Source organism: Oncorhynchus masou, chromosome 24, assembly GCF_036934945.1.
Source record: "Oncorhynchus masou masou isolate Uvic2021 chromosome 24, UVic_Omas_1.1, whole genome shotgun sequence".
NCBI lineage: Eukaryota > Metazoa > Chordata > Actinopteri > Salmoniformes > Salmonidae > Oncorhynchus > Oncorhynchus masou.
Genome location: NC_088235.1, coordinates 75,797,002 through 76,085,359, shown reverse-complemented (window position 1 = coordinate 76,085,359; position 288,358 = coordinate 75,797,002). Strand labels below are relative to the sequence as shown.

Sequence of the window (288,358 nt, the reverse complement as noted above, 5' to 3'; positions counted from 1 at the left end):
CTAATAATAAATCAAGATCAACACGTAAGTTGACTCTGACCTTCATTTACAACAATTTGGTGTGTAACTATATTTACAAAAGGACTGCAGAGCCTGCCGTGAGCTGGAGAACTTGCTAGAGATAAAGCCCTTCCTCTCTGTGGTTCATGCCAAAGCTTGTGGAGTGTGAGGTATTGTACAAGTCCTTTCAATCCCACTAGTTAGTAGTGAATTATTGTGTCATATGTACATTGTAATCAGTGTCATAAGTACATTGTTTCTTCGTAAGAAGATCACGTTCATTCACACCCAATACATATATCAAATGGGGAGGGGCCAACCAGGAGAGTGCAGCCTGTACACTTGGGGAGGAAGTTGAACAGGCAAACGCCTTCATCTTGAAGATATACTGTATTTGGTGCAAATAGCTGTCGCAATACATGAAACTGGTTTGCCTGGGTGTAGCTTTGTGTATGTGGCTGTCAGTGAGGATACATTTTAAAGTTGAAAAAAACCTTTCCTAGCACTTGTGTCAGCTACGTAGTCTAGATTTCATGACCAATTAATGACTGGTTTGTGTTCTGCTTTAAATGAAAACTGCACTGGTCTCTGTAAATGTGACTTCTTCAACAGAGCACTGGACCAGCGCAGTTGGCGTTTCACACATATGAGTGCTACCCTGAGCAAATGATTCCATGAGGTAACCTTGAAAGATAGTTTAAGCAAACAGTTGTGAATTTGCAACAAAATGTTTAACCTTTATTTAACCAGGAAATGCCCATTGAGACCCAGAGACTCTTTTTCAAGGGAGAACTGGCCAAGAAGGCAACAACAATCAATACATTACAGAATTAAAACATACAACAATACAACACTATCCAGCCTAAAAAAAGGCATTTTACACTCCTCTGTAACAGTCTCCCATCAATATTTTAAATTCATTCAGTGGCACTAACATATCAAGATGAAGCATGGATTGTAGACTATTCCATGTCACTGGTGCACAAGACGAGAAGGAAGTCTTGCCTCATACTGTAAATGTCCTGGCGACTACTGCTTTCTAATTAGTGACATTAATGTTTTGTTAGCTTTGCAATGAGTTTAATGGTCATTTTTAAGATACTGTCTGCTAACAAGATTACACATCATGCCACATCTTAATTTGTTTGTCCTCATAGACCAAGCAAAAACATCTGAATGAAAAGGAGAGTCTTGAAGTTCTGAAGAACCTAATGTCTGTGAATGATGGCCGGTACAGCAGTGAGTCACTGATGTCCAGGAGTGGGTAAGTAGTTGTGTTTTTTTACAACTCCATACAAATGTTAAAATGGTGTTGCTCTCCAGATGTATGACAATTTACTTTCATCGCTCGTCATTACTGACAGACCTTATATGGGATCAAATGGAACGTTCATGATGATTAAGCCTAGTTCTGTAGAACCTCTGTAGATTTGCCAAATGTGAGGACTTCACCTCTAATTCTGTAGCGTAATTCTTCGTCCTCCTCTGACGAGGAGTATGAAATGTCGGACCAATGTGCAGCGTGGTGTGTGTTCATGATGATTTATTATACTGAACACTGAAAATACAAAATAACAACGTGAAAATAAACGAAAACCGAAACAGTCCTGTAAGGTGCGTAAAACACTAAAACAGAAAATAATCACCCACAAAACACAGGTGTGAAAAGGCTACCTAAGTATGATTCTCAATCAGAGACAACGAACGACACCTGCCTCTGATTGAGAACCATACCAGGCCAAACACAAACACAACATAGAAAAAAGAACAGACTACCCACCCCAACTCACACCCTGACCATACTAAAACAAAGACATAACAAAGAAACTAAGGTCAGAACGTGACAAATGCTGTCAATTTGGTCCTTTCCTTATCAGAACCAATGGAAGACAGTGAGATGAAATTATTGAAACACCAAATGGAGGAACTGTCTGAGAGCGTAAAACAGTAAACACATAGCCTGTAGAGACCAACTGGTATGTTGCATTTAAAAATGATGAAATCAGACACTGTAAAAAAAAAAAAAACAACAGAACCATTTCTTTCAACACATCCGCATATATGCGTTTTCCTTCCTGTTCAGGTGTGGTTCAAATGACCTTCCGTGACATCTTGTTAATCATCACATTGACCACAGCAGCTGTTTAACTCCAGATCTTCCAATCTTATACAGGGGTATACTTATGCCAGTTTTGCATTGCGCTTCAGTGTAACCGGGCGGTCTTGGAGCTTAACCGCCTTCATGGGGATCCATTTGTCACCCCCACAAGCAGGCATATGGTACAACCCACTTACACACTTCTCTGTGCTGCTCAATACATTGTGGGCTCTACAATTACAGTACTGCCAATGGAAAGGGCCCTTTTCTCTTCAACCTACCCCATGTTCAACCTACACCAGACACAGGTTGAAAACGACAGTGGCAACTTTCACAACTTTTTCTTGCCAACAGTCAACAATTGCCACCTTAGAAGTGTATCTGATTCATCAGAAAGACCATTGTCTGGTTGTGATATTGTTCCCAATATCCCTCTGTATTTTTCAGTTGATGGAGGACACGTTTCATTACATCTGTTGCAATGATCACGTCATCAGTTTGTCCTGGCACAACTAAGACTGGCACCAGCTTTCATACAGTTCATTAATTCGATATGGAGCTCATATTCACATTTGAGATCAACCTGTTGTCCTCCACATCCAATGAGGTACCACAAGAGTGGACATTTTTTGGCTTTCAGTTCAGACGTCTTTGAAGCAATGTATGATCGGCAGATTCACTTAGCGTACGGGCATTTGAACCACTATCAATGAGTCCTTTTAGTTCTACTGAGCCCTGCACGGTCACTGGTGCATAGAACAAACAATCCTTACTGGTCTCTGAGTACGTTGATATATCACATTTGTGTCGCCTTGATGTTTCTCTTTGTATGAAGACAGTTCTGTTTCAGGACTCCGTTTTTATCTTCACCTTCCCCCTCAAGGTGCAGAACTATTTGTTTAAAGCTGGACCTTGATTTTGTGGCCGCTGATCGACTGGCGCCTCTCTTCAAACTTCCTGCTTTTGTGGGCAGTCTACAGTTTGATAGCCAAGATTGTGACATTTGCACAGGCGGTCATTAATACAGTGGAGTGAGCCACATCTTTACATATAGCATATGGGAAGGGAGACAGGAGTGCAGTTCTGCGAGACCCTGTTGTGGCAGGGGGAGGAGAGTTTTGGTTTTTGAGAAACTGTTCTAGCAGTGTTGCGAGTTTTGTCATTGTCACCTGATCATTGCCACTCTGAACTCCTTGAACCACTGAGATAGGAACGGGGCACTGAGCGCTCTTCTGGTTTCCTGTAATGTCAATATGTTTTGTTTCCACCTGCCACTTTGATGGCAGTCTATCAATTCCTGGACTTCATCCACTGTCCATTTCTTCCTAGGCTTGCATCCGAATGCTGTGTACAGTTAATGTTTGGGGCGACCGCAAAACCCACGTCATCCATCTGTCTGCCCTGGCTTTGTAGACATTCATTAGCTAGATCTGCTACTCGGTTAATGCACACCCAGTAGTCTAAGCTACTATTATCCTTTCTATGATTTCATTACCTTGCTTTGGCATTTTGAAACCTTTCTTTACCAAGTAGGTCTTCATAATTACCTGCCACTCCTACACAGTACATGTATCTGTGCTATCACGTCTGAAAGTGGGAGGCATACACACTGGGACAGTGTTGGCAGCTACCTTGGATGGACTAACATTTGCTGATAGACTTGAAACAATACTGTCTCCAGTCTTTTGACACGTCTGTTTGACTAAATCAAGCATGACGCTCGGCTGAGTGTGGTATTCATCATCATTGGAGTGATTATCATCTCCATCACTCTGACCTGTTGTTTTGATCAATAGCATTCTCTTGCTCCTTTACTGCAGTTACAACAGCAGTCCTGATCAAGCTCTGCTCTACCATTCTAATTATCTGAGCACCTCTCTGAATGTCTCTCTCGGACTGAAGAGCCGGCAGACCAACTTTCCAAATAGGGGAAATGCACACGATACACACTAGTTGTTATTTCAAGGAAAATACAAAAAAGGTAAGTCTGAAGGCATGTTGAAAAACAAATTGAATTGAGAGAGGAACTGTTGGCATTCACAATGGATGTATTGCCACACCTTTTAGAATGACAGTAAATACTTGTATGTATTCTACAACACATAATGAAAGGAAACCTTATTAATCATTACACAGAAAGTAAACAGTCTTTCTTTACATCCATTTTGAATGCCAACAGTTCCTCTCTCAATTAAAATGTTTTTCCAATACTCCCCCTCGATAACCACCAAGCCTCGATGTGAAATAGATCCCGTACTCTGATCCCATATCTCCACATAGTTTTGTCAGATAACACTGTGAAACTAATAATTATTTTTTAATTGGACCTTTATTTAACCAGGCAGGCCAGTTGAGAACAAGTTCTCATTTAAAACTGCGACCTGGCCAAGATAAAGCAAAGCAGTGCAACAACAAAACAACACAGAGTTACACATAGGATACAAAAAAGTACAGGCAATAACACAATAGAAAAATCTATATACAGTGTGTGCAAATGGAGTAAGGAGGTAAGGCAATTACAATTTAGCAAATGAACACTGAAGTGATAGATGATGATGTGCAAGTAGTAATACTGGTTCTGCAAAAGAGCAAAAAAGTAAATAAAAACAATATGGGGTAGGTAGTTGGATGGGCTATTTACAGATGGGCTATGTACAGCTGCAGCGATCGGTAAGCTGCTCAGAATGCTGATGCTTAAAGTTAGTCTCCAACTTCAGCGATTTTTGCAATTCATTCCAGTCATTGGCAGCAGAGAACTGGAAGGAAATGTGGCCAAAGAAAGTGTTGGCTTTGGGGATGACCAGTGAGATATACCTGTTGGCGCGCGTGCTATGGGTGGGTGTTGTTATGGTGACCGGTGAACTGAGATAAGGCAGAGTTTTACCTAGCAAAGACTTCTAGATGACCTGGAGCCAGTGGGTCTGGTGATGAATATGTAGAGAGGCCAAGCCGACGAGAGCATACGGGTCGCAGTGGTGGGTAGTATATGGGTGTGGTGGTCGTTGTAACAAGGAGACCAAGGCGCAGTGTGAGATGAATACATTCTTCTTTCATTAAAACAAAGAACACTTAAACAAACTAACAAAATAACAAAACGAACGTGAAGCTATAAACACGAGTGCTGATATGCAACTACACATAGACAATAACCCACAAAATACCCAAGGAATATGGCTACCTAAATATGGTCCCCAATCAGAGACAACGATGAACAGCTGTCTCTGAATGAGAACCAATCTAGGCAACCAAAGACATAAAAACACCTAGACTAGAAACAACCCCATAAACATAAAAAAAACAGAGACAGGACAAAACACATAGTGGGGCAAAAAAGTATTTAGTCAGCCACCAATTGTGCAAGTTCTCCCACTTAAAAAGATGAGGCCTGTAATTTTCATCATAGGTACACTTCAACTATGACAGACAAAATGAGAAAAAAATCCAGAAAATCACATTGTAGGATTTTTAATAAATTTATTTGCAAATTATGGTGGAAAATAAGTATTTGGTCAATAACAAAAGTTTCTCAATACTTTGTTATATACCCTTTGTTGGCAATGACAGAGGTCAAACGTTTTCTGTAAGTCTTCACAAGGTTTTCACACACTGTTGCTGGTATTTTGGCCCATTCCTCCATGCAGATCTCCTCTAGGGTAGTGATGTTTTGGGGCTGTTGCTGGGCAACACAGACTTTCAACTCCCTCCAAAGATTTTCTATGGGGTTGAGATCTGGAGACTGGCTAGGCCACGCCAGGACCTTGAAATGTTTCTTACGAAGCCACTCCTTCGTTGCCCGGGCGGTGTGTTTGGGATCATTGTCATGCTGTAAGACCCAGCCACATTTCATCTTCAATGCCCTTGCTGATGGTAGGCTTTGTTACTTTGGTCCCAGCTCTCTGCAGGCAGGTCATTCATCATTTTAGGTCCCCCAGATGATTATGTGGTCTTGTATGTCTTCCATTTTCTCCCACAGTTGATTTTTTGCTTACCATTTTGTCTTTCCAGCCTGGTGCAGGTCATTTTATTTCTGGTGTCCTTTGAAGCCATGTAGTTTGGAGTGTGACTGTTTGAGGTTGTAGGTGATGACAAACAGGTGCCATTTGTAAGTGGAGAACAGAGGAGCCTCATAAAGGATAAGAGCCAGAAATCTTGCTTGTTTGTAGGTGACCAAATACTTATTTTCCACCATAATTTGCAAATAAATTCTCCTAAATGTAAATTTTGTCTGTAAATGTAAATGAAAATTACAGGCCTCTCTCATATTTGTAATTGGGAGAACTTGTACAATTGGTGGCTGACTAAATACTTTTTTGCCCCACTGTATATCACCCCTATCACACCCTGACCTAACCAAAATAATAAAGAAAACAAAGAATACATATATGGGAGGGTCTGGGTGGGCATCTAACCTTGGTGGCGGCTTAGGTTCTGGACGCCGCCCCCCTTCTTTACTTACACTGAGGGCTGGGGACCCTCGATGGGGACCCCGGGCTGGGGACCGTCGCTGGAGACCCCGGGCTGGGGACCGTCACTGGAGACCCCGGACTGTGGCCCGTCGTGGGAGGTTCTGGACTGTGGCCCGTCGTGGGAGGTTCCGGTTTGTGGCTCGTCGTGGGAGGTTCCGGTCTGTGGCCCGTCGTGGGAGGTTCCGGTTTGTGGCCCGTCATTGGAGGTTCCAGTCTGTGGCCTGTCGTTGGAGGTTCCAGTCTGTGGCTTGTCGTTGGAGGTTCCGGTCTATGAACTGTCGCCGGACGCTCCGGTCTGTGAACTGTCGCTGGACGCTCTGGTCTGTGAACTGTCGCCGGACGCTCTGGACTAGGTACTGTCGCCAGAGGCTCTGGACTGGGTACGGTCGTCGGACGCGCATAGGAGGCTTGGTGCGTGGTGCTGGAACTGTTGGTACCGGACTGGGGACATGCACCTCAGGGCGAGTGCGGGGAAGAGGAACAGGGTGTACTAGACTCTGGAGGCGCACGGGAAGCCTGGTGCATGGTGTTGGCACTGGTGGTACTGGGCTGGAATATGGCTACCTATATGGTCCCCAATCAGAGACAACGATAAACAGCTGCCTCTGATTGAGAACCAATCTAGGCAACCATAGACATAAAAACACCTAGACTAGAAACAACCCCATGAACACACAAAAACCCTAGACAGGACAAAACACATACACTGGGGAGAACAAGTATTTGATACACTGCCGATTTTGCAGGTTTTCCTACTTACAAAGCATGTAGAGGTCTGTAATTTTTATCATAGGTACACTTCAACTGTGAGAGACGGAATCTAAAACAAAAATCCAGAAAATCACATTGTATGATTTTTAAGTAATTAATTAGCATTTTATTGCATGACATAAGTATTTGATACACCAGAAAAGAAGAACATAATATTTGGTACGGAAACCTTTGTTTGCAATTACAGAGATCATATGTTTCCTGTAGTTCTTGACCAGGTTTGCACACACTGCAGCAGGGATTTTGGCCCACTCCTGCATACAGACCTTCTCCAGAGCCTTCAGGTTTTGGGGCTGTCGCTGGGCAATACGGACTTTCAGCTCCCTCCAAAGACTTTCTATTGGGTTCAGGTCTGGAGACTGGCTAGGCCACTCCAGGACCTTGAGATGCTTCTTACGGAGCCACTCCTTAGTTGCCCTGGCTGTGTGTTTCGGGTCGTTGTCATGCTGGAAGACCCAGCCACGATCCATCTTCAATGCTCTTACTGAGGGAAGGAGGTTGTTGGCCAAGATCTTGCGATACATGGCCCCATCCATCCTCCCCTCAATACGGTGCAGTTGTCCTGTCCCCTTTGCAGAAAAGCATCCCCAAAGAATGATGTTTCCACTTCCATGCTTCACGGTTGGGATGGTATTCATGAGGTTGTACTCATCCTTCTTCTTCCTCCAAACACGGCGAGTGGAGTTTAGACCAAAAAGCTCTATTTTTGTCTCATCAGACCATATGACCTTCTCCCATTCCTCCTCTGGATCATCCAGATGGTCATTGGCAAACTTCAGATGGGCCTGGACATGCGCTGGCTTGAGCAAGAAGACCTTGCATGCTCTGCAGGATTTTGATCCATGACGGCGTAGTGTGTTACTAATGGTTTTCTTTGAGACTGTGGTCCCAGCTCTCTTCAGGTCATTGACCAGGTCCTGCCGTGTAGTTCTGGGCTGATCCTTCACCTTCCTCATGATCATTGATGCCCCACGAGGTGAGATCTTGCATGGAGCCCCAGACCGAGGGTGATCGACCGGCATCTTGAACTTCTTCTATTTTCTAATAATTGCGCCAACAGTTGCTGCCTTCTCACCAAGCTGCTTGTCTATTGTCCTGTAGCCCATCCCAGCCTTGTGCAGGTCTACAATTTTAACCCTGATATCCTTACACAGCTCTCTAGTATTGGCCATTGTGGAGAGGTTAGAGTCTGTTTGATTGAGTGTGTGGACAGGTGTATTTTATACAGGTAACGAGTTCAAACAGGTGCAGTTAATACAGGTAATGAGTGGAGAACAGGAGGGATTCTTAAAGAAAAACTAACAGGTCCGTGAGAGCCGGAATTCTTACTGGTTGGTAAGAATCAAATACTTATGTCATGCAATAAAATGCAAATTACTTAAAAATCATTCAAATGTGATTTTCTGGATTTTTGTTTTAGATTCCGTCTCTCACAGTTGAAGTGTACGTATGATACAAACTACAGACCTCTACATGCTTTGTAAGTAGGAAAACCTGCAAAATCGGCAGTGTATAAAATACTTGTTCTCCCCACTGTATATCACCCTCGTCACACCCTGACCTAACCAAAATAATAAAGAAAACAAAGAATACTAAGGTCAGGGCTTGACAATGGGGCTTTGGTGACAAAACGGATGGCACTGTGATAGACTGCATCCAGTTTGCTGAGTAGAGTGTTGGAGGTTATTTTGTAAAGGACATCGCCGAAGTCAAGGATCGGTAGGATAGTCAGTTTTACTAGGGTATGTTTGGCAGCGTGAGTGAAGGAGGCTTTTTTGCGAAATAGGAAGCCGATTCTAGATTTAATTTTGGATTGGAGATGCTTAATATGAGTCTGGAAGAAGAGTTTACAGTCTAGCCAGACACGTAGGTATTTGTAGTTGTCCAAATATTCTAAGCCAGAACCATCCAGAGTAGTGATGCTAGTAGGGCGGGTGGGTGAGGGCAGCAATTGGTTGAAGAGCATGCATTTAGTTTTACTAGCGTTTAAGAGCAATTGGAGGCCACAGAAGGAGTGTTGTATGGCATTGAAGCTCGTTTGGAGGGTTGTTAACTCAGTGTCCAAAGAAGGGCCAGATGTATACAGAATGGTGTCGTCTGCGTAGAGGTGGATCAAGGAATCACCCGCAGCAAGAGTGACATCATTGATGTATGCAGAGAAAAGAGTCGGCCCAAGAATTGTACCCTGTGGTACCTCCATAGAGACAGCTGTAGCTAGAAATCTAGAGGAAACTCGGACTGAATTACTTAAAAATCCCCCATCTTATACTCTCCAAATGGACATTAGCTGTGGGGGCCAAAATGGCCATGCATGAATTTTTGTTCGCTACATGTTGGGGGTACTATTCACTAGGACAAATTGTTCTGACCCACAATTCTCGAGCATTAAACGGCACAGGGGATGTTCAGTGTGCTGCTTGGCTATATTGACGAAAAATAGATTGATGGGCTTTTGCACAGATGGTGCTCCATTTATCACGGGATGGCGGGCAGGCCTCTGCATTCTAGTTATGAATTTGTCTCCCTCTGACATATGGCCGCATTGTAGGATACACCCACTGAGCGATAATGGATACACAGAGAATAACTTGCAGCAAAAGAGCTGAAAAAGAACTGAATACCCCCCAAAAAATCGACAGATGAGTGAATTTGACTGTGATCAATTGACATGCCAGTTCGTGAAATCGGACAGCTGATCGAGCTGCCATGTGACCGAATGCTGCAGAGAATGCATTCGTAGGTCACTATGGAAGAGTTTTGGTTCCAGACTCAAAGGGAATAATGTGCTGTCTCCCTCGGAGCATTACAACACATGGTGCACTGATTCAGTGCTCTCTGCATTAAAAACAAATCAATCCAGGTTGGATGTAACACAAGAGATGAGGTGCGCATTGTCGACCACGCCCCCTGACATTGAGAAGCATTGAGAAGAGATAATTTCTCTTATGTCAGACTAATTTCCAATTGACTGTCATAGCCCCACATTAAAAGTATATGATGGGGAGTTGAGAATAAAATCAGAAATACTTTTAGAATGTTTTGCAATTGACTGCCATATCCACAATGAAAAAAGTAAACATGGGGCTGTTAATTACAATTTTTTTTCACTTAGTTGGGGTCACGAGAAAATTCAGATAACAAAAAGGGGTCGTGACCCAAAAAAATTTGGAAACCCCTGATCGAGAGTATTTTGAGATTTCGTTATCAAAAAATGCAGCGAAAAGTAGAGTGAATTTAAGATTCACATAAAATCAACAGTTTAATTTTTGGATTAAGTCTTGTGTTTTCTTTTTGGACCTTTTATATAAACAACCTCTTAAGGATTTAAAAAATTAATGAATTTTTTTTTTTTTTACCCCCTTTTCGTGGTATCCAATTGTTTGTAGTTACTATCTTGTCTCACCGTACGGGCTCGGGAGAGACAAAAGTCGAAAGCCATGCGTCCTCCGAAACACAACCCAACCAAGCCGCACTGCTTCTTAACACAACGCGCATCCAACCCGGAAGCCAGCCGCACCAATGTGTCAGATGAAACGCCGTGCACCTGGCAACCTGGTTAGCGTGCACTGCGCTCGGCCCGCCACAGGAGTCGCTAGTGCGCGATGAGACAAGGATATCCCTACCGGCCAAACCCTCCCTAACCCAGACGACGCTCGGCCAATTGTGCGTCGCCCCATGGTCCTCCCAGTCGAGGCCGGCTGCTCAACCTCTTAAGGATTTTAGCCTAAAATGACATACCCAAATCTAACTGCCTGTAGCTCAGGACCTGAAGCAAGGATGTGCATATTCTTGATACCATTTGAAAGGAAACATTTTGAAGTTTGTGGAAATGTTAAATTAATGTAGGAAAATATAACACATTAGATCTGGTAAAAGATAATACAAATAAAAAAATGTGCGTTTTTTGTTTTGTTTTTTACCATCATCTTTGAAATGCAAGAGAAAGGCCATGATGTATTATTCCAGTCCAGGTGCAATTTAGAGTTTGGCCAATAGATGGCAGCAGTGTGTGCGCAAAGTTTTAGATTGTTTTTCTGTTCAAAATGTGTATCAAGACTGCCCAATTGGTATATTAATACATTATCAAGTTCATAACTGCACTCTCCTCAAACATTAGCATGGTATTGTTCACTGTAATAGCTACTGTAAATTGGACAGTGAAGTTAGACTAACAAGAATTTAAGCTTTCTGCCTATATCAGATATGTCTATGTCCTGGGAAATGTTGTTACTTACAACCTCATGCTAATCACATTAGCCTACATTAGCTCAACCCTCCTGAAGGGGACCCACCAATCCTGTAGAGCTTAACTAGGAAAGTCAAAAATGTGTCAGGTGAACTGTTGTGTTCAAATGCTATCATGGTCATGCATATGCTTTTCATATTTCTTCTGTAAGAAGCATTTCAATTGAGCCATTTCAATCTATCCATATAGGACAATACACGAGTGTAACGGATTAAGCAATTTGGAAGTGAGATAAGATAAGCTTATATCGGGAGATGGAGGTGACTGCCAGGGAGGCACACCTTATGGCCATCTTAGAGGTGTCACGACTTCCACCGAAGGTGGCTCCTCTCCCTGTTCGGGCGGCACTCGGCGGTCGTCGTCGCCGGCCTACTAGCTGCCACCGATCCCTTTTCTTTTTAGTTTGGTTTTGTCTGTCTTGTTGTTCACCTGTGTATAGTTTAGGTTATTAGTGGGGTATTTAATCTCACCCTACCCTCTTGGTTTTGTGCGGGATTGTTCGTGTAGCTGTCATTTGTTTGGGTTGTGTTTTGGTTTGTTCTGTTGAGCAGGTGTTTTTTCGGGACTACGTTCCTGTTGTTTTGTGGCTACTGTTGTGGTCCTGTTCCTGTTCTTTGGACTTAAATCACCCTTTCTTGCAATTCGCTCTCTCCAGCGCCTGACTCCACACCCACCTCTCCTAGGGAGAACGTGACAAGAGGCCATGATTAAGAATGTATTTTGTATGTATTTTATTTATAGTTATTAATTTTCTACTGTTTTTGGTGAAGTCCTTTTTTTAAATCCAAAGTGGATTTGTGTTCTCATTTAAAAAGTTGTTATATTTTTGTAATAAACTGAGAAAAATCGGTTTGGTCATCCAACTCGGAATTACAAGTCAGAAACTTTGGCAGTTGTCAATGCACCAAAAGTAGTATGTTTCGGGCCTTGGCACACTGCATACGTTTAGCTAAACAGTTAAGTGCTAAATAGTACATAGTACAATTAGTACACAGTATGCCCTTGAAGTAAGTAGTAAGAAAGCCAGATTTCGGACACGGCCAGTGCCTAGTATAGGGACTAGGGTTTGTGTCTGAGCAGGGCCACAGTCAGATCCCATATCTCTCACTCACTGCATTGTTGTTTTATCTCGTGACAACTTTCAACATCCTGAACCAGTTAACTTTCATCTTCCTCAGTCAATGGCAGAGATTTTTTTTATTCAGACTTGAATTATGGAAATGGTACAGTGGTATAATAAACCTCTTCAAATTCAATTTTAACTGGGAACAAATCAAATCAAATTTATTTATATAGCCCTTCGTACATCAGCTGATATCTCAAAGTGCTGTACAGAAACCCAGCCTAAAACCCCAAACAGCAAGCAATGCAGGTGTAGAAGCACGGTGGCTAGGAAAAACTCCCCAGAAAGGCCAAAACCTAGGAAGAAACCCAGAGTGGAACCAGGCTATGTGGGGTGGCCAGTCCTCTTCTAGCTGTGCCGGGTGGAGATTATAACAGAACATGGCCAAGATGTGCAAATGTTCATAAATGACCAGCATGGTCGAATAATAATAAGGGAGAACAGTTGAAACTGGAGCAGCAGCACGGTCAGGTGGACTGAACACTGTAGTTGAGTTTCAGTTTGTGGCAAGAGAGGGGCAGAATGCAGCCATAGACAGTTAAGAGTCATTGGTGCCACTGACAATCATTCAGTAACTGAATCATTCAGTAATCACTACCACCTTAAACCACTCTACTGGACCTGGTTTTGCGTCATCAGCAACCTACTTAATGGGTAGGTAACATATGGATTTGCATTAGTATAGGTGAACACATCAAATGTCCTGATACAAAGTTACACCTCACTTTTATTACATTCTTTATTTATTAAAACCAGGGGTTACAACCAAAAATATTTTCCAACCGTTTTGTTACGACCAGAACCACTATTTTCGTTTGTGTCGTTACGATCAGAAAAATAAAGTTCGAACCCCAAAAAACGACGGGTTAATATCATTCCTTTCTGTTCCCTTTTTAACCTGTGAAATCAAACTTGTTATAAATTTAGCTCATTAAATTACTTCACCAATCAGTGAGGATAGAGCAGGCATGCTAGTAGTTTACATGCGTGTTGGACAGATAAGTGCAGCCTATGGCGTAAGATGTGACTGCACTTTTACGGCTGGGGAGAGAGCTAGAGAGGTTTGAGGAGGAGACCTTGTGCCCTGGGCATCTTATGAGAGACATCTTCTAAATAATGCTTGCCTAGACACATACAAGCAAATATTTTAAGCTTGCAGTCAGACTGGAATATGTTTCTGAGTGACAGAGTGAGGGATTTGTATAGGCACTTTGTTGCATTTTGTTGTGGGACTAGAAACAATGCCTGGAACGTAAAATAACATTATTAACCGGTTTCCTTGCTTTTGAAATAATTTTCTTTCCAGGTTCCATTTATGTTCCTTGAAAAATGTCAAAAGAAATCACTTTAAATGTATAACTTCAAATGAAACCAAATCGTTTGCACTCTTAACTACTGGTTTCAATGACATTTTCTGTCAATTTACAAGCAAATACTTTAAGAATGTATTATTACACATCAGCATGCAAGGTTTCTAGACAACTAGCCCACCCACTAGCCCTACTAAACTGCTAAGTTTAGCCCTACCAACAGATGCATATCTATATTTGCAATTAGCTCATTCATCCCCCTCCTCTCCCCTGTAACTATTCCCCAGGTCGTTGCTGTAAATGAGAACGTGTTCTCAGTCAACTTACCTGGTAAAATAATGGATACATTTAAAATACAAAAATATACCCAGTCATGTGAAATCCATAGATTAGGGCCTAATGAATTTATTTCAATTGACTGATTTCCTTATATGAACTGTAACTCAGTCAAATCCTCTAAAATGTTGCATGTTGCATTTATATTTTTCATTGATCTACAAGTCATTTTGAATGCTGAACAACCCTAGGGAATATCAGTAGTTTGATGGACATTTTCTTGTCGGTTGACTGCACAAAGAATTCAACCACACTTTCACTTATAAGCAATTTGGCAGTACGCCCAGAACATTGCTCTGGGAACTAGGAGTGATACAATATCTCAGTTTCAAGATAATAAGCCTTGTGTGGTATAAATCAGTCACTTACAGGAACCAACCATGTTTCTATGACTTGTTTGTGTAGCTGTATAAAAGGACTGAAAGGGAACCTCCCTTTTTGAGTATCATCAGGCTTGTATTGAGTTTGAACCTCTACGCGCGTTAATAAAAAATTGCTTCATTTACTTTAACTTTGAGTCGTCCACGACAGTAGCAGCCCTAGGGAATATCAATATCACTAATCAAACTGCACACTGTGCCCAGCTTTGTAGGCGGTTTGTTCCTGATCTTGCACATCTGCATGGCACCTTAAGCATAAGACACATTGACATTGTAATTTATTGTGTTCAGTTCATTTATAAGGATTTACCACAATAAAGTGCAATTATCTCCAATAAGCAGTGAAATAAGATATACTTGCAATCATGTAGTTAGCATTTATTGAGAACATTCTTCCTTCAAATAGTATCAAGTGATGCATAATGCTTCAACTGTTTGCACTAACAGCACAGATAACATTGTGACAACTTGCCCCATACTGTGTGACAACATACCTTGCTACTGGGCCAGCTGTCATAACTGCCCAGTGTATTCTATCAGTAATAAATTAATTTTGCAAAAAGGAAAAGTGTCATTTTTTATCTATTAATTGAATCTATTCATCAATATGTAAAATAGGTCTTAATAGATATATCAATGCTGAAAAATCTACATGTAAGTGAAAGTGTGACATAAGAGAAGTTCAGAATAGGGGGAACAAAGAATGTGTGCATAATGGCAACTATTAACGAGTTTATCCATGGTGCTTTATTTACTCCCTTTTCTCCCCAATTGATAGTTACAGTCTTGTCCCATCGCTGCAACTCCAGTACGGACATCGGAGAGGCGAAGGTCGAGAGCCATGCGTCCTCCGAAGCACGACCCTACCAAGCCGGAACTGCTTCTTGATACACTGCCTACTTCACCCGGAAGCCAGCCGCACCAATGTCCTCCGTTCAGCGTGTATGCGCCCGGCCCGCCACAAGGAGACGCTAGAGCGTTATGGAATAAGGACATCCCGGCCAAACCCTCCCCTAACGACGCTGGGCCAATTGTGCGCCGCCTCATGGGTCTCCCAGTTACGGCCGAATGCGACACAGCCTGGGATCGAACCCGGGTCTGTAGTGACACTTCTAGCACTGCGATGCAGTGCCTTAGACCGCTACCCCACTCAGGAAGCCATGGTGCTTTATTAAGAGTAGCATTTTCCCCTCATGGCAACGATCCTTCTAACGACTATAGGCTAGTAGCCTACTTGAGCGTCCAATGAAACGAATTATCTTGGGATCCTGGAGACCGGGGGCTATGCGTGTGTACAGTATGTGTCCCATGTCCAGCTGCTCTCCAAATTCGCTGCAACACCGATATTTTGAAGGCCATTATAAACCTATAGCGGACCACTAGATAAGAGTACCCTAACCTGTAGGCTGATAGTACATTACAGTGGGCAAGTGAAAGTATAGGCCTATCCAACAACGGCTGCGGGCGGAATGAAACAGGCATTTTATGCAAACGTGTCTATGTTAGGAGAGGCAAAGCAAGGACCCCTCCTGCATGTGCAAAGCAGCTCGTCTTAAAAAGCCCTGTGTGAATATATTCATGGATGGATTCTCCCTTTTCTTTGTTAAAATAATAATTGATCTAAATATAGGCCTATAAGATCAATGATCATAGGAAATAATAAAGAAATAACCACTGATCTGACATGGTTGGTAGCTTAGTGTAAAATCTCTTTTCACTATCGGTCATATCTTCAAGGATGGGAGGAATGAAGGAAGCATAAGTTATCCCAAAACTATTTTACCCAACTACACCGCTAACTTAAACTACCACTTGCTCACCTTAAGAGGCTACTAGTAGTGGCTGGAGCTGTTAAGTCATAATAATGGACCGTAGAATTGCTGTATCAGATTGGGCTTAAACTAACCCACCCACTATAGCCATTAGAATGGTATTGTTTTGGGGATACCGTGTGTGTGTGCGTGCGCACGAGCGTGTGCAGCTTTATCAAAATATTGCCACTTTATTCACAAAATGTAATTTAGTCTTTATTCTCAACAATCCATTCAGACTTTACTCTCAGTGTTTCAAGAGAAGGTACTATGCGTACATTAAAACAATTCTAATTACCACCATCACCGTTTTATTATTTTTTCTCTTCACTTGGACCTAACACTCTTCCGTAGTTTTAAGGTTCCACGGATTTAAAAATATATTTATAGAATTTAAAATCAGCAAAATAGATTTCAGACATAATGTGCTTTTTATTGTGGCAATGACATGTTTTGCCTGACACCACAAATAACAAAAAGCCTAATAATAAACTATTTGAAAGGACAGCAATAATTTACAATAATCAAACAAAAAGGCATAACATTGTCAAGGAAGACATAGCAACTGATCTAAACCAGGCAGATCAGTGTGAATGACTCGATTACAGCATTGGGTGAGTGCTGTACTTCAACGTCAGAGCCACCTTAGACCCTTAGGCCACGTTACAGTAAAACACATCTCAACTACAGTTGATTCCAGAACACCAGATAAGAGTAGAGAGTGCATGTAACTAGGAGCAGAACGTAAAACCCATGTCTCTTGAAATATACTCATATTATGTGATGAATCAATGACAAGACATTCTACACTCCACAAATTGTTAGCCTGGTTCATAGTTTTGCATAATACTGTAACAAATGGAGAGTGATTAATCATGTGTGTGACTCAATTATGTACAGTGCATTCAGAAAGTATTCAGACCCCTTGACTTTTTCCACATTTTGTTAAGTTACAGCCTTATTCTAAAATAGATTTTTTTTAAAGCGCAATCTACACACAACATCCCAGGTTTAAAAAAGTTTTTGCAAATGTATTACAAAGTAAAAAAACTGAAGTACCTTATTTACATAAATATTCAGACCCTTTGCTATGAGACTCGAGCTCAAGTGCATCCTGTTTCCATTGAACATCCTTGAGATATTACTGAGTAAACAGTCTGAATACTTATATAAATGTGATTTCAGATTTTTTTATATATACACATTTGCAAAAATATCTAAAAACCTGTCTTTGCTTTGTCATTGTGGTATTGTGTGTAGATTGATGTAAAAAAAAAAAAAATTTAATCAATTTTAGAATAAGGCTGTAACGTAACAAAATGTGGAGAAAGTCAAGGGGTCTGAATACTTTCTGAATGCACTGCATATAAACATATACACTGAGTGTACAAAACATTGGGAGCACCTGCTCTTTCCATGCCATAGACTGATCCCTTATTGACGTCACTTGTTAAATCTACTTCAATCCGTGTAGATGAATGAGAGGAGACAGGTTAAAGAATAATTTTCAAGTCTTGAGACATGGATTGTGTAGGTGTGCCATTCAGAGGATGAAATGGCGAGACAAAATACTTAAGTCCCTTTGAACGGGGTTTGGTAGTAGGTGCAAGGCGCGCCAATATGAGTGTCAAGAAGTGCAACGCTGCTGGGTTTTTCACACAACAGTTTCCGGTGTGTATCAAGAATTGTCCATCACCCAAATGATATCCAGCCAACTTGCAACAACTGTGGGAAGCATTGGTGTCAACATGGGCCAGCATCACCGTGAAATGCTTTTGACACCTTGTAGAGTCCATGCCCTGACTAAATATGGGGATTAGTTGGAACATATAGACTAGCCAACCGATTGCAAAAAAACATTCAGATCTTGTCACAATTCAAGTGTATGCATGAGAGGTACAGTATCTCACATAGGCTGGACATCTGTAGCTAATCGCTGATATGCTCCAGGACCCCCAAGGCTGGGGTCAATTCCAATTAAACTCCAGTCAAGTTAGAAAATGCAATGACTTGGAAATATTCTCACAGAAAATCTTGTTCAAGTTGCTCAAGTAATTTTCAAGTCAATTGTTTAAGTACATTTTTAGCCTTCACTGAAACCAAGGTGAACTTGATCCAGGCTTTAAATGAGCCACAACTCAAATGAAATCAACATTGAGGTTGAATGAGCCCCTGGGAGGACCACTGGTCATCAAGGGGAAGTGCTGTAAGACACCTCCTCTCTTCTTCTCACTCCCTTTGGCCAGATAACCTGATGAGACTCCAGGGACTGCTGGCACTGGAAGGGGTGGGAGCACAGCTGGACACCGGTGACTCTTACACGTGACTTAAGACACTCAGTAATGGTCCAAGTCCAGCTTAACCAAAGTGTCCTGAGGAGAAGATGGCAGTTTAATAAGCATAGCGATCACATTCACCAAATCAAAGTTTATTTGTCACGTGCGCCGAATACAACCTTACAGTGAAATTTGTGCCACTTAAGCATTTTAACAGAGGGCAGTCTGTCAGATGAGGGCAGTCTGTCAGGTGAGGCACGGTATAAGACACCAGGGTCCTTGGAGTCAATTATTGTGAATAGTCCGATTCATATAATAGTTTGATTTAAACGTTTACATGCTTTGCAAGAACAACGATTTCCCTCATAATCCTGTTAACATGGACATGTCTGAAATCAGGCTACCTGATGGGACTTTGATAAATGCAGAAAATGGCCAATCAAAATAAACATTCCGCCACACAGACCATGATATTTTTGTGGAGCATATTTGATTCTTAGTTTGGACATATAACGTTTGTATGTGAAAAGATGCATACTTTCAGTTTTTCTGAACTCACTCGCGCAAAAGGAGGAAGGTCACGCTGCTCGTGCTTGCACATGTGCAGATCAAATACACCACTATAACTCTGATTAAGGCTTTTACATGTCCTAATAATTAGAAAGATTGCTCAGAAAACCAGGTGTTTTAATCGCCGTATGCTTACACCGATTAAGATGAAAGTGTTTACATGACTAATGCCATAACCGGCATAATCAGTTAATATCAAATTATTCGTTTCCATGTAAACACACTTAATTACATTAAAGGAATTAATCCTTTACTTATTAAAGGAAATCAAACTTTATAAAGGAATTAATTTATCTTTCATTCTTATTGAGATCTATTATCCGTTTTACCTAGGAATCCCACAGACTCGTCTTGTTCATTGGCAGGGCTTACCTTGACAGGACAAACCTCCATGCCTCTGGCTGGTGCTTGGATGAGGGGGTCCTGGGACTCCTTCAGGGAGAAGTCTTGGAGGTTGAGTGTCCTGGAGGGCCTGCACTCCTCCCTCCACCACCACAACACCACCCCCGCCAATAGCACACTCAGGACAACTGGGTAGAAAATATAGACTGGTTAGTTTTGCATTTTATTTTAAAAAGGTACACATACTTTATAGCTTCTAAGCATGTGTATAAGTAAGGTAATAAGTCATATCTATGTCTTATTAGCCATTTATTAGGCATAATTAAGTGTATTCTTATTCAAAGTTGTGTTAAAAGGCCAGTCCTTTATAACCTAATTGTTAGTCATAATAAAAAACACAGTATTTAAAGGCCCAGTGCAGTCAAAAACGTGATTTTCCTGTGTTTTACATCTCCACATGGAGTTTGGAATAATACTGTCAAATTGTGAATTTATGAGAATGCCCTTTTAGTGTAAGAGCTGTTTGAAAAGATGGCCTGAAATTTTTGCCTGTTTTGGTGGGATGGGCTAGTTGTGAGCATCCTCGTGGGTGTCTCGGTCGCGGCCGGCTGCGATCGAACCCAGGTCTGTAGTGACGCCTCAAGCACTGCCATGCATTGCTTTAGACCGCTGCACCCTTCAGGAGGCCCCTTTTTGACCATTTTAACTTAAATCAATCACAGTAAGGTACTTCATTGTTACCCAGAAATAATTTGATATTGAGATAAAAATGGCTGCACTGGAACTTTAAGAGCAAGTTAAACAAAAAACAGACTCTTAGTATGCTGTCTCTATGTGGAACTAACTAAGGCATAGTGCTTTAAGATGTGTTCCCTATACTAAAATGTTACCTTATTCTTACTTGCAGAAATATTGTCCAGAAAGGACCACATCGGACAGAAAGGGGCACACCTTATAGAACTAATAAGACATAAAAGGCCTTAATGGCTAGGTATAGACACGTATAAACTACAAATTAGTGGCTATTATGTGTACCTTAAAATAAAGTGTTACCGTTTGTTTTTGCATATAAACCATAAGCTGCTATTTCTATAAACCATAAGTATACCCATATTTACATAAAATGCTCATCATTTGAATCTTTCTTTACACCTGAGCAATATCATCTCTCCAGTACAGTTCCATAGATGGCATGATATAAACAGACCGTAAGGGATCTAAATGTAATGGATTCATTGCTAAATATACTACAAAACCTACCTATGAGCGAAAGGATTCCAGCAGAGGTTGTATCAGACAGCGCTGGGCCTGGAAGAGTGTGAGAAACGACTGTATCTAAAAAAAAAAGTAAAATAACAATTCCGCAATCAAGTAATCACAAAGAATAACAAATGGAAAATGTTTCACCAACTGCAATTTTCAAAAGGTTATGGGACATCAGTTTTCAAGGATGAGAATAGCTTTTGTATTGTTAATGTTTTTGCTAACCTTGCGTACGAGAGTCAATCGTAATACAGGAAGTTGTACACACAACAACTGGCCGCACCAGTTGTGCTAAAAAGCTACTTTGCATTTTCCCCCCCTTATTTTCTACTCTTTCGGACAGCTTAGTCTCCCATTCAGAGGACCCACACTTTTGTTAGTGTCTTATTGGTCAAGGTTACGCCAAATACCTACCACCACATCTCGTTCAGCCTATCAGTGGCCTTGATTCCCGGGACGTTAGTTGTAGTTATTCTATGACCCCAGCATGCTGTGTGGCCAAAAAGGTGCTTTCCCCATCCTGATGAGCACTTCCACAGTTTTCCCCTCCTGCTGAACTTTTTCTACTGTGGACTGAATCCCTCTGTATGTCTGATGTTTAATTTTGTGTGCATCTAAACGACCACATAGTTAATGTCAGTTATCTGAACCATCAGTGGTCAGATGTGGGTGTGTGGGATGTGTGCATCTTCTTCCATTAAACTACCCTTAACCTGGACATGCGCCTCCTCCTTGTTCTGACCGGACATTCTGTAGTGGTTGCTACCGGCCTTAAGCCAGCACCTAAGGTTTCTTATTATATTCGTGGTCCTTTGATTCTCTACAACCCTACCCCTATTTTTTAATAGGGATTTAACACCAGTAAACTGGGAGCTTAAGATCTCCTGATGAATCTCCTTCCTAATTCCTCCCAAAAAATACAGTATCTAGGGAACAATAATATACCATTTCAACTATCTGACTTCACTTTCACATTAGACCAGTGATTACAACAATACCAGCCCACCTATTTATGCTACTAAACACAAAGTCAAGTTCCCATTAGAAAACGTCACTTTCATGACGTTTAACTTGCATTGTTGACTATCTTTTAACCTCGTCCCCTGGCTATTGCACACAGCGCATATACGCCTGGGATATCAAACATTCAAAGTTGGCCTTAAGTGGACTGACCATAGAATTCTATGGGAGTGACCAACTGAGTAAAGTATCTGTCATTACATTTTTGTGAATCACACGACTGTGAGGCTCTGTGCTTGTGGTGTTCGAGCGCAAGGGTTCTCACACTTTTTAGGGCCGAGGACCCTTTTTGTGATAGCAAATTCATCAGGGAACCCCCATAATCAGAACACAACTTCAGTGAGATAACAACAAAAAAATAGCATATAAAGGAGTTTTACTATGACTTCGGCAGTGCATGGCCGGACAAACCAAGTCTTGGGCCCTGGGAAATAACATTTTAAAGGCCCATCTATTGCCATCAAAGAAAATATTTTGCAGTATGCAACCTAATTTCCTGAAATTCGTTTCGTCATGGGGCAGGGAAATGTTGTTTGTTGTTGCAGCTTTAAAGCCAATATCCTGCAATTATACACATTTTGCCATGAGACAGAGAGAAATCTTTGCACTTTTAAAGCTTAAATTACAGTGCATTTGAAAGAATATACAGTGCATTTGAAAAGTATTCAGACCCCTTGATTTTTTCAATTTTGTTACGTTACAGCCTTATTCTAAAACGGATTAAATAAAACATTTTTCTCAATCTACACACAATACCCCACAATGACAAAGCGAAAACAGGTTTTTAGGAAAACAGATACAGATAATTACACCTTATTTACATAAGTATTCAAACCATTTGCTATAAGACACGAACTTGAGTTCAGGTGCATCCTGTTTCAATTGATATTCCTTGAGATGTTTCTACAACTTGATTGGAGTCTACCTGTGCTAAATTCAATTGATTGGACATTATTTAGAAAAGGCACACACACACCTGTCTATATAAGGTCCCAGAGTTGAGAAAAAAGAAGAAAAAACATGAGGTCGAAGGAATTTTCCCTAGAGCTCTGACACAGGATTGTGTTGAGGCACAGATCTGGGGAAGGATACCAAAACATTTCTGCAGCAAGAACATTCCCCAAGAACAAAGTGGCCTCAATCGTTCTTAAATGGAAGAAGTTTGGAACCACCAAGATTCTTCCAAGAGCTGGCCGCCCAGCAAAACTGAGCAATCAAGGGAGAAGATGAACCTTCCAGAAGGACAACCATCTCAGCAGCACTCCATTAAATTAGGCCTTCATGGTAGAGTGGCCAGATGGAAGCCCTAAAGACTCTCAAGACCATGAGAAACAAGATTCTCTGGTCTGATGAAACCAAGATTGTCACGTCTGGAGGAAACCTGACACCATCCCTATGGTGAAGCATGGTGGTGGCAGCATCATGCTGTGAGGATGTTTTTCACTGGGAGATTAGTCAGGATCGAAGGAAAAACTAACAGAGCAAAGTACAGAGAGATGCTTGATGAAAACCAGCTCCAGAGCACTAAAGACCTCAGACTGGGGTGAAGGCTCACCTTCCAACAGGACAACAACCCTAAGCACACAGCCAAGAGAAAGCAGGTGTGTGGCTTCGGGACAAGTCTTTAAATGTCTGAGCATCCAGCTCGAGTCCGGATTTGAACCCGATCAAACATCTCTGGAAAGACCTGAATATAGCTGAGCAGCGACGCTCCCCATCCAACCTGACAGAGCTTGAGAGGATCTGCAGAGAAGAATGGGAGAAACCCCAAATACAGGTGTGCAAAGCTTGTAGCGTTGTACCCAAGAAGAGTCGAGGATGTAATCGCTGCCAAAGGTGCTTCAACAAAGTACTGAGTAAAGGGTCTGAATTACTTATGTAAATGAGATATTGTGTTTAGAATTTTTTATACATTTGCAAACATTTCTAAAAACCTGTTTTTTCTTTGTCTTTATGGAGTATTGTGTGTAGATTTATGAGGGAAAACCCCCCATTTAATCAATTTTAGAATAAGGCTGTAACGTAACAAAATGTGTAAACATTCAAGGGGTCTGAATACCTTCCGAATGCACTGTACATATCAGTGGAGTCTGCTGCGGGGAAGACGGCTCATAATAATGGCTGGAACGGAGAAAATTGAATGGTGTTTGATACCATTCCACTCATTCCGCTTCATTACCACGAAGTGCCTCCAACCTCGTGTGATATATATATTTTTGAGGAATACAAGAAGTATTCGAGTCAAAAAAATGTATAATTAGTGAAGTACTGTGGATACCAATATCCCTGTGAGCCTCCTAGGCCCATTTTTCCCAGGGTTAACAACATAAATTGTAGATGGATAATATGACATTGTGTTGTATTACACACTTTAAAAGTTATTCCACAGATCCCTTGGCCAAAATGTTTGACTCACAGGGAATTGATCAACAACGGCACTATCCATGGTGCTGAATCTCATGGTGCTATAGCCCATATTTGCTTATCGGTTTGTTTAGCGCAGCATCGGATACAGTATGTACCCTCTGGCAAAATCACCACAATAACTGGGTTATCATAAAGTAAAACTCAGCCACAACCTTCCCAAATTCAACTGATAGCCAGGTGCAATGGAAGAGCAAAGGGCCCTCCCGCTGGCTGACATCAGTCAATAGTAGGCTAAATACAATTTAATTTCCAGGCTGTAATTCAACTGATAATATTTTCCCTGTGGGACTCCCAATCACGGCCGGTTGTGATACAGCCTGGAATCAAACCAGGATGTCTGTAGTGATGCCTCCACCACTAAGATGCAGTGCCTTAGACCGCTGCGCCACTCGGGAGCCCTTAAAACTAGGCTACATCAATGAAACAGCGTGGTGACTTTGCAAGAAAAAAAACACTTAGATTCCTGTATATATTTCTCAACTTACAGTGGTATAATTATGTCTGATTTTTTTCACTGGTATTATATGCTTTTAAATAGCATCTCCAGTTTGAAAGGGAATCTCGGGAAGCCTGGGAAGGGCTTGCAATTTTCCCAGCAAGAAATATTTTTAAGTTTTCCAGAAAATATGAATCCCTACTGTGTAATAACCTAAACTCATTCCACATTCACATACTCACCATCATCATCATCACCGCTACTCCCTTTTGGAGGAATGCAGGTGAAGCTGGGAGAGCTTGTTCCAGAGAAAAGGTCTGGCACACACTCATATAGACAAACTCCGCCGTTATTTCCACACACAGCAGGGCCTGGGAACATCAGTCAGATAACATTAGACTAATTGACACAAACAAACTAAGGTTGAATCCAAAACTTTGTCTCTTGAGCACAGTTATCAACGTTTACTCGATGGGCTGACAGAGCCATACCTTTTGGTTGAAGAACCGGGTGAATGAGAACCAAGCCGCCTGGGGAAGCGATATTGGGCAGGATGACTCTGAAGTGGCTGCCATTGTGCTTGTCAGCACTACATATGGAGTGGGTGTCCTGTTCACTCCAGTATACATGTCCCTGAGAGACGTGAGAGAGTAGTGAACAAATGGCGACATCCAGAATACCACACTTTAGAGTGTATGAAACAATGGAATAATTAATGAGAGCTGGAATCCAAACCAGAAACCATCTGCCCTGGAAGCCATTTTATAATAATGGGGAGTATGTAAGGTGTACCATTTCCCCCCACTTCAGTCTTCTGTGAAGACATGGTGAACTTGTTCCAGAGAATAGAATCAACAATGCAATATTAGTTCAATGACACAAACTAGGATTTAAATACCAACCATTGTATATTTAAAAAATGTTTTTGCATATAGCTTATTTAACCTTTATTTAACTAAGTCAGTCACCAATTTTTATTTACAATGACGGCCTATCCCGTCCAAACTCGGACGACGCTGGGCCAATTGTGCGGTACCCTATGGGAAAAATAAATCAGCACCTTATACCACTGTGAAGCTTGGTGAGCCTGTTCTAGACAATAGGTCTGGCAATCACAATTATTAAATTACACTAGGATTACACTAGGATTTGCATCCCAAACATTGTACTTTGGGCACCGAGCCGATATTGGGCAGAATGACTAAAGAGGCTGCCACTGTGCTTCTCAACAATATACACATGTCCTGTTAGCTGTAGTAAACACATAGAGAGAAGAGAGAAGTGAGGGAACAGGGCGCAGCAGAGGGTATGCTTCTATACATAGAGAGAAGAGAGAAGTGAGGGAACAGGGCGCAGCAGAGTGTATGCTTCTATCAAACTTTTGTGTTTTAACTTCACATGGCTGGATTCTAAACCAGAAACATGCTCTGTTGCAGTATGCCCTTGAGGTGTAAGCCACATTTGTACTATTTCCCCCCACTTCAGTCTTTCCAGATCTGTGATCATGAGTTTTCAAAGACTAAAGGAAAGGAAACAGGGAAAGGTCTACAGAATAAGACCTTAGTGTCATTTGGATGTCCATACCTCAAACACTGCCAATCCGAAGGGCCTGTCCAGGTATCCATTGGACTCCACCACGGTCTTGCGATGCTGCCCGTCGAACCCAACCCTCGAGATGGTGCGCATCCCTGAGTCAACCCAGTACAGGAGTCGTCGAGGCATGTCTGTTGGAAAAACACACGCTATTCAAAACTCTGACTTTTTAGTGATACTATCTTATCAATTACATCAGTGTTTTGTAAATCAAAAACAGTTCAATTACTTTCTTTCAATTACTTGTTTCGATATCTCACAGCGGGATTCACCAGAATCTCTAGAAGCTCAAAGAACCAATCATTTTAAGGACACAAGGTCTCCACAGCAAGACGTAATTCCTGTTTCTTGCTTAAGGGTTCACAGGTTTGCCACTTAGGTTACGCGGCCGAGAGCAGGATTTAGAGCTCTCCTCCTCTGTGTTTCGGGTAATATACTGAAAGGAAAGTTTTTCACACTTTTTCTACCCTTTGTCTTCTGTTATGGCTAGTGTCACACGGCTAGCTACTGAGACTTGGCTAGCTTTCACTGGCTAGCATTGTGCTACCTAGCTAAGCTCCTAGCCCACGAGCAATGCTCCCTCAAAACATTTTCAGGACTGAGAACATTTCTGGTCTTCAGAGTGCAAACTTGAATGTTGTGAAAATTCTGTGAAAAACTGAGGCTGTACCTGCTTTGAGTTACAGTTTTAAGCTTTCACTACTGTGGCTATTTGATCCTAATGTAGACCTACCAGAGTGGCTTACCATCAAAAACAATGGAGAAAATGCATTCCATAACATTTTAACATGGAAATAGCTGTTCTATCATTCAGTCTACAGTAGCAGCCAGTGTGTGGTGTTAAATGTAGGCCTACATTCCATGAGACTTTTGAAAAGAAAACATGCAGGGCTTGACATTGAAAATGTTGTTGTGTTGTTTGATGCAAGAAACCACTACCCTCTGTCTATTGGCTACTTAGCTTATTCAAGCCGGTCTATGAGTGCTGGGTTCAGTAGTATCCCTTAACCTACTGAGAATGAGAGACCTCCAACGTTGGGTGTCTGCCCAAAGACTTTGCATACGACCTCACCTCAATCGAAAGATAAGGATGGTCTCAACATGTCTCTCGGCTCTGCGTCACTGGAAGAACACCTTGATCTTCGTTTATGGCACTCCCCTAAGGGTGGTGTGAACGAGGAAGGTGGTGACTGACCCTCCTGAATTGCCCAGACGGACAATACGACTGTGATAGCATACATCAAGCCCAAGGGTGGCCCTTGCTCTCTGCACTTACACAGCGTTATTATGTGAAGAACACACCTACTCTCACTACACACGGCTCATCCCTACATCTTGGTAGCCCCTCGATGGCCATGGAAGCCCTGGTTTGTGGAGATCACACCCCTGCTTTACGGCGAGCTTTGGCATTTGCTGTTACGCAGAGATCTTCTGACCCAAACTAACCAAGAGATTTTCCACCCTCACCCTGACACCAGGGCCATGCTCGTGAGAGGTTAAATCTGGATCCAACAGGCCTGCCTCTCAGAGTCAGAGACTATCCAGAGTGCCAGGGCCCCTTCTACATGCTCACTGTATGGAAACAAGTGGTGTGGAAAAAAACCCAGATATTTCCTTACCAATGCTCTGTATTCAAGGTTTTATGGTTTTTGCTGGACCTTTTTGGACAGAGGAAAGGATTTCTCCACTGTTAAGGTCTATCTAGCCGCTATCTAGCTCCGTCATATAGGCTTCGACAATAACACAGTGGGGAAAAACTCCTTGTGTCGTTTCATGAAGGGAGCGTGTCGCTTACGTCAAGTTTCCAAGCCTTGAGCCCCGTCTTGGGATCTGTCTATTGTGCTTGAGGCTATTTCACAGCAGCCTTTCGAGTCGCTGGAAAGCGTGGAGATGAAGGATCTCTCCTTAAAGAAGCTTTACTGGTCGCCTGAGCTCCACGCACTGTCAATTCACCTTTCGAGCCTACAGTTTGCCCCAGGTTTTTCCAAGGTTTCCTTGGTCCCTCCGCCTTCATGCCTCAGGTCAGCGACAATTACAATTGTCTCGTCTTGAAGCTTGTGGCTTTCCACCCAGCGCCCTTCACGTCTATGGAGGAAGAGCATATCCACCGTCTATGTCCAGTACACGCGTTGCACATCTACTTGAATAGAACGAGACCTTTGTGCAAGTACGACCAACTCTGTGTCATTGGCACCTCCCTACAAGGGGAGGTGTTGAAGAATTTTTATCAATAATGACTAAATAATGCATACATTTGGCATAGAATTATTACTAACAGAAGTTATATGCTGTCTGATAAAGAATGTTTCTACATAGGCAAAGAGGAAGTGTTAATAGCTTATTTTCCATCTTCTTTTTAAATAGGGAGCCAATTTTTTTTCAGCACTTAGTTCCATGTCTGATCAAACTCGTTTTCTCATGGCTCTCTTGTCCCTCTGTAGCAGACATATAGTGAGAAATATGTTTGGACAATGGAATCGCAATAAAATAACAGTATAGAATCGCAATCCATATAGAATTGTGAGAATCGCAATACACATCATATCGGCACTTAAGTATCATAATAATATCGTATCGTGAGGTCCCTGGAAATTCACAGCCCTAGTGAAAAGGGGACTAAATTGAGCTTAACGAAGCTACTGATATGTAGACTCTCACCGAGTCACCTAATGCGTAACTGAGTGCCTATGGAACAGTCTTAAATTAACATGGACTGTCAATGGCAACAAGTTGTTTTCTTACGAGTTCACATGTCAAACGACATGTTCGTTCACACGTATGTTGACGTTCAGATGCGTTTTTTAATGCGTGAACTTTGACATATATGTAAATGCGGGAATAAATAACAACATATTTCTGCCCCTGCCTTGTGTTTTTTCACGTCCCAGTTATCAGGGGTTGATCATAGACAAATTAAAATCAAATGGAAGTTTAGTCACGTACACATATTTGCAGATATTATCACAGGTGAAGTAAAATGCTGGTGTTTCTAGCTCCAACAGTGCAGTAATAATACCTACCTAGCAATACAAAACACACATAATCTAGAAAGTTTAAAGAAATTAAGAACATTCGGAATGAGGATGTCCAGATCAGAATGTCAGAATCCGGAATATACAGTGCCAGTGATCCTCACTGAACTTCTGGAGAGAGTTTGCTGCACTGAAAGTAAAGGGGCTGAATAATTTTGCACGCCCAATTTTTCAGTTTTTGATTTGTTAAAGTTTGAAATATCCAATAAATGTCGTTCCACTTCATGATTGTGCCCCACTTGTTGTTGATTCTTCACAAAAAAATACAGTTTTATATCTTTATGTTTGAAGCCTGAAATGTGGCAAAAGGTCGCAAAGTTCAAGGGGGCCGAATACTTTCGCAAGGCACTGTATATCCTACCAGTCAAAAGTTTGGACACATCTACTCATTCAATGGTTTTTATTTATTTGTACTATTTTGGAATCATGTAGTAACCAAAAAAGTGTCAAACAAATCAAAATATATTTTAGATTCTTCAAAGTTGCCACCCTTTGCCTTGATGACAGCTTTGCACACTCTTGGCATATTCTCTCAACCAGCTTCATGAGGAATGAGGAAATCAAGCTTTGATTATTTGAATCAGCTGTGTAGTGCTAGTGCAGCAACCAAAACGTGCACCCCTTGGTGTCCCCAGGACTGAGCTTGGAAAACCCTGGGCTTGATGATCATGCATTGTTAGATAGGCCTATAGTGGATTGATGCATGTGGCATATAATTACTATTGGAGTGCATAATTGCCATGGTGTTCACATCAAATGCAACAGCGCCAAAAAAACTAAACAAAATGTGGAATATAGGCAGTGTTAGACTTGGACTGGAATAGGTGCCGGTACTGTTTATATTTAGGTGCAGGAGCTCCAAAAAAAAACATTTCAGCTAATATTCTATAAGAGGTGCAGGAACTCAAGCAGCATAACATTTGAGGTGTCGGTACTCAGCTCTGGTAAGCTCCTGCCCAAGTCAAGCACTGAATATAGGCTACAGTTGCCAGCAGTACCATGTAAGAGGAAGACACGCTTCTTTTGAACCTAAAGTAAAGAAAATCTAAATTGTATGAGTAGACCCTTCCGTAATTGAGAGGCTGACCGTATTATAATAGCCTGCAGATGAACGTTATACTGTAGCTCAATGCTATTTTTTAAGACACAGGCGTCACGCAGATGTTTGTCAGGCGGTGGTATCACGACATGTCAGTCAGACACCTGCGGTGTGTGTGTATGTATATCTGGGTGGGTGTGCGTGAGTGCATGTGTGTTAAGGTGTGGTGAATCAGAGCAGGTGGTCAGTCCAGTTCAAGTGTTCAACAGTCTGATGGATTGTAGATAGAAACAGTCTCTGAACATGTTGGTATCAGACCACATGCTCCGATACGTCTAACCGACGGTAAGGGAGAGAACAACTCGTGGCTGGGGTGTGTGGGGCCCTTGAAGATGCTGCGGCCTTCCTCAGGCACCGCTTCGGGTAATGTCCTGGATGAGTGGGAGCACAGTCCCAGTGATACGCAAATATAATGCTGGATTTGCATTTGTAGTCTGTGATAGTCTATAGTCCTTTGCCACCTGTGTCGCGAGTCAGTTGTCGAACATCAATTACATTTTGAGTCTGTATTGTCTTTTTCCGTCCCTAATGGATTTACGGCGCTTATACTTTCGTAACCCAGGTTCTCTGATATTATGAGTGAGATATCCCCTGCTTGCAAGAGAGCAAGGAATAAGAGGCATGCTTGAGAATGACCAGAGGGCAGGGGAGTGGCTCCTTATGAGGGGAGAAGCTCACCTCATTCACCACTGGACTTGTCTGTCTCCGACAGATGTGTGTTTGGTTCTTCAAACTTTGATAGATTCTGATGAATCCCACTGTGAAATATCTCACTCATAATTACAGATAAGCTGGGTTATGAAAATAACCTCGAGTCATTGTAAATCCTAAATTAAAACTACATTTGGCCAACTGGTAAGCCAAAGATGGCGTAGCAGTGAAGACGTGTTTTTTCCTCTCGTGTACTTTTGTATTTTTCGTATTTTTTTGTAATATATATTTCAATTTTATTTTCAATCTCTTTTCGATTTTTAATTTGATTATACCTTCCGGTAACCTGCCTCACCCAATGTGATGCGGAATCGCTATTATTTTTAATTTTAGAACACATTCAAGAACCTCCAGAAGCTAACCAGCTAATTAGCTACAAGCTATTTAGTCATTGTTAGCCACTGCTAGCGGCTTTTACCTTCTGCACAGATAGCAGCCCTGTTTTTAGCCTGGAAAATACTCGCCAGTCTACCAGTATCGGACTGTCTCTACACAACAACGCCGGATTCCTGCCGTAATATCCTGGACCACTACTTCTGATCTTCACAGCTAGCTCGCAGCTAGCTCGCAGCTAGCTACAGCTAGGTGGCTTGCAGTTAGCTCACAGCTAGCTCACAGCTGCATGTCCCCAGGCACCCTCATTTGTTGACTTCTGTGATCTAAAAAGCCTTGGTTTCATGCATGTCAACATCAGAAGCCTCCTCCCTAAGTTTGTTTTACTCACTGCTTTAGCACACTCTGCCAACCCTGATGTCCTTGCTGTGTCTGAATCCTGGCTTAGGAAGGCCACCAAAAATTCTGAGATTTCCATACCCAACTATAATATTTTCCGTCACGATAGAACTGCCAAAGAGGGAGGAGTTGCAGTCTACTGCAGAGATAGCCTGTAAAGTAATGTCATACTTTCCAGGTCCATACCCAAACAGTTTGAACTTCTAATTTTAAAAATGTATCTTTCCAGAAATAAGTCTCTCACTGTTGCCGCCTGCCACCGACCCCCCTTAGCTCCCAGCTATGCCCTGGACACCATCTGTGAATTGATTGCCCTCCCCATCTTGCTTCAGAGTTTGTTCTGTTAGTTAACCTAAACTGGGATATGCTTAACACCCCGGTAGTCCAACAATCTAAGCTAGATGCCCTCAATTTCACCCAAATCATCAAGGAACCCACTAGGTACAACCCTAAATCTGTAAACATGGGCACCCTCATAGACGTTATCCTGACCAACTGGCTCTCCAAATACACCTCCGCTGTCTTCAATCAGGATCTAAGCGATCACTGCCTCATTGCATGTATCAGCTCCGGGTCCGCGGTCAAACGACCAACCCTCATCACTGTCAAACGCTCCCTACAACACTTCTGCGAGCAGGCCTTTCTAATCGACCTGGCCCGGGTATCCTGGAAGGATATTGACCTCATCCCGTCAGTTGAGGATCCCTGGTCATTCTTTAAAAGTAACTTCCTCACCATCTTAGATAAGCATGCTCCTTCAAAAAATGCAGAACTCAGAACAGATATAGCCCTTGGTTCACTCCAGACCTGACTGCCCTCGACCAGCACAAAAACATCCTGTGGCGGACTGCAATAGCATTGAATAGTCCCCGCGATATGAAACTGTTCAGGGAAGTCAGGAACCAATACACGCAGTCAGTCAAGCAGAAATGTGCATCCTGTAACTCCAAAAAGTTCTGGAATACTGTAAAGTCCATGGAGAACAAGAGCACCTCCTCCCAGCTGCCCACTGTACTGAGGCTAGGTAACACAGTCACCACCGATAAATCCATGATAATCGAAAACTTCAACAAGCATTTCTCAACGGCTGGCCATGCCTTCCTCCTGGCTACTCCAACATCGGCCAACAGCTCCGCCCCGCCCCCGCAGCTACTCGCCCAAGCCTCCCCAGCTTCTCCTTTACCCAAATCCGATAGCAGATGTTCTGAAAGAGCTGCAAAACCTGGACCCATACAAATCAGCTGGGCTTGACAGTCTGGACCCTCTATTTCTGAAACTATCCGTCGCCATTGTTGCAACCCCTATTACCAGCCTGTTCAACCCCTCTTTCATATCGTCTGAGATCCCCAAGGATTGGAAAGCTTCCGCGGTCATCACCCCTCTTCAAAGGGGGAGACACCCTGGACTCAAACTGTTACAGATCTATATCCATCCTGCCCTGCCTATCTAAGGTGTTCGAAAAGCCAAGTCAACAAACAGATCACTGACCATCTTGAATCCCACCGTACCTTCTCCGCTGTGCAATCTGGTTTCCGAGCTGGTCACGGGTGCACCTCAGCCACGCTCAAGGTACTAAACGATATCATAACCGCCATCGATAAAAGACAGTACTGTGCAGCAGTCTTCATCGACCTGGCCAAGGCTTTCGACTGTCAATCACCATATTCTTATCGGCAGACTCAGTAGCCACGGTTTTTCTAATGACTGCCTTGCCTGGTTCACCAACTACTTTGCAGACTACTTTGCAGTTCAGTGTGTCAAATCGGAGGGCATGTTGTCCGGTCCTCTGGCAGTCTCTATGGGGGTGCCACAGGGTTCAATTCTCAGGCCGACTCTTTTCTCTGTATATATCAATGATGCTGCTCTTGCTGCGGGCGATTCCCTGATCCACCTCTACGCAGACGACACCATTCTGTATACTTCCGGCCCGTCCTTGGACACTGTGCTATCTAACCTCCAAACGAGCTTCAATGCCATACAACACTCCTTCCGTGGCCTCCAACTGCTCTTAAACGCTAGTAAAACCAAATGCATGCTTTTCAACCATTCGCTGCCTGCACCCGCATGCCCGACTAGCATCACCACCCTGGATGGTTCCGACCTAGAATATGTGGACATCTATAAGTACCTAGGTGTCTGGCTAGACTAAACTCTCCTTACAGACTCATATCAAACATCTCCAATCTAAAATCAAATCTAGAGTCGGCTTTCTAATTCGCAACAAAGCCTCCTTCACTCACGGCGCCAAACTTACCCTAGTTAAAACTGACTATCCTACCGATCCTCGACTTCGGCGATGTCATCTACAAAATAGCTTCCAATACTCCGTTGTGTTACTAAAACACCTTATACCACCCACCACTGCGACCTGTATGCTCTAGTCAGCTGGCCCTCGCTACATACTCGGCGCCAGACCCACTGGTTCCAGGTCATCTACAAGTCCATGCTAGGTAAAGCTCCGCCTTATCTCAGTTCACGATGGCAACGCCCAACCGTAGCATGTGCTCCAGCAGGTGTATCTCACTGATCATCCCTAAAGCAAACACCTCGTTTGGCAGCCTTTCCTTCCAGTTCTCTGCTGTCTGTGACTGGAACGAATTGCAAAAATCACTGAAGTTGGAGACTTATCTCCCTCACCAACTTCAAACATCTGCTATCTAAGCAGCTAACCGATCGCTGCAGCTGTACATAGTCCATCTGTAAATAGCCCACCCAATCTACCTACCTCATCCACATACTGTTTTTATTTTATTTACTTTTATGCTCTTTTGCACACCAGTATCTCTACCTGCACATGACCATCTGATCATTTATCCCTCCAGTGTTAATCTGCTAAATTGTAATTATTCGCCTACCTCATGCCTTTTGCACACAATGTATATAGACAATTTTTTTCCCTTTTTTTCTACTGTGTTATTGACTTGTTTATTGTTTACTCCATGTGTAACTCTGTTGTCTGTTCACACTGCTATGCTTTATCTTGGCCAGGTCGCAGTTGTAAATGAGAACCTGTTCTCAACTAGCCTACCTGGTTAAATAAAGGTGAAATAAAAAAATAAAAAACACTTACACTCCAAGAAATATAAAACCAGTTTGGTGTAATACACATGTATAGAAGAACAGTCAAACATACCCAGAGAGATGGCAACTGGGTTCCATATGGCTGAGGTGATTAGTGGCAGCCTGCCTTCTCCATTCAGGCCAGCACGCTCGATCCTGGGGGAGCTGCCACCTTCTGCCCAAAACAAGAACCTGGGGAAACAGGAGCTCTCCATGACTACATTGGATCCGGCTTTGACATCCACATCTCTCCTGGGGGCATTCAAGACAGACTTTGAACCATCTAAATTAGTGTTGATCTAAACCCTATGACACTCTGTGCAAGCTGGAGACTGAGCGCAAATTACAAAGGCCTACTAATTTACATTTTGGGTACAGTGAACTGATAAGATTTCATTTTCTATTATAATTTTTTTAATAGGAGACCATGTTTGAGATCGAAAACCCTTATTGAAATTGAGAATACATCTTAAAAAAACATTTCTTCATAGTAAAAACAAATATATATATCTAATATTTAGAATTTGATTATGTAGTCGAGTTTAAATCTTTTTTATTAAAGCACAATGACCTGGGTGCATACAGTAGGTCTCCACGACTAATATTGAGAACTTCCAATCCAGCCTACCCCAACAAGGGTTCCACAGCCACTCCAGTGGGCATGGCCAGCCCTCCTATCAGGAGGCGTTGTGCAGAGACGTCCAGACGGGCCACATCGATGGAGTGAGTATCAGCGTTGGTCCAGTAGAGAAGCTCATGGATCCAGTCCACAGCCAGACCCAGGACAGCACCATGGCCTTTCAACAGCAGGACAGGCTCCAGGGAATTCCCATCCATGGAGATCCTAAAAGGCACGCAGGACAGATCAAATGTATGGGAACTAACATCTAGTACCATTTCACAGAGCAAAAGAACTGTGGTCAACATTCATATTGATATTAACAAGGGCCAGATTCAGAAAGTGTTTAACTCTCTGAGATGTGTACCTGTAGATGGAGCCTTGTCCTGGCCTTGCCCAGTAGACAGTGCGGTTTGCAGTCAGGGCAGCCATTGGCCCTGGTCCCAGTAAGTGAGCAGTCATCTCCCTGTACTCCATACCGGCAGTGTTGACCCGGCGCACCCCCTCAGAACTGCTCAACACCAGCTGAGCCACGTCTCCTGCGAGTACACTCAAATCAGTCCCAGACACTCAGGACTAACAAAAATACATCAACAAGCACAATGACAGAAAGGGCAATAGTGATGAAAGTAAACAGATATGCACATCAAACGAAAATATTTAGCCTGCCCTTTCCAATATCACTTTTGTTTATTAGCTTAATCAATTTGAATTTCCAATGTCACACCTTCATTAATGCAGGGCCTAAGGTTAGGATACTCTACATGCAACAGACTGAAGACTGAACGCACACTGGCATCATTAGCAAAGAGAAAGAGGGGTGTAATCATTAGCCAAACCGAATGTTTTGCAACAATATTTATATTGGACAAATTCAGATAGGTCCCTCCCTGTTTCATTTGCTTCTGTTTAAAAAGGTACCGAACAGTGACCCAAGTATGAAAAATGACATTGTGTGAATTTAACACTATTTTATGTAGAATGAGAGCAGTGACAGCAAAGCAAAAACTAAACAATGAGGTCGAAGGAATTGTCCATAGAGCTTCGAGACAGGATTGTGTCGAGGCACAGATCTGGGGGAAGGGTACAAAAAATATTATACAGCATTGAAGGTCCCCAAGAACACAATGGCCTCCATCATTCTTAAATGGAAAAAGTTTGGAACCACCAAGACTCTTCCTAGACTTGGCCGCCCGGCCAAAGTGAGCAATCGGGTGAGAAGGGCCTTGGTCAGGGAGGTGACCAAGAACCAGATGGACACTGACAGAGCTCCAGAGTTCCTCTGTGGAGATGGGAGAACCTTCCAGAAGGACAACCATCTCTGCAACACTCCACCAATCAGGCCTTTATGGTAGAGTGGCCAGATGGAAGCCACTCCTCAGTAAAATGCACATGACAGCCCGTTTAGAGTTTACCAAAGGGCAATATTCAACCCTAGTGTTTATAATATTTGTAATTTACCCCTGGAGGGAGCGGTATTATAATTTCACTTTCCAACTCCTTTCCACTATCATCAAGCTGTAATGGTAGACATTTGAGAAAATTAAATATCTACTCTGTCTACACAGCTTCCAAGGCAATCACTCCGCAGGAATGCGGTGACACAAAATCAGCTTTCCCAAGGCAAAGGAGGGATATGTTGTGAAGCACGTGAAGACAGACATCAACATATTATTCATTTCAAATCAATTGAGCATTTTAGGCACACAAAAAGTCTGAATACAAACATTTAAAACATTTCACAAAAAGTGCACAACTAAATATTGCATATTTCAAAAACACTAGAAAACACATTGTAGAAAGAGTAGATCACTACATCAACAAACCCAAACCCATTTAACAAACATGACCCTTTCAAAAGAATTACAGTCTACATAGACAGGCTACTGGATCTCCTCTTCAACGAGGTCACCCTTGACCCAACACCGTATGTGCGGAAGCTGTTTGAGCTGTCCATCCCAGGACCCCTGTCTGCCCAGTGTGAGAGGCCTGGCAAAGAGGAGGCCATAGCTGAAGCCAAGTGGGTGACTGAAGCCTGTTGGACTAGTAACCTTCCGGTTACTAGTCCAACGGTCTAACCACTACGCTACCCTGCCGCCCGTTTAAATGTTCACACCAGTAAACAGGTTGAAAATGGCAGATATGAGCACTGATAAACACCTACATTAGAACTCAGTGGTTGTACAGTAACATGATGCACTGTACATGACATCAGAGCTCATCCATCCAACTTGACACAACTGTGGGACGCATTGGAGTCAAAATGAACCAGTATCCCTGTGGAACGCTTGACACCTTGTAGAGTCCATGCACCGATGAATTGAGACTGTTCTGAGGGCAAAAAGGGGGGGGGGGGTGTCGTGGCAGAATCAGAAACCTTTAGGTAACATTTATAAATAAGATGTTTTATTACTTTTCAGATGTAAACGTATCTTTTAAACCATGTGAAGGGATGATCGAGGGGAACCAATTATCTCTTGGCTCCACAATGTCTGTGTGCCAGTCACTCCCTACTTTTCCCATTGGGGAGAGGTTAGGCTTGTCTTCTTATGGGAATGTGTCTAACTATTTTCATGTCCCCTCTGAGGTTGCCCTTATCTTGATTTAGTATATGGCCTAGGAGACTTATGTTTGGTTTGCTCTCTCAAGATTTGGTAATACAGGAAATATCAATGACGGGGGGGGGGGGGGGTGCAACTCAATATTAGGAAGGTGTTGCTAATGTTTGATATTTTCAGTGTACAGTTCTAACGTTTATGATCACTGATTGATGTAGTTACAAGATGATATGGCATCATAGCCTGGGTTGTTCTGAACAGACTTGCATGGTCTGGTGTTAGAAAACAACAATACATTTGGTTTTTAATACTGGCTGATGTAATTAACCCCCAGGGGTATGCGCAATGCCACCGGGGGTACGCCATATAAAATGTGATTCACATTTTTTTTTTATATAAAACATTTTTTACAGTTTTTTTTCCTTCACATTTTCAAACAGGCCATTTATATTTTCCAACGAGGCCTCATTTCCCTGCCAAAAATAAAATAATCTAGTGTTCAGCGAAATAACAACAAAAATGTCAAATACAGGTAGCCTAGTCAAATAATTAACATCCAATCACATTAACCGTTGCTCTCTCGTGGGAAGATGGTGCCGAAGAACATTGCTGATGTTTTACATTCTCCCAACCAGTTGTGCTATTTGGTTATTTTTTTTTACATTTTATGTAACTTTTTTTTTTTATTGCGTACATAATGTTGCTGCTACCGTCTCTTATGACCAAAACTCATTTCTGGACATCAGAAAAGCGATTACTCACCACGGACTGGAAGAACATTTTTCCTTTAACGAGTCCGACGAGAAGGATATGCTGCTTTCACTGGAACAGGCCCAGATCCACGCTTTTTGCATGAAAAAAAGACGCCGGAAAAGGGGCCTCAGATCGGGCATCCTTCTGAGAATCCAGAGGCGAGAGAGTAAACTCCCACTGCCTTCCATCTTCTTGCTAACGTGCAATCATTGGAAAATAAAATTGATGACCTACCAATAAGAATATCCTTGCAACAGGACATTAAAAACTGTAACATCTTATGTTTCACCGAGACGTGGCTGAACGACAATACAGACAATATAGAGCTAGCGGGACTTTCCATGCACCGAGCAGATCAGAGACTCTACCTCTGGTAAGCTGAGGGGTGGGGGTGTGTCTTTTTGTCAATAACAGCTGGTGCGCGATGTCTAATTTTAAAGAAGTCTCGAGGTATTGCTCGCCTGAGGTAGTGTACCTTATGATAAGCTGTAGACCACACTATCTACCAAGAGAGTTCTCATTTCTATTATTCGTAGCCGTCTATTTACCACCACAAAACAAAGCTGGCACTAAGACCGTTCTTAACCAACTCTACAAGGCCAGATGAAAAGAAGAAAATGCTCACCAAGAAGTGGCGCTCCTAGTGGCCGGGGACATTAATGCAGGCAAACTTAAATCAGTTTTACAAAATGTTTACCAGCATGTCACATGTGCAACCAGGATAAAATATCCTAGACCACCTTTACTCCACACAGAGGTGCATACAAAGCTCTCCCCCACCCTCCATTTGGCAAATCTGAACATAATTCAATCCTCCCGATTCTTGCTTACAAGCAAAAACCAAAGCAGGAAGTACCAGTGACTCGCCCAATACGGAAGTGGTCAGATGACGCAGATGCTACACTACAGGACTGTTTTGATAGCACAGACTGGAATATGTTCCCGGGATTCATTCAACGGCATCGAGGAATACACCACCTTAGTCATCGGCTTCATCAATAAGTGCATCGATGACGTTGTCCCCACAGTGACGTGGCTGAACGACAATACAGACAATATAGAGCTAGAGCATATCCCAACCAGAAGCAATGGATAACAGGCAACATCCGCATCGAGCTAAAGGCTTGAGCTGCCGCTTTCAAGGATTGAGAGACTAATCCGGACGCTTATAAGAAATCCCGCTATCCCGGAAACATCAAACAAGCAAAGTGTCAATACAGGATTAAGATTGAATCCTACCACACCGGCTCTGACGCTCAACGGATGTGGCAGGGCTTGAAAACTAGCGAGCTGCCCAGTGATGCGAGCCTACCAGACGAGCTAAATGCCTTTTATGCTTGCTTCGAGGCAAGCAACATTGAAGCATGCACGAGAGCAACAGCTGTTCTGGATGACTGTGTGATAACGCTCTCGGTAGCCGATGTGAACACAACCTTTAAACAGGCCAACATTCACAAAACCACTGGGCCAGACGGATTACCAGGACGTGTACTCAAAGCATGCATGGACCAACTGTCAAGTGTCTTCACTGACATTTTCAAACTCTCCCTGACCGAGTCTGTAATACCTACATGTTTCAAGCAGACCACCATAGTCCCTGTGCCCAGGGAAGTGAAGGTAACCTGCCGAAATTATTACCGCCCCGTGGCACTCACGTTGGTAGCCAAGAAGTGCTTTGAAAGGCTGGTCATGGCTCACATCAACAGCATCCTCCAGGACACCCTAGACCCACTCCAATTCGCATAACGCCCCAACAGATCCAATCTCAATTCGCACTCCATACTGCCCTTTCCCACCTGGACAAAAGGAACACCTATGTGAGAATGCTGTTCATTGTCTACAGCTCAGCATTCAACACCATAGTGCCCACAAAGCTCATCACTAAGCGAAGGACTTTGTGACTAAACACTTCCCTCTGCAACAGGATTCTGGACTTCCTGACGGGCTGCCCCCAGGTGGTAAGAGTAGGCAACAACATGTCTGTCACGCTGATCCTTAACACTGGAACCCCTCAGAGGTGTGTACTTAGTCCCTTCCTGTATTCCCTGTTCACCCACGACTGCGTGGCCAAACACAACTCCAACACCATCATTAAGTTTGCTGACAACACAACAGTGGTAGGCCGACAACGATGAAACAGCCCATAGGGAGGAGGTCAGAGAACTGGCAGTGTGGTGTCAGGACAACAACCTCTCCCACAATGTGAGCAAGACAAAGGAGCCGATCGTGAACGACGGGAAAAGGCAGGCCGAACAAGCCCCCATTAACATTGACTGGGCTGTAGTGGAGCAGGTCGAGAGTTTCAAGTTCCTTGGTGTCCACATCACCAACAAACTATCATGGTCCAAACATACCAAGACAGCCGTGAAGAGGGCACGACAAAACCTTTTCCCCCTCAGGAGACTGAAAAGATTTGGAATGGGCCCCCAGATCCTCAAAAGGTTCTACAGCTGCACAATCGAAAGCATCCTGACCAGTTGCATCACCACCTGGTAAGGCAACTGCTCGGCATCTGACTGTAATGCGCTACAGAGGGAAGTGCGAACAGCCCAGTACATCACTGGGGCCAAGCTTCCTGCCATCCAGGACCTATATAATAGGCAGTGTTAGAAGAAAGCCCATAACATTTTCAGAGACTCCAGTCACCCAGGTTATAGACCGTTTTCTCTGCTACTGCACGGAAAGTGGTGCCGGAGCGCCAAGTCTAGGACAAAAAGGCTTCGACAGCTTCTACCCCCAAGCTATAAGACTGCTAAACAATTAATAAAATCGCCAGCCACTGGATAATTTACATTGACCCCCCCTCCCTTTTGTACACTGCTGCTACTCGCTGTTTGTTTGTTGCCTATGGATAGTCACTTCACCCCCACCTACATGTACAGATTACCTCAACTAGCCTGTACCCCCGCACACTGACTCAGTACCGGTGCCCCCTGTATATAGCCTCATTATTGTTATTCTTATTGTGTTACTTTTTATTACTACTTTTTATTTTAGTCTACTTGGTAAATATGTTCTTATTCTTGAACTGCACTGTTGGTTAAGGGCTTGTATGTAAGCATTTCAAGGTAAAGTCTACACTTGTTGTATTCGGCGCATGTGACGAATAAAGTTTGATTAGATTAGAATTCCACTAACGGTCCGTATGTGGCCAAACGTAGCTGCTGCTCATGTTGGTATCTGTACTGATGGTGCAAAAGCCATGACAGGGAGAGAGTGGAGTAGTAACGCGCGTGCAAGCAGCTCTTGCTGCCAAGGGAATGCCTGATAGCTTGAAAGACGTTTTGGACACTACAGTGAAAATGTTTAACTTTGTTAAAGCAAGGCCCCTGAACTCTCGTGTGTTTCTGCACTCTGCAATGATATGGGCAGCGACCATGTAATGCTTTTAAAACATACAGAAGTGTGCTGGTTATCAAGGGGCAAAGTATTGAGACTTCTTAAATTGAGAGACGAGCTTAAAGTTCTTTACTGACCATAATTTTCCCTTGACTGACCACTTGCATGATGACGAGTTTCTCACACGACTGGCCTATCTGGGTGATGTTTTCCTCGCCTGAATGATCTGAATCTAGGATTACAGGGACTCTCTGCAACTATATTCAATTTACAGTACAACATTTAGGCTAGGATTAAGAAGTTGGAGCTCTTCTCTGTCTGCATTAGGACAACTCAAAGGTATCTCCATCATTGTATGATTTTTTGTGTGCAAATGAACTTGTGATATAGTGAAGCACCTGAGTGAGTTGGGTGCGCAATTACACAGGTACTTTCCCGAAACAAATGACACAAACAACTGGATTCATTATCCCTTTCCTGCCCTGCCTCCAGTCCACTTACCGATATCTGAACAAGAGAGCCTCATTGGAATTGCAACAAGAGGTTCAGTGAAAATTTTATTTAATCAGAAGCCACTGACAAATTTCTGGATTGGGCTGCGCTCAGAGTATCCTGCCTTGGCAAACCGTGCAGTTAAGAGACTATTGCCCTTTGAAACCACGTACCGATGTGCAAGTGGAATCTCTGCCCTCACTAGCATGAAAACTAAATACAGGCACAGACTGTGTGGAAAATTATTTAAGACAGACTCTCTCCAATACAACCCGACGTTGCAGAGTTATGTGCATCCTTTCAAGCACAACCTTCTCATTAACCTCTGGTGAGTTATTCACAATTTTCGATGACCAAATAATGTTTTATATGTAAAATAACTAAATAAAGAGGACAATTATAGATTATTATTATTTGTGCCCTGGTCCTATAAGAGCTCTTTGTTACTTTCCACGAGCCGGGTTGTGACAAAAACTCACACTCATTCTTATGTTTAATACATGTAGCGTATAGTGTGTGTGTGGCAGGCTTACAATGATGGCAAAAAAACAACATTTGAGAGTGCGCTGGCCCTGGTGCTAGAGGGGGTACGCAGCTGGAGGTTGAATGTTTGAAGGGGTACGGGACTATAAAAGTTTGGGAACCACTGCACTAGAGCAATGAAAAGCTCCATCATTAATTACTCTGATGATCACAACAACAAAAAAGCTGTTTGCTCAAGCCCTCTGTCCCGAACACATTCAGCAGGTCAGGTATGTGTTGAGATACTTGTAAGTCATTGACATTCATATAAAATCCTGTATAGAAACTGTCAAGTAGTGCAAATTCCACACATCGGGCAGTAGGGATGGCAACATTGCCATCTGTCTAAAGTAAATTTGACAACATCATAATGATGATGACAAAGTTGCTTCCTACAAATGATCTGCCTACTTTACCAACATCATCAGATTACCAAGACAATATAGTGTAATTTACACAAAGCAATCAGCAGCCCCCGTTATGACTGGGCACGACTTTCGGGAGTCACTATGGCTGAGATGTCTTTAGAACGTTCATAACAGTGGCGTGATGCGGCCGAGTGACGGAGGTGCAACCTTCCCATCTTCCCACATTTAGATTCGATTACTGGCTGTAAATATGTAATTATTCTCCCTATTCACTAGATTAGAGCAACAGAAAGCTCTATCATTAATTAATTACTCTGATGATCACAAAAATAAAATGCTGTTCGCTCAAAAAAAACCTTGTTCAAGTCTCTATCCCGCACACATTTAGAAGGTCAGGTTTGTGTTGAGATACTTGTAGTAAATCATTGACATTCTCAGAAAATCCTGTCAGGTAAAGCCAGCTGTCAAGTGGTGCAAATTCCCCCACCTTGGGCGGGCTTACATTGTGACAGGAAAATATTCTAACATTTAATGTACCTAAATCCTGGTGGAAAAAAAGCATACCATTGTGTGTGTATGTGTGGGTGTACTCTGTTATTCATATTCTTACAATACATTTTACAACAAAAACAGTGCCATTTTGTCAAAAATGTTATCTGCCCTACGCATTTGACGTTTCAACTATCTCAGAACTTAAAGTAGTCACGTCAATCATATCAGTGTGAACAAAATTCCAAACGTTGTGAGCAAACATATGCTATCAGTAACTTGCTGTATTTTGCCCTCACCTTTAGCCTTACACTCCCCTGTCCTTGGGCTCATCAGGTAGCCCTCATGGCAGTCGCAGGAGAAAGTCCCGTTGACATGTACACATAGCTGATTGCAGACGTCAGAGTCGAGACACATGTCAATTTCTGAGAAAAAAAGGGGGCATTTCTTCATTATTTCAAGAGGATATTTCTGACTGGAAAACATTCACTTTTCACTCTCATTGTGTTTCATTCGTGTTCTGTCACATACTCTGAATTGGAATCTACCAGAAATGTAATTTGAGTCATCAAATCAACCAATTATCACAGATTCATTGTAGTGTGCTGGTGTGACCAAAGACTTGGGCTATTAGTTTTCCTGACCACATGACCTGGGACCGACTGTTGGTCTCGCATGACACGGTCCATAAAAATCTTGGCCCTATCAATGTCTCTCAAAAGAGGCCACTCACCCTCACACTGGGAGTCATGCACCAGCCTCATACCAGCAGGGCAGTCACAGAGGAAGCCCATCGGCTGGTCCACACACAGGTGAGAACAGCCACCATTGTTCACCAGACACTCATCCTGATCTACACAGAGAGAGATACAGGGTCAGTGACAGGGAAGAGTGAATACAGGACCAAGACAGTTCAATGGAACATTGCATAATCATTCTGTAGCATAGTCGGAAACAAGTTGGAGAACATTTGCCCATTGTCATTTCTTACGTAATGTGCCTGCATCATTCAAATAAGTCAAACAATACTATGTGTCTTTAAAATGTCAATATTTTAGCCAAACATGGTGTACCATGCCAAACAAAACAGAAGGCATAGACACAAAAATATCATTGTGATAAGGGACATTACCTATCCAAACAATGTGACACTATATAGGCTATCAGGGAATCAATTACAGGATACGAGACAAAGCTAGTTTTAGTGCACAGATCCAAAATATATTATATAAAATTCCAGAATGTTTTGCCAGTTTCTTGGAGCAACATTAAGCCTACTCCTGGACTAAAAAGCATGTTCAGTAGAAAATTGAGTGCTAGACTTAGTCTGTGTCCGGAACATAGGCTCTTAGTTATAGAATATCAATAGCATTACATTCTTACGGCCAATACATTTTTCAATATAGTTGAATTCTGTTTGGATTCCGTGATTCTGTCCGCATCAGAGTTTATAGGGCCCTAAAGTAGGCTACAACTTGAGAGGTTAAGCTATTTTGCCCTCTGCTCGTCTATAAAGATGAGAACAGCCGTGCATGGTTGTGTTCAAATTAGACAAGTCCAAGTGGTCTGCGTTTCAGTCCATACTCTTCCATTGTCTGCCTAAAGATCTAGATGTAATGTGAAAAAGTGACAAACGTTCTCTCTCACCACAGTCATCCTCATCCCTCGCGTCAGCACAGTCAGGCGAGTGGTCACATCTCCAGGAGTGAGGCATACACTGGCCGTCCCCACAACTGAACTCAGAGATTGAGCAGGTGTGAGGGGCAGGGTGCTGGCCGGAGGGACAAGCGCCAGTGCCCTCGTCCTGCCCGTCAGGGCAATCGGGCCGACCGTCGCACAGCTTGGCCCTGGCAACGCAGCTCCCTGTCCTCTCACAGAGGAAGAGGTCGGCTGTACAGTTCTGACAGGAGGCTTCGTCACTGCCGTCGCCACAGTCGTCAGTGCCATCACAACGGAAGCGGAGGGATACACATCGGCTACTGCTGCAGGCAAACTCATCCTTTTTACAGTGGCGCAAACCTGGGAAAGACGAGAGCCCATAGAGAGGAATTAGTGGTCCTGTACTTTCAATAAAGGGGTAGCATTCCTAAGCTTTTAAATGCAAAGTTTGCACCTATTATTATTATTATTATTATTATTATTATTATTATTATTATTATTATTATTATTATTATAGTAAACTAGGATAGAATGAACCTTAAAAATGTCCTAAAGGGGGAAATTGTCTAAGAAAAAAAAGACTGTACATTACACACTCAATAACATAATGCATACATTGTACGTTACCTGAGTCATACAAATTCTACACGTCTCGTACAACCACATACATATTGCACACCGCCCTTACACATTCAGTCATTGGTGTACTAACACAGCTCAGCTTTACTTATTGCTGTTTAGGTCTTTTTACTCTGTAAACCTGGATTTGCTGGTTACTGTTATGCTTTAATCCCTCTGGAATTTAAAGGGGCAATCTGCAGTTGCTTCATCCATTGTTGGACTACTGAATTAAAAGAAATGTACCCATTGGTTATTGAAGAATATAACTTAAATGCCTCCTGAGCTTTGTTCAACTGTCGTACCCCAAAATATAAGCTAGATTCAATCCAATGTTTGTAAACAAACCCTATATAGCCTCAAAACATGGTTAAAATGATATATTTTAAATCCTGGATGGTCAGTCCTTGCATCCATAGAATTTGAAAGTGGTTACATTTCTCCAGCCCTATCCCTCAACTTTTAACAGAAACGGGTGGGGAGTTAAATTTGTTATTGCTTCAACTGCTGATTGCCGCTTTAAGCAAAGTTTGCATTTGTGCAAAGGCTTAGTGAATGTGGCCCATTGTGTTTAGGATTATGAAAGAGGCTGTGAGGAAATCGGATGGATAAAGAAATGTGCACTTCACACACTGACGTTCAGAGCAATTTGTTCCATGTGTTACTTGAGCCCAACCCACATGGCAGGTATCATCTTTCCCATAGCTCTTACCACAGGTGTCTTCTAACTCGTCAGAGCCGTCACGGCAGTCCGGAGTGTTGTCACAGAGAACACTCTGGGCAACGCAGCCTCCATCTTTACACAGAAACCCTTGGCAGGTCTGCTCCCCTGAAACACAGCCAAAATGAAATTCTCTTTTCACAAATGACAAAATTGTTATATGCAACTAATCCCTTATATCAATACATTTTACATACATGAGATCTGGGTCATATTCATAGTGCACTGTAGCAAGAACAGCATTTCTTATTGGACATGTTCAAGCAGTCGCTCCCCGTTTGATACTTTTCTTCTATTTGGTGTCTAGTGAACACAACCCAGAGTACACTATGATAACACAGATGTACATACTACAGTATGGTCAAACAGATCCAATTTCACAACTGATATGGCCAAGTATGAAAATCAGCAAACTCAAAGACTTTGGACTCTGACATCCCTGCTACTGGATACTCTCAAGTTAGTACAGGTACATCCCTCTGTACTGGGGAATTCAGCCTCTCTAGGATCCACTGGACTTTGACCGGGGAATACCCCCTCCACTGTCACTCACTACAGCGGAGTTCATCACTGCCATCCTCACAGTCTCTGTCACACACCCAGAGGCCGGGAATGCACTTCCCGTTTCTGCACTTGAACTGGGACTGTTCACAGGTCGGCAGGGTGTTCCCTATAATGCCTACAAATGGAGAGATGCATTTGGAATTTTCTTATAAACTACCCAAGCCCATTCATAGAAGATAACTACCTTTAGCGATTATTGATTAAGGTATCTTCTTTCTGGTGACTTTGGTTAAGAGTCCCAACACTTGCTCTAAATGTTAACATGCATCGCTTGCGATACGGTTTTGGAAACATAAGGGACGGATCTTTGATATCAGCAATCAATCCTTTTCAAAAAAACAAAATGTTAAACTACTACACACCTTTATAGGGTTAGGATTAGTGTTCTCACACGGATATTTTACAGTGCTCGTTTACGGAAAACAGAAGCGACCACCTGTGCTAATTAGCATGCTCCAAACCCCTGTATTTAAGCGTAGCTGGAGAGGAAGTGTAGTTCGCAGACTGGATGCACACACTGCATAATGGATCTGTGCAAATCTGCTACATTAAGTATAGATTTTTTATTTTAAATATTATTCCTCGCTGACATGAAAGATATGGGCCATGTTTTGAAAACAGTTTTGCATGCGATGATTATTGACGTTTCTAAACGTTAAAACACTCTTAAACTTCTTCAGGATTGGTGGGTCCACTGCGGGACGGTTGAGCTAATGTAGGCTAATGTGATTAGCATGAGGTTGTAAGTAACAAGAACATTTCCTAGGACATAGACATATGATATTGGCAGAAAGCTTAACAAGAATTTAATCTAACCGCACTGTCCAATTTACAGTAGCTATTACAGTGAAAGGACACCATGCTTTTGTATGAAGAGTGCACAGTTTTGAACATGAAAAGTTATTAATAAACAAATTAGGCACATTTGGGCAGTCTTGATACAACATTTTGAACAGAAATACAATGGTTCATTGGATCAGACTAAAACATTGCACATACACTGCTGTAATCTAGTGGCCAATATCTAAATTGCATGTTGGCTGGAATAATGCATTATGGACTTTCTCTTGCATTTCAAAGATGGTACAAAAAAAACAGTTGGTTTTGTCTTTCTATTATCTTTTACCAGATCTAATGTGTTATATTCTCCTACATTGCTTTCACATTTCCACAAACGTCGGAGTGTTTCCTTTCAAATGGTACAAAGAAAATGCATATCCTTGCTTCAGGGCCTGAGCTACAGGCAGTTCGATTTGGGTGTGTCATTTTAGACAAAAATGTACATTTAAAAAAAGGGTCCGATTCTTTAAGAGTTTCTTAATTGTAGTTCACACGGAGCCAGCCTTGGGCGAAGCTAACTGCTGAAAACCCTGCATAGAGAAGGTTTTTCGAGAGCTTTGGCTATACCCACTCTTACAGCAAGAGAGATGTGAAAAGTGTCTACAGAAACTTTGAATTAATTACTTCGATTTGGGATAGTCCCAAAGGTGCAGTAGCAACTCAAACATTTTAAAGCAAGTATTTTCATAACATGCGCTATCAAGTGCAGATATGTAAGAAATGTGGGCTACACGTCATAAAACAGCTGCGAATCAGGCGATGGAAATATTGTGCATCTCTTTACACAAGCCGAGGAAACGTTACACGCGCCCCCAACGCAAAATGACAAATACCAACAAAATACGTACAAATATGTAACTAGCAATTTTATCTTACCCCAAATATGATGTAAGGTTAGCAACTGAGTAAGAAGAAGTATTCTACTAAGATATCCCATGCTCTGTCCTTCGTTGTCTGCAGGCAGAGGCGCATGCGAATGACGTAATGTTGCAGGAGATAATAAGACGAGCAGCGTTAAAAACGGTTGTGTTGCGATGTGTTCGAAATCTGAACTGAACACGTCTGTGAAGCTGAAACCCTTTCTTGGTGTTGAGTCGCATGCAGTAACGTAAATAGCTTGCCACTGCCATGCATTGCCGAACGTAGCCAGCCAATATATAATGGTCAGTGAAGGGGCAAGGACCTGCTTCAGGGGGAATAACGCAGTTTATGAAACTGTCCTTGACATAAATCTGTGAATTTCCTCCCCAAATTATTTGTTATGTTTTCCAACGTTATGTTCTCAGTTTCATTTTCCCTGGTTTTAAAATAGTTGTTAATAGAGAAACAACGAAATTTGAGGTTCTGAGTCCATGTCAATGATTAAATCATATCAGAGGAAAAACATGTTTAGGTCTGGAAGAAAACAAACATATTTTGACTTGAGTGTTATTCCCCTTTAATTGCGCATTTGCCACTTTAAATGCGGATCTCGTGAGTCGGGATAGTGCAGGTTATGTGCAGATCACTCAATCTGTTGGAATACGGCGTTACGAGCGTTTATTTCAGAGAGCGCTCCGTAAACCACGCCCCAGTGAGCAGAGGTGGGCATGTTGCACTGGGTGGGACACGTTTTATTATGAAGAAAAGCCTCTCAATTTACCTTGGATCCACCGTGGTTCTTTGTAGGCTAGTTATGCTAATATATTTCAGGCTTTGTATTGCAATTAATTTCGTCTTTGACCTAATAAGTAAAAAAAATAAAAAATAATAATAATAATAATAGTCAGTAGGTTAACAACGAGTCCCATGCAGTTCGCAATAGAACATACCAGAAGGGTGAATAATTTACTAGGCTACCTAAATTATTGGGATCATGGTTGCAACCCGTGTTTGGAATACATTGAGTTCGTTGACAAAACAGACCTGTCGTTCCTGTTTTGAGCCCCACCTGTTAAGCAACAACAAAAATATATGTATATACAGTACCAGTCAAAAGTTTGGACACACCTACTCATTCAAGGGTTTTTCTTTATTTTTACCATTTTCTACATTGTATAATAATAGTGAAGACATCAAAACTATGAAATAACACTTGGAATCATGTCGTAACCCAAAAAGTGTTTATAAAATATATTTTGATTTGTTTTTCTTCAAAGCAGCCACCCTTTGCTTTGATGACAGCTTTGCACACTCTTGGCATTCTCTCAACCAACTTCACCTGGAATGCTTTTCCAACACTCTTGAAGGAGTTCCCACATATGTTTCTGCATCACATGGTGCTCTTCACCTGATTTGTTAGGATTTTCGGTAACATTTAATTTAAAAAGGGGTCCTTATTACAGTGTAATTAACTAACAAGTAGTGAGATGTAATAACTCAGTTACAGTGTAATAACATGTAACTGGTGGTAATTGCAGTCTTATTAGAGGTGTAACAAATGGGCAAGTTTCCACTAAATGTACCTCCCTGACTGGGGTTTACCATATGGGTGTCATCTGAGAGAGTAGCAGCAGCGTAAACAGAGAGTAGCAGCAGCGTAAAATAGGGGTCTGGGTAGCCCTTTGATTAGCTGTTCAGGAGTCTTATGGCTTGGGGGTAGAAGCTGTTAAGAAGCCTTTTGCAGTTCGACTTGGCGCTCCGGTACCACTTGCCGTGCGGTAGCAGAGAGGACAGTCTATGACTAGGGTGGCTGTATTCTTTGACAGTTTTTAGGGTCTTCCTCTGACACCGCCTGGTACAGAGCTCCTGGATGGCAGGAAGCTTGGCCCCAGTGATGTACTGGGCCATACACACTACCCTCTGTAGTGCCTTGCGGTCGGAGGCCGAGCAGTTGCCATACCAGGCAGTGATTCAACCAGTCAGGATGCTCTCGATGGTGCAGCTGTAGGAACCTTTTGAGGATCTGAGAACCCATGCCAAATCTTTTCAGTCTCCTGAGGGGGAATATGTTTTGTTGTGCCCTCTTCACGACTGTCTTAGTGTGTTTGGACCAATCCAAAATTAAATGTAGAATAGGCTTCCTATTTCACAACAAAGCATCATTCACTCACGCTGCCAAACATACCCTCTTAAAACTGACTATCCTACCAATCCTTGACTTCGGCGATGTTATTTACAAAATACCCTCCAACACTCTACTCAAAAAATTGGATGCAGTCTATCACAGTGCCATCCGTTTCGTCACCAAAGCCCCATATATTACCCACCACTGCGATCTGTATGCTCTCGTTGACTGGCCCTCGCTTCATATTTGTCGCCAAACCCACTGGCTCCAGGTCATCTATAAGTCTTTGCTAGGTAAAGACCCACCTTATCTCAGCTCACTGGTCACCATAGCAGCACCCACCCGTAGCACGATGAGAATGGAGGCATGCTCGGTCCTACTTTCCCTGTAGCCCACAATCATCTAGCAGAATTCATGATTCCAAAAAAAGAAAAACAATTGTATGTAAATCGTACTTTCTCTATCCTATGCTGACGCCTTTGACCTACAACACTTTGTTTCTTTCAAGGCAATCTTTTATGGATTTTGCACATCATCTTATTTCGAGCGTATTGTGTAGATGGGGAGATCTTGACATGATGCCTTAATTCCTTGGATAAATAAATAATTGCACCAAAGCATCCCATCCAAAAGTGAGAATCTTCCTCAACAGTGAAACCCTTGCAAGATTACATGATGGAAGAGTTTGTTTTATGACCATTTTAAGTGCATTTATCAACCATTATTCAACCAAGCTTAATAGGCTTACAATTTCACAAGCGCGAATGACTCTCACAATTTTGACTATAACTGCTTATTAATGTGTATAAACATGTTTCATTGATGGTTAAAGTAATTGATCCATTGTCAAATACATTGTTAAATGTTTGAACAATTTAAAGTATTTTTTTATGTGAACTGTTTGTGCCATTGGGCCTGGGCATCAGACTCCAGATATTTATTGCAGATGTGTCAATGAGGTGGTCGGTTTTCAATTGGCTAACACCTATTACGTGGTTTGTGCAGGCTGAAATATCATGTGTTGTGATGCTGACACTAACTTGTAACAAGCATGGTAACACGCATTCGTTATTACACCCCTGGTTCAGCGGGGTTGGGTTAAATGTGGAAGAGACATTTCAGTTGAATACATTCAGTTGGACAACTGACATTTAAATGAATGGTGTTTCTTTGAAAAGTTGGGCATGGCTGACATTAAAAATGCATTTAAGGGGAAATGATCCACAGACACTGATGATCTGGCTGCCATGGTTAACACAAACACAGGACATTGGATGCTACCTGAATTGACTCAGAAAGTAACAAATAGGCCTACAGTATCACAGCAAGGTCAAACAGGTGTGTGTGTGTGTGTGTTAGATTATCCAGTGTCCACAGCAACACTGTTGATCATTCTCTACCCCAGTGCATGTGGTGTTCTATTGTTATTGTAATCCATTTTGAATATTCGATAACGGTTGTTGACGTCAACAGCTGTATTCAATGGAGAGAGACGCTATGCTACTAGCCTAATGGCATGAATATGCAGACATTTCGGGACAACTCCGATACAAAAACTGTTTTCTCAAAGTTGCCGGAATGTCATATGTCCTAATTATATCAGTACACTCGTAACAGCTTAAGCATTTCTATTAAATCAAATAAACCTCAAATACCAAATAAGTAATTTATTATTTTGTTGACCAAATTCGACACTCTCATTGACCTCCATACAAAAACGCCATGTTTGGTGCGCAAAATAACAACAAAAAAACGTCACCTTCTGGGAGGAGACAGATATTCCCGCCGCGTTGGGCATATTTTCTCTGTCTAAAGGGTCCGCATACTTCCCAGCCTAAGCAGTTTGACCGAGTTTGTGCATACATTGTATATTACGACATTTTATTTTTTTCGTTTAAGACTTCGGTGAGGGTTTTTTCTGCCGCCCTGCAATGGAACACTAGAAGCTTAATAGCTATCAGGCAGGAATTTAAGAAGTTTGTATATGACATGGATGTAGTGCCAGATGTAGTGTGTGTCTAAGAGTCATGGCTGGAGCTGATTCCAGGTTTCAGTTCGGTACGGTGTGATAAAATGGAGGGCTCGGGGTGGGGATTGTGCTATGTTCGTTAAAGATGGAATGGGGTACAGAGTATTGGAGATACAGGAATTGGAATGTGTGGGAACAGGGGTAACATGGTTTTCGTTCATTTCTATAACCCCTGCAAATCTTGATAGAACGTGTAGGTAATATTGTGTGGTGGTTTTAATTCCCATAATGAAATCTGGGGAGGTACTGGGCCCTGACAATCAAATATGTGATGAGTGTTGTGTATTTTGACATTGAGAAAGCTTACTATACCAAATGGAGGGAAGGTTTGTTGATCAAGTTGAGTGCATTGCGGGATGTCGGTATATCTGGATCATGTACATCTTGTTAGATCAGAATTATCAAAGCAGTTTGAAGTGGACGATGCTACTCCTCAGGGAAGTGTGGTTAGTCCGTATTGTTCACCCTGATGATATACATTATTTAAGGAGGTGGGACAGGGAGTGGGTGTGGCCTTGTATGACGATGATGAGGCTGTATGGAAGAGAGGTGGGAATGTGAAATATGCGATGAGGAAGATGCAAGAAGCTGTGGGAGTTGTGGAAGATTGGTCTCTAACATGGGGGTTTAGGATGTCTGGGGCCAAGTCCTGCTTCATGGTGTTTTCTAGGAGGAAGGTTAAAGATGTTAGGCTTCCAATACTGCCAGGATATAGGTAGTGAGTTTAAATATTTAGTGAGTTCATGACTTTAAATATTATTTTTATTTATTTTAGTCATTCAAGAACAAAAAAAAGGTATGTGGTTTGATGAGAGGCTTATGTGGAAGAGACATGTTGAGTATATTGAAATGAAGTGTAGGGAGGTGCTGACCCTCATGCGGGCAGTGGCAGGATATGATTGGGGGTCATGACTGGCCTCACACTCCAGTACAGTAGGTAGAAGTGTATGCACCTTAAAAGTTGGATGCAATCCGCCAACCCAATCCGAAAAGAGAGATGTCTCGTTTTTATGCAAATTTTTTAATTGAGATATACTGCACCAAACACCTTAGTTAAATGTAAAATTGCATGACTAAAATCTCCTTGGCAAAAACGTCAAAATTAATGACAGATTTTAGTTTTTATAATTAACAAAAATATAAAACACAACATGTAAACTGTTGGTCCCATGTTTCATGAGATTAAATAAAAGTTCCCAGAAATTTTCCATACGCACAAAAAGCTTATTTCTGTCAAATGGTGTGCACAAATGTGTTTACATCCCTGTTAGTGAGCATTTCTACTTTGCCAAGGTAATCCATCCACCAGACAGGTGTGGCATATCAAGAAACCTCATTTTAGATAATTTGGCAGTACATTCAACCAACCTCACAACCGCAGACCAAGTGTCACCACGCCAGCCCAGGACCTTCACATGCAGCTTCTTCACCTATGGGATCATCTGTGACCAGCCTCCCAGACAGCTGATGAAACTGAGGAGTATTTGTCTGTAATAAAGGCCTTTTGTGGGGAAATCCTCATTCTGATTGGCTGGGCCTGGCTCTCCAGTGGGTGGGTCTATGCCTTCTCAGGCCCACCCATGGCTGCGCCCCTTTGTAGTCATGTGAAATCCATAGATTAGGGCCCAATGAATTTATTTAAATTGACTGATTTAAAAAAAATTGCTGAAACTGTTGCATGTTGCTTTTATATTTTTGTTCAATGTATGTTCTGGCTCGCTGACTGCGGCTGAATCTAGTTGATCCCTGTCATAGGCAGTACTCAAATGAGTTGGACTTGCAGAGTTACTGTCATGTTGCTGAGCGGTGTCCCGATTCTCCTCCCTTCTCCTGACGTGTGCACGTGCATACTTCCATGATGGAGGAGTTTGCAAGTGCACACCATGAGAGAAGGGTGGAGAATTGGGATGCAGTCCTCAAGTGCTCTCTCAACCAGCTCTACGCCTATTCCTGTCGCTGAGAGTTACAGCGATATTACAATGAGGGGATTCGATTAAGCTGGCTCGGGTGGGTGGCGATTACAGTGGGTGAAAAGTGATTGTTTTGATAATTGGGCTGCCTCCCAGGTGTGAGCCGGGCGCCCCGTTCAAAGCCCATGGCGAACTCGGCTCAAAAAGTGACGTCCGTCAGATCAAAAACAGTAGTGATGAAAATACAATTATATTGTTAGGTGTGTGAATTACACCATATTGCGGTCCTGCTTCGCATTTGAAATGTAACGAGTACTTTTGGGTGTCAGGGAAAATGTATTGGAGTAAAACGTACATATTTTGTTTAGGAATGTAGTTGAATAAAAGTGGTCCAAAAAAAGAAACATCCTCTCACTGTCAACTGCGTTTATTTTCAGCAAACTTAACATGTGTAAATATTTGTATGAACATAAGATTCAACAACTGAGACAAACTGAGCAAGTTCCACAGACGTGACTAACAGAAATGGAATAATGTGTCCCTGAACAAAGGAGGGGGGGGGGGGTCAAAGTCAAAATCAAAAGTAACAGTCAGTGTCTGTTGTGGCCACCAGCTGCATTAAGTACTGCAGTGCATCTCCTCCTCATGGACTGCACCAGATTTGCCAGTTCTTGCTGTGAGATGTTACCCCACTCTTCCACCAAGGCACCTGCAAGTTCCTGGACATTTCTGGGGGGGGGGGGGGGAATGGCCCTAGCCCTCACCCTCCGATCCAACAGGTCACAGATGTGCTCAATGGGATTGAGATCTGGGCTCTTTGCTGGCCATGGCAGAACACTGACATTCCTGTCCTGCAGGAAATCACGCACAGAACGAGCAGTATGGCTGGTGGTATTGTCATGCTGGAGGGTCATGTCAGGATGAGCCTGCAGGAAGGGTTCCACATGAGGGAGGAGGTTTTCCCTGTAACGCAAAGCGTTAAGATTGCCTGCAATGACAACAAGCTCAGTCCGATGATTCTGTGACACACCTCCCCAGACCATGACAGAACCTCCACCTCCAAATCGATCCCGCTCCAGAGTACAGGCCTCTGTGTAACGTTCATTCCTTCGACGATAAACGCAAATCCGACCATCACCCCATGTGAGACAAAACTGTGACTCGTGTAACTCGGGCGGTTGTTGTTCGCATCCTGTACTTGTCCCGCAGGTGTGATGTTCGGATATACCGATCCTGTGCAGGTGCTGTTACACATGGTCTGCCACTGCAAGGACGATCAGCTGTCTGTCCTGTCTCCCTATAGCGCTGTCTTAGGCGTCTCACTGTACGGACATTGCAATTTATTGCCCTGGCCACATCTGCAGTTCTCATGTCTCCTTGTAAGCATGCCTAAGGCACATTCACACAGATGAGCAGGGACCCTGGGCATCTTTCTTTTGGTGTTTTTCCAGAGTCAGTAGAAAGTCCTCTTTAGTGTCCTAAGTTTTCATAAATGTCATCTTAATTGCCTACCGTCTGTATACTTATTGTCTTAACGACCTTCCCACAGGTTCATTAATTGTTTATGGGTCATTGAACAAGCATGGGAAATAGTGTTAAAACCCTTTAAAATGAAGAGCTGCGAAGTTATTTGGATTTTTACCAATTATCTTTGAAAGACCGGGTCCTGAAAAAAGGGATGTTTCTTTTTTTGTACAGATACCCCAGAAAACTACTTTAGTACTTAAGTATTTTCACTTAGTTACTTTTACATTTCAGCAGATGCTCTTATCTAGAGTGACTTAAAGGAGCAGTTTGGGCACAGGAGGATTTTTCACATCCCACAATCCCTGAGCAAACTAACGCCCTTTCGGTTACTGGCCAAACACTTAACTACCACTGCATATATGACAACCAGTTTTTGTAAATACTGTCCCACTAACTCAAAGACTAATGGCTAAACTGGTCTTTATCTCTCACAGTCACTGTATCAAAAAATATATACAGTGCCCGCCGCAATTATTGTGACAGAAGCATATACTCCAAAGGTTTGGATTTGAAATCAAACAATGATTGATGTTAAAGTGCAGTACTTTCATTCATATCAGGTGAACCATTTAGAAATTACAGCACTTTGTACAAAAAGGGGGGGACACTATGTACACATCATTTTATTGTAAATAAGAATATAATGTTTTCTAAACACTTTACTTTAATGTGGATGCAATGAAGAGTACCGGTATTACTGTCTGAGCGTAGCTAGCAAGATGAGGCAACCTCTTCTGCCATCGAAAACACGAGGAGCAATGAGGAAACTAAATATGAAAATTAAGCATTGCATTCTACTTCTGCCTTGCTTGCCGTTTGGGGTTTTGGGCTGCGTTTCTATAGAAGCACTTTGTGATGGGCCTCCAAGTGGCGTAGTGGTCGAAGGCACTGCATCGCAGTGCTAGCTGTGCGACTAGAGATTCTGGGTTTGAGTCCAGGCTCTGTCACAGCTGGCCGCGACCAGGAGGCCCATGGGGCGACGCACAATTGGCCCAGCGTCATCTGGGTTAGGGGAGGGTTTGGCCGGCAGGGATGTCCTTGTCTCATCATGCGCTAGCGACTCTTGTGGCGGGCCGTCACAGTGACACAGTCTCCAGGTGCACATTGTTTCCTCCGACACATTGGTGCGGCTGGCTTCCAGGTTAAGTGGGCATTGTGTCAAGAAGCAGTGGGGCTTGGTTGATGAACTACTTTGGGGATATTAATCAGGTACCCAAAACTATGATTGACTGGCAAACAAAATATGCAAATTCTATGAATAATTGGTAATAAAACATTTCTTCAAACATTACATTATTTATTTATTAACACCGACACACTATTTTACAGGTTTTGAACAATAGGGAGAGCAACATTGTGCTCTAATGTCAGGTCTAAAGTAAGTCAGGAGAAAAATAATTTGTTGATGTTGTTCAGAGGTATGGCTGGTCTGTAGACAGTGTGAGCTCCCTGGGAACATTACCAGGTGTGACAGGACGCTTTGCTGGCACCTCTAGAGCTTGGCTGAAAGAAAATGAAAGCATAAGTTAATGAATATGTTGGTACATTATTTAGAAGATGGTAAAATAAATATATTGCAGCCCTCACAAAACAAATACACGCCAAACCAGTTTAAAACATTTTAAAGCGCTGCGCGACATACTTCTAAAATAACATTACGGGACTGCGATTACGGGACCAATTCTTGCGGTAGAGGGTGGAAGTCGGGCAGAAAGGTAGAGGGTGTGGGCGGGTGCGGTATGAAAAGCTGCGGGTGCGAATGGCCGGATGAATAAAAATCAGTCCCATGCAGACCTCTACTGGGCATACACTACACCAAAAATGTAAAATCTTCTCAAATCTAAAGCGATAATCCACTCAAAACCAGAAATTCTTATGATTTACATAGTTATATAATGCAAATATGTGAGAATAATATGTTGTGTTTGTGTGCATTTCGTTATAATAATAATAATGTAGTAAGCAACATGTGAAAATTATGGAAATATTTGAGCTCAAGTCGACGACAAAACCCACAATGCAAAGCTCTCTCTATAGACAGACAAGCTGGTTAGCAAGGTAGCTATCTAGAACACCTGGCTGCCTGCAGACACTTGGAGCTTCAACCTTACAAAATATATTTCACGGACAATAATAATGTTCCTTGAGTTACGAAAAGTAACTGCTTTCTCATGTCTTCATTGAGCAGAGCAGCCCAAGCAGAGCTAGGTGTAAAATAACTCAAAACAAACTGCACTATCAATTTAGGAGTTACACCAAGTTGAAGTTGGCAGAGATCGCATTTCTAGCTCAATAGTTTGAGTCAGTGTGGTTGCTATGGCAACTGGCCTGCGAGTCTGCTAGCATGGAGACGAGAGGCGTTTGAAGGATCTGACTACTTTTAGAACATTTGGACAAAAATATTTACTTTGTCACGAAAATATAGACGGATGTATGCCCATACCATCTATTGGCTGATTTGATGATTTGGAGTGCAAGTCATTGGTTTAAAAGCGCTATGAAATGTGATGGGGTATAACACACTATAGCTATGATGCGTTCCTACACGATTACCTGATTTCAGACGGACCACTTTAAAAAAAGATCACCATGACTTAACTTCTATTTTACCCACAGATGGAACATAGAAATAATCAAGTTGGTGAAAGACTATTCCTGGGGGTGGATTATGCCTTTAACAACTTGGACTAGCTCACATTTCCAGATTTCCTTGTCCCAAATCTTTCATTCCGTCCATCCTCAACCCCAGGTTGATGATTCCCTAGTTGATCCTGCCCTGCGTTTCTCTTGTTGTCGTAGGAAAAAAATGCTGACAATCAAACAGCGAGCTGCTTAATTAGTGTGTACATTATTTATGTGCAAAAACATCAAAAAAGAGACAGAGGGGCAGAATATGGGCCCGCAAATGGTTGGGCAGATGTGGACAATATGAACTTTCTATTCAACAAAGGGAATTGGAGGTAATATAAAACTTTTAATATTGAAAAGGCAACTGCGTTCTCTCCGCCAATGTGTCTACCATCACCTCGGTCCACATGGTGCTTGTTGTTGCTGCTTTTCTCTTTGCCAATATTGTTTTTGGTCTCACATGCTGAGTGCTCAATGACTATTGGCAGTAGTCCTTGCCCAAGAGTCCCGATGTATTGATCCTGGCCCAAGTTCATAGGATTTCACCCCAAAAATGTGTCTATGACAGCAAAAACTTGTCGAATTCCTGGCAAAATCGTATTGTGTATGCCCGGCATTACTAATCATTTTAGCATTAAAAAATGTTGAAAAGTTTTGTTTTTTTTGACAACTAGAATGGCCAACTCTTGAAGTTTCAAGAAGTTGGTCTGATGGGTTTACTCTCATCTGCCTCCCCACTTGCTTGTGGGAACAATAGAGGAAAGGCCCCATGTCCCATCTTGACCACCTATTGAGATGTGCCTTTTGTTAAGTAAATCAAATGAAAAGGAGACTGGAGTGTGTCTAAGAACATGAACTGGCAGAGGTGTCAAAGTATTGTGCCATTGTTTTCAGGAAGATGTACCTATGGCAATAGGAGGGACAGGAGGCAGACTAAAGGCAAGGGCAGTCACCTGAGGACAAACAGTAAAGCAGTCATATACACTCTCAACCTCCACCCGACGAGCCAGAGGAGGATGGAATCCCAAAACTTAACGTACTGCCATAGCCTTTGTCCCACTCAGCCTTTAAGCCACAGACTCTGTCAGACTTTATGTCCCACTCACCCAGGAGCGAGGGCCTTTTGACTGGACATCACGACGGTGGCTGGTACGGACTCTCTACGCCCATCTCTGCCATTATAGTAATTGAAGGCAAACTTGTGACTGGGACCAACTGGAAGTTTGGGGGGTGGTTGGGTCCTGCACAAAAGATTGAAACTAAGATTGTGTGGCATTTACAAAGTGTAGGCCTATTCCTTTACAAACAGTACAGTGCAAACATCATCCGTACTTGTCATGCAAAACCTGCAGAAAACTTCCTGCCAAAATATATTCTTAGTTAGCAAACATTCAAGACATGCATGACTTGCCACTTACCTCTTCGCAATCTCACCATAGCGCAACTGGAGCTTTGCTTGCAGATCATGCTGTGTACATTTGATCAGGTAAATTAAAAGTAACAACTTGCTTTTCAAAGAGTCTTATATTGCCAACATGCAATGTTCGTTAGCCAACTAAAGTAGCTAACAAGCTAGATAACGTCCTTAGCAAGTTAGACAGGCTTTAATAAACTCTTCAAACGTGTAACGTTGGGGACCTAGAAATAAGTTAGCTAACGTTACATTAATAACTACTTGCACCAAATACACAATGTGATATATGGCTTACCCCGGATAAAATATTTCTGAGCCTTTGGATAATTCTTGTAGCAGTCGCCATTGTTGTTGTCAAGGGCAAAATACTTCTTATTTTACTTTTCACGACAGGCAGTCCAATGTTGTTAGATTACTGACACCTACCGTTCTGGAGTGATACATCAAGTACCGGTTTGTGAAATCGGGACACACTCTTTTCATGCCACTGAGATACAGATATCACCGGACGTGATTTTCGTAGCAGGCTAGGGGAGCATTTCCGCTAACAATAAGCCTTTTCTTAACCTTAACCTCAGTCTCCTAACCTGCTAAGAAAAAGTAACTTCCGGTCGTAGCTGTGTGGCATGAAAAGTGTTTCTCATGTGAAATCAGAATGTGCTACCATAGAGCTGTACTGCTAACAAGTTACATACATATTGTATTTATGTGTGCTACCTGTTACCTATTAAACAATATGTCATCTTATTACATTAATTTGCATTAAAAGTTGGCTTGATAATGTCTGACAGGATGGTTATTGCTTGAAATACTATTCAAACAAAAGCTCACCTTTATAGCTTGATCATGTTTGACATTAGAATATATGCTACGCATCATAATATGAACCTTTAAAAAAAACTACGATTTAAGTCATCTGGACCTCTTCTGCTATATCTGCTTAGTGCAGTGTCACATGTTATGTAAATATATGTTTATTTTTTACATGAAAATCAATACATGAATATACAAGGCATAGACAGTTAGTGCAGACTTGAATGACATTGGCATGAAGATTGAGAAGGTAGTTAAAGAGGGAGGGGAACTAAAACTCAACACAGTAAATGAGTGCAAATAAATGTGAGGTCTGCTTTACTGTATCATAGAAAACTAAATGCTGCAGACCTTGAATTAGAAATGTTGCAAATGCAGATTAGTATCGTATATAATAATGACATTTATGGAAAAATAACAATCTTATATTAACAATACAAATGAATAACGTATGCCATGATATAAATACATATATTTATGTAGACAGCTGCAATATTCCAGTGGAGCTTTTTCAACGCTTATGTCCAGTAATGTTTGTTTTTCTATCTTGGTGGTAAATCACTCCGCAGCAGGCCATGTCTTTTGAGGACTAGTGGGGCTTCGAGACTTGTTTGTCCCCTGAAAGAAATATACCAATGTTTTCAGAGTGATAGTAGTAAAACAGGGCAAAAACTTCAATATACAGTAAAAATACATAGCTGTAAAGAATATGCTCTAGGGGTCACTACTGCTACACATGCCACGACAAGATCTTTCAACTAGGCCAACATACCACACCCAAACATTGGAGTGTAGCCGAGGCGCTAATATTACACACTTGAAATTGCGCATGATACGGATATGTTGTGAACGTGACCTATACTGGATTCAAGGCCAAACTGTCTGTTTGTCAAATAAAAACCAGGCAGGTCTCTCGGCCTCAAGACCAGCGTCTGGGGAACTCACAGCTGCCTGGGCTTTGGTGTAGTTCATGTGGGCGTAGAGTAGCACAGCTGTGTCATTGTGAGAGGCCTCCAGGGCGATGGAAAGCGCATTACTGCCGTCCTAGAGAGGGAGGAAGACAAAAGGGACAGCAGGCTTTGCGATAAACCCTTTGAGGTGGGACACAGATAAGATTCCTGCCAATTCACAGCCTCATCACACAGTTTAGAAAGAATAAGAAGCTATAAGCCATTCATGCAATATAGAACTGTGTCTTTACTGTATGCAGTCAAGGTGAGGCGTGGGCTATCTTACACTGCAAGGGCCGGTGTGGGTACAGGCTTTTCTTCCAGGCAGCCAAGCAACACACCAACTAATCGTAGTTTATCAAAATTTTGATTGGATTAAATCGGGTAGATTAATCAGTTGTGTTCCGGGTTGGCTAAAATAAAACCCTGCACCCACAGTGGCCCTTAAGGTATCCCACCCCTGGTCTAGGTCTTCAAAGCAGCAAAGGGTTAACCCACATCCCTGTCTGCCTCACAATCCTGAAGAATTAGCTGTATCCAATTGTCACAAGGTTGAAAAAAACATGTTCCTAAATACTTTCCCAGCCCCTCTCAGTCTAGCTGTATCTTACTGAAACTCAATCCATGTGCTGCATGCCTAACTCATTTTGCCCCAGATGTGCTCTCTTAGATATATCAGTCTGGACTGGAGGTTCAAACTAGTCTGAGAAAAATCCACTGTAAAGTCATACTGTAGAAAAACACTGGTGTACAGATTATAAAAATATTGTCTTATTGCCAATTTAAAAATTAGCATTAATTTAAAGAAGAAACAAGCAAGGATTTATAAAATAAATGTAATATGTTTTTGTATTCACTTCTTGGCTGCGTTGCAATAATCTAGTGGCTTCCTCCCTTGCTCTCCTCTCCTTCATCTGCAGCACTGATGTTAAGACAGGACATATAAAACAATATGGCAAAAGCCTATCCGAGTACATGCTTTGACCTGCCTAGTTTTTTCAATTCAGCGTGAAAAATGGAAAAGAGGAAGAAGATGAAGAAAGTGGACAGAAAGAAGAAGCCAGGTAAGCGTGTAAAGACACACTGAGTGTACAGGGTAAACAGACAGCCAAGGAACTCACATTGTCCACGATGGAGATGTCACAGCCCGGCTGATCCAGGAGCAGCGAGACAATCTCGGCGCGGCCGTGCTCGCTGGCGCACATGAGCGCCGTGGAGCCCTCGTCATCCTTCACGTTCACTTCAGCCCCGCAGTCCAGTAGCGCCCGCACCATCTCCTGCCGTCCATGGCTAACGGCTAACATCAGCGCTGTCTGGCCAGCCTAAACACAACATAGCACAGTTAGCATGGTGTTAGCAAGCACACACAAGCAACACTGACTGAGGGGGATAGACTGGATTTTAAGCGATTTGAGAAGGACTTGCCTGGCTGGCCTTGGCGTTGACGTTGCCCTGACTGAAGAGCTTCCTGACCACCACCATGTCATCCTCCTCTTTCACAGATGAGAGGGCCGCCAGCATGATAGCAGTGTAGCCTGCCTTGTTCTGCTTATCCACACAACACATGCCTGCACAGAGCACACCCACCCCATAGTGAAACCCCGGGGCATGGAAACTTCCTGACGATAAATACATGGCATAACTAATGTGATTTTATGCCTGTAGTTAAACCATGAATACCAAACTTCTGATGATTAATTATGATCATCAGGATCTCTTCACTAAGGTCATAAGCCCCGACCCTAACTTCCCCGAGATAAGTGAACACTCCTCACTCCAACTTACCTGTGTCCAGTAGTAGCCCCACCACTGTGAAATTGGAGTGGGAGACGCTGTAGTGCAAGGCCGTGTTACCATTGCCATCGGTCATGTTGATGACGTGGGCCAGCAGGGCAGAGGAGACCTCAGTGAAGGCCATCAGGTAGTCTGAGACACGAGGCGGCTGGGCCATCTTTGCACTAGAGATGCGGAACCATTCCAGCTGCACAGTATGGATGCTGGAGAGCTACAGTACAAGACAAAGGGGTATGGAGGGAGGATGTGGGATAGGATCACTGATGAAATACAGCTACATAAAAGGTTATCATACTAATATGATTATAAACACTTGGAACAGAAGTCTTGGTGATGTATTAAATGTTTATAATCGTATTTAGTGTGGCATGAATTGGACTAAGGAGACTATGTCCGTGCAACCACTTCTTCAAGTCATGGAACTTCAAAACACACTTGAGAGATAATGTGTGGATTGGAAAAAAAAACAACTAACAGGGTATTTGTTTCCAAAAAAAATCAAGTATGAGCTAATTTTGAAAAGGAAATTCAAGATTTCTAGGATATAATAAAACAGAGGAATTAAAGAGGCATGCTGAAACATACCACTTCTTTACTCTTCAGTGTTTTGACATCATCATTCAGGTGGTTCTTCAGAATGAGAGAAGCCTCATGCATTTTTGCACTCAGCTCAAATCTAGGACAAAGGGATTACTGCAATTACACATGGACGTTATCTATGGTAGTGACCGACTGGGATCGAACACTTGTGCAACGTAAGATGAGACTCCTATATAACGTATTCAACCATTTTTTTGTGCAAACATCCTGGCTATAATTCGTAAGTCGCTCTGGATAAGAGCGTCTGCCAAATGACTTAAATGTAATGATGTAATGTAATTCCATGTCAATAATATACACATGCATAACTTCACAGATGATAACGTTGCGAAATAACTTTGGCTGCGGTAATTGAATTCAGGGCACCTAAAGGCTACAAACCAAAATAGAAGATTCATATTTTACTACCAACAGACTTCTTTCAAGGGAAGCAAAATTTCAACAAATTCTGAAAATTCTGTTGACTATCCCTTTAAAATTGTTATCTGCCAACAATGACAGTTCTATGAGCTGTAGTTGTAATCAAGCATACTTCTCTTTCACTGCATCTGGACTGTCCTCAGTGGCTCCAGTCCCTGCTTCTAAGGCCATATCATCACTATCGGTGTCATCCATATTAATGTTCCTCTCTTCATCGGAGGTCTCCTCCAGAGCTGCCTCTCCATCTTCGCCATCACTAGTGTCCGAGCAATCATCCACTTCACTGTCACCTGAGGAACTCCCCTCTTCCTCCTCCTCCTCACTAGATGTCGACTCATACCTGAACAGAAGTACATGTCTAGTTAGTTACCTTTAACATTGGTCATCCTTCTCTTCTAATATGTCCTGTGTATTATCAGTGTGATGGTAATATGTGCAGATTTTTGCTCATTCATTGATGACAAAGAACCACTTACCCCCCATTGAGAATGCCAACAAACTGCAAGCTCTTCTTGCCGCTGCTACGTGATTCACCGGAACTAATCCCATCCTTCTTCTTCATGATGGACTTCAGCATACCTGTGGCCACAATACTCGGTGAGTGACCCAACTAATCTGCTACTTCATTGAATTCTACAGTGCCTTTGGAAAGTATTCAGGCCCCTTGACTTTATCCACATTTTAGTAGGTTACAGCCTTGTTCTAAAAACATCTATTAAATTATAATTTTTCCTCATCAATCTACACGTAATACCCCATAATGACAAAGCAAAAACAGTTTTTTTGCTCATTTATTACACATTTCAAACAGAAATTACACATTTACATAAGTATTCAGACCCTTTAGTCAGTACCCTTGGCAGCATTTACAGCCTCGAGTCTTCTTGGGTATAACGCTACAAGCTTGGCACATTTATTTGGGGAGTTTCTCTCATTCTTCTCTGCAGATCCTCTCAAGCTCTGTCAGGTTGGTTTGGGAGCTTTGCTGCACAGCTATTTTCAGGTCTCTCCGGAAATGTTAGATCGGGTTCAAGTCCGGGCTCTGCCTGGGCCACTCAAGGATATTCAGAGACTTGTCCCGAAGTCACTGCTGCGTCGTCTTGGCTGTATGCTCAGGATTGTTGTCCTGTTGGAAGGTGAACCGTCACCCCAGTCTGAGGTCCTGAGTGCTCTGGAGCAAGTTTTCATCAAGGGTCTCTCTGTACTTCTGTTCATCTTTCCCTCGATCCTGACTAGTCTCCCAGTCCCTGCCGCAGAAAAACATCCCCACAGCATGATGCTACCACTCCCATGCTTCACCGTAGGGATGGTGCCAGGTTTCCTCCAGACATGACGCTTGGCATTCAGGCCAGAGTTCAATCTTGGTTTCATCAGACCAGAGAATCTGCTTTCTCATGGTCTGAGAGTCTTTAGGTGCCTTTTGGTAAACTCCGTCTTGCCACTCTAGCATAAAGGCCTGATTGGTGGAGTGCTGCAGAGATGGTTGTCCTTCTGGAAAGTTCTCCCATCTCCTCAGAAGAACTCTAGAGCTCTGTCAGAGTGACCATCTGGTTCTTGACCACCTCACTGACCAAGGCCCTTCTCCCCCAATTGATCACTTTGGCCAGGTGACCAGCTCTAGGAAGAGTCTTGGTGGTTCCAAACTTCTTCCATTTAAGAATGATGGAGGCCACAGTGTTCTTGGGGACCTTCAATGCTGCATAAATGTGTTGGTCCCCTTCCCCAGATCTCTGCCTCGATACAACCTTGTCTCAGAGCTCTACGGACAATTCCTTCGACCTCATGGTTTGGTTTTTGCTCTGACATGCACTGTCAACTGTGAGACCTTATATAGACAGGTGTGTGCCTTTCCAAATCATGTCCAATCAAATTGCATTTGCCATAGGTGGAATACAGTCAAGTTGTAAAAACATCAAGGATGATCAATGGAAAAGGATACACCGAAGCTCAATTTCGTGTCTTATATGGTCTTAATACTTATGTAACATTTCAAAAAACCTTTTTTCACTTTGTCATTATGGGGTATTGTGTGTAGCTTGCTGAGAATTTTTATTAATTTAATATATTTTAGAATAAGGCTGTAACGTAACAAAATGTGGAAAAAAAGGGTCTAAAAACATTCCAAAGGCCCTGTATATTACATTTATACCTGCTTTATTAGTGTAGAGGAATCATTTATCTTCTATATGAAGAACTATTGTATAAGAATAAATACACTTGGCACTCACTTTCCACCATTGTTGGAGTTGTGTGTGTCCTGGGCGCCGTTTCCTCCTCTTTCCCTCCCTCTAAACTGACCGTCTCCTCAGGGGTGACCTTGTACTCTGCAATGGTCATCTGTCTCTTCTTCAGCGCAGTGACTGGAGCTTTCTGCTCTATAGTCTCATCCTCGTACAGATTCTCCCATTGACTCCCAGTGCTGACCAATGCTACTGGGGTTGGTTCTTCTTCTGCAGGGCTCTCCACAGAGTCAGTCTGAGTGCTCTGGTCGTAATGTATGGCTCTCAAATCCTCACCTACACAAGCGTCAACCACCTCAGGACAACAGGAGACTGCGACATGCTGTGAAGCTGGCGTGGATGTTGTAGAGGCTTCGGTCCCCACTTGGGCATGGGCTGAGTCTGGTTTGGCAAGGACCGCCTTCTCGGACGTTGCTTTGGATTTCCTCTCATCCTCCTGGGCTTTGAGCACCGCCAGGTCCTCGTCAGCCTGGCCGACTCGCCCCTCCAGAGCCAAGATGGACTCCTGCTGGAACTTGATGGTGTCCTGTAGGGTGTCAATCTCCCTCTGGACTTCACTGCTCAGCCCCAGCTGGGATTCCATCACCCAAACCGAGGCCTCCTCTGTCTCCACCCCAGCCTGCACCCACTCCTCACGGAAGGCCGGTGCCTCCGTGGCCACACCTTTCTCGCAGACGTCCACCTGAGGCGTGCCCTCTGAGGCATCCTTGGTACCTTGGCTGTAGTAGAAGACCCCAGCGTCCAGCAACATGTCATCCCCGACGGCCACAGACCTCTTCTCCACAACCTTCTCAGAACGTGCTCCATCTTTCCCAGTCTTGCCTTCAAACTTCTCAGTCAGCTTTCTGAGGTCCCCTATTTTGCTTGGACTCTTGGGACTTCTGGGACTCTTGGGGGAAAAAGGAGGACGTTCCTGACTCTGTGTGCCTGTGTCCACCGTTGTGGTGGTAGTACCGCTCACTACTATTGCAGCCTGTTGTTGGGCCACCCTCCCCCCACTCCCTGTCTCTGTATGGCTCAGTTCAGCTGCTGGGATAAATCTGCTGTTTCCTGAAGAGAATCAGGTCTGAGAACAGCCCCCGGCCCCGGGGAGACCTATTGTCTCGCAGCAGGAACTCAGGGCCGCTCTGCTCCTGCCAGGAAGCCCATCGCTAAGGCCAAAAAGCTGCTTCCTGTGAGGCCAGAGGAAAAAGTCAGGTAAAAAAAACAAGTAAAAAGAGGAGCTGAACAAACACACAACGTCATCTACCTCGTTGCGACACAATAACAAAAGACCAACACACAGGAACGCCAAACACATATCCACTACAGGTCCTGTCCTTTTCCTGGAGTACAAGCATCCTATCACATGACACATCATGCAAAACTTGGACAACATGCAATTAGAGCCAGGGATATGTAACATGTGTAAACAGCATGAAGGCAATGGCACGGGACGTTTAAGGAAATAACCCCCAAATACCTGGAAATATACAGATGTTTCCCTAGGCACTTTGGGCTGCACGCTTACCCATAAATCTGTCTCGTAAGTGGTGCATTGATGTCAATGAGGGGATTTCGAGATGCACATAAACACAATGCAATCCCAAGTTATGCTTCAGCTCTAACAGTAGATATTAATCTATCAATCTTGAATATGCATCTAGACTAGAACCCTAACTATCAACTCTGGTCTCAAACATCACATGCATCCCATAACACCCCTTGATTCTCATCCAAACACAGTCACATTCAAGCCCCACAATGAGGCATTATGCCATGTCAGTGGTGATGCTGTTTTCTGAAGTCTCCTTGTTCAACATCCCAGTCCCCTTCCCCCTCACTCCCTACTGGGTTCAAAATGTCACAAAGTGAATTCAATCAGGCATTGGGGAAGTCTGTGGCTTTGGTTGGTGTTTGGGAGGCCAAATACAAAACCCAGTCTGACATGAACTATTTTACTTTTTCAAACTGTATATTTTCAAAACTGTTATATTGTCAACAAGAAAACTGAGAAAATGGACTTGGAATGGTCCAATAAATTATGCAACTGTCTCACACAGAAACAGTTCTTATGAATCTATTTTTTCCCAATTATACAACTTTTCCATTGGTCACCATAGCAGTATGTTTCAGGTCTGATGCCTATAGCAGTCAGTCACATTGAATACAAGTAAATGGCTTTAGTGAGAACAGTATTTCTCCTTGTTTTATTTCTTAGGTGGAGTGCAAAGGCCCCGGAAGCCTTTCACTGTGATAAACGTAAATGAATGAAGCTAAGGACTTCAGCGACAACAGCATAATGACATGCATTAACTGTCTCCAAAAGTGGCCTTGGCTAAATTGTATCTTCCTGTGAGAAGCAGCTGATTATACTTTGAGGGGGAATAAACACCATCTCAAGGCACTGGATTCAATTAGTAAATAGCCTCTCTCCCTCAGACCTTGTTAGAGAATTGGGTATTTTTAGCACATTTTTCATTCAGCATTTCTCAGTAGAAAGTGTAGTAGGAACTCAATCTTATATCCAAGATGGATTCAATTGAATAGAGTTCCTGTGTAACGAAAGCCCATTAAGCAGTATGTTCCTACTCGTATCAATCAAATCTTCTCTCCAGGACAAGTCCTTTTTAAGATGCAATCTCCAAGTTGGCCAAATGCAACTGAAGAAAGTGTACAAATGTTAGCCTGCATGTTTCTTCGCAAACTTTAAATTTAACTTAGTCAAATTCTTTCTGTAGAGGTGGAAATGAAAAAACCCACTCCAATCAGAAAGAATGGCTGGATATTGAAAGTGGCAATTTCCATTTTCTAAGTAGGGGTATATGCTACTTATGGTTGAAGGCCTCTACTGTCAGATTACACACTTAACGCTAATTGCTGACTTGAGAAATGCTAGAACTTTTTAAGAGAAATTAACCATTTACAGTTGAAGTCAGAAGTTTACATACACTTAGGTTGGAGCCATTAAAACAAGTTTTCAACCACTCCACAATTTCTTGTTAAAAAAAACTATAGTTTTGGCAAATCAGTTAGGACATCTACTTTGTGCATAACAAGTAATTTTTCCAACAATTGTTTAGAGACATTATTTCACTGTATCACAATTCCAGTGGGTCAGATGTTTACATACACTAAGTTGACTGTGCCTTTAAACAGCTTGGAAAATTCCAGAAAATAATGCTATGGCTTTAGAAGCTTTTGATTGACTCAAATTATGTCAATTAGCCTATTGGAGGTGTACCTGTGGATGTTTTTCAAGGCCTACCTTCGAACTCAGTGCCTCTTTGCTTGAACACACAGGAAAATCCAGAGAAATCAGCCAAGACCTCAGAAAAATAATTGTAGATGTCTACAAGTCTGGTTCATCCTTGGGAGAAATTTCCAAATGCCTGAAGGATACCACGTTCATCAGTACAAACAATAGTAAGCAAGTATAAACACCATGGGACCACGCAGCCGTCATCCCGTCCAGGAAGGAAACACCTTCCTTCTCCTGGAGATGAACGTACTTTGGTGCGAAAAGGGCAAATCAATCCTTGAACAACAGCAAAGAACCTTCTGAAGATGCTGGAGGAAACAGGTACAAAAGTATCTATATCCACAGTAAATCAAGTCCTATAATCGACATAACCTGAAAGGCCGATCAGCCAGGAAGAAGACGCTGCTACAAAACCGCCATAAAAAAAAGGCAGACTACGGTTTGCAACTGCACATGGGGACAAAGATTGCACTTTTTGGAGAAATGTCCTCTGGTCTGATGAAACAAAAATAGAACTGTTTGGCCATAATGACCATCATTATATTTGGAGGAAAAAGGGCGAGGCTTGCAAGCTGAAGAACACCATCCCAACCGTGAAGCATGGGGGTGGCAGAATCATGTTGTGGGGGGTGCTTTGCTGCAGGAGAGACTGGTGCCCTTCACAAAATAGATGGCATCATGAAGAGGGACAATTATGTGGATATATTGAAGCAACATCTCAAGACATCAGTCAGGAAGTTAAAGCTTGGTCTCAAATGGGTCTTTCAAATGGAAATTCCAAATGGACAATGACCCCAAGCATACTTCCAAAGTTGTGGGAAATGGCTTAAGGACAACAAAGTCAAGGTATTGGAGTGGCCATCACAAAGCCCTGACCTCACTCCCATAGTAAATGTGTTGGCAGAACTGAAAAAGCATGTGAGAGCAAGGAGGCCTACAAACTTGACTCAGTTACACCAGCTCTGTAAGGAGGAATGGGCCAAAATTATCCTAACTTATTGTGGGGAGTTTGTGGAAAGCTACCCGAAAAATTTGACCCAAGTTAAACAATTTAAAGGCAATGCTACCAAATACACTGAATTAGTATGTAAACTTCTGACCCACTGGAAATATGATGAAATAAATAAAAGCTGAAATAAATCATTCTCTCTATTATGCTGACATTTCACATTCTTAAAATAAACTGGTGATCCTAACTTACCTAAGACAGGGAATTTTTACTAGGATTAAATGTCAGGAATTGTGAAAAACTGAGTTTAAAGTATTTGGCTAAGGTGTATGTAAACTTCCGACTTCAACTGTAGATCACCATGCTTTAGAGTCACGGTTGGTGACAGTGGTTACAACCAAGAACTGTGTTAAGATACTTTGGCTGTGAACTAGACTGTTTTCTGACAGGAAAGAGCATGGGGCAGAAAGTAATTGCCAAGGTCAACCAGGAAGTGACATTTCTGTTCAGAAAAGCCACATTTCTAGATAAAGGGACCTTGAAAACACTTGCAGCAGCGTTAGTGCAGACTCACTGACCATGCATGCGCTACCTCGTACAGTAGCTCCCCTAACTTCATCAAGAACAAGCTACAGACAGCTCAGAATAAAATGTCAAGGGTCATTCTGAATCTTAGCCCTGTTGGCCTTTCAACTCTGTGAAAGGCAGTGGCTATCAGTTGATAAAAAGAGTCATTCAGCTGAAGCTGGGATTGGGCCAGAAAAACATGTATGGTACAGTCCCCTCAGTATCTAAAGGGCTCTCTCATTCCTACGCCACAAGATTTTGTGCTATGTCGGTACTGGCCAGAACACATTTTCAGATATGGCAGTGATAGAGTGGAGCAAACTCCCAGCTGAGATAAAAATGATTTCTGCCAGTCTTAAGTTCAAACACTTCTGCAAGGCTTGGTTAATGTTGAGATAGCCTCCTGGCCAAGTGTAAAGCTACTCTGCGCTAGTGGAGTAATTTGTTAGATATGTATATTTAGCTTTTTGTTTGTATACATCTAAATATGTGGACATTGTATGTATGACACAGAGTGCCCATGTCACTTGTTTTGCACTGCAGCCACTTGCCTACCAATAGAGGGCATTAATGGCCTTTGACCTTTTGTCTATATAATCTTGTGCAATTTTGAAACACATATTGGTTGCGGTTTCTTTATGTATTTTAAAATTGTCAATTCAAATCAAGGGATTTGGGGAAAACCTTTCCATCTACCAGCAGACGGTTATCATTATCAGTATCGTTAACGGCTACACAACGTGTAGACGAGACATACACCCCTGCACATTGACTCGGTACTGGTACCCCCTGTATATAGCCTTGTTGCTGTTATTTTAATGTTGCTCTTTAATTATTATAATATTTTTTCTTCAGTTTAGTTAAGAAAGTATTTACTAACACCTATCTTAAAACTGCATTGTTGGTTAAGGGCTTGTAAGTAATCTTTTCACTAAGGTCTACACCTTCGGCGCATGTGACAAATAACATTTGATTTGAGGCATTCCTGTGCCGTTTTAGAAAGTTGCAGGAAAATATGAATCACTGATGTATTTTGTTCATGATTAACGTGGGCAAATGTAATTCATTTTCTAATAGGTTCAATACATTTTTGAATAATGTCCGAGAGAGATTTACATGGCTATCAAAACATCACGCCAGGGTAAACCTACACGAAACATAGACCTTATTTTAAGTGTTTCTAAAATCCCCTATGGGAAGAATGTATGGTGAAAAAACCCATGGAACCCTTTCCATGTTTGACCACTAGGTTTTATGACACGTCCACTGAGGGGTTCTATATCAAACTCCACTCTATGCGGCACATGATCTGCAGGTTGAACATGGTGAGATTGTCGACTCCTAAATTGATTTAGGCAATTTTACAGCAAACTAGCTACTTCATATCCTGATATTGACTTTGGTATTACTGTGTGTAGCTATGTTTGCTAGCTAGCCAGCCAACCCATAGAGAAAGCATTGCATTGTGTTTTTTTTGCAGACTTGAGCTGCAACAGATTTCCAAAACGATTTTTCACATGTAGTTACCAACCTTTTTATAATGACGAAATTCAACATTTGTTCACAAAAAATATAGTTCCCACATATTCATGTTATTTAACACTGTAAATGATAAGAATTAGTGGTTTGGGGGGATTTTTGTTTTAAGGTTGGTGAAAAAGTGACTATGATTTTGTGAGCTGTACTTAGTTAATTGAAAATGTGCTTATAGTTTTGACTTTTTGATGATCCGTTTTGAGTTTTGTAATAGGGGTTGTGAAAATGTATCACATACACACATGTGAAAATTCCACCAAAGCGTTATTTTTAAAGAAAGCCTGATAGGGCAACCTGTAGTCGTTGGTAGACCTAACAGAGTAAATAAAAATCTGGGAGACTCAAATTAGTATGATAGTATAATATTTTTACCTGATATTTTTTATGATATTTTTACCTTTATTTAACCAGGTAGGCCAGTTGAGAACAAATTCTCATTTACAACTGCAACCTGGCCAAGATAAAGCAAAGCAGTGCAACACATTCAACACAGAGTTATACATAGGTTAAACAAAAGTACAGTCAACACAATAGGAAAATCTGTATACAGTGTGTACAAATGAAGTAAGGAGGTAAGGAAATAAATAGGCCAATAGTGGCAAAGTAATTACAATTTAGCAATTTACACTGGAGTGATATGTGCAGATGAGGATGTGCAAGTAGAAATACTGGTGTGCAAAAGAGCAGAAAAACAAAAACATATGGGGATGAGGTAGGTAGTTGGTTGGATGGGCTAATTACAGATGGGCTGGGTACAGCGAACGGTAAGCTGCTGACAGTTGACGCTTAAAGTTAGTGAGGGAGATATAGGTCTCCAACTTCAGTGATTTTTGCAATTCATTCCAGTCATTGGCTGAAGAGAACTAGAAGGAAAGGCAGCCAAAGCAGGTGTTGGCTTTGGGGATGACCAGTGAAATATACCTTCTGGAACGCGTGCCCCGGGTGGGTGTTGCTATGGTGACTAATGAGCTGAGATAAGGCAGAGCTATAACTACAAAGAAGTATAGATGACCTGGAGCCAGTGGGTTTGGCGACGAATATGTAGCGAGGATCAGCCAACGAGAGCATACAAGTCGCAGTGGTGGGTAGCATATGGGGTTTTGGTAACAAAAACAGATGGCACTGTGATAGACTGCATCCAGTTTGCTGAGTAGAGTGTTGGAGGCTAATTTGTAAATGACATTGCCGAAGTCAAGGATCGGTAGGATAGTCAGTTTTACAAGGGCAATTTTGGCAGCATGAGTGAAGGAGGCTTTGTTGTGAAATAGAAAGCAGATTCTAGATTGAATGTTGGATTGGAGATGCTTAATGTGAGTCTGGAAGGAGAGTTTACAGTCTAACCAGACACCTAGGTATTTATAGTTGTCCACATAGTCTAAGTCAGAACCGTCCAGAGTAGGGATGCTAGTTGGGCAGCGATCGGTTGAAGAGCATGCATTTCGTTTTACTAGCATTTAAGAGCCGTTAGAGGCCACGGAAGGAGTGTTGTATGGCGCTGAAGCTCGTTTGGAGATTTGTTAACACAATGTCCAAAGAGGAGCCAGATATATACAGAATGGTGTCGTCTGCGTAGAGGTGGATCAAAGAATCACCCACAGCAAGAGCAACACCATTAATATATACAGAGAAAAGAGTCAGCCCGAGAATTGAACCCTGTGGCACCACCATAGAGACTGCCAGAGGTCTGGACAACAGGCCCTCCGATTGGTATGTATTAATGTAACTGTTAGCTAACATGCTAAGTAGTTGAAAAGTTGCTAATTAACTAAAATGCTGAAGTTGTTCATGAGATTCAAAAACACAAGCTTTGGGTTGCTAGACATTGTCTTATGTAACCATACCAAAAGTGTAACATATACTAATTTGAGTGGCCCAGATTTTAATTTACTATGTTGAGTCTAGTCTATGAGACCAGCCTGCATAGTGATAGTTCTCAACATGTGAACTCAAGATGAACTCATATGGACGTTGCAAAACAATGATTCTGTGGCTGTCAAGTGAGATAGAATGGACTGGGGAATCCGACTGGCAATAAGCCAGCTTAAAGCATAGAATCACATGACAGACAACTTGGGGATGGTTAGCAATCGAGTGGATGAATTACAGTCTGGACCAGCCATGTCTAGAGCACAACTCAATCCACCATATGAGAATCAATTGTTATCACAACAAGCCAATTCCTCAAAACTGTAGTCATATAAACCATGTTAATCCCTGGTGCTAACATGCGTAGATGTTGTCCCTATCCCGATTGTGCCCACTTTAGGGGGTGTAGATGATGTGTAGATGATCAAAAGACACATCGTTTTCTGATTGTGAGCAGATCTTCCTGACCGCCTACGGAGGTTGTCAGGCACGTATTGTGTCTGGATCAGCGGAGTCTCGTCCTCAGAGGAAGGGGAGGACCATCCTCCTCAGTGAATTTCATTTTTTTTAAATGGTAAAACATTTTAAAAGTTATCCTTTTTAGATAAAACTGTACTAAATATAATCACGTCACCAAATAATTGACTACTTTGCAAAGCAGGTCGACAGTAGCCTCAACAGCACTCTGTAGGGTAGCACCATGGTGTAGCCGGAGGAGAGCTAGCGTCCGTCCTCCTCTGGGGACATTGACTTCAATACAAAACCTAGGAGGCTCATGGTTCTCTCAATCTTCCATAGACTTACGCAGCAATTATGACAACTTCCGGGGGACTTCCTCCAACCTATCAAAGCTCTTGCAGCATGAACTGACATGTTGTCCACCCAATCAAAGGATCAAAGAATTAATCTAGTACTGAAAGCCTAAACTACAGCTAGCTAGCATTGCAGTGCATAAAATGTGGTGAGTAGTTGACTCAAAGAGAGAGAAAGACAATAGTTGAACAGTTTTGAACAAATTAATCTCTTCCAAAATGAAGGAGAAGAAAGAGAGAAATATATGTAGAGAGAGAATGTCATTTTCTTTTCAGTTTCACTGACTTGGCAAATGCAGCTAGCTAGTTTAGCCTACTTAAACACCCTGCTCAAACAGAGGGATGCTATGTTAGCTAGCTGGCTATGACAAGCCAACACAACACTGGAACTCTTCCAAGTCAAGGTAAACTTTTGGTTTTACAAATGTATTGCCACCGGGCGCACCAGTGTAACTGCCTACTTACTGTACACTGTAACATTACTGTATGATTGTAGCGGGTTCACTAACGTGTTAGTTCTGTTAGCTATGCTGACTATGACGTTGTCAGCATATTATCTAAAGTAACGATGTAGGCTGTGTGTAGTTTTTTTTTAAACTGGTCACATACAGCTGATGTGTTGTGCATTGAAGTCCACAAGCGAAGGGATGAGGTGAGAGGAGGAGAGTGCACAAAAGGAATACAACATGGCTGTGTATTTACGCGTGATGGGGGGGATTAATTACGCCCGGCTCTGTTACAAAACGTTTATTAAAATGTAAGCAAAAGGAACAAAACGAAGATAAACATACTTGAATTTGTCCAATAGAAACTCTCCTTTACAACTGTTGGACTAATGATTACATACTAATCAGCTAGATGCAGGCAAGAGTGTGCAAGGAGGTATTGAATGTCACGGTCTGTCCATGTGTCACCTCAAATGTGTCTCTCCACCTGCACCTACATTGTAAACTTTCATTCATAGGCTAGGTTGCAGCAACCTCATGATGGGTATAGGGAAAATTGAGTATCATGTAGTAGCTTAAACCTATCGCTGTTACATTGAACTGGGTGAATGGAATATGAATGACAGTCATCCAATAAGCTGTAATAGAAATAAGGCCACGCTCATGAAAATATATTGTCAGTGCCATCTTAAATGGCACTGACCGACACTGGTCTGGATATCTCACAAGTGTAGACGGAGTTGGGCGGTCAAACCATTTAAATCATCAGTATCCTGCCCTCTAAAGTCATTGACAGGTGGCACCATTGACCATAATAGTCTTCAAATAAATCAATTCATATATTATTTTGAAACAAAATCTGTCAAATAAGTTTGCATACAGAGGGACCACAACATCTGGTCACAATGCCAACACAGTTAAAGATACATTTTAATGCCAAGTTTAGTCATGAAACTCTTGATCCGATTGGATCATCTTAATCGGATGGTGGCAACCACATGTTAGCACCAAGTATAAATAGGGCTTTAGTCATCCCCATACCATAATATGATTATGTGTGTTATTGAGACAGAACACTACTTCCTTGTCCTCCATAGAGTGAAGAAAAGCTGCTGACAGTACCACAGACTTCTTAATGGGGTGATATGAACAGGGTTAAGGAGTATTCCACTGACAATGGGGTATTTTCATACGATGTCATTGTTTGATGATGACTATGTTTCGCTAACACTCCAAATATTTTTTTCTTGTGAAAATAAGGATTTTGTTATCCTGAGTGGATTAGAATCTCAAGTGTTTTTCTTGTCTAAATCCAATGTCACTAATCAACAGATATCCACATAGCACCTTCATAAATCCATGCTATGCATTCAGTAGCCTATAAATCTTAAAATGAATATCTAATTGAACAGTTATCTTGCATGGGGTGTGTCAATTCTTCTCATCTAAGGATTAAACTAACTCTGAAAACGATGTATAATTAACTTTAAATTTAATTCAAAATAGCTGTTGTTGGACTAGCCCAGTTTTGTTCAAATGGGGCTATTGGCAGACATTATGATAGGCTACAGTCTTTATGCGCAAATATTATATAAATTATGTCTGTCCATGTGCGGTCTCTGAACAGTGAACAAAATAAATGCACAACGTTATGACGTACACAAATACAACAGTATGTAGTTGATGTTTTAACTGACAGATATGGAACGCCGTTTGGGGTTTTGCGTGTCATATGGTTCGGCTACAGCTTTTTCAAAATACAGTTGGTTACAGAAACACTTGTCGCAGGGATATGATGAGCTTCGTATGGGTTGGGAACACCGAAAAGTATATTTTCTGCGGAATAGTTTCAAAACACTAAATCAAAGTTGAACACAATATGTTACTATGTAATAGACGAGATTGAAATCAATCAAGGCATGGTTCAATACGGTTGATACAGCGGCAACTTTACCTGTAGGCTACCATTTGCTTTACGCAAATGTTGATCCCCTTGATAGACTATTATTCGAGTAATAAGTAGTGCATGTAAGTAATATGTATCAAGGAAATGAGTTTCTTACCTTTCAGACGTTCTATGGCTTTCTTTCAACGTTCAATCTAACTTCTGATGGCATTCCCGGGATAAGTTAATAAACTTAGGAAGACAGGAAAACATGCCACCCTTACGTTTTCTCACTCTTCAAAAGGGCTGAATCAATGATAGACAGGGGAATCATCCAATCGGTGCAAGGGGATGTGTGACCAATGTGTGACCAATAAAAGTAGTAAGAGACAGAACGGGTTGGAAGTGACTAGTGGCAGACTTCCTACTTATCATACTGTCTCATGTCCACAGTCATAATATAAAGCCCTTTTGATTATGTTTCTTAACACAAGATAGAAAGACACTTGCATATCTGCATATATTAGAAACACATCTAAAAATACTTATTTAGAGTCAGAATTGAGAAGAAAAAAAAATCACGTTGTTGGCCTAGTCTATTGTCAGATGTAAATGTAGAAACATGTTATTATTTAGAAAATAAGAACATAAACTATTATTGTTTTGACAACAGATCTTCTTTATACGTTTTTCATAAACATTTTTGAAAGTTTCACTACCACTTGAATTAATAAATGTAACGTTAGTCTATGAAGTGTAAAATATACTTTATTTATTTGTTCATCATTTCCCTTCAAGCTATTTGATGCATAGTGGAATGTTTAGGTATTAAGTTAGCTTGTGATAACAGTATGTAAAAAAAGTATGAATAATATACTCTTATCTGGTCAAATACCAATTTAGTGTATATCAGAACAAATTGGACAGCCTGCATAGGAAAGGATATTGCCTTGATTTTCAATGAAAAGGATGTCCTGATGTCTTATATGTTCTGTTCAATAGCTATATGGTATTTAGAACAATCATGCCTCCATAATAAAGAATAAATCACTGAACAGTAAGGTTTTGTTGCTATGAATTACTTTTGCATGATGTTTTTATTCCATGTGATTCAATAGCGTTAACCTCAAAGCGTTCATAGGATATCTGATCTATTACAAGTCATTTCATGGTGACTGAAATAGGACATTGAATCCGAATCGGGAAACTCTACTGCCCTGCAAAAAAGCTTTACTATGAATGTATCTTGGTGTGTAAGCACAGACCAAAAACATCAATACAGACCGGCATTAACATCAGTACAGAAATACAAAATAACACTGTAGAAACCACCATTCACACAATACATTCATACTAAACTATGTTTTCCAAGTTTGGACAGCACAGTGCAGCACAGTACACTACAGTAGAGCACAACAGAGTACAGTACATTACAGTACAGTAAATACAAGTAGAGTATAGTACAGTGCAGTACAATACAGTAGAGAACAGAGTATAGTAAAGAAAAGTAGAGTGTACTGTATTGTACCCTACTTTACTCTAATGTACTCTACTCTACTGAATTAAACTCTGCTGTACTATACCTTACTGTACTGTGATGTACTCTACTGAATAAAACTACTATATCCAATCATACGTGTTGTATTTTTAAGTATTGTACTGTACTGAACTCTTCTGTGTCCTACTGTGTTGTACTGTTCTAAACTGTGCTATACTGTACTGTGATATTCAAACTTGTGAAACATAGCCTAGAGATATATGATTTGTACAGATTTGGATCTGGTCTGCACCTATCAAATTTGTACTTGTTTAGAGGTGGAGGTCATCAGAATAATGCCCATCATGCTTTGCAATTGTTTATTTTTACATTTCAATTTTGGTCATTCAGCAGACACTCTTATCCAGAGTGACATACAGTCAGTGCATTCAACTAAGGTAGATAAACAACTAAATGCAATGACTTCAGAAAATATTCACATCCATATTTACATATTGTGCTGTGTTACAGCCTGAATTTAAAATTGATTACATCATATTTTGGGGGGGACACAGGCCTACAATACCCTATAATGTCAAAGTGGAAAATGTTTAAGTGTTTACAAATTATTGAAAATGAAAAACGGCATCTATTGGTAGATGGGTAAACATTTTAAAAGCAGACATTGAATATCCCTTTGAACATGTTGAAGTTATTAATTACACTTTGGATGGTGTATCAATATACCCAGTCACTACAAAGATACATGTGTCCTTCATAACTCAGATGCTGGAGAGGAAGGAAACCTAATTGACAGAGTGAAAAGAATGAAGCCTGTACAGAATAAAAATATTCCAAAACATGCATCTTGTTGGCAACATGTGGCAAATCCATGGGGCAAATCCAATACAACACATTACTGAGTACCACTCCACATACTATTAAGCATCGTGTGGCTGCATTATGTTATGAGTATGCTTGTAATCATTAAGGACTGGCTAGTTTTTCAGGATAAAAAAAGAAATGGAATAAGCACATGCAGAATCCTAGAGGAAAATCTGGTTCAGTCTGCATTCCACCAGACACTGGGAGATGAAATCACCTTTCAGCAGGACAATAACCTAAAACACAAGGCCAGATCTACACAGGAGTTGCTTATCAAGGAGACAGTAAATGCACCTGAGTGGCTGACTTAAATCTGCTTGAAAATCTATGGCAAGACCTGAAAATGGCTGTCTAGCAATGATCAACAACCAATTTGACAGAGCTTGAAGAATGTTGAAAATAATAATGTTGGAAAATCCACATTTGGAAAGCTCTTAGAGACTGACAGCTGTAATCCTGCCAAAGATGATTCTAACATGTATTGACTCAGGGGGTTGAATACTTATCTCAAGATATATTAGTGTTTATTTAAAAAAATACAATTCTTCCACTTTCACATTACAGAGTATTGTGTGTAGATCATTGACACAAAATGACAATTAAATCCATGTAATCCCGCTTTGTAACACAACAAAATGTGGAAGAAGTCAAGGGGTGTAAATACTTTCTGAAGGAACTGTCTGAATTACAGTCATAGCAAGAAACTAACAATTCTTACTTACTTAACTAACATTTTATTTGAGTTGAAGTGGTCTGTTGGTTTATACTGTATGTTGGACGACTTTGAACATCATCGCTGCCAGTTTTAAAGCTTTTGAAAAAGCTAACATAAGTGGATGTGATAGATGGGAGCAATAATACATATTATGTTGCAATCTTCAGCTGGCTCCTCTTTCCTATTAAGAGGCATGAGAAGGCATTATTGTAATATGATGCTAACTTAATTGAGAGTGTACAGTGCATTCGAAAAGTTTTCAGACCCCTTGACTTTTCATTTTCTTTGTTACGTTACAGCTTCATTCTAAAATTTATGAAATTGTTTATCTACACACAATATCCCATACTGACAAAGCAAATAAGTTCTTTAGAAATGTTTGCTAATGTATTACATATAAAAAATGAAAATATCTCGTTTACTTAAGTATTCAGACCCTTTACTCAGTATTTTGTTGAAACACCTTTGGCAGTGATTACAGCCTCAAGTCTTCTTGGGTATGATGCTAGAAGTTTGGCTCACCCATATTTGGGGAGTTTCTCCTAATCTTCTCTGCAGATCCTCTCAAGCTCTGTCAAGTTGGATGGAGAGCGTATCTGCACAGGTCTCTCCAGAGATGTTTGATCGAGTTCAAGTCCCGGCTCTGGCTGGGCAACTCAAGGACATTCAGAGACTTGTCCCAAAGCCACTCCTGCATTGTCTTGGCTGTGTGCTTAGAGTCATTGTCCTGTTGGAAGGCGAACCTTCGCCCCAGTCTGAGGTCCTGAGCGCTCTGGAGCAAGTTTTCATCAAGGATTTCTCTGTACTTTGCTCTGTTCATCTTTCCCTCAATCCTGACTCGTCTCCCAGTCCCTGCCGCTGAAAAACATCCCCACAGCATGATGCTGCCACCATCATGCTTCACCGAAGGGATGATGCCAGGTTTTCTCCAGATGTGACGCTTGGCATTCAGGCCAAAGAGTTCAATCTTGGTTTCATCAGACCAGAGAATCTTGTGTCTCATGATCTGAGAGTCCTTTAGGTGCCTTTTGGCAAACTCCAAGGAGGCTGTCATGTGTCTTTTAGTGTGGCTTCCGTCTGGCCACTCTACCATTAAGGCCTGATTGGTGGAGTGCTGCAGAGATGGTTGTCCTTCTGGAAGGTTCTCCCATCTCCACAGAGGAACTCTGGAGCTCTGTCAGAGTGACCATCGGGTTTTTGATCAGCTCCCTGCCCAAGGCCCTTCTCCCCCAATTGATCACTTTGGCCAGGTGCCCAGCTCTAGGAAGAGTCTTGGTGGTTCCAAACTTCTTCATTTAAGAATGATGGAGGTCACTGTGTTCTTGAGAACCTTCTATGCTGCAGAAATGTTTTGGTACCCTTCCCCAGATCTGTGCCTCGACACAATCCTGTCTGGGAGCTCTACTGACAATTCCTTCAACCGCATGGCTTGGTTTTTGCTCTGACATGCACTGTCAACTGTGAGACCTTATATAGACAGGTGGGTGCCTTTTCAAATCATGTCCAATGAATTGAATTTACCGCAGGTGGACTCCAATCAAGTTGTAGAAACATCTCAAGGATGATCAATGGAAACAGGATGCACCTGAGCACAATTTCAAGTCTCAAAGCAAAGGGTCTGAATACTTATGTAAATAAGGTATTTCTGTTTTGTTTTTTTTATACATTTGCAAACATTTCTAAGAACCTGCTTTCACTTTGTCATTATGGGTTATTGTGTGTAGATTGATGAGGAAAGGTTTTATTTAATCCATTTTAGAATAATGCTGTATCATATTTTCAACGTCCGTAAAATATGTATTTTTGACATCCGTATAACACGTCTTTACAACGTTCGAAAAATATATCTTCTAACCTTTCATTCAGCAGCTGAATGCACGTGATGTCAACGTCTGGAAAATACGTCTAAAAGACGTTTCTTCAACATAATTTTGCTTACTGTGGTGTGTGTATGTGAGTGTTTTATTTTTGTTTACAGCAGCAGCCAGCGGGACATGGGAAACAACAACTTTTTTATGAGCATCCTTCTTGAGCTTGTAGCTGTTCCATTCTGCTGAATAGCAGTTTCACAAACAAGAACGACAGATGTTATGTTTTCCAGACAGCTGTTAGTCTTTTAAAAACTAATTGAAAACGGGGAATTTTCGGATAAAATTGCAGTCTGCCAGTATTTGTTCAAAGAAATGTACGCTAAACTATAATCTATAAAGAATGAACCAAGTCTAAGTTTTGTACAGTGGGAGGAGGGTAAACTTCAATTCCTTCACTCATCATGTCAACACAATATCCCCTATTGACCTAGCTGCAACCATATTGCCAAACAGTGGAGGGCCCTATTTCATTACAGTTGCTGCATTTCTCAGTTAGATTTGACAACGGCACTACTGACTGACCAGTAAAACCTCTTACAAGGGTAGAGTTAAGATAAATCTGGTCACTGAAGAAAATGTTCAATTTTACAAGCACATGAAGGAGGGAACTCTCCTTGTCTAACCACACATATAGCTGACCATAACTGTCACATAGCTGAGCAAAGTTTTGTAATGGCTTCCGTGGTCTGTCATGCACATTGATTGAAACCAGCTTTGCTTTGATGAATCAGCAGAATGTGTCTTTTAAGTAAGAGAGACATTCACTGATCGACAAATAATAGTTATTTTAGGATGCAAAGTGATTTGTCGATCTTAAACATGACCGCTATTATCTATCAGGGTTTGTACAGTGGAAATAATCTGAAGGGGCCAAAATATGCTTGGCCGCTTGGAGTTTGCCAAAAGGCACGCAAGGCCGAGGCCAGGGCTAAAAGTGGGAGAAAGGGGATACTAGGGTGAGCACACAGAACTCTTTCTCTGTGATTTATTGGGGATAAATAGAGCGAGTGACACTTAAGGGAGATAGGTTAAATGCCCATCCTCACTGTTGCTATTAAGTATGTTGAACATTATTGTTGAGTCATTATGTTGAGCCATATAGATTTTCCTCTAGCTGTGTATGCTTACCAGTGCACTGAATCTTTCAAAGTGTCCTAATAGTTGTTGTTTTTTTTCAGTTGAAAGACAGCATTGTTTTCTGCATGTGAGAAGTGACTGAGTGACCTGTAAAGTTAATCAGCGATGGTTCATTAGCCGTACTAAAACGGACAGGAAGTGGGGCTGGGTCAAACAAATTTTGATTCATATTGATATAACAAATTAAGCTGATCAAAATCCCCCGGGGATGTCCTGTTGTGTCAACATCCTGAGGAGGAAGAGGAGGGAGAGATGTTTTTATTGTTCCAATTCTAGGTTAGTGTGTCCCTTCCTTGTTATGGGTCCAGTGGGTAACTGTTACCCATTGGACTGTTACCGCACTTCCTTGGCCCAACACCGACAGTCTATACACCCAGTACCATCAAAAATAAAATGGCAACATGACATTGACACAATGTAGCATCAACAACCACTGGCAGAGCATGAGGAGCCGTCAGAGAATGGCTACTACACCATCTACAGTTTCCCTCATATCATTTTAAAATGTCCCTTCCATGTTTATTCACAGTTCGTTATTGTATGTCTGTCAGTTGAGTAATCAAATTCATGTAGGTTAGGTGTCAAAGGCCACTCTGACTAGTGTCCCAAGGTTTTTTATTTCCAGGGTTCCTTCTGTCAAGCAATTTCATTTAGTTGCGCTTGAAAGTTACATTATGAGCGATAGATATTAGAAGTCCATAGCTGTATATTCGTACATATGCACAGTATATCTATGTTCTGAGTGAAATACAAAATGTTTCCAGTGCAAAAATTCTTACACAATAGTTATCTCCCAGATCTTAGTCCCATCAACCTCTGTGATGGAGTGGAGGATGCCAGAAAACGAGGCCTGCAGGAACATCCCTTTCACTAAGGATCAATGTCATATTTCACTGTTTTAGTGGTACTTTTTCAGTCAAACTGACTGATGTGTTATAGCACTTACACCCTTTGAAAGGGTCCAACTGTTGTGCAATTTTTTATATTTAGTCTGTGGTAAAAATGTGAGTTACTGAATGTCATATCGTCATCTATACATTCAATAGTAATATATGCTTTGAATGTATAACGCAAACTAAATATCTTAAATAAAATATCAGTGTGAGTTGTATTTGAAATTGTTGATTGTTTTGGTGAAATTGGGCCTTAGAAAGTCCTTAGAAAATCGATTGTGACTTATTTTGTCTGGATGCTGCAGGTTCATATAGTTGTACTCTGTGGTTGCATTGAGAAGGGCATAATACAGTATCATAAACAAACATACAGCTCCCCCTAGTGAAATAACTGATAATACACAACTACACTCACCGAACAGTTTATTAGGTACACCCATCTAGTACCGGGTCGGACTCTCCTTAGCATCCAGAACAGCCTGAATTATTCGGGGCGTGGATTCAACAAATTGGGTGCTGACATGATGGCATCACACAGTTTCTGCAGATTGGACAGCAGTACACCACAGCCACCAGCCTGTACCATTGACACAAGGTAGGATGGGTCAATCATGGTTTCACCAAATCCTAAGTCTGCCATCAGCTTGACGCAACAAGAACCGAGATTCATCGGACCAGGCAATGCTTTTCCACTCAATTCTCCAGTGTTGGTGATCGCATTCCCAATGGAGTCGTTTTTCCTTGTTTTTTGCTGATAGGAGTGGACCCCGTTGTGTCGTCTGCTGCAATAGCTCATCCGTGACAAGGAACGACGAGTCGTGCGTTCCACTGTTGTACTGAGCCGTTATTTGTGTGTTTGTGGCTCGCCTGTTATCTTGCACAATTTTTCTTCAACCTCTCATTCTCCTTCAACCTCTCATCAACGAGCTGTTTTCGCCCCAGGACTGCCGCCGACTGGATAATTTCTGTTTGTCGCACCATTCTCTGTAAACCCTAGACACAGTCGTGCGCGAAAGCCCAGGAGGGAGGCCGTTTCTGAGATGGCGTGCCTGGTACTGACCATCATACCACGCTCAAAGTCGCTTAGGTCACTGTTTTTCCCATTCTAATGTTCAATCGAACGGTAACTGAATGCCTCGATGTCCGTCTGCCTACTTTAAATAGCAAGCCACGGCCACGTGACTCACTGTCTGTAGGAGCTATCCATTTTTTGTGAACGGGGTACCGACGGGGTGCAAGTGAAAGGTTTCAAAGCTAAAGAAGCATGAGTTGCTACATTGACACTATTCATAAATAAACAGTTGTAGGTAGTAGTTGTAGGTTTCACGCCACACAAAACCGTGTAATCCACCATGAGGCAAGACAGCATAGTCTAAAGTATTAACAAACGAAAAAACAAACCAGAAAAACAAGAAGAACAAAAATGGGGATAAGTGCATACGTGTATGTGTTAGCAATGCTTGTGTGTCATCACCAGGTGCAGTCTTAAGCCACTGACGGGAGAAGAAACAAAGACACATTTAGTATTGAGAATTCCTGAGGAGGAGTTTTGGTAGTGAGAGTTCCTGGGGTGGAGATTTGGTAGTGAGAGTTCATGGGGTGGAGATTTGGTAGTGAGAGTTCATGGGGTGGAGTTTTGCTAACAGGGTGTGGCACAAACATCCCAAATAAAACACACAAAAAAATGTTTTTTCTTTTTCTTTTTTTCACCTTTATTTAACCAGGTAGGCTAGTTGAGAACAAGTTCTCATTTGCAACTGCGACCTGGCCAAGATAAAGCACAGCAGTGTGAACAGACAACACAGAGTTACACATGGAGTAAACAATTAACAAGTCAATAACACAGTAGAAAAAAAAGAGAGTATATATACATTGTGTGCAAAAGGCATGAGGAGGTAGGCGAATAATTACAATTTTGCAGATTAACACTGGAGTGATAAATGATTAGATAGTCATGTACAGGTAGAGATATTGGTGTGCAAGAGAGCAGAAAAGTAAATAAATAAAAACAGTATGGGGATGAGGTAGGTAAAATTGGGTAGGCTATTTACCGATAGCCTACCCATGTTACCTAGCCTCAGTGCAGTGGGCAGCTGGGAGGAGGTGCTCTTGTTCTCCATGGACTTCACAGTGTCCCAGAACTTTTTGGAGTTGGAGCTACAGGATGCAAATTTCTGCCTGAAGAAGCTGGCCTTAGCTTTCCTGACTGACTGTGTGTATTGGTTCCTGACTTCCCTGAACAGTTGCATATCGCGGGGACTATTCGATGCTATTGCAGTCCGCCACAGGATGTTTGTGTGCTGGTCGAGGGCAGTCAGGTCTGGAGTGAACCAAGGGCTATATCTGTTCTTAGTTCTGCATTTTTTGAACGGAGCATGCTTATCTAAAATGGTGAGGAAGTTACTTTTAAATAATGACCAGGCATCCTCAACTGACGGGATGAGGTCAATGTCCTTCCAGGATACCCGGGCCAGGTCGATTAGAAAGGCTTGCTCACAGAAGTGTTTTAGGGAGCCTTTGACAGTGATGAGGGGTGGTCGTTTGACTGCGGATCCGTAGCAGATACAGGCAATGAGGCAGTGATCGCTGAGATCCTGGTTGGAGACAGCGGAGGTGTATTTGGAGGGCCAGTTGGTCAGGATGACGTCTATGAGGGTGCCCTTGTTTACAGATTTAGGGTTTACCTGGTGGGTTCCTTGATGATTTGTGTGAGATTGAGGGCATCTAGCTTAGATTGTAGGACTGCCGGGGTGTTAAGCATATCCCAGTTTAGGTCACCTAACAGAACAAACTCTGAAGTTAGATGGGGGGGCGATCAATTCACAAATGGTGTCCAGGGCACAGCTGGGCGCTGAGGGGGGTCGGTAGCAGGCGGCAACAGTGAGAGACTTATTTCTGGAGAGAGTCATTTTTAAAATGAGTAATTCGAACTGTTTGGGTATGGACCTGGAAAGTATTACATTACTTTGCAGGCTATCTCTGCAGTAGACTGCAACTCCTCCCCCTTTGGCAGTTCTATCTTGACGGAAAATGTTATAGACTCCTAGATGCTGAAAGCCTGTTTCTCAAAATGCTCCGCTTGTTCTTTTTTTTCACTCTTCTCCTTCTTTACAGTTATTGTCCAGTTAAAAACTGATAGGTGACACATTTCTGCTCTCGGCCTGGGGGGGCACAAAGTGTGTGTATGTGGTAGGAGAAGGGTGACATTGGGCAATGAGGGGAGGAGAGGTGGGCTCTTTCCGTTCAACTGCAGCCCTCATCAGAGGTACTGCTGGAGGAAGTGCAGCAGCATAATCTCATAGTGCTCTCCAGACTTTGGGCAGCGGATGCTGTGTCTCTCGTCGGGGTAGATCTGAAGAGATAGAGACAAAGGATCAGATATGGAGGAAAGAGAAAGCCCCGGCAAGGATGCATCGACCTTCCTCATTTCAAAGATGATGTTTATATGCTATGAAAAGATTCCTTTGAAAAATAAATGAGTCATACTTGTTTCTTCTTCATAGTGTGTTTGTTTTCGCCAACATTTCAGCTAAAGCCTGGGAAACGGTTCCACCGCACATACTCAATTCTCTTATCAATCGCTCTTCATTTTCTACCCTGAAGGCAAGCCTCACACGCAAATAAACACTATAATGTGTGTTGTGTCCCATCGTACATGGGCTTGTACATGTGAACAACTAAACCCAATAACCTCCTACCTGTAGCAGATAAGGCTTCCCAGCTGATCTGTTGAGAACCCAGGAAGTTGGTGTGGGAAAAGTGCACAATAAGTAACCGGTTAGGCCTGGGTAGGAAAACAAAATATTAAAGAAAAAGTATTTCCACTCGAATCGAAAATTAGCCTGATCCTTGATCTGTTAATGCAGTATAGCCAACTCCTATGGTTATTGTCATAAGAGTGGGCTCTACAGCACAAACAAATCTAGGACTAAGCTAATTGAAATGCATTCAAAGCAAGTCTATCCCATCAGAACTATACCAACACAAGGGATGAACAGTGCTGCAGGACAGTGCTGCACAGCTGCACTTTAGAGAGTGCTTACTGCTGCTTTTACTTACTGCCTGTTAAGCACCCTGAGATCGACAGTCAATTGTCATGAAACGTGATGACTCACTCGCTGGGCAGATTGTCTATGGGCATGGTCGACTGAGCCGGTCTCGCAGCCCTGCAGGTTGTTCTCAGGCAGGTCTATGTAGCGCTCTGTGTAACCCGCGTCATAAGCCATCCACACAGTCACAGGGGCGCCCTCTATGGCCACCTGGAGGACAGCTCAAGTCAAGCAGGCTTAATTCACTTGAGATTGTGAGTCTACAACGTTAACTGGTTAAGAGTGAGGAGTAATCATAGCTACAACCAGTCAAGACCTTGTAGTGTTAAATTCAGTTTTAGAGTCAATATTTTGGGCTTGTTGATTTTACCAGGGCTGGGCCACTTTACTACCCTTTCATGGTACGAGGTTATAGAACTGCACAGCCTGCCATCACAATATTCTTATTTTTTACACAGAATGCATGTGATGTGAAATTGTGACCTAGTCCAAAGAATAGTCCCCTAAAGTTCTTCAGTGGAGACTTTGAACTTTCACCTCACCTTGAAGATGTTGGTTCTGTAGACAAGGCCCATGAGGGAGAGGAAGCCGCCGTCGGACCAGCCGTGGATAGCCACGCGACTTAGGTCAACAAACTTGTACTTGTCGGCCAAGTACTGCAGCCCCTCCACCTGGCCCTGAGACCCACAGAAAGTGGGAAAGGAATGTTAAGACTCGCATGGACTGGGTCTTGTTCAGAGGGCACGAAATATGAGAAAACTTTGTTGAAATACAGTGAAATGGGAACGTAATATCTGGGCTTGTCCAATAAGAACGTCCTTTTTGATGTGGCCACATTGTGCCTTCCTGAACACAACCCTGCTAATACAGATGGATAAACTGGCAATAGACAAATCACATATTTTGTCAATACCTACAACAATGATGTCAGTAGAGATGTAAAACTGTGCTACCGTTTTGTTTTTCAGAGCCTCGAACTTGAGCCCTCTTCCATCGATGACAACGACGGAGTAGCCTAGTGACGCTAGCGTGTTCAGCCTCAAGTACTTCACTCCTTTGTGCGAGTTATTTACTAACTGCACCTGGAGCACAAACAAAAACACCCGCTCAACATTAAAAACATACATAAGAAAACCTTTAACATGATCTTTATTTTTATACATTTTGGGCTTGCCGAGTGGCGCAGCGGTCTAAGGCAATGCATCTCAGTGCTAGAGGCGACACGACTATAGACCCTGTCTTGATTTACTTTGATTTGTCTTGCCGTCCATGTTACCCAATTGGTCATTTTGTAAATACATATTATTTCCTTGAACCATTACATGCACCCATCTCATTGTTATTTAATTATTAGAGATACACAAACGTTTGTTGCGCCCACCATGTGTCATGTACGCAATGGTCATGTGAGGTGAAATGTCTTTATTTTGGGATGTGAACACTCGGTGTGTTTGACCCGACGAAGATCCGTTTCGGATGGAAACGTTGTCAATAAAGCGGTGAACTGGGAGCTTTAACGTTGTGCCGACCTTCTTGTTCTATACTCGATTCCAGGTTGTGCAGGCTGTATCACAACCGGCAGTGATTGGGAGTCCCATAGGGCGACGCACAATTGTCCCAGCGTCGTCCGAGTTAGGGTTTGGCCGGGGTAGGCCGTCATTGTAAATAACAATTTGTTCTTAACTGGCTTGCCTAGTTAAATAAAGGTTCAATAATAAAATAAGATATATAAAATCCCAACTCTTACAAACAGACTACATTACCGGATACAGAACAATAAGATTTTAATTGAACAAACCTGGGGAACAAACCCTCAACACACAAATGGGATGGTGTGGTGCTCTCTACCAGATACCAAGTTGTGTGGTTTACGCAACATGCCGTATAGCGGGAACCTTGACTTCCCTGAGAAATTAAAAGTCTCTGGTAGAATGTAATCTCCTTGGCACCCTGAGAAGAAAACAACATCAATATGATGTCAAATGCATATCACTGTTCATGGTGCTGCTCTTGGGGCAGTTACTAGAGCAGAAGGGGCAGATAGTATTTATGTTGTTGTTCTTAGGAAGTCAGTATAGTAAGGGCATATACTATTGATCTTGTTTGCCCTTAGGGCACTATAGCGACAGCAGATACTGTTGATGTTATATATGTTGCTGCCCTTGGAGTGGCTCATTCAAAAAACGATGAAGAAGCAACATTGAATTTGCAGCGGCATTCTGATGTCTCAATTTGTGAGGTAAGTGTGTGCTTATTCATGTTAACATCTTGTGCATTGATACATTCATGTTTTTGTGGTGAGGGTGAAAAGCCGGTAGAAATGTGAACGTAACCACCTCCTTAAATCGGGCACTTAAAGTAATCTGCAGGGAACAACGAGTAGATTAAATGAGTTGACCTACCCATTATCAAAAAAAAGATTTTGGAAGGTGCATCCTTATTCACATCTTTACCATTAAACCAGAAATAGAATCCAGAAAGAAAATATAACAACAGTGTGTTCTCCTGCCTGTTGGCTGATTGTAGTCTCTGGCCCACTGGTCACAGCCCTGTTGTAACAGTGTGGTGACCTTGTACAAATGGCAGAAGCCAGTTTTGGACTCATTCGCCCTGAGGAAGGTGATCTCCTCATAGCTTGTTTGAACAAAAAGATAAAAGATGTCATAGACCTGAAACAAAGAAAGAACCGACATAATATGAGCCCTTAAAGAAAGAGCCTTCGTTGGTTTCAAAGTTCAAGACAACAAAAGCGTTTCATTTCAGCACGTATAACTGGAAGAGAGGTAGGTAACTTAACATTCATATGACAACAAACTAACCAACAAAAAACTACAAGTAACAGCCATTTCCGATACAGGCAAGTAACTCCAACTTTGTGCTAATCAGGGCACTGGAAGCAGTCAGGATGATTTATTTTACATACTGAGTTCCATGCTCAGATCTCAAGTCAGAATCTAGGCCTTGGAGCCAAAGCCGGAGTTACTTTAACTCACATTGATCCAGATGTCAGTGATCTCCTCACAGATGATGAAGGGGTGGACCCCCTCAAGCACAGCCTCCACACTCTCCTCCCTCTGGGCCTGGTCCTGAGTTACAGGGATGAACAGACCCGGGGGCAGCTGGAGCCTCTGCTGACTCCTGTACAGCAGCACTGCCCATGCACTGGACAGAGGAGCAATGAGATATGTTACAAGTCCGTATCAAATAATTAGCTGGCTAACGTTTCTAAATATCCTCAAACAATTCCATATTTCCTAGTTCGTAGAGAAAGATTGTCTTGAAATTGAAAGAGCTACTTTTAATAAATGTTTTAAAATCAAAGTAAGTCGACTTAGCTTATTGATCATGCTCCGTGACATAGGCTACCCTTCTGGAGAGAAGAAATGGGTGCGGTTCAACAGATAACCGACCCACACATGATGGAATAAAACATGTAGAGGAGAGGAGCTTGATTGGCTGTTGGTTTCTGGTTGCGGTGTCATTTGCCTTGGCACAGACCTCAAGACAACTGTCGCCCACCAGGAGTGGGTAACTTGCCATTTCAGCCCTGCGGGTAGCACAATTGTGTGAGGACTAGTCCAGATTGCTGGTGAGTGTGGGATGGAATGGAACTCCAGGTGGTGCTGGCCTAAGTCACATGATCAGGCTATCATTGTAAATATGCATTCCTTAATAACTCACATGTTTAAATAAAGCTACAATAAATAAACAAAAATCTAGCAGATGAAACCACAAGGCTTGGCGCCTTTTTAATCTTTACAAGCACTTTACTCAGTGGTTTATATGTAGGAATAATTACACCTTTACATTACAGATACAATCCGTTCCATGGCATAGATAGGTTTGGTTAGTTGTGTCTGTTCGAACTATTTGCCGTCTTGTCCAGCCGGCGCGGGCAATGTACTCGACCCCGGGGAACAAGGTGGTGAACCGCAGGACCAGCTCCTTGTTCTGGGTGCTCACAATCTGGTGAAAAACAAGGACTCATGAAAATACACAGGCAGATAGGCATTGAGGGACATACAGAATACATAGACCAAAAATATATAAACAGAAAGCGACATACAGAATACACAGGTAGACATACAGAATATGAATAGACAAACATACGAACACAGTTCAAAACCATGACAACTTAAGAAGATGCGTTTACTCTGCCAAGATGGTTGGTTTGGATTTCTGCCATTTTGAGGGTAATTTGAGGATTCTTACTCCCTAAGAAGGAAAATTGAGAGCAGGACGACACAAGGTACAACTCTGCCTAGCCACAATATCCTGCCTAGCCACAATATGGGGGGGGTTCCCCGGAGGAGATCTTGGGGTCCATGCGAGTGCCTGAGCATTGGGCCTTAATCTCTACAGGTTTCATGGAGGACACCTGCTAAACACCACACAGACTTTCAGGGTTTAAGATTTACAATGCTACAGTTAGGTTTGTTAGCAGAGTGCCTACTAGTATTTTCTAGCACAAACACTTGTTGGTGAGCACTTAGTACACTTCTTCACTTTGTACAGTTCTTTCATTTAACAATGCACAAAGTGCTCTGTACACTTCTTAATTTTCACAATGTACAAGTTCCGAACACCTAAAATGGAGACATTGGATTGCTTTGATAAAGTCCTGATAAATCAAGTACATAATCTCAAGGCATATCAAAGAGTGAATTTTAAAGTGAAACAAAAGCAAAAACCCTACCATGACAGACGTTTTAAAAAACATTGAAGACCAAAAATAAAATCTATAGCCTAGACCAGGTATTCCCAAACTGGGGGTACGCACGATGCCATCGGGGGTACGCCAAATAAAAACGTAATTCACATTTAAACAAAAAAATATATATCTCTTTTTTTTTTAAATGTCTTCACATTTTCAAACAGTCCATTTATATTTTCCAATGGGGCTATACATTTGGGTGAGTTTTTTTCTCTCGCCTGAGTAGCTGTCACGCCCTGACCTTAGAGATCCTTTTTATGTCTCTATTTTGGTTTGGTCAGGGCGTGAGTTGAGGTGGGTATTCTATGTTTTGTGCTTCTATGATTTTCTATTTCTATGTTTTGGCCGGGTATGGTTCTCAATCAGGGACAGCTGTCTATCGTTGTCTCTGATTGGGAACCATACTTAGGCACCCTTTTTCCCACCTGTGTTTGTGGGAAGTTAACGTTGTTTGATGGCACATAGCCTGAAGCGTCACGGTTTTGTTTATAGTTTTGTCGGCGTCATTTTGAGTTAATAGAGAGAAAATGTACGCTCAACACGCTGCACCTTGGTCCAGTTCCTTCAACAGCCATGACAGTAGCACTGCCAAAAATAAAATTAAACCATCTAGTTTTCAGCGAAATATTAACACAATATCAAATACAGGTAGCCTAGTCAAGTAATTAACATCCAATCACATTAACCATTATTTTGTTGCGGGAATTCCACTAACAGTCCATATGTAGCCAAACGTAGTTTCTGCTCATTCCGTTTACTCGAAAATTGATAAATGGTTAAGAAAAAGTAAGGCCCGCGTCCATAGAGACACATACCAGCTTTACGGGTAGTACTGCTACTACCAGCAGTACTACACTTGCACCTGTCGACGACACAAGTTGCTCTGCTTCCACGAGCACATCCAATGCTAGCATCAGTAATTCTACATTTGTTATTAGCCCAGCTAACATGGACACTGACAGTTGTGAATATGATGCAGCCGAAGAGCTATTGCCCCCTTACCCAGGAAAGCACCGAACAACAGACAGGGACATTGGGCCATCGACGAGGCACAGATAAGAACTACATTGATTTAAGGTTCACTTATATTGGGAGTAGTGCCTGTCCTCGGCCACAGTGTGTTATATGTGCAAAAGAACTATCTCACAACTCAATGAAACTTTCACTCTTGCGCAGACATTTGGAAACAAAACATGCCAATTTGAAAAGTAAGCCACAGGAGTTTTTTGAGCGAGAATTAATATGACTTTCGAGTAGTAAGACATGTATAAAAGCAAAAGATACCATTAATTAAGAAGGGGCTAGAAGCGTCTTATATGGTGAGATACCGAGTGGCTAAGACAGGCAAGCCCCATACTATTCTGGAGGACTTCATTCTTCCTGCTGCCGCAGATGTGGCTGGAACAATGCTGTGGGAAAAGGGCAAAAAAACTATACAGACAATGTCTTCATCAAACAACACTGTTTCACGACTCATCAATGACATGTCAGGAGATGTTTTAAAACAATTACTGCTTTGCATACAAGCCAGTGAATTCTATGCATTACAGCTGGATGAGTCAACAGATGTGGCGGGCCTGGCACAGCTCCTGGTATATGTCCGTTACGTTTATGGGGGGTCAATTAAGGAAGACATCCTCTTCTGCAAACCACTGGAAACCAGGACAACAGGAGAGGATATTTTTAAAGCACTGGACAGCTTTGTGACATCAAATTGACTTTGGTGGTCAATATGTCTGTACTGAAGGTGCAAAAGCCGTGACAGCGAGACATAGTGGAGTGGTAACACGTGTGCAAGCAGTTCCTCCCGATGCCACTTGGGTACACTGCAACATCCACCGAGAGGCTCTTGCTGCCAAGGGAATGCCTGACAGCTTGAAAGACGTTTTGGACACTACAGTGAAAATGGTTAATTTTGTTAAAGCAAGACCCCTCAACTCTCGTGTATTTTCTGCACTATGCAACAATGCGGGCAGCGACTATGTAACACTTTACAACATACAGAAGTGCGCTGGTTTACAAGGGGAAAAGTATTGACACGTTTTTTTTAAAATTGAGAAACGAGCTTAAAGTTTTCTTTACTGACCATCATTTTCACTTGTCTGACCGCTTGCATGATGACGAGTTTCTCACACGACTGGCCTATCTGGGTGATGTTTTTTTCTCACCTGAATGATCTGAATCTAGGATTACAGGGACAAAATTGAGGCCATGATTAAGAAGTTGGAGCTCTTCTCTCTCTGCATTAGCACAACACACAGGTCTTTCCATCATTGTTAGATTTTTTGTGTGTAAATGAACTCAAGCTTACGAACAATGTCAAAAGTGATATAGCGAAGCACCTGAGTGAGTTGGGTGCACAATTACGCAGGTACTTTCCAGAAACAGGTGACACAAACAATTGGATTCGTTATCCCTTTCATGCCCTACCTCCAGTCCACTTATCGATATCTGAACAAGAGATCCTCATCGAAATTGCAATAAGCGGTTCTGTGAAAATTGAATTGAATCAGAATCCTCTGCCAGATTTCTGGAATGGGCTGAGCTCAGATTATCCTGCCTTGGCGAATCGCACTGTTAAGACACTGATGCCATTTGCAACCACGTACCTATGTGAGAGTGGATTCTCTGCCCTCACTAGTATGAAAACGAAATACAGACACATACTGTGTTTGGGAAATGATTTAAGACTCAGACTCTCTCCAATACAACCCAACATTGCAGAGTCATGTGCATCCTTTCAAGCACACCCTTCTCATTAACCTGTGGTAAGTTATTCACAATTTTCGACGAACAAGTAAAGATATATATGTAAGATGGCTAAATAAAGAGCAAAATTATTGATTATTATTATAGTATTATTTGTGTCCTGGTCCTATAAGAGCTCTTTGTCACTTCCCACGAGCCGGGTTGTGACAACTCACACTCATTCTTATGTTTAATAAATGTATCGTATAGTGTGTGTGTGGCAGGCTTACAAAGAAGGCAAAAAAACAAAGTTTGAGAGTGCGCTGACCCTGGTGCTAGAGGGGTTACGCAGCTGGAGGTTGAATGTTTGAAGGGGTACGGGACTATAAAAAGTTTGGGAACCACTGGCCTAGACTATGATACCAGAACATTTCCTGCATGAAAGACGAGGATAGTACAAGGACAAGCCAGAGAAATGGTACATAATCTACCATAATAAACTTCCCTGATATACAAGACTTGCTACACCAAAGAAATCACAACATTGTTCTCTGACCTGCTTCATTGAGACTAGAGCATGCTACATGCCTCTAATGTCTCAACACAAATATATCCCCAGAATGAGGAATGTTTGGCTATTTTTCCCTCATTGTTTCATGCTAAATGAAGTAATTCACATAGCCTACACACATTAGCATTATTTGTCTCTCAAATATTCTAGTCCAATATAACTCTGTATGGTAACACTGAAAAGGGAAGCAGGTTAATGGGTTAACAGCTTAGTAATGCAGCTCTGCATAAACCCCTCATGGTGGTGTTTTATTGGTGACCGTGGTGTGAACTAAACTGTTTTCTTGAAAATGTGAATATTTTGACAAAAAAACATGCATGATTGGCCATAAAGAGTGGAAGACCCCAACTCACAACAACCCAGGAGAGCTACAATACCGTAAGCTAACAATGTGGTTATGAAGGTAGATGGCTAGTTGTGGGTTTGCTCTTGAAAACCCCTTCTTCTCTATAGGGTTTTTGCCGGTTAGCAATCGTGGTTTGCTGCGTGTGAACTACAATTCCGACACTGTGTTTTTCCGTTTAGAAACGTCAATAATTATTGCTTGCGAAACGTTTTTCATAACATATTGTAACGCTCAATGAGTGAATAGGTGTGGAGTCATGCGCAGAGAGCAAAGGATGCGGGAAAAAACACGCTTTAATGTCCAAAATAATCACAGGAACAAAATAGTATACCAAACCTGGTATAACTACAAAACAAAAATGTACCCTAACGTGAAATATAAGGACTGCGAGAAAACCCAATGAAAACACTAACCACTCTAACACATACAGAATGAACAAGCCCGCACAAACAGAAGCGGGCTAAACGAACTTAAATAACCCCACCCTAACAACCAAACAAGGAACAGGTGAAACCAATTAGACAAAACCAAATGAACACAGAACAAAGGATCGGTGGCAGCTCGTAGACCGGCGACGGCGACCGCCGAGCGCCACCTGAACCAGAAGGGGAGCCACCGTCGGTAATATTCGTGACACATATGATGATATGACCCTTATCTTTTCATATAAGCGAGAAAGAATCTTTCAAATAAAAAACACACATTTACTGTAGCAGTTTTGCACAGATCCATACACTGTGTGAGCCTCCACTACACTTCCTCCCCAGTTACGATTATACACAGGTGTTCGGAGCCTGCTAGAAACCTAACAGTCTTCCGTCAACAATAAATGTAATGGAGATATGGCAGTGTGGGAACACCAACCCTAACCTTATAAAGGCGTGTAGTAATTTAACCTTTTGTTTTTTGAAAATTATTTCTTGCTGATATGAAAGTACCACAAGCGATACGTTTTGTCATGTTCTGAACGAGTGTCTGACTTTTATCAAAAGTCCCCCGGGAAGAATATAGCTTCGTCAATAGGTGCTAAAGGTAGTTAGCGTCTATGAATGGGGTAGTTGTGGTAGGTGTGCTTTTAGGCTAGAGTTACCCAAACTGCTCAGCCGTTTAGGCCCATTTGATCTACTGCAGTAGTCCACCTGAATCGAATGATCAACTAATCAAGCCCTTTTTTTGTTTAATCAGGTTTGCTAGAATTGAATAGATCAAATTGACTGGGGGTCCTCAAGGAGAAGTTGGGGAAACAGTAATATAGGCATGTCACTAGAATTTTCAATCCCAATGATAATAACTGACAATCAATTGCTCTGACCAATCCTCGAGATCTGTATGACCATGGGTTTAAGAATAATTAGTCAAAGACTCAGCTTATGCAAAAAGATAATAGACTTTATTCATGAGAACGTTCTGAAGTCCATTATACAAAGACATCTATTTTATAGCTACGCACATACTTCCACACAAACAGTAGATATCCTACACACATACATACACACAAACAGTAGATATCCTACTTACATACATACATACATACAGTAGGTGAGTTTTATCCTTCTCCATAGTTCTCACCACTGTGTATCACTACCCAGCCGACAGTTCCATTCCCCCGAGATTAGGGGAACCTTGAGAAGTACTCCCTCCCCTACCCTCTCCAGGACGCTGCAGGGCCCCACCCAGTGGCTGCCCAACTTGGGGCATCTGTCTTTCTTTCTCAGGGGGCTGTAGACCCAGACCAGCTCCCCAGCCACAAAGTGCCTTCCCCGGGTGTGCACGTCATAGTTCCTTTTCTGCCTCACACCTACATTCACCAGTTGCTCTCTGGCGAAGTTGTGGGCTGTTTCCAGGCGGTCCTGGAGTCTCTGGGCATATTCCGGTCCCGGGGGAACGGGAGGGCTATCTCCGCAGGGGTGCGGATCTCTCTCCACAGCATGAGGAGGGCAGGCATGCAGGAGGTAGAGTCTTGGACAGAGGAGCGGCATGCCATGAGCACCATAGGCGGGTGCTTGTCCCAGTCACGCTGGTGTTTGGCAGAGACGATGGCCAGCTGCTGTCCAAGCATTTTGTTGAAGCGCTCCACAAGGCCATCAAATTGAGAATGGAGAGAAGCAGTGCGGGTCTTGTGCATACCCAGCCTCTCACAACATGGTGGTGAACACACGTGACTCACTTGACTGAATTTTCTGCCTTGGTCGCTGTGGATGGACTCCACAGCTCCAAACCTGCTGAACATCCCCGCTGTCAGGGCGTAGACGATGGTCTCTGCCTCCTGGTCAGGCAGAGCATAGGCCTCTGCCATTTTGTGAAATAGTCCATGGCCGGGAGCACCCAGCGGTTTCAACTGTCTGTGGTGGGGAACGGCCCAACTACATCCACTTCCACCCTCTCCATGGGAGCCCCAACCGGGAACTGTTGGAGCTGAGCATGAGAGCGGCCTGGAGGGCCCTTTCCCACTGGGCAGTTGTCACAGCGGTAGCAAAAGTACTCCACATCCCTCTTGTACTGCCCCCAGTAAAAGCCCAGATGGAGGTGGCGGAGTGTTTTTGTGATCCCATAGTGTCCACCCCCCATCCTCCCATGAGTGCTCTGGAGCACAGCCTCCCGCAGTGCTTTTGGGACCACTACCTGCCACCTCTCCTCTCCCGTAGCTGACTCCTTCCATACCCTCTGGAGCACGTCATCAGCCAGCTGCAGTTGTATACTTGTGTGCTGCTATAGCCCCTTGCTTTAGCTACTGTCATGGATTTTGCTAAATATTTTCACTGATAGAAGACACAGGTGCTAAGTCAAGGTACGTGGTATGGGGTATGAGTATCTCATTCAGCCGCCTGTCCCCCTTCTTAGGCCGAAACTCAGCTTGCCCCCCCTTCTTAGGAACCATGACGACTGGCGCCGCCCAGGGGCTGTCTGATGGCTCGATTAAGTCTGCCTGCTGCATCTCCAACACAGCCTTGTCTGCCGCCTCCTGGCGTGCCAGCGGGATACGGCCAGCGGGATATGGCGGGGACCCATCTTGAAGCATCAACTGTCTCGATCTCATGCTGCACCAGATGAGTCTGACCCACCTCTTCCTCACTAAGCGCAAAGCTGTCTCTGAATTCAAACAGCAACTGCCACAACCTTTCCTGCTGCTCGGTGTCAAGACCAGCCCAGTTCCTCCCCCATATCTCCCTCACTGCAGACAGTGTCCTCTCCTCTCCCATCTGGGTTAGCTGGGCTCTGGGCTGTGGCCGGTGCTCACGGAGGGATGTGTCATGGAGGTAGCTGGGGGAATATAACGCACAGCCGTAGGTGACAGAGGGGCTGGGGGAAAGTCTGTCTCCCTGCAACCCCACCGAAGCCCCAGCTGAAGCCCCAACCCATACGAGCTCCCTCTCCAAAGCCATCTCCAAGGCTATCTGCATCTCTGCGCCACTCCACCAACCACCAGGATGGTGCATCAGAACATTCCAGGCATTCCCGTGATTGGCAGATAGCAGGTTGATTGGCATGTCAGACCCCACTAGAACTGGGTACTGGTAAGTACAACACAACCAACTAACAGCATAACACATAACACACAGCTGCTGTCTGTCCGGGTCACTACAGTATTAAGTGCTGGGGGTCGCAGAACACAACTATAATTTTATTTCACAAATAGCCCAGATAATTCGGGGTGCTCTCTCTATAAAAATCCCTGTCCACCAGAGTATGTGAGCGGAGCGGAGCGTGCCCAAATTGACTGGATTGTGGAGCGAGATTCGATAAACTGGAGCGTCGGCCTTCTCAACCGCTCCAATTTCGCTTGATTAGCACTCACTTCACTAACTCAGGGCATGCCTGGCCCAGCATGGATTTGTAGTCTACTTGTGTGCTGCTATAGCCCCTTACTTTAGCTACTGTCATGGATTTCGCTAAATATTTTCATAAAGAAACTGATAGAACACACAGGTGCTAAATCAAGGTGACTTACAAAGATGAGGCCCAAGAGAGGGACTGCAGTGATGTAATGTCCACAACTAAAGAATCATTGTGGAATCTGAAAAGTCATGTATCCCAAAAGCATGATGCTGTACTTACATGCTTACATGCTAAAAGAAAGGAACGAGGTGGGTAGATAACTAAGTGTGCCATTGTAGCAAAGTATTTATAAACCAAAACTCTTATCTCTTAAATGTTTCGTTCATTTTTGTTATAATATCTATACAATAGGCCATAATTGATTTTGACCCAATAGGCCTGGGCTTTCTGTTTTGATTGAGTTATTTAGCCTAAAAACCTACCTATAAAAAATATATAAAATAAAAACTTTGCATCTCTGCCCAACCTGGCAAGTGGCCAAAAGGGTGTTTAGCATCTCCAGTGGCTCTGCAAGTGCAGAGAGGATATTCGCCGCTGGTCTGCTCTCCAGGCATCTTCACATGAACCTGAATCCACAGATTGGCCAAACTCATGTTCCTAAAAATGAATCCAGAAGGCGCTAATAAGTAATGTTTCGTTTAATTTGTATTTAATTCTAAGTAAGTCACAGCCTCACAGATCACTGCACCTGTACATAGTCCATCTGTAAACAGCCCATCTATCTACCTACCTCCCTCATTCCCATACTGTATTTCTTTATTTATCTTGCTCCTTTGCACCCCAGTATCTCTACTTGCACATTCATCTCCTGCACATCTACCATTCGTTTTTAATTGCTATATTGTAATTACTTCGCCACCATGGCCTATTTATTGCCTTAAACTCCCTTATCTTACCTCATTTGCACTCACTGTATATAGACTTTTTGTTTTATTTTGTTCTACTGTATTATTGACTGTATGTTTTGTTTATTCCATGTGTAACTCTGTGTTGTCTGTTCACACTGCTATGCTTTATCTTGGCCAGGTCGCAGTTGCAAATGAGAACTTGTTCTCAACTAGCCGACCTGTTAAAATAAAGGTGAAATAAATAAAAAATCAAATAAAAACATGCAAAATTTATAGACCATCATGATTTAATACAACCTTTTAAATGTAATGGCAAAATGAAGATTCCCGCCTGTGCCCCTGCACATTGACTCTGCACCGGTACATTTCGCTGTTGTATTCGGCCAATGTGACACATAAAACTGGATTTGATTTGAAATAGACGTACCCAAAGGTAACTGCTATTTATGTGTAATTACATGATTCTGACATGCAAAAACTTGGTATATTTGGAAAGACGACATCTGGGAGATTATGAGGAAATTATCAGAAGATAGGAGTTACATAGTTCAGAATACACAAGATCAAGCACACACAAAATAACCGTTCTTTTGTTTTTGTATTGTGAAAGTAATATTATATTGACAAGCTATAAGAGTGAATTATTGATGACTAGAGCTGGAAATACATCAGATGGCTTCTGCAACATGTGAACAATATCATTAAAAAAATGTAATTCATAGACCTAACAACTACAAACGAGCAAAGTGGCATATTTCTGTAAATTAGATCATTCCAGTGCTATTACATATTTGCAATCCCTAAATGCTATTTGTTTAATATAAAAACACAATTTCTACCATATCAATCTCACTCAAACATTGTGGTGGTGTTATGGGGTATCCAGGGTACATTCAAGCGTCCTTTCAACCTCAACAAAGTGTCCAAATGTAGTAATTCAAACATTGTGGTTGTGTCTGGGCCATACAGGGACCATCCAAGTGTTTTTTCAACCTCTCCAAAGTGCCTGAACATTTAGCCTAGGCATATCCAATGTATTGGTCCCACATACAAATTAACTGTTTACAAAAACAATATAAAAGCAACAGATATACAGTACCAGTCAAAAGTTTGGACACACCTACTCATTCCAGGGTTTAATTTTTTTCTGTCTTTTATTACATTGTAGAATAACAGTGAAGACACCAAAACTATGAAATAGCACATATGGAATCATGTAGTAACCAAAAACCAAAAAAGTGTTTAACAAATCCAAATATATTTTAGATTTGAGATTCTTCAAAGTAGCCACCCTTTGCTTGATGACATCTTTGCACACTCTTGGCATTCTCTCAACCAGATTCGCCTGGAATGCTTTCCCTACAGTCTTGAAGGAGTTCCCACATATTCTGAGCACTTGTTGGCTGCTTTTCCTTCACTCTGCGGTCCAACTCATCCTCAACCATCTCAATTGGGTTGAGGTCGGGTGATTGTGGTGGCCAGGTCATCTGATGCAGCACTCCATCAATCTCCTTCTTGGTCAAATAGCCCTTACACAGCCTGGAGGTGTGTTGAGTCATTGTCCTGTTGAACAACAAATGCTAGTCCCACTAAACACAAAACAAATGGGATGACATATCGCTGCAGAATGCTGTGGTAGCCATGCTGGTTAAGAGTGCCTTGAATTCGAAATAAATCACAGACAGTGTCACCAGCAAAGCACCCCCACACCATCACACCTCCTCCTCAATGCTTCACCGTGGGAACCACTGACGCTTCTCTTAGCTGTTCTTGCTATAATATGGACTTGGTATTTTACCAAATAGGGCTATCTTCTGTATACCACCCCTACCTTGTCACAACACAACTGATTGGCTCAAACGCATTAAGAAGGAAAGAAATTCCATTTGTTTTATTTGATAGATTTGATGTCTTCACTATTATTCTACAGTCTAGAAAATAGTAAAAAATAAAGAAAAACCCTGGAATGAGTAGGTGTATCCAAACTTTTGACTGGTACTGTATATATATTTTTTAAATGATTGTGGTAACTAGTGAGAACCTGAACCAAGAGGCCAGGGCTCCGGTCGACAGCACGGTTTCGACTGCTCCTAAAGTTTTGCTTCGGCAAAGCAATTTTACTGACTCCCAGCCCAGAAAGACAATTTCCATAGACGGCCATATAGAGAAGTCAGATTTGAACATTTCTAATAAGACACTTAAGTCATCTCTTGTGTGCACCAAACATCCATCGAATTATTTAAATAATTGTATAGCTGCGGGTCGATTTTTATCTCAATAATTCACAGCTGAAGACATTAACATTTTTACCTTCATCCAATGGCTGACATGTTTTTGGATGACATGGAGATGTCATCGCTGCTCGTGATGCTCCCTGTGAGTGCTAGCACAGTTAGAACAATAAGCCAGATGTTTCAGCGGATGTATAAATCTGAAGCATCTGGTTGGCATTTCCACTCACCACCAAATATGGTGATAAGAGAAAGCCCAGTGGCCAGCAGTGGGAGAAGATGGAACGAGATGGATTTTGGCGAACAGATCAAACAGCCAGCTTCAGTCAGCTGATTCTAGCCATCCCTTCTGGTTAGTTCTAGTCGGGCAGCTTAGTCTCCCATTCAGAGGACGCAAATCCGACCATCACCCCCGGTGAGACAAAACCGCGACTCGTCAGTGAAGAGCACTTTTGCCAGTCCTGTCTGGTCCAGCAACGGTGGATTTGTGCCCATAGGCGACGTTGTTGCCGATGATGTCTGGTGAGGACCTGTCTTACAACAGGCCTACAAGCCTAGAAGCCTAGAAGCCCTCAGTCCAGCCTCTCTCCAGCCTATTGCGGTATGTCTGAGCACTGATGGAGGGATTGTGCGTTCCTGGTGTAACTCGGGCAGTTGTTGTTGCCATCCTGTACCTGTCCCGCAGGTCTGATGTTCGGATGTACCGATCCTGTGCAGGTGTTGTTACACGTGGTCTGCCACTGCGAGGATGATCAGCTGTCCATCCTGTCTCCCTGTAGCGCTGTCTTAGGCGTCTCACAGTACGGACATCGCAATTTATTGCCCTGGACACATCTGCAGTCCTCAAGCCTCCTTGCAGCATGTCTAAGGCACGTTCACACAGATGAGCAAGGACCCTGGGCATCTTTCTTTTGGTGTTTTTCAGAGTCAGTAGAAAGGCCTCCTTAGTGCCCTAAGTTTTCATAACTGTGACCTTAATTGCCTAATGTCTGTAAACTGTTAGTGCCTTAACGACCGTTCCACAGGTGCATGTTCATTATTTGTTTATGTGTCATTGAACAAGCATGGGAAACCGTGTTTAAACCCTTTACAATAAAGATCTGTGAAGTTGTTTGGATTTTTACGAATGATCTTTGAAAGACAGGGTCCTGAGTTTAGATAGTCTTGACCATTTGGGACCCCTTGGCTATTTCGCTCAGGAAAGGTTATAAGCCCAGACTTAATCAACATTTTGTTTTGTCTCATTTATTGATATGGATATAGACTCTGCATGGTGGGGTTGTGCAATGCAAATGACTATAACAAGCCTACATACAGAGTGGAATTCACTAATACAACAGTCAAATGCCTAATATAAGACCAAGAGTCCGTGCTGTCAAATACTGGAAAAAGTGTGATTCAATAGGTTATATGATCACCACTCGGGGCTCTCGAGTCTAAGGCACTGCATCTCACCACAGACCCTGGTTCAATTCCAGGCTGTATCACAACCAGCCGTGATTAGGAGTCCCAGCATCATCCAGGTTAGGGTTTGGCTGGTGTAGGCCCTCATTGTAAATTAGAATTTGTTCTTAAATGGATCAGACCTGTTTATTTCAATTTTTGCCTAAAATTACATACTCAAACTGCCCGTAGCGCAGGACCTGAAGCAAGGATATGCATATTCTTGATACCATTTGAAAGGAAACACTTTGAAGTTTATGGAAATGTGAAATTAATGTCAGAGAATATAACACATTAGATCTGGTAAAGGATAATACAAACCAAAAATTTTTTTTTTCCCCAACAACTTTGAAATGCAAGAGAAAGGACATTAAATGACATAGGAGTTTAGGCGCAATTTGGATTTTGCCCACCAGATGGCAGTAGTGTACATGCAAAGTTTCAGACTGATCCAATGAAACATTGCTGTAACGCACAAAATGTTGTATCAAGTCTGCCCAAACAGACACAGCTGGGGTTCAAACTGTAGAACCCAGTTCCTAAATTTTAATATAAAAATAGATTTTATTAAACAAAATGAGGCTACATTTTATCTCTGGGACCCTCAGGATGACAAATCAGAGCAAGATTACCGAATGTAAGTACATTATTTACCTTCAGAGGTGAACGTATCAAACCAGTTGCGTGATAAAAGTTTATTGTTGTTGTGCACTCTCCTCAAACAATAGCATTGTATTTTTTCACTGTAATAGCAACTGTAAATTGGACACTTCAGTTAGATTAACAAGAATTTAAGCTTTCTGCCCATATAAGACATGTCTATGTCCTGGAAAATTGGCTGTTACTTACAACGTCATTCTAGTCACATTAGCGCACATTAGCAACAACCGTCCCGGTATAAGGACACTGATCCTGAAGAGTAGTGGTTCCCAAACTTTTTATAGTCCCGTACCCCTTCAAATTCAACCTCCAGCTGTAACACCTCTAGCACCAGGGTCAGCGCACTCTCAAATGTTGTTTTTTGCCATCATTGTAAGCCTGTCTGTACGATACATTTATTAAACATAAGAATGAGTGTGAGTTTTTATCACAACCCGGCTCATGGGAAGTGACAAAGAGCTCTTATAGGGCCAGGCACAAATAATAATATAATAATAATCAATCATTTTGATCTTTATGTAGCCATCTTACATATAAAACTTTAACTGTTCATTGAAATGATGAATAACTCACCACAGGTTAATGAGAAGGGTGTGCTTGAAAAGATGCACATAACTTTGCAATTTTGGGTTGTATTGGAGAGAGTCTGAGTCTTAAATAATTTTCCACACACAGTCTGAGCCTGTATTTAGTTTTCATGCTAGTGAGGGCTGAGAATCCACTCTCACATAGGTATGTGGTTGCAAAGTGTACAACTGCTTCCAACTCTCACTCTCAAACACATAGATCCCCTGAATGCAGCTCACGCTCCAGATCCCAATCACCTGAATTCTGATCATCTGTTCACACACCTGTATGTCATTATCACACACTATTTAGTTCAGTTCTTTGCACCCCATCATTGTGAGGTATTGTTTGTTTTGTGACACGTCTATTCGGAGAGCTGGTTCTCTTCCACGTAATTTAATCATTCTGTGTATGATAGTTTCGGCCTGCATCACTAACTACGCCTTTTGCCTATTCCCTGCCTGTACTTTAGCCTATTGGATTTCCTGTTATCAACCTATTATCTGATCTCCCAGATGACGTTACTAGCCTTTTCCCTGTCTGTCCCGTTGCCTTTTTGGACCCCCTGTGTATGACCTTTTGCCTGCCCCTGGACTCAGCTACCTGCCCCCTCCTGTGGTCCTTTACAAATAAACACCTGCTGCACCCTGCGCTTGAAACCAGCTCTCTGTCTCCCATCGTGTTCATTACACAAAGGGCATCAATGTATTAGCAACGCAATTCGCCAAGGCAGGATACTCTGAGCGCAGACCAATCCAGAAATCTGGCAGTGGCTTCTGATTAAATTAAATTTTCACAGAACCGCTTGTTGCAATTTTGACGAGGCTCAGATATCGGTAAGTGGACTGGAGGCAGGGCATGAAAGGGATAACGAATCCAGTTGTTTGTGTCATTTGTTTCAGGAAAGTACCTGCATAATTGCGCACCGAACTCACTCAGGTGCTTCGCTATATCACATTTGACATTGTCCGTAAGCTTGAGTTCATTTGCGCAAAAAAAAAATCATAAAATGATGGAAAGACCAGTGCGTTGTCCTTGTTAATGAAGACAGAGAAGAGCTCCAACTTCTTAATCCCTGGTAGAAGAGTGGGGTAACATGGGGTAACAATTCACAGCAAGAGTCCCTGTAATCCTAGATTCAGATCATTCAGGCGAGGAAAAACATCACCCAGATAGGCCAGTCGTGTGAGAAAATCGTCATCGTGCAAGTGGTCAGCTCGTCTCTCAATTAAAAAAAAAATGTATCAATACTTTGCCCATTGATAGCCAGCACACTTCTGTATGTTGTAAAAGCTTACATGGTCGCTGCCCATATCATTGCATAATGCCGAAATACAAGAGAGTTCAGGGGCCTTGCTTTAACAAAGTTAACCGTTTTCACTGTAGTGTCCAAAACGTTTTCAAGCTGTCAGGCATTCCCTTGGCAGCAAAAGCCGCTCGCTGGATGCTGCAGTGTACCCAAGTGGCGTCGGGAGCAACTGCTTGCACGCGTGTTACCACTCCACTATGTCTCCCTGTCATGGCTTTTGCGCCTTCAGTACAGACATCTTGACCACCAAAGTCCATTTGATGTCACAAAGCTGTCCAGTGCTTTAAAAATATCCTCTCCTGTTGTTCAGGAGCTGTGCCAGGCCCGCCAGGTCTGTTGACTCATCCAGCTGTAACGCATAGAATTCACTGGCTTGCATGTGAAGCAGTAATCGTTTTAAAACATCTGATGCGTCATGAAACAGTTCTGTTTGATGAAGTCATTGTCTGTATAGGTTTTTGCCCTTTTCCCCAGCATTGTCCCAACCATATCTGCAGCAGCAGGAAGAATGAAGTCTGTCTTAGCCACTCGGTATCTCACCATATAAGATGCTTCTAGCCCCTTCTTATTAATGGGGTCTGTTGCTTTTATACATGTCTGACTGACTGATCGAAAGTCATCTTAATTCTTGCTCAAACTCCTGTGGCATATTTTTCAAATTGGCATGTTTTGTTTCTAAATGTCTGTGCAAGAGTGAAGGTTTCATCGAATTGTGAGATAGTACTTTTGCACATATAACACACTGTGGCTGAGGAAAGGCACTACTCCCAATACAAGTGAACCCCAAATCAATGTTGTTCTCATCATATTTGCCCCTCTTTGATGGCCCAACATCCCTGTCTGTTGTACGGTGCTTTCCCGGGTAATGGGGCAGTAGCTCTTCAGCTGCATCATATTCACAACTGTCTGTGTCCATGCTAGCTGGGCTAACAAGCAAAACAACTTGTGTCGTCGACAGGTGCAGGTGTAGTACTGCTGGTAGTAGCAGTACTACCAGTAGAGCTGGTATGTCTCAAATGTTTTTTTTTTATGTGAATCACATTTTTATTTGGCGTACCCCTGATGGCATTGCGCGTAGCCTCTGCGGCAGGTACCCCCAGGGGTAACTGACTTGCCTAGTGAAGTAAAATTAAATCATTCTCACACAAGTAATTTGCTGTTGGCTCAAGCCTATACTACGTTATCTACTGGTATAACATCGTTATTGAATGCAGTTCTATAACAAGCTCTAGACTTTTATTTTGGAAATGAAACCAAAAGCTTCAAAGCCACTCTTAATGTCTGGGCGTTGCTTGATTGACTAGCCAACTTTGACTAGCTAAGTTTGGTACATATCCTTTGCAGATGCCACATTACTGACAACAGTTTGTAAGCATAAAAAATGTATATAACCAAGCAAAGGGAGACTGAATGTGATTGAATGTGTAAATGTTCATTTATAGTCATAACATAGGGTTTGTACATTTACATTTCATGTTTCACACACGCAATTTACGTATGGATTTTTCTTACGATCCTAACGAGACATACATTCAACCTTTTGGCAGGTATAGGAAGAGGTTAAGCGAGAAGGCTCACTCTTGCCAAAATCTGTTCTGAATAAGCCCAATGCTTTTCTTTGGGCATAATATGCAGACCTAAGCTTGTCGCCTGCAGTCCCGCCTTTGGGACAACGACTCACATTGTTAGGGTGGAGACATGAGTATCTTGTCAATACACAGATCTCTAGTTTCCACCACTTGGCGGGTGCAGTGTGCACTGTTCAGATGCTGGCTTCCCGTAAAATAAATTCATATAATTACTCCTGTTTAAACAAAATCATTCAAATACTTTACCAGAGAGCTTGACTTAGCCACAGAAGATCATTAGCTTATTTGAGAAGCCAGCCATTTGGGCAGCGCACGTGGCAATAGGCCTAGCTGATTAATAAGTTGAGGCTGTCAGTGAGAAGCATCTCAAATGTGTGAAGATGTGTCTTGAGTATAAATTAAAATGACGAGACAAGAAGAATGGGCGGGGGTGTGTGGCAAACATGAGCGTCTCTCTCCAGAATGCATGCATTCAGCTCTCCAGAATGTGCTCCACTGTCTCCCACAAATTCTTGCACATTCATTGTTTCATTGTGTGAATTGTTTGCCCTTGTTAATTTTGATCAATTCCCAATTACATACAGTATGCAACCAGAAGGTCTTGTAAATCTACTGTTAATCCCCCTATTTTGGTTACATCCATTTCTGTTAATGCATGTATTACAGTCATTTACCGTTCTCATTCTCAAAGTGGAAACGTTGTTTGCAGAGTTTACAACCTGCTACACTTGTGAGAAACACGTTTTGGTATATTTCATAACCAGCCATTTAGGAGTTTTCTAAATGTTTTCATTGTCTTTTGTTTGGAGTGCTCTAGGTGAGTAATGAGCATGTTTGTGTCACGCCCTGGTCTATATTTATTATGTTTATCTTCATTTATTGGGTCAGGCCAGGGTGTGACATGGGTTTATTTGTGGTGTGTTTCATCTTGGGGTTGTGTGGGGTGTATAGCATAGTCTATGGCTGCCTGAGGCGGTTCTCAATCAGAGTCAGGTGATTATCGTTGTCTCTGATTGGGAACCATATTTAGGTAGCCATATTCCTTGTGTGTTTCGTGGGTGATTGTCCTTAGTATCCTTGTTCCTGTCTCTGTTTTAGTTTACACAAGTATAGGCTGTTTCGGTTTTCGTTACGTTCATTACGTTTTTGTAGTATTTTGTATTGATTCGTGTTTACGTTTTTTGATTAAACATGGATCGCAATCTACACGCTGCATTTTGGTCCGACTCTCCTTCACCGCATGAAAACCGTTACAGTTTGGGGTTTCTCTGTCGTGATAAGGCTGAGGGAGTGTGCATGCCTGAGCACGCCAACCTGCTAAGTTGGTACAATGTTGCACTTCACTAGCTATAGTTCAAATCAAGACATATAGAAAAGGAGGCAGACAGAGTACAGAGATCAGTAGCAATTTTAGCATGTATATCTTGGTGGGGCAAACCACTACACAACACTAAACAATACATTAATTGCACTTTAAAGGTGGCAAACGGTGTCACAAACGGTTACATAAAGCTATCCCAAAAGCAGAGCTTTCTTTTCAGCACCATGGAGTGATTCCTTACCACCGCCACACCTGGCTATCAGCGGAGCCTTGTCTGGCAGCGAAACAATTAATTCAGACTAATTTACTGCCTTTTAAAAAACATTGCTGATATGACTGACTTGCTTAAACAAATGTGGTTTCTACTGACAATTGAAATGTACAAACTATGGCATAAGGGAACGATGAGCGGATAAGAAGCAATCCGTAATTTTGATTAAGACAAGAGCGAGCTACAATGGACGTAGTCAATGTAACTATTTGTTCAGCACTTTTGAAATGTATTGACAGAATTCATAACATGGGAAATCCTTACAGTATTCTTCCTGTACACCAATTCAGAACTGCTAGGGTATTTAAAGGGGGCATACAAGCAGACAATGAAAGCTCTTACAATAATCGAGGATGACATTTCTCTAAAACAGGCTTTGTGCACCACCAAGTCAGAACAGTAGGCTAAGTTATAAGGGGGAAAGGGACCAAATTAGTAGGGTGAGGCACATGGACTACTACCAGCTTACTACACAACATACACTTAGTATTACTTTGTTAGCTACAGTATACATATCTCCCTGGCATAATACATCATTTATGCAACAGCATACAATACATTTTTGGAATCACCTTGTGCTGACTTGAACAGGAAGGTGGTGCGGCAGTCCTTCTTGGGGGCAAATTTTGTCACCAAACTTTGTCATCTAAGTCTGGCATTCTCTGGATTTATTGTGCTTTCAAGACAACTGGGACGTCAGAATAAAAAAAGGTAGAATCATGAAGTCAGTGATCTTCAGGTTGGAGCTCTAGAAAGAGGACCAAGTTCCCGACTTGGAATTCCGAGTTGGATGACCGTTCAAAATGTATTTTCCCAGTTGGAGCTCATTGTTTTCAAAGTTCCAAGTTGTCTTGAACTCACTGAACTCTGAGAAGTCAAGCTGGATTGACAAAATGGCCAATGTATTCAACCTTTTCTGGCCCATGGTTTTGCATGTGAACGTTTATCCTAAGCTTGGAAAATAGACCCTTAAAACCAGACTTGAACCACACACCCTCTCTACCGAATAGCCGGCTACTGATTGCTTTGAAATGTTTGCAGTTAGCCACTGACTCCTTCCAAACCACTCATTGTTGAATTTGCAAATTCCAACTTGTGTAATGTTTATGTCCAATGGCAGATGAACACTGATACGTTTTATCTGTAATTTCACTTCTTATGACAAGGACTGAAAAGGATTTGCCAGTAGATTGTCGACTTGATTGATGATGATGACTGCTTGTCTAGCTTGCTAAGATTTTGAAAGCATGATGGTGAAATTATCAGTCCAATCAAAGCTATGGTAGATAACGTAATTTGACCTGTGGCCATTGACCTTGAGCCTTCTTGAATGGGCACTTCTAATGTAACTCTGTGGCAGCACCCAAGGGGCTTGAACTTTCTTAATCTCCCTGTAGATTTGGCAATGATGTAGTGTCCCCATGAGTGAGAGAACACTGAGACAATCACGGCGCAACTAGAGAACATTACCAGCCCATATGCTCTGTATTTTCATCTGGCTGCCCCACCACCACAGAAAGCACCGAGCTCGGCTGAAACACCTGTATTTTGTAGCTGCTTTTCTCAAGAAAGCAAAAAGAGACCATGTTTGTACGCGCTTTATTAAACTCAATTCTGTTATTTTTAAATTGGCAAACTGATATTTGGCACATATTGATGCCAAAATAACATGCAAAACAGAATAAAAGAAATGCAGCATCCTACAATATATTGGCCATTAACAGCAGTAGGCCTCTAACTTCCATTATCAACTAAATAAAATACATAGGACTAAAGCCGACAAAATAAAAATAGGATAATTTGTTTTTGTTTTTTGGGGGATAAACAGCCCCACCTGCCCTGACTGACAGGGGTCCCCGCTGAGAGAGATTAACGGATTGAAAGAACCTGATTGTTCATCAGGATATATTCTACTGTTTTTATTTGTGGGCTTTAGGCCTAAGTATTTTATTTAGTTGATGATGGAAGTTAGAGCCTATTGGCCAATGCAGCAGTATCTCAGTTTCTAGTGCTCATTTCTTTAGCTGCCAATGGATCACCTTGTATCAATGTGTCCATATGGGAAAGGCTGGTGCTCTTGCATAAATTGAATTTAAACTTTTAGATTGCTATCATTTTAATTCAGATTTTTATCATGAACCATGCGACAATCATTTTGAGGAAAGAAACCCTTCTTATAGAAATGAAACTGTTTCACGAAAATGCGTACATAAAAAATAAAGAGGGCACGACATAGCCTGCTCCCCCTCAAGAAACTAAAAAGATTTGTCATGGGTCCTCAGATCCTCAACAGGTTCTACAGCTGCACTATCAAGAGCGTAGTGCGTATGGCCCAGTACATCACTGGGGCCAAGCTTCCTGCCATCCAGGACCTCTATATCAGGCGATGTCAAAAGAAGGTCCAAAAAATTGTCGGACTCCAGCCACCCTAGTCATAGACTGTTCTCTCTGCTACCGCACGGCAAGCGGTACCGGAGCGCCAAGTCGAGGTCCAAAAGGCTTCTAAACAGCTTCTACCCCCAAGCCATAAGACTCCTGAACAGCTAATCAAAGGGCTACCCAGACCCATCTTTTACACTACTGCTACTCTCTGTTTATAATCTATGCATAGTCACTTTAACTCTACCTACATGTACATATTACCTCAATTATCTCGACGAACCGGTGCCCCCGCACATTGACTCTGTACTGGTACCCCCTGTATATAGCCTCGCTTGTTATTTTACTGCTGCTGTTTAATTACTTGTTACTTTTATTTTCTATTTTAAATGTTTTACTTATCTATTTTTACTTAACAGGTATTTGTCTTTCTTTCTTAACTTCTTAACGCATTGTTGGATAAGGGCTTGTAAGTAAGCATTTCACTGTAAGGTCTTCTTCACCTGTTGTATTCGGCACATGTGACAAATAAAATTTGATTTGATTTGAATGTTCCTGAGTGGCGGAGTTACAGTTTTGACTTAAATCTGCTTGAGAATCTATGGCAAGACCTTAAAATGCGATGATCAACAACCAATTTGACAGAGCTTGAAGAATTTGTATAGGAATAATATTGCACAATTGGCCAAATATTGCACAATCCTGGTGTGGAAAACCTTTAGAGATTTACTCAGAAAGACTCACAGCTGTAATCGCTGCCTGAAGTGATTCTAATATGTATTTACTCAAGGGGTTGAATACTTATCTAATCAAGATGTATTAGTGTTTTAATTTTCAGATATTTATTTCTTACAAATGGCATTTTGACATTACCATATTATTATAAGTAGACTGTTTGGACCTGCAAGAAGTTGTGCCACAGATTGGGTCTTTTCAGAAGGAGGATCCAAACACACGGACTTGGATTAGATATTTCAAAGGTATTTCATCCCGGGGCAAAACGAACAAATTGCCATCAATCTTAATGATCTAATACACTCGATCAAACAGGCTTCACTGCACACGATTATACATCTTATAAAGTAATACACTCATTCAAACAGGGGTCACTGCACACGCACACACAGGTAACTTCAGACTATATACACCATTCTCACGGTCATGGTGCGTATTGAGCACAAACAATAAAACTATTATTGACTGCAAAGAGATCTGAGATTGAGTCCCTATCAGTCTGCCCTCCATATTCGTTACAACAGATGTCAGTTCAATGTCTAGCATGGATTTACATTTGGTTGAGTTGTCAACTAACATGAATTCAACGTGAAAACAACCAAACATGCCACCCTGTCATTGGATTTAGGTTAAAAGTAGGGTGAAAAAAATGAAATGTCCTTACTTGTGTTGAAACAACGATAATTCAACCAGTTTTTGCCAAGTGGGAACGTTCTTCGTAGCCTAGTAGTCGAACACTTTCCATAATCTACATTCAGTAGTTTAGAGAGTCTAACAGCTAGGCCTATGGCGAAAGGGAAGTTCAGAATGGAGGGAACCAAAATTATGTGCGTAATGGCAACTATTAACGACCTTATCCATTATGTTTAACTAATATTAGTATTTCCTCGAACGGCAACTCTCCTTACGACTACGGGGCAGTCTAGAAGGCTATGTGAGCACACCCAATGAACGAATGATCTTGATATCCTGGAGACCGGGGGCTATGCGTATGTGTCCATGTCCAGCTGCTCTCCAAATTCGCTGCAACACCGATATTTTGAAGGCCATTATAAACCTATATCGGACCACTAGATAGAGTACCCTAACCTGTAGGCTAATAGTACATTACAGTGGGCAAATTAAAGTAAAGTATAGGCTTATCCAACGGCTGCGGGTGGAATGAAACAGGGATTTTTACACAAACACGTCTACGAGAGGTAACTCAATGACCACTCCTGCATGTGCAAAGCAGTTTATTCAGGCGCCGTTTCAATAGATTAAAGGATGGATTCTCCATTTCTTGAAATAATATTTAATAATATATCTAAATATAGGCCTGGATCAATAAGGATCGATAATAATAGCCTATATATAAATAAATAATCACTGATCTGACAATACTTATTTGGTATGGTAGCCTCGCCTAAAATCTCCTGTCATCTATCGGGGATGTCTTCAAGGATGGGAGTAATGGATGCGTAAATGATCAAAAACAGGGGCATCGTCTCCGTTATAGGTTATGCATGCGCCTCAGCCTCACTTAGGCTACCTAATTTAGGCTACCATTAATTCACCTTATAGAGGCTAGTGGCTAGACCTGTTAGGTTATAATAATTAACCGACACAATAACGTTTAATGTAACTGGCCCCTCTAACAGTACAACTGCCCTGTCCCTGTCCCCCCTCTCCCAGTTGAAATGGTCTAGAACCGCCACTGGTTGATGATAACATTGTGGCGGGTTCGAAGGGCACCATGACAGGGGCTACCTGTCATACACACAGCCTTTTCCAGGTCCTAATACTTATATTATGGTTGTCGCTAAGAGTAACGATTTCCTTTTTACTAAAAACCAATTCTAAAGTAGTTTCACCAGGTCCTCCAACTCGTGCATTTTAAATTGCACAGCAGAGAGCCAGGGAGGCATGCAACCAAACCCTTGAATCTTGAATTTTAACTGCGACTTTGTTCTCGAAATCTTGACGTTTAATTTCAACGTTATTCTCGATATAATGGTACTTGAGAGAAAATTCACGTAAAAGTTCTGTGCATGGAGGCAAAATAAGTTTAATGATGGCTCTTCTGTGGTTTTACCATGTGAGACCAAGTGGGTTTGAAAATGTAATCTGCACAATGCATTTGTTAGCTTGCCGAGCTAAAGCCTATATAGACATTATATTGGGGAGATAAAAACCATAAATCAGGGGTATTACACTTTTAATATACTAGGTCCAGAGCCAGCTGTTTTTCAATTGTACCGGATTAATTGCACCTACCTGGTGTCCCAGTTCTAAATCAGTACCCGATTAGAGGCGAACAGAGAGAAGAAAAAAAAGAGCCGTGGAACTGGCTACGAGGTCCAGAGTTGAGTTTGAGGGGCCTGTGTGTACGTAAATATCTATATATAGATTTTTTTTTTTTTTTAGAGGGCCCAACCCATTTGGGTTTGACATGTTCAGGTTTTTGTTGATATTGAGGGAATCTGGTCCATGATTGTCATTCTACTTAACCCTCGAAAATGACCATGGGTGTTATTTTCCCCATAGACTGTCGCCACCCCAGAAACAACACAGCCCCTACCATTTGATGGTTCATGTAATGCCCCCCAAAAAATTGTGTAAAGGGATCCGAAACAGAATATACACCAAGCATATCAAACATTAGGAACACATTCCTAATATTGACAGCAACAAGAAGCAGGATATCTTTAAAACATTTATTTGAAATAAATTCCTTTCTTTTTGCATAAGTGCAAAATGCACTCAAAAACAGCCACCTGAGGGAAGTCTACATCTTTAAATAAAAAAACAAGCAAAGTGTACATTTTTCGTACAAAATTCTCTTTAAAAAAATTGCAGTTTGTGTATAATATATATTTATATTTTCCAAACTTTAAAATAAAGACTCAGAAAATAAACACAATCCACCAAATTAAAAACATTTTCCCTAAAATTTAAAGCTGAGAACTTTAGACCCTGTTTTCAGTTCTGTATCTGGCATAAATATACATACGTCTCTCTCTCATATATATATATATATATTCTCTGTGCTAGTGGTTGACCAGACAATCAAAACCTATTGCAAAGTAGTAAAGTCCTACTTTAAAACATGTGGGGAGAAACAAAGTTCCTTTCATTTCAACATTTGAAAGAAAGGTTATGCAAAAATCAACTTTTACATCATGTGACATTGTAACAGAAGTAAATTGGAATCCCTGGTTTTACGAGAGTTCACTTTTCCCCCCAAATTGTGTCAATTTGTGTTCCAAAAAACAAATACAGAAATCCAGTTTTGCTTATGACCAGAACACATTTCCCTGACTTTAGAACTGAGCGCTGTGGCGGTCGGAGACGCTCAGCGTCGGTATGGATGAAAGCCTGTTACATTGTGATTCTGTCCTCGAGCAAAAGCGGCTGCTGTAGGCTGGGGGCCCGCCACCGGTTGTGCTGTTGGTGCCCCGTATGAAGCGGTCTGCTGGCTGGGATCTGCGAAAGTTTGGCCAAACACACTCAGGTCCTGACCATAACCTGTGAGGGTGGGTGAAGAACAGGGAAGAGGGGTTCATTATCACAATCATAAATGGTGCTCATAAACAAACAGATTCCAACCAGCTAGGTGAAAGTCCCTTATTTTACCCAAAATAAATACAGCATTGATCATGGTTTCAGGGCTTTTAATGTTCATGTTAAATATGGTCTTCCTTCCTTCATGAGCCTCCATGAACCAAAATTCAGAGTTTGGTTAGCCAGTTAAGAATGAGTGCTTCCAGTTTAAATCAATTGGTCTATTATTTTTAGGATTCAAAAGATGTAATTTGAACTGTTATGAGAGGAATCAACAATAGGAAAACAGTATAAATGCTTAACAGGTTTTTTTTATTTAAATAGACACTGGATGCTCCATCTCCCTGCAATCACTGTAGCACGAGAAGCAGAGAACTGCATAGACGTTCAGTCCAGATCAGGCTGAACAGTTCCAACTCATGTCGGACAGTACAGAGTAACGAAAAAAGAAAATGAAATGAAACAGAAAATGGTAGAACACAAGCAAACTTTCCCACAAGGTGCTCAAAGCGCTACAAGGCTGGAAGAAACATGTGGATGAGCAGACCTAACAGAAATCAAAAAGATATCGGACATTCATTCACCAGCCACAAGTGTTTGTTTCTTCATACAAACTTTCCTCTGATTATCATCTTTTATCTGTCAAAGGAGAGGACAGCAAATGGGGAAAAACAACAAGTTAATTGACCGCTAACACTTTCAACAGAGAGCAAAATAAAAACGTAAATTATAGTATGGCATGAACACATTTTGCCAATTAAATATATATATATATACATAATTTTTTTACCAGAAAAGTAAGGCAGAGTAAGAGAGAACAAACAAATCTGAGGACACAGGTGTTGTTGGTATAATAAACTACAGCTACGATAGGAAATGAGACATTAACATTTAAAAGGCATGGAACCCTGTTGATTTATTATTCATACTGTGAGATATGGTCACGCAATAAGATCTCAATCTCAAATCATTGAATACCGTAGCTGTATTTTAGTTTACTCTAGAAGTATGTACTTTGTATGCACAAACATACAAAAGCACATACAGGGGGAAAGGGACGCAAAGGAACGTAGCAGCTATAAGACTTTATACTGAACTGTACTTCTGGTGGTTGGAAAAGACAATGCTCACACCTACCTGCACTACTTCCTCCCTGCACATCCTGACCATTACTGTGAGAAGGACGCGTTGGTCCGTAGGAAGAGGGCTCCTGAGGGTAGATACTCAGGCCTATCAGGGAGACGAGGAGACTAGGTTGACGTAACCAAGATAGTCCACTTCAACATTGTCCCCTTCTTAGACCTGCCACTATGGCTTGGCTTAACACTTAATTATTACACTCCCACTGACTGCCTGCTCTTAAGACTCCTACCATCACTGCACACATCCATCTGGAATTACAAACACATAGGGTGAATGGGGGGCACTACTTGCTAATGCCCTTTGCCGCCTATGGTTACCTTACTAAACAATTCTAAAGTAGGCAGCTAATGCTAACGGTAAAGAGCAGAATGGGTAGGCAAAGCACAAGCATGAAACACTGAACAAGATGGGAATCTCAACTGACAGTCACAGGGATATATTAAACTGATGCAGTGCATTTGGAAAGTATCCCCCCCCCCCCTAACCCATAATGACAAAGCAAAATCAGGTTTAGAAATGTTTGCAAATTAATTAAAAATAAACTGAAATATCATATTTACATAAGTATTCAGACCCTTTACTCGGTACTTTGTTGAAGCACCTTTGGTAGCGATTGCAGTCTTGAGTCGTCTTGGGTATGACGCCAAAAGTTTAGTTGGCACACCTGCATTTGGGGAGTTTCTTCCATTTCTCCAAACAGAGGTCTCTCCAGAGATGTTAGATCGGGTTCAAGTCCGGGCTCTGGCTGGGCCAATCAAGGACAATGAGACTTGGCCCGAAGCCACTCCGGTGTTGTCTTGGCTGTGTGCCTAGGGTTGTTGTCCTGTTGGAAGGTGAACCTTCGCCCCAGTCTGAGGTCTTGAGTGGTCTGGAGCAGGTTTTCATCAAGGATCTCTGTACTTTGCTCTGTTCAGCTTTCCCTCGATCCTGAGCCTCCCAGTCCCTGCCGCTGAAAAATATCCTCACAGCATGATGCTGCCACCATGCTTCGCCATAGGGATGTTGCCAGGTTTCCTCCAGACATGACGCTTGACATTCAGGCCAAATAGTTCAATCAGACCAGAGAATCTTGTTTCTCATTGTCTGAGAGTCCTTTAGATGTCTTTTGGCAAACTCCAAGCTGTCTGTTATGCGCCTTTTACTGAGGAGTGGCTTCTGTCTGGCCACTACCATAAAGGCCTGATTGGTCGAGTGCTGCAGAGATGGTTGTCCTTCTGGAAGCTTCTCCCATCTCCAGAGGAACTCTGGAGCTCTTTGAGTGACCATCGGGATCTTGGTCACCTCCCTGACCAAGGCCCTTCTCTCCCGATTGTGCAATTTGGCCGGGCGGCCAGCTCTAGGAAGAGACATGGTGGTTCCAAACTTATTCCATTTAAGAATGATGGAGGCCACTGTGTTCTTGGGGACCTTCAATGCTGCAGAAATGTTTTGGTATAATTCCCCAGATCTGTGTTGACACACAATCCTGTCTCAATTTCCAGTCTCATAGCAAAGGGTCTGAATACTTATGTAAATAAGGTATTTGTTCTTTATTTTTAATAAATTTGCTCAAATTTCCAAAACCTGTTTTGGGTTTGTCATTATGGGGTATTGTGTGTAGATGGAATAGGAACAACATTTAATCTATTTTAGAATAAGGCTGTAATGAAAAAAATGTGGACAAAGTCAATGGGTTTGTATACTTTCCAAATGCACTGTACTATTTTGAAGAGCTATACACTTATAAGAGCTATTAACAAAACAAGATATCTAGGTCTGTCTCTCCCCACAGATTTTTGTTCACTCTGACAAATGCCAGTGGGGACGAGGAGGGGGAGACAGAATTAACTAACTAAGCAACATACATTAACCTTTCAAAAAGCAAGGATTTACCAAGGTATTTTGTTACTAAGGAGGAAGAGACCTTATGCAAGAGCCCCTCAGTTGATGACAATGCTGGATTTGTACCCAACATGGTACAATAGATATAATTGGAGGAATTGAAAAAAAATCCTGATACAGTGCCTTCAGTCGTGTCATATAAGCTTTCATATTTGTTTGTGGGGAAAGATTGGTCTGAAACCTATTACTCTCAGGAGAAAAATAATCTACAGGATCCATCGACACCATGGAGCTCATGCCAGGAGAGAAAAGCCAGCCAAGTCAATAACAAAAATGGAACAGTTGGTCAAACTGCCTGTAACCTTTGCCAGTAAAATACAATATCTTCCTTAGTCTATCTGCAGTTTGAAAAACATGATTTCTAGGTAGGATGATCTAATTCAAACCTATCATTGGTTACCCATCCACATCATTACACAGCCCTAACTGGAATATTCTAAAAAAGGTGACACTGAAGAGTCCAGGGTATGGTGGGACTTCTATAGTATCTTCGTGGCCAAGCCGTGGGGGGGGGGTAATATATATATATATATATGTGCAAGCGTGCATATGATGTCGTTAAAGCTACATGGTACCAAAGGGGCGAGCTCCTGCTTGTTTTAGGGTTGTAGTAATGAGCTTAGGCTAGGGAGGAGGGGTTGTTTGACCCAATAAAGCATCCAACAAAATGGATCTATCCAGTATAAGCCATAATAACAGCAATGCTGAGGGTGGGGCTAGGGAATGCATGGAGGCTCTACTTACCATACTGGCTGTAAGGGAAGTCTGGCTGTCCCGTGGGTGCTTTGCTGATGTCCTGAGTAGGTGCTGTAGCTGGAACAAACCCTAGCGGCCCTGTTACCGGAGTCGTGGGCGGGGGCGGCACTACTTGTGGGGCATACTGCTCACCTTGAGGCGTGCCAAAACTGTACCCTAAGCCAGTGCCAGATGGAAGAGTAGTTATGCTGTACATTCTGAGCTATGAAAGATCACCTGTTAAATATATTTCCATTTTATTATAATCAAAATAATCATACAACCTTTGTCAGCCTAGGCAGTAGGGTTGGACGATATTAGAATGTAATCATATACTGGTGGTATTCAAAAATTATATATTGTGAAGACGATATTAACGTTCTTGTGAAGATAAAAATGGAGAACTAAGCGTGTTACTGGTGGTATTACATTATTGTTAGCGCTGCAGACAAGCTATTCAATTCTTCGAGACAAAGCTGGTGTTGAAATTATTTTCCTCCATTTTACCTGACTTAAACGATGCCCGCATTTGAAACTCGTGCTGACATTTAAGTCTTTTGTGGAGGAATTTGTACATATGTGCAAACACTCATCATAAAGCAATGAGCAATTTTATTTTTATTTTTACAAAAACACATTTTTGAGGACATAATATTGTTAATTGCAATATTTGCAATATGAAAACAAAATCATTTACATAAATAGAAAAAATGCTTTTCTTATGACAACAATACATTGAGGATACTGACCGAACTGAGGTGGTGTGCTGTATCCCTGTTGAGCGTAGGCCTGAGGTGCACCAAACCCCCCCGGCGGGGTCGTTGTGACGAGGAATGCGTTGAACGGTGAGGGGGGCTGGACGGGAGCTCCACGGCCCACAGATAAAGGGGGCCCGTACCCACCTGAGTCAGAGAAAACACAACAGTTACTGAATACGGGATGACAGGTGTCTATTGGTACATTTTTAGTCTTGGATATATCCTGGTTGAAACCCACCGTCAGTAGCGACTGCATATTAGATAACATTTTCACTGCTAGGGTGGTATGATACAAGACTTAAGCAAGGGTGAAGTGTGTTAAGAATAATGATCATTTCCCTCTAGAGACAGATAATGGACTTAAGAGTGCCATCAGGTATCCCAGCTGTCACTGTGATAACACTGGTGCTTAACTGACATTACCAAATTTGTCAATATGGAAAAAGGCAATTGTTTATGACACAATACTTTCTTGATAAGTTAACCATCACAAGACAATAGATAACTATTTTTAAAAAGCTAGTTAGTGCGAGATATCCAAAATAGTCAAGTAATTCAAGGACAAAACGTACCCATGGGCTGGCCTGTAGACACCCAAACTCCTTCAAAAGGGAAAATAGTTTAGTATATTGCTGGCACAAAAACAATTCCTCAATATGCAATTTGTAACTATAGTACGTTGATCATTCCTCAAAGTAAAGTTAAGGTGGACCTAGAAATACAATGTTAATATTTTAAAAAGCAATCAGGAATTTTAACAGTTTGCTATATTTCTCCTAGGTATAGTAGAATGTCATGTTCCTGGTCTGACAGAACGAGCCACGTTCTCTACTCTGGCTGGTCTCCCACTCACCCGGAGGCCCATAACTCTGCTGCCAGCCCTGGGCAGGCTGTGGCGACCAACCATTGGCTGCACTCAGGATGCCTCTGGGTCCCCATTGGTTAGGTTCAAGCTGGCCAGGAGCTTTGCTGTCCCGAGGTTCAGCCCTTTTCACTTCCACCTGGACAAAGGACAGGGAGGGCACAATTTGCAAGACCAGTAGTTTATCACCAAAATACCTTCCTTACCAGATCTCACCCATTACTAATATTTCTCTTCAACATATCAGCTCGAGAGTGTTTCAGTTTTACATCTTATCTGGGCCATTACACTTGTGCCTAATGCTGATCAATACTTTAAGGGGAGTTGCGTAACAATATGTTTCTCAGGTACTTCAGTCACAATAAGATATTGCTTAATTGTTGGTTAAATCATTTTGAATAAAGCATAAAATAGCAATTGATTTAAAATGGTGCAAAAATGTCATACATTTTACAAAATCGGTCTGAGAAACATATTCATATTTCCTGTTTTTGTGCCCTTTAACTTTGATAAAAACATTTATCGGAAGGTAAAGACTTACCTTTTCCCAGCTAACGTTTAAAGAATCTCAATTATATTTAACTTGTAGTAGAACTTCAGAGGGAGATGGATGTACAAAGAAATGTATCATATATATCAGAAGAGGTAAAACATGCAGACAATAGAAATGGACAGTCATAAGTCAATTTAAAAATGAATCTTCATACAGTGTCAGATAATGGAGAAAATGGCAATGGTGCTCAATTTGCTCATCTCATACAGAATAGAAGCACTTGGTATTGGACTGGACTAATGTTCAATGAGGTTGAAAAGCCAAATAATTTTGTATCACACCAGATGCTTTGTGAGGCTACCAGCCCTTATCTGCCCTATAAAATAGTAGCTTCACTTCTTGTAGCCAGCCAGAGATACCAGCAGTTTACCAGAGCGACAAATGGGTTTAAAAACTACATGGTGGGGAAGGGGGGGACTAGACAGAAATAGACTAGGCTCTATGGAGGTTGAGTTATTGGGGTCACCTTGCAAAATGAAAAAAAAAAAAAAAAAATTCCCCCTGCTTTAAGGCGGTGCCACTTTTTTTGCCTTGCCTCTTTCTTCTCTGTCGACCTAATTACAAGCACGTTTCCACGAGTGGCCCTCCGTCTATAGCACAACTACCTGGGTCTTCTCCCACGGGCATCGTGGCTGGGAGTGATGGATACCATTGACTTCAATACACTACCCAACAGCGGAACTGGGATTTTGTCCCAGTTTGATGTGCTCCACTTACTAATTTTGTAACTTATATCCCCTGCCTCCCTCAAGTCTAAGCCAAAGGTAATGTCAACTCAAGATCAAGCCAAGCCCCGATTCCTTCTGGAAATCAGGACAGTCAAGGAGTCGGAAAGAGGACAGCATAAAGTAGGTAGGGTCCCATACGTCAATTATGAACAGACATGGGTTGAGTTAAACTATGTAAAATAGATCCATATGTCATTGTCCACTTAAATATTCTCTTTCAATCAAAGATAAATGTTGTGTCCTCATATGGGGGGGGGGGTGTAATCACACTATTGAATGCAAATTTTCCAAATAAATTTTTGTCAAGATAATGAATGCTATAGGAAAGGACATCTCAGAAGTAGTTATGCTAATTGTTTATGATAAAACTACAAATCATTCATGACTTGAATATAAAAACTAAAATAAAAACTACTGGTATCACAGAACTGTGGCTTCAGGCACCCAATTATCTAAGAACTTGCCACTGGAAGGAAGTAGTGGATGATAGGGGCTTAAAAGACGGTGTGAATAGATAGCCCTAGAAAAAGGCCCACCCATTTTGGTTCTCAGATGTGGTCGACACAGTATGGAGATTCTTAAACTGGGGTCACTTAATTTAGGTTCTTTAGGAAATATATCAAATAACTCAAAAAGTAAGTGACCTGCCAACAAAATAATCAAAAAAGAAAAAAAAAGAACTGAACAAGACCAATCCTTTAGGTGATTTCTCTGTGGTAAAATAAAGCATTTTAAGCTAAACTTATCTCCCATTATATGCTCCAAAACTGGCCACTCCCTTGAATCTCCAAAGCCAGGGCAAGTATTGTTTGAAGTAAGATATCGAATACCTTTTACAACCTAAAGGAGAGGTCAAAATAAACAAAGACTTGGGCGAATACAGAAGTTGTCACTAATATTTCAGGAGGGGTGACCAAGTATTCTTTATAACAAGTACAAGGTCAACCAGGCCATTGAAATGTTACGTGATCCAGAAAACAATTGTGACCTGATCTTTTAGGAAAATCTTCAGCCATGTCATTAAAATATGTTTATAAGTTTATAAGAGCTTTAGGCCTTCAAATCTCATTGGTGGCCCCTGAAAATAAGAGCTGTAACTCAAAGTTAACAGCAGCGAACAATGCATCCCGTCGCCCAAGCCTCAGTTTGATCTTGAGGGTAAAATAAAACTACAACTACACACTTTTTTGCCCATGATGTCGTGAAAATGCATGTTGACAGCCTGGTCCACTGATTGTTCGGCCTCGAAAGTAATAAATCCAAAACCTAGCCAACGACCAAGAGTGAATCAAGGTAGCAGGGTGTTGTGACAACACAAGATGAAGAACAGTATTGTGCTCAGCAAGACAAGGATCCATCAAGACTGAGCTGGAGGCTCATGGGGTTCAGATGATGTCACTGACTTGCAGCGATACACAAGCTGAAGTTTGAGGCCTGAGGCACTTGTATCATCCAAGATAAACTTTGCACCAATCCTTTCCATGAACAACTAAGGTTTTTACTTCTAACACAGCAAAGTCTCCTTGTTCTGTATTCATGTATTATATAGGGGGTTTGAAAATGTAATGTAATATATCAAATTGTAATATATTTATATCCAGTGCAGTCAGTTGAACTACTGAGGAATATAAAAACTATATAGATTTCATGACACTTAAGTGGTTTCAGAGCATTCATGTATGCATTGGGTGCCAATTGGCCCAGCGGTATTGATGTTAGTTCATTTCATCCAAACCCCAACTTGATCTGCTCCTTGGTATATTGCTGTGCAGCACAATCTGGCAGCATCCATTGTTAATGCATAACAAAAAAAAAAAAATGGAGAAACAGAAACTGTACAATGTCTAAAGCTTTTTCAAGTTTTCCCAAATGTGGTTTTATGTTTAGAGTCAGCCAGGATAAGCCTAAATGGAAAATTACAATATTGCTTACAACAGCAACACAAAGATATAGGCCATTTTGTCTTACGAAATGTGTAAGTAATAACTAATGATGCTGTCAAGAGTTTGCATGGGGGATAAACAAAGTTTCCGTCAAACATGGTGAAAAACCCAATGGTGTAAGTATTCAACTCTTACTGTACAAAATCAAAACACTGAAATGAAGGCTTTGATAAGGTGATTGACTGTGAAGCCTCATGGCTTTCCATTGAACTGCATAGAGCCTGGGTTATTCTAACAAATCAAATCTAAACTTTAATTGGTGGCGTACACAGTTTTGCAGATGTTATTGCAGATGCAGCGAAATGCTTGTTTCTAGCACCAGCAATATCAAGCAAAAACACCATTCATCCCAATGACTACAGTCCCTGCATGATATTAAAAGTTACTCTAGCTGAACCTATGAATATACAGCACTGTAATTGAATCCTTCATTTAATTGTACATTTAGAAGCCCAACATTGGCAAATGTCCTGGTTCTGATAAAGTATTGTGATTTATTTTGTGGTGATAAAAAGTTTCCACAGTACTTGAGTTATGCAGCAGCAGCAATAGCCCACTACAGTGAACCAGTTTCATTTTGATAAACTCATACCAATGGCAGAATTGGGTTGTGAGAAAATCTCCACTCTGGGACCTAACCTGATTCCAATTAAATGTCCTTTGAGACAACCGAGAATTTGAAACCGCTAATATTATTTCAAGCTGTCCCAAGCCGCCCGATCTACAACTATAAATATCATCCATCGATGACCTATCCTTTGTCTAGATTCAAAACTTAGTTTAAGCATTTGCAAGCAAACATTCCTAGACAATCTACCCAAAACAAAGGTGTCAAAAACCCAATCTCGTGCTAAGAGCAACAACAAAAAAACTCAAGTTCATAACCATGATGAATCTAAACTTTGTATACACCCCAAATTGACAGCCTGCACATTCCATTTTTGGTTCAAACATCTGGCCTGTACCTCTGTGATACCACTCAGTACACAATAACCTAAAGGAGAAAAGACAAATCTTAAGAGACACCGTTAATCACATTCAAACCATTCACAAGAAGGACAGAAAAATTAAAATAGGAAGGGCTTATACTTACAAAAATACTTAACTTTCTACATACGGGAAAACACTTAATATATATATTTTATTTTTTAAATCCGAAGTCTAAATTTAACAAAAGAAAACTTAGCTTAATACTGAATGTTTAAAAGTGTTTTAGTAACAGAAAAGTCTGGATATTATGCTTGATTATGTTAATGTCATTGCTGTGCAACATCGTGTAAATTCGGATGACAAACTATTCTGCTTGTCTCCCCAAAGAGATCAAGGGGTACTGAAGTAGAAGAGAGGTAATAAATGACAGGAGTCATTGACTGCTGCATCATTACTATGTGGGACAAGTGCAGAAGAAACAGCTCTGAGCAAACTACCCAACCTAATGTAACCTACATCTAGGCTAAACAGTTCTGAGCTAACTGACCAGACTAATCAACATCCACCCATGCTTATCTTGTCATTCTAGGGGTGTGTTTACAGCCCAATTCTCATTCAAATGTTTTACTAATTGGTCTTTTGACCAATCAGATCTGAAAATGAGCTGATGTGAAAAGATCCGATGTGATTGGTCAAAAGACTAATTAGTGGAAAGAATATCAAAACCGGGCTTCCAGTGTAAACGCAGCCGAACTATCAACTAATTTACCAGATGAAACTCCTTAATCTGTTCTTCTTAAAAACAATTTCAAATGTCAACCGACTGAAAAAAAAGTGAACTGCATCGGCATAATTTAGGGCCATAGGAATTCCTTTCACCAGCTTCTTCAGGTTTTCCCTCTCAAAATCGCACTAATAGAAAAAACTAAACTGGATGTTGTAAGTCCACAACAATGCTTAAACCACATCAGGAGACCACTTTTGAGTTCTGGAAAAATTTGAGAAATGTCTTTAATTCCAGTGGGTACCTAGTAAGAGTCCGTTTAGTGATTTAGTTTAGTTTTTGTAGTACACGTGATGGTAGAGTTTGCAAAACAAATATCCACTGGATTGATGCAAATAATAATGACATAGCATTCTGCCAGGTAAGCATAGGCTACCATGTAGTTAACATTTAATTGAGAAGGTTTTTGGGAAAGCCTTTCCATCTATCACAAGATTTTTCATTAGCATCATCGCTAACCGCAATGCAAAATGGTAGCTGCGCGCACCGCACACACAGATGGGGAATTCTCGTTGACTCTTCAGAAAGTTGCAGGAAATACGAATCACTGATGCATTCTGTTCATGTCTTATGATAAACTTGGGTGAATTAATACATTTTCAATACATTTTAGTTGATTCGCTACCAAACAAAGTTATATTGTTGAACTCCAATGTGTCTGGATTGAGTCCACGTTTTCCGTATTGCAGATTTTATAGGTCCTTAATTTAAAAAATAAATAATATTCTGGCACTATGCTGGTGAAGTTCTGCCATTTCAGCATTTAACTCAAAGTACTCAAAAAAAACAAATGTTAACACTTTTGTCAAATGGTCAAAGTTTTAAATTAGTCAATCCATTTCATTGCAGCCTGAATAATACCACAGAAGAATATCAAGATACTGTCCTCAAATATAGTCGTCATGATGAAGCCAATTTATTTTAAACTACATGTAATACTATAGTGTGTTAGCATGTCCCTTAATAAAACATCTAAATGTATCAAAAGCTGATCCGGTCACACAAAGTCAAGATGTTTGAAATTCCTGCAAACTTTCTAAACTTCCTCACCACATAAATAAGGACTGCACGGGGAAAGCTTTACGTATTTAAGGGTGGCATCCATTACAACGCCTGTGAATGAATGACGAACAGGATGTTCCACCAGAAGACACAGGTGGGTCTAGCTATAATTGAGCATATGGGGGGGGGGGGGTGGATTGAATGCAGCTTACTCTCTTTGGGTCAGAATAGTTTGTCATGAGATTTAGAGATGGGAGGTACGGAAGGAAAAAAAAGGGATCAGCTTTTACCTCGGGGCCTCTGTTTTTCCGCGTCATAGATCAGTACCACCTCTGTGACCTTGGATTCAACAAAGGAGAACATGGGCTGAATTAGGATACATGGGGAAAAAAATGCTAGTATTGCCATTGCATGCATCTCTCAGTTGGAAAACTAACACATTCTATCAATATCCTCTCCTCATATTCATGGCATTTTAACAGAAAATACTACTTTTCCTGTAGTCTTCCTTTAAGCAGTTCCTATATTGGATCCTGTGCAACACATTTAAAACGGTTTTAGGTATTTTTTTAAATATAAAAGCTATACAATACCGTATAGACCATTTTAACAGGACTCACCACTCCAAATCTATTGAAATAGTCCCGGAGTTCAGGTTCACCACAGTTATGGGGGATTCCGCCAACAAATATCTTCTTTGATTTATTGCTGTCAGCTTTGCTGCCCTTCTGAAACAAAGAATGGGATCTCAAAGCCAGATCAAGAATCTGTACAGGTGCATCAAATGCAGGACCGAAAGACTGAAAAACTGCTTCTATCTCCAGGCCATCAGACTGTTGAACAGCCATCACACCATCCCCTGTATTAAGAGAGTAGTACTCATGTAGTAAGTGAAAGACAAAGATAGACTCGCTCACACCCACACTCACAGCCAACGCTGCCGGGTCATGTATATGAAGACAAACACTGGACTGTTTATTTCACACCAAGTATTCATAGTGTATTATTCACATAGCTCATTCTAAAATATCTACTACTGTACGTTCGATTTTTGTTAAACTGTTTATATACTCAAATCTTGACACGGCTCACTAATATCTTCTGCTTTACATATCATCCTCAGTATATATTTTAGGTGGCATATGGATTACTGAGTGTTATTTGGGTTGTTATCTGGATTAGTTCTAACATTTGTTTTTTAGTTTTTCATTATTATTTGTGTACTTGTTAAGAATTTTTTCCTGCATTTTAGGCGCTAGTAACAAACATTATACTGCACCCACTACAACACCTGCTTAACTGTGTACGCAGCCAATAAACTTGCATTTGAATCACACTGAAGACAATTCACCATCTAGTCAGACAGCGGAGAAGAAATTAGGTTCTCTCATTCTGCCCTGGGGTATAATTCTTCACGTCACATCAATGCAAACACCAGTCCCAAAAGATCAGGGCACACTAGTGCCTTCATTTCAGAGTTACTGAGACAAGCCATGCCAGGATCTCTGCATAATTTTTTTTTTTTTTACTAAGTCACTTAAGTCTAACAATTACATTTTAGGCTCATTAGTAGAAGTCATGTTCACAGCAATATGACTTAGTGTGACAGATGAGATTTCTAGAGTCAGATAGGTCCCCAGTTTATAAAAGGACCAAAAGGATACAATTTAATCCATTCTACCAAGACTTGGTGCCCTATTTCTGTAGAGGACACATGTAGCCCCAACTAATTAAAATACGCCCCTTACCCAGCCATCCTTCGTTCGCACTTTTTCAGGTTGCATTCCTCTGGGAGTACATGGCTTGGGATCAATCTGAAGGCAAGGAATGAAATTGTACATCTCACCCTTCAGTGAAAAATCACCTTCAAATGTTCCCTCAAATTAATCTGGTGAATTAGCACACTCAATACAGCCACATACAAATTAAATAAATTACGTGTTATATAATTCAAATTATGATAAATCGAAGTTTAACTTCAAGAGAATGACCTTCACTATGGCAAAATTGACCTGTTCATATTGCTGCATAAAGCAACTTGTAGCAAACAAAGCATGTCATGTCCAGCCCACTGCAGTTACATGTTAGTTCAACTAATAGGCATCTGAAGAGGCAACACTTGTTTGGCAAACAGCCTGCTTTCATGTCCATGAATGTCCTTCAGAGCCAGCCTTACATTTACTGAAGATACCAATGCCAGTTATGAATTCCCTACTACTTGCTCTTGCACAGAGTATCATCTACATGTAATACTTCAGATAAAATGTCCACATTCCCATGCAGTGCTTAATTATTCTAATACTTTAAAAAAGGCATAATTGATAAGACACATGTTTTACTTTCCTTATTCAAGCTGCAAAGTACATACTCACATTTCTGCCATCAAGATTATGGGGTTTGGTCTCCAGTACAGTCCGGACACAGTTGGGGTCTTTGAATTTGACAAAACCAAAGCCCCGTGACTGATTTGTGGTTTTGTCCTTCATGATGACACAATCAACTACTTCCCCATACTGCGAGAAATAGTTTCTCAAAGTTTCTGATAGAAAAGAGGACATTGACATGAGTGGGACGATCCGTTACAGGATCCTTTAGGGATACATACATAGCCTAGTGTCCTGACATTATGGGTAACGCGTTTCAAAGTTAACTGAATGCAAAGTATTTAGTATTTCATTAAGATCCCCATTAGCTGTTGCCAAGGCAGCAGCTTCTCTCCCTGGGGTCCAAAGAGACAAAACATTACATCAAACAAAACATTGTGCATTCAAAAGCATGACACATGTATCTTTGGATGCAGGGCATGGAGGTTTCAACAAATAATTGTCACAACAATCACATCGATTTCTTATAATTGCTTTTCTTGTCATTGAAAGCCCCAAGGAAGTACCAAGGAAAGATGCACAAAAATACATAGTACTGTGGCTATTGCTCATAACTTCAGAAAACACTGTCAGAGTGAAGAGTGTGTTGTAAAGACACACTGCCCAATCAAGCATGATACAGAGAAGGGCTCTGGACCAAAGCTACAGACAAACTCACTTAAGACTAGATATGAGCAACTATGAGAAAATCCTGCATGTGTACTTTAATTACAATACACACTAACATGCCACCCTTTGGTACTCCTTCAAGCACAACAGTATGTGCACTGCAATACGCCTAATATTGACTGGTTGGTAAGTAGACAGCTGACTCACCCTGTGTTGTACTCCAGTCCAAGCCACCCACAAACAGTTTCCTATAAAACGAGAGAAAAAAAAAGTATTCCTTGAATTTAAGCAAAATCTGAGATGGTCCATCATTCCTGGGACACAGGAACACATTCTCAAATGGTTCTGATACGTTAACATGTGAAAACTGACTGCCACATAATTGTAATGTAACCTCAGAGTTATTTTAATGCGGGTATATTTCTTTAAGCTGCTGATGATGCATATCAACAAACCTTGCTTTCTACTCAAATACTGGAATAAGGGTGACATGTTTAGCACCGACAACACCTCTGGTCTTGTTTTGAAACCTTATGCCACGTATACAAGCTAACATAAACCAGGCAAGCGAAGATATTAACTTAAGCTAGCTAAATTAGCTAACTAAAACATGAATTATGCATTAAACTTGAAAGAGCGTTAGCTAACGTTACATATGACTTTAGTTAATCTTATAAACCAACGTTAGCTATATGCCGCAAGTAAAAAAATAAAAAACATAGGTAAAATACCATTGATTCAACTATAATTTGATATGGATAATGTTGACGGATCAAACCAATAATATTACAATGCTCTCAATCTTATGCCCTGAAGTCAGTTCTCTACCAAGTTCAAGAGTAACAGCGCAATAGCAGCTAACTAGCTTCTGGTATATTTTTTAAGCATGTAGTGTTAACTAACGTTATATTCTGTAAACTTCAATCAAACTTGAAATTGGCTACTCACAAAACGAAGACATCACCAGGAGTCGACACTTGGCTAACGTTACCGTGCCGTATTGGTACTTCACCACTTTGCTAGCTAGTTAACGTTAGCTGCTAACGCTAGAGAGCCAACTTGTTTCGGTTTATATTTATTGTGTTGTTAGTTAACTAACTAGCTGAATAGTTGAGTATTTCAATTAATTATTCAATGACACCTTGTAAACATTACTTTTGACTATCGATCTAGTTACCTAAACCATGTTTCCAAATTATTCTTAACTAGCTAGGCTAAAGTCAACTAACGTTCGCAAACTAGCTAGTTAACGTTAGTTACCAGTAGTTATACATATCATATAAAAACGCCAACTAGCTAGCTAACGTTAGCTAGCTGAGTATAAGTGGTGATGCAGGTAATATCTATCACAGTAATTCATTGATTGAAGTTAAAATGCAAAGGAGTATATACTTATATAACTAATTCTCATTAATTAGGTGGCGATCACATCTTACCCAACTTCATCTCCGGCTAAATTGCTGTTCATTTCTAAGGCTAGTGCAGGGAACGGGTGTGCTGTCACTAGTTTATTGCTTCAGTACTGCTCCTCTCGAGGAAGGTCACTCCGCTTTTGGTTCAAACTGAATCTGCGCAATGACGACGTTTGCCACACGGGGTCACCTGCCAGGGAGTGAAAAAAATGTAATAATATACAGACAGTTGTGGGATATGTAGTTGAAATTCAAGATGTCGTCTCTTCATTTACAAATTAGATCAGAAAATAAAATAATACTGCCACACGGCATTGCTTGTGGATGTACTATATAGTGCTGAGTGATTATTGCTTTGAGGTTGGTTCGGCTTCGGTTCGATTATTACAAAAGAAAATGTATACATTTAAAATAAAATAAAATTAACGGTAGTGACTGAACATTAATACTTATCACTTACCACAATTTATTCTCATTACTTTACTTTAATAAAATATTCGTTTTTATAAAGATTACTTTATTATTTAATTCCAAGTCATCATCTCATCTCTATAGAGCTGCTGCCTATGCTGTTTGACGAAATCAATATTTTAGTAGTTGTTCAAAGTAAATAGGGCATATTTTATGACTGATTTACAACTATCAATCACTTAGATCATATATTTTCAGGTAGAGATACCTCGTGAAACGTCTTGCTTTCTATCCAAGTCGACCGCGCGTTCTCGCTTCTCTCAGGGTGCGTTCATAAATTGCCTCCAATATGTAATTTCAGAGCGTTGTCAGAGTCTGTTATAAATTCAGAGTGTTTTGCTCTTGGAGCATTCAGAGCGCACACTGAACGCTCTGGCTGAGGAGTAGGGTCGATCCTAGCGTTCTGATCTCACAACGGCAGTCAAGCACCTAAACTAACTGGCTAAATAAAGTTGGCGAGCTACTTTCAGGCACAATTGAGGGTACACCTCACTCTCGCCAATTTACTAGCCCTAGCAGAGTTGGTTAGGCTGTTCTAGAGCGTCAATGACCGTAACTGTGCTGCTGGCAACAATTGAACTGCATCAGTTATTCTGCGCTCTGGCACACTAAAACGAGAGTGCCCTGAAATCATAGTATAGCCAGAGTGAACGCACCCTCAGTCTCCACGTCTGCTCCAAATGTTCACATTATAGTTCAGCGCACCACAGACAAGACAAGTAGGCAGACACGTATTGGATTATGGCCATTGTAGTCACGTAATGGATTATGGCCATTGTAGTCACGAACCAAGTTTTCTACAATAATATTGGCCTGTTGGAAACTACAACTCCGTAATGCATCGCTTGATCTGATTTATAGCTACAGAAACTGTGCATTGACCTCACAGAAAAAAAACGAAATATAATTCAAATAAGTTAACAAACGTCCGTCAATTAAAAACAGAAGGCATTTCAGTTAATCGCTCAGCACTAAATGTACAGCAGGCTAGTTAAGGGTCATGGTTAAGAATCATATCATCTCCACCTTACCCGACACCCTAGATCCACGACAATTTGCATACCGCCCCAACATATCCACGGATGACGAAATCGCACTGTACACTGCCCTATCCCATCTGGGCAAGAGGAATACCTACAGTTGAAGTCGGAAGTTTACATAGCCAAATAAATTTAAACTCAGTTTTTCACAATTCCTGACATTTGATCCTTGTAAAAATGCCCCGTCTTAGGTCAGTTAGGATCACCACTTTATTTTAAGAATGTGAAATGTCAGAATTATAGTAGAGAGAATGATTTATTTAATTTTTCCCCCATCACATTCCCAGTGGGTCAGAAGTTTACTTATACTCAAACAGTATTTGGTAGCATTGCCTTTAAATGGTTTAACTAGGGTCAAATGTTTTAGGTAGCCTTCCACAAGTATTCCACATTAAGTTGGGTGAATTTTGGCCCATTCCTCCTGACAGAGCTGGTGTAACTGAGTCAGGTTTGTAGGCTTTGCTCGCACACAGTTCTGGCCACAAATTTTCTATAGGATTGAAGTCAGGGCTTTGTGATGACCACTCCAATACCTTGACTTTGTTGTCCTTAAGACATTTTTCCACAACTTTGGAAGTATGCTTGGGGTCATTGTCCATTTGGAAGACCCGTTTGCGACCAAGCTTTAACTTCCTGACTGATGTTGCTTCAATATATCCACATAATTGTCCTCCCTCATGATGCCATCTATTTTCTGAAGTGCACCAGTCCCTCCTGCAGCAAAGCACCCCCACAACATGATGCTGCCACCCCGTGCTTCCCCCTTTTTCCTCCAAACATAACAATGATTATTATGACCAAACAGTTCTATTTTTGTTTCATCAGACCAGATGACATTTCTTCAAAAAGTACGATCTTTGTCCCCATGTGCAGTTGCAAACTGTAGTCTGGCTTTTTTTAATGGCGGTTTTGGAGCAGTGGCTTCGTCCTTGCTGAGAGGACTTTCAGGTTATGTCGATAAAGGACTCGTTTTACGGTGGCTATAGATACTTTTGTACCTGTTTCCTCCAGCATCTTCACAAAGTCCTTTGATGTTGTTCTGGGATTAATTTGCACTTTTCGCACAAAAGTAAATTAATCTCTAGGAGACAGAACGCATATCCTTCCTGAGCGGTATGACGGCTGTGTGGTCCCATGGTGTTTATACTTGCGCACTATTATTTGTACAGATGAACATGGGGCATTCAGGCGTTTGGAAATTGCTCCCAAGGATGAACCAGACTTGTGGAGGTCTACAAAAAAAGATTATGGGGTCTTGGCTGATTTCTTTTGATTTTCTCATGATGTCAAGCAAATAGGCACTGAGTTTAAAGGTAGGCCTTGAAATACATCCACAGGTACACCACCAATTGACTCAACTGATGTCAATTAGCCTATCAGAATCGAAAGCCATGACATATTTTTCGGGAATTTTCCAAACTGTTTAAAGGCACAGTCAACTTAGTGTATGTAAACTTCTGACCCATTGGAATTGCAATGCAGAGAATTATAAGTGAAATAATGTCTGTAAACAATTGTTGGAAAAATTACTTGTGTCATGCACAAAGTAGATGTCCTAACCAACTTGCCAAAACTGTAGTTTGTTAACAAAAAAATTGTGGATGTCACGACTTCCGCCGAAGTTGGCTCCGCTGCCTGTTCGGGCGGTGCTCGGCGGTCGTTGTCACCGTCCTTCCAGCCGCTACCGATCCCTTTTTCGTTTGTCTGTTGATTTTGTCTTATTAGTTTCACCTGTGTGTATTTTAGTTTAATTAGCTTCCCTATGTGTAGTAGGTTGTCCCGCCCTTGTTTTGTGCGGGATTGGTTTTTGTTACTCTGTTGTATTTGGTTTTCATGTGTGTATTCTCCGGACTGTTTGGTCCTGTGTTTGGGCTGGTCTGTTCTATGCGCCCTGTATGTTGGCGTAACCGTTTTTTGGCCGGAGAATAAATCACGATATACTGAACCCTGCTCTCTGCGCCTGATTCCAACCCACCACTCCTAGTATCCCGTGACAGTGGAGTGGTTGAAAAATGAGTTTTAAGGACTCCAACGTAAGTGCATGTAAACTTCCAACTTCAACTGTATGTAAGACCGCTGTTCATCGACTACAGTTCAGCCTTCAATACCATAGTGCCCTCCAAGCTCATCACTAAGCTCGGGGCCCAGAGTCTGAACCCTGTCATGGTAATTTCCTGTATTACTAAGTGAAAGGAGAGTTTACAAATCACACACAAGTCAGAGTTATACTTTAAACTTAATATTTTAATAATATGAGCTTCACCATATCCCTTTGATTCTCAGATCAATTCAGTGTCTATAAATGAATTCTGAGTGTCAACATAATGGCAACTGAGATCTTTTATAGCAAAGATCCACCCCTCTCAATTTACAATGACGAACCACAGGTCTTAGGAAAACTGCACAAAGGAAGGCTTTTACTTGAGAGAGGAGTATCCCATAGCCAGACAGCATTAGCTATAAATCATTGTTCAGTTTGCTCTCTAAGACAAGGTTCTACTTCTCGTTCTTGGTACTTCATATTACCAAAACAATTACCTCATCCAATTGCATATATCAATTGTCAATTCTATATACTCCCATCTCAAATACAACCCACCCCTGGACAAGCTCCCTGAGAGGAGTGAGCCTCTAGGTCATATACTATGAAAGACAAGTTTCGACATCAGAGGGGACTTTCAATGGTTCCAGACACTGCCATACTCCTCCCCCCAAAGGGAAAGTAGGGAGTGACTGGTGTACAGACATTGTGGAGCCCTTCACATGGTTTAACAGATACCCTCACATATGAAGACAATCCTGACCTCTCCCCTCTCTGGGCCCCAAGTGACTTTTCCCACATAAGCATATTTATGAAAGTTGATAAAATATCTTATTTATCAATGTTACCTAACTAAATTCTGATTCTGCTATGACAACCCCACCCTGTGCAACTGGGTCCTGGATTTCCTGACCATCCCCAGGTGGTGAAGGTGGGCAACAAAACCTCTGCTACGCTGATTCTTAACATGGGGGCCCCACAAGGATGTGTGCTCATCCCCCTCCTGTACTCCCTGTTTACCCATGACTGTGTGGCCACACACAAGTCTCCAACAAAATCATCACATTTGGAGATGACATAACAGTGGAAGGTCTGATTACCAACAACAATGAGACAGCCTACAGGGAAGAGGTGAGGGCCCTGATGGAGTGGTGCCAGGAAAATAACCTCTCCCTCAACAAAACAAAGGAGCTGGTCATGGACTTCAGGAGACAGCAGAGGGAGCACACCCCCATCCACATCGATGGGGTTGCAGTGGAGAGGGTGAAAAGCTTCAAGTTTCTCGGTATGCACATCACTGACAACCTAAAATGGTCCATCCACATAGTCAGTGTGGTGAAAAAGGTGCAACATTTTACATTTACATTTTTGTCATTTAGTAGACGTTCTTATCCAGAGCTACTTACAGTTAGTGCTTTCATCTTAAGATAGCTAGGTGGGACAACCATATACCACATGTCACAGTAAATACATTTTTCTTCAATAAATTAGCTATCAGTAAAGTCAGAGCTGTTAAGGGTGGGGAGTAGTCAAGTGTGATTGTTAGTTCACAAAAGGCTATTTTTAATCATTTTCTATTGGGGGGGTTGGGGTTAGGAGGTGGCGCGAGGGGGGAGCTGTGGGATTATTTAATATACTCTTTGAGGAGGTAGGGTTTCAGAAGTTTTCTGAAGAAGGGAAGGGACTCTGCTGCCCTAGTTTAAGGGGGAAGCGGGTTCCACCATTGGGGTGCCAGGACAGAGAAGAGTTTGGCCTGCACTGAGCGGAAGGGCCAAGAGACCAGAGGTGGCAGAACGGAGTGCTCTGGTTGGGGTGTAGGGTTTGAGTATAGCCTGAAGGTAGAGAAGGGCAGTTCATCTTGCTGCTCCGTAAGGAAGTACCATGGTCTTGTAGTGGATGCGAGCTTCAACTGAGAGTCAGTGGAGTGTGCGGAGGAGCGGGATGACATGGGAAGACTTGGGAAGGTTGAATACCAAGCAGGCTGCAGCGTTCTGCATAAGTTGCAGGGGTTTAATGGCACAAGCGGGAAGCCCAGCCAACAGCGAGTCGCAGTAGTCCAGACGGGAGATGACATGTACCTGGAATAGGACTTGCGCTGCTTCAAGGTGAGGTAGGGTCCTACTCTATGGATGTTGTGGAGCATGAACCTGCAGGAGCGAGTCACTGCTTTGATGTTTGCAGAGAACGACTGAGTGTTGTCCAGGGTTATGCCGAGGTTCTTTGCACTCTAGGAGGGGGACACCATGGAGTTTCAACCCGTGATGGAGATGTCTTGGAGTAGGCAGGCCTTCCCCGGGAGGAAGGGCAGCTCCGTCTTGTTGAGGTTGAGCTTGACGTCAGTGGAGGCTGCTGGGGGGGATGGCTCATTATAATGGCTGGAATGGAGTGATTCACTCTATTCCGGACATTATTATTATAAAAAATAAAAATAAAAATGTAACCTTTATTTAACCAGTTAAGAACAAATTCTTATTTTCAAATTATTATGAGCCATCCTCCCCTTAAGCAGCCTCAACTGCTTGAGGTGGTGAGCCATCATCCAAGCTGAGCTATCTGCTAGGCACGCAGAGATGCGTGTCACCACTTGGGTGTCAGAAGTGGGGAAAGAGAAAAGTAGTTGACTGTCATCCTCATAGCAATGATAGGAGAGACCATGTGAGGATATGACGGAGCCGAGTGACTTGGTATATAGAGAGAAGTGGAGAGAGCCTAGATCTGTGCCCTAGGGGACGCCAGAAGTGGAGAGTATGTGGTGCACACAGATCTTCTCCATGTCACCTGGTAGGAGCGGCCTGCCAGGTTGGATGCAATCCAAGAGTGTGCAGAGAGGGTGGAGAGGAGGATCTGATGGTTCACTGTGTCGAAAGCAGCAGATAGATCTAGGACGATAAGAACTTCAACCTTTTTTCAACCTTAGGAGGGTGAATAAATTTGGCTTGGCCCCTGATATCCTCACAAACTTCTACAGATGCACCATTAAGCACCTAGGGTTTCTTCTGGACAGGGCCTAAATATACTGTCCTAATAAGCACATTACCTAGAGCAGCTTTCCCAAACCAGGGGTTGGGAGGGACCACATGTGGTGTTGCCTGATTTGAAAATTGGGTTGCAAGAGAAACAAACGAAAACAAAAATTGTGCTTGTTATGTTAGTAGCATTGGGTAGCCGCTAGATGCAGTTGTAATAAACAGAGTGGTTTCTGTTTTCTTCCTACAGATCTGGCTCTATCTTTTGAACGTTAAATCTACAACCTATTATGACCCCATCACTGAAAGAGAAGCCTCTCATGAACATGTATGTTTCCCTCGACAATGCCCATGAGCTGCGCAGGACTCATTAGAAAAGGCGTTCAATCAGACTGGGGGGAAAGAACATCATCAATGATGATGCAAGGCTAACGTTACTTCTCCTTTGCTAGCTAGCTAACACACATTCACATCAAGCAGCTGAAATGAGAGCAAACTATTTACATTTTCATTTTTTTAACCTTCATTTCTATTAGCAATTCTTTGGATATAGCCTTTATAATGACCCTGATGAATGAATTTTCCTGAATCAGAGAAGCTGTCAATCTTGCCACTTTCGCATGGCATGATGGAGATCGCAAAACAATACAAAAAATGCAAAATGTTGCACGAGTCGGATAGGCACACAAGGCTTATATTAACCTGAGCAACAAAAAAAAGTCAGGGATTTTTTTACGTTTTCCTGTTGAAAGTGATATCCCAAGTATAAATACAGTAAAGTACACACACTAAAGGGTAATAAAATATGTTCTGAGCAAACTAGTGATTTTTAGACAACTACAAACTTCAAGGAGTTGGTTTGATGAGAAGTCATGATGTCATCGGCCTCCTCCCTTGCTCGAGGAGCAATAAAAAAACAAAAAAGAAACCCCTCCCACTTGTACTATGTCATGACTTACCTAGACCACCTACTAAGATGTGCCTTTTGTTGAGTTAATCAGATGTTAAATGAGGTGAAAAATAGACTGGAGTGCCACTTGTACCCCAGCTGTATTAAACCAAATGCTAGGCAAGAAGCATGGGGAAATAATATCGAGGCGCTTTTTCCAGGGGAGATTAAATTTATGAATGCCTGGCTCAGCTGCAGGACAGTGGAAGCACATTGAAACTTCAAATATAATTATGGCATCATGGCGTTTTGCCTTAAATTACCGTAAATAACTCATAACTCAAGCCTCCCGTTTTATAAAGTAGACTAATAGGGCACACTGCAATGTTGTAAAACATACTACAATATGCCATGATTATTAAAATACAATCAGTGTATCATGTTTTCTCTCAGCTTTCGACACTTAGGACTTCATTGACCCGGCTACCCCTTGAAATGCCACTTATTGACCAACAGTAGTAAGCCTAATGTCTAGGCCTACGCCTCGTTGACGTCTTGCGCAGTCAGCACTTCTGACCCATATAAATCCCCACCGCAACAAAATCTGTCCTTCCTCTGCCACGACGTAGAGACAGCAACTCCGTCCATCCCCCATCTAATAAAGAAAGCCAACCGCCAAAATGACTACGGCACAACCCATATTTTCCAAGGGAGAAGACTGCAAAGCTGGCTGGCACGAGGCTGGTGCTGGTTACAATGAGACCGACACTCATCTCGAGATTTTGGGCAAGCCCGTTATGGAACGTTGGGAGACTCCGTACATGCACTCGCTGGCAATTGTAGCCTCCTCAAAAGGTACAACACACAATGTGCAAGCTAGTGGGCCATATGAACGCATAGGGACGACAAGACGGTGTGGATTTTGGTACTCTGATGTAGTTCCATAATAACATTTGACCTGTAATTCATTTTCCTTACAAATGTGTAAAACAAATAGACCGTAAGGGACAGCCTATTTGCCTATAACCTAATCAATGGCTACAATTCATTCAGCGCTGCAGGTTAATCAATACAGACGATTACAATCAATCAGCAGACGTTAGGAAACGTTCATGAAACCAATGCGTTTACAGTTTATATGCGACGTTCCTCTCAATGCACGTTATGTTTAAAAGCATGGCGGAGTTGGATATAATGGCTTGTGGTTGCAGCAGGTGTTACTCTACCAATTGAACCGTGCCAAATGCGCACTTGCTGGGGAGTGTCAATAATTTATTACCGCATACCATTCAAGAAGTTTCATGATTATCACTGATACTTTAAAAATATATATACATTAGGCTACGTTAAAGTTGCGTAAACGTTTAGAGTTGTTTGCGCACTCACGTCACCATAGCGCCCATCTTGCTGCATGGAGGAATGTGGTCCAATGAGAACAGTTGTTTGGTTCCAAATACAATATGACCAGTTATAGTAAATAGTGTATGTTTGTCTTTATATTGCTTTGGCAATGTCTGTTGGAAAATACACATCTTTGGTGGAAATTTGCCAGTTTATAACAGCGTAGTAGCCTAAAGGGTGATGGCAAAACAAAATGGTATTTTTCTAATCTATTTTTACTCATTACTGAAAGACTACTCTGTGGAACTCCTTCAAGTGGCCACAGGCCATCTATCAGGTGACATTTCCCCCAAACATTCATTTGAGAACCCTTAAATAACAAACAAAAATTGTGCATTATTAGTTTTGCTTTTCGTGAAAGGTGCCACAGCACTGGGATAAAGGTAGAAAAGTTGAAAACACTTCAATACAGGTAGATACTTAAACACAAATTGAGATGCTTGTTCTGCTTTGTCCCACAGGTGGACGGGTTCTGGAGATTGGGTTTGGCATGGCCATCGCCGCAACTAAAGTCGAGTCCTTCCCCATCGAGGAGCACTGGATCATTGAGTGCAATGATGGAGTGTTCGCAAGATTGCAGGAGTGGGCCAAGGCTCAGCCACATAAAGTGAGACAAATCTTCAACTTCACATTAGGTTCTATTCAGACTTTTTCTTCCTTTTTAATGTGAATGAAATTAACCTAAATTCTTCTCCACTCACAGATTGTGCCCCTCAAAGGACTGTGGGAGGAGGTAGTGGGCGGCCTGCCTGACAACCACTTTGATGGTAAGTTTCAAAATGCATTCTATTGGCATATCCATTATTGAATATTTTATATTCTTCAGTGAGTAAATTGCTTTAGATATGCATGTATGTGTAATTGTAATTATGCCTCTTCTATCAAAGGCATTCTGTACGACACATACCCTCTGTCTGAAGACACATGGCACACTCATCAGTTTGACTTCATCAAGGTAAGTAACACTTCGATGACCAAGGCTGCACATTATGAACACATCAGCAAAAGCACAGGAACCAACAGAGGAGTGGGATTTCCCCCTGTAATAAAGACTACAAAACACACAAATGTTTGGTATCATATGATGATATAGCTGTATCCAACGCAAACATATGGCAGACGTTTACAGACATGAATCCAAATAGAATAAGATATTTCTTAATGGAATCTGATCCCTATCACTTGAAACAAACATTGCCTATCGTTCCACAATGACGTGCTAACGTTTCCATTAATAGTGCAATTGTTGAATTGTGTCTCAATAGGGCCATGCCCACAGGCTGCTGAAGCCAGGTGGCGTTCTCACCTACTGTAACCTGACCTCCTGGGGTGAACTTCTCAAGACCAAATATGACAACATCGACAACATGTTCCAGGTGAGCCGCCTTTCAGCCAGTCAATGATCAACACCTAATCTCTCTCTGAGGTGCATGGGTAGGCTACACATGTTCCTTCTCGGGCTCGACACATTTCATTTCTTTGCACGCATTCTGCCCTTCTGCCAGATGGTACTTACAGGTATATCACGGATAGTTACTGCGGTATTACATGTCATTTCACGTGTGGCCCTCAATATTGTTTGGTTTGATGTTCATTCAACCATTAACCCATTAGTTTAATGTACAGTGACTATGTCTCTGTTGCACTCTGCTTATTTGGTATGTCTGTAGCTACAGTACTAACTGATTTTCCTGTTGCATGTTTCCACCATTTTTTTTTCACAGTACTTCAAAGTCGACACTTGATCACAAATGTTCTATAGTTTTATTTCAAAACTATGAAAATCAAATTCACAACTCGATTGATTCCACTCCTGTGTGGGGTGAAGTGATTACTTAGACAAACTAAACCAATTACTGTATATCTACTAATACCATTTTTATTGCACTTGGTCCTGGCACTGTTAGAAAATCTGTCCTCAATTACCTTTCTTGGCTAAACAAAGGTTAATGATAAATTGTATCTGAACTGCAACTGCGTAACCCTTTAAACTCACAGACCCTATCATCCTGTATACTGGTTGAAAATTGCAGATTTGGTCACTGATAAGTGCCTCAATTGTAACTTAGTGGCTGTACAGCAACCTACTGTACCATATATGACGTCAGAGTTCAGGCTCTTCAATTTACAGCGCTTTATGGGATTCACCTGACAGCCGTTCTAAGCATGTGTACCACACACACACAAAAAGATGCCCACATTTGTTGTTGTCTGAGTGAGGGGAATGCTGTAAATCGAAAGATCTGAAAGATGAGACGTTGAGGACTATAATAAATACCGCTTTGATGTCATACAAGCAAACCACACACCTACATTACGTCCAAATGTGCACTTCACCTTTCCATGTTTGGAAACTCGTGTCATTTTAAAGTAGAAACATTTATGATCGATATGTTTGATGTAAAGTTACAAAGATGTGTCATACCCTGGGTTGTCCTGAACAGAATGAACCTGTGTCGTATTGTGAAGAAAATGTGCCGAGAACATGCACCCATGACTCCATTCTACGCGCACCAAATTTATTTTCTGTTTGTCTTAAGTGCCTTGTGAAAGCCTAACACTGTAAGATCGTATTTTATAACTTCGCTAGTCATGTTGGCAATTGAATAAGCCTTCTAATGATGCTCACCTGACCCAGATTGCGATTTGTAATGAAATGTTCCTGGATTGTGTAAACAGTAATTGTGTGATTTTTGGGGACGCAGGGCTGTGTTCAAAACAACTACAAGTATTCTAGCTTCAGTTCCTCAATGGCAAAGCTAGGAGAGCTCAAACAAGCATCTTGTTGTTGAAGGCTCATTCCATGAGTCATAAAAGTGCATTGATTACTTAGGAATTGTGCAGTTTGGACAAGTGTCCACTTGGAGACACCAGTTAGACCTCTCACTCATACACTTGTAAGATTTGTTTTTGTTATGTTGCAGCTACCCCAAAATTTCATGAATATTCTTATGTTACTGATTGTATCCAGAGTGTTTTCAGATTTCGTTGACAAACGCTGCGAAAAGTACAGTAAATGTAAAATGCATATAAAATCAACAGTTTGTTTGGATTCAGTCGTGTCAGGTGAACTGTTGTCTGATCATTTCCCCATAATCTCCAGTGTTCTCTTTTAATTGCTACCATGGTCATGCGTATGCTTTTTATGTTTCTTCTGATAGAAACATTTCAATTTGGCACTATTCACATAGGCCAATTTCCACAAGTGTAAAGGGTTAAATGGCCCCATAATGTGTGATGCAGGTCCACAATACAGACCAGATCTTTGTGTTAATGATTTTCAGGAGACCCAGATGCCTCAACTGCTTGAGGCTGGCTTCAAGAAGGAGATGATTAGCACCACAACCATGGATATTGTCCCCCCAAGCGAATGCAAATACTATGCCTTCCGCAAGATGATTACTCCCACCATTCTGAAAGAGTGAAATGGCTTGGTGCCACTGCAATGTCATGCCTTCTCAAGTGCCTGTATTTTAAAAAGCCACATTAGTTTACTGTCAAATCCACAAGCACTCAGGGATGTTCATCTTTCAATAAACCAATTTAAATCACGTCAACTCTATTTTTTTCTGTCAAAATGAATTTGTTTGGGTATTACCTCTTTAACAATTGTGCATCTCTTGCAATTTGTCACAGAATGCATTACATTTAACTATATTGCAACGTCAACAAGCATTTTACATACCACACAGGCAGCCCAATTCTGATCTTTTGTCCAATTATTAGTGCTGAGAGATTAACCAACTAACTGACCGATCATTTGAATTCCATTTAGTTTTGGGGTTTTCCTGTGAGCTCGATGTGCAGTTTCTCTAGAGCTAAATCAGATCAAACCTGAATTGTGCGATGTAGCTGGGAGTTGTATTTAGTTTGTTTTTCCCCACAAAAGGGGTTACTTATGGACAAATACTCAATAACCCCCCCCCCAGACGATCCCGCATGTGAAGAAGCCAGATGTGGAGGTCCTGGACTGGTGTGGTTAAACATGGTCTGCGATTGTGAGGCCAGTTGGATATACTGCCAAATTCTCTAAAACATTGAAGGCGGTTAATGGTAGAAATTAACACATTTTCTGCCAACAGCGCTGTTGGATATTCCTGCAGTCAGCATGCCAATTGCACGCTCCCTCAAAACTTACAATATCTGTGGCATTGTGTTGTGTCAAAACTGCACATTTTAAAGTGGCCCTTTTATTGTCCCGAGCACAAGGCGCACCTGTGTAATGATCATACTGTTTAATCTGTTTCTTGATATTCCACACCTGTCAGGTGGATGGATTATTTTGGAAAAGGAGAAATGCTCATTAACTGGGGTGTAAACAAACTTGTGCACAACATTTATTTGAGAGAAGCTTTTTGTACGTATGGAACATTTCTGGGATCTTTTATTTCAGCTCATGAAACATGGGACCAACACTGAGTTGCTTCGGTTGCCCGAATGCCTACTTGTCTGGTCTGTGTTGAGCAGACACGGAGAGAACACAGTTGCTGGTCAAGGCACAGTATCTCACCCTGAAAATACATTATCTAAGTGATTGATAGTTGGTGATAAGCAGTCATAAAAGTATGCCTTGTTTACTTTGAACTACTAAAATTGTGATTTTGTCAGACAGCAGCTCTACAGAGATGAGATGACTTGGAACAAAATAATCAAATCAAACTAATGTAATATACACAAGTTAAATATTTTAAAGGATACTTAAAAATGATAAGTCCTATGATGGTAGTAACTGCCCATTACTGCTTATCTTAATTGTTTTATTCTGTGTTACAAGTGTCGCAGCGGTTTAAGGCACTGCATCTCTGTACAAGAGGTGTCACTACAATCCCTGGTTCGAATCCAGGCTGTATCACATCTGGCCGTGATTGGAAGTCCCATAAGGCGGCACACAATTGGCCCAGCGTCATCCAGGTTTGGGCGTCATTGTAAATAAGAATGTTCTTAACCGACTTGCCTAGTTAAATTAAGGTTCAATTTTTTACAGTATTCAGAAAAATTTCCCCCCCAAAAAAATCAACAAACCTTGATTTCTTTTATAATCGAACAGACCTCAAAAAGCAATAATTGGTATTTTGACCAATCAGATCAGTTCCTTTGCCAACTAATTGGGCAAAAGATCAGAATTGGGCTGCCTGTTTAAACAGCTTTCAATTTGCCATTTGAATGAATATAAATCAAAATTGCACTCTCTTTTGACAAGAAAACAATTATTTCGAGGGGCTGGGTGGGACAAGCTGCAGAATAAGTCCCTTAAGTATAGAGAGTTACTTTTTATCTAGAGAAGTTGTTAATCATTAATGGATAAGTTGTTGTGGCACATTGCCTCACTTATTGGCCCTGGTTATAGATGTTATTTGTAGCTTACACCCCAATCATGAAGTGTTTTTTAAATAGAGGTCCTCGGGATATTAGACAACCTTCAGATCTCACAAGAATTCAACTGAATCCATAAATATTTACCATGGGGTCATAAATCCTTGAGCCTGGTAAATGAGATGAGTTACTGAAAATGAGATTTGTCAAATATCAACTTAAATTGATGGAGCATGCATTTCTTGCACAATAAGCACAAGAGGGCAACAATTCAACATTTTATGTAGATTGGATGTAATTCATCGTGCCAAATCACACAAGAGGAGCTTTTTTGTGCCAACATTAAATGGTGTAGACCTATCAACTTTCCCATAAAATATTAATAGCTCCACCCTGCTTCCTGATAGGCTAGGTGGAATTGTATCCCTATTGCTACCTACCAATCGTCTAAGATGTGCATACAGGGTTAATTTGGGATTGGGTGTTGCTGAGTAGAACCAAAGACGGGCCCTGTGACAATACTTTGAGGTTGTATCCAACCTCATTCCTTGAAGTAAACACTGATCTGACATGACAATTGGTGAAAGCAATATCAAAGAAAGCTTGCTTACGCCAATTCAATGTCAGAACAGTGATTACTTCAAGGAAGAAAGGAAACATTGAGTATTCAAACAGGAACTATTTGGTTGAACCAGAGACAAAGGAAGAAAATATCTAAACTCTGTAGAACTATTGTGTGTACCAAGTGCACCATCTACTGACTGAAGTACAAATTCTTCAGATAAAGTATACCAACACATTACAAAAAGGTAAGAATAGACCACAAAAGAAAGCAAAATACCTGATGTGACTTTATCTAAATAGTGATGACCATAGAAATTTTGTTTAAAATGTTCAGTTAAAATTATTCTATTGCTGAGAGAAAATTGGAAATCGATAAATGTCAGTATCAGAATCTGCCAGTATCAGAACCTGTGCAGGGCCAAGAACAACAACAGTTAAACTAACGACAAGAAATGAATTTAATTGTTTATACAGAGAAGAGGAGCCAGAGAATACCCAGAGTGACTCCTGAGGATATTGCCTACCGGTTTACTGGGTGGCCAGACCACCCATTAAATACAACATTTACAAACAGCCAGAGAGAGAATTTCACTTGCGATACCAAATCCTCATTTTCTTCTCTCTCTTTATTTTCTTCTGCAACTGGAGCGTCCCGTAGAGAAGGGCCTCTGCTGTGGGAGGGCAGCCTACAAGAGGACAAGTAAACAATCAATTTGAGTCAAATGTTTTCTATAAAAAGCAAATAAAATCTTCAAAAGAGCTATTGTTGTGATTTGTTTCTTTTCCACATTGCTGTACATATATCCGGGACAAAACGTATGATTTGTTTCATAATTTAAAAAAAAAAAAGAGATACCTGGAACGTATATGTCCACTGGTACGATGCGGTCACACCCTCTGACCACTGCGTAAGAGTAGTGGTAGTAGCCACCCCCATTGGCGCAGCTGAAGGACAGAGTAATAAGATAAGTGGCTCAACTAACAGTTAAATATGAAATGCAAGATGAATATGTCAACCAACACTGTAAAAGTACTGTGTAATGGTAAATCTTGGTGTGGGGAAATAAATCACAAATCAGTAGAAGCAGATAACTTAAGGGAGGTTGTGTTAAACAAATCAGGTGTTATTAAATGGAAAAAGTTCAGGCGATCATGAGATCCATTTCAAACTAGATAACCACTAAAATGTTTGTTTAAATCTAATAATATTACGACAATACTTTACCTTCCCATGGAAATTACATATCTTGGTTCAGGCATCTGGTCATAAACCTAGGGGAAATAATGAACATCATGGTGAATTCATACACTCAAAAGCAAATACAGAACTCCTTTCTCCAAAGAAACATGTCCTTCAGTCAAACACCTTGCGCAAAGCGGGGGCCATCTTGTTGGTCAGGGTGCCTGCCACAATCATGACGTCGGCCTGTCTGGGGCTGGCCCTGAACACCACTCCGAACCGGTCCATGTCATAACGAGGAGCCGCCATGTGCATCATCTCCACCGCACAGCACGCCAGTCCAAACGTCATGGGCCATAGGGAGCTCTAACGTAGAAACACAAAGACAGATTGCTTTGTAGACTTATCAGTCCAATCTGAACAAAGATCACTGAGTCAGTCAATGCTTTCCTTTATTCATCTCTGGTGAAAAGAAAAGTGAGATATGGCTGGCCCCCACCTCTTGGGCAAAACATTTTAGTGGCCCTCCCTCTCGATGGCAGAGAATTAAAAAAATTGCAAGTTGTTTCAAAGCTAATTTCCTGCAATTCTACACATTTTGCCATGACTTACGCCATGTTAACGTGATATCGCCATGTTAACGTGATATCTGAGTGAGAGTGACTAACAAAATCAATCAAATAAAATAACATTTTATTGGTCACATACACATGGTTAGCAGATGTTATTGCAAGTGTAGCGAAATGCTTGTGCTTCTAGTTCCGTTTTCCTGTTAAGTTCACGCCACTCTGATATCTAATAGATCTTCCCGGTTGTATGTAATAACACCTAAGATTTTCTGGGCTAACAAATAATAAAAAAAATAAAAAAATACTGCGAAGTTCCTAAGGACTAGAAGCAAAGCAGCCTTCTCTGTCAGCACCATTTTGTAAAATGTGGGTCAGGACCCGTGGGCATGTGCCCGGTCGGTATTCTTACCAATCTAAAAAGTCTTATCTGACATGTCTAATTGAGTAACTGTCACTGATTAACAAAATAAAAACTTCTCACACACAATCAAACGTAGAAATTGCACCTTGTGTATTCTACTTATCTGACTCAACAGTAAGTTGAGACCTGACTGAGTGCTAAAAAAAGAAAAAGAAAAAAAGCTTAAGGCTGGATTAGAGGAATGCCTGTGATCATACGGTGCTGCCCTGTATAGTTAGTTTAATAATTTTGACAGTTGTTTGACTGGCAGCCAGTCAGCCACAGAATAGAACATGTCACAAAGGAGTTTTAGATGGAGGGGTGTACTTCTTGATTTTCTTATTGAAAGATTGACACAAACATTCAAAATGGACCATATGCCACTGAAGAACAGAGTACTTGCGGTGTGACATTGACTTACCCTGCGTGCCCAATTCACCAGATCATCCAGCTTAGTGATAACATACTCTCCCTTGCTGCTTGTTACTGCAGCTGGCTTGGCAGCAGCCACCGCTGTGCTTTTCTCTCTGACTGAAACCACACTGGAAGAAAAGGAAGTAATATGAAGTACTCAAACAAATATTTTGACAAATTGAGACGTTTACAGGACCTCCCTTACCATGTAGCATTGCCACTTTTAGCAATGTGGTGTAGCGACGGGCACGTTTGTATCGCAAATACTGAAATAGATCTGTGTGGTAGAAAAAAAATTAGGTAATACGACCTTACAATACAACAGACTGACCATCAAGACAAACTAAATGGTATTAACAATACACAAATTACACTACTTTAAGGATTTAATAAATAGAGCAAACATTTCATACGGTTACAGGTGATTTCAAAACAGAAATAACCTGTTACTAACTATAGTAAATCCTAGGCCTGTCTTAGTTTAATCACCTTAAATGCGTAATTTGCCTAACGTTATGCTTACCTTGATGAAAAGGTACCAAACGCGGCGAGGCGAGGAACTGCACAGGAAAGACAAAAAAAACAACAGATGTCAACAAATGTATCTATAGGTTGTATTTAGATAACGTAAAGGTTACTTGGCTATAGCAAAGGCAGTGCTCTTTCTTGGGTGATATAATAAGCTGACTGACGTTTGTGTATTTAACTAGGCAAGTCAGTTAAGAACAAATTCCTATTTACAATGGCGGCCTACACCGGCCAAACCCGGACGACGCTGGGCCAATTGTGCAACGCCTTATGGGACTCCCAATCACGGCCGGTTGTGATACAGCCTGGATTTGAACCAGGGTGTCTGTAGTGACGCCTCTAGCACTGAGACGCAGTGCCTTAGACCCCTGCGCCTCTCGGGAGCCCCTAACTAACATTACTTAGCTAGCTAGCTAGCACTATGAGCCATTGCTCTTATGTAAAACAGGGACATGTATTGGTCTTACTAGATTTACCACTGAGACGTTATTAACCATGCACAATGTCTGAGAAACTTCACGCGTGCTAGCTAACTAACTACACGAACAAACAGCATTTGCTAACAAGCATATAGTTGTTTCCGATTAAGCCAGGGATTCTGGAGTGCTAGCAGCTAACTAGCTTGCAAGGTCAGGGAATACAAACAGTTGTGATAACAAAAAAATGTCACGAACAACCAATATAATAAATGAATCGGAAACGATACAAAAGTGTAATATTTGTGAGATAAATTAGTTAGATATGTTCCAGTAACTCGCTTTACGTTTTAACCAAAACATCACTCACCCACCAACGCCGCCATCATAAGCAAATATAATAGCTAGGACTTCCGGTGACTATGCTTACACGATAGAACCATTTGGGGCGCTCTCTTCCATATTTATTTATTGACAGGACTACAAAAATGTCTGTATATTAGTAAAACGTAGGCCTATTGATTGGTCTGAACTTTCGAAGTGAATTGCTCAAAGTAAAAACCAAAGGTGTAGAAAATAATGTCACATTAGTCAGTGGATCCATGGGGTAAGAAGTAGATCAGAACAGATCCAGGATCAGTTTACACAACCCAAATCATAGCCCATTTACAACGCAAAACTGACTTCATAATGCGATAATTGGGCGCCAATCTGTGGCGGGAATATTTATTGATCATGCGCATGGAGGCCTGTTCGAATGTCAAACAACAACCGTTAGTGATACAACTTGTCAAAATCACTTAGTCATGTTGGAGACATGAGAGTTCTCCAAATGAAAGGGTTGTTTCCTCAAGACCAAAAATAAATCAGCTGAACAGTTAAAAAAAGAAGCCAGCATGAGGTACCTGTACGTTAGTTGCTCTTTGTGTATGGTGTGCACAATTTACGCAGAGGTCATCTACACCAACAGTTGGGCTCTATATTTAAGTGGCACTCCTGAACAAATTAACAAGATTGCAAAGAAACATGGTTTCCATATCTTGGGAAAGGTAAAACAATTATGTTAATGTTAGTTCACAGTTTATTTATGCAATATAATGATTTGTATTTTTTTATAGGTAGATCTTTTGGCATAGTATGACTTGCGAGTAGGATCTCATTTCTTCTGGCATATTATATTTGTAGATATTTCCAGATGGCAACTATTACCATATGGAGCAACGAGAGGTGGCAAAACAATCATTGCAGGCACACTATTTGCATAATCTTCGACTGAAAATGGACCCTGAGGTGAAAAGGCAATAGATCTGTAAAACACTTTCTAAAATTGGCTGTGATAACCAGTCCCAGTATTGCTCTTATTGTGATGAGTGTAATAATCTACCTGTTTCTCAGGTGCTTTGGTTTGCACAGCAATCTGGAAGGAGTAGAAATAGAAGACACTCTTTCACAGTACCCACTGATCCATTTTTCAATCAGCAGTGGTACCTGGTACATGTCAACATTATTCTTTCATTTTTGTTTGAAGTTTATTTCCATAAGAAGCTCTTTAGATTTTTATTCTGCTGTTTGAGGGTTTTCTGCCTTGAGTGAAAACATATGGTAAACCTGTTTTGAAAAAAATTAATTGTAACTGTTGGCTTCTGCTTTTCCAGAGTGAGGCCTTTAATCAGAATGTGGTGGCCGCCTGGGCTCGAGGCTACACAGGCAAAGGGGTAGTGGTGTCCATCTTAGACGATGGCCTAGAGACAAGCCACCCGGACCTTGCTGAAAATTATGTGAGCTATCGAGATGATTATTGTTGTAGGGGCATATTATTGCCTTTTGTTAATCATGAAGACAAATGGTCCATCAGTAGAAAAAAACAACAACATTGCATTGTACCTGTAGGATCCACTGGCTAGCTATGACATGAATGATAATGACCCCAACCCAGAGACTCAATATTCTCTGACCAGACCAAAGAGGTAATTTGGCTGTGATGTTATTAAGATTTTACTACTACAAGACATTACATCATATAACATGTATGATCTGCACTATATGATGACATTCTGCATTGATGAACCCCTTTTGTCCTCTACTCCATAGGCATGGAACACGGTGTGCTGGGGTGGTGGCGGCGGTGGCAAATAATGGGGTGTGTGGGGTTGGAGTGGCACATCAGGCCAAGATTGGAGGCAAGTATTAACTATACATTAAATAATTATCTCTGTTAATAGTATATAAAACAATATGGTAATTATCCTGCTTTAATTTCCACCCTGGCTTTTGCTCTGTTCTGTCCAGGAGTTCGGATGCTGGATGGACAAGTGACTGACCTGATAGAAGCCATGTCCTTAAACTTGAATCAGAAGCACATTGACATCTACAGCGCAAGCTGGGGACCTGAAGATTTGGGGAGGAATTTGGAGGGGCCAAACACATTAGCTAAAGAAGCCTTTATCAGAGGCATAAGCAATGTATGATACAACTTGCACTGGTCATCCTAAATGACCTGTTTCATCAGTAGTACCAATCCGTTGGCTGAAGATTCTGGAGGCAAAGTAACTATTGCAGTAAGATCATACAATGAGTATTAAAAAGCAACTTCCATACCTTACAGGGCCGAGGTGGCTTGGGTTCCATTTACGTCTGGGCTTCAGGCAATGGGGGCGCCAGCTTTGACAACTGCAACTGCGATGGCTACACCAACAGCATTTACACGTTGTCTGTTGGAAGTACCACCGAGAAGGGAACTCTGCCCTTCTACAGTGAACCCTGCTCAGCCATTCTAACAACTACCTACAGTGGTGGAAGCTTTCAACACCACAGAATTGTAAGTGTCTTTTTCCCAACTCATACCATGTTATTGTATTCAACATTCATATATACACTGAACAAAAATATAAATGCAACATGCAACAATTTCAAAATTTTACTGAGTTACAGTTCATATAAGGAAATGAGTACATTAAAAAAAGTAGTTAAAAAACTAGGCAAGTCAGTTAAGAACAAATTATTATTTACAATGACTGCCAACCCCGGCCAAACCCGGACGACACTGGGCCAATTGTGCGCCACCCTATCAGACTCCCAATCACGTCCGGTTGTGATACAGCCTGGAATCGAACCAGGGTCTGTAGCACTGATGCTGTGCCTTAGACCACTGCGTCACTCGGGAGCATGGATTTCACATGACTGGGAATACAGCTTTGCAGCTGTTGGTCAGAGATACCTTGAAAAGGTAGGGGCGTGGATCAAAAAATCTGTCAGTATCTGGTGTGACCACCATTTGCCTCACGAAGAGCTACTTTGCATACAAGTTGACCAGGCTGTTGATTGTGCACCTTTGGCAGTGATTACAGCATCAAGTCTTCTTGGGTATGACGCTACAAGCTTGGCACACCTGTATTTGGGGAGTTTCTCCCATTTTTCTCTGCAGATCCTCTCAAGCTCTGTCAGGTTGGATGGGGAGCGTTGCTGCACAGCTATTTTCAGGTCTCTCCAGAGATGTTTGATCGGGTTTAGGTCCAGGCTCTAGCTGGGCCACTCAAGGACATTCAGAGACTTATCCTGAAGCCACTCCTGTGTTGTCTTGACTGTGTGCTTAGGGTCGTTGTCCTGTTGGAAGGTGAACCGTCTGGCCACTCTACCATGAAGGCCTGATTGTGTGCTGCAGAGAAGGTTGTCCTTCTGGAAGGTTCTCCCATCTCCACAGAGGAACTCTAAAGCTCTGTCAGAATGACCATCAGGTTCTTGGTCACCTCCCTGACGAAGGCCCTTCTCCCCTGTTGCTCAGTTTGGCTGGGCGGCCAGCTCTAGGAGTCTTGGTTGTTCCAAACTTCTTCCATTTAAGAATGATGGAGGCCACTGTGTTCTTGGGGACCTTCGATGCTGCAGAATTTTTTTGTACCCTTCCTCAGATCTGTGCCTCGAAACAATCCTGTCTCGGAGCGCACCGGACAATTCTTTTCACCTCATGACCTGGTTTTTGCTCTGACATGCACTGTCAACTGTGGGACCTTATATAGACAGGTGTGTGTGCCTTTCCAAATCATGTCCAATCAATTGAATTTACCCCAGGTGGACTCCAGTCAAGTTGTAAAAACATCTCAAGGATGATCAATGGAAACAGGATGCACCTGAGCTCAATTTCGAGTCTCATAGCAATGGGTCTGAATACTTTTTTATTAATACTTGCAGTTGAAGTCAGAAGTTTACATACACCTTAGCCAAATACATTTAAACTCAGTTTTTGGGACATTTAATCCTAGTAAAAATTCCCTGTCTTAGGTCAATTAGGATCACCACTTTATTTTAAGAATATGAAATGTCAGAATAATAGTAGAGAGAATTATTTATTTCAGCTTTTATTTCTTTCATCACATTCCCAGTGGGTCAGAAGTTTACATACACTCAATTAGTATTTGGTAGCATTGCCTTTATATTGTTTAACTTGGGTCAAACGTTTCAGGTAGCCTTCCACAAGCTTCCCACAATAAGTTGGGTGAATTTCGTCCCATTTCTCCTGACAGAGCTGAAGTCAGGTTTTATAGGCCTCCTTGCTCGCACAAGCTTTTTCAGTTTTGTCCACAAATCTTCTATAGGATTGAGGTCGGGGCTTTGTGAATGCCACTCCAATACCTTGACTTTGTTGTCCTTAAGCCATTTTGCCACAATTTTGGAAGTAAGCTTGATGTCATTGTCCATTTGGAAGACCCATTTGTGTCCAAGTTTTAACTTCCTGATTGGTGTCTTGAGATGTTGCTTCAATATATCCACATAATTGTCCTCCTCATGATGCCATCTATTTTGTGAAGTGCACCAGTCCCTCCTGCAGCAAAGCACCCCCACAACATGATGCTTCCACCCCCGTGCTTCACGGTTGGGATGGTGATCTTTGGCTTGCAAGCCTCCCCCTTTTGCCTCCAAACATAACGATGGTCATTATGGCCAAACAGTTCTATTTTTGTTTCATCAGACCAGCGGATATTTCTCCAAAAAGTACGATCTTTGTCCCCATGTGCAGTTGCAAACTGTAGTCTGACTTTTTAATGGCGGCTTTGGAGCAGTGGCTTCTTCCTTGCTGAGCGGCCTTTCAGGTTATGTCGATATAGGACTCGTTTTACGGTGGCTATAGATACTTTTGTACCTGTTTCCTCCAGCATCTTCACAAAGTCCTTTGCTGTTGTTCTGGGATTAATTTGCACTTTTCGCACAAAAGTAAGTTAATCTCTAGGAGACAGAACGCATCTCCTTCCTGAGCGGTATGACGGCTGCGTGGTCCCATGGAGTTTATACTTGCATACTATTGTTTGTACAGATAAACGTGGTACCTTCAGCCGTTTGGAAATTGCTCCCAAGGATGAACCAGACTTGTGGAGGTCTACAAAAAAAACATCTGAGCTCTTGGCTGATTTATTTTGACTCAGAGACACTGCGTTTGAAGGTAGGCCTTGAAATACATCTACAGGTACACCTCCAATTGACTCAAATTATGTCAATTAGCCTATCAGAATCTTCTAAAGCCATGACATCAATTCTGGAATTTTCCGAGCTGTTTAAAGGCACAGTCAACTTAGTGTATGTAAACTTCTGACCCACTGGAATTGTGATACAGTGAATTAATTATAAGTGAAATAATCTGTCTGTAAACAATTGTTGAAAAAATGACTTGTGTCATGCACAAAGCAGATGTCCTTACCGACTTGCCAAAACTATAGTTTGTTAACAAGAAATTTGTGGAGTGGTTGAAAAACAAGTTTTAATTACTCCAACCTAAGTGTATGTAAACTTCCTACTTAAACTGAAATGTAAATTTGCAAAAATGTCTAAAAACCTGTTTTCACTTTGTCATTGTGGGGTATTGTGTGTAGATTGAGGAATTATTTTTATTTAACCAACTTTAGAATAAGGCTGTAACGTAACAAAATGTGGAAAAAGTCAAGGAATACTTCCCGAAGGCACTGTGCAAATATGCATTTAGAATGACAAAGCATTCTGATAAATCTTTGACTAGTTTAGCTTTAGAATAATCATGCTTAAAAAGTAGTCACATGAATGCAAGAGGTTGCTGAAGATGTGTGGAACTTGAAAGAGGTCAATATTTATCTCTCATTCACCACCTACAGCAACAGTAAGCAGAGCCTCAACAAAATACCTGGATGTTGTTTCCCCTCTAGGTCACCACTGACCTGCATCAGTCCTGCACCTCTGACCATACTGGGACCTCTGCCTCTGCCCCTCTGGCTGCTGGGATTATTGCACTGGCTCTGGAGGCAAAGTAACCACTCCTTTGTCTCTGTGCACCTGTAACTCAATAAACTTATTTGTTGTAAAGGCTTTGAGTCATCGAGAAAGATGATAAAATCCCAACTTCTCCACAGCCCAAGACTCACCTGGCGTGATGTGCAACACCTCGTGGTGCGAGCATCAAGACTGGCAGATCTTCGAACGCATGATTGGCGGACTAATGGTGTTGGTAGACCTGGTGAGACATAAAGCACTACCTTCTATTGTTAGTTAACCATTCAGGGAAACTGAGATGTGATTTGCTAGACTGTAGGGCATGAAATTGAGTAAAAAAAGAGTGAACTGGCATCTGATTTGCTTTATTATAAGTCAGCCATTACTATGGATATGGGCTCCTGGATGCAGGCAGACTGGTGGACTTGGCCAGTAAATGGAAAACAGTCAAACCTCAAAAGAAGTGCACCATTGACCTCATTACCAGATCCTTGTAAGAAAAACACCCTTCTACTTTCATCTCACTTATGGATAGTTAGTAGGAATACAGCTACCTATCAGTGTGTTCTCCAGCTGTTTACAGTACACATAATATGATCTTCAGATTTGATTGAGCATGAACTGTCATTCAACCAAATCATAATACCAACTTGGCCGGTTAGATTTGTTGTACTTTATGTCTGTCCGATAGTGAACTCCGCATGAAACTAACATTGAGGTGGAATGTGACAGCTTGTCATGGCACCAGGAATTGGATTCGGTCTCTGGAGCACATTCAGGCACGTCTCACACTGACCTATAGCAGACGGGGAGATCTCTCCATCACCCTCATTAGCCCGAAGAAGACAATCTCCAATTTACTCACAACCAGGTAAGACACAGCCAAGTCAATGGACAGCAAACTTGAAACAAATAAATAGAAGTATGAAACCATTTATATATACTCTGTCATAAGGTGGAATAAATATTATACATACAGCATAATGGTGAAGTATCAGGGTTTACAATATGCAACAAGAGGTCCAAGTGTAACCCATTTTGTCTTTAATGTACTAAAATATTCCAATCCAATGTTACATCACAGGCCCTACGATAATACGTCTGCAGGGTTCTCAGACTGGGCCTTCATGAGTACACACTGCTGGGATGAGGATCCCTCTGGATATTGGGTTCTACGGATAGAAAACAACGGAGATTCAAACAACAGAGGTACAGAGGACTTCAGCAGACATTCTCAAACTGACGGAAAACAACGTTTTTGGAATTTAAGGTGTCGACTTCAATAACACCGCGATTCTCTTAAAACACTTCTCTGGTATCTCAATTCAATTAGTTAATGACAGAAAGAAATATTATACATCTAATGTGAACTAGAAAAAGGTATTGTCTAGGATTACAAATCAAAAGCACTCAGTGCTGCAGCTGACGTGACAGCAGCTGGCTCTGTTTGGCTCTGGCTTTCATCATCTGTTATAGTTCATATTGTTCAAACACACTCCTTCACATCTCATCAAAATATACTACTTAATGTATTCATGTCATAACATGAAAATTATTTGTTTTTGTTCCCTGGTTTCCCACAGTTACTATTTATTTCTTTGTGCGCTATACATTATGCATAATGAGCATTTTCTACAATGTACTCAGCCACCAACTATTTTATTTTTTTCTTTGTTCAAAGGATTCCTGTTGAAATTTCAACTGGAGTTGCATGGGACAGCTGAACACATGATAGGCCGTCGCATGGAGAGGGCAGTGGTACAACAGTGTGCAGTGAGGAACTCTGATGGAGGCTGTGAAGGCAGGCTGCTACATTATTCATTTCCTGAATTTAGTTTACAATGAAACAGTTGCACACACACTGTCATTTCACGTTCTGGAAGACATCTAGAAAATGTTACTAACCAAGCAAGTATCCTCTGTTTATAGAGTGCATATACCCACTGTACGTATTTGAGAACAGCTGCCTGATGTCCTGTCCACCTCACTACTATGTATCAAATGGAAACAGCACCCGCTCCTATCAGAGGTGCTTACCCTGCCATCGCAACTGCCTCACTTGTTTCGGCAAACAGGACACAAACTGTCTGGACTGCCCTCCATATTCCACCTTGGATTCTCGTCGCAGTACCTGTAGTCCCCCCGTCTACCCCTGGGACCACAAAGGTAAAGTAACAAATGGCATGGATCGGACGGCAGCGGTTCTGGGTATTCTGATCGGAGGGCCGCTGGTGATTTTGTTTGTCATGTGGGCGATTGCATGGATGGTGAGCAGGTCGTTTCTATCACGGGGTGCTGCCAGGAACCAGGTGGACATCAGCACCAGTCATAGCAATGATGAGTCCAGGGATGTGGAGATGGTGGTATTCAGTATTACAGAAAGCCAGGCAGAGAACAGCGAGAGTACATCTACATTCACCAACATTCCCAATACTTCAAGAGAAACATGACTCACTTCAGTCAGCATAGAATTCATTATTGGCTAATTTCATGTTGACTAACAGAAACAGAAGAAACATTTTACAAATAGCTTTTATTGTTACTTCAGTATCATTCACAAACTTTTGGCTGGATAAAATAAATATATTTTTAAGACCCAAGTTGCATTCAGTGGTTTTTATGAGAGCACATCAATTGGTAGAATATCCATCCATTTGCAATTATACATTTTAATTCAAAGTATGTCACAGAACATTTTAAATCTAGGCAGCGGAATAGTTTAAAATTACACATTAAGACTGCTTAAAAACTTCCTCCACAACTAGAGGGATGAACGGCTCTTGCATTTCAGATAATATGTATGAATCCACATAAAAAGGTCCTGTATATGAGGAGCGAAAATACAATTTAAGCCTTTACAGACTTAGAGGTTAGAGGCATTCTGTGTAGCTTCACTGTACACAGATTACAAGAATGGGCTATTTCTGGGATAAGCGTTCTCTTGAAGTTGAAAGGGAAAGTGCTCTCCTCACTGAGTTTCCAAGATGTCTGTGGGTATGACCCTATCTGAATTTGCCACTGGGGCTCTGTGACATCTCCAGAGGCCAGGATGAAGGGGTGGTCTGATTACAGAGTGTGTCCCCAGACCCAAAGAGCAGCTGTCGGAGGCTAATGTCATACAGACAGTACAGATCGAAAGCCACCATGGCAAGGAGCGGGAAAATGGTAAGCCCTGATCCAAAGCCTCTCCAGGGGCTACAATTATGGAGGCACAGCCAGTAGACAAGCCTACAGGAATACAATGAGGAGGAGAAACTCAAAACATGATCAGCTTTGCAATGTCAAACAATGAGCAATGGCTTTAAAACAACTCACCTTCCTTCAACGAAAACTCCAGTCAAAATGGGCACCACCCTTAGCTGCTTTTGAGGCAGGAATGTAGCCCGAACCAACAGATTGAGAATGTAGAGAAACAACTGCTCCATAGACGCATAGACAAACAGCTGCTGAATGGCCGGTCATCCGGGGAGAGCCTTAGCTGCATTCAAAGACCCAGTGCAGAACTGGCACATCGCACCAATCAGCATAGCTAGAGGGAGAGTAATGCAGTGTAAAAAGGCCTTAGGTCTCTTAGTATTCGATTTATGAAAACCTAACACAAAACACCTAATGGTCTGTTTAATTCTGTCTGGGATTTATGTGTCTTCAGCATCCTTTCCCATCAGTCTTTCATAATATCTTCTGTTCCTGCTTGACCGCCAATAGGTGAAGGGATTAGTTTTCACCATGTTGTTTTCTTCAGTCAGGTCCTTTCAGTAGAAATAAAGGAAATTAGGAAAGTAATGGAAACTATTAGGACACAGCCCAGGTGACTGGAGAACTAGTTACAGTCATCTTTTCTATTTTAGTTTAAGCTATTTATAAGGAGAGGGAGGAAATTGCCAGTGATCCAGTATGGTTAAAAGTGTTGACAATTAAAGACTAAGCCTTTGACAGACAGATTATGAGGCATTTGGAGAGACTTCTAAAATGGCATATATTTTTAAAATGGATTGCTCCAACTAAATAAGTAGGTTTGTAAAGCTCAGTATACAGGCACAGTTGTTTCAGTCTAACATGAAACAATGATTCAGACATACCCAACAAGATGGGTACTGCAGCTACAGAACAGCAGCAAAGTGTGAAAGTGAGGCAGCTGACCATGTCAGGGCAGTCTGGGGCATCTATGGGAATGTAGAAATAGAGTGCAAAGAGACTCCCCGCCGCAAACAGAAGGGAGGCCAGGACTGAGCACACAACAGGAATGTGGCCTCTGGCAGCATCTACAGCAGCAGCAGAACGGTACCATGCCTGCCACCTCTGCGACAGCCTCACATAGTCAACTCTAGGCCCTCCGGTGGCAAGCCGAGCAACGGTTGGCCTTCATCAATGGTGGACACCAGATTGTTGGATTCTGAACTCATCTCTTTGTGTCTGTGTCATTGGCAATGTCTCTCAGAGAGGCTGACTTTGGAGTGCTGATGCAGTTTTCCACCAGGTGTTCCAAATTGTGCACTGTAACAATCAGAGTGGAATAGTTCCATCCTGAACTTCCTCTTGTCAATGTTGTGAATAATTAATAATGAATGACACCCAATCTGTTTAATTAGTTGCACTTAAATTAAAAACTAGTTTATCACTTATGGACAAGTTGATTGGCTGGCAGGGCTTCCAGAGATAGGTGAGAACCTGTAACAGAGTGAGGAGTAGAGCTCCTCCACTGAAGATTCAGGACTGTCCGACACTGGAGCCAAGGAGATCTGTGTGTCCAAGTTGAGGAACGGGGAGAATGACAGCCTGGCAAGATCAATGTCCTGCAGTTCATTGATGATGTCACAGATTGATTCCTTGCCATGTTCTGGCTTGACGCCTTGTCAGAGTCGTACAGCCTAGAGAGCAAACAGCAGATAGGCAACTTCACATTTAGTATGTAATCCCTACAATAAAACCTGACAAGTAATATCAGTCATGTTGATATTGCATTTTCCTCATGGTTTTCTGCCCTTAACCTTGTTCTGAATACCTCCAAAACAAAGGTAATGTGGTTTGGTAAGAAGAATTCCCCTCTCCCCACAGGTGTGATTACTGCCTCTGAGGGTTTAGAGCTTGAGGTAGTCAGTCAAGTACTTGAGAGTATGGCTAGATGGCACACTGTCCTTCTCTCAGCACATATCAAAGCTGCAGGCTAAAGTTAAATCTAGACTTGGTTTCCTCTATCACATCAGCTGCCAAACTAACTGAATAGATGACCATCCTACCCATGCTAAATTACGGAGACGTAATTTATAGATCGGCAGTTAAGGGTGCTCTCCAGCGGCTAGATGTTCTTTACCATTTGGCCATCAGATTTGCCACCAATGCTCCTTATAGGACACATCACTGCACTCTATACTCCTCTGTAAACTGGTCAGCTCTGTATACCAGTCGCAAGACCCACTGGTTGATGCTTATTTAGGCTCCACTCCCCCCTATCTGAGATATCTACTGCAGCCCTCATTCTCCACATACAACACCCATTTAAAAAAAACCATTACCGTTATTTAACTAGGCAAGTCAGTTAAGAGCAAATTCTTATTTACAATGACGGCCTACACTGGCCAAACCCGGACGACGCTGGGCCAATTGTGTGCCGCCCTATGGGACTCCCAATCACGATACAGCCTGGATTCAAACCTGGGTATCTGTAATGACGCCTCTAGCACTGAGATGCAGTGCCTTAGACCGCTGCGCCACTCGGGAGCCCGAGTGTTCTGTTCTGCCAGTCACATTCCGTTAAAGGTCCCAAAAGCACACACATCCCTGTTTGTATCATGGTTTGTGCTGCTACCATGTTGTCATGTAGTGTTGCTACCATATGTGTTGCTGCTTTGCTATGTTGTTGTTTTATAAGTCTCTCTTTATGTGGTGTTGTCTCTCTGGTCGTTTTCCTATATTTTTTTAAACATTTTATTATTTTAATCCCAACCCTCTGACCCCACAGGAGGCCTTTTGGTAGGCCATCATTGTGAATAAGAATTTGTTCTTAGTTAAATAAAGGTTAAAAAAATAACAAATGTCAAGGTTAAAATGGTCTGCTCCATTTACGCCAGTCTGCATTATGAACATCTAGGCCGTTTTTCCAAAATGATGTGTATTTGACCTATTGGCTAGGATTGAAAGCATACAAATACACTGCTCAAAAAAATAAAGGGAACACTTAAACAACACAATGTAACTCCAAGTCAAATCACACTTCTGTGAAATCAAACTGTCCACTTAGGAAGCAACACTGATTGACAATAAATTTCACATGTTGCTGTGCAAATGGAATAGACAACAGGTGGAAATTATAGGCAATTAGCAAGACACCTCCAATAAAGGAGGGGTACTGCAGGTGGGGACCACAGACCACTTCTCAGTTCCTATGCTTCCTGGCTGATGTTTTGGTCACTTTTGAATGCTGGCGGTGCTTTCACTCTAGTGGCGGCATGAGACGGAGGATACAACCCACACAAGTGGCTCAGGTAGTGCAGCTCATCCAGGATGACACATCAATGCGAGCTGTGGCAAGAAGGTTTGCTGTGTCTGTCAGCGTAGTGTCCAAAGCATGGAGGCGCTACCAGGAGACAGGCCAGTACATCAGGAGACATCAAGGAGACCGTAGGAGGGCAACAACCCAGCAGCAGGACCACTACCTCCACCTTTGTGCAAGGAGAAGCAGGAGCACTGCCAGAGCCCTGCAAAATGACCTCCAGCAGGCCACAAATGTGCATGTGTCTACTCAAAGTCAGTGGTGGTATGAGCCCCCGACATCCACAGGTGGGGGTTGTGCTTACAGCCCAACACCGTGCAGGACGTTTGGCATTTGCCAGAGAACACCAAGATTGGCAAATTTGCCACTGGCGCCCTGTGCTCTTCACAGATGAAAGCAGGTTCACACTGAGCACGTGACAGACGTGACAGTCTGGAGACGCCGTGGAGAACGTTCTGCTGCCCTGCAACATCCTCCAGCATGACCGGTTTGGCGGTGGGTCATGGTGTGGGGTGGCATTTCTTTGGGGGGCCGCACAGCCATCCATGTGCTCGCCAGAGGTAGCCTGACTGCCATTAGGTAGAGATGAGATCCTCAGACCCCTTGTGAGACAATATGCTGGTGCGGTTGTCCCTGGGTTCCTCCTAATGCAAGGCAATGCTAGACCTCATGTGGCTGGAGTGTGTCAGCAGTTCCTGCAAGAGAAAGGCATTGATGCTATGGACTGGCCCGCCCGTTCCACAGACCTGAATCCAATTGAGCACATCTGGGAAATCATGTCTCACTCCATCCACCAGACTGTCCAGGAGTTGGCGGATGCTTTAGTCCAGGTCTGTGAGGAGATCCCTCAGGAGACCATCCGCCACCTCATCAGGAGCATGCCCAGGCATTGTAAGGAGGTCATACAGGCACCTGGAGGCCACGCACACTGCTGAGCCTCATTTTGACTTGTTTTAAGGACATTACAAAGTTGGATCAGCCTGTAGTGTGGTTTTCCACTAATTTTGAGTGCGACTCCATTGGTTGATAAATTTGATTTCCATTGATAATGTGTGATTTTGTTGTCAGCACATTCAACTATGTAAAGAAAATAGTATTTAAGAATATTTCATTCAGATCTAGATGTGTTATTTTAGTGTTCCCTTTTTTTGAGCAGTGTATAATAAATAGAACGAACTCATCACTGACTTGAATGCAGACTCCTGTTCTATTGATTCTATTTACAGTATATGCATTTAATCCTAACAAACAGGAAAAATCCAGATTGATAATTTCTGAAAATAGGCCCAGCGGATTACATTTGGAATCTGAGACATGTAATAAACCAAACAAGTCACGAGTAGGGTACCTTAGCCAAACAAAATACAGATTTACTACGTAAACTATAATAACCGTTGTGCAGATTTTGAAAAGTGGGTAAACAGGCATCGAATTGAACCCATACAGAATTTGAATGTAAGAAGAAATTTGCATTTGCCGTTCATTTGCATGTGAATTGATGGCAATTGCAATCATTAGGAGACTAGTGATTTTCTTTGACAAGGATACTTGAAGTGGTCTATTGACCAATAGTACATAAATCTAATACTCCCGTTTCAAATTACAAGAGGAGCAATATAAAAGACAGCCTCATTTGTTTGACCACTACTCAATGTTTAGTTTATAAATAGTACAGAGCAGTCCAAATATCCATACAACAGAGAATGTACAGCGAATGTGCCGCCCACACGTATTGTTATATTAAATTATGATAAGAAAAAGTTATACTTTCGAGGGATGCAGAATTACTGTTTAAATGTATTCCTTCCATCCAACTTCGTTTTTCCCCCTCCCCCAACTTGTTTCTTTATAGCACAATGAACTTCTCAATCAAATTTCAAGAAAAAAAAATCGTAAGGTTCAGCCACCGCCCACCATAGGCTTTCATAGGATCGCGATGCCGCACATACACTTTTCTCCGTACCATGTCACACAGACCATATGGAGCAAATACATCAAAAGCGTAGCCTATACACCAGGGGGTTTGGGGGCTCTTGTGTCCAGATCGAAAACAAATCTTACTTCAATCTCAATAGAAAGTCACCAGCAGGTGATCAATCAAATAAAAACATTATGTAATGCACACCGGTCCACCCAGAGATTTAAAAACAAATCAGTTACTTCAACTTAATTTTTTTATTTGCAAGCATGTAGGTTTCCAAGACAGTCTGAAATGAACCTACCCAGACTTTTGTGTCGACAGAAAAGTGACCATGTGCCAACCCCTGACCGACCGATTTGTGAAGTATGTTGAAACTTAAGGTAAGAGAATAGGGAAACCAACAATAGCTGTCTTTGGGTTCTAACCGCATGTGGTGGGGAAACGGAATAGAATTTCACAGTAGCTTTGGCAAGACCGTCCGTTGAAAGGAGGGATGGGGATATGTTCAAGTTTGACAAGTTAGTTCTTAAAATTAATATTTCCAGGTCAATACATTGTCAGAATTCCATATAAATATACATTTCACAGATTAGTAACAAAAAAAAAAATCAAATAGGCTAACCATGAACGTAATATTTTTGGCGTAGATGCGTGACATTTCTGCAGTGTAGACCTACTAAAAAAAGGCACTCAAAGGGAGACGATATGCGCGTAAAGATTCCCAGAATTATCCAAACAGAAAACTAAATAATGACATCTCAAATAAAAGCTGAAAAATACCATTATGGTTTAAGTTGTTCGTTAGTTACAGAAACTGCTCTGGCTGTTGTTGAGGTGATACATACTGATTATTTTAGTGACAATATGTAGATCACTTTTAAACTATTTTCTGTCAATAAATTAGCATGATTAAGTATAAACATTTGAAGTTGCTATTTCAAGTGGTTTTGTTTTTTTCTAACTATTAGGAATGTTTTGCTCTGCAGAGTGATATTGTGTGGAAACGTATCCCAACTGTACATGTTTGAAATTAACACACTACATCAGTAACCTACTGGTCATTCAGGGATCATACAGAAGGGCAAGGATAGTACAAAGCTCCAGTTCATGTTCACAATTAAACACATTCCAGGATAAGGATGATCAGAAGCCTTTTCTCAATCCTCAGAGAGCAATCTGTGAAAGTGGTCCGTCCTCCTCTTCAGTACTTCCCGGAAATCATCCTACAGAAAAATTGTGATTTCAAATTAGTAAACATAAACTATTTCTTTGGTAGGTCAATTGCTGGTGATGTTTCTTGTGGAATACAAGCGGTCTTGAACGACATTTCCAAACATAAGACAAGTTTGACTTGTGGTATTTTGTAGAAGACTGGCTAAGTGTTTAGAGATTGACTCAAGGTTTGTTCCTCTGCTTTCTCTACACCCAAGGGAACATGTTTTTCACAAGGATCCCATTGTATATCCACTTCCCGAATTAGAGCTCTGTAGCATGTGACGTTTGTTTGGTCTTCTAGGAATAAATCCAGTTTGACAAGTATACTGAACATAAATAAATGCAACATGAAACAATTTCAACAATCCTACTGAGTTTATACATAGAAATCATTCAATTGAAATATATTCATTAGGCCCTAATCTATGGATTTTACATGACTGGGCAGGGGTGCAGCCATGGATGGGCATAGGCTCAGTCAATCAGAATGAGTTTCCCCCCCAACAGACAGAAATATTCCTAATTTTCATCAACTGTCCAGGTGGCTGGTCTCAGACAATCGCACAGCTGAAGAAGCCAAATGGAGATCTGGGGCTAGCCTGGTTACACGTGGTTTGCGGTTGGACTTAATACCATATTCTCTCAAAATACGTTGGAGACGGCTTATGGTAGAGCAATGAACATTCAATTCTATGGCAACAGCTCTGGCAGACATTGATGCAGTCAGCATGCCAATTGCACGCTCCTTCAAAACTTGAGACATCTGTGGCATTGTGTTGTGACAAAATTGCACATTTTAGAGTGGCCTTTTAGTGTCCCCAGCACAAGGTGCACCTGTGTAATGATCATGCTGTTTAATCAGCTTCTTGATATGCCACACCTGTCCAGGAGATGGATTATCCTATCAAAAGGAGAAATGCTCACTAACAGGGATGTAAATAAATAAGCTTTTTGTACATATGGAAAATGTATTATTTCATGAAACATGAGACCAACACTTTACATGTTGGGTTAATATTGTTGTTCAGTATAGGTAGCAAATTATGGAAATGTAAAGATTTCTTTAAAAAAAGACAATACCCAAAATAAAAATACTTATGCCCTGTGAGGTGGGATACCAAATCATTGTCAACTTACTGCTCCTGACAGTCTCTCAAGACACGGGATGAGCTTCTGAAGTTCTTTGTCATCGTCATTTCCAGACCAGCTTTTGATGGGAAGCACATTCATCAGCTGCAGAAATAAAAGTAGGAAGTTAAGTTTATTAAAACCACTCTGCACCCAAAAAAACAACAAATCATTTTATAATTAAGTGAATAACAACATCACAGCAAATGTACATGGTAGGGGTACGTGTGTGGAGCGTTGTCCAAAACCACTGTCTTAGCAAGGTCCCTCTCAAGTACACCCAAGTCCTTGACATAGTGCCCCAGAACACAGGTACAGTTCTGTTGATACAAACGGTGTCTATAAAAGGAAAAAAAAATAAAAAAGGATATTAAATGCACATTTCAAGTACATCCAAATAGCAACTGAAATATGGTCCTCAAATCGTTCAAATCAGATGATATTGTCAGCCTGTCTCTGGTAAACAAAACTCTGCAGCTGCAATATCTCTAAAACAATACAGCAAAACAAGTATGGCTAAAATAAGACAAGAACACAAGTCACAATGTTAAATTCTCATACCGAAAAAGCCTCCTCTTTGGGTCCAAGATGTCCAGGATTTTATCTGCATATTCTTTCTTCGCAGATGTATAAACAAACATCTGAAACAAACACATTTGATATATTTAATTAAATGTCCTTAACCCCCTTGAGTTGGTCCATGCCCCTGCAAAAAATCAATTAGCATAATACAAAAATCCCTATACAATACCCTATCAGTTTAATTAAACCAGATGTTTTTTTTGTTACATTGAATGCATCTCAATCCAACACGTGGTGAAAGAGCTACAGTGGTGTTTGCCAGACCATGAGACATCCCGAAAATTGGTCACCTCACAAAATCGTCTGTAGTGTCCAAACAGTTTGGCCTACAAACTATTATGACCCCTCTATGGAAAGACGACTCTCACGAACACGATGGTGTTCAGACGCCTCGACTTTCTCCACATTCTAAAATTGATTATATTATTCCCCCCATATCAATCTACACAATAGTGACAAAGTAAAAACAGGTTTTTCATATATATATATATATAAACAGATATCACATTTACATAAGTACACAGACCCTTTACTCAGTACTTTGTTGAAGCACCGTTGGCAATGATTACAGTCTTGAGTCTTCTTGGGTATGACTACAAGCTTGGCACACCTGTATTTGGGGAGTTTCTCCCATTTTCTTCTGCAGACCCTCTCAAGCTGTGTCAGGTTGGATGGGGAGCATTGCTGCACAGCTATTTTCAGGTCTCTCCAGAGGACATTCTGAGAATTTACCCAAAGCCACTCTTGCATTGTACTGGCTGTGTGCTTAGTGTTGTTGTCCTGTTGGAAGGTGAACCTTTGCTCCAGTATGACTTCCTGAGCACTCTGGAGCAGGTTCTCATCAAGGATCTCCCTGTACATTGCTCTGTTCAGCTTTTCCTTGATCCTGACTAGTCTTCCAGTCCCTGCTGCTGAAAAACATCGCCACAGCATGATGCTGCCAACACCATTCTTCACCGAAGGGCTGGTGCAAGGTTTCCTCCAGACATGACGCTTGGCATTCAGGCCAAAGAGTTCAATCTTGGTTTCATTAGACCAGAGAATCTTTTTTCTCATGGTCTGAATCCTTTAGGTGCCTTTCGGCAAAGTCCAAGCAGGCTGTCATGTGCCATTTACTGAGGAGTGGCTTCCATCTGGCCACTCTACCATAAAGGCCTGATTGGTTGTCCTTTTGGAAGGTTCTCCCATCTCCACAGAGGAACTCTTGAGCTCTGTTAGAGTGACCATCGGGTTCTTGATCACCTCCCTGACCAAGGTCCTTCCCCCCCCGATTGAGTTGGAACTACCAAAACCTGTTTTCATTTAAGAATGGAGGCAACTGTGACCTTAAAATGCTGCAGAATTGCATCTTGTCTCGGAGCTCTACTGACAATTCCTTCGACCGCATGGCTTGGTTTTTGCTCTGACATGCACTGTCAACTGAAGGACTTTATAGACAGGTGTGTGCCTTTCCAAAGCATTTCCAATCAATTGAATTTAACACTCCACATTGTATTTACATCTTAAGGATGATCAATGGAAACAGGATGTACCGGAGGTCAATTTCAAATCTCACACCAAATGTTTTGAATACTTATTTACATAAGGTATGTTTTTAAAAAAAACATTTGCAAAAAATTCTAAAAACCTAACAAAATGTGGAAAAAGTCAAAATACGCTGTAGCTTAGTAGAATCCCCACAATGGATGAAAAGCTCAGTATGTTGCAAAAAAATATATATATATATATGTACAGCACACATAAGAACTTTGCAATCAAGCCTAGAAGCATACCTCAAAATGTTTTGTCATGGCTTCCAGAAAGTCTTTCACATGTGGTCGTAGAATCACGTAGACCTATTGAGTTAAGAGGAGATATAACAATCTTCTCTGTTACTGTCATTATAAAACAGGCATTCATTCTATCTAAAAAATAAATTAAAATAAACCCCAGTAGTTACAAGTCTAGAAGGAACTGGTTGATTCACTCACCTTGTACGGATTGTCCTGGAAACATGTGCGGAAGGTGTACTCTGCATCCTCAATCACATTCAGAGAGCTGTACATGAGTGTTTCATCCTAGAACACAGAAATAATTCCAAACAATTGGTACCACAGTGTTTGATTTAATACATAAAATAAATATTCATATAAAATCAGGTAAATGCTTTGTTTAGTCACTGAACTCAACAAGTTAAAACCAACACTCACCAGATCTAAAACTAGCGTAGCTTGGGGAGTACTCCTAGTCTTCGGTGGAATGTCTCTTATGCAGGGTTTGGATTGCTGGCACTTGGATGGAATGTTCTCCATGAAAGAGAAGCTAAAGACAACAATGCAACAGATTCAAAATACTTTCAGGACAAGGGAATGAGTCCGCCAGAACCACAGACAATGGGAAAGCGATTCTGGGCAGTGGATTATTTCAGAGGTGCATCACAAAGCAGGAACTATTAAGTTGGTCAGGCTGGCCAGCTAACTTGTAAGTTATTTGATACCATTTTGGTGGTTAGTTGGTAACTCTTTGATCCTGCATTTTAATAACCCCATAGGTGATTCAACTCAAGTAGACATTGGATTTAATAATATATGTTATGGCGTGCAGAAGGGATGCACCAATGTTTTTTTTCTGATACAGGTACCCAATATTTTCAATTTTAAGCACTTGAGTACAGTTAAATAGTTAACACACACATGGACGCAGCAGTCTAAGGCACTGCTTCTCAGTTCAAGAGGCGTCACTACAGTCCCTGGTTCGAATCCAGGCTATATCACATCCGGCCGTGATTGGGAGTTCCATAGGGCGGCGCACAATTGGCCCAGCGTTGTCCAGGTTTGGCCCGGGAAGGCAGTCATTGTAAATAAGAATTTGTTCTTAACAGTCTTGCCTAGTTAAAATAAAGGTCACACACACACCAAAAAGTTATTTTATTGCCATTTACAAAATGTCCCCAATTACCAGTAAAACAATCAAAACCTATTTCTTTCACTTACTTGCTGTTTCATTGTTCATTTGTTCAGTCGTTTCATTCTCAACCAGGATTTCATCATACATGTCAAGCAGTGAAGTTTCAGCTGTCTGTCTATGGCCTCTCTTCCCCGGTGCGCACTGTCACTGTGTCCATTTCCATCTTGTCCAGTTGTGTATGTATCATTTCACGTAAACTTTGCTTCTTGTCTGCGTCAAAGTAGCGGTCCTTGTACGTAGCATCGAGCATGGTGGCAACACAGTAAAAAGGCTCAGAGAGAATACCACCGAATCGCTTGTTCACAGCCTTCAGTACTTTTGTAAGTTTTAACCCCACGGTCTGTGTCGGCAGTTTTGTTGAGCAGGCGTTTCAATGCCATGACAGAGGGTATCACGTCTGCTGCAGACACAGTTAATTAGCTTATTTCTCAAGTCAGTGCGATTGGTGATAGGAGTGTGTTCATGTTTCCAAGTTTCAAACATGTTCTCAAATGCCATTGAAATGGCAGCAGCGGTAAGAGAACTAGCACATTCTTGAGCATGGAATATGGCTGGCCTCAGTACGTAATCCTCGTCGACCCACTGTGCTGTCAGACTCAGCATGCACATATGGGCTAACATCGCTGGTCAAAATGTCAGTCGTGACGCCCATAGCAAGTAGCATAATGAATTTCATTATTTTGCCGTTAATGGATTTTTCCTGAGTTGTCTCGCTGAAATTCTTACTCTTTCAAATGACTGCTCAACCTGAGCTTAAGTTGTTGGAAGTGTGCACTTAGTATTTTTCTGCTTTTGTTCTGTGTAGCGCTGTATTCTTCATGATGTCATCTACCTACGTTATTCACATCAGCTTTGAAATCGTTTTTTTGTCATTTTTAAGCTAATATCAGCCGATTCCGATATGCTCACCGATATATTGTGCATCCCTAGAGTGCAGCCCTATAATTGTATTCCACAGCACCAAGAACACAATAGAAAAATGGCATAACTCACGGGCTGAAAGTGTCATTGCAGTCCTCATCTCCAGCGAGAAGGCTAATGGAACCATAGCTAAACACACACTGCTCTGGGCTCATCACATCACCACTGCTGGGGGTTCTCACATCTGAATAGGAAAAAACTGCCTTGATTAAAATGAATAGGACTCATTCACCCTGGTATATGACTAGACCAATTAAGATGTTACTGTGCTGACCTCATCCACTCTTGCCTCAAGAATCACAGAATGACATGCATGTTTGATAAACAATGCACGTCCTTGCTAGCCTATACAGCAGTTTGTTAATTTGAAACTGACAAATGACAGTTTCTCTGTAAACAAAAAGGGCTACCTAATGAACCCCGGAAAGTGCCAAATCATGATGACCTATTCTCCAAGACGAAGAAAGTATATTCTGCTTTACACAAAACATTTCTATCCGAACGCTGTGAAAAACTGCACACCCATGTACTAGCCTCTGGTCTTTCAGGCAGACTATCCCACCTGCATACAAAAGCTAACACACACTCGTATGCTTACCTAATAAATCTAATCTAATTTTGTCACATGCACTGAATACAACAGGTGTACCTTACCGTAAAATGCTTACTAACAATGCAGTTCAAGAAATCGAGTTGAGTAAATATTTTCTTACGTGTTTTTTTATTATTATCCAAAAGTAACAAGACAATTACATAACAACGAGGCTATATACAGGGGGTACCTGTACCGAGCCAATGTGCGAGGGTAGTGACTATGCATTGATAATAAACAGCTAGTAGCAGCAGTATAAAAACACTTTTGGTCCTCGACTTGGCGCTCCGGTACCGCTTGTGTGGAAGTATGCAATTTTGAGCCTATACTTACTTTCCTTGGTAGGAGTGAGGAAACGGACAACGGGGGAGTAGATATTTCGCACAGTGGAATTGAGGGGAAAGGAGGGGTTTAGCTCCGACAACACCCGGTGATGGCGCACATTAACGGGGGTCTTGAAGTCCAGATCTAGAAATGTATACAGAATGATTCAGTCAGTATTGAATTGCCATTTTGAAATATGTCAATAGAGCAATTGCATTCACCAAAATTAACAGGTACCTTCTCTTTCTTCATAGTCTGGGGCTGCCACCCGTTTCCTCCCACGCCCTTGTACAAGAGGGCGCTTTGTAGAGGTGGGGATATCATCAGAGTAGAGTGACTGGTCGTATAGCTGTTGTACCTTTTCATCCTACACACAGAAAATATAAATTGAGACAACAGTATGAAAAAGTAGCCAAAAGTTCTCATCAAAAGGAATGCCCCCCCTACAGCTAAATGACGTAGAGAGCAGAGACTTACCGATTGACAGCAAAGTTAGCTACCAAAGCCAGCTAATTTTAGCCCTACTAGCCTGCATTAGGTTAGCCCTACCAGCCTGCATGCCAGCCGCCCAGCCAGCCTAGCTAGCCACCTAGCCTAGCTAGAGAACAACCAGAGACAGGATTAGTTATAAATATATTTGGAAAAACTAGGCAGGAACCCACAGAACACAAAAAATGCAGATAAAGTAGAGAAATCGACTTACTGATTGACTTAGCTACCAAAGTCAAAGAGCCAAGGAGAAGCAGCTAGCTAACCAATAGGATATAGGTTACAGGCTTCACATTCACGCTAAGCACAGAACCTGGTTTCTGTCAGAATATCATTCCCCAACCCTGCCTTCCACTGGTTATATTAAGCCATCAAAGTCCTCCGGGGTGAAACGAGCACCACATACAGTTGAAGTGAGCATGGTCCCCATACTCCAATACGCTAGCTTCAACCAGACAAACCGTTCCGACTTCAGTTTACTTCTCATTTTTGGGCCACAAACGAGTCGTAAACCCTTCCTTGTGGGTAGTACAGCACTAGTTACAAATGAAAACTGCTCTAACACTCACTCGACTACCAAACACACAGGACATGGTTTCATTGTGGATGTACATAGTAGCTTACCAGCACCAAAACACTTGGTTTGGAATGTAATTGCATGTTAGCATGGCTAGTAGCTAACATTAGCAAGCTGGAACTAGCTTTTTTATTATTTTAATTTTATTAAAAACAAATCAATACATAAAGCACACGAGGGAACAGAAGCATACATAGATTACAAACAATGGACAAGCTAGGAGGTACAATATCACATTACAATTACACAAGGACCTTAATTAAGGGACATACATATACTTACAATTCTAACAGCTTTTTTGTTAGTAGAGCATTTAACCGTCTTAAAATACAGTTCAATTTATTTTTGTAGGGTACGAAAATGTGGTTTTCTGTTTGTAAATTTACATTTGTGTATATGAAATTTAAAAAGAATAATTAAATTAATTACAATAAAAATGTTTCAGCTTATTTCTATTGTATGTAAAGAATCCAAACAGTATATCTCTCCACAAGTGTAAAATCTTCATAAATGTATTCAATTATAAACCTACTGATGTCTTGCCACAGTTCTCTTACATGCATACAATGCCAAAAAAGATGCAACACTGTTTCTGGGTGGTCATTACAAAAGGAGCAATTTGAGTTTGTTTTCCTTAAACTTCTTCATATAGTGGTTGGCAGGATAATATTTATGAATAATTTTAAAGGAAACTTCCTTAATTTTGTTAACAAGTAGGTATGTGTGTGGCAACATCCAAACTTGTTTCCAACAGATATTCTCAATAAATCCATTCCAATAAGGCATGACATAAGGTATAGATACAGCATCCTACTGAAACAAGGTTCGTATCGCTCTGTTGTTGAATGGACCAAAAGAGAAACAAATCTTTCCTACTGATGAGTCAACAGGGTCAACAGAAGGTAGGCTCTTAGGGTCAGGTCATGACACATCCCTGAATAATAAAGCAACACCAGAGGGAATGGCACCTAAAACAATTGCAAAATCTTTAGGCGTTACAGGGACCTTGTAAAGTGATAAGAATTCTTTATAACTGAGTAAAAGACCCTCTGCATTTACCAGTTGGCTCACCAATAGGATATTATTTCGGAACCAATATTCTAAAAACAAAGAAGTATTTTTATACAATATATCCCGATTATTCCATATATAATATCTGTGTGAAGAAAAATTGTGTTTATAAATTAAGGACCATGACAAGAAAACCTGCCGATGAAAAGCAGAAAGTTGCACTGGAACTTTGTCAATATTATAATTGCAAAACATGAAATTAAGGCCACCAAAAGTAGAGAAGACATGATGAGAAATAAAATTCCAGATAGAAGTGGGTCTACTTAGGAATTGTTTTATCCAATTGGTCTTAAAAGTATTATTTAAAGTAGTAAAGTCCAGAAAATTCAGTCCACCATTCTCATAAGTGTTCATTACAACAGTTTTCCTAATGTAATGGGTACGGTTTCTCCACAGAAAGTTGAAAAGCATCTGGTCTCTTATTTTACTGTCACGATATAAAGATAAGAGCACCATATGTTAGTCTAGAGATACCGTCGGCCTTGGTTATTAGGACTCTACCTTTTAAAGATAAGTCCTTCTGTAGCCATTGATTTAGCTTCTTCTGGGGTTTTTTAATAAGAGGGTTAAAAATTAGTAAGCCTCTAGACTTCTGATCCTTTGTAATGGCTATGCCTGAATATGTAAGTTCTTCTTTTACTGGAATACCATAATATGAAGGTGTCACACAATCTTTAACAGCCATGAGTTCACATTTATTAATGTTATGATATAGACCAGATGCTTTGGAAAAGGATTGTATCACATTGATCGATATGGGAATTTGGTTAACGTCTTTCAGAAAAAGTGTAGTATCAGCCAGCTGGCTTATAATAATTTCTTTACCAGCTATTATTTAAAGAATTTGCAAGAAGTTTGGTGATTAATAAAAACAGGTACGGAGAGAGAGGAATTGGGCAAGGTTGTCCTAACTTTTTATGGCTGCAGGGGCAGTATTGACTAGCTTGGATGAAAAGGTGCCCATTGTAAACAGCCAGCTCCTCGGTCTCAGTTGCTAATATATGCATATTATTATTAGTATTGGATAGAAAACACTAAAGTTTCCAAAACTGTCAAAATATTGCCTGTGGGTATTCCAGAACTGTTATTGCAGGAGAAACCCAGAGGAAAATCAAAGCAGGAAGTGGCTTCTGTTTTGAAAACTCCATGTTCCATAGCCTCCCCTTTGCTGGATTTAAAGGGATATGAACCAGATTCCTTTTCCTATCGCTTCCTCAAGGTGTCAGTCTTCAGACATAGTTTCAGGCTTTTATTTTGAAAAATGAGCCAGAAAGATAACATCACGTCAAGTGGTCACATGAGTTTTGCTCGCGCAACAGAGTTTGGATACGTATTGCTTTTCCCTCTCCTACTGTTAAAGACAATTGCAGTTGATATATTATCGATTATATATTTTAAAAACAACCTGAGGATTGATTATAAAAAACATTTCACATGTTTCTGTGGACATTATGGAAACTATTTGGAATTTGTCTGCGTTGTCGTGACCGCTCTTTCCTGTGGATTTCTGAACATACCTCTGTTTGCCGCGTTATTTTGGATATAAAAAAACCATCTTTATGGAACAAAAAGGAACATTTGTATAACTGAGTCTCGCAAGTGAAAACATCTGAAGATCAAAGGTATACGATTACTTTTCTGATTTGTGACCAGGCTACTTAATGCTAAGTGTACATAAGGTTGTCGTGCGATCGATAAACTTACAAATGCTTGGATTGCTTTCGCTGTAAAGCATAATTTCTAAATCTGACACGACAGGTGGATTAACAAAAGGCTAAGCTGTGTTTTCCTATATTGCACTTGTGATTTCATGAATATAAATATTTATAGTAATATTTATTGAATGTAGCGCTATGCTATTCCGCGGTTGTTGATGACACTTAGTGGGATTGCAGCCATAACAAGTTAACTCAAATCTAGGTGAAGTGACATATTTCAATTTGATAGAGCTGTTACCATTTGCATAGAGTCTTAATAACCTTACAGAGAAATTCCCCAAAGCCAAGTCTCTCAAGGGAGTGGAAGAGAAACCGATGCTCTACTGTGTCAAATGCTTTATTAAAATCTAAAAAATAATATGAAGCTATCCTCAGTTATTAGGTCTGAGTAGACAAGTATGTCTAATACTAGTCTGACATTGTTAGAAATATGTCTGTTCCTCATGAAGCCAGACTGTGTTTCATCAATGATTGCATCCAGGACTTCTTTAATTCTTTTTGCAAGTAGTAAGGCTAATTAAGAAGACAAATTGGACGCCAGTTATCAATGAGCAGCACTTCTTTTTTAGGATTAGGTATTAGTGTTAATAACCTAACTCATTATAAGGGAAGTTATGGTCTTAGCAAGATTACTACCATATTTTCTAAACACCTCAAATTTAAAGAGCTCCCAGTTCCTTGCAGTAAGATTTTTCTTCACAAGCCCTTTCCCAAAAGTGTGAGAGCAGATCTTTCACCTCAAATTTAACTATATCATTATTTAATAATGAGCTATTTAGCTTCCAGTAGGATGCTCTACCAAGGTTAGTATCAGGGGTAAATATGTTGATATCAATGTAAATAGCCCTATGGTCTGTGAGGGGAGTAGTACAAATATTTGTAGTAACACACTCAATATCAATACATTTGGATATAATCCAAAAATCTATTCTGGAGTGTCTGGAACCTGTTTTGTTACTCCAAGTGAATGATCTGTCGGCCGGAAACCTCTCTCTCTCCATATATCAGTAAGATCAAACTTTTCCATAAAAAGTATTAAACCCAAATTCTGATTGGTTGGCCTACCTGTGGGCCATTTATCAGTTGAATTATCTATTGTAATGTTAACCTCTACGCACGGAACCCGGTAGCGGGATGTAATTCGACACCATACGGTGATCGCTACATAAATAGTCATATTAAACATTCATGAAAATACAAGTGTCTCATGTTTCGAAAGCCTAGAATCTTGCTAATCCAACTGCGCTGTCAGATTTAAAAAAGGATTTACTGCAAAAGAATACAATGCGATTATCTGAGGATAGAGCCCCACTATTTTTTTTTTTATTTCAACAGGCACAGGCGTAACAAAATCACAAACTGCAATAAAATAAATGGTTTACCTTTGACGATCTTCCTCTGTTTGCAATCCCAATGCTCAGTGTTACACAATGAATGGTCTTTTGTTTGATAAAATCCACTTTTATAGCCTAACATGAAACATTTTGTGAACCGATTGTGTCGTGAATTCCGTCTCATTCCATTTGACGACACATTCGAGGTAAATACACACAAAACGTGACTTGTCCAGTCATGTTTGGTTTCATTGCAATCAACTGGTTTGTTTGGTATTAGTGTTATTAGTTGTGTTACAACTGGTTTGTAACACAACCAAACCTGATGGGTCATTTCGCGGGACGTATTGACTGAAAGAAACCGATTTGAAGACAACAAGTAATGACATTGTGCATCGATGATTTGCCCGCTGTTTCGCTAATTGACTGTATTTTAACAAAATGACCACTGATTGTCTAGAAAATCTAGCTGGGTAGGTAGCCAATGAGCTGAGGTAAAGGGCAATATGTAATGTTTATGTGTTGGAAGACCAACCCATGTAAAATCCGGAGTAAAGAGGTTAATTCGCAATTGACAATTCATACCGGAAGGAGCAAAGCATGTTGCGCACAGCATTGTTTTGGTAAAGCGCATATTTGCACTCATGTTTTTCACTGAAATTGACCCCATCATCCTATCTGAATGGTTGTTTTGTCTTGTTCATTTCAAATATTTTTGTATTTATTTTATTTAACTAGGCAAGTCAGTTAAGAACAAATTCTTATTTTCAATGACGGCCTAAGAACAGTGGGTTAACTGCCTGTTCAGGGACAGAACGACAGATTTGTACCTTGTCAGCTCGGGGATTTGAACTTGCAACCTTCCGGTCACTAGTCCAACAATAAAGCATTGTATTATCTAAACCAGATCTATTGTGTTATATTCTCCTACATTCAATTCACATTTACACAAACTTGTGTTCTTTCAAATGGTACTAAGAATATGCATATCCTTGGTTCTGTGCCTGAGCTACAGGCAGTTTATTTTTATTCATTTTACCTTTATTTAACTAGGCAAGTCAGTTAAGAACAAATCCCTGGGTAGCCTAGTATGTCTTCAGGTGGAAATTGAAAAAAGTAGGGGGGTAGCTCTAAGAGGTTTTAAGTCCCCTCCTATCAATAATAACGAATTGGGAAATTTAGATAACCAATGAAGTATATATTTCTCTATTGAGTCAAGCAACTCATCATTCCGAGTGTAGAATAGTGGTCATGTTTGGTGTTGTACCCGTAGAAGTTTACAGTAATGAGCGTAATGTCATTGTAACTGATCACAAGACAAATAAAGTGACCAAAGGGGTCACATTCCGAGTGTAGAATATTACCAGCAAAGGTATTTTTCATTGTAGTGACACTGGCAGAGCGTTCAGATCCATGGGAAAGCCAAATGTCGTTGCCCCACTGTTACTTCCGTAAGTTGGCAACAGCCGAAATTGGGTGAGACTCTTGAAAAAAAGCTAAAAATCTGTTTGAAATTGCAAATAAAAACAAGGTCTTGCGCTTCACATTGTTTCGTAACCCCCTAGCATTAAGAGAAACTATAGACAAAGACAACAAAGATTATATAAAAAGTATAAACTGTAGTAGGATGAGTCAGACATAGGAGCAGTGAACGTAAACGACAAGAAACAGAGATCTGCACCATTTAAGTCAATTTAAAGTGAAAATAGCTTATTCCATAACCTTTGAGCTAGACGTTATCTGGCTTTGAAATTCAACTGAAAATTATGTTCAAGACCAAACCAAGGGTTCTTGTAGTAAGAGAGACTAAAAACCTTCTTTAGTGTAATCAGGAACTATTCTGAGAAATAAAACAAATAATAATTTAAATAAAAGGCTACCTCCTATTTTAAGTGCATATGAAAGCTGATCATAAAATAATTGAATAAAATATGTTTCACATATAAAACGTTCCTAAGACCTTTTTTGGAAATAAGTATTAATAACTAAATAGAGCAATAACTGTGTAAAGTCAGAGCAGACCTGTATGCCCTTTAAAACAGTATCTTAGTTACGGTATACATAAAAAATACATACAGCTTTCAATCTTCTTCATAAGTTTGTAAACAAAATTAGGTCTTCTGGTCATACACGAACAATCCAATAAATTGAAATACCTGAGTATTCCTGAAAAATAGTCACCTGATGCTTGTTAGGTAAACAACATAAGGAAAATGAGAATACCATGGCTGAAACCATCAACTTGTTCCTTCTAGTGAGATGTGTGGCTCAGTCGGTAGAGCATGGCGCTTGCAACGCCAAGCGTCGTGGGTTCGATTCCCGCCCCGCTGGGGCCACCCATATGTAAAAAGTAGTGGCCCCAGCCGACTTGTAAGTCGCTTTGGACAAAAGCGTCTGCTAAATGGGATATATTATTATTATTATTATTATTTTAGGGAGGAATATAGATTTCTGAACCGTTGATGAAGCCTCGTCCTCCGACGAAGTAAGCAGCCTTTCCCTCATTTCGTGCTATATTGATCGTTGGCCACAACTTGTTCCTTCTTTCTAGGTCCTCCGGGCTGAGATGCTCGGCGAAACGCATATCATGGCTCTGAAGGAAGGCGTTCTTCCTAACAGCTTTCCAGACAGCATCCCTGTAGAATCTGGCAGTGAAGAGGATGATGATACCGCTAGGTCTTGAATCGTTTCGCTGTTGCTTCTTGCCGAGGCGATGCACAACGTTGATGGTATCACCAACTTTGTCCTTCTCTGCAGGCAAAACTTCTTGGCAGATACGGATAGCCTCTCCTCTTCTCCTCGCACATCTTCATTCTCCACTTCTGGCAAGCCGTAGAGTCTCAGGTTCCATTTTCTTGTGTATTGTTCCAGATCAGTGAGACGTCACCACATGCAAACTCCACAGTCTTTACCATTTTCTCAATGGCGTCACACCTGGAGTTGATGAGTAAGGAGAGGGTAGCCACGATGTCAGAGTTCATGTTGGGTTTTTTGGGGGGTGGAGGTTTGCACGGAGTCACCGGTAAAGAGGGTAATTCGTCATCTTCAACAGCATGATTTTATCCATAGGCCAAGCGTAGTTATGGCAGTTGTCTATAAGCACGTTCTCTTGTCGATTAGCAATAGAACGGCTAACTTCTGCCTTTTGTCACGACTTTGCATGGACATGCCGAAATAAATTATCCAATTATCATTCCAGTCACAGGAAATGTCTTATATCTTGAACAAATAAAAATAGTAATGACTAAACGTTTATTTTTTTTCACAATCTTTCTGAAGTTTTGTACGGAGCTCGGTTAAAAAAAGCGTCTGTTCAAGCCGCCATCTTGGCACCATCTCAATTGTTTTACTTTTCGAATTGTACAAACATAGCTAGGGGTCGTCACAAGTTACCACAGCCAAAGACTAAACCTACCTATTTCTACAATCTCTCTCATAATAATCTGACTATAAACCTTAACCACACTGCCAACCGTATTAATAACCTTAACTCTATTTTTGGTCTTCGTTTTTCATAAATCTTTACGATATAACCAATTGACAACCATTAGCTAGCTAACGTTAAACCAGTTAGCTATCAAGCTCCTATGCCAGTTAGCTACTGTAGTTTGTTCGCCAACGATAGTGCGTAACACGCATTCGAAGTTCACATAGTAAGCCAAGCAATTTTGGCAAAACAAGTTTCTCGACTTACCTTTTGAGTTACGTTCCTCGCCTTTCTCTTTGAGTTCCACCGACCGTTAAACCGTGCTGATGAAGGGTCAGCAATACTTCGAGACCGAAGTCTCATTCTTCATGAACTGAAATGTGTTGTGTAGCTACACAAACATTACTCGTTATACAGCTCGTGAAAATAAGCATGGCCTACTCAAAATGTCGATAGGAAAAACCAGTTCCTGTTTGTGATTGTCTGTCGTCTCCCATTCGTTCTTGTGCCGTTTTTTTAATTTTTTTATTTACCGGAAAGGTTCACACAAAGAGAGTACAGTAGGAAGATAGGCAGAAACTGCTTCTCCGATATAAATCCCCGATCACGTTTGTAGGCGATGTTGGTTATCAAAACTCATGCGCAGAATACGTTATCGGGTCTAACGGTCGTCTCTCGCCGAACTGTGCATGTAAAGGCCGGATAATCAAATGCACTCTGTCGATATAAAATATATTTTTGACAGAAATTAGATTGGAGTATTAACATGTTCAACTACTTTAGACATTTGCTCGAATCTAGGTTGTGTTTTTATATTTCTAGAAAATTAAAAACTAAGGAAGAATTGTTCACTTCTCAATCTCCAAACCCTGACCTGATCTGCTTGTTGTTTTACAAGCGTTCCCGGAAGTCTTGCGATGTTGCGCCTCTGTGTTTAGAAACTCTGTTGTTTACAGCTGCTGTGGGATACCCTTTTCATGCTCCTTCGATACAAAGTGATTTTCGCTAACCTTAACCCCCTTCTTGACATTAACCTCAGTCTCCTAACCTGCTACGAAAAAGTCACTTCAGTATCGAAAAGGTATGAAAAGAGTGTTTCCCCTATGGAAAGAGAGCCTATGACACAACTTCCGCTTTTGGATGTTAACAAGGCGACACTCAGAGATAATAGACAACACATCATGGATATAACCCTTTTTAGCATGGGCATGGCCATTGAGGACTTCCACCATGCTTCTGCCATTTTAAAGTAGTCAACTAGGTGGGGATTCCAATGGGTTGTAGCCTCAATGGTGCTGCCCATGCCGTCACAGACACTATAATGGCACCGATATAAAGATTAATACTTTATCTTATGGCGACACTCCTAATGTAGCAAGCATAAAATAAATGCCTGAATCTTCTATTTCGCTTGAGGGTCTATGCTAGTCACTAAATGGGATATCCTTCCGCCTGGCGGCAGGATGAGTCGAGATATTAATATCAGAGTAGTTCCATGCCAAAGGTGTGATGCGCATGCCCCCACCCCCTGTAAATACCTGGGAGTGTAGCATCACTTCCTCTTTTCATCCCTCAGCTATGCAGGTGAGCGGGAAGTGGATGTGAAGACTCTATAAGTGAGTTTTTCGTTAAATGTGTTGAGTATACTCCATTTTGGGCGATGCTTGCTCTTTGCCGAATAGTGAGTCCCATAGGGCGGCACACAATTGCCCCAGTGTCGTCCGGGTTAGGGGAGGGTTTGGCCGGGGGGCTTTCCTTGGCTCATCGCGCTCTAGCGACTACTTGTGGCGGGTCAGGCACCTGCAAGCTGACTTCAGTCACCAGTTGAACAGTGTTTCCTCCGACACATTGGTGCGGCTGGCTTCCGGGTTACGCAAGCAGGTGTTAAGATGCAGAGCGGCTTGGTGGGTCATGTTTCAGAGGATGCACGACTCAACCTTCGCCTCTCACGAGCCCATTGGGGAGTTGCAGCGATGAGACAAGATCGTAACAACCAATTGGATATCACGAAATTGGGTGAGATAAAGGGGAAGAACAAATGAGAGAGGAACACACAGTGCCCCCTCTGGTTCACGATATCCACCCCACCCCCCAACTTGGCCTAGATGCCCTGGCCCACCAGTGGCTGATTCCATCGATCCTGGACAGAATCAGGGAAATGGGTCACCAGGTCCTTCTGATTGCCCCGAGATGACCATAACGCCACTGGTTCAGAACAATGCTGTGGGCCTGGCCGCTGAACAGCGAAAATGGTCTGGTTTACATCTTGAGCCCTCTGTTGTTAACATCGTACAGACTGCCAGGAACCCATCTACCATGTCAACCTATGAAACAATGTGGCACATGTTCTGCCAGTGGTGTGAGGAGCAGCGGCTTGCTCCAGAATCTTGCGGCATAAAAACCGTGGTCCAGTTCTTGAGGTCTTTGTTCAATGCTGGCAGGGCTGCATCCACACTTAAGGCAATTCATCCAAAGGGGGCAGTATTGTCCCGAGCAGCAGTCATTTAAGCATGTCATGATGAAGAGCAAGAGGGCCCACTTGACAGCCATCCGCTCATGGCAAGGTTTCTTAAGGGAGTCTGTCAATTACGCACCTAAAGAGCCTCCTCAGTTCCCAAATGGGATTTGGATCTGGTTCTTGGAGTACTATCTAGACCTCACTTTGACCCTTAAGACACTAGACTTGAAACCTTTTCTTAAGACTGTGTTTATGGTGACACTCGCCTCTACCAAGAGGATTGGCGAGCTCAATGCTTTACCTGTTAGTGTTATAATTTGTGTTTTACATTTTTTGGTTGAACCTTTATTTAACTAGGCAAGTCAGTTAAGAACAAATTCTTATTTACAATGACGGCCTACCCCGGCCAAACCCGGACAACGCTGGGCCAATTGTGCGCCACCCTATGGGACTCCCAATCATGGGCCAGATGTGAGCAGCCTGGATTCGAGCCAGGGACTGCTGTGATACCTCTTGCACTGAGATGCCATGCCTTAGACCGCTACGCCACTCGGGAGCCCCAGGCATGTGTTACACTGCGGCCTAATCCTGCCTTCCTACCAAGGATCCTGCCCCCAGGTCACGTGAACAGGGAAATGGTGCTAACAGCCTTATCCACCTCCATGCCCACTGGGGCTAATGATGTTGATGGATGCGCTCTTTGTCCTGTGAAATCCCTAAACATGTACGTGGAGCGGACTAAGGTGATCCGTCGCTCTGATCAGCTGTTTGTGTGCTTTGGCGATAGAGAGGCAAGCCTCTCAAAACAACAGTTTTCACATTGGATTGTAGACATTATCCTGCAAGCCTAGCTGGTTGCCCAGTCCCATAGTCTGTGGTAACGTTGCCAACTCCTGGGCACTGCTCTGTTTGACATGTGCGGCTGCCAGATGATGACTAGCATAGACCCTCAAGTGAAATAGAACAAAGGTTACTCACGTAACCACGGTTCTATGAGCTAGGGACTATGTTAGTCCAGATGTCGGTTCCCTTGTAGCCTCGGGAATAGTCTAGAGGAAGTGATGCTATGCGCCCAGGTATTTATAAGGGGTTGGGGAACGCGCATCACACCCGTGACATGGAATTACTCTGATATTAATATCACGACTCATCCTGCCACCAGGCGGAAGGATATCCCATTGAATGACTAGCATAGTCCATAGCTCATAGAACCGCATGTGCGTAACCTTTTCACAGAGCTAGATCCCCTACAGCAGGGGTGTCAAGCTCATTCAATGGACTGCCTAGGGTCTACAGGTTTTTGTTTTTTATTTTCAATTAAGTCCTAGACAACCATGTGTGGGGAGTTCCTTACTAATTAGTGACCTTTATTCATCAATCAAGTACAAGGGAGGTGCAAAAGCCTGCAGCCACTCTGCCCTTCGTGGAATGAGATTGAAAGCTGTGCTCCACACTGGTCTTTGACGAGAAGGGGAAAAAAACTGTCGGGGGAGGTACTCTTCTGCACTGTTCAACCAATCCAGTAAATGCGAAGGAGGACTTAAGATGGTGAGTTGCCTTGTTAAGTTAAAGCTCAGGACAATACTGCCCCCTTTGGATGAATTGCGTGCCCATAGTAAACTGAAAAAAAATCTGTCCAAAATTGCTAATATATGCATATAATAATTATTATTGGATAGAAAACACTCTAAAGCTTCTAAAACCGTTTGAATTATGTCTGTAAGTATAGCAGAACCCACAGGGCAGCCAATCTCCCAAACTAGTTTTGGAAACATGAAAGTTGGGCCAACTTTGACGTCATCGCCCCCACCCTTCCCAACCAGCTATGGATCTGGAAACACTTTCTATGTCTTCCACTAGATGTCCTCATTCAGTAGAGCGTTTAATTGTGGAAATACCATGAAACTTTGGGAGGCAAAATAGTGGGTGTCCCGAGAAAATACATGCGCGTTAGAGCGCGAATTGTACACAGTCATTCCTCTGTTCCAGATTGTCTGAGAAGAATTGCTTTTGTCTGGTTGAATCGCCAATTGTTTTGTACGTTTATATCATCCTAAAGCTTGATTCTGCACTTAGTTTGACCAGTTTAGTCGACATATAATATGTAATTTTGAAGTTTTGATGCGCAACTGTTCGGGACCAGAAGTCATTTTGGATGCATTTCAGCTTAAAGTGGTAGCATATGCTAATACAAAGACACACGACTTGAAACAAAACGATGTATTGGGTAAGTATGACTCCTTCCACTACATTCTGATCGAAGAACATCAAAGGTAAGGGAATATTTATGTTGTAATTTTGTATTTCTGTTGACTCCAACATAGCGGTGAAATATTGCTTACGTCTGAGCGCCGCCTCAGATTATTGAATAGTGAGCGATTTCTTTACCGTTAAAAATAAATGTGACAAAGCGGTTGCATTAAGAAGCAGTGTATCTTTCTAACTATATGTAGAACATGTATATTTAGTCAAAGTTTATGTGTATTTCTGTTATCTGGCGGAGCTATCTATAATTTCTCCGGACATTTTTGAGGATTTTCTGAACATGGCGTCAATGTAAACGGAGATTTATGGATATAAATTGCATATTATTGAAAAAAACATAAATGTACTGTGTAACATGTCCTATTACTGTCATCTGATGAAGATTTTCAAAAGGTTAGTGAATTATCTTTCTTTTAATCCTGCGTTTGTGATTGCATCTTTTGTTCGACAAAATGGCTGTATATCGTCTGTGTCTTTGTGGTGGTTTGACATAAATATGTGCTATGTTTTCGCCGTAAAACATTTTAGGAATCTGACCGCTGGGTAGATGAACAAGGTATTTATCTTTCATTTGAGCTATTGGACTTGTTAATGTGTGGAGGTTAAATATTTCTAAGAATATTTTTGCATTCTGTGCGCCACCTTTTGAGTTGAGGGGGGGGGGGTGCCCTTGCTTGGGGAACCTGTACCGTGAACACGTTAACACAGGGCGCTTTAGAATGGTAAGGCTACACCAACTGACAAGATGAAAGTCTAGGAGTGAAGTCGGGGGATGTGCATCTGCGACAGCCAAAAGTCGGATACTAATGTGGTTTTCCAACAGCAAAGCTCAGATTAACATGGCAGTGTTGCCATTGTTTATATATAAAAAAATATATATGATGTGTAAGTAAACATGTCTCCAAACCCCATATCACACACTCAAACTGAAATCAGGTGTATACATTGTATAATCAGTGAGCCTTAAATATCACATTAATTTCTAGCCACTGTATGAATTATAGCAAAGTTGGTTGCTTTTTCCGTCATCGTGTGGGTTGAACAAAAACACCCTAATGATTGGTTGACAATGTTTTAGAAATATATAGAGCCTCCCACAATGCAGCCGATGGCTGCAGGATGAAGTTGGTGAAGAGCAACTGCAGAAACTTGCAGTCGACTGCCTGACCTTGTAAAGTTCAAGCAGTCACAAATCGGACAATTTTTATCCATGCAACACACTTTGAAAGGTGGTGACCATTGCCAAAAGTGATCCGCTTGTACAGGCCCACATAGTTTCTAAACCAAGAAGCGCATCATCGCAAGACAACTGGGAGCCCTTGCACAACAGACCAAGCAGATCAGGCCAGGGGTTTGACAAGTCAAATACAATTTTATCGGTCACATACACATATTTAGCAGATGTTATTGCGGGTGTAGCGAAATGCTTGTGTTCCTTGCTCCAACAGTGCAGTAATATCTAACATTTCACAAGAATACACGCATCTAAAAGTAAAATAATGGAATTAAAAAATATATAAATATTAGGACGAGCAATGTCGGAGTGGCATTGGCTAAAATACAGTAGATTAGAATACAGTATATGCATATGAGATGAGCAAACACTGCTAACCTTAAATGAAGACCAGAAAGTGGCTGTGGTAACGAGTGACGTTGGTCACCGACTTTTAAAGTGTGTTGCAATATGGGTATAAAAATTGTCTGACTTGCATGTCGACTGCATGAACTTTACAAAAATCATGTGATCTAAAGTCATGCAGTTTTTGAAGTTGCCTTGGTTTTGATGAAATCGCCTTCAAGTCGCTGCAGTTGCTTCCGACCAACTGCAACATGCAGCATCCATAAGGATACCTGCTTTGCATGAGGTAACGATTTAATCATTCGCATATAAACACATACTATGCTGATGAGTGACATAGGAAGCAATGTGAATTGTGTTTACTAAGATGAATTAAGTGTCAAGCCATTCAGACCAGCCTTCCAGATTGAACTTTCATAAACTACAGTACCAGTCAAAAGTGTGGACACACCTACTCATTACAGGGTTTTTCTTTATTTGGACTACTTCCCACATTGTAGAATAATAGCAAATACATCAAATTTATGAAATAACACACATGGAATCATGTAGTATCCCAGAAATTGTTAAATCAAATTATATTTTCTATTTGAGATTCATCAAAGTAGTCACCCTTTGCCTTGACAGCTTTGCACACTTTTGGCATTATCTCAACCAGCTTTATGAGGTAGTCACCTGGAATGCATTTCAATTAACAGGTGTACCTTGTTAAAAGTTAATTTGTGGAATTTCTTTCCTTCTTAATGAGTTTGTGCCAATTAGTTGTGTTGTGACAAGGGAGGGGTGGTATACAGAAGATGGCTCTATTTGGTATGACAAGAACAGCTCAAATAAGCAAAGAGAAATGACAGTTCATCATTACTATGGACATGAAGGTCAGTCAATCTGGAAAGTTTCTTCAAGTGCAGGTCGCAAAAACCATCAAGCTCTATGATGACTGGCTCTCATGAGGACCACCACAAGAAAGGATGACCCAGAGTTACATCTGCTGCAGAGGATAAGTTCATTAGAATTACCAGCCTCAGAAAATGCATCCCAAATAAATGCTTCAGAGTTCAAGTAACAGACACATCTTAACATCAACTGTTCAGACTGTGTGAAATCAGGCCTTCATCATCAAAATGCTGCAAAGAAACCACTACTAAAAGGACACCAATAAGAAGAGACTTGCTTGGGCAATGAACAACGAGCAATGGACATTAGACCGGTGGAAATCTGTCCTTTGGTCCGATGAGTCCAAATTTGAGATTTTGATTCCATGCACTGTGTCTTTGTGAGACGCAGAGTAGGTGAACGGATGATCTCCGCATGTGTGGTTCCCACCGTGAAGCATGGAGGAAGCATGATGGTGTGGGGGTGCTTTGCTGGTAACACTGTCGGTGGTTTATTTAGCATTCAAGGCACACTTAACCAACATGGAAACCACAGCATTCTGCAGTGATACGCCATGCCATCTGGTTTGCGCTTAGTCCCACTATCGTTTGTTTTTCAACAGGACAATGACCCAACACGCCTCCAGACTGTGTAAGGGCTATTAGACCAAGAAGGAGAGTGATGGAGTGCTGCATCAGATGACCTGGCCTCCACAATCACCCAACCTCAACCCAATTGAGATGGTTTGGGATGAGTTGGACCGCAGAGTGAAGGAAAAGCAGCCAACAAGTGCTCAGCACATGTGGGAACTCCTTCAAGACTGTTGGAATAGCATTCCAGCTGAAGCTGGTTGAGAGAATGCCAAGAGTGTGTAAAGCTGTCATCAAGGCAATGGGTGGCTACTTTAAATAATCTCAAATATATTTAGATTTGTTTAACACTTTTTTGATTACTACATGATTCCATGTGTTATTACATAGTTTATGTCTTCACTATTATTCTACAATGTAGAAAATAGTACAAATAAAACCCCTAAACCTTTGACTGGTACTGTATATTTGTGTTGACAAGAACAGCATGTAACACCTCAGCTGACATTCTAGGAAAAAGTGATATTTATTAAAAACCCCAATAAAACATTCACACAAACACATATTGATTAAATATGCAAGAATAGTTCGTCACCCCTCAGTAAATGGTTAAAAGCATTAGAGGTCACACATTCTAAAAAGCATGTTGTTGACGATCTGTTATTTGGGCACTACACCATACTAATAACTGGTTATTAAAGAGGCACAACATGCCACACTTCATCTTCACTTGTTTCCTCATATTTTGGGAAGCATCCCATTCAGTGGAAAGGTTCATCATAGAAAATAATGGAGGAAAACAAATTGCACACGTGTACAGAACAAATTAAAAAATACTTTTGTGCCTGTATCTATAAGAAGTAGTTGAAAGCTGAAAAACCAACTAGAACACCAATGAAGAGTGCGACCGTTGGTGCACCCACTAACTTTAGCCCTAGAAGGGATACATCTGTAAAAACTGGAGGTAGAAGTATATTCCTGAGAAGTAAAAGACAAAAAGCCTCATTTATACTCTGAATTTCCAAGTACTGTACATGAAAACAAAATAGTTAACAAAACCAAGGCCGGTATGTCAACCTAGTGCTTCCCCAAATCTCACAATACTATTATCGTCATTCATATTATGACTGTTATTATTAATATTATGATACATGTCATTGTGTAATCTCTGTGCTAGGTTTCTATATCATATTTGTTAAAGAAAGAACTTAAACGTGAAAAACAAAGTAACTCATATTTACAGCCATCCAAAGCCTTTTCAGAAGTGTTATCTATACAGGTTCATTCATAGAAGAATTGTCACAGCATAAGGCATCTTGCAATAACAGCAGATATTTTATCATAACATTTAATTTGATTTAATCTCCACATATGTTTTGGTTGTCCCTGCGATATACTATCTACCAAACAAATAGTTCAAGCAAGTGGTAAATCTCATATCAAGGCTGAAAATTCATGGAATGATTCTGATTAGAAATAAGCAAGTCTCTTAACTTTGGTTGAGATGAAGAAATGGGGGGGGGCTTGCAATCAAATATCAACAGGAGAAAGGCAAGTCATTTTTTTTCAAGAGAACACTTCTGTACGCTAGCTATAGGGGCCCCAAAAAACAACCATATCTATCCCTGAAACGTATGATTGTGCACTGTAACAAAGAAGTCCACTAGGGGGCAGCATCCCAGAGTAATAAAATAAGTATTCCTGACTGAGGCGTCCCTGGTCTCCATTGCATGTTGCCAAAAAAATCCAAAGTAATTATCATCAGCTATGATAGAGGAAAGATTAAAGGTTTAATATGATTGTCTGCAATAATCTATCCTTCCAAACATTATTTATCAAAAGCTGAATTCCCTGACCACAATCCAACTACAATCTCTTATCTCTGTCAATACATTGTACAGTATAGACCCAAATCATGAAACGCAGCATTATATATCACACTTTAAGATATAACCGCAATATACTACTTCATTAAGGTACTGTGTAAGGATCTTACAAGAGATATAGTCTAATCATAGTCTTTGAGGTAGAGGGGCTTCATTGTGGAAAAACAGAACACACGAGGTATACAATGTTGTAACATCTCCTGATTGTCGTTACAATGAACTCAAAACTCCACCCTCGCTGAGGATTCTGAACTCGAAAAGAGTGTGAATCCATGCAGTTTCTTGAAGATGCAGAAACAACCTTCGTAGTAGCTGTGGTACCTTAGCAGTTAAAATGCAAATATTTCTGAGCGCTGCAAATCAATGGATATCTGATAAAAATAGATATTTTCTTAATGACCAGATGCTCAGTTGTTGCCTTGGGGACAAGGAGGTCAAAGGTCAATTTGAAGAGCAGTGCTGACCCAAAGACAGTAATTGATTGGCTGTTTCCACCCCAATCCTTTACATAAGCAGCCCTACGTAATGCAAGCACGTACCTAAATTCATAAACGCTTTGTTGTTATGAAGATGTCATATCAATGTGTAGGTGCTTTTAAGACATGATTTCAAGCCCCTAAGTAAAGCTACTTCAACCCCAAACCTCTGTTTTAAAGCAGCACTATTGCAGAGCTAAGAATTCCTGCACCCATCAATCCCCTACTATAAGCTGTAAGTAAGGACATCCAAAAGCGCAGCTAACTTTAGAGTGAATATGATCCCTCTACTTATACAAGTACAGAGGACCCTGGGTAATTGATGAGACAACCAGATAGAAAACTACATTCTAAAACTAAAAAACAAATGGTTTAAACGGGTCATAAACGAAACGAACACTCAAACCAGCAAATACAGTTGTATAGTTTGTAACTATGACAGAAACGTAAAGCAGTGAAATACAAAGTGATTGTTTCACAGCAAGCTGGCAGACACCTGAGAAAAACCAACATGTCTGCACATATAAGTCCCAATGAGCATTAACAATTCCTGTTGACTTCCACCAGGAAAAAAAAAAGATCTTGCATCGTGACCACAGAGACTTGTGAACCTGTGTCTGAGGTACAATTACTAGACAATCTCAGCAAAGATTGATTTGTGTGCGACTGCATTATGCAAATGTAGAGGTTTTCTATAACATGAGGTCACAATGTTACTTTGTTATGCCCTGAAGAAATAAAATCTTTAAAGCTTTTCTACTTAAAATAGAAGATATTTAAAATGTTCTACTTTATAGAATCCAAATATATATTTTTTTGCAATAACTATATTGTTAGTGATGATGATGATAATAATAATAATAATAATAATAATAATAATAATGAGAATAATAATGTTAAAAATAAAATAAGTTTAATTGTGAGTCAGTAGCTGTGTTACGTGTAAACAGTGCATTACCCTTCCAACCTATTATTTTTCATTTGTTCTTAGATAATCACTGCATTTATGTAGAAATAAATTATTCACAGACTGTGCATATATCGTAATCATATACTGGCTCTTTGTTGGGTTATTCAAACTTATTTTGGCTAAAGAACAGAAGAGGAGAGAAGATATGAGAGAACCTGAGATAGACCACTTGAAGTACACAGAGTTTTAGTTTGTGTTTTTCTGTATATGTTTTTTTTGGCATAGGCTATTTAGAAAATTTGGTAGGGTTTTTTTTGGCTTTAGTTTTGGCATCAAAAAGTGAAGGGTTCAGAGTTGTTAAGATGATGGGTTGATTGAGGTAGGTGTGTAGGGGAGCGGCTGGGATCCACTGCGCCCACCAGGGGCTTTGTTGTTACTTGATGATCCTGAGGGGCCTGAAGAGGCTGACCCTGCTGCCTGAGCAAAAAGCATACCTGAATGAAAACAAAAAACAGACATAAAGTAACATTTACATACCCTACATTATTCATCTCATATGTATACGTATATACTGTACTCTATATCATCTACTGCATCTTTAGGTAATACATGTATCACTAGCCACTTTAACTATACCACTTTGTTTACATACTCATCTCATATGTATATACTGTACTCAATACCATCTACTGTATCTTGCCTATGCCGCTCTGTACCATCACTCATTCATATATCTTTATGTACATATTCTTTATCCCCTTACACTTGTGTCTATAAGGTAGTAGTTTTGGAATTGTTAGCTAGATTACTTGTTGGTTATTACTGCATTGTCGGAACTAGAAGCACAAGCATTTCGCTACACTCGCATTAACATCTGCTAACCATGTGTATGTGACAAATAAAATTAGATTTGATTTATGTCATTGCAAAGAGATAGCAAGTTGAAAGTTCAACTTGTGTTTTCCTGACCTACAAAAGGTCCAATGTTGTGAGTTGCAACAGGTCAGGAATGACAGTTGTAGTAACACAAGAGTGTCGTTGACTGACTGGTGACTCACCGGTGTACATGACTCCATTGAGCTCCACTGACATACTGATGCTGCTCATGCCATTTGTGGTGAGATTGAGAGCGGAGTCCTGCCGGCCACCTGAGAAAACACACAGCATGTAACGTACACAGCATTTTACAGGTGATGTTTAAAGCAGCAATCAGCAGTTGAAACAAAGCGTTTTTCCCTGCCCCTGTTTCCTTAAAAAGCTGAGGGATGGGGCTGGAGAAACATGACACCGATATGGATGCAAGGATAGACCATCCATATCAAAATGATAGTTTAGCCATGTTTTGAGGCTATATAGTGTTTGTTTACATTCATTTTGTTTACAAATCTGCTGGAGGGTGGTTGTGGAGTTGCGAGAGAACTTGGGCAAATACAATGGCGCAATTCCACTTGACATGTGGACTGACAATTTTCGGAAAATAGGATACTTGTTTACAAACATTGGAGTAAAACATGCTTATATTTCAGGTTGATGGGGTATGACAGTTAAACTAAGCTCATGATGCATTTATATGTTATATTATTCAAGAATCAATGGGTAAATATCCTTAAATTATATGTACAATTATATGTGGTGAAGTTATTAATTGCATTTTGGATGGTGTATCAATACACCCAGTCACTACAAAGATACAGGGGTCCTTCCTAACTCAGTTGCCGGAGAGGAAGGAAACCACTCAGGGATTTCACCATGACTTTAAAACCGTTACAGAATTTATTACTAACTTAACAGAGTGAAAAGAAGGAAGCCTGTAAAGAAAACAAATACTACAGAACATGCATCCTGTTTGCAACAAGGCACTAAAGTAATACTGCAAAACATGCATCCTGTTTGCAACAAGGCACTAAAGTAATACTGCAAAAATATATATGTGTCAAAGCAATTAAAAGTTATGTTTGGGGCAAATCCCAATACAACACATTACTGAGTATCATTCTCCATATGTTCAAGCATACTGGTGTCTGCATCATGTTATGAATATGCTTGTAATCGTTAAGGACTAGGGAGTTTCAGGATAAAAAATAAACAGAATGGAACTAAGCACAGGAAAAATCCTAGAGAACCTGGTTCAGTCTGCTTTCCACCAGACACCCAGAGATGAATTCACCTTTCAGCAGGTCAATAACCTAAAACACAAGGCCAACTCTACACTGGAGTTGCTTATTAAGAAGACAGTGAATGTTCCTGAGTGGCCGAGTTACAGTTTTGACTTCAATCTACTTGAAAATCTATGGCAAGACCTGAAAATGGTGGTCTAGGAATGATCCAAAACAGATTTGAGAGAGCTTGAAGACTTTTGAAAGAAACAATGGAAAATGTTGCAAAATCCAGGTGAGGGAAGCTCTTAGAAACTTACCCAGAAAGACTCACAGCTGTAATTGCTGCCAAAGGTGCTTCTACAAAGTATTTACTCAGAGGTGTGAATAGTTATGTAAATTAGATACTGTATTTCATTTCTAAAAACAGGTTTTCACTTAGTCATTATGGGGTATTGTGTGTAGATGGGTGAGATTTTTTTTTTTTTAATCCATTTTGAATTCAGGAAGTAACAACAATTTGGAATAAGTCAAGGGGCAGGAATACTTTCTGAAAGCACTGTAAACTAACTAACTGCACAACCTAATTTATAAACAAACAAATTCATTAAACAATCTAACACGTACAAATTGATATCTGAATAAACTAACAAACGGAACAACCTAATATATTAAACAAAGTCACTGAACCACCAAACGTCTGAGCAACCATGAAAACACAACCCTACTACTGAAGCACAGACACACACACAACCTCATAAGTTTCTGTGTAGACTTGCAAACTACTGTTAAATAGACAGAAAACACATAAGAGAAGAGTTGGGGGGAAAGGCTACATAGCTTTAAGGCATTTCCATGAAATAGTACTCATTCATTTGAACAAAAACAACAAAATGTCAAGGAAAATTCCCCAGCTTTCTGTACTTTTACTAGACACTGATAACAGGATAAGAAAGTTCCGCTGTTGAATCCCCTACGTATAGAGTCTGTATGCTGCTGGGGAACATTGTTTGTGCAAAAGGGGTCAATATACGCAATTGTTTGACATGGCCAGTTCAAGATCGACAATTTTGCTTAAGAACAGGAGGCCTGATCTACATGACATAAATCCCCTTTCAGGACTGTACTGTGGACCAGTGTTTTCTCAGATGATGGGTTGAGAACCACGAATGGGTTGTGTGGCCAGTCCCTGGGTTGTAGCTAAAGACTGGGTTGTGGCTTAGAGATACAGTTTTGTCTAATGTGGTGGTTGTCAAGGAGAAATTGAAAGCCCTTCATTAAGTAGGTCAAAATGTAAAAAGGTTTGGGAACCAATGCTGGATTTGTATTTACTATGGATCCCCATTAGCTGCTGCCAAAGCAGCAGCTACTCTTCCTGGGGTCCAGTAAAATTAAGGCAATTTATACCATTTTAAAACATTACAATTCATTCACAAATTTCACACTGTGTGGTTATTAACCATACTAAGACATATGTTATTTTACTGATGGGCTGCAATGGTGGCCCAATATTGGTACCTTCAAATCAAACCTTATTTAAAGTACATCTAAAATTGCAACATTCTTTACCTTGGTTGTTGATGCGGATGTTCATGGGCATCTGGGCGGTCATAGCCAGCAGGTTGTGCTGCAGTGCTCTCTGCAGCAGTCGCTGGTGCTCCTCGGCAGGCAGAGCCATCTTCTTTTCCGGTGGCTCGCCCGCCTCCAGTCTGTCCCTCAGCTGCTCCAGAGCCGCGACCTGGGCTGCCATGGCTGCCTGGGCCGCTGCCGCCTGCACCACTGCCACCGAGTGACCCGCCAGAGGATGCCCAGACATGCGGCCCACACCGGACAGGGGCTGACCGCCCTCATCTTCTGCAGGGGAAACGGAGAAGTTTGGAACAGGATAGTAGTGTTGGATGTGTTGGCATTTCAAATCAAATGTGTGATGCTATGGGTTACTGTTCACTTCAACTGTTCTGTAGTAATCTGTATGAACCCACCCAACACTTTGGGGTTGTGTTCGTGTTATGGTTTACTGTTCACTTCAATCTGAATGATATGAATGAACCGAAAGAAGAATTTAAATTAAATAAAACAAACTTCCTCATTTCAATGCAGCATAATTGTCCTCTAAAGATATCTGAGCAAAACCCGTTGCTCTCCAACAACACCTTTCTTGATTTTCTGGATGGGAGTGAGAGATGCTCCATTGGTGGCCATGTTCATCCCCATGTTCTGCATGGACATCTTGGGGGAGGACAGCATGGTGGGGGTCCCATTGGGGGAGTAGGTGAAGAGGGAGCTGCCGAAGCTCTGTCGGCGGCCCTCCCGCCGGTTACTATCGATAGCTGCCTGGAGCTCATTGGGGTTGCTGAGGCTCCTCTTGTCACATTCATATGGGTACAGGTACTTCATGTATCTGTGATAACGTAACGTGATAACGTTTCAGTTGGTATTAGGAACATTATGAAATCATGTGAAAAACACTATTACAATGGATAAGTATACCTTGAAACAAGTTTACAAATTGTGTGTTTGTGTGTGTGTGTTCACCAGGGGTTGGAACTGGTTCAGGGAACGGAACAGAAAACCAGAAAATAATACATTTAGAGGAACAGAACCGAGAACGAAAGTGAATTACACTGTTCCAGAACAGAACGGTTATTTTAAAAGCATGGGAACAGGATAATAACATTAGTTTACGTTACAGCATATTTCTTTTCAGTCCCACAAAAAAACGCCTATGCAAGGCACTCACTTTCAATCACTTATTCCAGTGTCTACCTGCTAGCTGAACATCTTAGCCAGTCAGTGTGCGTGTAGGCTAACTCCCCCTCCAAAGTATAGTCTACTGTAGCCTACAGACGTACAAGTGGGGTTCAGAAATTAGAGAGATATTTTATTAGAGAAGAATGGATGAACATGTAAATAGCTTGCCCGCTCCAGAGCAAGCTGCTCTATCCGCACTGATTGGTGAAGTCATTTAATGTTGCCTTGGGCAGACAAGTGTAGGGTGCGAGATGCGATTGAAATTTTGCGGGTGGTAGGAGCGGGTGGAGGAGGAGACTTGAAGTTGAGGAGACAAAAAGTTGATTTCAGAGGTTTAAAAACGATCAGAAATAAACAATATAAACATTTACTACGTTTATTTTGGTTCCAACCCCTGGTACTCACTGTGTCCTGAGAGTAAAGGCAGCACTGGTAATTGAGGTAGGAAGGTTGAGTCCTTTAGTGATCTCTCTCCACAGCTTCTTGTTGATGACCTCCACCAGGCCTCCCTTCTCTGTCACCAGCTGGTACAGCATGTACAGGTCCAGGACCTGCTTGGCCATGATGGGGATCCTGTTCACAGGGGTTCCTGGAGACAGGGAAAAGACAGGGAAAAGACAGGGAAAAGGGAAAAGACAGGGAAAAGACAGGGAAAAGACAGGGAAAATACTCACTGCCTGTGGTTACGCCATACTCTTTTACTAGGTTTCTCTTTTGATACGTCGCCATGGAACTGAGTGTGAACTGAGAAAGCCTTCTAGTCGTTTGAAACGGTTTGAACGCTTCAGGAGTACAACACTACTTAATTCACTGGGCGTGGCTTTGGTGACAGAAATGTCATGGTCTAATAGGTAGAGGGTATTGTTTTCCTACAGAGTGTCACACCTTTTCTGAGCACACATTACTTCAATAAATAATACATTGTCAATGCAATGTCTGTTTTATTCTTGTTATGGTATTGGGTCTTATTATCCTTTCAAATACGTGACATCTTCTTTAACAATTAAGAAAGCTATTGGGGGAAAAAAGAAGATACTCCTTTCAGTATTGTCAATTCCCTATATCGTCCCTAGAGGGCAGTGTCCAATTATTAGAGAAACTATGCTCGCAGACCCGCCCATACATTTGTTTGAGAGCAAACATACTGTAAACCTCCAATACTGGATTTTCCACACTGACTATCTTGATGTTTATTTATGTTTATTATTATTATTACATTCAACATGTTGGCCTTATATTTCCAAAGTAGAACTTCATTTGTGTATCAACATTATACAATGTACTGTGCTGTTTGAAATGCTTGAATAAAAACACCACATGGACCCACAATGTGACTGCTGACTACTCTCCATGATCTTTATCTGCATTGTTTTGTAGATACAGTCTGACTCTGATTAATAAAATATGATTGTGTGGAATTGCCATGTTCTGAGGCAGCAATTCACACTTGGAATGCTGAACCAAACCAAACACCATAACTGAACGGAGCAACATACAAACTCTGGAGCCTAAACATATGCGTAAATACATTCCTAACTCACTACATGCACTCTTGTGTACGCTCTACTTTTAGACGCGCTGGGAACAGTGAGGGCTTGGCAATCATCTCCAAATGAATAGCGATCCGCCCATGAAGGTGAAAGCTGAGAGTGGTGTTTCGTATGTCAATGAAGGGGGAGGGACAGGGGGTTATAGAGCAGTGTTTCCCAACTCCAGTCCTCAAGTACACCCAACAGTACACATTTTGATTGTCGCCCTGGACGAACACACCCGATTCAACTAATCATCAAACCCTTTGAGTTGAATCAGGTGTGCTTGTCTCGGGCTACGATCAAAATGTGTACTGTTGGGGGTACTTGAGGACTGGAGTTGGGAACCACTGGGCTAGAGAATAGAACATTGCCTCCCAGTACTAATCCACCAAGGCAAACAGTACAGCCTTCCAGTCTCCATCGAGTCATGGCAGTTATTGGCATTGATGTGGCGCTGCTAGATAGAGGGACAGAAAGGTACTGTACTCTCTGACACATACGACACTCCCTCACCTCTCTTTTGCATGAAGCTGAATAGGTCATCCAGAAACTCTTTTCTCTTGGGGTCGCCATCTAGTTCATAGAGCTGTTGAGGAGATGAGAAGAGGGGAGGGGGAAGAGATGAAACAAGTTACAACTGGGAGCAGATTACCAATGGGGGTTTGAGAGCCATTATTGCCCCAAAATGGAGGATGGAGCCTCAGCCTTAGAATGCCATCAAGTCGAGAGAGGAGGCCCAGTCTGATGAAAACCTGATGTGGCCCTGCTGCTATAGCTGAGAGCTCCGGAAAGCTCAGTGAAAGTTAACAGTAAAAGTGGATCACATGCTCAGGGGAACACAGTGGGCTATTGAGGCAACTTCAATTGCGGTATGAAGATTGATTCACACTCGCTGGTGCGAAGAGTATCTTTTGACTGGCTAGAATGTCAAACAAATGTACAGCTAACAAACCAAATGTATACCTGAGGTGAAATAAATTATATATATACCTGCTACACAAGGTTCTTCATCATTACAACAGTTCGGCCAGAGCACACAATGTAAAACTCTACCCTGGTTTGGGAGAGCTTTTTTCAGGCTCTTGCTGTGTAACCACAAACAGGCCATTCTCTTTGTGGCATTTAGCGCTCATTAGTGACGCCAAGCTGCCGTAAGATCTTATTATCAGAGGGATGGGGGGCTGGATGATTAGACAGAGAGAGCGGTAATGTAGGGCTGGAGGCAAGGCAAGTCTTAATTACAGGATGCCTGCATTTCGAGGAGTGCCGTGCTATAAATCTTCAAAATGGCTCCCCTCAGTCTCTCTCGCTCTTTCTCTCTCTCTGACAAGTTTGTAATAGATCTCCCCCCATGCCTCCCTCCACCTCCTCCACAGAGCAACCGCTGTGTTCTTCCTTTTCCTTCTATCCAATGCACACCGGTCTGCTCTGCCAGCATTCCTACTGTAGGTTCCTGAGATAGGCCTAACCTGCCTGGGAAAAGATAATCGCCTTGACAATAGAACTGTCTGGACAAAATTAGTTCACATAAGTTACAGCAAACATAAACAAGAGGGCATATATGTTTGCCACAGAGCAAATACAGTTAACATACACTTAGGTGTAAAAACTTGTTTTTCAACCTCTCCACAAATTTCTTGTTAACAAACTATAGTTTTGGCAAGTCGGTTAGGACATCTACTTTGTGCATGACACAAGTCATTTTCCAACAATTGGTTAGTCAGATTATTTCACTTATAATTCACTGTATCACAATTCCAGTGGGTCAGAAGTTTAGATACACTAAATTGCCTGTGCCTTTAAACAGCTTGGAAAATTCCAGAAAATGTTGTCATGGCTTTAGAAGCTTCTGATAGGCTAATTGACATAATTTGAGTCAATTGGAGATGTACCTGTTGATGTATTTCAAGGCCTACCTTGGGAAAATGGGAAAATCAAAAGAAATCAGTCAAGACCTCAGAAAAAATTTTTTAGACCTCCACAAGTCTGGTTCATCCTTAAGATCAATTTCCAAATGCCTGAAGGTACCGTGTTCATCTGTACAAACAATAGTATGCAAGTATAAACACCATGGGACCATGCAGCCGTCATACCGCTCAGGAAGGAGACGTGTTCTGTCTCCTGGAGATTAACGTACTTTGGTGCGAAAAGTGCAAATCAATCCCAGAACAACAGCAAAGGACCTTGTGAAGATGCTGGAGGAAACAGGTACAAAAGCATCTATATCCACCGTAAAACGAGTCCTATATCAACATAACCTGAAAGGCCGCTCAGCAAGGAAGAAGCCATTACTCCCAAACTGCCATAAAACAGCCAGACTATGGTTTGCAACTGCACATGGGGACAAAGATCGTACTTTTGGGAGAAATGTCCTCTGGTCTGATGAAACAAAAATAGAACTGTTTGGCCTTAATGACCACTGTTATGTTTGGAGGAAAAGGGGGAGGCTTGCAAGCCGAAGTGGGGTGGGGGAAGCACGGGGGTGGCAGCATCATGTTGTGGAGGTGCTTTGCTGCAGGAGGGACTGCTGCACTTCACAAAATAGATCATGAGGAAGGACAATTATGTGGATATATTGAAGCAACATCTCAAGACATCAGTTAGGAAGTTAAAGCTTGGTCGCAAATGGGTCTTCCAAATGGACAATGACCCCAAGCATACTTCCAACTTTGTGAAAAATGACTTAAGGACAACAAAGTCAAGGTATTGGAGTGGCCATCACAAAGCCCTGACCTCATCCTATAGAAAATCTGTGCGCAGAACTGAAAAAAGCATGTGCAAGCAAGGACGCCTACAAACCTGACTCAGTTACACCAGCTCTGTCAGGAGAAATGGGCCAAAATTCACCCAACCTATTGTGGGAAGCTTGTGGAAGGCTACTTGAAACATTTGACTCAAAATAAACCATTTAAAAGCAATGCTACTAAATACTAAATGAGTGTATGTAAACTTCTGACCCACTGGGAATGTGATGAAAGAAATAAAAGCTGAAATAAATAAATCTCTCTACAATTATTCTGACATTTCACATTATTAAAATAAAGTGGTGATCCTAACTGACCTAAGACAGGGAATGTTTACTAGGTTTAAATGTCAGGAATTGTGAAACTGAGTTTAAATGTATTTGGCTAAGGTGTATGTAAACTTATGACTTCAACTGTGTGTAGTCACTAGGGAGATTTGTGTGCTCTCTTCATCTGGTATAGGATACCCTTTTGGCTTCATAGCTTAACCAGAGGTCTGAGACATGATGTCTGGGGGCCCAATTGCAGCCATCCAATCTAATGTGTACCTCAAAGATTCAGTCAATTCTGGTTTGGCAATGTGGTAATTGCTATACTGTGAGCCTGTATTATATATTGAAAATAAGATTTTCTTATAAAAACAATGGGCCACTCGCTAAAATTACTTTGGAGGCCCCTGGTTTAGACTGAATATTAGCATGAGATTCATGTCAAAGGAAAGTTGATGAGCAGGGCGAAGCCATATCAAAGTGTTTGGAGTACCAGTGGCGGATGAACAAGACAGTTGGAGAGGTTGAGGGACAGCAGCAACCACTCTGAACAAGACAGTTGGGGAGGTTGAGGGACAGCAGCAACCACTCTGAACAAGACAGTTGGGGAGGTTGAGGGACAGCAGCAACCACTCTGAACAAGACAGTTGGGGAGGTTGAGGGACAGCAGCAACCACTCTGAACAAGACAGTTGGGGAGGTTGAGGGACAGCAGCAACCACTCTGAACAAGACAGTTGGGGAGCTTGAGGGACAGCAGCAACCACTCTGAACAAGACAGTTGGGGAGCTTGAGGGACAGCAGCAACCACTCTGAACAAGCCAGTTGGGGAGCTTGAGGGACAGCAGCAACCACTCTGAACAAGATTACCAACACCATCCCTGACAAGCAGAATCAATTTACTTAGGCAAAGCCATGGAGCATGCTCCTCTTTCTTTAAACAGTGCACTTTTGGGCCTCCCAGATGGCGCAGTGGTCTAGGGCACTGCATCGCAGCGCTAGCTGTGCCACCAGAGACTCTGGGTTTGCGTTCAGGCTCTGTCGCAGCCGGCCGCGACTGGGAGGTCCGCTCAATTGGCCTAGCGTCGTCCGGGTTAGGGAGGACTTGGCCGGTAGGGATATCCTTGTCTCGTCGTGCACCAGCGACTCCTGTGGCGGGCCGGGCGCAGTGCGCGCTAACCAAGGTCCCAGGTGCACGGTGTTTCCTCCGACACATTGGTGCGGCTGGCTTCCGGGTTGGATGCGCACTGTGTTAAGAAGCAGGCTTGATTGGGTTGTGTTTCGGGGGACGCGTGACTTTCGACCTTTGTCTCTCCCGAGCCCATGTGGGAGTTGTAGCGATGAGACAAGATAGTAACTACTAATAATTGGATACTACAAAATTGGGGAGAAAAAGGGGGTAAAATTCAACAAAAAAATTAAAAAAACACAACAAAAAACAGTTTACTTTCCTGACACAAGCTACTAGAGAAACCCACCAATCAGGTTCCCTTCCCCACCCCCTCTCTCTATCAACCACCACTCCCTTTAGTTGGGCCTCTCTCTCGTATTACTGGATACAGCTGCTTCCTTTTCCCAGGAAACTCTTAGAGACCCCCCACACACACACCCATCTAATCCCCCCTCCAAACCAGACCCCCCCACCCCTCCCCCACATACCTCTAGTATAACACATCTGTTTATCTGGGTTGGGTGGGGTTTGGGGGCTACAGGTTGTCACATCAACCTAAATCTATAGTATACACACTGATAGGGCGTTGACCGTCTCCTTGTGTGCGATTGTCTCGCAAAGAGCTGTGTCAATGAGCAAAAACATTGGTGGTGAGCATTACAGTACATTACTTTTACGTGTGCCCCAGTGATACTACGGCCAAGTAGGTAGGCGTTTTAGATGTAACTTTTTAGTAGCAGGGAGTTTTAACGTGAACAGGTTTCCTGCCAAACCAGATTTCCTTAGATCCACCCAGAATGTTACAATGTGAATAGGCAAACAAATAGTCAGAGACCACTTAAATGCATTGTCTGTGCAAACTACATAAAATGGTTGAGAGCGCCATATTTATATGGCTGATTACGATGTTTCTTCATTCGTAACTCTTGAATCATTGGACACAAGATAAGCAACATGTTCATTTCTGAATGCTCTAACTACTGTGTGCAGGTCAAGCTTGTCGTGCGCCTGTTGGGTTAAACACACACCCACACACAAAAAAAATCTGCTTCATGTCAAATATCATGAACAATTCCAGCACAGGTAGCTGGAATTGGTAGTCAAACCAGTTAAGAAAAACAACAGCAACCGGAGTCCCATGCAAATCATCATGGCACCGGGCGAGAAGTGTCACGTAGCACATAATTGGGCCTAGCTATTGAACACTATTCCCCACATGGATATTGAGAGGGAACTGCATTGAGCTGATGTGTTGCACAAACACTTACCCATCCTTTCACACCTGACAATCACCTCCGGGCAGGGCTGACACACACACACACACACACACACACACACACACACGAGTGGGGGATGGGAGGGAAAGGTCAGGAGGGGGAGTGAGCAAACATGCAGCTTGACTTCACCAGTGTGAGAAGGTTCTGGATATGGTTTGTGAACATCGGTACATGATGGCTCATATTCAAATAGTGCATTGTTCCTAGCTGTATCCCTCCTATGCTAGCTTTCTGTGTTTTCACATGGCTGTCAAGTGAACAAGGACAGTTCAACACCACAATGTGGTGCTGGCTGTTCCCTTTCACTCATTATCACACTCAACTCAAAGAGATATAAAACCACAGTTGCAAATAAGAAACCACATTAATGGAAATGCATTACAGTGAGGTATCGAAGCTAAAGAGCTAACGCTACACTAGCTGAGTTTGCAAGCATTGAATTAAAAAGAAAAAAACGTTCTGAATTTATCAATTTGAGTTGGCGTGTAGAAAACAGATAAATCATTGTGTTGAGTATAATACCCTTATTTTATGCTACGGCCTACTATATTACGTGACACAACTAAGAGCTTACCTTTATTTTTCCCTAAGAAAAAAATTATCATAATTGTGTATATTTTGTGCCTTCTAGAGAATATTTCCACTCAAGAGGAAAATAATTTGTACAAGTCAAGTCAAAGTTTTACTTGGCTGCCAGAACAGGAAATTAAGACTACATGGTAGCCTGGCGGGTAGGAGCATAAACGAAAGGTCACTGGATCGAATCCTCGAGCCGACATGGTACAAATCTGTTGTTCTGCCTCTGAGCAAGGCAGTTAAATACAACTGCGCCCCAGGCGCCGATGACATGGATGTCGATTTAAGGCAGCCCCCTGTACCTCTCTGCATCAGAGGGGTTGGGTTAAATGCGGAAGACACATTTCAGTTAAATGCATTCAGTTGTAGAACTGGTATCCCCCTTTCCCATAATCTAAACTGAAGAAGAAGGAACCAGCAAAGTATACTGTAGTTTATTTTTGAAGTGAAAATAAGGAGCTAATACCTACAGGGTAAAGTGACTTGCAGAATATACCAAAGTAGTATGTCAATAAAGATTAACGTCTTCCAAAATCATCCCCAGTCTGTACCTCTTTCTAGTGTCGTGCGAAGACATAACACAGTAAGAAAGATTTCACACTTGCGGATGGTCAATGAATGAATAGCTAGAGAAGTTACACTCGGTATTTGAATGAGTCCGAAACTAGTCTATTTGACTTTCCAGTCTCTCTCTCTCTCTCTCTCTCCTCTTTCTACACCCAAACAAATACAGAAACCTATGCATGAGCAGACATTTACTCTTTTAAACCCGGAGGAACAAACTCCGCCTTTCTGAGCAGTATACCTACAGAGACAGAATCCACTGCCAAACATGCTCCAACACATCTTTAATCCTGACTGAATTCCTGATCTTTAAATCCAAGATTCACCTTATGAACAGAGGGTTGTGGCACAATCGAAGGACCAAGATACAGGAAGTAAGCATTTTGTTGAACGGTGTATACCATGTGTATCCTGTACATAATAGAACTTAAAACTGAAACTGAAATACTCAGAAGCAAAAACAAAAGCTGTTTCTCGTAGTGAGCATTGCTGCATTTTCTAAGAACTGAAGAGAGTTGAGAGGACTGTCAAAATAACTTCCAAGGAATTGATGTGTGTGAATTAAGAGTAACGGTGATAACCGCGATGTAATATGTTTGATTTCTGCCAATTAGTGTAGTCAATAAAATAACTACATTTAAATGATTAAAGTAATCCTATATAGGGCCTATGGCAAAGTAATAATCATGTCTTTCATTGTATATATTTACATTTGAAGTGAAAAGAGAGTGAACACCACTTGACCATATATGACATGAAAATAGAATGAACAATATTCAAATGATACATGTATCCCATTCCCATTAACCCCAGCTGTTCTTACACACAGCCAGTACAGACATTGATAATGAATGTAGAATAGTTGGTAGCTTGTGAGAGCCTCTACATGGCTAACTGCATGGATGATGTATTAAAGGCCTAACCTTACTACACTTAAATGATAGTGCCAGAGAAGCCGATGTTTGGAGGATATATTGGCATGGGTGTCGTTAGGCCCGAGACGAAGTTAAGGCCTGGCAAACCGTGCCAATATATCCTCCAAACAACAGCTTACCAACCTATTCAAATCATGATTGACATATTTTCATGAAACACCTTATTTAGATGAATTTATTCATACCATTTCATCATTCCACAAGGTATAGTCCTGACACACACAAGTCTGAGGTTGCTACCCAAGCCATCTGGTCATTCATTCTATTGGTTTGGTTGCCAAAAACACGACCCAGTTGTGAAGACTTTCTGTCCTGCATCTATGGATGCGACCCAATCGTTTCTTCTAAATGTTCTATTGTCATACTGGCTGGCAATGTTCTTATCCCTTGCTTGCTAGCTAGCCAACTACGGCTAACGTACAGTCACGTCAAAAAGCGCATTCAAAATAACAGCAAAATAGCTGCATTTGCATTTGTTAAAGCTGTTTTCTAGTGACATTCATTTGGATACATTCATAAGAATGAGCTAATGATGCGTGATTTCACTTGGCATAGAAAATGTACTCTCATCAGGACACGGTTGTTCAGAGAAGCTAGCCAACAACACAGCTATCACAATCACCTCAAACTGAAGCTGAAAAGACAGCTGCATTTACTTTCATTTGACCCGTTTCATATTGACATTTCTTTGTTTATATCCATACAAATTACGCCGATTCATGATTTCGACTGGCTGAGAAATGCTGCCTGCCTGTCTGTCTCGTCTCCCGACCCCTACACGTACATTATTATGGGACAGCTGTAGATCGAATTTCATTATTGAAACAATGTTGTAAATGTCAGACAGCAAGGTTTAAACAAATCTCTGCTATTGAAAACCAATTTCTAGTCTAAAAGAAATGGGAGATAATGTCTAGATGCTTTTTAAGTAATATGTGGAGATAAAGTTTATAAATTGTCTGGCTGGGCTGAAGAGACAGTGGATTGCGCAGTGAGGTGGAACAGAGTAAAAAGGCATTTCAACGTCAGTTTTAGCTGGTGGTAGTTTCTGGATTAGACACCGGCTGGAATGCGGTTTTAACCAATCAGCGTCCAAGATTAGACCCACCCATTGTATGAAGTCTAATGAATAGTATCATATTTATAAATGACAAAGAAGGTAGGGCAGAACTGTGAGCAAGCTGCAGTTTCACATGACAGCAATGTGAGTGGGTGGGGAAATGTTTTATTGGCACGAACAAGAACAGGTTCTAAGAACGACATCACCTAACAAAACAAAGAGGTCCTCTATATAGATTAGAACCTTTCCACACTACATTACCACGTTAGAGCCTGATAAGTGTAATTAACCCCAAAAAGGCCCAAAATTTCTAATTTCTACTATCAACCCCAAAAAGGCCCAAAATTTCAACGAGATAAATATCTAATGACTATTCATGCGCAAGCTGGAAGCATTTATTCAGCGCCAGTGGAGATGAAGTGATAATGTTGTCTCTAAACGTTAGAGAGATGGAGACAGAGATAGTAGCGAAACTCAGGGTTCAAGCCAATGTCACGAAACAAACCAGAGCCTGCGTCACCTAACAGGACCAGCAGACAATCTGGAGGGAACAGAAGACGTTATGTCTGGAGAGAAAGGCTCCAGTTGTTTGTGCAACAGAGGGCTGGGGTAAGGCGCCTCAAGTGTCAATCAGAATGATTGATGGCTTGGGCTATGAAGGTAATGGTTGACGACAGCCCAGGTCCTTCCCCCTCAGCAGCCCTTTCCATGGGGCTCTTTAGGGAAGGAGATGTCCTGGTCGCGTGACCGGACCATCCAGATCAATAGGTTGTATGGGTGAACATTTAACCTCTGCTGACCCTTGATTTGTCCTCTCCTTGTCAGCTGTCCTCCCCCATGTTGTGGAGATTGAGTTAAAGGACAAAGAGAGGAACCATGGAGGTGGTAGGTGTGCAACTCAGCCTGGACTTGGTAGGAGGTGGGCTTGCCAAGACAAAACACATGACAAAGACCCACCATTGTCATATAAAGATCAGGGAGAGTCATAACACTGTCCACTGTTTTGACTTGAATCCTAAACATTTTCCAGATGTAAATGGGATCCAAACAAGGTGTGGGCTTGCTAATCTCACACATCATACTTTGTATGAATGTCACGCTCATAATGGGTCTTTACGGATTAAATTGTAAATTCATATTTTACCCTATTGACATTTTCCTATCACACCAATCTATTTCAAAAAAGGTGGATTCAAAAATGCGAGGCAGTGTGAAACACTAATACATATATTTGTATTATTGCTCAAGGTCACATTCTAGGCTTTCATACAGTAAGGTGGGGAGAACCAAATGGAGACAGAGTTTAAGCATTGTATAGAAATGTATAGATTAGATACTACAAAAGACACAAGGCATCCACAAAGGCAGATGTATGGCTTGAGAAGTCCAGCAATGTCAACCCTTTTAGTTTTTTTGCTTTAAGCCAATAAAGGAAATGCAAGTTGTGTAATCTCAGTCCACTCCCTGACAATGTATTAGCAGACAACTCACGGTTATGCCTAAATCAAATCAAGTTATGAAGAAATACAAGGCTAGACTTTTCAGAATCAGAGGGGTCGGGTTAAATGCGGAAGACATTTCAGTTGGACAACTGACGAGGTTTCCCTTTCAAACCAAATACAAAAAAAGTTCAAGCACCAAAATGGGAACACGCAAAAAAGTGCTGGCCTTTATGCAATCTTTGTTTACATTCCTGCTACTAGCTACCCCCCTTTGACGCCATATTCAGCGCCTGCCAATTTCCAGTTCTGACATCAGCTGCACAGCAACTAGAAGCTGGACACTTTCCAACACTCTACTTCATAGCCAAAGGCCAGTATTCACTACACTTGTACTGCTTGGCTGTTGTTCAAACTGTAGCTCCTCCCTGCTCTCTCCCTCCCACACCCTTTAGTTACAACCCTTAATTTCTCCTTGATTCAAGAAGACTTTAAAGAGCTTCCCATGTCGCTGTTTATTTTGTTTTCCTTCCATTTTTTTTGTGGGATGCCACGTTCCATTAACCCTGTTCCTTCTTTGTGTTAAACGGAGCCTGCCGCACACCCAAAGATTCACCAGGGCACTTTAAGGCAGATCTGTAGAAAAATTCAGTTGTCCAACTGTCTTCAGCATATGCTCCTCCAATGGTCTGTTGTGCACTATACAAAATGGTTGGGTCACAAGTAAATGCTGTGCGAACTGGATGCAATACTTCACTGACTTTGCTCCAAGATTTGATTTGATTTATTTATAAATCAGGCCAATGGACTACATTTGTATGAGCAAATCTTTATAGGCTAAATGGTTTCAGAGAAGCAAACTGTTTTACAGGGGTTCACACCAAAGGCAAAATGCTTAAGTCACATTTGAGCAAGACTGTGTGTATTACAAGGATGTTTCACTAATATTCAGAGTCATTGGCTGATCAATATCATGTTTTTAGGATTTAGGCCTAAATGTAGAAGTCTGTTAAATTATATTAAAAGCTATACCTCAGGATATGGTGAAATTGTATTTTTAGACAGTTCATTTTTTTTCTGAATATTTCTTTTTATTTGTTACAATAAATAAACAGCTGGTAAACACCAAGTCATAAAAAATAAATAACGGTTTGAAAAAGTACTGAGATAAGCTAAAACACAAAACTGCATGGCAGTTGCTTTTGACACTAACAAGGAGGCTGGCAAAGCTATAGGCTACATGTATTTTGTCATTTGAGCACTGACTAAACAGTCAGGAAGAAACTGTTAACACATTTCAGAGACGAACATTAAGGAATGCCATCAGTATAGGAGTTGTATCAGCAGAATCGTGCTGGCGAGCAATCCCAATAAGTGGCACTCTGTATTGGCTCCAATTCGCCCTTCATTTCCTGTGGTCACTGCCCTTCCCCCATTCCATGTGTGTGCATGCAAATCAATATTTAATGCCAATTCCCTGATAATAGGGAGTGGAATGAATTTTTAAAGAGATACCCTCTTTACTGTCCATCTGTGTTCCGTCTTCCCTGCTGTGTGTCTTTAAAAATACAGAAGGAGAGAGACAAGAGCGGGCACAAAGGTTTTATTTGCTTCTGGAGTTTTCTAGCCTGAGAATGATAGTGTAATGGGAGAAGGGTTAGACAATGGACAGTCGGGAGGTCAACACAATTATTTCTGAGGCACTCTCCGCCTTGTTTGTGGACAAGCAGCAGATTCCCCTTCAACACAATGACTGTTCTGATTAGTCAACTTTAAGGAACGTGGTAATTGTTATCCTAAAAGGCCCCAAAATAAATAAAAATCCCTGATAGTGGTTTCGTCTGGAAATCGTTAAGTTAACCGCTAATATTGTTACTTAAATATTTCTCTCTATTTAAAAAGTGCTTGCAATGATCTTTGAATTGGACATGTTTGTTATAGAGGTCTGAATACACTGCATGCTGTCATCATAATTAAAACATGTTTCAAGGTGTTTGAACAAATAGAAGAGGTTAATATGTATGTCTACACACTAGCTGCAGGGTTAATGAGTCAGTTCTGAACAGGGAGGTAAAAACATTTTCCAACTTAGGCGCACACGTGCTCCTTGTAAAAAAAAAAAGGTCAGTGTAGAGCCCAGCCTCTGGTGAATGAGCACCAAGGCTGCTTCTGAAATGGCACCCTATTCCCTACATAGTGCACTACTTCCCGGGCAAAAGTAGTACAGTGAACAGGGTGCCATTTTGGACATAACACAGGTACATTTTCACTGTGGAAGTAGCCCCAAAAGCACCAGATTCTCACCTCATGTGATTGTGATAATGGACGGTTATGATGACCTATGCCTTATCAGATGTCAAATAGTAACAGATACATGTAGGCCTGCAGGTTGGTGGAGAAACATAAAGTTAAAGATTCTCCCTCGTGTTTGAGGGAGTGAACAACTCCGAATGGAAAAAGAGGGCCGAGTAGTAGTAAAACAAGTGCTGTCATATAGGAATATCTGAGGACAGGTGTATGTATAGGTGCCAGGGGGTGGGGATAGGTCTCACTAACATAACACAGCTCAAATGGCACTATACCAGGGGCAAATCAGTTGAACTGGCAAACATTATCCACCGCTGGTATAACTTGATATCCACCCAATGAATCATTTTTTAAATTCAGCAGATATATTCTATCAGAGGCTACTGGCAACCTGCCTAGAAATGTTGATTAATTAATGACCACATATTTTATCAGACCTCCGCCCAGACCACATTGAGGCTGATTTAGTCAGACCTTTCTTCAGCCAAGAGGATGGACACTCCTGTGTTCCATGACCAGGTTTGACTAAAGGCAGCTATACACTGGCGTTCATGTAACATGGACATCCATAATACGCTCACCTGCATGTCTAGTTTGTATGTAGGGCCCACATATCAGATTGGAATGGTTCCAACTGGCACAGACCGATAGAGACATGCAGCATTCTGAGAGGGTCTGGGTCCAGAGTGGACAGATTATCACGCTCCCTCAGGCACATTCCAACTGCCTCCACCCACCTACCCAAAATAAACTCTACAGTCTTAACCCCTTCCTCCCCAGGGAGAGGCACAGACCATCACAATACTTCTACTCAGCTATTATCGTAAGAAAAACACATTTAACCGGGAGGGGGAGGGGTAGGCAAAGAAAAAAAACATACTGGCAATCTTAATTATTAACTGTCAACAATATTCTTCCTTCTCTGAGGTAACCATGATATAACTCGGATCATTTCAGCAACACTAACCATGTTTCCATCCACAGTGTTTATGCGAATAAAGTCATACTGTATAAAATAAAATCCAGACAGCTGTGATGGAAACAGGAAGTTTCGATACAATTTTATAAATGCCGACAGATCATTTGTTTGTTTGACACGGTGGGATTTTTTTGTGTGTGTCTGCAAAATGTATTATGCGAGAAATGCCGGTGGAAATGCCTTTATGTGCAAATATTACACAGCGCTCCTTTCCAATAAATATCGAGGGTCTTATTCTGGTGACATGATGATCGATGCTTGACAGCCTTTTAACAAATATAAATATTCTCTCTTATCCATAATAGTCTCACCATGTAGACTGTATCCGCAAACCGCCGGCTCGATCGCACGTGCCGAGACCAGAGTAGGCACATTTGCTATTTGTGACAGAACTGTAGAGTTGAAAATGCGATGGAAACATATTGAACTTCAGATTTTTTATTCGGTACATAAAAACTTAAGGGAAAAGGTACATTTTTCAGGACTAGGTCATCACTCGCTGATTTCTATCTGCAACAAGTCAATTTGGTGGAAATCCACCACTGGTGGAAAAACGTGAATATACACAGGGTAGTCCCTCGCCAATTGGATGGAAACCGAGCTACTGACATTTCCTGATAACATGTACTACAACATGAAAATGCATCACATTTCGCCGTGGGTCTTATAACACTGTCAAACATTTGTTGAAAGCAACAATTTAAGTAACTCACGTTAAAAAGGCACATAGCCTAGTGGTTAGAACGTTGGACTAGTAACCGGAAGGTTGTGAGTTCAAACCCCCAAGCTGACAAGGTACAAATCTGTCGTTCTGCCCCTGAACAGGCAGTTAACCCACTGTTCCCAGGCCCTCATTGAAAATAATAATGTGTTCTTAACTGACTTGCCTGGTTAAATAAAGGTAAAATATAAATAAATAAGATGTATAATTGTGGTTAAAAACCAAATACACAAACTCCCCTATACATTACCACCATTTTTGTATCATTATTACATAACTTCCGAAGTCTGATCAAATAATGACAATCTGTGTAGCAAACTTGCATTTCCCAATATTTCTAAAATACCCTGTGGCAGCGTTTACAGCGGCTAAATGTACTACTGCGCTCAACTACAGCTGCTCATACCCAAAATCCTTCACAGTAAACACGAGACTGCAAAGGAAGGAAAGGTAGACTCAGCAATATGACATCAATATGACTCAGCAATATGACATCCTCATACACAACTAGGCGTCTTCCTGCTTACATCAACAGAATTGAAATTTGACAAGACTCTTTCCAATGTGAGCATACCTCAATGGAGGGAGGGTGCAAATGGAAGAGCCCAGCTGTGTATGATGATATCATACTACTACTGAGTGTACTATAACATTTACATTTTTGCCATTTAGCAGACTCTCTATCCAGAGTATATCAAATCAAATGTATTTGTCACATACACATGGTTAGCAGATGTTAATGCGAGTGTAGCGAAATGCTTGTGCTTCTAGTTCCGACAATGCAGTAGTAACCAACAAGTAATCTGACCTAACAATTCCAAAACTACTACCTTATACACACAAGTGTAAAGGGATAAAGAATATGTACATAACGATATATGAATGAATGATGGGACAGAACGACATAGGCAAGATGCAGTAGATGGTATCGAGTACAGTATATGAGATGAGTAATGTAGGGTGTGTTAACAAAGTGGCATAGTTACAGGAGCAACATTGGTTAAGTGACGTGCTACAGGACTCATGACAGATTTTTCACTTAGTCGGCTGGTTGATTTAAACCAGCAACCCCTCCGAGTCCTACCTGTCTGAACTGCTCTTCGTAGGTCCAGTCCCCATGGTCCAGGCCACCCAGCTGGCTCTGGGATCCGTGTGGGGGGAGGATGGCTGCTCGGGGCTCCTGGTCTGGGTCGGTGCTGGGCCGGGCTGGCTTCAGCAGCTGGGAGTGGGGGTGCAGCTGGCGGTGAGGCAGCAGCAGGATGCCCTTCCCCGGGGCCACCGCCTCCCGGCCTGTAGGCAGGCCCTCGTTGACTAGCTCGTCCTCGTAGTCCTCCTCCATCTCCCCCTCAAAGTCCTCCTCATCCCACTTCTGCTTTCTGCAGCCGAGAGAAAAGCCACGCCACCCGCATGTTACAACATCCTTACACAAAATGGCATGTACTTGAAATATACCTGTATACATACTGGTGCACTTGTGTAACCAGTAAGGGCAATGATCACATTCGATGGAAAGCTAGCTAACACACCATTGAAACATTAAAAAGGTGTTGCATTATATAGGCTAAATGGTAAAGATTGAGGAAATGTGTATGAAACGCTCACCCATTACAAGTGAACAAAGACCAGACAAAACCCTAGACCAGAGCAAAGCAAATCAGACATTCAAGGTGAAATGAAGACAACAGGGTAGAAGAATGAGGCAGTCCTACTCACATCTGCTCCTCTTCCACAGAGTCCATCATATCCTTGTACTGCTCCTCTCCTTCCTCATCCTCGTCATCCTCCTCCTGTCCCTTAATGCTGCGCTCTGAAGTGGGGCTGTCTGAGGCCCTCTGCAGCCCCGCCGCCACTGCTCTCATGGCTGCCAGCGCCGCCATCTGGGCGTGCTCCGCCTCGGGGGCAGGGCTTCCCATCAGCTCGTCCCCAATGTGGGCGGAGGTACATCCATGACCCTGCAGAGCGCCACCCTGCTGCAGCTGTTGCTGCTCCAGTTCCATCAGCAACTTGGCCCTCTGCTGCCTGTGAAGGTTCTCCATCACGGCTTGAAGCTTCATCTCAAGGGAAAGTGATGCACCAGTCAGTGGTCTCCTTCCCCTCCCCCTGAACAGCTCCAGTCACAGGGGCCGGTGTGGGCTGCCACCTCTCTAAGTCCTGATGCTGAGGGGCTGGATAGAAGGCCTGACCAACTAACTCAGCGGCTGCAGAGCTCTTTTGACGGGTAGGTTCTTGAAGAGTGGGAAGGATGCTTAGAGCGATGAGACATACACTCGGACACTGTCCACGGCTCCCGAGCCGGAAGACTCTTGTGCCGTTTCTCAGTGCAGGGAAGGTCAGTGAAGTCTCACCACTTAGAAGAGTCCATGTGAGTGCTGTACTTAAGAACTAGTGGCTGAAAATCTCTCTATGTGGACTTCACCGGAAGGGATTTACCAGGGCCTGTGGGAAAGAGACAAACACATGTGAGACAAAGCACCAGCCACTGCTTCAACATTTTTCACATGTTGGTAAGCACATACAGTACCCGTCAAAAGTTTAGACACACCTACTCATTCAAGGGTTGCTCTTTATTTTTACTATTTTCTACATTGTAGAATAATAGTGAAGACATCAACACTATGAAATAACATATATGGAATCAGGTAGTAGCCAAAATAAAGTGTTAAACAAATCAAATTATATTTTCTATTTGAGATTCTTTAAAGTAGCCACCCTTTGCCTTGATGACAGCTTTGCACACACTTGGCATTCTCTCAACCAGCTTTATGAGGTAGTCACCTGGAATGCATTTCAATTAACAGGTGTGCCTTGTTAAAAGTTAATTTGTGGAATTTCTTTCTTTCTTACTGTGTTTGAGCCAATCAGTTGGGTTGTGACAAGGTAGAGGTGGTATATAGAAGATAGCCCTATTTGGTCAAAGACCAAATCCATATTATGGCAAGAACAGCTCAAATAAGCAAATAGAAACAACAATCCATCATTACTTTAAGACGTGAAGGCCAGTCAATTCGGAAAATGTCTATGCATGCCAACCATGTGATCTCAATCAGTTTCATGAGAAGATCTTGAGTTAAGCTACAGCAGGGTTTCCCCAAAGTCGGTCCTCGGGCCCCCCTGGGTACATGTTTTGCACTACACAGGTTATTCAAATGACCAACTCATCATCAAGCCTTGATTGGTTGAATCAGTTGAATAGTGCCGGGGGGGGGGGGGGCATAACCAAGTTTATTTTGCCTGGTGGTGCTCTCTGTTGAGTATTGGCCACCAGTCGAACAATCATTATATAATCGTATCATTAAAAGAGGTGGTATTTTTGTTTTAAAGTAACGTTATACTATGCTATTATATTCAGTTCTGTTATGTTGAATACGGTCATTATGTGATCTTTCAAACATTGATTCAGCTTTCTTAAATGAGCACCATTCGCCAGAGTAGTCTGTTCTCTGGGTAGCCGAACGAGTAGAGACGGTGTGCCAAGTAAAGAATCCTGCACATGCGCAGAAGCTTCTGACCTTTAGCTGTCGGGAAGAGGGGTCTAGAGAACTTGGATCCGCAGCCACTCAGTTTCATTTAAAATGACAGGGTCCGACTGTCTTAGGGTTGACAATTTTATCTTAAAATCACCCATAACTCTCATTGTGACAGGGATGAATGGAGGAAGGGAAATTGAATACAAGCTTAACAAAAAATGTAAACTAGCCTATCTTTCTATGGGGTAACAGGCTCAACGTGTTATGTTCATCAGCTTTTACACTATGATTGAGTGTTTTACCAACATTTACACACACAATGGCTGAAGGACATAAAATGCACCCTATTCATGGTAGGACATATTTTTGGTCAGAAATTCAAATATAAGGGGGAAATCCATGATACAGCCCCGATTTGCATGACCAGTACGTAATTTGTCCAACAAACATTACTCAGAGTATTTTCTAGGATGACTAAGATCTATTTGTACTGTACTCAAATGACTCACATGGACAGCAATTCATAGTGAGACATACCAGATTTGGCTCCTACAGTGCCTTCAGAAAGTATTCATACCCCTTAACTTATTCCACATTTTGTTGTGTTACAGCCTGAATTCAATATGATTTCTTTCTCGCCCATCTACAACCAATACCCCATAATGACAAAGTGAAAATATGTTTTCATAAATTGCTTTACATTTAATTGAAAATTAAATACAGAAATGTCTCATTTACATAAGTATTCACACCCCTGAGTCAATACATGTTAGAATCCCCTTTGGCAGCGATCACAGCTCTGAGTCTTTCTGGGTAAGAGCTTTCCACACCTGGATTGTGCAACATTTGCCCATAATTATTTTCAAAATTCTTCTGTTAAATTGGTCATTAATCATGGCTAGACAATCATTTTCAGGTCTTTCCATAGATTTTTAAGTATATTTAAGTCAAAAACTGTAACTCAAGATATATTCACGGTCTTCCTGGTAACCATCAAATATGGAAAAAGTCAAGGGGGGTGTGAACACTTTCTGAAGGCACTGTAGTTGCTTCTATGGTCTACATTTTGATTGAACAAGGCCTAGGTCACATCTAGGTCGGAACAAAGATAAGCTTTACACATGTTGCTCTAGAAACAAGAGCACACACTGACAGGGATATGAAGACAGATTCTCCAAGCAGGTGTTGAACAGACGAGGTTGCCTCTGGAATGACACCCTGGCCAATACCCTGTACTGATCTGCTTTGGACCACAGGCCTATGACTCTAGTCATGATAGTGTTCAGGATGAATGTGCTTCTCTTACTCATTAAAAAAATATGCTGCTTTCATATAGGATTCACTGTATTTTGCCTGTAAATGTTTTTTTGACCAATGCTTATATGACCCCCTTACAAACAGGCCCATTTTTTTTACCACTTTCTTGCCTGCATACTCATTTTATACCTCCCATGACCATGCTGGGATGCCGGGGAGGAGTGGTAGTAGTGGTGTGCAGATGTGGGTGGGCGTCTATTTGAATAAAGCCATTGAATAAACACCATCCATTATTCATTGGTTTAGGCCGGTCCTAAGAAACATAAGTCTAATAAAATGTATTTTCAAAACAATTAAATGGAATGGTTTGAGTTGAACTATACTACATCCAAACTAATTAAATCAATAGTTCATTATTTTGTTCATTAAAAACAGACGACACACCTACCACGATCACAGTCAACACACATATTTTGTAGTAAGAATATAATGGAATAAAATACAAATAATATTTTTCCCGTCTGAAAATAATAGGAATTATATTTTCAAAAGCTGTCTTGTGTTCATATTTCACGACCTCCGTTGGCTTTTGGAGTTGCCTATACGCGATCGGGCAAAAATAGTAGGCCTACACTTGTTTTGGGCTACATTATTGCATGCTAAATGTTTCTGATCAGTGATAGATGAGCAACGAATAGATGAGCTATACCAACACCACTTGTTTACCGAAATTATTACTAGGTCGTTAAGCGGAAATAAAAAAGTTTTTGCTTTGATACCGGCAATACCTTTCAGATATAAGGAAAAGGCAGAAAAGAAAGTTGGCAGAAAAATGTCTTAGTATGAATGGGATAATAAAGTGACTAAAACAGCACTGGCAAACCTCTTTGTCCCTTCTATGGGCTTGTGTGTCAGGAGACAAGAAATAAACACCAGATGAACAGTTGTATTAGCAGAGGTGAGAGACATTCAATATCAATTCACGCAACATTATTTTCTGCCACAGAGGGCAACTGTGTCACTGCATTTGTTGGATCCAAAAGAGTAGCAATAGAACATCATACAATACATGACCAAAAGTATGTAGACATGCTCGTCGAACATCTCATGCCAAAATCATGGGCATTAATATGGAGTTGGTCCTCCTTTTGCTACTATAACAGGCTCCATTCTTCTGCGAAGGCTTGTCACTAGATGTTGGAACATTGCTACGGTGACTTGCTTCCATTCAGCCACAAGCATTAGTGAAGTCAGGTGCTAATGTTGGGGGATTAGGCCTGGCTTGCAGTCAGCGTTCCAATTTATCCAAAAGGGGTTTGATGGGGTTGAGGTCAGGGCTCTGTGCAGGCCAGTCAAGTTCTTCCACAACGATCTCGACAAACCGTTTCAGATTTACCTTCACTGGAACTAAGGGGCCAAGCCCAAACCATTATTCCTCTTCCACCAAACTCTACAGTTGGCACTAAGCATTGGGGCAGGTAGTGTTCTCCTGTATCTGACAAACCCAGATTAGTCCGTCGGACTGCCAGATGGTGAAGCGTGATTCATCACTCTAGAGAACGTGTTTCCACTGCTCCAGAGTCCAATGGCGGTGACCTTTACACCATTCCAACCGACGCATGGCATTGCGCATGGTGATCTTTGGCTTGTGTGCGACTGCTCGGCCATACTTTTGGCCATATATCGTATCATATTGTATCAAGTTCTATAGCACTATGGTAACAAGTATCTTGTCTGTTTATTGCAACCATAAAACTAGACTTGGGGTTACAGACCAAAACTGTGTTGCTATTACATTCTAAACATACATGTTGAATCATCAACAGTCAAATGCATTGACCATAATTATTTATCTTACGCCAATTTGCAGCCCCCAATGTTTCACAATACAGTTTCATAAGCCAGTGGTTAAGCCCAATTCACAACTGACTGCTTCACGACTGAGTGGTTCTCTAAACTTTTGCACAAAATGTGCTTCCTTATATTTGGAAATATTCCATTACAGAGACACACCATAGCAGAACAGCAAACTGCTTTCAAAGTCTTTGCTGTTCCTGATTCAAATACATTGAATTGTGGGAGGTGTTAGTGGTTTCTCTGCTTCAAATGCCTTTTTTGGTGGCCAACATCTTTGATTTCCCACAGACATGGCAAGATACAGTCCTCACTCTATGTTAGATCATTCATTCATCATTCTGATTGTCAATAGGGAACATTGAAGCGCTGCATCACATTCACCACCATGATATAAATAACTTTGGGACTATGTCAATGATTCGTGTGATTGCATAATAATGCCATTATCATTCATCTTTGTTATGCAAAACGGATGTAGGCGTGGTCAGCCTTCTGGTGCAAACAAGTTATTTTGCGTCACAGGTGGTGAATGGCTAGGGCAAACTTAGTAACTTCAGCTCCACACAATGTGAACCACAACCTTGAGTCAATCACAGTATCATTGCAACCTATTGAAATGTATTTTGGCTTCAAACTACAGCAATGGACACCCATAAGTGATCTGACCATAGGGTTATTGTTGGAGGCTAGATGAAACAGGATGAGGGGGGGGGACTGCCACGAAGCCAACCGGGTGGACAGCTGGTTTAAAAGAAGGATAAAGGACGAATGATGAGAGCTATTGAGTTAATCCTCTGGTTACCTACTGGCACAGAGACCGAGGGAGGGGTGAGGGTGGAAGATTGAGGTCTGAACAAACAGGACAAAAAGATAAGGAAAGCGCTAAGGGTCTAATTCCAACGTGATAAAGGGTCTCTGCCACCTCACATGAAGCGTGCTCTAATATTCAACTATAGTCTCCCAAAGAACGCATGAGACAGTACAGAGCACTAAAATTGTGCATTGGGTAACATTTGTCATTTGCAGTGTATATTTAACCGGCAAGCTGGTATTGGACAGAAAAGCACTAGTTGAGTTTGGAAGTGTGTAGGGATCTCTCCAACATATTCTGAGACTACAGACCACATCTTGACATCTCCTTGTTTGCTTAGAATACAGGTGGAGGCCTTTTGCATACCAGATAACCACCATAAAACACAAGGTCCATTTCTAAAACCTGGTCAATAGTGCTGGTCTTGTTTACTGGTATGTGGTATTCTGTCACATTCCTCCAGGTATTACCTCTGGAGAGAATAACACTGCTTCTATTGAGCCCATTACACTAACAACAAGATCATTCAGAAAGTGTCACCCGCACTTTCCACCGACCTCTTCCACAATACATTCAGCATGGGGCTCAAATCTCAAATCTGATTAGCAAAGCCAGCCATTAAATTGTTGGTCAAATTTCAGAATAATCCTAATCCAATGATCTCCTTATTATAAAAGTTTAGAGGAATTTTGGGGGAGTTTTCAATCAAACACACAAATTCAGCCATTTTGAAAATGCTGACACAGGTAGTAACCTACTGACTATTCACTTCAATATAGTCCTGATGGAATGAAACTGCAAACCAGTTTTTATTCATTTTTCAGAGCAAAAGCATGGTCAATCAATGGGACTGAAAATACATGAAGGATGGATGGATTGACTATTGCCTGTGCTCATCTCTGAATGATAGGCTAACACTAGGCTAGCAACAAGGCTAGCAACAACCCTGCTATCAAGAGCAGCATTGTACTCTCCATTGAGCCATGGGGGGGGAAATAGTGTGACGTGGAAGTCAACATACGATTGGCGCAGTCAGGATTTCAGTTAAGACTAGGGCTGTGGTGATCAAAAATTTTGTCAGCCGGTGATTGTCAAACAATAACTGTCGGTCTCACGGTAATTTACATTAACACATTTAGCATCTCCTGGATTCCACACAGATGCAGACCTTTGGGAACATCTGCATTTAAAAAAAAGTTTAATAAATAGTTCACAAAGAAATAGGTATTCCTATATGCTTAATTTAGAGTTATGTAACTTTAGTTCTACAAACATGGGCTATAGGTTTAGATTTTTAATACACTGTAAGGCTGTATGATGCGACTGTAATGATGATTTCAAAAAAATTTGCTTGAAAGGCATGAGCTCTGCTTTGTTTTTTTGTGTGCAGGCTGTACACACTTTATCAGTCTCTCATTCACAATTTGACAAGCACTTGATAATGCCTCAAATTTCATGGCGGCATCCCCATTGTTTGGCTGTCATGCACCCTAAAAAATCCATGCCTTTTGAAAGCCAATGGCCGTTGTGCTGCAGTGCTGCGTTGTGCCCTTCTCCTTGAGTGCTGCCCGCTCTCACATGGCCCTCAATCACGTGATTGGGTATTTCTCACAGGCTACAAGTGAAGACAGACCCAACGGGGATGCAACTGCACCTGTCCTTATCTAATTCCGAGGTGCATATTGAAGATATTGGAAGAATTGTCCACATTGACTTTTCATCAGCCAACAAGATGAGTAGGTCTAACAAACAGCAAAAGCACTATTCTATGTCAATCTACTATACCCCCGAGTACAAAAGTTGACCTATTCTGTGCTAGAAATAAATATTCCAAAGATAGTCTAGGACAGTTGTGGGATGTGATAGATCCCACTAGCATACAACCACTAGCATCAAAACAATTTTTTAACGCAAAGTGGCTGACGCAACAGATCAGAACGTTTAGTTTTAAATGTCAAATGAAACATTTTTATTAGTCATATGCGCCTAATACAACATCAGGTGTAGACCTTAGTGAAATGCTTACTTTCGAGCCCCTAAACAACAACAATGCAGTTGAATAAAATACAGATAAGAACAAGAAATAAAAGTAACAAGTAATTAAAGAGCAGCAGTAAAATAACAATAGCAAGACTATATACATGGGGGTACCGGTACAGAGTCAATGTGCGGGGCACCGGTTCGTTGAGGTAATAAACTCAGCAAAAAAAGAAACGTCCTCTCACTGTCACCTGCATTTATTTTCAGTAAACTTAACATGCAAATATTTGTATGACCATAACAAGACTCAAAAACTGAAGCATAAACTGAACAAGTTCCACAGACATGTGACTAACATAAATGGAATAATGTGTCTGTGAACAAAGGGGGGGGGGATTAAAATCAAATTAACAGTCAGTAAGTATCTGGTGTGCCACCAGCTGCATTAAGTACTGCAGTGTATCTCCTCCTCATGGAAAGCACCAGATTTGCCAGTTCTTGCTGTGAGATGTTACCCCACTCTTCCACCAATGGCCCTAGCCCTCACCCTCCGATCCAACAGGCCCCAGACGTGCTCAATGGGATTGAGATCCGGGCTCTTCTCTGGCCATGGCAGAACACTGACATTCCTGTCCCACAGGAAATCATGCACAGAACGAGCAGTATGGCTGGTGGAATTGTCATACTGGAGGGTCATGTCAGGATGAGCCTGCAGGAAGGAGTATGTCTTCACCTGTAACGCACAGCGTTGATATTGCCTGCAATGACAACAAGCTCAGTCCGATGATGCTGTGACACACCGCCTCAGACAATGATGGACCCTCCACCTCCAAATCGATCCCGCTCCAGAGTACAGGTCTCGGTGTAACGCTCATTCCTTCGACGATAAACGCAAATCCGACCATCACACTTGGTGAGACAAAATCGCGACTCGTAAGGGAAGAGCACTTTTTGCCAGTCCTGTCTGGTCCAGCAATGGTGGGTTTGTGCCCATAGGCAACGTTGCCAGTGTTGTCTGGTGAGGACTTGCCTTACAACAGGCCTACAAGCCCTCAGTCCAGCCTCTCTCAGCCTATTGCGGACAGTCTGAGCACTGATGGAGGGATTGTGCGTTCCTGATGTAAATCGGGCAGTAGTTGATGCCATCCTGTACCTGTCCCGTAGGTGTGATGTTCGGCTGTACAGATCCTGTGCAGGTGTTGTTACACGTGGTCTGTCACTGCGAGGATGATCAATCAGCTGTCCGTCCGGTCTCATTGTAGCGCCGTCTTAGGCGTCTCACAGTACGGACATTGCAATTTATTGTCCTGGCCACATCTGCAGTCCTCATGCCTCCTTGCCTAAGGCACGTTCACGCAGATGAACAGGGACCCTGGGCATCTTTCTTTTGGTGTTTCAGAGTCAGTAGAAAGGCCTCTTTAGTGTCCTAAGTCTTTATAACTGTGACCTTAATTGCCTAGCGTCTGTAAGCTGTTAAGACACTAACGACAGTTCCACAGGTGCATGATCATTAATTATCTATGGTTCATTGAACAAGCATGGGAAACCATGCTTAGACCCTTTACAATGAAGATGTGTGAAGTTATCTTTGAAAGACAGGGACCTGAAATAGGGACGTTTCTTTTTTTGCTTGTTCATGTACATGGTAGAGATATTAAAGTGACTATGCTTAGAGAGTAGCAGCGGTCAGCGGTGTAAGAGAGGTGGGGCAATGCCAATAGTCTGGGTAGCCATTTGACTAGGTGTTCAGGAGTTTTATGGCTCGACTTGGTGCTCTGGTACCGCTTGCTGTGCGGTAGCAGACAGAACAGTCTATGACTCGGGTGGCTGGAGTATTTAACAATTCTTCCTCTGACACCGCCTGGTATAGAGGTCCTGGATTGCAGGAAGCTTGGCCCCAGTGATGTACTGGGCCGTTCGCACTACCCTCTGTAGGGCCTTGCGGTCGGAGAACAAGCAGTTACCATACCAGGCAGTGATGCAACCAGTCAGGATGCTCTCAATGGTGCAGCTGTAAAACCTTTTGAGGATCTGAGGACCCATGCCAAATCTTTTCAGTCTCCTGAGGGGGATAGGTTTTGTCGTGCCCTCTTCTTGGTGTGCATGGACCATGTTAGTTTGTAGGTCTCAACCTGCTCTACTGCAGCCCCGTCTATGAGAATGGAGGGAGAGGTTGTTGATAAACTGTTATGTTATTTCTTCAGATTATTAGCGCAGTAATACGCACATGGCAGTCGGCTATAAGCGTGAATGTTCCATTAGCAGGAAAACACCATTCTCAAAAGTGACCACAAATGCGGTTATGCACTTAATGCTTTTATCATAAAGGTACATTTTTATGATGAAAATGATCTCCCCCAAACTTGAATCTCACGCACTGCTTATGTATGCCAGCTAGGCTCTACACCCCTTGTAAAGCAGCATAATGTGCTTAATTTTATGAAGTTATTTGGCCACTTTAGTTGTGATACAAATCTTATCAAAACATATAGGCCTATGGGCTAGGCTACATAAGGTGTGCGACTGTCACGCCCTGGTCGAAGTATTTTGTGTTTGTCTTCATTTATTTGGTCAGGCCAGGGTGTGGCATGGGTTTTTGTATGTGGTGTGTTTGTATTGGGATTGTAGCTTGGTGGGGTGTTCTAGTTAAGTCTATGGCTGTCTGAAGTGGTTCTCAATCAGAGGCAGGTGTTTATCGTTGTCTCTGATTGGGAACCATATTTAGGCAGCCATATTCTTTGAGTGTTTCGTGGGTGATTGACCTTAGTGTCCTGATGTCCTTGTTCTGTGTTTATTTACGCCAGTATAGGCTGTTTCGGTTTTCGTTACGTTCTTTGTTTTGTAGTGTTTGTAATTGATTCGTGTTTTACGTTTGTTTATTAAACATGGATCGCAATCTACACGCCGCATTTTGGTCCGACTCTCCTTCCCACCTAGAAAGCCGTAACAGCGACTATGATGGAGGAAAAGTTGCAACAAAAATAAGGCAGTTTCTTATGCTGGGCATTATTCACAAGTGATAGGCTAATAGTCACTCAGACTATTCTTGATTTAATCTTGTCTTTACATATACTAAATAATATGTGTGCGATTCATTTTCAAGCCAGCCGGTGTGGCGGTAATACGGTCATCGCAACAGCCCTAATTGAGACTATACGTTCCAGATTGACCATGTTGAACATGCAGAAGAGTAAACCAGCCAAGTACTTCCAATATAAAAGCTAAAAATCAGAGAATAAGGTTGCTGTAATTGGAAAGTCATCAACAACTTTAATAAAGTAACTAATTCAGTTTGAAAGTTTCTCTACTGCAGCACCAGCAATGGCCATTGCAGTTTTGCTAGTGCTCAATTCTCTAGGTTCTGACACCAGCACTCTGGCTTCTGAATCAATGGTGATCTTAGTATATCAGATCTCCCACGTAACAAACAACTAAACCTTGCACAGCTGTTGCAACTGTAAGACTACTCTTGTATAGGATGAATGACACACACATAGATGTTATATGACCTCTGAAAGGAAATTCTGCCTGTCGATACAGTTAGCTCTCTCTTGTGGATATTGGCCTTTCACTGCCCATTAGCCATTATCATTGTTCCCTGTTTGATCATGTCTGATGCTATTAATTCCTTTAAAAAGCACCATTATTTATATTATTTCCCAGAAAGTTCAGAAACAGCCCTAGAAATGCATTTCCTAGATAAGACGCAGTGAGACTCATTTCCATGTTCACTCTTTAAGTGACACAGGAAAATAATTCTCCCTAAGGACTGAGCTGAAGAGGACGTACTTAATGAGTATGAAGTGTATCTACATTGATACACAAATGCCCCAAACTGGATTAACTTGTTGATTCATACAATTGCAGGGAGGCCATAGTCACCACTAGCCGGCTTCTGCCCAACACCCTGTCTTGAACTTACTCATTGTTACTAGCAAGCTACCACCCAGTACTCTACCCTGCACCTTAAGAGACTGCTGCCCTATGTACTGTACATAGTCATTTAACACTGGTACCTTTAATCATGTTTACATACTGTTTTACCCACTTCATATGCATATACTGTATTCCAGTCATCCTATATAACTGCTGTACATACCTATCCTATTCAGTATATATTTACATTCACACACACGACTGACATTGCTTGTTCTGATATTTCTTCGTATTTTTGGGATTTGTGTGTATTGTTAGGTATACAGCACTGTTGAAGCTAGAAACATAAGCATTTCACTGCACCTGCGATAACAGTACACAATGTGTACACAGCCAATAAAATTTGATTCAATTTAATCTTGTACAATCCAGCCATTGTCTGGGTAAGTGAGGAGCGATAGGCAGGAAACAGCTCTTTGGCATGGATTCCTAATCCAACTTGCTCATTCGTCACACATTCATGCCAGCCAAGGGGTGTAAATATGAAGCGCAAATAAACTCCTAGATGGACACGTGCAAAGCTTTGTGTTGGTCTCAAGGCAGACACCTGTAAGGATAGTACTGGATGACTAGAACTCTGGCTTTCAATATAATTGCACTGGCAGTTGTCCACGCAAAATGTATATCAATGTTATAGGTGGACAAATAACATGGCTCTTCCCACAGAAAGATTCTTACCCAAGCTTCATTCCACCTACATTACATCACTATCAGTCTTCCGGGATTCCCCCATGGCTTGAACCCAAAGAGTGAAGTAGTGATTTTCTTTTCCTTTTTTTTGTCAGGAGAAACACAGAAACGGCTTGTGTGCCAGAAGGACACTTTGATATGTGGGTTTTGGCAAAGGAACAGTTGAAAAACGAGCCAACTCACTACACTTCCCCCTCAAATGGCAGGGAAACTACAGTAGTGGAGTAAAGAGGCATTTTGGGTTTGTGTGGTCACTGAGCAGCAGTAATAGAAAACGCCATACGGTATTACAATTACAGAAGACAACAGATGTCAATTTACATTTTATTGCAACAAATATATCTGAGCAACAACAGGATGATGACAGTACAAAAGTATGGTCACTACAAATAAAGCGCTCAGTTCAAACATACAGTATTTGACAGTTGAAGATTTATCCTCTTTTTAAAACAAATTCTCAATTCATTGACCTTTGTGGTTACTGTTCACTGATACTATAGACTTATTCAAATTGCTTACTTGTCTGTTATGAATATGTCTGGCAAATATCACAAGATGTATGTAATACGGCCAAACTAAATGTGTATTGAGAGGACGGTCATCCTTTGTGACATGAAGTCACTTGAAACCAATTACACTGTAGATGTAAGATTGGATAGTAACAATATTTTACCCATGTCATTTCTATCATAACTATAGCTGATATAAACTGAGCTACATTGAGATATAAACGTGTCTATAAAAACATACATTTCAACAGCAAACAGAGGCCACATTTTTCTTCTTCATATTTTTCCAGTGTGTTCATAAACAACTAAGCTGTTAGGTGAGTCTGTATTTTCACTGCACCTGGGAAAAGGAGACATTCACACAAGGCTATAGCAGAGAACTATTGGACGGATGTTAAGCTCATAGCTTAGAAACACGATAGCTCAGTTCAAATTGGTTTTAGCTATTGTAATGTATCGACAAGGATGAAGATGCTGTCACTGTTCTACAAATTGCCCTTGTTTGATTACTTTTTTAAATGTTTTATAAAATGACTGCTGATTGAATTCCAGATGCAACAACAGGATTAGTGTCGTGTTAGTGGAAATAGTGAATAATTCTGTTATAACACATAATCTATATTGATGATTCAAGACACAATGTGCAGAATCTTGTTTTTTATAGAATTCCTTACATATTCTGTAAGACATAACTAAGTATAATTCCATTAAACAAGAGTATGAAGATCTCCAATAGTTTTTTTCACACAAAAAAACAAGAAATAAAAAGGGAGGGACCAGGAATATTTTCCACAAAAGGAAAAAAAAAAGAAAAAGAAAAATCAGCTGACTCCCCGGCTTCCTAGAAAAATGACATTATCTCTAGACTACCACCATGTACAAATCATATGATAGATGTTACATGTCCAACCAAAAGTACTTGTTTGTTTTCCGGTTCACTATCTCAGTTACAGTTTTCACTTTGATGGAACTACAAAAGCGCTTTCTTAGTGAGCCCAGTTTGCGCTCTGAACACATTCTAAACAATTTCTTGGCCACAACATGTCCAACTGTAACAGAAATTCTGCCTTGACAAGGCATGTTATTCATTAGACTGCCTTCATTATGCAAAGACATTGGGCCTTTAAGATCTGAGCTTGATCGCCCACCATACGTTTCTAATCCAAAAGAGGTCCAATCACTGAGCAAATCCCCCTTTTCTTAACGAGGACTCATTGCAGGCTAATATGGAGAATGGCCCGCCATTGGAAAATGAATATGTATGGGATGCTGCGTTACAGTAGGCTATAATTATGGAAAGGCACAAAGTGAGCAAATATGGCTTCATAATTTGGCATGCTGTCCACACAGATTTCAAGTAGAGATACTACCTTGGCTGGGTATGATAGTGAGATAAAATACTGTTTTGATTGTTATTTGTCAGGCTAACATGAATAAAATAAATCAAACAAACAACATTGCATTTGTGTGTGTGTGTGTGTTTTCTGGACTCTTTTTCCCAAGAGTATATTGTAAGTCAGCCTCTGTATACACACAATGACTGAAAGTCTTAGCAAGTTCTTCCAGAGGTCAACCCTGGTTAGTCATCTCCAATGAAATCACAAATGCCATGCTTACAGCTCACCCAAGGGACATTTTTGTCACACACTTAAAAGAGACTTGTGATGAGTCTTTCTCAAAACCTTCACGGGCCAGAATCAATGTATTACCAAATTGGAACCATAGACACAGGCACCTTATGTCATGATGTAGTAACAGTCAAAGAGATGACATTTGATTGTTGCAGACTTCATTTCCTTCCATACTGCTAGACCCAAAACCCCTTTTTTGGGGGGCACTTACGTAAGACACTTCCTATCCCCTTGCTCTTGCTCTACTTGTTCAAATTTGCCATCTCAACATACAAGTTGGGCTGTCTAAACAAATATAGACATATACATGAATATACCACACATATATACATTATGCACTATAGTTGATACACATGTAGGCATTCATTAGAAATGTACGAAGCAAGGGTGGCTTGTGCAAATTAATATTGGGGGAAACACTGCTTGTGTATTAAAACTCTTAGAAAAAGGAGTTCCAAAGGGGGTTTTCAGAGGAAACCTTGTAGGTTCTAAATAGCACTGTTTTCCTAAGAGTGTAGTGTTTCCCCCTCACCATTCATCTAAATGTAAATGCTGCAACTTTTATGGGTCTACAAAAAGTCAATTCAATTCAAAAACAGGCCAGCAGTGCTGAAAAGGCCCAATTGATTCCATGCTATATCATGTAATTTACCTGATAAATATAATAGGCCCGTTGGTTTTTATATTCATAACTTTCATGAACGTTTTTTGTTTTCTATTTAACTTGGCTTCAGGCCAGTTGTAAATACAGCTACCATATCTGTTTCCAACTTCCCCATTCGCCAAACTAATGTGACCTTCACATTAGTGAGTGGCGCGCGGTCTAAGGCACTGCATTGCAGTGCTAGAGGCGTCACTACATACCCGGGGTCAATCCAGGGCTGTATCACAACCGTCCGTGATCGGGAGTCCCATAGGGCAGCACACAATTGGTCCAGCGTTGTCTGGGTTAGGGGAAGGTTTGGACGATGTAGGCCGTCGTTGTAAATAAGAATTTGTTCTGAACTGACTTGCCTAGTTAAATAGCACACTTATTTATATTAGAAAGTCTATTAATTAATTATTTGCAAATGCAAAACTAACCCAAACTGGATAACTGCAGTTGAAAAGGCTTGACAGAAACATATTGATCACAGATGGATTCCATAATAATAACTGAAGCTTTTATATCATAACGATCATTTAATTACTTGGCACGTCGCCACATATCGAAAAGGGAATGTACTGCACACATGGCAGCATACGATTACATTAGACTGTATCCGATTAGTCAAGTTAAATGAGACGTTATATATATATTTTTTTTAAACAGACAGAATATGACTGGCACTTATTTGTATAAATCCAAATCAAATATGTGAGCCACAATAAGAGAGAGAGAAGGAAAAAAAAAAAACTTACCAAATCAGCTTCCGTTTTGTTTTTGCAAAACATTCCTGATTTCCCCTGAATCTACGGCGTTCTGGTGGTTATTGATTGTACATTTCATATATAGTAGTAAACTGATATCAATTGATTGTGATATTTCTATTCCGTTGTATACACATTATTCGATTTCAACGTATGGCTTTGATTCAGAGGTTACATTGTATCTTTGCCTAATCCAAGGCGTGCTCACGGTCGTAGAGTCAAATCATTGGTTGACAAACAGCAATCGGATGCAAATTCCTAACCTCTGAATCAGAGGGGGCCAACCTACCCCAATACAAAGGGAATGTCGGCAAGTGTAATATATATGTGCTGTCAATGTGGGGGAAATAATTGCATTATAAACCGACTTTATACGTTTCATGTTGTTGAAATAACTTAGAGATGTTGAAACGTGTGCGCGTTCTATAATTCGAGGAATGCGTTAACAATTTTCTGCTTAAGCACACCTCGGCGTAGTCATGGTTGGAAACTTGGCAGATTGTCCCTTGAAATTATAATGAAGACTACCTAACCCATGAAGAGCTTTTGGCGACGTTCCCTTAGTTGGTGATCATTTTAACCCTACAGCGGGTAGGTGGGTGGTGTCTACTGTATGCTTAATATATAGCACAAGAAGTAAACAGACCGAATGAAGAGTTAAGTCCACGCCTCCTAATTATCGCTTATACATTTAACTTATTCCTTACCAAATTTACCATGTGAATTTTCTTGGGAAATAAACGTAAATTATTTCATTATTATAATATTATTAATAATGATTATTATATTAACTATCATTAACGCATAACAATTAATAAGAGAAATCTAGCGTTTCTTCAGAGTTAGACTACTTGTCCTATAAAGGGGTTATGCATTTCAATCACCCAGCAAAGGTTAGCTACAATACAGCTACAGTATTTGTAATTATAAATACCAATTACTAAACCGAAGATAACTGCATGAGCTTTAATACATTAATTAATGATATACATACATTTAAATGATTGTATCAAATTACTACTACTCTCCTTTAATTAATTAAAGAGTCAATAACAGTACAATAATGGTCAAACTACTAACCATAGCAAGAATTAGTTGAAGTCGCCTATTCTTGCCCAGACTGCAATCCTGATGAGTTTTGGCTACTCATTTAAACAAATGTGATACTTGAGCAGAATTGCATTTCTGATTTAAGCAGCGTAATGTGTTGATATCATTTATACTTTTAAATCAGGCTTGAGTCCATATATGTTTTTTTCTTGCCATTGAAGGTGATATAATGAAGAATGTAGACCTTTGGCACAAATTGTATACATTTGTAAAAATCTGGTTTGCAGGTCTGTTTCACTAGTGTAGGCCTACTATATTTTATAGTCAAATGTCCGTTTTAATAATGCTGATGTGAGACAGGACTTAAAGGGGCAATCTGCAGTTGCTACATCTATTTGTTTTACTTATGTATTTATTATGTACCCATTAATTCTTGAAGGATATAGTTCATCTTTCGTGCCCCATCAGAACCCAAAATAAAGCTTGTTTTACTCCATGTTTGTAAATGTAAACAAACCCTATATAGCCTCAAAACATGGTTAAAACGATATATTTGATATAATGGATGGTCATTCAATGAATCCATGGCTCGGTCTATGAATTTGAGAGTGGTTACATTTCTGCAGCCTCATCCCTCAACGTTTAACTGAAACAGGGGCGGGGTGTACGCTTTGTTATTGTTCTAACGGCTGATTGCTGTTTTAAGTCAACTTTCAGCACAAATATTTGAATTGAAGCATAATTTCATTCTTATCAGTATCAACAATTTACCTATAAGACATTTTGTGTCAGTTAACAAATAAACTAAAATAATTTATTGAAGTTTACTGAGGAAAACTTAAGGTTCTTCTAACACATGAAAGATTGTTTAATTTTTTTTATTCTAAGACATTAAAGTGAACTATGCAGAAATCTGTTTCCTGGTTACAAAAATTCTAATAGTTTGCCTAGTTTCGGTTTATGTGACAAAACAAGCAAGTACAGTGTAGAGAAATATTGTAATATCTAAACTGCTGTGAAATTCTTTTCCATAACCAAAAATATTGTATTTTTTGAAGCTGGTGTAAAAAAAAAGATGCAAAAACTAAACTTTAAAACAGCAAGCATAGAAATAGCACACACAGAAATAGCACACATAAAACAGGTATACCCATCTTTGACTTGCTTTCAATGAGAATGTCAGATTTATAACTCAAATTCCTACGTGAATTTTGTCGGGTCACCCAAAAAGTGACATATTTACAGCTTTACCAACATCATGCTGCCATCTAGTGGATAGATTCATGAATCATGGCAACTCTCAAAATAGAATACACTGTCTTGCAAGCAATTTACTGTAGCAGAACTCTTGACAGCGTTGCAAAACAACTCAAATGATCACTAACAAAACATTGTGTCATTTACCATGCACATATAGGCCTATGCTAAATGTGTGATTTATTTCCACACTGCTAACAGGAGGAAATACTGCCAGCAATTGGCCAACTGTAACGGGCGTGACTATGCACCAGGCATATGCACAGACAGGAGTCAACCTGTGCCCGAGCACATACCCCTTTGCCCTCCGACTTGCAAAATGCCCGTTTGGGTGGCGGTAAAATAAGACATGTTTTGTATTAAGTTGTACCATTGTTGCCCTGAACCATCAAGTGTGTTTAGCTAGCGACCTAGTTTAAATATCAACAGTACTGCCACAGCAGCGTAACATTTGATCATCAATATTCGGTCTGATTGGCTGATACGCCCAGCAGAAAGTCAAAAAGGAGTGGCAGCATCAAAGACCCTTGCTCCAACCCAACTCCATCCCTTCCTCAGTCTACAGGAGCCACACAGGTAGTCTAGTCTCTAACTAACCAACGTATAAAACGTAGTATGGTTTAAGTACAAAAATAAATGAACATTAAGTTAAACATACATCCTGAGTTTGTGCTTTCTTTCCCAATTTTCTGAAACTTTGACACAATCAAAGATACACGGTAAAAGCCCACTTTAGAAGTTTGCAGCAGATATTTCATAAAATCATCTTTGGATGCAAGATCTATTGACCAATTGCACATACACTTTTTTTGTTTAGTTCAAGTTTGTAATTGGTTAAACATGTTCAGACTTTCACATTGTGGTACCCAACTCACAGAAAAGTAGATGTTTTGCCAGAGATATTGCATTCTTGTGGGAGGGAGTAGTACACAGCGTTGTACGAGATCTTCCGTTTTTTGGACATTTCTCGCATGGAATAGCCTTCATTTCTCACAAAAAGTATAGACTACCGAGTTCCAAAAGAAAGTTCTTTGTTTCTGGCTATTTTGAGCCTGTAATCAAACCCACAAATGCTGATGCTCCAGATACTCAACTAGTCTAAAGAAGGCCAGTTTTTATTGCTTCTTTAATCAGAACAACAGTTTTCAGCTGTGCTAACAATTGCAAATGGGTTTTCTAATGATCAATTAGCCTTTTAAAATGATCAACTTGGATTAGCTAACACAGGAGTGATGGTTGCTGATAATGGACCTATGTACGCCTATGTAGATATCCCATTAAATCAGCCGTTTCCAGCTACAATAGTAATTTACAACATTAAATGTCTACACTCTATTTCTGATCAATTTGATGTTATTTTAATGGACAAAATTTGCTTTGCTTTCAAAAACAAGGACATTTCTAAGTGACTCAAACTTTAAACAGTAGTGTAATATAGTACCAATCATAAGTTTGGGCACCTGCTCATTACTGGGTTTTTCTTTATTTTTTACTATTTTCTACATTAAAGAATAATAGTGAAGACATAACAACTATGAAATAACATATATGGAATCATGTAGTTACCAAAAAAAGTGTTAAACAAATCAAAATATATTTTATATTTGAGATTCTTTAAAATAGTCACTCTTTGCCTTGACAGCTTTGCACACTCTTGGTATACTCTCAACCAGCTTCATGAGATAGTCATATGGAATGCATTTCAATGAACAGGTGTGCCTTGTTAAAAGTTCATTTGTGGAATTTCTTTCCTTCCTCCTTAATGTGTTTGAGCCAATCAGTTGTGTTGTGACAAGGTAGGGGTGGTATACAGAAGATAGCCATATTTGGTAAAAGACCAAGTCCATTTTATGACAAGAACAGCTCAAATAAGCAAAGAGAAATTACATTCCATAATTACTCTAAGACATGAAAGTCAGCAGTAGCCTCTCAAAGCTAAATTAATAAATCAATAACATCCTTCCATCTCATTTGTCTGGAAATGAGTTAATTGGGTCATCATTTCCCACAGTATCTATGCAAGTCCAGTCTACATTTTCACCTCGGAAAATCTTCAGAGGGAAAAAGTACCTGCTTCCAAGGTTGGTGGCGTAAACAGAGTGAGGTTGAGCACCAAAGAAACTGAGAATGTTCTCTTCCAAGTACCTCAAGTGTACCCTAAACCAATGTGAGCGAAGGAAGTAAAAGTGTCTATGGCTAGGTTTCCATCCAATTGGTGACAAATTTTCATGTGAATCTACTAAAATCTGTATTAAAAACAATACAGGGATTTTCTCACGAGAGGTATGTTTCCATCAAACTGACATGTTGAGGATAAAAGGATGTGCTGATGACGTAGTGCACATAAACATAAAAATAAATGTTGTGTTCAGATCCCATGTAACAAATAAAGCATAAGTTAAATGGGTTTCTAACTCTACTGATGGTTTTGTCACAAAAACGGTTGCGATAAATTGAAAACGTGCCCATTCTGGTTTTGGCGCAGGTTCTCTAGACAAGAGTTTGCTGTTAAAGTGGACAGGTTAGGCTTATTTGTTGACATATGGATAAGAGCAAGATCATTTTATTTGCTAATTGGCAGCCAAGCACTGATCATCATGTCACCAGCATTCAATAGCCTATACTCGATATTTAGCCTATTGTAAATTTGCATTATCACCGTGCACTTAACCACCATGTGAAGTTCATAATTGTCACGCCCTGATCTGTTTCACTTGTGCTTGTCTCAACCCCCTTAAGGTGTGGCCCATCTTCCCCACTTATCCCCTGGGTATTTATACCTGTGTTCTCCATCTGTTGCCAGTTTGTCTTGTTTGTCAAGCTTACCAACGTTTGTCCTGTCAGCTCCTATCTTTTCCCAGACTCTCTTTTTCTCGTCCTCCTGTTTTTTGACCCCTACCTGACCCTGACTGCCGTTCTGTACCTTTGCTCCACTTCTGGATTACTGAACTATGCCTGACGCTTTGCCTGCCGTCCGTGACCTTTGCTCCTACTCTGGATTATCGACCCCTGATTGCCTTGACCTGTCATTTGCCTGTCATTTGCCTGTCCCTGTTGTTACAATAAACATTGTTACTTCACACAATCTGCACTTGGGTCTTACCTTGATACCTGATAATAATAACTTATTTCACCAGCCTATTAACATTTCATGCTTTTCCACGTTGTGGTGGTAGGCCTACAACGTAACAGCCTATCATCGCATAACTTTACATTTACATCGATATGATGGTTATTATATCAATATTTGCGCATCAAGGCATTTCCACCACCATTTCTCAATTCATTTCATGGACTCCAGTGTCAACATTTATGAATTGAATCGACATTTCCTGTTTCCATCAGCCCTGTCATTGTGTTTTTTATGAGTCAGCTAATTCATCTGCATGAAATGGTTTGATGGAAATCTGGTTAGTATGTGTGGATGATGACACGTGTCACTAGCATGACTAACAGTGTCCCTATGTTTGGTTAAAACACCTCAAACCAAAACATAGGCTTGGCAATTAACTTTCTTTAAAAAGTTAATTTCATGATATCCAATTGACAGTTACGATCTTGTCTCGTCGCTGCAACTCCCCAACAGACTCGGGATAGGCGAAGGTCAAGAGCCATGCATCCTCCGAAACATGACCCGGCAAGCAGCACTGCTTCTTGACACACTGCTCGCTTAACCCGGAAGCCAGCTGCACCAATATGTCGGAGGAAACGGACAACAGAAGTTAGCTTGCAGGAGCCTGGCCCACCACAAGGTGTCGCTAGTGCATGATGAGCAAAGGAAATCCCCCCGGCCAAACCCTCCCCTAACCCGGACTCCCAGTCACGGCCGGCTGTGATAGAGGTAATGAACTTTCAACAGCTTAACGCCACAAGCTTGTTAGGGGAGTGTATGTTGTGGTGTGGCAGGCATTGACCCTGGGCTCTCACCCTCTCTCTGGTCCTTGAGGAGCTTGTTGCAGTTGTTCTCTTGGCCTCTTCCAGAAGGGCTTGCAGCTTCTCCTGCTCCTATCCAGAGCGGTTCATGAAGTCATTCCATTGCTTGGAGAGAGACAACGGGACAATGAGCTACATCTTACCCTTTCAAGTTAGGGGCATTTCGGGAAAAAATGTAGTTATGGGTCGTAGTGGTAAAACATTCACTTGCAACAAGCAAGGCTTTTGAAAGATGTTGGGACCAGTAGAAGCCTACCTCCACATAGTTGCCATCGGTGTAGACCACAGTGAAGTTTGAAGGGAGGGCAGTCACTGCATACCTCTGCCTCATCTTTGGAGCACTCATTTCTATCGAGAAGATGGGCAAGGTAGCAACCTTTTTATTTTTGGACAGAGGAAAAGAATAGGCATCGTTAAATGATGTTGATAAAATGATGTGTGGCTAATGGCTATGACTAATGGATGTGTTCAGACATGCTGCAATCAAGCTAGTGGGTATTGAGAAGATGCTTGTTCAGCACAAATGATATCTGTAGCAACCCAACATCTGCAGCAGAGTGAGAACTTACTGTTCTCCTGCCGCCTTTGGTTCTTCTTGCCTTTGGCTCTGGGTGTGAGGTCAGAGTTGCATATGGCCTGGTTGATGAAGAACTGTTTAGTCTTGATCAGAGACACACATTTGGCGGGAGAGTTGGGCATAGAGCTGCATTTGCGCTCCTCTATCAAGCTGGGGAAAATAGAGAGCATTAAGTTTGAGGACTGATGCATTTGGAGGTGACCTCTTCACAAAATATTGATTTGTTCCTGTGTAGCTAGTTACTTCTAAATGGCCTTACTATTGAATAAAGTAGTATACCATATTGCTATAACTATACTGAGCATAGAATAGGTTACAAAATGACACACCACCATAAAATGGGGGTCAGTGAGTTTAGATTTCAAAGCCATACTCCATTCAGATTCTCGAGCTCTGATTGGTTGTTTTTCACGGTTGCCACTTTTAGACCAGATGGCAACATTGTAGTTGAGAGAAGGTGCACAAACAAACACATTACTCTTGCAAATGAAGTTGCTGACGATCTGTCATGATGAGAAACAAAAAATTGTTGGCTGGCTACATTGTAAAAGTACGTAGGTGTATGTAGAAGAGGTCTAGTCAGAGAATATAACGACTGGCTATTAAAAAAAGGCTGCCAGATATCTTGCATGAGCAGAGCAGAGGGGTAAAGGATGCCCAGGAAGCTACGATTCAAACTTCCATTAGACGACTCTGCAAGCGTTATAATGTCAACGTATTTTAGTTACTCAAAAAACAGACATATCATGATTCAAAATTCTTATTCACTGACAAAGATGGCTAATGAAACATTAGCCCCTTCTGAGCAAGCAAATGTACATTTACAGTAGTTGGCTAGGCTAGTAAAAGTTACATTGGCTAGCTTTCAATAAATTGGCTAGGTGTAGGTAGTAAGTATAGATATCGACATAGGCTACTTGGGGTCATTTGGTTTCATCTCAGCTGCTCTCCAGCAAGTTGAAAGGACATATAGGCAAGCCGACAAGAATCAACTTTTTTAAATACCTAGACCGTTCGTGGGCAGCAAAGACTGGAAGTTGTTATACGACATATCTAAAACAAGCAAATTTTATAGAGAAACTTCTCTAACTAGCCAGCCAACTACTGTCAGTGTTAGCAGGTCGGGTAACAAATTAGTGGTAGAATAAAGTTTTGTGACAGCCAAGTATGTTAATAACGACACGTGAGGCTGCAGAAAAAGTTTATTGAAACGTCAAAAAAGGGTCAGTAAGTTGCTTAGAATGCTGCCAAAGTTAGGATAATTACATGGGAGTAAAGGCTGTACCCTACTCTGGGGTGTAACCGATGTGAAATGGCTAGCTAGTTAGCGGTGGTGCGCGCTAATAGAGTTTCAATCGGTGACGTCACTTGCTCTGAGACCTTGAAGTAGTGGTTCCCCTTGCTCTGCAAGGGCTGCGGCTTTGTGGAGCGATGGGTAATGATGCTTCGTGGGTGACTGTTGTCTGTGTGCAGAGGGTCCCTGGCGAGGGGACGGACTAAAGTTATACTGTAACAGGGGCATGGCCACATGAATACTTTAATCCATCTGAAGCAATCTGATTATATAGTGTGAGTCCTACAGTAAAAACAGCTTACACACAAACTGTGTGTGTAAGCATTTCTCTCTGACAATGTGAACTTTTTGTTTACATCAAAGAAAGTTGGGGGGGGGGGGTGGTGACCAGCGTTGTTGGCTTCCTTAAAAACTGTCACTGATGTTTCCACTTCCCAATAACAGCACTTACAGTTGACTGACAAACTGATTACAAACTCAGACACCAGCAATAGTGCTGAGGAAAGCGAATGCCCCACGCTCCTATGTGGTTGACCCAGACTCAGCTGAGGTACGGAAGAACAAAACACACGTCAGAGCTCTACCAGCCACACAGGCTGAGGAGGCCACAGACAACGCACAAAAAGAGGGTGAAGGAGAGAGAATGCTCAGAGCCACAAGCTCGCCCAAAAAGGGATGTGAAGCCACCAGAGTGGCTGAAAGACTATATTATGTGAATAGCATACATACTTTTGGGGACTGAAAAACATCCCCACAGCATGATGTTGCCATCACCTTGCTTCGCCGTAGAGATGGTGCCAGGTTTCCTCCAGACGTGACGCTTGGCATTCTGGCCAAAGAGTTCAATCTTGGTTTCATCAGACCAGAGAATCTGGTTTCTCATGGTCTGAGAGTCCTTTAGGTGCTTTTTGGCAAACTCCAAGCGGCCTGTTATGTGCCTTTTACTGAGGAGTGGCTTCTGCCTGGCCACTCTACCATAAAGGCCTGATTGGTGTAGTGCTGCAGCGATGGTTGTCCTTCTGGAAGGTTCTCTCATCTCCACAGAGGAATTCTGTCAGAGTGACCATCGGGTTCTTGGTCACCTCCCTGACCAAGGCCCTCCCACAATTTCTTTTCTCAGTTTGGCCGGGCGGCCAGCTCTAGGAAGAGTCTTTGTGGTTCCATACTTCTTACATTTAAAAATGATGAAGGCCACTGTGTTCTTGGGGACCTTCAATGCTTCAGACATTTTTTGGTACCCTACCACAGATCTGTGCCTCGACACAATCCTGTCTGAGCTCAACGGACAATTTCTTCAGCCTCATGGCTTGATTTATGCTCTGACATGCACTGTCAACTGTGGGACCTTATATAGACAGGTGTGTGCCTTTCCAAATCATGTCCAATTAATTGAATTTATCACAGGTGGACTCCAAGTTGTGGTTGTCTCAAGGATAATCCTTGGAACAGGATGCACCTGAGCTCAATTTCGAGTCTCAAAGCAAAAGGTCTGAATACTTAGGTAAATAAGCTATTTCAGTTTTGTTTGTTTATATATTTGACAACATTTATTTTGTCATTATGTGGTATTGTGTTTTAGATTGATGTGGGGAAAAACATTTTTTTATCAATTTTAGAATAAGGCTGTAACGTAACAAAATGTGGGGAAAGTGAAGCGGTCTGAGTACTTCCCGAAAGCACTGTATATTTGTTAGCTGAGGGATTGTCCTGAGACATGCAAAACATGTCAACATGGTGAACTATTGCCCAGTTCCTGTCCTATATTTGGATGTGTGTAATAATCACTTTCCTTTCAGCACAGAGGGATTGGCCTAGTCCCAGAAATGTCAGTCAGAGCATTTTAATGTGGGGGGGCAACCAGTTTGCCTAGGAGGACAAGGACTGGCTTGAAACCAGAGTCTAAACACTCTCACTGACGTGAACCATGGACTCAAATGCAAACACTAAGATTAACCTGAAATACATACAATATTACGACTGTGTGATTGAACCACTGCATGACAAAGGTCCATAATAAGCCAGATGAAGACGAAGAATCTAACAGGCTGGGGAAAGTGTGCGTGGCACCCAGCATCACTCTTATCTAGCTTATGTGATTGGCTGGAAATTTCAGAGGGGGGAGGGAGTGTTTAACCTGTGTGTTACGGCAGAGGTGGTAGGCAGCTTACACTGGAGCAGCACTGTCAACACAAGAGAACACTGAATGATGAGCACTCACATTGGCTCGGTTTGTAGGGAGGATGAGAGTGACGCACTGAGATGAGGATGAGGAACAGGGGATCTGGAGTAAGGGAAAGGGAAGACATCATCATCATACACACAGTGGCTAGTGGCTAGTTTAGCCTAAGTGGCCATAAAGGCTTCATTCATTCATTAGGCTACAGCATGGATATCAATTTTATTCATGATAAAAGGGGACATGTTCAGTAGAAACGTTAGAATCAGAAACAGAATAGATTATAGAATTTGTATAAAGAGAAATGTTGTTTCTTTATATCCAAGTTGTCTGTTTATGTGATGTAGAGCCAACTACTGCTACACCACAAAACCTGTTTTGTTCAATTCCCAACTTGTTCCTTCTGCGGTAAGTGATGTTCTACCAGAGTAGGAGCAATAGCAGAGTCCCAATCCCCATGTTGTGCTGCAAGGTGCTACCAACCCATTGTGCAGCACTATAGGAACAAAACATGAGGGAGAGCAGAGTTACTTACCTGTGTTCTGACCCCCAAAAAATTACACAACAGCAGTGCTAGCAACTCCACTTGGAAATGTCAAACAGGCAGCAAAATATGGATATTTGTTATTTCAACTGATAACATATTTCCACTTAATGCCAAAATACATGGATAATTCAGGTGCAGGAAGGAGCATACTGTCCTATAAGTCCTACTTCCCTACAGGCAGCAGACGACACCTGTAGATCACACCAGCTTAATCCAGAAAATAAACAGGCTCTTTTAATACACCTGTGTTGGAAAATTTTAACTTGTAAAGAGACTGCCTTGAAAATGTTAATCTTGTCTTAGTGTCATAAATAATCTTTGGTTCCTGCCTGTGCTTGGTAAAGATATGAGGGGGTGGCGACATGACATCCTCCTTAGGACCACCTGGCAGAACACCCAGAATATGTTCTATAAGTTAAGATAGGAGACTATGCCAGAGACTTGCTGGAACCAACCCTATGAACTATGCCAATGTAACGTGTCTGTAACCTGTATATAAGAGATCTGACAGGACTGCCCCAAGAGAGCTCCTGACAGATGTGTACTATGGTGCATCCAGTTTGATGGAACCTCTCCAGTTAACTGTCAATAAACAATTATAAATTTAAGATCGACTTCGAGTGACCCTGTGTAGAATTTCCACGACACACCTTTGTACATTACATATGGGTTTAGTGTAGCTACAGTTGGAAAACTTTGAGAGTAAGGTTATCTAATATGGGAGAGGAGAAATATTAACAAAAACACACAATCGCACGAATGACAAAGCACGAAGGTGATGGTCCTATGCCATCCTGTCACAAGGAGTCCTCTCAGGACTGCTCAGGACTCCCCCATGTTGATACTGCAATCCTCATTATCCCAATTGGCTTATGTGATTATGAGATTTCTTTATTAACTTTTGCCCAACAAATCCTTCCGCATCATCATTTGTTTATAAACAGCATTCTTTCACCTAAATTAATCAATTGGTGAACACACAACTGATTTCACTTGCAAATTCAAATTAGGACATTTCATAGGCCATCCCTAGTGCCAATCCATTGTCTGTGTATTCATCTTTGCTCAACTAGCTATACACTTTATCCTCAGTAAGTCTTTATAACATGCTCATTACCATAATGTGCAAATAATTTAATACTACATCACAATATTCAATAATTCAATTCTCTAAATCTCTCTTCACAACAATCAGATCAAAATGGTGAGGCTAATGTCAGCCACTGAAATGACTATTGAACACAATTCAGTTGAGAACCCAGATGGGACATTGATGAATGTCGTGGGAGGATTACAAATAGGCCTACTCAAGCCCTAACTGGTCTCCCCCCATTGAGCATATCAACTGACCTGGGCTCAAATAAAATATTAATAGTGCACCATAAAATAAATAAAAGGGACATTACTATGTTTCATGACAATAAGTATGACCACATATTTTGAGAGTTAGTGACAACATTTCACACAATTCGGGGTAAAACCCTGAGAAGGATGGTTCAGTGTGGCTCAATTGGTAGAACTTGGCGCTTGCAGGGTTGTGGGTTCAATTCCATGGGGAACCAGTATGAAACAAGTACCAAAATGTATGCATTCACTACTGTAAGTCACACTGGAGGGTCTGTTAAATTGACTCAAATGTAAAAATGTAAGAGAAAGTAAGAAAATGCCATACCAGGAAACGCTATACAACTATCACTCAAGAAACGCAAACCTAACACTTTCATTAATTATTAATAAAATTAAGGTATTCATTAATCAAACTGGAACTAGATTACATTTAAAAAAATCATACCAGTGTTCAAACAACTCAGCAAAATTGTTACACAAGCCATACAAATATGGAGCTCAATTTAAAATGGTTATACAATAAAACTGTGAAAAAAATACTTAATATGATACATTAGAATACATGACATGTTATCATAGCGATACAATTAAACATTTCAACACGCACCTAGTCCTCTCGTCCCAAAGTGATGCTGACGTGTGTGAGATAAAAAAACAAACAGCCTACACAGTATTACTGATTAAATTAGCTAATGTAGCCGAGAGGCATGCTGGACTAAAAAGCAATATGCTCACCTTTTTGAATCAATGACAATATTCCTATTTATCAGTGAAGCTGTCTTAAATAAGTAATTTCAGTAACTCGTTAATTTAAAAACTCTCCATTTCAAGTGTTGTAATTGGAGATTAAAACGTCTGCCCACTGGACGATGTTGATTGGCTAAAAGATGTAACATATAACAAGTACCTTCACATTTCTTAGTTTTTTTTGTAGACGCCTTCCTTTAAAAAATAGAAAACATTCTGCATCACATATTGCATGCACACAACATTCAACAGGACTTGTGTTCGCAAAATAATTAGTGGCACTGCAGTATACAACTGATTTCAATATTGGAGTGATTAAATAATTAAGACAATTTTATTCCGTTGCACAACGTTTCGAAACATTCGCTATTGTGTGCCCTTAATACATGACCCTGGTACTCACCTGTGGTGGTTAATGTGTCCGGGCCATATCCCCATCACAGAAATGATGTACACAACTGCAATCATTAAAAATATACACAGTAAGTGTAAAAAACATTAAGAGCACCTTCCTAATATTGAGTTGCAGCACCTTTTGCCCTCAGAACAGCCGTAATTTGTCAGGCATGGACTCTACAAGGTGTCAAATTGGCTGGGCGTCCTTTCTTGGTGGACCATTCTTGATACCCATGGAAAAGCTGTTGAGCGTTTCCCTGTTCAAAAGCCCCTTAAATCTTTTTTCTTGCCCATTCACCCTCTGAATGGCACACATACACAATCAATGTCTCAATAGTCTCAAGGCTTAAAATCCTTATTTAACCTGTTTCCTCCCCTTCATCTTTCTACACTGATTTGAAATGGATTTAACAAGTGACATCAATAAGGGATCATAGCTTTCACCTGGACTCATCTGGTCAGCCTATGTCATGGAAAGAGCAGGTGTCCTTAAGCTTTTGTACACTCAGTGTATATCTCTAACACTTAAGGCAGTTACCTTTGATTCTGAAAATACAGAACTAAATTCTGAATTCTTCCAGGCACTGAAATGGGAACAATAGAGAATGGCATGCACAACGTAAAATCTTTCGGCATATTAATAGTACACTGTTCGGAGATACACAATAACAATGTAATACTGATGTAGTAGTCGCTTGTTGATGTGCATGTTACTCAATGACATTGTCTAGAGGTGGGAAGCACGTAATGACGAGACAAACGGACCAGCTTTCATAAATTAGGTTCCTCTCCGTGAATTCAAGTTCCACTGAGCTGAGGCACATTGGCAACTAAAGAATGGCGGTGGAAGTAATTAATTGCAGGTACTCATGCTTTTCCTGTTCGGAAAGATAATTAGTATGGTAGTAAGATAACCTCACTTTTCCTATTGACGATCTCAGTTATCTGCTTTAACATTTCATAAATATAAACAAGAGATGTATTAACAATTCTATCTTTGAAAACATTTGCTGTATCATCCTGATATTCTAACATACATCATAAAATATTCTGTTCACGTGGATAACCCCATTATGTAGGGGTAGCCTGGTGGTTAGAGCGTTGGACGAGTAACCGAAAGGTTGCAAGTTCATATCCCCGAGCTGACAAGGTACAAATCTGTCGTTCTGCCCCTGTTCCTAGGCCGACATTGAAAATAAGAATTTGTTCTTAACTGACATGCCTAGTTAAATAAAGGTAAAATATATATATATATATATGTAAATGTTCAGTGGTGTATCAATAGCCAGGTGATACAGTCCAATTGCATAGTCCAATTTGAGGCTGCGTGTGTGCATGTGTATAGCTTCCAAATGGTATTCTTCCTTGTTTGCTTCTGAGAGCACAGGCAGCATTCTCTCCTCCGTTCTCTCAGAGAAATACTGGAGTTTCTTGTCCCGTTAGAAGGCGATATGTAGAGGCTGGCATGGTCTTCAAGTGAATCTGTTCAGAAAGACGAACACAGCCATGAATGACAAAGCTAATATTTTTGACCAATTAATTTACTTATTGAGTAATGTTCTGTCAATACAGAGAAAGTTAGATTTATGAAATGAAAGTCAGTGTGATATCTAGTGCTTCTGATCGGAGTTGGTGTTGAATTCCTCTCTCACCTCCCCGACTGCGTCAGTCAAAATGTGGATGATCTTCTCGTGAGGAGTGGCTACCACACTCTGCCCATTAATTTCAATGATGCGGTGTCCGACCCGGATGCCCCCTCTCTCTGCGATCCCTCCACGCATCAAACTGCAGATCTGCTCAAGGCAACAGTAGGATGAGAAAGATAGAAAATACAGATTAAAAGATAAGTGAGAGAGTTGAGGTGAGGTGAGTGAAAGTGGACAATTGACAATTTTAGCTTGACTACTATAGAGTTCCTAAAATGAATGCCGCACATCTACTATTCAGTCTAAAATGCTGTTACAGACCACATTAATTTAAGATTCACTTTTATCTTTATTCCAGACCATGTTCACTGTGATAAATGAAAATAACCTCAAATTAATACTACTCACTATTGATTGGACTGGGCCTTAGCAAAAAATAAAATAATAATAATCATAAATAAAACATGAATGTTGGATCCTGTTTGGGGATTCTGTCTGGCAGTTGTATTCATACAAGTTTGTAGAGTAAAATAATAAAGCAACTGTCACTTACAATCCCGTCCTCTACACTGAAGCCCAACTGAAATTCTGGGTCCGGTCGCTTGATAATTGCCATGGTGACGGGAGGGCAGTGAACGATACTGAGCTTCACCTCTGCTTGGTTTTTTAAATCCTTTCACAAAAACAAAAGTGGAAAATACATAATACAAATACTAGAAAGATGTCTGCCAACGTATAGTAAATGTCTGCAAAGATAAATGTCTCTGTCACCTTAAAGTACCTGTTCACTATCCCTATGCATTCTGTGCTTCTTAGATAATGAAAGACATTCACAGAATGAGAGGAGTATTGTGTGTGTGTGTCTGTGCATGGAATACATTTAACAAAACAACATTAGGTGACAAAATGCAACAACCTGCCATCAGGTCCAACCTCATGCCGAAATAATACCTGGAATGCAAACAAACCACCCATTCTTCTTCCTCTCCACATATCACACGCATCAGTCTCTATGAATTCAGCAATACAGCACCATCTAGAGTACATTCTAGGAACTATACAATAGACAGCCAAGACAGCTCACAGGAAAGAATGAAACAGGCACAGACACAGTCCCCCTCTTACCCTTATTATACTCTGGCAGGTGGCTATGGGGAGGCCCACCAGGCTAGTGCCATTGACTGACATGATGCGGTCTCCTATGCTGAGGGCACCGCAGCGTTCTGCAGGACCACCGTGGAGCAGGTTGGCCACCACCACCGTGGGCAGAATGGAGCCCCAGCCCGACTCCACCACAGCCACCCCCACTATCTCCCTGGGAGCCTTGGAGATGGACACCTGGACACAGACAGTAGGGAGATGGTTTAAGAGAATGGGGGGATTTCATGGGTGGTGTTCAGTAGGGAAACGCTGTAGCAAAACGTTTTGCAATTGAAAACAAAAAACTATGTCCTTATTGGAAAAGTTCAGGTATTAACTCACTCCATTTCAAAACGTTTTTTCCCCAACTGAACACAACGTTAATGTACATTCCACTTAAGACAGATCATGAAATGTATGGATCTGTTTCAATACTGTCTTGAGCGAGATAGGAAGTGCTTGTTGCATAGTGTACAACCAGCAAATATCTATTTAGTTTATGAAGGCCAACATTTAACTCCATGCACAACCAAATGTTAACATAAAACAGATTTCATAGGCTCCTGGTTGATGGTTAAATCGCCACTGACTGCGTTCGATACGCGAACATGAGTCAATTAGATCAAGAGTAAAAACAGATGCTTAACTAGGCTAAAGGGAGGAGGAATACTGCATTTATAGGCCGACACTAAAATGGAAACTCTGGCTGGTAATAACAACATGGTGCTGAAATACTGACGGGTTTCTGTACCTCTCTGATGTTATCTGAATCCGAGAAGTGTACTAGGTCTCCGTTATAGTGCTCCTGTGTCCCCAGGTAGTCACTGTACTCGCTGGGCCTCAGCTCACTGGCCTTGATGCCGTTGGCATGGAGGAACTGCTGGTAAGCCACACCAAAGGCCTGGCCAATCGCCTGAGCGATCACCTGGGCCTGCATGCAGGAGAGACACAGTGAGTCAGTGGGCATGTTCAAACGTGTCCCAGCCTGGCAGGTAAGAGTACGATAATCCTTGTCATATAACAATATGGCAATCCTGTTCCTCCTCACAATCTTACAGAGCGTTTCTAGTTGTCAAAATAGGCTGTGGCTAACCATCAAGATATGGCCCATTGGTTTACCTCAATCCTAATATTAAACCTCACCATAATCTATCCCAAATTCTAACCTAACCATAACAGTAATGAACTGCTAATTTCCTCTTGTTTAACAACTCCTGGCATGGAAAAGTAACCTGGGTGCCAGGCTGTTTGTTTTTGTGTTCAACAAAGCTCCGCTACCTAGTTACATGGCAAGTACTGATGGCTCAAGTACTGTAGAAAAAGACTGGCACTGGGAATAAAACATATATATATATTTTTCTTTCCCCCCCCTTCTTCTAACCAGTGCAACATAATCTGATTATTTTCAACAACAAAAAAATCCCCACAGAAAACCAATTGGACATAATGCTGTATGGTTTCTGATTGAATGACTTACCTCGTCAGAGTTGAACACATGGCAGATCATGCAGCACTTTTTCTGTGGCCCGGGGGAGTTGACCCCAGCAGGGTTCCCCTCCTGGCCCTTACGCCCCCCGGCCGGCTTCCTGCGGGCCATCAGGACCACGATGCTGCCGATGTCTGCGATGTAGGAGATCATCTGGAGAGGATGGTCCATCATGGCCTCCTGTAGGTGGAACAGAAGGGATGAATGTGTGGAGGAAACATGTAACTGTTCACTAACACTTTCATGTAAGTTAACTAATACGTTAATGTTACTGAGGCAATGATTTTTGGTAAAAGAATGTGAAAAAAATCCATGATGGACCCATTCTCACTAGGTCTAACAACGAAGAGGGCTTGGTTAGTCTAAGGCTGCATTTACACAGGCAGCCCAATTCGGATATTTCTTTCACTAATTGGTATTTTGTCCAATTAGATCAGCTCTGAAAATCTGAAAAAGATCTGATATGAAAATATCTGATGTAATTGGTCAAAATACCAATTAGTAGATAAAAATTACTAGAATTGGGCTTCCTCTGAACACAGCCTAACAGCACCCACTATATATCTAGACGCAGTCAGCCATGCAGAAGGGAGCAAGCTGACAAACTGACCCACTTTGATTCTCTTTACTATTCAACTGTACAGGACGAGTTTGACTCAAATTAGAGACACTGCTATTCAAGGAATGACCTTCAACTACTTTGTCATCCATTCAAACCACGTCATGCTCGGCTGATTGTGTCAGTGGCAGCAGTTGCCTACCTGTGTGTTTGCGCTGAGGACTTTGATGCGCTGAGTGGAGATGAAGAGATCCACCTCGGTCATAGGCTGAGACTCTCCCTCTGGGGCCTGGAGTAAGACAAGAGCAAACCTTTTGATGATACTTTTTAAAGCAGATCACCCATTCTTGGCAGAATGGTCTGAGCCATTCTGCCACATCTGGTCTATTGGCCCTCCCATCCTTATGAGACCAGTTTCACACTCATCCCAGTCGAAGCTCTTCTCTGTCCTGGCATCCTAAGGAAGGAACAAGCTTCCCCCTAATGTCAGTACACTCCCAGTCCATCTTCCGTAACGGCTGAAAACCTACCTCTTCAAACAGAATCTTAAATAATCCCACAGTCCCCCCCCAAAGAAGAACAAACACCTTACCATTGCACTTGCCTTTCCTGCACTAACACTTGCATTTATCTTTTCATACTATCATTGACTTTGCTTTATTGATGAAAATGTTTACTTACTATGATCGTAGCAACACCCCATAGCAAGAAATATAACCCGCAAACGAATCTGTCACAGCGTACTCTTACCCCAGCGGTCCTCAAACCACTGTGATATGAGATTTTTCTTAGCTAGCTACCTTAAGATTAATGCACTTACTGTACGTTGCTCTGGATAACAGCGTCTGCTAAATGACTACAATGTAAAATGAAAACTCACTTTGATCCTGTCCACAGCCTCCTGGGCCTGTTTCATTCGAGCGTTGGTAGAGGGGTTCTTGTCAGACTTGAGCTGGGTGGAGCCCAGGTACTTGGCCCCAAATATGACCCCATCCAGGAGGTCATTTGGATCACAGGGGCCAGGCACTGACAGAAACGCATTACTATTATTATTTAAGAGTCCAATGAGAGAAGCATAGAAGTTTTACATACAGCCTAAATTGAGATTACCGTCTTTATAGGCTGGGCGGTCCTCTGCGCCCTGTAAATGAAGAGGTTAGTGATTACTGAACAAAGTGAAAGACACAGCTCATTTGAACCAATCATCAGCAAAGTAATATACACTAATAACACCACCATTCATCATTGATAACCATATTTTAGCATGTCAAACTTACCCGCTGACTGTTCTCTGCAGAGTCTACATCCGGAGGCTCCTCCCTTAACTTCATCCATACGGGCTCTGGGACCTCGTCCTCCGGGAAAGACTCCACGGAGTCATCCCTGTGGCGCAGCCGCCAGCCGTTCCCAAAGTGTTCCCAGAACCTTTCGCCATCCTCCTGGTTGTAGGAGACCGACACCACCGCGTCCATCTCCCCTCTCCGGGCCATGTAAGGAGGAACCTTGATGTCAGAGGAACTGGGCTGGGAAGCCCATATCTCTGTACACTCCAACATCCCTAATAGGTCTCTCTGGTTACTCTCTGAGAAAAGCATCTCCGAGGCCTGTTTCGGGTTCTGCTCTGGGTCTGGCAGCAATGGGCTGATGTCCATCAACAGAGATGGGCCTGGAGGCTCAAATAAGAATTCTGATGGTGGTGGTGTAGGGTCAGAGGTTGAGTCCCTGGGGAGAGGGCTTTCTCCAATGACCTGGAGTCGGTTTAGCAGGTGGTGGATCCGCGTGTGGTCTTTGTCACCTGTTCTCCTGATCTCAACCTTCTCCTCCATCGCATCCCCCACCTCTCCTCCCTCTTTGCTGGGATCCAGAACCTGTTTGGTTGGGGTGTTATCCTCAGGAGCATAGTCGATTAGCTCCTCCTGGCTAACTACCAGAGAAGAAGCTGCAGTGTCACTGGTGTACAAGGGAGGTAGGGACTCACTTAATCTGTCCTCTAAACTGTCCACAGGGACCAAGGAGGGAGGGAAGCTAGGGTCGTCTATCTCTTCCACTGAACCTGCTTCACTGGAGTCGTCTGACCTCCAGTCCAGAGGAGGGGGCTCTATTAGGTTAAAGGAGTCCAGGTCTTCTGATTCAGGGTAAGAAGTAGCTCTAGAGAACTGGCTTTGGCTGTCTGACTCATCTACAGCAGGTCCACCACAAGCAGTGTTCTCCTGTTGAGCTGAAGGTGAGGAAACGGTTTGTTTCTCCTCGTTTCCAGCAGGGCAATTACCAGCCTCCATTTTGTGGATAAGAGCACGGATCATAGGCAGCACATCACCAGGTTGAAATGATGGAGACTCCACATACATACAAGTCCCTTTCAATGCCTAGTAGGGTGTTTCTGCAATTTCTAGGGGTAACTGTCGGAAGTTGGTATTTTGTCACTGTGAAAGTAGACCGTTTTTGCATTCACCACTTCTTGTGCAGGGGAATAATAAGAACAACCACTCTTTTTTTTTAGTCTCTTCATTGACCTATGTCCATCAAGATAGCAGTGCTATTGCCTCAGGCTCAAAGTACATGTCATTGTCATGCGTGTCACCAATATAGAAAGTACCCTTTGTGCATTCAGCCTATGATAATATGGTATGGTTAATTTGTATTGGGCTATTAATAACATTTGATCCATCTGTAACAAAATTACCAGTAAAAGAGCTATAACCAATAAAACATTGCATACGTGATTATGATCATGGTGAGCTACTCACTTTAAAAAAAATACAAGACTCCAATCTTCTGAAAATAATTACAGAGAAAACACATTATATGCTGGCAGTGCTGCTAGAGAAATTACAGTAGCTGGATTGTCATTGCAGCTTGGATCACCCGAGCTAATTTGCTAATTTACAGTCAAGAAGCGTCACTAAATAAGCTATCTCCCTGCTGGTTTGCCAATTACGAGACATTGAGGACAATATTGGCATTACCAACATAAATCTGACATGATCCAGATGCTCACCCGGTTAAATTCTGGATCCGATGACTGACAACTGGTTGAATTGAACTGTCACGGATGAAGTTTACTTGTTTGGGAACTCAGCACCAAAACAGAGAAGTCAGCAATGCAAGTCAGCTGATAGTATTAGCTACAAATGTAACAGCATTTTCATAAGTACATTTGCTGAACGCGAATACACACCACTTTACGGTACCGCGTGTTTTCTGGTAGGGGGAACAGTGTCGGGTGCACTGTCATGCAGAGACAGAGACGATAGCTACAAATCATTCAAAGAAAACAGTTTGAAGCACATCTATTAAATCTTCCATATTCCAAATTATACCAAACATTTTCTTTCATTTTCGTGACTAAAAATTACTTTGATATCGCGGGTAAAATGAGGCTGCAGAGGCTGCAGTAGCCTAAGGGTGGTGCTGTTTATGAAATGTTAAATTGTCAAAACACACACACACACACCTTCACAGCAAGATCGAAGTAAGCCTGATATGTTTTTTGTTGTTGTAGAGAATTCATCCATGTGATGACCATTTCAAACCATACGATGCCAACTTAAAATATGGGTTAATATAATTGGTTATTCTATATTACAGTGAACTTTTAAGGAAGATAATAAAACATTTTGTTGGCGCTGTTTCTATTTCTCCAATTGCACCCTGTGTGGCTGGAGTAAAAAAAAGGAATAAATGAGTGGCACCTTTATCTGGAAGACCTCCAATTCCATGAAATAGAATGACCTGGTGAAAGCTGGGATACTTATTGCGTGGCAGTTTGATGTTGTAGGGTGTTTTAGTTTCAGACATAATGCCCATTGATACTAGTAGATGCACATTTGAATGCCACATAATATCTGAACGTCATTGCCAATCAGGTGCGTCCCTTTATTGCAGCAATGTATCTATCTGCCGATGGGTTTGTTCCACTGGATATTACTTTATGCCACAAGGCTAGGGTAGGATTCATAATTAATGGTTCCAGCAAGAATATACCATGAAGGGATGCATTTGATCGACAACGAAGTTCAGATAGCCTGTTGCCTTTGCATGTTGTTTTACTGGTATCGTTGGTCCCTATGTGTGCCATAAAAACACATTTCAAAAACGTGTTTTTTCTTACTTCTTATGGCTGCATGGGGCAGTACTGAATAGCTTGGATGAAAAGGTGCCAGAGGTGCCCAGTGTAAACTGCCTGCTCCTCAGTCCCAGTTGCTAATATATGCATATTATTATTAGTATTGTATAGAAAACACTCTGACGTTTCTAAAACTGTTTGAATGATGTCTGTGAGTATAACAGAAATCATATGGCAGGCAAAAACCTGAGAAAAAAATCCAACTCGTGGTGGGAAATCTGAGGTTGTTCGATTTTCAACTCAGTCCCTATTGAAGTTACAGTGGGATATTGGTCATCTTGCACTTCCCAAGGCTTCCACTAGATGTCAACTGTCTTTAGAAACTTGTTTGAGGCTTCTACTGTGAAGTGGGGCCGAATGAGAGTGGATTGAGTCAGAGGTCTGGCAGCAGTCACGCACTGGTCACGCGCATTTCACATGAGGGGTATCTCCTGTTCCTTTGCTTTTCTGAAGACAAAGGAATTCTCCGGTTGGAATATTTATTGAAGCTTTATATTAAAAACATCCTAAAGATTGATTCCATACATCGTTTGACAAGTTTCTATGGTCTGTAACGGAACATTTTGACATTCCGTCTGCAACTAGTGAACGCGCTTCGTGAGTTTTGATTTGTTTACCAAATGCGCTAACAAAAGTAGCTATTTGGACATAAATGATGGACATTACCGAACAAATGAAACATATATTGTGGACCTGGGATTCCTGGGAGTGCATTCTGATGAAGATCATCAAAGATAAGTGAATATTTATAATGTTATTTCTGACTTCTGTTGACTCTAACATGGCGGATATATGTATTTGTTCTCTGACCGCTGTTCTCAGATTATAGCATGGTTTGCTTTTTCCATAATGCTTTTTTGAAATCTGACACAGCGGTTGCATTAAGGAGAAGTATATCTTTAATTCCATGTATTTTCATCAACATTTATGATGAGTATTTCTGTAAATTGATGTGGCTCTCTAAAAATTCACCGGATGTTTTTGGAACTACTGAACATAACGCACCCGATGTATACGGAGATTTTTACAGAACAAAACATACATGTATTGTGTAACATGAAGTCATATGAGTGTCATCTGATGAAGATCATCAAAGGTTAGTGATTCATTTGATCTCTATTTGTGCTTTTTGTGACTCCTCTCTTTGATGGAAAAATGGCTGTGTTTTCTGTGGCTTGGCTCTGACCTAACATAATAATTTGTGGTGCTTTTGCTGTAAAGCCTATTTGAAATCTGACACTTTGAATTAAAAACAAGATTACCTTTAAAATGGAATAAGATACTTGTATGCTTGAGGAATTTTAATTATGAGATTTCTGTTGTTTTGAATTTGGCGCCCTGCACTTTCACTGGCTGTTGTCATATCGATCCCATTAACAGGATTGCAGCCCTAAAGGTAACACAAATCAGCATACGCTATCAACCAAAATAGCCTGGCATGGTAATTACAATATAAAAACTTGAAACACAGTGAAGTCAACTAAAAATAGGTTTGTTATTGTTTTGAAAGAACAAAAAACAAATAAATCTTAAAATTAACCAAATAAATTGCTTAATTTAGAAATACATCACAGTGTGGTTTCATCTACGTACCTTATATGCAAAATACAATACATACTCTACGTGTCTTGAGTCCTTGTGTTCTCTCAGAAGAGCAGTGTGTGTTTCCTGGTACACTACATGACCAAAAGTATGTGGACACCTGCTCCTCGAACATCTCGTTCCAAAATCATCGGCATTAATATGGAGTTGGTCCCCCCGTTGCTGCTATAACAGCCTCCACTTTTCTGGGAAGGATTTGATGGGGTTGAAGACAGGGCTCTGTGCAGGCCAGTCAAGTTGTTCCACACCGATCTCTGTATGGACCTCACTTTGTGCATGGGACATTTTCATGCTGAAACAGGGAAGAGCCTTCCCCAAACTGTTGCCACAAAGTTGGAAGCACAGAATTGTCTAGAATGTCATTGTATGATGTAGCGTTAAGATTTCACTTCAGTGGAACTAAAGGGCCTAGCCCGAACAATGAAAAACAGCTCCAGACCATTATTCCTCCTCCGCCAAACTTTACAGTTGGCACTATGCATTGGGGCAGGTAGCGTTTTTCTGGCATCCACAAAACCCTAACCCATCCGTCGGACTGCCAAATTTGTGAAGCGCGTTTCCACTGCTCCAGAGTCCATGGGGGCGAGCTTTACAGCACTCCAGCCGACACTCAGCATTGTACATGGTGGTCTTAGGCTTGTGTGCGGCTGCTCGGCCATGGAAACCCATTTCATAACAGTTCTTGTGCTGACATTGCTTCCAGAATCAGTTTGGAGTTTGATAATGAGTGTTGCAACCGAGGACAGATGATTTTTTACATGTTACGTGCTTCATTACTTGGCAGGTCCGCTCTGTGCGCTTGTGAGGCCCACACCTTTGCGGCTGAGTTGTTGCTGCTCCTAGACGTTTCCACTTCACAATAACAGCCCTTACAGTTGACCGGGACAGCTCTAGCAGGACATACATTTGACGACCTGACTTGTTGGAAAGGTGGCATCCTATGACTGTGCCACGTTGAAAGTCACTAAGCTCTTCAGTAAGGTAATTCCACTGCCAATGTTTGTCTATGGAGATCGCATGGCTGTGTGCTGGATTTATACACCTGTCAGCAACTGGTGTGGCTGAAATAGCCAAATCCACTCATTTGAAGGGGTGTCCACATACTATTGTATCATCCAGCTCTGTTAGATGCATTGGAAGACGGATGTGCTTCAGGTCCCACTGGCTCTTTTCCATCACTGCTTAGGAGGGTTGTTAATTACCATGCTATAGTTTATTCAATATTATCTTACTCATCTTTGTAAACTAGAAAATGTTTACTATCCATTTTTACTGTGTTAAAATCGGCTTATGTTGGCTCAAAGTTGTTATATACAGTAAAATATTATTTTTCATATCTTTTAGCTGGCCTACTAGTGGCATGTCATGCTTTGCAATGTTAATGACTATGGATTAGTGATCTGATACTGGCAGATGTAAGAAAATGTTCACCATCCATTTTGACTGTGTTAAGCTTGAATTATGTTAGCTCAAAGTTCACTGTAATGTACAGTAAACTAGTGTTTTTCCAACGTTGACACTGACACGATATGGGTATGTTATGCTTTGCAATGTGAATGACAATGCATTCGTGATGTACTAGTGGCAGATGTGACAAAATGTTTACCATCCATTTTCGTAGGCCTACAGACATGAGCATATCAGAACCACTGTACACGAGTGTCGACAACCTTTACAAACAGATTATGCCGAGTTAACGGAAGAATCCTGCGCTGCCAGTACTGACACAACATTGATAACATTAAACAAGTCGCTGTCCAGGTGCAGATGTACCAAGCACTTTAACCTGCGTCTTTGGAGGAGGTGGCCATGGTGCTGAAACATCTGTGAGGACCGGTGATTAAAGGAGGCTGTCCTCCGCTTCTCTCCAATCGTGACGACAAACAAACGATTGATTAAGACGTAGGCCTATTAGCAGATCATTTTCAAATCTTTTATATAAAAATGAACTATTATCACACTATTTTGCCTTATTCACCATATCAAAATGGTGAATGGTGCTATGTTCAGTTGAAGTCGGAAGTTTACATACACTTAGGTTGGAGTCATTAAAACTTGTTTTTCAACCACTCCCGAAATTTCTTGTTAATTAAGAAACTATAGTTTTGGCAAGTCAGTTAGGACATTACTTTGTGCATGACAATTAATTTTTCCAACAATTGAATACAGATAGATTATTTCACTTACAATTCACTTTATCACAATTCCAGTAGGTCAGAAGTTTACATACACTAAGTTGACTGTGCCTTTAAACAGCTTGGAAAATTCCAGATAATGGAGTCATGGCTTTAGATGCTTCTGATAGGCTAATTGACATAATTTGAGTCAATTGGAGGTGTACCTGTGGATGTATTTCAAGGCCTACCTTCACACTCAGTGTCTCTGCTTGACATCATGGGAAAATCAAAAGAAATCAGCCAAGACCTCAGAGAAAAAATTGTACACCTCCACAATTCTGGTTCATCCTTGAGAACAATTTCCAAACCCCTGAAGGTACCATGTTCATCTGTACAAACAATAGTATGCAAGTATAAACATTATGGGACCACGCAGCCGTCATACCGCTCAGGAAGGAGATGCGTTCTGTCTCCTAGAGATGAACGTACTTTGCTGAGAAAGGTGCAAATCAATCCCAGAACAACAACAAAGGACCTTGTGAAGATACTGGAGGAAACAGGTACAAAAGTATCTATATCCACCGTAAAATGAGTCCTATATCAATATAACCTGAAAGGCCGCTCAGCAAGGAAGAAGCCACTGCTCCAAAACCGCCATAAAAAAGCCAGACTATGGTTTGCAACTGCACATAGGGACAAAGATCATACTTTTTGGAGAAATGTCCTCTGGTCTGATGAAACAAAAATAGAACTGTTTGGCCATAATGACCATCATTATGTTTGGAGGAAAAAGGGGGAGGCTTGCAAGCCGAATAACACCATCCCAACCGTGAAGCACGGGGGTGGCAGCATCATGTTGTGGAGGTGCTTTGCTGCAGGAGGGACTGGTGCACTTCACAAAATAGATGGCTTCATGAGGAAGGAAAACTATGTGGATATATTGAAGCAACATCTCAAGACATCAGTCAGGAAGTTAAAGCTTGGTCGCAAATGGGTCTTCCAAATGGACAATGACTCCAAGCATACTTCCAAAGTTGTGGCAAAATGGCTTAAGGACAACAAAGTCAAGCTATTGGAGTGGCCATCACAAAGCCCTGACCTCAATCCTATAGACAATTTGTGGGCAGAACTGAAAAAGCGTGTGCGAGCAAGGAGGCCTACAAACCTGACTCAGTTACACCAGCTCTTTAAGGAGGAATGGGCCAAAATTCACCCAACTTATTGTGGGAAGCTTGTGGAAGACAACCTGAAACGTTTGACCCAAGTTAAACAATATAAAGGCAATGCTACCTAATACTAATTGAGTGTATGTAAACTTCTGACCCACTGGGAATGTGATGAAAGAAATAAAAGCTGAAATGAATAATTCTCTCAACTATTATTCGGACATTTCACATTCTTAAAATAAAGTGGTGATCCTAACTGACCTAAGACTGGGAATTGTTACTAGGATTAAATGTCAGGAATTGTGAAAAACTGAGTTTAAATTTATTTGGCTACGGTGTATGTAAACTGACTTCAACTGCATGTGTCTTCTTTGGCAGCGGCAGGGCAGTCAGTTGTGTTGGCGTGTCTCCTTCCTTTACTTAGCCATGCCTTCACATATGGTGAGGGGCTGAACAGCTGCAGTGGTGGACTGCTGCGTTTGAGGAAAAGCAGATTGGATAGATGGCTGACTGCAATTGCACTTCGCTTGCCTGTCAGGATGTCATTCATGCTGCTGAATTTACACTCGCATTTACTGGTGGATATGGCAATGGTTTCTACCGCCTTCAGAGGTGACAAGGAGACCTGCGTTTTTGTAGCTTTGGAATCATTGAACTATCGGAATCCCCGAACACTCTCCATCCCATCTACTCTGAACACTTCGCACAGGTGTCCCACTGCATTGTCTCCAAACTGAATGTCCAGTTCTTCAGGCCACAAGTCTGGATAGAGGACCTTCACGTCTTCAATTATCTCTCTCTATTTACCTGCTCTCATTGTCCATTGTGCTGATGTGGGAGGAGTGTGTTGGGGTGAACAACTTGGGAGTGAACACTTTATCTCTTCCTCTGTAGGACTTGAGCACTTTCACAAGCGACTGCAAGGTCTCTTGCATTATGTACCTCTAAACACAGCAGTCGTGGTCTGAAATTCAGGAGCACACAGCTTTGTTCACTTCAAATGTTAATCAAATTGATCCCGCCCGTGTTGAAAGCGTCAAAGTAATGATCTGTAAATGCACGTGACAGATGTGTAAACCTTCATCCTGAAAAAGATTACGAGTCACAACCTTGAGTGAAATACAGTACTATTTTTTTCACCTTTATTTAACCAGGTAAGCTAGTTGAGAACAAGTTCTCATTTACAACTGCGACCTGGCCAAGATAAAGCAAAGCAGTGCAACAGAAAAAACAACACAGAGTTACACATGGAATAAACAAGCATACAGTCAATAACACAATAGAAAAAAATAAGTCTATATACAGTTTGTGCAAATGGCATGAGGAGGTGAGGCAAGAAATAGGCCACAGTAGCAAAGTAATTACAATTTAGCAGATTAACACTGGAGTGATAGATGAGCAGATGATGGTGTGTAAGTAGTGATACTGGTGTGCAAAAGAGCAGCAAAGTAAATAAAAACAATATGGGGATGAGGAAGGTAGATTGGGTGGGCTATTTACAGATGGACTATGTACAGCTGCAGCGATCGGTTAGCTGCTCAGATAGTTGATGTTTAAAGTTAGTGAGGGAAATGTAAGTCTCCAGCTCCAGCGATTTTTGCAATTCGTTCCAGTCACTGGCAGCAGAGAACTGGAAGGAAAGGCGGCCAAAGGAAGTGTTGGCTTTGGGGATGAGTTTTACTAGGGTAAGTTTGGCAGCGTGAGTGAAGGAGGCTTTGTTGCGAAATAGAAAGCCGATTCTAGATTTGTTTTGGATTGGAGATGTTTGATATGAATCTGGGAGTTTACAGTCTAGACAGACACCTAGGTATTTGTAGTTGTCCACGTAGTCTAGGTCAGAACCGTCCAGAGTAGTGATAATAGTCTGGCGGGCAGGTGCGGGCAGTGAATGGTTGAAAAGCATGCATTTGGTTTTGCTAGCATTTAAGAGCAGTTGGAGGCCACAGAAGGAGTGTTGTATGGCATTGAAGCTCGTTTGGAGGTTAGTTAACACAGTGTCCAAAGAAGGGCCAAAGGTATACAGAATGGTGTCATCTGCGTAGAGGTGGATCAGGGAATCACCCGCAGCAAGAGCGACATCGTTGATATATACAGAGAAAAGAGTCGGCCCGATAATTGAACCCTGTTGTACCCCCATAGAGACTGCCAGAGGTCCGGACAACAGGCCCTCCGATTTTACACACTGAACTCTGTCTGCGAAGTAGTTGGTGAAGTAGATGGCTCTGAATGAACTTTATTTGACTCTTTGACTCTTTGCAAACTGGAATCCATATATCCTGATGCTGCATTCATTGTAGCTGGGGATTTTAACAAGGCTAATCTGAAAACAAGACTCCCTAAATTGTATCAGCATATCGATTGCGCAACCAGGGCTGGAAAAACCTTGGATCATTGCTATTCTAACTTCCGCGACGCATATAAGGCCCTGCCCCGCTCTCCTTTCGGAAAAGCTGACCACGACTCCATTTTGTTGATCCCTGCCTACAGACAGAAACTAAAACAAGAAGCTCCCGCGTTGAGGTCTGTTCAACGCTGGTCCGACCAATCGGATTCCACACTCCAAGACTGCTTCCATCACGTGGACTGGGATATGTTTCGTATTGCATCAAACAACAACATTGACGAATACGCTGATTCGGTGAGCGAGTTCATTAGAACGTGCGTTGAAGATGTCGTTCCCATAGCAACGATTAAAACATTCCCAAACCAGAAACCGTGGATTGATGGCAGCATTCGCGTGAAACTGAAAGCGCGAACCACTGCTTTTAATCAGGGCAAGGTGACCGGAAACATGACCGAATACAAACAGTGTAGCTATTCCCTCTGCAAGGCAATCAAACAAGCTAAGCGTCAGTATAGAGACAAAGTAGAATCTCAATTCAACGGCTCAGACACAAGAGGCATGTGGCAGGGTCTACAGTCAATCATGGATTACAAACCAGCCCCGTCACGGACCAGGATGTCTTGCTCCCAGGCAGACTAAATAACTTTTTTGCCCGCTTTGAGGACAATACAGTGCCACTGACACGGCCCGCAACCAAAACATGCGGACTCTCCTTCACTGCAGCCGACGTGGGGAAAACATTTAAAAGTGTCAACCCTCGCAAGGCTGCAGGCCCAGACGACATCCCCAGCCACGCCCTCAGAGCATGCGCAGACCAGCTGGCTGGTGTGTTTACGGACATATTCAATCAATCCCTATCCCACTCTGTTGTTCCCACATGCTTCAAGAGGGCCACCATTGTTCCTGTTCCCAAGAAAGCTAAGGTAACTGAGCTAAACGACTACCGCCATGTAGCACTCACTTCTGTCATCATGAAGTGCTTTGAGAGACTAGTCAAGGACCATATCACCTCGACCCTACCTGACACCCTAGACCCACTCCAATTTGCTTACTGCCCAAATAGGTCCACAGACGATGCAATCTCAAACACACTGCACACTGCCCTAACCCATCTGGACAAGAGGAATACCTATGTGAGAATGCTGTTCATCGACTACAGCTCAGCATTTAACACCATAGTGCCCTCCAAGCTTGTCATCAAGCTCGAGACCCTGGATCTCGACCCCGCCCTGTGCAACTGGGTACTGGACTTCCTGACGGGCTACCCCCAGGTGGTGAGTGTAGGCAACAACATCTCCACCCCGCTGATCCTCAACACTGGGGCCCCACAAGGATGCGTTCTGAGCCCTCTCCTGTACTCACTGTTCACCCACGGCTGCGTGGCCATGCACTCCTCCAACTCAATCATCAAGTTTGCGGACGACACAACAGTGGTAGGCTTGATTACCAACAACGACGAGACGGCCTACAGGGAGGAGGTGAGGGCCCTCGGAGTGTGGTGTCAGGAAAATAACCTCACACTCAACGTCAACAAAACTAAGGAGATGATTGTGGACTTCAGGAAACAGCAGAGGGAACACCCCCCTATCCACATCGATGGAACAGTAGTGGAGAGGGTAGTAAGTTTTAAGTTCCTTGGCATACACATCACAGAAAAACTGAATTGGTCCACCCACACAGACAGCATCGTGAAGAAGGCGCAGCAGCGCCTCTTCAACCTCAGGAGGCTGAAGAAATTCGGCTTGTCACCAAAAGCACTCAAACTTCTACAGATGCACAATCGAGAGCATCCTGTCGGGCTGTATCACCGTCTGGTACGGCAACTGCTCCGCCCACAACTGTAAGGCTCTCCAGAGGGTAGTGAGGTCTACACAACGCATCACCGGGGGCAAACTACCTGCCCTCCAGGACACCTACACCACCCGATGTCACAGGAAGGCCATAAAGATCATCAAGGACAACAACCACCTGAGCCACTGCCTGTTCACCCCGCTATCATCCAGAAGGCGAGGTCCGTACAGGTGCATCAAAGCTGGGACCGAGAGACTGAAAAACAGCTTCTATCTCAAGGCCATCAGGCTGTTAAACAGCCACCACTAACATTGAGTGGCTGCTGCCAACACACTGACTCAACTCCAGCCACTTTAATAATGGGAATTGATGGGAAATGATGTAAAATATATCACAATGCTACCTAATATAATGTTTACATACCCTACATTATTCATCTCATATCTTGAGCCTTCTTGGTTGGGCACTTTTAATGTAAATCTATGGCAGCACCCAAGGGGCTTGAACTTTCCTACTCTCCCTGTAGATTTTGTGGTGACATAGAGTCCCCATGAGTGACAGAACACTGAGCCAATCACGGCGCAACTAGAGAACATTATCAACCCCTATGCTCTGTATTTTCCGCTGGCTGCCCCACCACCACAGAAAGCACTGAGCTAGGCTGAAACACCTGTATTTTGGAGCTGCCTTACTCACGAAAGCAAAAAAGTTGTTTGTATGCAGCTTGGGGCGGCAGGGTAGCCTAGTGGTTAGAGCGTTGGACTAGTAACCGGAAGGTTGCAAGTTCAAACCCCCGAGCTGACAAGGTACAAATCTGTCGTTCTGCCCCTGAACAGGCAGTTAACCCACTGTTCCTAGGCCGTCATTGAAAATAAGAATTTGTTCTTAACTGACTTGCCTGGTTAAATAAAGGTAAATAAAATAAACTAAATTTTTTAAAACATTGTTTTCAAACTAATATGATAATAATGCCAAAATAACAAATAATTTCATCCAAACTGCTCGCATGCGTCAACGTGCGTCTGCTATTCCAGGCACTAAAGTAGAATTTGGTTCTAAAATTGAACTTGACTCTATTTTTGTTGCATGACGCATTGCAAGTCTCGCCTCTCCCATTGGTTTTTAGCTGTATATACCCACGTGAGAGATTGAAAGGTGAACTGAGGTCCACACTTCAGTCAAGTTGGTGGTGGTAATGCACCTCAAAGTTGGTTGCCAACCGCCATATGAAGTCCACAGAAAAAGAAGAAGAAGGCTGAAGAAGGAGAGATTACTAGAAACTAACTAGTTTTCCTCTTTTATCTGTGGATTAATTGTCGAGTAAGAGAACACACGATTTTGTGTGACCCAAAAAGGGTCCAAATTCTACAAAGATCTAGAAAAAAAGGACCTTGTGCATTTCAGGTAAGATAATGACCCAATGTTTATATCCCAGGACAAATTAGCTGGCAACAGTTAGCTAGCAACAGAAAGCTAGCTAGCTAAATGGCCATGAATGTTTAATGTGTTTCGACCTGTCCCCAAATGAATATAGTAGTTTCAGAGTTAATTTTGATATTGCAATATGCGTGTCCTGACATCCCGCAAAGCCTGGACTATTATTGTATTTGAACAGGAGGTGCTGCAGTGATTTTCAGCCAGGCTGCAGTAATAGAACACAAATTCAAATATTTACCTTGTGAAAAGGGGTAGTAGTCAAGCTAAGGAAAATATTTCACTTGGTCATTTCCATGAGTGCTTATAAATGAGTATAAATGCTTTATTGCCAACCAATTGTATGATTGATTGAATAAAATACAATTTTATTGGTCCCATACACATGGTTAGCAGATGTTGTTGCGAGTGGAGCAAAATGCTAACGCTTCTAGATCTGACAGTGCAGCAGTATCTAACAGGTAATAACTAACAATTCCACAGCAAAACCTAATACACACAATCTAGTAAAGGAATGGGATAAGACTATATAAATCTAAAATATATGGATGAACAGTGACAGAGTGGCTAAGATGCAATAGATAGTGTAGGATACAGTGTAGGATACAGTATATACATATGAGATAAGTAATGCGAGATATGAAAACATTCTTAAAGTGGCATTATTGAAGTAACTAGTGTTCCATTTATTAAAGTGGTCAATGATATCAAGTCTGTAGGTAGGCAGCCGCCTCTCTGTGCTAGTGATGGCTGTTTAACAATCTGAAGGCCTTGAGATAGAAGCTGTTTTTCAATCTCTCTGTCCACGCTTTGATGCACCTGTACTGACCATACCTTCTGGATGGAAGCGGGGTGAACAGGAAGTGGCTCGGGTGGTTATTGTCCTTGATCTTTTTTGCCTTCCTGTGACATCAGGTGTTTTAGGTGTCCTGGAGGGCAGGTAGTTTGCACCCAGTGATGCGTTGCGCAGACCGCACCACCCTCTGGAGAGCCCTTGCGGAGACAAACCACATTTTTTCAGCCTCCTGAGGATGAAGAGTCGCTGTTGTGCCTTCTTCACCACACTGTCTGTGTGCAGTTTATCTGTGATATGTACACCGAGGAACTTAAAACTTTCCACCTTCTCCACTGCTGTCCCATCGATGTGGATAGGGGGTGCTCCCTTTGCGGTTTCCTGTAGTCCACGATCATCTGTTTTGTTTTGCTGACATTGAGTGAGAGGTTATTGTCCTGACACCACACTCCAAGGGCCCTCACCACCTCCCTGTAGGCTGTCTCATCGTTGTTGGCAATCAAGCCTACCACTCCGGTGTCCTCTGCAAACTTGATGATTGAGTTGGAGTTGTGCATGGCCACGTAGTCATGGGTGAACAACACTCTACAACCAGCGCATCATCCGCTTCCAGTGCCAGTTTTTTTTCCAACGAGAGACTGGGCCGACGGAAGGGCGGAGGTGGTCATGGGCACGCACACCGACGAGATGCCGCACCCGACGGGGTAAGAAGAAACGACCACCAGAGGCAGAACCCACGGGACTGAGTGTCTTTAATTTATCAATACTTTAGCTCCCCTAATCGTGATATTTCTACTGAACGTACTACTAAGTTGCTCACCTGCACATACTCCGACTCCTTTTAGAAGTAAGAGTTATTTTGTACCTCCAGCCAATCGCAATCACTTTATTGAGACATATTGCAGACTCATTGAAAAAGATGTTGTTCATCTCCTTAAGAACAAACAGGAGTACATATCTTTACATCATTTACCTCAGGATGAAAAACAAGCTTTGCTTGATTTACAATCCGATACGTCAGTACTTATTCGTCCTGCTGATAAGGGTGGGTCGGTTGTACTCATGGATAGGACAGTTCATGTAAATGGGTGTCATAGACAACTGCTTGACAACACCTTTTACAAGAAACCCAGAAGTGACCCTACTGCCCAATTTCAGAACACGATCTTTACTGTCCTAGATGGGTATTTAAGTTCTGGTCAGATAACCAAAACATAACACAACTTTTTGGCTATTCAACACCCTAAAATTGCCACTTTCTATACTTTGCCGAAATTACACAAGAATGTTACAAAACCTCCAGGGCGCCCTATTGTAGCGGGCATTGATGCAGTAATGGTCCCTCTATTGACTTTTGTTGATTTTTTTATTTATTAGACCACTCACAGAACAGCTCCCCTCCTTTGTAAAGGACACCAGCAGTATGATCTCTATAATTGAATCTCTTGATCCCCTCCCTGATAATACTTTGTTAGTTACTTTGATGTTGAGCCGTAATACACAAATATTCCACATGAGGGCGGTAATTGAAGCTATGGAACATTTTCTTCTGCAACGTGACTCTAATGAACTACCTTCCAGTGCATGCATTATAACATTGGCTGAAATAGTACTCACACACAACTACTTCATGTTTCTAAGTGATTTCTTTATTCAGACGAAGGGTACTGCTATGATATCCCACATAGCTCATAACTAAGGTAATTTGTATGTGGGTTACATGGAGAAACAGTCCATTTTCAATCCTCTGAAACATATTTACTTGCCTAACATTATTATGTGGAAACGGTATATTGATTATATTTTTGTTCTATGGAGGGATGATGCAAAACAGCTCCAGGCGTTCTATGCTTTTTCTTAACTCTTGTTCTGAGCATCTGAGATTTACTATGCAATCTGACACACGTTAAATCAGTTTCCTTGATCTTCAGATCTTGTGTGAGGATAATGTTCTCTACGCTGATCTTTACAGGAAACCTACTGATCGTAACAGTTTGTTGAGGGCTGATAGTTGTCATCCACTTCCTTTGAAAAACAGTTTGCCCTACAGCCAATTCTGTCGAATCAAAATCATTCAGATTTCGACAGAAATATGGCTGAGTCGCAAAGAAAATTCAAGGAGAGGGGATACAATATTGGTCAGATTAATACTGCCATTGAGAATTAAAAACAAAACAAGACATGGCCTTTTCAAGGTCAGTCTCGCAAAAAGAAGCATTATTGCGTTCTAACTATCCGCTATTCAAAGTGCTCTGAACAAATTAAGGGAATCGTTCACAAACATTGGCACATTCTAAGATCCGATGACAGTATCGGCGATGTGTTTTCGGACCCTCCCTCGGTCGTATTCTCGCGGGGCAGGAATCTCAGAGATCAATTGGTAAACTCTCAAGATATCCCTGCACAACGTCTATTCGCGCCCTTTACTGGATGACAATTTCAAGTGTAATGTCTGTGCTTAATGTAATGGCAGTTATAAATGTAGATCCTTCAAAACACACCCAAACAGGGAAACAGATCCCAATTAAAGGTGTTATCACGTGCTCCACTAAGGCAGTTATTTGTCTTATAACGTGTTCTTGTGGTAAAAAATGATGTGGGTAAAACAAAGCGCGAATTAAAAGTACGAATCTCGGGGCATCGAAGCACCATTAAGTGCAAAAACTCGATTTACCCAGTTGCGGTACACTTTTTGGAATCTAACCACTCGATTACGTCCCTACGTTGTATTGGTATCGAACATGTCACCCTCCCTAGGAGAGGGATTTATTGTTCAAACGAGAGGCTACCCGTATCTTTAATTGAAAGACCCTTGCTACCTTCGGTCTCAACGTAGACTTTGATCTGAAGCCATTATTGTGATTTTGCTATTGTACATGTGTGTAGGTTTAAAATTGTATCTATGATCGTATGCTATCCATTTATGTTTTTGTATGCCATTTTAATATATGAGAATTAACCAATGATATCAGGCCACACCCGGCCATGATTACAGACACCTGTGTGTGTCCTTTGACACTATATAAACGAGTCACCCCGCAGTGATTGTCATTATACCCTGATGAAGACAGCGTGTCTGTCAAAACGTTGGATAGGTTATTAAATTATTGCATCTGAGTGCGGCTCTCCTTTAATTTCTCAGGTGTTCTATTCCGCTAGTCAGCACCTCTCCTAAATAGGTGTGTTTCTTTCGCCTCTAGTAATAACACATGATAACACACAATAAATATTCACAAAAAAGTATTTATTTTTCAAAAAATAATCTCAAGAATCCCAGCCAAGAACAAAGCATATAGAGTATAGTTTTCAAATTGCCGCAAACAACATTCATGCGCCGATTGTTCTTTTAATTCTTAGGGAGTGAGTGTGTGTTTCCATGGAAGACGAGCATTACTTTTAGTCCAGTATTGGGGATTCACATTGGTCAGGAAAGGAACAGGGCTTCATTGGATTGTGTCATTATAGACATTGGCGTTGTCATAAATATCTGCAAGGCGGTCAGGAAAGGGGTTAAATCGTCTTGCGCTTTTCCTACGAAGCATATTCACTGAGTATAAAAAACATGTCTAGGAATTCGGGCCGGCCAGGACAATGACGTCGTAGTCTCTCCACTAGCTTGATTTACAGTAATTATTCCTGCGTAGCACCCTTTCAAGAAACCAGAGTAAACTGTAAAAAAATTAAATAATAACATACCGGTGATATGATCGACATCGTCATAAACATCATCCCCTTCCCTGAAAAGGAATATTGAAAACAGTATTACCCAGAATATTATGACACAGTTGTCAACAGTAAAACAGGATTCCAGTGACTGAATACCAGGGATTCTGGATTCATAATGACCAATAATTGTGTTGAATAAATATATAAGAAACCTACGCCTGTAGAAGAACCCTGGGCACATATCCATCTGCGAGAGAAAGAAAATGAGGCAACAATTAGAATAATGACACATGCTAGAAAAATGTATCTAGAATCTCTTATTGATTATTAGGCTGCACTACAGACAAAAGAGGAAACCTTTTAGTTAGTTACCAGTATCTTTGGCTGTACTACGACCATACATAGCCCAGTAGCCTAATCAGATATAAAACGGGCTTTTACAGACTTGTCACTAGATGGTGATGTATTCACATACATTTCCCCTGCTTGTTGCGACACAGGGCTTTTTTGTCACTGGTGACTCGAATGACCTCCAGGATCTCTCCTTGGACCACAGCTAGATCCGTCCCTCCTGTCTTCTTGATGCTTGCATTCAGGTCAACCATCATGCGGTGTAACACCAAAATCGGTCCCTCAAACTGACAGAACAAAATAAAAGTTATGTTGACTTTTTTTTTATACGACTTGGTAATGTCATATGACATGACATCGTTGAGTAGGCTAATAGTGAGTGATCGAGCTTTTCAGGGCGTGCACATGAATTGCGTCAAATGCCAATTTTCAACAGTTTTCTTGGAAGATTTGCAAGAAGAGCAAAATATGTACCTTAAACTTTTTTCTAAATTCCTTTTCGTCTTTCTCCAGCATCTCTCTCATTACTGGATCTAGACTGGAACATAAAGACACACATCCTTTTGTGTGATCACAAAAAGTTGTTTTTGTCCTATTTCAGTAGATAACTTGATCTCTTATTTCTTCTTTGTAGCCATTAGCAACTACTTTACTTATATTCAGTGCAATGCATGCTCTATGCAACAGACATACAAGCTAAACTGTATACAAACTTCCATTTTCATGTTTTAGGTAAACATACAGGCCAAATGTGGCAAGCTATCAAAGCAACACCACACTCAGAAAAACCACAGACAGAGAAAGGCATTGACTAATCCTCCTATGTATCTGAAAAGTACATATTTTTTCTATTCAATTCAAATGCCAAATACCTAATTTACAAGAGGTGGAGGGAGGAAGTTATTGGATGTCCCTTGCACATCATCATAGTCATCTCTGTGTGTGTGGGGGGGGGGGGGGGTGGATTTGCATATTTGTGTGTGGGAGAGCAACCTGTTCATGTTTCCTGAGGAGTCTACATCATAATAGATGTCATTGTCTTCAAAACGGACAGGAGGTGGTGGTGGTGGCAGTGAGGGTTCAGGCTCTCTGGACAGTTTGAGTTTACGTTTCACTTCCTCATAATCCACATCCACACAGGTGCTAATGATGTAACCATCTGCAAAGCAACACTTCATTACTGGCTTTTGGTAGCTTTAGGTACACAACATGGGTGGTTTTCAACGTTGTCACAGCACATATCAAACTAGTATAAAATATGAGCTTTATCTTGGCCAGGTTGCAAATGTAAATGAGAACTTGTTCTCAACTTGCCTACCTGGTTAAATAAAGGTGGAATAAAAAATAAAAAAATTAAACAAATATGGGCTGTTTAGTTCTATGGAATTAAATAGTGTTTTACTCACAGGTGCCAGTCTGTGTGCGGGCTAGCCACCTGCCATCGGGGTTGTTCTTAACCCGTATGATCTCCACTCTGTTTCCCTGCCGAACACTTAGATCATGCTTGCCCCCCTGCCAGTCGTGTCGAACCCTGCCCATGTGAAGGACATCTATGTCCCCAGTACCCAGCTGATTAAGGGTTAAAAGTAAATACATACAGAAGGTTGTAAAGTGGTGTTTCTAACCGACAGAAATGAATGAGATCTCTGTTACACTACTGTAATACATTACTATATTTCCATATTAAGTAAACATACTCATTATAACACAAAGAGAATATCCAAAACTCTGAAACGTGTTCCGATATTCATATGTAGCAAGTGAGTTATGACAGACAGGTCACTGTTTGGGGGGATATCTGGACTTGTGAATGGTTAGCGCATGGAAATGTAGTGCGTCACCTTAAATTTCTTTCTGTATTTCTTGTCCCTTTCCAGTCTTTTCTTTTGATTTCTCTTCTCCTGCTCTTGCTGCCACCTCAACTCTTTCTGTTTCTTCTTATCAGAACTTGTGTTTTTCACCTCCTGTTCATTGCCTCTGAAATTTCAAGACAAGAGACATGAGTGGTCAGGAGTACTATTTGTAATGGACAGCTCTTACGCCCATATAAACATACTATAACAGATATGGGACTATTCAAATGTTTTCCATTACCCTTGTGATATGGGTTGTTACAAGTGTGCTATGACAGGCATTGCGATGTCTACTTGTAAGACAAGCATAAACCCAATATATTTGAACTCAACATACAATATGTAGTTGTATTGCTATACTATACTTACTTATAGACATCACTTCCATTGCTCCCCTGTAGCCAGGAATAAAAAGATAAATTCAAGGTAAATGTCATGAAAAGCATGTTTTTCAGGAACAGTATTTCAGAAGCAGTGTTCTGCATTAATGCTCACTGATGGTAAACATAGAAGGCTCCCACAGAATGTTCTTACCTCATCTACTCGTGAAGAACTATTTTCATTCCAGGAGTCTGTGGGTGAAATAGCAGAAAAGACAATTGATGACATGCATGAACAAGTGATAAACATGTAAAATACATGTATTATGGAATGATGGATTGAGATACAGTATGTGTACATAATACACGCTTTCACGTAAATCATACATTCATGTCAACTCAAGTCATCCTGATTCAGCACTTAAATTCACAATAGCCAGTGAATCTCTTGCATGTGTTCATGGTTAAATAAGCAAATATTTTCAGTCATACCACTCTTGTCCCAGCTCCCTGGGTGATTTAGGGGCGGGGGAGGTGGTTTCACATCAAGGCCTACGTCGTCATATCCCCCCTGGTCATCCTCGAAATGTCTAACGAGAGAACAGAAATCAGAGGGAATAATACATCAAGTGGAAAATGTACCTTTTTCAGTGTTCCTGTACAGTAACCAATTGCCTACATAGTAACGGGGAAAAAAATGCCAAAATATAAGAACGACTTCCCAATCTTGGTTCATACTATCACTTTAAACACTCGACACTTGACATTTCAAGTGAGCACACTCACACTGGGGTACACTGCCGTGGAAGGCTGCTGGGCTTGGTTGGAAGTCTTGGGGGGCCAGAGGGACTGACTAGCCCTGGGAGAGACTGACTACTGCCACCTGAGTAGAATAGAAACAACCTGCACTTTAAGTTTACAGTAGGTCTGAAATGATTTAAATATTAACAGATTTATTACAGGGCAGTGTTCTGCAGCAGCAGTCTGAGCACCTCTTTTCGTCATTCATTTCTTACAGAATATGAGTGGGAAAAACTATTTTAGAGAGAGATATGTAGAGGTTTTAACTTAGTAAACAGATAAGGTGCACAGCATACTTGACCTTGATAGGTTGTAAATGAACAGATGACTTTCCTGTGCTACTATGCTGCTTACAGTAAGTCCATACATGTGTTTAGTCAGTTTTCCCCTTTTACACTTGTAATGGAGGGGGTGCTTTTTCATTGGAAATCAAGCTGCTTTACCGTCAGTCTTCCTTAACCCTGGTTGCCCTGCGAGGTGTGTTGCCCTGGTGCTTCTCTGATGGGCCTGCAGGTTGATGTGAGGGGGCCGTCTGGGTTTTATGGGGCTGGGAGCCTCAGGGGGCAGGGCCCTTCTCAGGGGGGTCACCCCTGTCAGATTTCTCTGGTTGGGCAGGGAGGGGGGCGTCGGCTTGGTAGGGCCGGGGTGTAATCGCTTATGCTTCAGCATCATGTTCTGCAGAAGCTCCCCAGTGACTCTCACCCTGCCTTGTTGGTCTATGTTTGTCGGTGGGGGTGCTGGTAGGGGCAGCTCCTTGGCAGCTCTGTGGGGTCGGTGTGATGGTGGAAGGTGGTGGAAGACACTATGAGGCTCGGAGCTGGTGGACATGCCCTCCAGTTCAGCCCTTACATGTTGTGGTGGTAGCCTCTGAAGTTCCGGGGTGTAGCTTGATCCAGGAAGTGGTGGTGTGGGAACCATAAGCATGAGTTTATTTCGGACCCCTCCGTTTGCTGTAACACTGACGTCTGCCAACCTCGGGCCTCCTCTCCCAAATCCTCGCAGTGGAGGTTTTGGAGAAGTGCTGTCTCGACTACCTGCCATGTCAGCCTTGGCATGGAACCTGGCCCTCAATGCACGAACATCCACACTCTCCCCCTGAAACAGATGGAGCAAGGTGAGAATGGAGCTTAGTTCGTAAGCAGGAAGTTTGCAATAATAATAACAAGACCAGAGCAACCACCCCCACACACCTCTCTTTCTTTACACATCCATTCAATAGAATCTTTCAAATCATCTAAACACTACAGGTCTACTGACATTTAACATGGTAGGTGCAACCAAACCACATGTCACATGCAAGCCAAACTACCATATAACCAGTTAGGGCAGATGTTCTGAGATGGAGGTCATGGCACAGCTATCAAGTGTAGGTCAGATTGTCACAGACAATGCACTTGTATGATCAATGTTACCTCTGAAAGAATTGGGAGATCTTTGCAGATTTAAGGGTTAAAAGAATGAAACAATGAAGAGATGCAGGAAGTAACTACAACCACATACCTACGAACCTCATGTATCCCTCTGCAGTGGTTGCCATAGAAATGGCAGTCGCAGTCATAAGTGGGCCAATGAGGTGCATGTTTTGCTAATGATATTTTTATTGGGACACGCAGAGGAAATAAGAAAGACCTGTCTCTGTACCACAACAGACGGAGCCTATATGGCATTGTACTCGAGCACTTGATTACTCAAAACAGAACTGTGTGCCCTTTGACATTTGCATTGCCTCTAGATAGAACATTCCAAAATTGTCTGAAAGAGTTCACATGAGTTATATTATTAACATATAGGTGTAGTTTGTGTATGGCATACGTGTATAAAGGCTAAAGCAAAATTGGTTTCCAAATAATAAAAACCTGATTAAACAAATATCTAATTAAATAGGATATCTAATTAAATTGTGCATACCTGGCAAACACCTGGCAACCACCTAGACTTCATCACCGCTCTGATTACTCTCCCTTCAAATAGCCCTCAGTAGCCTCTGTCATCAGGCAGTATTGGTTTTGGTTACGTTCAGTACGCTTCTCCTGTTTTATATTATCTTCATGTTTATTATTATTAAACTCACCTTCTGCACCTGCTTCTTGACTCCTTGTGTTTACAATACAGAATACTGCCTCACGAAAATATGGAAGCAGCAGAAGTTAAGGATATCTCCCAGATGGTCGACGTATAGGAACATCTACTCCGTCAACACCATGACCTGCTAGCTCAACTGGGTACCGTAATAGATGAGGTCCTGTTCTCCACTACCTTCGACAATACCCGAGAGGATTCAGCCTCAACTAGCAGAGGAGCCTCTACACCGATTCGTCCCAGCGAGCCAGTCCCCCAGCTCATCCAGCAGTCCACCCAGGTCAGCGATGTCCTATTGTCTGTCCCGGACGAATATGACGGGACTTCCTACTCCAGTGCTATCTTTATTTCGCCCATCAGACAGTATGCCCTCACCTTCTGCACCTGCTTCCTGACTGCCTGTGTATACGTTACAAGTATGCTGATTGTAAATAATTAACTGGTGACATCAATGATTCCTCTCATCACTGACTGAACCACTACTTTTTACACAGATAAATAACAACCAATCAAAATGGCTTGAGTACAAATTGAAATGTTCCACTTAATTGAGTCATTTACAAACTGAAAAGCAGATTATTCCACACTACATCCTGATGATCAATTTAAAGTGGACATTATTTTGTTCTTTAGCTACCTAAAACTAGATAAATTATATTCTAACCTGCAGCATTGTTTGTAAGTTGGATTTGTTAACTGAATCAGATTTGTTAACTGAAACAGTGAAATGAATCATGGCCCATCTAAACAAGTGATGATTGTATCACAGAGTAGGCAGCATGTGAAAGTCACTCTTTCGTCTTTACCATATAACAGTGGTCCCCAAGATCCCTTTCTAAGTCAAAATGCAAGCCGGGATCTACCGCTCAGATTTCTTTCAAACATGAAACTAAGCCTAAGCAACATTAACCGATTAAAAACAATTCTGTAGCAATGAGGTTTATGCCCAATACACAGTGGCGACCCATCATTCAGGGCAATGCCCCACCTGTTTTGAGCCCCACCTGTTTACCAACCCGTACGCACGGTATTTTCCGCTGGCTGCCCCACCTGAAGATCACTGATGTCATGATTCAACCCTGTTTTTTTAAAACATTCTCACCTGTATTGAAAGCACCATCAATCCCAAGAATGCCAGACTTTGATGAGAAAGTTTGAAAACAAAATTTGTCCACAAGGACCGCCGCGCCACCTTCCTGTTCAAGTGGGCACAGCACAACAAGGTGAGTGCAAAATTGTCTTGTATGCTGCTGCATAAATTATGTAATATACCAGGGAGATACAGTTGAAGTCGGAAGTTTACATACACCTTAGCCAAATACATTTAAACTCTGTTTTTCACCATTCCTGGCATTTAATCCTAGTAAGAATTCCCTGTCTTTGGTCAGTTAGGATCACCACTTTATTTTAAGAATGTGAAATGTCAGAATAATAGAAAAGATAATGATTTTTTTCAGCTTTTATTTCTTTCATCACATTCCCAGTGGGTCAGAAGTCTACATACACTCAATTAGTATTTGGTAACATTGCCTTTAAATTGTTTAACTTGGGTCAAACGTTTCGGGTAGCCTTCCACAAGTTTCCCACAATAAGTTTGATGAATTTTAGCCCATTCCTCCTGACAGAGCTGGTGTAACTGAGTCAGGTTTGTAGGCCTCCTTGCTCGCACACACTTTTTCAGTTCTGCCCACAAATTGTCTATAGGATTACGGTCGGGGCTTTGTGATGGCCACTCCAATAGCTTGACTTTGTTGTCCTTAAGCCATTTTGCCACAACTTTGGAAGTATGCTTGGAGTCATTGTCCATTTGGAAGAACCATTTGCGACCAAGCTTTGACTTCCTGACTGATGTCTTGAAGATGTTGCTTGAATATATCCACATAATTTCCCTTCCTCATGAAGCCATCTATTTTGTGAAGTGCACCAGTCCCTCCTGCAGCAAAGCACCCCCACAACATGATGCTGCCACCCCGTGCTTCACGGTTGGGATGGTGTTCTTCGGCTTGCAAGCCTCCCCCTTTTTCCTCCAAACATAATGATGGTCATTATGGCCAAACAGTTAGATTTTTATTTCATCAGACCAGAGGACATTTCTCTAAAAAGTACGATCTCTGTCCCCATGTGCAGTTGCAAACTGTAGGCTGGCTTTTTAATGGCGGTTTTGGAGCAGTGGCTTCTTCCTTGCTGAGCAGCCTTCAGGTTATGTCGATATAGGACTCATTTTACTGTGGCTATAGATACTTTTTAACTGTTTCCTCCAGCATCTTCACAAGGTTCTTTGCTGTTGATCTGGGATTGATTTGCACTTTTTGCACCAAAGTACGTTCATCTCTAGGAGACAGAACATGTCTCCTTCCTGAGCGGTATGACGGCTGCATGGTCCCATGGTGTTTATACTTGCGCACTATTGTTTGTACAGATGAACACGGTACCTTCAGGCATTTGGAAATTGCTCCCAAGGATGAACCAGACTTGTGGAGGTCTACGATTTTTTTTTCTGAAGTCTTGGCTGATTTCTTTTGATTTTCCCATGATGTCAAGCAAAGAGGCACTGAGTTTGAAGGCAGGACTTGAAATACATCCACAGGTACATCTCCAATTGACTAAAATGATGTGAATTAGCATATCAGAAGCTTCTAAAGCCATGACATAATTTTCTGGAATTTTCCAAGCTGTTTAAAGGCACAGTCAACTTACTGTATGTAAACCTCTGACCCACTGGAATTGTGATACAGTGAGTTATAAGTGAAATAATCTGTCTGTAAACAATTGTTGGAAAAATTACTTGTGTCATGCACAAAGTAGATGTCCTAACGGACTTGCCAAAACTATAGTTTGTTGACAAAAAAATGGTGGAGTGGTTGTAAAATTAGTTTTAATGACTCCAACCTAAACGTATGTAAACTTCCGACTTCAACTGTATGTATACTGTAGCTATGAAATTCATACTAAGTGTATGTTGTGTAGTAAACTGTTAGTAGCCCATGTGCCTTATCCTAATAATTTGGTCACTTTCCCCCTACTGTTCTGACTTGGTGGTGCACATGTAGCCTAGCCTATAGCCTGTTTTAGAGAAATGTCATCATCGAACATTGTAAGAGCTTTCATTGTCTGCTTATATGTCCCCATTATTTATTCTACGGTTCTGACTTGGTGTTCAGGGAGAATATTGTAAGAACTGTCCACGTTCTGAATTTAAATTTCAAAAGTGCTGAAAAAATAGTTATATTGACTACGTCCGTCTTAGCTCGCTCATTAATGTCTTAATCGAAATTACGGATTGCCTCTTATCCACTCGTCATCCCCTTTTACCATAGTTTGTACATCTCAATTGACAGTATTTTTTTGCTGTTTTTTATTTTATTTTATTTTTTATTCCACCTTTATTTAACCAGGTAGACTAGTTGAGAACAAGTTCTCATTTGCAACTGCGACCTAGCCAAGATAAAGCATAGCAGTGTGAACAGACAACAACACAGAGTTTACATGGAGTAAACAATTAACAAGTCAATAACACAGTAGAAAAAAAGGGAAAAAAGAGAGTCTATATACATTGTATGCAAAATGCATGAGGAGGTAGGCGAATAATTACAATTTTGCAGATTAACACTGGAGTGATAAATTATCAGATGGTCATGTCCAGGTAGAGATATTGGTGTGCAAAAGAGCAGAAAAGTAAATAAATATAAACAGTATGGGGAAGAGGTAGGTAAAATTGGGTGGGCTATTTACCGATAGACTGTGTACAGCTGCAGCGATCGGTTAGCTGCTCAGATAGCAGATGTTTGAAGTTGGTGAAGGAGATAAAAGTCTCCAACTTCAGCGATTTTTGCAATTCGTTCCAGTCGCAGCAGAGAACTGGAACGAAAGGCGGCCAAATGAGGTGTTGGCTTTAGGGATGATCAGTGAGATACACCTGCTGGAGCGCGTGCTACAGGTGGGTGTTGCCATTGTGACCAGTGAACTGAGATAAGGCGGAGCTTTACCTAGCATGGACTTGTAGATGACCTGGAGCCAGTGGGTCTGGCGACGAATATGTAGCGAGGGCCAGCCGACTAGATCATACAGGTCGCAGTGGTGGGTGGTATAATGTGCTTTAGTAACAAAACGGATGGCACTGTGATAAAATGCATCCAGATGGCTGAGTAGAGTGTTGGAAGCTATTTTGTAGATGACATCGCCGAAGTCGAGGATCGGTAGGATAGTCAGTTTTAACTAGGGTAAGTTTGGCGGCGTGCCAATACATTATCACTGCATATTGGCTATACTTGAATTGTCCTGCCAATATTATTCTTCTCAGACCATTTTGAAATTATATTTAATAATTTGTAGGTCTATGATCACAATGGGATTAGATATTTTGTTGTATTACTTATGAGACATCCAAGTGAGCATAATAATATAATAATAGTTTTTTTTATGGACTGATCTGATGGTCAGTCTGAAGTGCATTTTATGATTTATACAAGTGTTGAATGAAGTTGACAGTGCTGAATAACAACTTAAACATGAACTTACTCATAAAAACAGCAGCTCTTTGTTGTATTCGTTGAGTCTCTCTCTTATCATGGCTGTACACGTTTTGAAATATCACAGTATCATCTTTGCTGTGCGTTCGAGGTTTATATTTACAGTCTATGGCTTGAGGAACTTGTGCAGAAGGTGATCTGGGCTATCTGATTGGCCAGCGGTAGGCCTATAGTTGCACTTGACTTGCTCTCTGTGCGGAATTCTACCTCGGACATGAAATGGATAAAAATGGGAACACTTTGCCTTCCCGGAACTAGGGCTGCTGCTGAACCAAGTACACTGCTGAACCAAGTACACGTACCCGCAACAACTTGAAACCAATAAAAAAGGCTTTATCGTTGGGTTTTTTACAGAAATGTTCAGTGATTTACTAAAAATGTCTTGGAGATCAACCAGTCGACTGCCATACAGAGATAGATGTAAATATTTGTTTCAAGTTTAACGTGGTTTATGGATGCCATGACATCGAAACCCCATCACAAGAAGGTATTTGTAGAAGCGCGATAATTGAAAATAATAATAACATGAAACCGTGATGGGTTACAGAGAAAGTGAGAATATGCGCTACAAACGCTGCGTTTAAACAGGCAGCCCAATTTTTATATTTTTCTACTAATTGGTATTTTGACCAATGGCCAATAATTGGGTGGAGATGAGAATTGGGTCTGCCTGTATCAACGTAGCCATTAATACGCTGCAGAAAACGTATATCCCCATTTTATTATGGCCTATGTATAGGCTGTCCAATAGTATTAATCTTTTGCATGTTTTCTTTTCATCAATGTTTAAGTGATATCTTACCATCTTTGTCCGTTTGAAGGTTAACTCCAATTTAGATTAAAATTAAGTGGTCCATGTTGAACTCGTATTTTGGGTGCCATTCAAGCATGCTGCGCTATATTGTTCGGTCTGTTTCTCAATGGATATCCCTAATGCTAAATCAGGAAATAGATGGGGGTGACAAAAAGGCTACTGGAAGAGTTAATTTAGACCATAAGATGATGAATCTGTAGAGTATATTACCGTAAAATATGCATTTTTATTATGAAATCCATGACACAATTTATTTCCATGACTGTCTTTTGATATGATTAGCATTACAAAGTGTATGTCCCTCTTCAAAAACGAGTACTTTTTTTTACATTATCAGTAGGCCTAATACCCTTTTAATCCAAAATGGAGCTGAGATACTCAAATCTATTCAACCCTCATTACTTGATTTAAATATCTACACAAACATGATTTAAGAACACTAATCCCATCATGAGTCCAACAGCATGCATGGAATTCACTTTCTAGAACATAAACATAACCACTTTATCTTGTTTAGATAGATGGAGAAAATACATTTTAAAATAATGTCAAATTTGTCTTTCATGTGAATTCTCAGAATTGTAAACAAGTTCAGCTCTGAGATCCCTCCAAAACTACAGCATTTGAATTTAATTTGTCTTACTTTTTCATCTAAATGATCATGTCAAAAAAAGTAAAGTCTACTGAACAATCTACAGATATAATTACTGTTAAGCTCAAATTCACAAATGTACATTATCAAAAGCAATGTAGAACTGCACCCTAGTAAACAGATTCATACATACGGAATAGAATACGGAATACATACATATGGAAAAGGCACTACTAAGTACTGAAAGACAACGCACAGGGCCGGACTACTACATTTTGGGTATCCAGATATTTTTTTAATAGGAAAACTGCTAACTTCCTTAAAAAAATTGTAGTTTTATAATGCTATTCTATACCTTGTGTTATGAGGCTATGAGAAAATCGTACAGTTTTAAAGTTAATTTCCTGCAATTCTACACTTTTTGCCATGGGTCAGAGAAGAATATTCTGTTTTACAGCTCATCTCATGCCATTGTTCACATTTTGCCATGAGGCGGAGAGAAAAGGTTGCAGTTTTAAAGCACATTTTCTGTAATTCTACACATTTTGGTATAATATGCTATCTGGGGACCCCGCAACATCAGGGGGCATAGAAGGTCGTGCCCTGCGTGCCCGTTCTGTAATCCGACCCTGACAATGCCAAGCATACAGACATTAAGACGACAGGGACATTTCATTGGCTCTCTAAGCCAGTTCATCCTTGGACTGGTTTGTTGTTGGTGGTAGGAGAGCCGGGCTTCTGCTGGAGTCCCCCTGCCCTGTAGGGTGTGTAGTTTGGGGCAGAGGTGGGAAAGCTCATTGTGTTCTGACCCCACATAACCCCTGGCTGTGGGTTCACTCCGTACCCCTGCAGCTGGGGGCCTCCATAGGGCATCATGCCACCCGGCCCCGGGATCCATCCAGTCATGTTGGGCTGGGAAGGCCAGGGGGCCGGAGCCCCCCAGGATCCATTTGAACTGGGTGAGAGAGTTGGGAGGGGCCCTTGCTGACACCAAGGTATTGAAACAGGAGGTGAGATGAATGATGCAACAGCGATCGGCTGACCAGGGAAGGTGGGAAATATCTGAGGAACTGACAGAGACTGTGGAGATCCTTGAAGAAATCAGAAGGTATATTAAAAGTGGCAAAGCATTCTCCTTGTGATGCTAGTTATGTCCACGCTACACTTTCCGTTTCAAAAAATAGGATTGGAGTCTATTATTGCGCTGGGCATATGAAATAGAATGTAATTATTGTCCGCTTACAATGTGGACATAGCTTAAAACATGTATGTCAGAGAAGCAGGTTGTTTAGTGGTGGTGGTCTGGATGGATATTTACATCTCAAATTCTGCCTAAATTCTTAATGAGTCAAGGGTTGAAATGAAGCCATGTTACAATGCCAATGATATGACATTTATTATTCCAATGTTACTACCCAGCAAACAGTCAACATTCCTTGAATTTAGGTAATGTTGTAGTGTAGTCCCACAGCCTGGTCTCATAGACTAAACATAACATAGTAAATATAAATCCGGGATTATAAAATTAGCAAGATATGTTACGTTTGGTATAGTTACATAAGACAGATGGTTACTTAAGACAAAAGCAACAGTAAGGTGGATGGGTGGGCGAACATCTAGTAACTCAAAAGTTGGGAGTTCGAATCTCATCACAGACAATTTTAGCTCATTAGAAACTTTTCAAACACTTACTACTTTTTAGCTACTTTGCAATTGCTTAGCATCAATGGTGTAAAGTACTTAAGTAAAAATACTTTAAAGTACTACTTAAGTAGTTTTTTTGGTACCTGTACTTTACTTTACTATTTATATTTTTGACAACTTTTACTTTACTACATTCCTAAAGAAAATAATGTATTTTTTACTCCATACATTTTCCCTGACACCCAAAAGTATGTTACATTTTGAATGCTTAGCAGGGCAGAAAAATTGTCAAATTCACCTGCTTATCAAGGGAACATCCCTGGTCCTCCATACAGCCTCTGATCTGGTGGACTCACCAAACACACATGCTTAATTTGTAAATGATGTCTGAGTGTTGGAGTGTGCCCCTGGCTATCGGTTAATTTAAAAAACAAGAAAATGTTGTTGTCTGGTTTTCTTAATATAAGGAATTTGAAATATTTATACTTTTACTTTTGATACTTAACTATATGTAAAACCAGTACTTAAGTACTATTTTACTGGGTGACTTTCACTTTTACTAGAGTCATTTTATATTAAGGTATCTTTACTTTTACTCTCTCTCTCCCCCGCTACTCTCTCCTCTTCCATCCTATCATCTCTTCCCTCTGCTCATACCTTCTCCAACCTTTCTCCTGATTCTGCCTCCTCAACCCTCCTCTCTTCCCTTTCTGCATCCTTTGACTCTCTATGTCCCCTATCCTCCAGGCCGGCTCGGTCCTCCCCTCCCGCTCCGTGGCTCGATGACTCATTGCGAGCTCACAGAACAGAGCTCCGGGCAGCCGAGCGGAAATGGAGGAAAACTCGCCTCCCTGCGGACCTGGCATCCTTTCACTCCCTCCTCTCTACATTTTCCTCCTCTGTCTCTGCTGCTAAAGCCACTTTCTACCACTCTAAATTCCAAGCATCTGCCTCTAACCCTAGGAAGCTCTTTGCCACCTTCTCCTCCCTCCTGAATCCTCCTCCCCCTCCCCCCCCTCCTCCCTCTCTGCAGATGACTTCGTCAACCATTTTGAAAAGAAGGTCGACGACATCCGATCCTCGTTTGCTAAGTCAAACGACACCGCTGGTTCTGCTCACACTGCCCTACCCTGTGCTCTGACCTCTTTCTCCCCTCTCTCTCCAGATGAAATCTCGCTTCTTGTGACGGCCGGCCGCCCAACAACCTGCCCGCTTGACCCTATCCCCTCCTCTCTTCTCCAGACCATTTCCGGGGACCTTCTCCCTTACCTCACCTCGCTCATCAACTCATCCCTGACCGCTGGCTACGTCCCTTCCGTCTTCAAGAGAGCGAGAGTTGCACCCCTTCTGAAAAAACCTACACTCGATCCCTCCGATGTCAACAACTACAGACCAGTATCCCTTCTTTCTTTTCTCTCCAAAACTCTTGAACGTGCCGTCCTTGGCCAGCTCTCCCGCTATCTCTCTCAGAATGACCTTCTTGATCCAAATCAGTCAGGTTACAAGACTAGTCATTCAACTGAGACTGCTCTTCTCTGCATCACGGAGGCGCTCCGCACTGCTAAAGCTAACTCTCTCTCCTCTGCTCTCATCCTTCTAGACCTATCGGCTGCCTTCGATACTGTGAACCATCAGATCCTCCTCTCCACCCTCTCCGAGTTGGGCATCTCCGGCGCGGCCCACGCTTGGATTGCGTCCTACCTGACAGGTCGCTCCTACCAGGTGGCGTGGCGAGAATCTGTCTCCTCGCCACGCGCGCTCACCACTGGTGTCCCCCAGGGCTCTGTTCTAGGCCCTCTCCTATTCTCGCTATACACCAAGTCACTTGGCTCTGTCATAACCTCACATGGTCTCTCCTATCATTGCTATGCAGACGACACACAATTAATCTTCTCCTTTCCCCCTTCTGATGACCAGGTGGCGAATCGCATCTCTGCATGTCTGGCAGACATATCAGTGTGGATGACGGATCACCACCTCAAGCTGAACCTCGGCAAGACGGAGCTGCTCTTCCTCCCGGGGAAGGACTGCCCGTTCCATGATCTCGCCATCACGGTTGACAACTCCATTGTGTCCTCCTCCCAGAGCGCTAAGAACCTTGGCGTGATCCTGGACAACACCCTGTCGTTCTCAACCAACATCATGGCGGTGGCCCGTTCCTGTAGGTTCATGCTCTACAACATCCGCAGAGTACGACCCTGCCTCACACAGGAAGCGGCGCAGGTCCTAATCCAGGCACTTGTCATCTCCCGTCTGGATTACTGCAACTCGCTGTTGGCTGGGCTCCCTGCCTGTGCCATTAAACCCCTACAACTCATCCAGAACGCCGCAGCCCGTCTGGTGTTCAACCTTCCCAAGTTCTCTCATGTCACCCCGCTCCTCCGCTCTCTCCACTGGCTTCCAGTTGAAGCTCGCATCCGCTACAAGACCATGGTGCTTGCCTACGGAGCTGTGAGGGGAACGGCACCGCAGTACCTCCAGGCTCTGATCAGGCCCTACACCCAAGCAAGGGCACTGCGTTCATCCACCTCTGGCCTGCTCGCCTCCCTACCATTGAGGAAGTACAGTTCCCGCTCAGCCCAGTCAAAACTGTTCGCTGCTCTGGCCCCCCAATGGTGGAACAAACTCCCTCACGACGCCAGGACAGCGGAGTCAATCACCACCTTCCGGAGACACCTGAAACCCCACCTCTTCAAGGAATACCTAGGATAGGATAAGTAATCCTTCTCACCACCCCCCTTAATGATTTAGATGCACTATTGTAAAGTGGCTGTTCCACTGGATGTCAGAAGGTGAATTCACCAATTTGTAAGTCGCTCTGGATAAGAGCATCTGCTAAATGACTTAAATGTAAATGTAAATGTAAGTATGACAATTGGGTACTTTTTCCACCACTGCTTAGCATGTTAGCTAACCCTAATCCTTTTAGCTAACCCTTCCCCTAACCTTAACCCTTTAACACTAAACACCTGAATTTAACCTTAATCCTAACCCCTAGCCTCGCTAACGTTAGCCAGCTAGCTAACGTTGGCCACCTTGCTAGAATTCGTAACATATCATATGTTTTGCAAATGAGTAACATATAGTACGTTTAGCTAATTTGTAACATATTGTACGTTTTTCTAATTCATAACATATAATGCGAATTGTAATTCGTAGCATATCATATTAAATGGTTGATAGACATCAACAAATTAATACATACCATATGAAACATAACATATCATACTAAATGAATATCTCGGATTTATGTACAGAATAATACGAAATGTTCTGAGACCAGGTTGAGTCCCAACATGGCCCTCAGGCAGCAGAGGTTATCATTAGAATATCCCATGAAAATTATTTTGAAAACTAGGATTGGTCCATGTAACTAAGATTTGCCCCTTCATTGCATTTTCTTTATATCAAAGGTGACATATTAGTGATGTAATAGAAACATATTTGGAAACCTCTATCATCTGGGAAGTTTTTTAGCTTACCACTTGTATCTTTTTGAAGCGTTAACATTCTGAGAAAGTATAGGGAACCATGATATGTTTGCTGGGTAATAACTCACCTGGTTGATTCATGTCAGAGTTTTGACTGGGGAAAGAGAAGATGTCCATCAGCTCGTCCCTGGATGAGATCTGTGGGAAAAACCATAACAAGTAGACAGGATTCTGTCATCGCTGCTCAATGTAACATTCACAAAAAACAAGTCTGCCACCTGCTGAAAGTTAATGACTGGTGGGTTTGCCTAGGCCTACCATATAAAACCATAGAAATTGTTAAAGTTGATAAAAGACCATCAAATGTGTCCATTACCTGCTTTGGTTGCCCTGACGGAGAGCTAGGCATGGAATTTAACATTTCCAAGTCATCCAGGCCCTTCAAATGAGAAGCTAACATTATGTCCAAAGATTATCTCATTAAATATCTCATGTTGGCAATTGAGATGATGTACAGTAGCTAGAATATTTGAGTATGCAATAATATACAATATATACAAAAACTACAACATTGGTTTGTTCCATATTAGGAAGAGACCTTCTGCAGTTACTCGCTCTCCTTACCTTTGGAGAAGCTATATTCTCATCAAGAAGCAGTAAGGCGACAGCATTCTAGGGACACATAATAATTGAGAAGCAAGGGATTGTTATCAAAAGGCACCCAGGCCATTATAGAGACTACATATGTATATATACCAGGACATCCCTAAAATGGTTTGCAGAAGAAATTGCCTATACAAGCCTTTGGACAACAGTAAGTGTAGTTTATCCTCACCTCTACTGGTTTATTGACCTTTATGACTTGGTCCTCCTGTGTTACTGGGCTTTGGCAGACTTCTTTGATATCATCAAGGACAGGGTCAGCCTGTTCCATAAGAAACCAAAAGTCAATTACACTTCTGATTTGATATAGGATTTTAGCCAAGAATTCAATCATTGCACTGCTGTACAAATTAAACACACTTCTGAAAGTGCAGAGTTGAAATCTTCTATAAATCCTGCAAATTATTGAATTCCAGACAGAATTATGGTGCATGTCCAAAAGACATACTCATAATTAATATACTGTACTAACAAGATATGTATTTACTGTGATTATGCATCATCTCTGGATCTTTGGATCAGATCAAAACCCCTTACCAAATTGGCCATTTTTATGTAGAACAGAGTGTAGGTGCCTTCATGATCGTAGATGTAGGAGAGGGCTCTAGGGTCTGACTCATCCTTTGTCAGGGAGTTTATCTTCCCCCTCTCATGGTCATACTCCACAACCTATATTGTGAAAACAATGGGACGACAGTGGAATGGATATAGCAGCCAGACAGTCAGCGATGTAAACATCGTGTCGTCTGCAACTAGAGAGCACCTCTTGGTGAAAGTGGTTATATCCGTGTAAAGGCGAAGGTTAGTGTTCTAATATGGCCCTCTGTCATCCTAAGAATGTACTAGTTCATTCAAGAGAAAAGGACAA

General features: G+C 41.6%; 12 protein-coding genes and 3 pseudogenes across 19 annotated transcripts in view; 2 read left to right on the top strand and 13 right to left on the bottom strand.

Annotated features, from left to right (window-relative positions):
- Nucleotides 1-17,482: 17,482 nt before the first annotated feature.
- On the bottom strand, nt 17,483-49,677 carry LOC135512670 (low-density lipoprotein receptor-related protein 8-like). 2 transcript variants are annotated; one of them, XM_064934921.1, is made up of 14 exons: nt 49,521-49,677; nt 47,232-47,348; nt 45,890-46,261; nt 44,976-45,095; nt 44,542-44,667; nt 36,089-36,260; nt 35,731-35,946; nt 35,176-35,294; nt 26,460-26,599; nt 25,367-25,508; nt 25,118-25,246; nt 20,990-21,064; nt 19,760-19,917; nt 17,483-18,913 (listed from the first exon to the last, which is right to left on the bottom strand). In XM_064934921.1, the coding sequence occupies exons 1-14, from the start codon at nt 49,579-49,581 to the stop codon at nt 18,878-18,880; spliced, it is 1,983 nt and encodes a 660-aa protein (XP_064790993.1). In that variant the 5' UTR covers nt 49,582-49,677; the 3' UTR covers nt 17,483-18,877. The 2 variants fall into 2 exon arrangements, with proteins under 2 accessions (XP_064790993.1, XP_064790994.1); XM_064934922.1 differs by having other exon boundaries at nt 20,990-21,037.
- An 8,695-nt stretch (nt 49,678-58,372) lies between these two features.
- Nucleotides 58,373-61,543, bottom strand: ndufa7 (NADH:ubiquinone oxidoreductase subunit A7). The gene is made up of 4 exons (XM_064934920.1): nt 61,434-61,543; nt 61,143-61,192; nt 60,831-60,965; nt 58,373-58,599 (listed from the first exon to the last, which is right to left on the bottom strand). Exons 1-4 carry the CDS (start codon nt 61,482-61,484, stop codon nt 58,509-58,511), a joined length of 327 nt encoding a protein of 108 aa, XP_064790992.1. The 5' UTR covers nt 61,485-61,543; the 3' UTR covers nt 58,373-58,508.
- Nucleotides 61,544-62,089: 546 nt separating this feature from the next.
- LOC135511450 (KN motif and ankyrin repeat domain-containing protein 1-like) lies at nt 62,090-69,469 on the bottom strand. Its single transcript, XM_064932954.1, has 10 exons — nt 69,466-69,469; nt 67,944-69,005; nt 66,192-66,294; nt 65,828-66,055; nt 65,281-65,371; nt 64,687-64,906; nt 64,327-64,469; nt 64,023-64,223; nt 62,897-62,995; nt 62,090-62,569 (listed from the first exon to the last, which is right to left on the bottom strand). The coding sequence occupies exons 1-10, from the start codon at nt 69,467-69,469 to the stop codon at nt 62,510-62,512; spliced, it is 2,211 nt and encodes a 736-aa protein (XP_064789026.1). The 3' UTR covers nt 62,090-62,509.
- An 18,451-nt stretch (nt 69,470-87,920) lies between these two features.
- LOC135511449 (dipeptidyl peptidase 9-like) lies at nt 87,921-100,833 on the bottom strand (annotated as a pseudogene).
- A 17,642-nt stretch (nt 100,834-118,475) lies between these two features.
- LOC135512668 (DAZ-associated protein 1-like) lies at nt 118,476-135,246 on the bottom strand. Of its 4 annotated transcripts, none has more exons than XM_064934916.1 (13): nt 135,085-135,243; nt 133,856-133,896; nt 133,028-133,194; nt 132,404-132,469; nt 131,276-131,380; nt 130,946-130,994; nt 127,180-127,262; nt 124,707-124,854; nt 124,426-124,455; nt 123,845-123,997; nt 123,105-123,272; nt 120,474-120,566; nt 118,476-119,300 (listed from the first exon to the last, which is right to left on the bottom strand). In XM_064934916.1, the coding sequence occupies exons 1-13, from the start codon at nt 135,114-135,116 to the stop codon at nt 119,128-119,130; spliced, it is 1,308 nt and encodes a 435-aa protein (XP_064790988.1). In that variant the 5' UTR covers nt 135,117-135,243; the 3' UTR covers nt 118,476-119,127. The 4 variants fall into 4 exon arrangements, with proteins under 4 accessions (XP_064790988.1, XP_064790987.1, XP_064790989.1 ...); XM_064934915.1 differs by having other exon boundaries at nt 131,276-131,383; nt 135,085-135,241; XM_064934918.1 differs by having other exon boundaries at nt 119,201-119,975; nt 131,276-131,383; nt 135,085-135,246.
- Nucleotides 135,247-143,059: 7,813 nt separating this feature from the next.
- LOC135512664 (guanidinoacetate N-methyltransferase) lies at nt 143,060-147,419 on the top strand. Its single transcript, XM_064934913.1, has 6 exons — nt 143,060-143,322; nt 144,330-144,475; nt 144,572-144,635; nt 144,756-144,823; nt 145,134-145,244; nt 147,153-147,419. The coding sequence occupies exons 1-6, from the start codon at nt 143,148-143,150 to the stop codon at nt 147,291-147,293; spliced, it is 705 nt and encodes a 234-aa protein (XP_064790985.1). The 5' UTR covers nt 143,060-143,147; the 3' UTR covers nt 147,294-147,419.
- A 2,766-nt stretch (nt 147,420-150,185) lies between these two features.
- On the bottom strand, nt 150,186-153,682 carry LOC135512665 (NADH-quinone oxidoreductase subunit B-like). Its single transcript, XM_064934914.1, has 8 exons — nt 153,623-153,682; nt 152,832-152,868; nt 152,514-152,585; nt 152,316-152,436; nt 151,112-151,291; nt 150,971-151,017; nt 150,602-150,690; nt 150,186-150,431 (listed from the first exon to the last, which is right to left on the bottom strand). Exons 1-8 carry the CDS (start codon nt 153,639-153,641, stop codon nt 150,334-150,336), a joined length of 663 nt encoding a protein of 220 aa, XP_064790986.1. The 5' UTR covers nt 153,642-153,682; the 3' UTR covers nt 150,186-150,333.
- A 466-nt stretch (nt 153,683-154,148) lies between these two features.
- LOC135511448 (furin-like) lies at nt 154,149-161,930 on the top strand. The gene is made up of 14 exons (XM_064932953.1): nt 154,149-154,301; nt 154,438-154,542; nt 154,648-154,743; nt 154,908-155,030; nt 155,143-155,219; nt 155,344-155,432; nt 155,542-155,714; nt 155,858-156,070; nt 159,417-159,517; nt 159,621-159,724; nt 159,856-159,973; nt 160,172-160,351; nt 160,565-160,689; nt 161,647-161,930. The coding sequence occupies exons 1-14, from the start codon at nt 154,149-154,151 to the stop codon at nt 161,928-161,930; spliced, it is 1,941 nt and encodes a 646-aa protein (XP_064789025.1).
- A 98-nt stretch (nt 161,931-162,028) lies between these two features.
- LOC135511447 (transmembrane protein 79-like) lies at nt 162,029-164,721 on the bottom strand (annotated as a pseudogene).
- Nucleotides 164,722-168,130: 3,409 nt separating this feature from the next.
- Nucleotides 168,131-185,089, bottom strand: LOC135512663 (CTD small phosphatase-like protein 3). The gene is made up of 11 exons (XM_064934912.1): nt 184,483-185,089; nt 175,837-175,966; nt 175,609-175,743; nt 174,756-174,867; nt 173,006-173,117; nt 172,787-172,873; nt 172,589-172,651; nt 170,796-170,875; nt 170,447-170,573; nt 170,244-170,339; nt 168,131-169,114 (listed from the first exon to the last, which is right to left on the bottom strand). The coding sequence occupies exons 1-11, from the start codon at nt 184,576-184,578 to the stop codon at nt 169,049-169,051; spliced, it is 1,104 nt and encodes a 367-aa protein (XP_064790984.1). The 5' UTR covers nt 184,579-185,089; the 3' UTR covers nt 168,131-169,048.
- Nucleotides 185,090-192,482: 7,393 nt separating this feature from the next.
- On the bottom strand, nt 192,483-233,442 carry LOC135512662 (AT-rich interactive domain-containing protein 3A-like). The gene is made up of 9 exons (XM_064934911.1): nt 233,211-233,442; nt 217,385-218,107; nt 216,756-217,047; nt 202,145-202,217; nt 200,505-200,688; nt 199,502-199,749; nt 198,918-199,202; nt 196,311-196,400; nt 192,483-195,746 (listed from the first exon to the last, which is right to left on the bottom strand). The coding sequence occupies exons 2-9, from the start codon at nt 217,723-217,725 to the stop codon at nt 195,610-195,612; spliced, it is 1,650 nt and encodes a 549-aa protein (XP_064790983.1). The 5' UTR covers nt 217,726-218,107; nt 233,211-233,442; the 3' UTR covers nt 192,483-195,609.
- On the bottom strand, nt 217,727-240,318 carry LOC135511446 (R3H domain-containing protein 4-like; annotated as a pseudogene).
- A 6,144-nt stretch (nt 240,319-246,462) lies between these two features.
- On the bottom strand, nt 246,463-254,571 carry LOC135512661 (amyloid-beta A4 precursor protein-binding family A member 3-like). 2 transcript variants are annotated; one of them, XM_064934910.1, is made up of 11 exons: nt 254,373-254,571; nt 252,652-254,042; nt 252,485-252,515; nt 252,255-252,400; nt 251,577-251,663; nt 250,807-250,995; nt 250,081-250,260; nt 249,315-249,527; nt 248,743-248,862; nt 248,196-248,336; nt 246,463-248,025 (listed from the first exon to the last, which is right to left on the bottom strand). In XM_064934910.1, exons 2-11 carry the CDS (start codon nt 253,720-253,722, stop codon nt 247,954-247,956), a joined length of 2,250 nt encoding a protein of 749 aa, XP_064790982.1. In that variant the 5' UTR covers nt 253,723-254,042; nt 254,373-254,571; the 3' UTR covers nt 246,463-247,953. The 2 variants fall into 2 exon arrangements, with proteins under 2 accessions (XP_064790982.1, XP_064790981.1); XM_064934909.1 differs by having other exon boundaries at nt 252,652-254,571.
- Nucleotides 254,572-269,976: 15,405 nt separating this feature from the next.
- On the bottom strand, nt 269,977-281,254 carry LOC135511701 (FYN-binding protein 1-like). Of its 3 annotated transcripts, none has more exons than XM_064933176.1 (14): nt 281,149-281,254; nt 274,182-274,833; nt 273,724-273,820; nt 273,430-273,527; nt 273,152-273,189; nt 272,987-273,012; nt 272,606-272,741; nt 272,171-272,333; nt 271,758-271,923; nt 271,239-271,302; nt 270,889-271,051; nt 270,630-270,660; nt 270,444-270,484; nt 269,977-270,234 (listed from the first exon to the last, which is right to left on the bottom strand). In XM_064933176.1, the coding sequence occupies exons 1-14, from the start codon at nt 281,149-281,151 to the stop codon at nt 270,191-270,193; spliced, it is 1,722 nt and encodes a 573-aa protein (XP_064789248.1). In that variant the 5' UTR covers nt 281,152-281,254; the 3' UTR covers nt 269,977-270,190. The 3 variants fall into 3 exon arrangements, with proteins under 3 accessions (XP_064789248.1, XP_064789250.1, XP_064789249.1); XM_064933178.1 differs by lacking the exon at nt 281,149-281,254 and adding an exon at nt 280,336-280,421; XM_064933177.1 differs by lacking the exon at nt 281,149-281,254 and adding an exon at nt 275,810-276,201.
- Nucleotides 281,255-281,366: 112 nt separating this feature from the next.
- The window catches only part of LOC135512660 (disabled homolog 2-like), a 12,078-nt gene continuing 5,086 nt past the window's right edge, over nt 281,367-288,358 (bottom strand). The window contains exons 5-10 of the mRNA XM_064934908.1: nt 288,028-288,159; nt 287,663-287,752; nt 287,452-287,499; nt 287,204-287,266; nt 286,956-287,025; nt 281,367-282,843 (exon numbers count right to left, since the gene is read on the bottom strand). Coding sequence (XP_064790980.1) covers nt 282,446-282,843; nt 286,956-287,025; nt 287,204-287,266; nt 287,452-287,499; nt 287,663-287,752; nt 288,028-288,159 — 801 coding nt within the window. The 3' untranslated portion in view covers nt 281,367-282,445. The remainder of the gene's footprint in view (nt 282,844-286,955; nt 287,026-287,203; nt 287,267-287,451; nt 287,500-287,662; nt 287,753-288,027; nt 288,160-288,358) is intronic.

Coding starts and splice junctions, on each gene's coding strand:
- LOC135512670 (XM_064934921.1), bottom strand. CDS start 49,581: ATGGGATATCTTAGTAGAATACTTCTTCTTACTCAGTTGCTAACCTTA. Junction 47,349..49,520: donor AACCTTACATCATATTTGGG/GTAAGATAAAAT, acceptor GCTGTGTTTCAG/GGGAGCAGACCTGCCAAGGG. Junction 26,600..35,175: donor CCCAGTTGCCATCTCTCTGG/GTATGTTTGACT, acceptor TTTTTCCAACAG/ACATGCCTCGACGACTCCTG.
- ndufa7 (XM_064934920.1), bottom strand. CDS start 61,484: ATGGCGACTGCTACAAGAATTATCCAAAGGCTCAGAAATATTTTATCC. Junction 60,966..61,142: donor TATGGTGAGATTGCGAAGAG/GTAAGTGGCAAG, acceptor TCTTTTGTGCAG/GACCCAACCACCCCCCAAAC. Junction 58,600..60,830: donor CAAAAGGCCCTCGCTCCTGG/GTGAGTGGGACA, acceptor ATTTTCTTTCAG/CCAAGCTCTAGAGGTGCCAG.
- LOC135511450 (XM_064932954.1), bottom strand. Junction 66,056..66,191: donor GTTGGCATTCTCAATGGGGG/GTAAGTGGTTCT, acceptor ACTTCTGTTCAG/GTATGAGTCGACATCTAGTG. Junction 64,470..64,686: donor GGGGCTACTACTGGACACAG/GTAAGTTGGAGT, acceptor TGCTCTGTGCAG/GCATGTGTTGTGTGGATAAG.
- LOC135512668 (XM_064934915.1), bottom strand. CDS start 135,116: ATGAACAGCAATTTAGCCGGAGATGAAGTTGG. Junction 123,273..123,844: donor CAGCACACCACCTCAGTTCG/GTCAGTATCCTC, acceptor GCACTGGCTTAG/GGTACAGTTTTGGCACGCCT. Junction 119,301..120,473: donor GCAGGGAGGAAGTAGTGCAG/GTAGGTGTGAGC, acceptor CCACCCTCACAG/GTTATGGTCAGGACCTGAGT.
- LOC135512664 (XM_064934913.1), top strand. CDS start 143,148: ATGACTACGGCACAACCCATATTTTCCAAGGGAGAAGACTGCAAAGCT. Junction 144,476..144,571: donor CCAAGGCTCAGCCACATAAA/GTGAGACAAATC, acceptor CTCCACTCACAG/ATTGTGCCCCTCAAAGGACT. Junction 145,245..147,152: donor ACATCGACAACATGTTCCAG/GTGAGCCGCCTT, acceptor AATGATTTTCAG/GAGACCCAGATGCCTCAACT.
- LOC135512665 (XM_064934914.1), bottom strand. Junction 152,586..152,831: donor TTTGGTACCTTTTCATCAAG/GTAAGCATAACG, acceptor TCTACCACACAG/ATCTATTTCAGTATTTGCGA. Junction 150,691..150,970: donor TATGTAATTTCCATGGGAAG/GTAAAGTATTGT, acceptor TCTGTCCTTCAG/CTGCGCCAATGGGGGTGGCT.
- LOC135511448 (XM_064932953.1), top strand. CDS start 154,149: ATGAGGTACCTGTACGTTAGTTGCTCTTTGTGTATGGTGTGCACAATT. Junction 154,302..154,437: donor GTTTCCATATCTTGGGAAAG/GTAAAACAATTA, acceptor TTATATTTGTAG/ATATTTCCAGATGGCAACTA. Junction 154,543..154,647: donor GACTGAAAATGGACCCTGAG/GTGAAAAGGCAA, acceptor CCTGTTTCTCAG/GTGCTTTGGTTTGCACAGCA.
- LOC135512663 (XM_064934912.1), bottom strand. CDS start 184,578: ATGAGACTTCGGTCTCGAAGTATTGCTGACCCTTCATCAGCACGGTTT. Junction 174,868..175,608: donor CCTCACTCCTACCAAGGAAA/GTAAGTATAGGC, acceptor TTTCCTATTCAG/ATGTGAGAACCCCCAGCAGT. Junction 172,652..172,786: donor TCCAGGACAATCCGTACAAG/GTGAGTGAATCA, acceptor TTAACTCAATAG/GTCTACGTGATTCTACGACC.
- LOC135512662 (XM_064934911.1), bottom strand. CDS start 217,725: ATGAAGCTTCAAGCCGTGATGGAGAACCTTCACAGGCAGCAGAGGGCC. Junction 199,750..200,504: donor GCCTTTACTCTCAGGACACA/GTGAGTACCAGG, acceptor ACGTTATCACAG/ATACATGAAGTACCTGTACC. Junction 195,747..196,310: donor CAATGGAGTCATGTACACCG/GTGAGTCACCAG, acceptor GTTTTCATTCAG/GTATGCTTTTTGCTCAGGCA.
- LOC135512661 (XM_064934909.1), bottom strand. CDS start 253,722: ATGTATGTGGAGTCTCCATCATTTCAACCTGGTGATGTGCTGCCTATG. Junction 250,996..251,576: donor TCCTCAGCGCAAACACACAG/GTAGGCAACTGC, acceptor TTCCACCTACAG/GAGGCCATGATGGACCATCC. Junction 250,261..250,806: donor ATGTGTTCAACTCTGACGAG/GTAAGTCATTCA, acceptor TCCTGCATGCAG/GCCCAGGTGATCGCTCAGGC.
- LOC135511701 (XM_064933176.1), bottom strand. Junction 273,190..273,429: donor AGGGAGCTGGGACAAGAGTG/GTATGACTGAAA, acceptor TTTCACCCACAG/ACTCCTGGAATGAAAATAGT. Junction 272,334..272,605: donor AATACAGAAAGAAATTTAAG/GTGACGCACTAC, acceptor ACCCTTAATCAG/CTGGGTACTGGGGACATAGA.